This window comes from Equus caballus, chromosome 6, assembly GCF_041296265.1.
Source record: "Equus caballus isolate H_3958 breed thoroughbred chromosome 6, TB-T2T, whole genome shotgun sequence".
Taxonomy (NCBI): Eukaryota; Metazoa; Chordata; class Mammalia; order Perissodactyla; family Equidae; genus Equus; species Equus caballus.
Genome location: NC_091689.1, coordinates 24,049,899 through 24,329,594, shown reverse-complemented (window position 1 = coordinate 24,329,594; position 279,696 = coordinate 24,049,899). Strand labels below are relative to the sequence as shown.

General features: G+C 51.5%; 8 protein-coding genes and 4 long non-coding RNA genes across 51 annotated transcripts in view; 5 read left to right on the top strand and 7 right to left on the bottom strand.

Moving 5' to 3' along the window:
- The window catches only part of PER2 (period circadian regulator 2), a 42,528-nt gene extending 23,866 nt beyond the window's left edge, over positions 1–18,662 (top strand). For all 3 annotated transcript variants that reach the window (XM_023642708.2, XM_023642710.2, XM_023642712.2), the window contains 14 exons: positions 462–568; positions 1,165–1,318; positions 1,598–1,706; positions 2,590–2,715; positions 3,179–3,263; positions 4,562–4,724; positions 4,813–4,937; positions 5,782–5,946; positions 6,858–7,112; positions 9,309–10,147; positions 11,342–11,528; positions 12,460–12,652; positions 13,535–13,685; positions 16,430–18,662. In XM_023642708.2, coding sequence (XP_023498476.2) covers positions 462–568; positions 1,165–1,318; positions 1,598–1,706; positions 2,590–2,715; positions 3,179–3,263; positions 4,562–4,724; positions 4,813–4,937; positions 5,782–5,946; positions 6,858–7,112; positions 9,309–10,147; positions 11,342–11,528; positions 12,460–12,652; positions 13,535–13,685; positions 16,430–16,579 — 2,809 coding nt within the window. In that variant the 3' untranslated portion in view covers positions 16,580–18,662. The remainder of the gene's footprint in view (positions 1–461; positions 569–1,164; positions 1,319–1,597; positions 1,707–2,589; positions 2,716–3,178; positions 3,264–4,561; positions 4,725–4,812; positions 4,938–5,781; positions 5,947–6,857; positions 7,113–9,308; positions 10,148–11,341; positions 11,529–12,459; positions 12,653–13,534; positions 13,686–16,429) is intronic.
- A 4,560-nt stretch (positions 18,663–23,222) lies between these two features.
- HES6 (hes family bHLH transcription factor 6) lies at positions 23,223–25,140 on the top strand. Of its 2 annotated transcripts, none has more exons than XM_023642706.2 (4): positions 23,223–23,406; positions 23,485–23,571; positions 23,677–23,718; positions 24,014–25,060. In XM_023642706.2, the coding sequence occupies exons 1-4, from the start codon at positions 23,326–23,328 to the stop codon at positions 24,140–24,142; spliced, it is 339 nt and encodes a 112-aa protein (XP_023498474.1). In that variant the 5' UTR covers positions 23,223–23,325; the 3' UTR covers positions 24,143–25,060. The 2 variants fall into 2 exon arrangements, with proteins under 2 accessions (XP_023498474.1, XP_023498472.1); XM_023642704.2 differs by having other exon boundaries at positions 23,232–23,406; positions 23,677–23,758; positions 24,014–25,140.
- Positions 25,141–28,507: 3,367 nt separating this feature from the next.
- LOC102148565 (uncharacterized) lies at positions 28,508–38,963 on the top strand. Of its 2 annotated transcripts, none has more exons than XR_002808536.2 (5): positions 28,508–29,217; positions 30,654–30,972; positions 31,332–31,435; positions 31,738–31,938; positions 38,490–38,963. It is a non-coding gene; the product is annotated as an uncharacterized lncRNA (long non-coding RNA). The 2 variants fall into 2 exon arrangements; XR_001380934.3 differs by lacking the exon at positions 38,490–38,963 and adding an exon at positions 32,565–36,603.
- Positions 36,217–47,390, bottom strand: LOC111773873 (uncharacterized). 4 transcript variants are annotated; one of them, XR_011439587.1, is made up of 6 exons: positions 47,011–47,390; positions 46,363–46,485; positions 42,246–42,410; positions 39,689–41,058; positions 39,144–39,412; positions 36,217–36,533 (listed from the first exon to the last, which is right to left on the bottom strand). It is a non-coding gene; the product is annotated as an uncharacterized lncRNA (long non-coding RNA). The 4 variants fall into 4 exon arrangements; XR_011439589.1 differs by having other exon boundaries at positions 42,350–42,410; XR_011439590.1 differs by having other exon boundaries at positions 46,763–47,379.
- Positions 47,391–47,431: 41 nt separating this feature from the next.
- On the top strand, positions 47,432–79,998 carry ILKAP (ILK associated serine/threonine phosphatase). 3 transcript variants are annotated; one of them, XM_001500361.7, is made up of 12 exons: positions 47,432–47,695; positions 54,828–54,893; positions 55,364–55,420; positions 57,920–58,039; positions 59,354–59,480; positions 61,214–61,320; positions 61,696–61,789; positions 62,069–62,156; positions 63,591–63,712; positions 77,439–77,558; positions 79,367–79,448; positions 79,724–79,998. In XM_001500361.7, exons 1-12 carry the CDS (start codon positions 47,641–47,643, stop codon positions 79,862–79,864), a joined length of 1,179 nt encoding a protein of 392 aa, XP_001500411.3. In that variant the 5' UTR covers positions 47,432–47,640; the 3' UTR covers positions 79,865–79,998. The 3 variants fall into 3 exon arrangements, with proteins under 3 accessions (XP_001500411.3, XP_023498469.1, XP_023498470.1); XM_023642702.2 differs by having other exon boundaries at positions 47,450–47,695; positions 54,828–54,916; XM_023642701.2 differs by lacking the exon at positions 54,828–54,893 and having other exon boundaries at positions 47,447–47,695.
- A 1,391-nt stretch (positions 79,999–81,389) lies between these two features.
- Positions 81,390–90,922, bottom strand: ERFE (erythroferrone). Of its 2 annotated transcripts, none has more exons than XR_011439586.1 (8): positions 90,683–90,922; positions 88,162–88,284; positions 86,804–86,906; positions 85,289–85,536; positions 85,103–85,211; positions 84,178–85,022; positions 84,022–84,100; positions 81,390–83,374 (listed from the first exon to the last, which is right to left on the bottom strand). XR_011439586.1 is itself a non-coding variant. In XM_023642703.2 (8 exons), the coding sequence occupies exons 1-8, from the start codon at positions 90,878–90,880 to the stop codon at positions 83,276–83,278; spliced, it is 1,050 nt and encodes a 349-aa protein (XP_023498471.1). In that variant the 5' UTR covers positions 90,881–90,922; the 3' UTR covers positions 81,390–83,275. The 2 variants fall into 2 exon arrangements, 1 of the variants encoding a protein (XP_023498471.1); XM_023642703.2 differs by having other exon boundaries at positions 84,932–85,022.
- Positions 90,923–96,740: 5,818 nt separating this feature from the next.
- KLHL30 (kelch like family member 30) lies at positions 96,741–110,147 on the bottom strand. 2 transcript variants are annotated; one of them, XM_001916528.5, is made up of 8 exons: positions 110,030–110,147; positions 107,086–107,938; positions 105,551–105,692; positions 103,441–103,527; positions 102,578–102,733; positions 101,031–101,219; positions 100,091–100,236; positions 96,741–98,665 (listed from the first exon to the last, which is right to left on the bottom strand). In XM_001916528.5, the coding sequence occupies exons 2-8, from the start codon at positions 107,857–107,859 to the stop codon at positions 98,414–98,416; spliced, it is 1,746 nt and encodes a 581-aa protein (XP_001916563.1). In that variant the 5' UTR covers positions 107,860–107,938; positions 110,030–110,147; the 3' UTR covers positions 96,741–98,413. The 2 variants fall into 2 exon arrangements, with proteins under 2 accessions (XP_001916563.1, XP_070125737.1); XM_070269636.1 differs by lacking the exon at positions 102,578–102,733 and having other exon boundaries at positions 110,030–110,138.
- Positions 110,148–115,545: 5,398 nt separating this feature from the next.
- Positions 115,546–144,701, bottom strand: ESPNL (espin like). Its single transcript, XM_023642700.2, has 9 exons — positions 144,330–144,701; positions 142,862–143,052; positions 140,953–141,139; positions 137,585–137,767; positions 129,713–129,844; positions 122,373–122,487; positions 121,178–121,287; positions 120,026–120,223; positions 115,546–118,700 (listed from the first exon to the last, which is right to left on the bottom strand). Exons 1-9 carry the CDS (start codon positions 144,621–144,623, stop codon positions 117,108–117,110), a joined length of 3,003 nt encoding a protein of 1,000 aa, XP_023498468.2. The 5' UTR covers positions 144,624–144,701; the 3' UTR covers positions 115,546–117,107.
- A 1,028-nt stretch (positions 144,702–145,729) lies between these two features.
- SCLY (selenocysteine lyase) lies at positions 145,730–180,817 on the bottom strand. 27 transcript variants are annotated; one of them, XR_011439585.1, is made up of 13 exons: positions 180,483–180,678; positions 178,077–178,192; positions 171,260–171,356; positions 170,856–170,956; positions 166,080–166,260; positions 162,923–163,050; positions 162,547–162,711; positions 161,504–161,610; positions 153,392–153,428; positions 150,370–150,453; positions 149,039–149,863; positions 148,335–148,410; positions 145,730–146,774 (listed from the first exon to the last, which is right to left on the bottom strand). XR_011439585.1 is itself a non-coding variant. In XM_070269628.1 (13 exons), exons 3-13 carry the CDS (start codon positions 171,309–171,311, stop codon positions 146,621–146,623), a joined length of 1,188 nt encoding a protein of 395 aa, XP_070125729.1. In that variant the 5' UTR covers positions 171,312–171,356; positions 178,077–178,192; positions 180,483–180,684; the 3' UTR covers positions 145,730–146,620. The 27 variants fall into 27 exon arrangements, 23 of the variants coding, with proteins under 23 accessions (XP_070125729.1, XP_070125725.1, XP_070125732.1 ...); XM_070269628.1 differs by having other exon boundaries at positions 149,761–149,863; positions 180,483–180,684; XM_070269624.1 differs by having other exon boundaries at positions 149,721–149,863; positions 178,077–178,189; positions 180,406–180,678.
- A 49-nt stretch (positions 180,818–180,866) lies between these two features.
- Positions 180,867–220,440, top strand: LOC138924600 (uncharacterized). 2 transcript variants are annotated; one of them, XR_011439581.1, is made up of 5 exons: positions 180,867–180,919; positions 206,523–206,768; positions 209,377–209,491; positions 213,469–213,619; positions 220,062–220,427. It is a non-coding gene; the product is annotated as an uncharacterized lncRNA (long non-coding RNA). The 2 variants fall into 2 exon arrangements; XR_011439580.1 differs by lacking the exon at positions 180,867–180,919 and having other exon boundaries at positions 205,506–206,768; positions 220,062–220,440.
- UBE2F (ubiquitin conjugating enzyme E2 F (putative)) lies at positions 194,505–251,086 on the bottom strand. 2 transcript variants are annotated; one of them, XM_023642693.2, is made up of 10 exons: positions 250,532–251,086; positions 245,738–245,871; positions 235,885–235,914; positions 231,868–231,933; positions 215,937–216,004; positions 207,845–207,915; positions 203,709–203,766; positions 200,908–200,940; positions 199,462–199,524; positions 194,505–195,268 (listed from the first exon to the last, which is right to left on the bottom strand). In XM_023642693.2, exons 2-10 carry the CDS (start codon positions 245,853–245,855, stop codon positions 195,218–195,220), a joined length of 558 nt encoding a protein of 185 aa, XP_023498461.1. In that variant the 5' UTR covers positions 245,856–245,871; positions 250,532–251,086; the 3' UTR covers positions 194,505–195,217. The 2 variants fall into 2 exon arrangements, with proteins under 2 accessions (XP_023498461.1, XP_023498462.1); XM_023642694.2 differs by lacking the exon at positions 231,868–231,933 and having other exon boundaries at positions 250,532–250,684.
- LOC138924599 (uncharacterized) lies at positions 224,522–226,019 on the bottom strand. The gene is made up of 2 exons (XR_011439579.1): positions 225,752–226,019; positions 224,522–224,836 (listed from the first exon to the last, which is right to left on the bottom strand). It is a non-coding gene; the product is annotated as an uncharacterized lncRNA (long non-coding RNA).
- Positions 251,087–279,696: the final 28,610 nt, after the last annotated feature.

Genomic DNA, 279,696 nt, shown 5'->3' with positions numbered 1-279,696 from the left:
TCCGGGTCCAGGCCAAACTGGTTGAAAAAGCCATGCCAGGCCGCGGTCTGGCCAAACTTAGGCATGACGCAAAAAAAGAAAAAGATCTTAAAAGAAGAAAAACAAAAACATTATCCTGATTTTTTCCTTCAGGAAATTAGACATAAAGCCAGCACATTTAGCCTCCCAGGGCCACGTGGGGCTCATGGGGCCTCGTTTCCCACCACAGGCTGCGGGCGCTGCCATCGTCTGTCTGCTGGTCATTGAAAGTCTGACTGTTTCTCCATAGCCCAATTCCCAAATTTTGATCTTTGGGGAATTGGAAGTCTGTCTCTCTTTCCCAACGAGTCAGACAGTTCTTGGGGGCGGTCTGCTGCCCTGTTTGGAGGCTGTATTCTGGAATGTGCCCTGATGTGTGGCTGTGGGGCTGAGGCCGGGTGCCTGCTACCGCGGTGACGCCTGTGTGTGTCCTTGCCTTGCAGGGCGGTCCCCCTCCTGGGCTACCTACCTCAGGACCTGATCGAGACCCCCGTGCTCGTGCAGCTTCACCCCAGTGACAGGCCCTTGATGCTCGCCATCCACAAGAAGAGTAGGTCCCCTTTTCCTGGTCAATCCTGAGAGCTTTGACAGAGCTAGTGCACTCCTGGCCTTCCTCCTGCGGTCGGCACCCAACTGAGACAGGTCCACGAGCCAGCAAGGTGCAGGACTGGATGACCCCCTCCCTGCCCGAGTCCTGGCGCTATCAGCTGGCTGGTCCAGAGCAGTCAACTCGCATGGGTTCCTGTGTGGCCCGTGGCCTGAGACCTGGCATCTTGTTTTAAGTTGGGGAGTGGGGACAGGTTCAGCTGTGGCCGGGGAGGTAGTGACCAGGCCAGGGGAGTGGATGACACATGTCCCCACCACGCCCAGGCCTCACTGACACAGGTGACACTGAACATCCCTCTTAGAGAAGACCAGTTGAAGCCAGCAGAGAAGTGCATCCTAAAATACGTAATGACGCTACCAGGAACAGTCCCTTGTTGCAATTTAAAGGAAAACGGGATTGAAAGCAGTAGCTTTGAAGAGGTGTTGGCATCTCTTCAGTTTTCCAATTATCTCAAAATCAAGTGCATCGTGACTTGTTTTCTCTCACTGTGGACACTGGCTGCTTCTCCTGCGCCCTGAACTCTGTTCTCGCTCTCCTAGTCGTGCAGTCTGGTGGGCAGCCTTTTGACTATTCGCCCATCCGGTTCCGCGCCCGGAATGGGGAGTACATCACACTGGACACCAGCTGGTCCAGCTTCGTCAACCCGTGGAGCAGGAAGATCTCCTTCATCATCGGGAGACACAGAGTCAGGGTGTGAGTGCTCCCAGGGCCCAGCGCAGCTCGGGGCCCTCGCTTCCCCACCAGCACATGGCACAGGGCAGGACAAGGGGACCAGGACCCAAGTCAGCTCCCCCCACATACCCCCTGATCTCTGCCCCAAGTTGGGAGGGACCTCACTCTGGCAGAGCAGTGAAAGGAGGAGGGCAGTGGGGAGTAGACAGGTGGCAGCCCGGAGGTCTGCCAGGAGGAGGCAGGGCCTGGAGGGGCATGCCGCATGGGACCCAGACTAACAGACCAATGGAAACTGCACAGGGGCCCTTTGAATGAAGACGTGTTCTCAGCTCAGCCATGTGCGGAGGAGAAGGCCCTGCACCCCAGCATTCAGGAGCTCACAGAGCAGATCCACCGGCTGCTGCTGCAGGTGGGTGGCTGCCTACACGCCCTCTCCCTTCCCCCTGTGTACGCAGCCCCAGAGCTGACCTGAGTCCTGGGGTCGCCACCCACTTCCTCAGGCTTGTCTCGCTCCCTCTGTGCCCTGGTGCCCAGGTGTGTTGTCTGTACCACCGTGTGGGCTGGTTCGGGCCAAGTCTGTGCAGGCCCCAGACAGTGGACGCACCTGCATCTTGTGCAGTTGGGATGCCCACCCTTGCATGCTTGGGCATCTGTGTCTGAACCGCAGCCCTGGCTGAGCGGCTGAAGGACACACCCAGACCTCTGAGCCCCGGCTCAGTCTCCGAGTCTCGGGTGCCAGTCCACACGTGACTCTGCATGCGGGTACAGGGGGCGGGTCACTCCCATACAGGATGCCGCACTGGCTCCAGGGGTCTTGAGGATGCCTTGAGGCATCCCTGTCCTTGAGGACACAGCACTCAAGAAAAAGTGGTGTGAGCACCGTGAGCCCACGGCTGAGCAGCTGTGTGCTCTCAGTCACCGTAGACTGTGGCAAAAGTGAAAGGCACCTTTTTTGTTTCTAAAACCACTTGATGGAACCAAGGCTGGCCAGGACGGGCCCCCGGCCCTGTGAGCTGAGGGAGATGGTTGACTGAATTCCCTCTTAGCAGAGAGTGACTGGGGTCCTGGCACCCAGCACAGTGGATGGAGGCTAGGAGACCACTCTGCAGCCCAACCCCGGGTTCAAATCTGGCCCCACCTTGTCCTCGCTGAGAGCCCCTGGGCAGGTCACAGCCTGTCGGGGAAACAGGCATGTCGGGGGGACTAAAGCCGCAGCTCTTCCAGGAGAGCTTGACCAGCACCAGCCGCACCCCCGGCCGCGTCCACAGCCCTCCCGTCTGCTCTCTCCCCAGCCCGTCCCCCACAGCGGCTCCAGCGGCTACGGGAGCCTGGGCAGCAACGGCTCCCACGAGCACCTCATGAGCCAGACCTCCTCCAGCGACAGCAACGGCCACGAGGACTCCTGCCCAAGGAGAGCCGTACGTCCCTCTCTGTCCCCATCCCTGAAAACTGCTGACACACACGGAAGTTACGAAGCACATGGGAAACCACTTGCTAGTCATAATCCCAGCTACTCCTGGCCACTCTCTGAACTTCGCTCACTTGGGACTTATCCACAATCTCTTAAGAGAGGAAGCTGCTAAAAACGGTGGCTAAGGGTTTGGGTGAAAATTATTTAAAGCAGGTGAATCAAGCAAAAGTGAAGATTTGACTGTAGGATAGAAAGAAGAACGTGTAACCTGCCATTTCGCTTTATTTTTTATCCTTCAGAATCGTGAAATGCGTTTTACGCAGCTCTGCCTCTCAGAGTTCTCATTCAGGACGTGTTTCTGTATTGCTGGGATGGTTTCCGCTTTTCTGGGTTCTCACTGGGGGAGATGGTCTGAAATGCATTGTGGGTGTCCTACAGTGAATAATGTGTTCATTTTGTTTTTTTTCAAGGAAATTTGTAAAAATGGTAACAAGGTCAAAAACAAAAGTCATTATCCTGATGAATCTGGAGAACAAAAGAAAAATTCTGCTACAGGTAAAAAATTATTCACCATTTCCTTAATAAACCTTTAGTATGGCAAGGTGGGAAGAGGGACCTGGGTTTAATTGTCATTCTGGACGGCAGGGAATTTGCCTTTGAAATGTGTGCTGCATCCCTCCCTGGTCAGTGGTCCATGTCTGTGAGATGCAGGGCAGCCCGGGCCATCACTCATTCGGCATCGTGGACCCTTGTGTGTGTGGGCACCTGGCACCCTGCGGGGTGTGGCCGAGGTGTGCGTTTCTGCCCCAACGGCCCCTTGTTCTCTGGGCTCTAGAGTGGCCGTGGGATCGTGTGCTCACACTCATATGAGCACATGCACATGTTTGCCCCGGAGGGGCTGCGCAGCTGTCCCACAGACATTCAAACCTGAACCCGTCTGAAGTGGAAGGTGCCAGCTCTGCTCCTAGGCCATCCTCTCACGTGGGCCCCGCTGGCATGGGGCTACCAGCCCACCCCCGCTGCAGCCTGATCCCGCCTCAGCACACTGAGACTTCACACCCTCACACTTAGGCTCATGCTGCCCCTCTACATGTACACACACATACACACATGCACGTGCACACACTCGCACACCTGCATACACACACACCCCAGTCCTTTTCCACTCCTGGGCTCTCGCTCATCCTTTGCGCTCAGGCCTCGCCTCCTCCAGGAAGCCTCCAGTGAGCTGCCCCTCTTTTCCTCTTGGCTGAAGTTTTGGCCTTCGGGATACATAGGTGTGCACTTTGTCCCTGGTGGACACACTGCATGCTACCTTCTGTGCTGGGTGTTCAGGACACACTAATGAGCAGGACACAGCTCTGCCCTTCAGGGCCCTGGAGGGACCAGCATGTGGTGAGGGCAAGAACAGAAATGTCCGTGGGAAGCTGCACTGGAGGCGGTTATGATGATAATTGTTGTCGTCGCGGGGTTGTGTTTGACAAGACTGACCGTGCCCAGGGCAAGGAACGTTGGTTGACCAGAGAGCACCTGGGATCTTATTCAGCCCAAAAGTTTCCAGAGTTCAAGAGCTGGCCTTTCCCACTGCTGAGTCCCTGACCATGGGCACAGCCCTGGCCAACTGCCACCGAGCCCCCAGCCCGGGTGACAGTCTCTCCAGGCTCCTGCAGTGACACAGCCGCACTCACCCTGGCTGCCTGCGTATCAGGCTGTCCCTGGGTCTCCGTGTCTGTGAGGCTAATCCTGCGCCCCAGCCTTAGCTTTAGCTAGAAGTAAAATGCTTTATAAATGTAGACTGTGCTTTTTGGAGGGAGCAAGTATTAACTGAAAGAACAATTTTATCATTCTTTCAGAAATGCACAGTCGTTCCCCTGCTCAGAGGACAGCCGTCCCGGCTGCAGAAAAGGACAGCTCCGGGGCCAGCCCCGCCAAGGCCAGCCTCCCTGAGGAGCTGGCCTGCAGGAACCCGCCGGCCGGCTCCTACCAGCAGATCAGCTGCTTGGACGGTGTCATGAGGTGCGGCAGTTGGGGCCCCCCCGCCAGGGCGTGGCACCTGGCTCCCAGGGCTCTCGTGTTAACGAGCCCTCCGCCACCCGCCCCGCAGGTACCTGGAGAGCTGCAGCGAGGCCTCCACCCTGAAGAGGAAGTGCGAGTTCCCCGCCAACGTCCTCACACAGAAGGCCAGCGATAAGCGGAAGGCCACCGTCGGCCCCGGGCTGCGTTGCACAGGTGTCTTGTTCGTTTGGGCTGTTTGCCGTGTAGTAGCTTAGGTCCCCTCCATTGGGCTCAGGCATCATTTGAAGGCCTGGAGTCCCCTTCTCCCCCCCCATATGAATTCCGAGCAGCTTCAGGGACACAGTATGGGCCTGTGGGCTGTTTTCAGAATGACCAAAGTACCTCAAAAGTCAGCAACCTTCTTATGAGCTGGAGGTAAAGGCGATTCTGGACTTTGAGAACAGGATTCTGCTGGGCTGCGGTGGCCTGGGGCGTCTCAGGGTGTCATTCTCGGGCAGGTCCTGTTTCCATGGTGTCTCGCAGGAACGCTGGCCTGTGAATGTTAGCCTGACCCACGAGCCAGATCAAATCTCAGGCCCCTCAAATGTTGTGAGTGTTGCTGGTGGTCGTTTCCGGGATCAAAAGTCAGGTAGCCCATTGTTGATGAGGCACAGTTGGACAGTCAGGCTGTGAGCGACAGTCTGCACCCTAGCCCCCAGGGAAGAAGAGCAGACCACTTGCTGGCTCTCCCCAGAGAGTCTGCTGCTGGCTGCCTGGCAGCCCCTCCCCACCAGCCCACGGAGGGGCTCCGGGCTTGGCCAGAGCCCCTGACCCAAAGTGCCCGCGGCTGCCCAGCCGCCTGCCTCCTCCCAGAGGACTCGGGATGTAAGACAGTAATTGTTCCATTTCAGAATGTCCCCCGTGAATACACACCTGAGGACAAATCGTCACCTGCCAGGATGTGCACAGACTGTGCGGTCACTTGGGTATCCGAGCACCGTCTAGCCGGGGGCGTGTCTTATCCGAGTGGTTCCATTTTTATTACGTTTTGTGTCTGCTTCCATTTTCTCTTATAAAGAGACGGCATCGCACCCCAAGGTCAACAGCCACGCGGACGTCAGCGCACACTTGACCTCGCTGACGCTGCCCGGCAAGGCGGAGAGCGTGGTGTCCCTCACCAGCCAGTGCAGCTACAGCAGCACCATTGTCCACGTGGGCGACAAGAAACCACAGCCTGAGCTGGGTATGCTCGTTGGTTCTCGGATGGTATCAAAGGCAATCAGATTTTAATAAAAATTAGAAGTGTTGACTGCCATATTAAAATTTTATTTGTTTTTCCAAATGCGGGAGTACTCTGCCACAGCCCACTAAGGGGGTTCCAGGAAATCTGGGCGCATGGAATGCGGGGCGGGCATGGCCACACCTGTCCTCATTCCCCTCTGTGCTCTGGCGCCACCTCGTGGCAGTTGTTGTAAATATGGAAGGTGTGATAATGGAGCTGAGCCTGGCCCCCCAGAACTGAGCAGGGATCCCAGGAGGGCCCCCCACCTCCCGCTACATAGATGGGGTTGCAGGCCTATCCCTGCCCAGCCTCAGCCTCCCCTCCACGTCACCCCCAGCAGGACAGCCAAGGGCGTCGTTGTTGAGCTGTCTTGTTCTTCAGAGCAGCCCTGAGTGAAATGAATCCTGAATGTGTGCTTTGTTTGGAAGACGGAGATGCTGATGGAAAAGTAGGGGTCCAGAGAGTCAATGTGGCCTTTCAGGACGGCCGGTGGGTCCTGCCTGCCCTGTCCTGTCTGCACCGGCCGTTCCACTGATCACACTGTCTCGCCCCATGGTCCTGAGCCAGGCCAAGGTTGTGTCCGAAAAGCTAAGGACAGCCTAGGGATATCTTCGCCGTCAGAGGCTGAAACCCCAAATTTCCATTTGTCTAGAAGACTGATCCCAGAGACCCCGGGGTGATCGGGGCTTTCCGTCATGCGTTCGCCTTGATTGTTAAGTTTCTCAGAAAGCTGAAGGGCTGCAGCGTGACTTTCATCCCCATGCTCTGGGCACCGGGGAGGAACCTTGTCTGTGAAGCATTTCTCGTTGGGTGTTCAGCTGTCTGAAATACACGGGCCCCTGTGGATGAGAGGTCTGCATCTTCTCTTGCAGAGACCGTGGAAGACCCTGCAAGTGGGCCCGAGTCTGTGGACTGCCCGGTCGGCCCCGCCCTGCCCTGCAGCCTTGGCCAGGAGAAGGAGCCCTTCCGGAAGCTGGGCCTCACCAAGGAAGTGCTGGCCGCCCACACCCAGAAGGAGGAGCAGAGCTTCCTGCTGAAGTTCAAAGAAATCCAGAAACTCGACCTTTTCCAGTCTCGCTGCCATTATTACTTAGAAGAAAGATCCAAGGGGCAGTCGAATGAAAGAAGTAAGTAGTGATACCTAAATTCCATATGGATTTTTAAAAAAACATTATTCTTAATGGTACTGAGTCCAGTGCTGCTTGCAAAGTGTGAAATGTCCCCAATTCAGGACACGTGAGTTTGTAAGGCAGCTGTTGGAACTTTCCCATGATGCGGTCTGTTGGGGGGAATGCTCTCAAAGATGTCATCTCGTGTTCCAAGGCCAGTGCTGTAAATAGCAGTGACAGTCCCAGGCTAGACCCCTATGGAACACAGGGCGGGGCAGTTGCAATGCTGCCATGTCAGACATTTCTTGTCTGGGTGACTGCAAGGGGCTGGGGACCCTACCCCACCTGCCCACCCCGACGGGACCCTGGGAGAACCAGGCTGGCCACAGGCTAATTCACCTCCAAGAGAATGAGTGCAGTACTGATGGAGTATCTGGTGTTGGGCTCCTGAGGAAGGAGGGAACCTGGACTGACACCGTGAGAGGGAATGGCAGCCTTCTCCCCAGAAGACGCACCCTCCTGACTGGCTGGCCTCAGTGCTGAGCTGCAGACTCCGAAGCAGACAGAGCCTGTGGGTGCTTGAAGCTGCCTTTTTGGCTGAGAGCCACCAGGTGGTCTTCGGGCAAGGGATGGAGTACAATAGACTAGCTTCTTTGCCCCTTTTCTGGTCCAGGACTCTGGCTCCTGACCCCTAGCCACCTTCCCAGCCCTCATGGACAGGGCTGGGCTGATCAGAGATACCACTTCTTCACTGGGCCACCAGGGCCTGACATGGATCAGAGCTGATGAGCCCAGGGGACACACACACCCCAAGGACCCAGCTCCCCCTGGGTCTCTGGGCAGACACACCCCCTGGGCAGGGCTTGGTGTGGAGTTCCAACTCCCTCTTGCCCCCTTGACCCAGCAGTTTGTGCAGTGCACAGACCGCACAGCTGTCCACAGCAGCCCCACCCACACCCTGAGGTAATATCACAGGAACCCATTTCTTTAGCCGCTAGTCCCACAGGGGACAGATTTTCTGCAGGAAGAACACCAGAGACAGAGAGTCTGAATTGCAAAACCTCCACCCACTTAGCAGTTTGCCTTGGGCTGGCCCATTGCCTTCAGCATGTAGCAAAGGCATGGGACACCCCTTGGCACAGCAAACAGATAGATGTCCCTGCACGCCTGCTGCCAGAGCTCTCAATCACCCTGTGTGTGTGAGAGGAAAAGCAGGTTCCTGGGACCATCCCAGTGCCCATCCCACCCCAGGTGAGGCATGACCCCCAGCCCGCAGGACTCCTGGCACTGGCCGTATCCGGGGGAGGTGTGGGGACGTGCCCAGAATCCCTCTGTCACCAGTAGAGTCCCTCCAGCCTCTGAAGAAGGCCTCGTCTCGGCAGCACTTGTCATCGGAGAGGAAGAATTTGGTTCTGAGGGCGTGTCCCCTTCCGCGTGGGCTGGAATCACAGGCTTTCTCTGACAGGTGAAGCAGGAAACATCTCTTTCTAAGGAACAGTGGTGATAAAGCTCCTAAAATTGAAAAATAAGGTTAGATGAGCTCAGTGGTTCGGCCTTTCAGATTTCACAAACCCAGCATTGGGGCAGAGCATCGACTTGCCAGCTTTTTACTTTTTTTGGACAAATAAAACCTTTTTTTTTTTAAAGATTTTTTTATTTTTCCTTTTTCGCCCCAAAGCCCCCCGGTACATAGTTGTGTATTTTTAGTTGTGGGTCCTTCTAGTTGTGGCATGTGGGATGCTGCCTCAGCGTGGCCTGATGAGTGGTGCCATGTCTGTGCCCAGGACTGAAACCAGTGAAACCCTGGGCCACTGAAGTGGAGCGCGAGAACTCAACCACTCGGCCACGGGGTCGGCCCCCAAATAAAACCTTTTTAATACCACTTACCATCAGTTTCCTCTTGTAAAAGAAAGGACATTTTGTTACCAGAAGGAAACAAGGAATGTGGCCTTGCAATTAAGGGCAGTCCTTTAAATTGACAATCTAGTTTTAGGAAAACTTAATGTTTTGCCCTGATTTTTCTCGCTTCACCAAGGACCAGGGAAAACCATCTGGTGGACCCATTGGGACCCAGGTTGGCATCTGGGCACACGGGACTGTTGAATTAGGAGGTGCCTTCAAGTTTCTGAGACTCTACACGTCTCTGAGGGTTGACATAACAGGAAACACGTAAATCTTTACATTTTAACTCTGGTGGATTTTCCATTCTTTTAGTCGCTCCTGGACTAAGAAATACCTCTGGAATCGATTCATCGTGGAAAAAAACTGGGAAGAGCAGAAAATTGAAGTCCAAACGGGTCAAGCCTCGAGATTCCTCCGAGAGCACTGGGTCTGGGGGGCCTGTGCCCCACCGGGCCCCACTGGGGGGCCTGAACGCCACGGCCTGGTCGCCGTCAGATGCATCCCAGTCCAGCTGCCCCGCCATGCCCTTCCCCGCCCCTGTGCCGGCTTACTCCCTGCCCGTGTTTCCAACCCCAGGAATCGTGCCTGCACCAGGGAGCATGGCAGCAGCGCCCCTGGCTCCCCACACCAGCTTCGCGGTGCCCACGGTGCCCATGGACACCCAGCACGAGTTTGCCGTCCAGCCCCCGCCATTCGCCACCCCCTTGGGCCCGGTCATGGCGCTGGTGGTGCCCAGCTATCCTTTCTCCCCGGTGACCTCGAACCTGCCCCAGGCCTTCTTCACCAGCCAGCCCAACTTCCCATCCGAGGTGCTCCCTGCCTCGCAGCCCGAGTTCCCTGGTCGGACCTCATCCCCCAGACAGCCGTGCGCCTGTCCTCGGGCAGAACAAGGGCCACTGGCTTCGAGAGCCACCACTCCGGCCACCCCACCGTCGGTCGCCGCGCCCACAGGCAGGGCCTCCCCACCACTCTTCCAGTCCCGTGGCAGCTCACCCCTGCAGCTCAACCTGCTGCAGCTGGAGGAGACGCCCGAGGGCAGCACCGCCGCCACAGCAACCGCGGGGACCACGGTGACTGCGGGGACCACAGGGGCGGGGCCGGACTGCAAACCTGGTGCGTCCTGCAACCAGCAGCCAAAGGCCCTCTCAACCGTAAGGACAGCCTGATGCTCTTTCTCTAAAGCGGGCAGCAAACCGACACCCCGTGGGTGGGTGGGAGGCACGTTGCCGTCTCAGACGGGCGTGGGTCCGTGCACTTGAGGTTTGTGCCGAACCACTTCCGTGCTGACAAAAACTCAGGTGCTAGAAATTCCCGACTTCTGCTTGAATGACCCTGTCAGGGCAGACTAGTGGGAGGTTTTTGTCTTGGGATCTGAACGAAGGAGGATAGCTTGGTTGTCTGGTGGTAAATGCAGGATCCAAGGAGCCGCACGTGACTTCGTGGTTATGGGGCTCGAAGTTTTTCGTGCCTCCTTCAGGGATAAAGCACCATCGGGGTCGAATGCCAGACCCACGGCTCCTCGCAGGGGCTGGGGGAAGCTGGTGCAGGGGCTCAGGGTGAAGGAGGAGGGAGAGGAGGGGAGCTCTCAAACCAGTGCCTCAGGGCATCCTCCCAGGGTGCGGCGTGGAGTTCTTACTCGGTGAATGAAATTGTCATTTTATTTCCAATTCAACCCCTTTGTGTTCTGGACGAGCTTCAGTGGTCCTAGCATCAGTGGAGGCAGCACATTCCTTCGATGCCCCAAGGAGGGAGCTGCGGGGGCTCCCTGCCTTTCCCCTGGGGTGGGGGGCGGGGGGAGTGGAAGCTCGCAAACGCAGATCAGCTCTCTTAGCGTCTCTGCCGCCCTCCTGACCCCTGTCTCGGGGGGTCCTGGGCCTACAGTCCGGGTTACACGGCTCCTAGGGCCAGTGCTCCCAGGCCTAGCCCCTGCTCTAGAGCCTCAGGAGCTGGGAAACCTCAGCTGCACCCACTGTGGGGAGCAGCCCAGGGTGCTGCAGAGGCATTTTCTGCATCCCTGTCTGCTGTGGCTGAGGCACAAGCACGGGGCTTTCCGCCCGGGATCCAAGAACTGCCGTCTTCAGTGCGGCTCTCCCAGAATTAAATTTAAGGGCGTTCGTGGACCACCGAGATTCTCACCACAGTCCCGATAACCGCGGGGTCTCTTCGCATGGCCTTCTTCACTGGCATGTGAAGGAAGGGCCAGGGATCCAGGGAGGGGTGCCCTTCGCTGTGTCCCCGAGTGACCTTGGGCAGACAGCCTCTCCACAGCTCCCGCCCCTGCCCTTCTCGCCCTACCTCGCTGTGTGCCTTGTCCTGACTGAGGTGCCCTCTCCCTGTTCCTCCAGCGCCACGAGCCCGCAGACCCCCAGAGCAGCGACGCCCTCTCCACGTCCAGCGACCTGCTCGACCTGTTACTGCACGAGGACCTCTGCTCGGCCACAGGCTCGGCCCTGTCGGGAAGCGGGGCCTCTGCCACCTCTGATTCCCTGGGTTCCGGCTTGCTGGCCTGTGAAGCGTCCAGAAGCGGGACAGGTATGTTGGTGGCGACGGGAGCACCTGCGTCCCGGTGGATGGGCTTTTAGGCTGCTGGGTTTCAGGGGCGTTTGGAAGATTCTCACGTGATGTACCTGGGTGTCCTCAACTTTTCCCACACCCCCCGAATGAGCTCCCCAGAGCCGTGGGTGCTCCAGAGTGCTCCTCAGAGCCACAGCAGTGCAGACGGGCGGGCAGGTGCTCCTCCTGTCTGGGCTCTGCCGGCACAGGTGCTGGGCCCTCGCCAGTCACCTCTGTCACCTGTCCCCTTCGATGGTGGCATCCCTGCAGGCCGCACACCACGGCTGGCCCTTGTTGGGCCCTCTCTCAGGCTCTTGGCTGTGCCAGGAGGGCCGGTAGTGGTTCACCTTCTTGAGTTAGTTCCCCTCCTGTGATCCTGGCGTGTGGACCACGTGCTCGACCACCCGGGATCTTTCCAGTGTAAACTGGAACCTCCGTCAGGGGGAACGCACCCTCTCTCCACAAATGCTAAGACCCTGCTTCCCTGAAGTGACCTTTCACGTCCCCTGCGTCCCCGGCCTCTCTCCCTGCGGGAGGCCCACTCTGCATGCCCTGGCCCAGCCGCCTCCTGCTTGTGAAACCAAAACCGGCTTCTCCCTGGTCCGGCTTGGTCAAGAGGTAGTGAGCACTTGGGAAAGAAGACCCCGATTTCTAAGACGTGGCCCCACCCAGGCTCTCGGGGCCTCCCTGGGAGAGAATCACCTCCATGGAAGGACTGGCTGGTATCCCATTTCTAAATTATCCAGATGATTCGAGAATTGGGAAGAGAAGGGAAAAACCACCAACACAAGCCCTCGTTCCCAAAGACGACTCCTCAGCTCCCTAACGCTGCCGTGACTGCACACGAGCGCGTTAGGCCAGGTTCAACATGGCGTCACAGGCTCCGACCCGCCCCGTTTGTGTTTTAAAGGCAGTAGTGACACGAGTCACACCAGCAAATATTTCGGAAGCATCGACTCTTCGGAGAACAATCACAAAGCGAAAGCGAAGGTGGACGTGGACGGAAGTGAGCACTTCATCAAATACGTCCTGCAGGACCCTGTCTGGCTGCTGATGGCCGACACGGACGACAGTGTCATGATGACGTACCAGATGCCTTCCCGGTACCCACCCTCTGCCTTCTCCTAGGGGTGCGCGAGGCCACCCGGTCGAGGGGACTTCCCTCTGAAGCCTTATCTCAGATGGGGTTGAGTGCAGCAGGTAGAGGAGGGGGTCCCTCTGGATGGTTCTGCTGGTCCCGCGGAGCCCTGGAGCAGCCTGCAAGGAAGGCGGGCTCCCGGCCACCCTCCAGGAAGGGTTTGCTTTGTGCCGCATCATCTCTCTGCTCTGTTGCCCGGTAACCCTGTGAGTAAATGGGGGGTGTCTTAGAGATGCAGAAACCCGGGGTCAGGTAGGGGACCAGCCCGAGGCCGCCAGTTGCTCCGTAGTGACCCCGGGTCTGTGTCCCGCTGTGACTCCACGTCAGGCTGCTCTCAGGAGCCGTCTGGTCCCTGCCCCAGCAGAGCACCCTCCGTGGGGGAAGCTGGGGGAAAGGAGGGAAGAAAGGGTTCACCTGAGGTCAGAACAGCCAGGCTCTGGCCGAGGAGTAGGGCTCCATCCCCAGGGCAGCTTCGGGCTGGCTCTTGTTGGCAGGAGGACGGTAAGGTTATTTGCCTGCCGTTCCACAGCAAGGATCTCCCAGATTAACCACCGTGCAGACCCCACGTCTGCGGGACCCGGGTCCCATGTCTAAGTGAAAGTAGAATGAAAATCGTCACTCAGATTATCATTTTAACAGAAAAACTGCAGGTTATTTACTAGGGAGATTAAGTTGCCTTAAATAAGGTAATTTACTTTAAATGGAAAGGGAGTTTGCATTAAACAAAACCATCTAAAATTACATTATTAATACTGAAAGAGTTGGTAGGAAAATGAGGGTATTCTTTAAAAGAATGAGAACCATTAAGACATTCTAAAGCTTACCTATTTCTAAATATTCTGTGAAGAAATCTGGAAACGGTTTTGAAGGAGGACCGAGAGAAGCTGAAAGTGATGCAGAGATTCCAGCCCAGGTTCACGGAGGGCCAGAAGCAGGAACTGCGGGCAGTCCACCCGTGGGTCCAGGCGGGCGGCCTGCCTGCGGCCGTCGACGTAGCAGTAAGTCTCATGACTGGGTTTTTGATACTGCATTAAAAGGCGCTGGGATGGGTGCACTCTGTACTATCTTTGCAACTGTTCTATAAACTTAAATTTCTAAAATTAAAAATTCAGGGCCAGCCCGGTGGTGCAGCGGTTAAGTGCGCACGTTCCACTTCGGCGTCCCAGGGTTCACCAGTTCAGATCCCAGGTGCGGACATGGCACCACTTGTCTAGCCATGCTGTGGCAGCATCCCACATATAAAATAGAGGAAGATGGGCACGGATGTTAGCTCAGGGCCAGTCTTCCTCTGAATGAATGAATGAATCAATCAGTAAATAAAATTAAAAGTTCATTGAAAAAAAGATGCCGTGACACTGTTAGGTCTACTTGAAAGAACTTCCTTCTGGTGGCTTTTCGTCACTGTTCCCAAAAAGGTCTTCTAAATATCTGATCTCATTCGAGAGCTGAAACTTGAATTTTTTTCTTTCTTTCAATTCTGTTTTCAATTGAAAAAGCAAAACCAAAAGCCACCTGTCCTGTCATCAACCCTCAGTATCCGCGTAGGCCATTAAATAACGGTGGGAGTGTCAAGGTCCCCCTTTTCTGCTCTCACCAGGCTGCGCCCCCTCCAGCTGCCCCGTCTGTCTCTGTTCTTCCCGAGAGTTCTAAAGATAGGTGTGTGCCCAGCTCCTCTCTCCTGCGCCCTCCTGAGCCCCATGCCCTGGACGCTGCTCTTGTCAAGGTCCCAGTGGCCTCCAGCAGCTGAAGCCACTGCCTTTTCTGTCCTCACTTACAGGACCCATTATTTAGGACGACCCCTCCCCTTGGAGCTCCTCCCTCCCTCGGCCCCGCCCTGTGCTCTCCTTGTCTGCCCGGGCCTCCTGGTCTCCAGGGTGGAAGCGGGGCCCCAGGCTGAGGGTTCGAGCTCTTCTCTGTCTGCCCTGCCCTCAGGACCAGCTCTTGCCCCCGATGGGCAGTGTGCTGAGGGTGCCCGACATCACCCTCCAGTCCAGCCCTCTGCTGAACTTGATCTGTCCAAGACCCACCTCCTGATTATCCTCAGAGGGAACCTGCCCCCTGCTATCTTCCCACTTCACTCTGGGGCGACTCCATGACTCCACTTGCTCAGGCCACAAACTCTGTGTCACCCCAGTCTGTCCTCTTAGACCTCCAGTCACTAGGAGTCATGTTGGCTCGACCTTCAAGGTGGATAGGAACCAGCCACTTCCCATCATCTCGTGTCACCACCCTGGTCCAAGCCACAATGCTGCTTCACCTGGATTGTCACAATAGCCTCCCAGCTGCACTTTCTGTTCCCCCTTGTCCCCTACAGTCAGATCCCATCACCCCTCAATTCGGAGCCCTTCCAGCGGTGCCCCATCTCAATCAGAGCAAACTGCCACAAAGCCATACACATCTGACCCCCTCTTACATCTTTCATGTCCTCTCCTGTTTCTCTGCCCCTCACTGTCTCCTCTCCAGCTACACTAGCCTCTTGGCTGTTCCCTGAACTCATCAGGCAGCATCCTGCCTCAGGGCCTTTGCACCTGCCCTTCCTTCTGCTTGAAATCCTCTTTCCTCAGATAGACACATGACTCAATCTGGCTTCCTTCAAGTCTTTTTTTCACATGTCGTTGTATTATCTATTGCTGCATAGAAAATACCCCCAAAACTTAGTGGCTTAAAACAGTAAACATTTTTTATCTGTCTCCTACTGTTTCTTTGGGTTGGGAATTTAAGAGCAGCTTAGCTGGGTGATTCTGGCTCAGGGTCTCTCCTGAAGTTGAAGGCAAGATATTGTCTGGATCTTCTGTCATCTGAAGGCTGGATTGCGGCTGGAGGATCCGTTTCCAGGGAGGCTCCCTCACCCGCCTGTGAAGCTGGTGTGGCTCCTCACCACGTGGACCCCTCCACAGGGCTGCCTGGGTGTCCTCGTGACATGGCAGCTGGCTTCCCCCAGAGGGAGCTGCTCTCAGAGGTCACACGTCACTTCCGTCACATCCTCTTTGTTAGGGGCGAGTGCCATGCCTAAGAGGAGGCAAATGAGGCTTCGCCTTTGAGGGAGGGGTGTCAAAGAATTTGTGGACATACTTTAAAACCGCCACAGTCAGCCTCTCTGTGGCCTTTTCTGAGTGTCCAGTGTAAGTTTACAGACATCCTCCACGTACATATCTTGTTCCACGTCAACCTAGCCCTTTCCATCTTTGAATACACTGTAGAGCACTTCTCCTTTCGTTTCTTGTCCCTCTCCACTACTAGGATGTCACCTCCTCTGGGGCGGGATCCTCGTCTTTGTCTACTACTTGAATCCCGGTGCTTAGAACATGCCTGGAACGTGACAGGTGCTAATGATAGTCGGGGATGAACAAATGGGACGGTCCATTGCTGATGTCCCATTTTACAGATTAGGAAACTGAGGTTAGAGAAAGCGGGCAACTTGACTCCAGGTCCCACAGGCCAGAGGAGGAAGAGCGAGAATGGAGCCTGAGCCACTGGTCTACACCACCCCCGCCTTTTAAAAGCTGCCTTTCAGATAAGGGCCCCAAGGACCCTCCCCTGGCCCTGGGGGGACCCGGAATGGGGGCTTCTTCGAGAGCAGGGGCCCCACAGCCCAGCGGCACCCTCAGAGGCTGCCCGCCCTCCTGCCTCTGCTCCAGCAGCCTCGGGGAACGCCTGGTCACCCGCACCTCCCTCAGGTCGAACTGCTATTTTGTAATGAAGATCTCATTTTTGTTACTGATTTCACATTCTTCCTTTTAAGGGATGTGTTTACTGTGAAAACAAGGGAAAAGGCAACATTTTTGTACCGTATGAGGAAGATATCCCTCCTCTGCAACTCAGCGAAGCAACAGACACCAAAGAAGAGGAAAATGGAGCCCCCCTCAGTCACAGAAGCAAGGAGCAGTCGTAACCCCCCTGCCCCCAGCCCGCACAGCCGCGGTCTGCGTTAGATGGTGCTCAGAAGAGAAGAAGGAGCTTCATTGGTTTCTGAGGAAATGGACAGATAGGCTAATGTTGCTTTTCTTTGTTTTAGAAAAAAAAAAAACATAGTTTTCTGAAGGGGTGATTTAAAACTGTGTAGGGTGAGAAGAGTTTGGGAAGGAACACATTTTTATATTTAAAATATAAATACGAGTTTTGGGGAACGGGGGAAGAGGTTTTCATAGTTCTTTAACCTGAGAAAGACTGAACCCCCTCATTGTGAGTGTCGGGGGCCATCCTATGGCTCTCAGAAGTCCTCGGACCACGATGAAGCCTCTGTAGCCAGTGCACCAGTGTGCACGGCCTCCCATGGGTTGCCGGAGGCATCGTATCCAGCCGTGGCCAACAGCTAGGATGCCGCGTGCCGCTCTGACCTGAGGGCACCAGCCTCCCGGAGCCTCCGCAGGGTGCGTTTGGATCAGATCAAATTCTGTCCTCTCTCGGGGCTGCTTTTTATCTAAATTATCGTTCAGTCAAACTAGATGTTTTTAAAACATACCAAGTAGAGATCACAGCCTCTCCTAACTTTCTTTCAAAATGTTTCGCGTTCAGCAGCGTGAAGCGTAGTTTGGCTTCAGGTAGCGTAGTGGCGAGCATTTCAATCTGACGCAGTTTTCATTGGGGGCGAACAAAGTTGAGATGCTCTCTCTGGACTAGTGAGCCTAGTGGTTTGTGTGACCAGCTCCATCAGATTAATCCACACCCAGACCCGTCTGAATATTTCTCCATCGTTCTTGTATCCTTTTCAGACCATGACCAATATGTAGATAAAAATATGCTGTTGGTCACCTCTTTCCTGTGACTTCCCTCTGCACACCGGGCTCTCATCGCCACATTTGGGACCCATTCGTGTTTGTGCTTTGCTTGGAGCCTCCCAGACGTCAGCCCTGGGCCAGCCCAGCTAGCGCCTTCTCCTGCAGACCATGTCTGTGCTTTCCGGGGGGCCGTGAGCTCACCTCTCCCGCCCCACCCTGGGCTGGGACGCTGGCCCTCACTCTTTCCGTGGGCTTGACCTCGTGCTGCAGCTTCTGATCTCTGCCGTGATGTCCGCTCTTGTCACCAGCAGTTTCTGGTCATTGGGACACTTGGCAAAGAGTGAGGGCAGCCTGTCCAACTTTTACAAAACCTCACGTTGCATCGTTATCCCAAAGATTGTTTGGAAAAATTTTATATTGGTCCCTGGTGTGAGTGGGAAGTTACCACTGAGGAAACAATTGACTTAAACTTGGATGGAGTCTGTAGAAACTGAGAAGGAAGCAGGGTTGTCTTGTTCTCTGTTGGAGGAGCAGCTGCTCGAGCAGGTGACATCTCCTTGTAACCCAGTTGATTTTCATCGTAAAACCATCTTATGCCTGAATATTAATTCTATTTTTTATAAACTGAAACACAAGAACACTGTTTAATTTTTTTTTTCTAATTTACAAAGTAGCATCACCTTCAGATGCCCAAAATGAGGTGGTGGTCTGTGCATTTGTGTGGAAATAAGATGCTGCAAACTGCTTCCTGCCTCTGAAGTCAGACCATTAAGGGATTGGACCCTAGTCAAGGTCACATGAATGTTACCTAAACACAAAACTGCCAAAACTGTCTCTACTGTTCTGAGTGTTTACCGTTGGCATTCTTTTATTATTTAACGTGTACTCATTGTTAACTGCATCGCTTCAACACATGCTGAGAAGTTGACAGTAGGAGCATTTTGTGAAATTGTTTACACGGTGCCACGCATCGACTTGTGTGTTTCTTTAGTCTCTGTGCTTACACGGGTGTTATAAAAACTTTTTCTCGATTTTAAACTGAGCCTTCTTTTTAATATATTCCTAAGAAGATGTGTAAATAAGCTCTCAGAGTCTGTGCAATGACTTGTTAAGCCTTTCGGGACAAATGGTTTGTTCACGCGCCAACTAAACCTTCTCCACCCAGTGCAATATGTTTGTCTGACGGCTTGTGTCTTTTTACGACTTTTTTGCCTTTTAGAAAATTGGTAAATAAAGCAAGTATATTTTTATTTTTAATTGTATGTACTTTTTGTTGTTGTTTGGTGAGAAAGATCGACCCTGAGCTAACAGCCATTGCGAATCCTCCTCTTTTTGCTTGAGGAAGATTGTCCCTGAGCTGACATCTGTGCTAGTCTTCCTCTATTTTATATGTGGGACACCGCCACAGCATGGCTTGATGAGTAGTATGTAGGTCCACGCTGAGGATCCAAACCAGCAAACCCTGGGCCACTGAAGCAGAGTGCACAAACTTAACCACTACACCACCGGCCTGGCTGCTAATTGTATGTATATTTAGTGTAGCACAGAGCAAAAACAATAGAGATGAAAGATTATCAAAGGATTTCTTTTAAAAAGAACTCTAGAAATCCTGCGTTAGGGACACTTCTATCACAAAGGCCTCCCTCCTCTCTTCTCTGGTGCAGCGTGCTTCTCAATGGTCCCTTCCTGTCTGTTTTAAGGACACTTCTCTCTTACACTCTTGACACGCTCCTCGCTCCTTGGCCAGCAGCCACCGGGTGCACATCCTGTGCTGTAAATCTGCTCTTGTAATCCAGTCTTCCCACAGTCTTTTCTCTTGCACATGGAAGGGTGGGACTGCTTAGCTTGTCCCAGTGACCCTGGGAACCTGCTCTGGGTTGTCTGTCCCTTCTGGGTATGCTGGCCACGCACCTGAAGGCAGAGAGGTCTGAAGGATCCCAGTCCGGAAGGCCTCGGGCCCCTGTCAGAGGTGATACAGGCAACCAGCAGTCTTCTCCCACCCCACCCACCCAGTCCTTCCATCCACAGTGAAGCCCTGTGGGGCCTGGTCGAAACTGTGGAGGGCTGCTCCCCACTTCCTCCCACTTTTCACACCAAGACCATGAGGGTCAGAGCAGGGAGATGAATGGATCCTGGACCCAGTGCCCAGCCTGCCAGGAGCTCCCTGAACAGGAGGGAGGGCTCAACTCTGTGACTCCTGGCCTGGCCACCTAAATCCAAGTGGTGAGGGAGGTGAGGCGGGACAAAAGGCAAAGTCCTCCCAGTGGGGACAGAGGCCTCTGCAAACTGGCTCTAACTGGCCAGATATGGCTGTTTCAATGAACTTCTGAGTGCCTTTGGGGACTCCTAATTGCATTTTTATTTACCATATAACCCCAAGGGCACCCTCCCTTTATTTCCAAACCAAAAGGACCTTCTCTGAGCCTCCTAGGCTGATTGCCCACAAGGGGCCTGGACATCCACAGGCTGGCCACTGCCTTTGTTCCCTGGGGATTTATGGCCTGCCATCCCTGCCAATAACTGGTCCCCCTGTGGCCACGAGAGCCCTGACCAGCCTCTGCTGGCCTCTGTTCCTGGATCTGAGGGGATCAAAGGGCCCAAATGCTCAGGAAGTCTGTGCTCAGGCAACCTTTGAAGGTGGGGTCGGTCCAACGGACAAATGGCAGGAAGTGGGTCTGCTAGGAAAGGCTGTGTGAGGGAGGGAGACAGGGTTTGGTGGCCCACAGTGTAGCCAGGCTTCCGGGAGGAAAAGTCCAAGCCAGCCAGCCAGTGGTCACACTAAAGGCAACTGAGGCTGACTTCAAAGATGGGACCTTGGGCAACTTCCGGTCCAACCAAGAAGGATTTTGCTAATTCATATACCCTGCTCTATCCTTATCCTTTTTTCCCCCCAAGGATAATTGGTCACACTGAGGCATATCCCAGCCTTTAATTTCTTCCTCCTTCAACTCTAGACAGCATTCCTCAATCTTCCCACCCCACGGAAGACCAGGCTTTTGAGGTCCCCAGCCCTCCCCTCAGCCTCTTCCCGTCTGACAACTGTCACCTGTCCTTTTGTTTTTACAAAGTCAACTTCATATCATGTCTTGTGACCATAACTAAGCCTTCCTTGTTTTCTCCATAGATTGAGTCTAAGTGTTGAATCCCTCTTCACCATATTGAACAGTGTTACATTGTTGTGATTGTGAAACAATTGGCTACTGAGGCAAGTAAGGGGGTAAGGTTACATTTCTCTTCTGGGACTTTTTGTTTTTCCTGGAGTTCCTAGTTGCCTTTCATTTTTCGCTTGCACCATTTGCCTTTATCGTTTCCTCCTCTGCTCCCCTATGCTCAGTACCCCATCCAATCAGATCTTCAACTGACCTTTCTCCAGAAGCCTCCCCAGGGCCCTGATCATCCTCTTCTAATATGAACTGCTTTTCCTGAAGAGCATTCTAAATTACGTGTTTGGCCTTGTTCAAACAGTATAATGGATAATGGGAGGGGTAAGAATCAGAGTACAAGAAATATCCCTGAGTGTATTTTTCCATATCTCAGTTTCTCAAAGTAGTGGAAGCTTAATTGTAGTTACTTGGGGTGAGGGTGGGGGGTAGGGGGTGGGTTCTCCTTCCCTGGGGTGATATATATATAAATGATGAAAAAGAATAAAGTTACAGGCCAGCTATGGGCTCTCTTAGGGTCCAAAACTCAAGCCCCCCAACTCTGTCAGCCTCCCTGCTAGGAGTAGAGGAGAAAGAGCATTGGGTCGCTGAACAGCCAGGGGAAGGTGGGAGGAAAAGAGCTGAGCTTGCTGGCTTGTGGGGGAGACTGAGGACAACAGGGGGTGATTGAAGTAAAGAAGTAGGTTCATGCCCGGATGAGCAGTGCTGGGCTGGGGAAGTCTCAGGGGCCCGCTCACAGAGAGCAGCCAAGAGGCAGTGCAGGCTCAGGTGAAAATCAGCAGAAGGGGCTCCCGGGTAGTTGTAGAGGTCAGTGGGGTAACTTTGGGAACCTTCAAACCTCCCACCAACCTTGCCCTGCCTGTGGAGGTCCCTCTGATGGGGTCAGAGGGGGAAAGCATGGTGGGTGTCTGTGGCCTGTTGCTACCACCACCACACTGCAGCCCCTGGATGTTCCCCTCCCCTGCTGCCTTCCAGCCATGCTTGCAACATCCTCCCACCTTCCCTATCCACCCAGTGCTTCTGTGAGGCCAGGCTCTGTGCTGGGGTAGACAGTGGGTCCTAGGTCAGACTGTACCCATGACCAGGGATGCTCATAGCCTGGAGGGATGCAGACACGCCTGACAATCCCAATCCTGGGTGAGTACTGGGGGACTGAGTGAGGGTGCCGCGCTGCTGCAGGGCAGGTGGGCTCCCACCAGGTAGATGGATAGGGAAGCTGAGACCTGAACAGTGAGGAAATGGCCCTTGAAGGGGGTCTGGGAGTGTTCCAGAAGGAGGGCTCCGTGCAGGCTTCTCGGCATTCAGGCTCTGCCGGGCAGCCGCGGCTCGGACCTAGGCCAGTGGAGCAGAGGCCGGGTGGGGTCCCCAGGGCGCTGCCCAAGGGCGCGGCCCCACCGTGGCCCACACACACCCTAGTCCGGAGGCTGGGCCGGCAGATGGGCGGCCCGGGTAGAGGTCCGGCTGACACAGGCGCGCCCGCTGCCCGCCCGCGGGACAAAGCGGAGGAGACAAAGGCGCGGCCAACACCTGTCGCTCTTGGCGCGGCCGCCGCTTTTCCCCGCCGAAGCGGCTGCAGCTGCCAACTGTCACGGGCATCAAGTTACGGGGACCAGACGGCGGCCTCCGCAAGCCTGGCGGGGGGAGAGCTGGGGGGAGGGAGCCTAGGGGGGCTGGGGGGTGGGGAGGACGATGGGGACTGGCAGGGAGGGGGGGCCCGGGCGAAAGTTCGTTCATTCACCGGAAAGGCGGTGGGGTTGGGGGAGCCAGGGAAGGGCGGTGGGGGGCTGGTTGAGTGGGCAAAGGGAGGTCAAAGAGGGGCCGGGGGAGCGGAGATTAGGGGGAGATGGGGTGTTCTGGGGGCCAGCGACGATGACAAGGAAAGAATGGGCAGCGGCGGAGAGAGGCCCGGGGGAAGGGGAATAGGCTGCTGAAAGGTGCGGACCAGGGAAGGACTAGCGGGTGTGGGGCAATGACCAGAATAGAGCCTGGAGGAGGAGAGGGACCCGCGAACCCCACTCCTCTAGGATCCCCACGCGGGCGCGGGGCGGCGTCCAGGGTCCGGCGTCGGGACCCACAAGTCCACAAGCAACGCAAGGGGGCCACAGGCCCGCTCCCACCCCCGGTGCTCCATGAGTGCCCCCTTCGCGGGGCTCCGCAACCACCCCAGCCGGACCCGTAGCCCCCTCCAGGTCCGGAGACCACGGCCTTGACTGTGGCCCTGCCCCCCAGGACCCAGCACTGGGGCACTGGCTAAAGAGCGCTCTGTGCAGAGGCACCTGCGGTGAACGACGTCCAGCATGAACGAATGAACTGATGAATGAACGGATGGATGGATGGGTGAGCTCCTGCTCCCAAGCGCAGCGGACCTGGGGGCCTCGCTCAGGGTAGGGAGGGAGACAGGAGCACCCCAGGCCGCAGCTCCCGAGTCACTCCCCGGCCTCCCCCGGCCCCCCGGGGTAGCCCCCTGAGGGAGTCGCGCGGTGGCCGGGCTGGGGGCCCCGCCCGCCGGCCACGCCCCGCCAGCTGCGGGCCGACCGGACGGCGGGGCGGGACAAAGCTCGCGGCTCGCATTGACCTCGGCGCGCCGGGCGGCCGGCGGCTCCGGGCCAGCGCAGCCAATCGGCGCATTGAGATGCAAATGAGGCGCTATAAAAGGGGCGGGGCCGCGGCGGGCGGAAGACGCGCGGAGGCCGGGCGGCGAGGGCCCGGCGGCGGCGCTGCGAGGGGCGCGGCGCTCACCGGCTCCGGGCACTGCGGGCATGGCTCCGCCCCTGGCGCCCGGCCGGGATCATGCGGGCCGGGAGGAGGAGGACGGCTGGGAGGCGCGGGGGGACCGCAAGGTGCGGGCCGGGGCCGGGGCCGCGGGTGGGCGGGCGGGGGGCCGCGCGGCCGGGGGCTCAGTCGCCCGCTCCCCGCAGGCTCGGAAGCCCCTGGTGGAGAAGAAGCGGCGCGCGCGGATCAACGAGAGCCTGCAGGAGCTGCGGCTGCTGCTGGCGGGCGCCGAGGTGAGGCGGGCGGGCGGGCGGCCGCCGGGGGCTGCCGGCGGGCGGGGTGCCGCGGCCCGGCCCGGCCTCACCGCCCCTCCCCACCCGGCTCTGCCGCCGGTGCAGGTGCAGGCCAAGCTGGAGAACGCCGAGGTGCTGGAGCTGACGGTGCGGCGCGTGCAGGGCGCGCTGCGGGGCCGGGCGCGCGGTGAGTGGCGCGGGACGGGCGGGCGGGGGCGCGGGCTGCGGGCGCCTGCCACCTGGGCGTGGGGCGCCTTTGCTCAGCTGGTCCCTGCCGGAACCGAGGACTTCCCCGCCCAGCGCTCCTGTGCTGTGGGCGGCGAGGACTTCCCCCGGAGAATCTCCTGGGTGAGCCCCGCGATCGCAGGCTGGGCGGGCGGGTCCGCCGCAGTCGCGGCTCACCGGGCTGGCACGGCTCTCTCCTTCCCACTCCCGGGCGCAGAGCGCGACCAGCTGCAGGCGGAAGCAAGCGAGCGCTTCGCCGCCGGCTACATCCAGTGCATGCACGAGGTGCACACGTTCGTGTCCACATGCCAGGCCATCGACGCCACCGTGGCTGCCCAGCTCCTGAACCACCTGCTTGAGTCCATGCCGCTGCGCGAGGGCAGCAGCTTCCGGGATCTCCTGGGGGACGCCTTGGCCGCGCCGCCGGGAGCCCCTGGGCGGAGCCGCTGGCTCACAGGAGGGACCGTGGGGTCCCCGCTGCCCAGCCCTCCGGGCCCCAGGGACGACCTGTGCTCCGATCTGGAGGAGGCGCCTGAGGCTGAACTGAGCCCGGCGCCTGCTGAGGAGCCGGACTTGGTGCTCCCAGCCCTGGGCAGCCTGACAGCTGCCCGCATATCCCAGAGCATCTGGAGGCCTTGGTGACTGCTAGCCTGGGGCTGCGGGGGTGGGCCCAGCTTTCTTGCTCTGTAGTCCCTTCTCCCTGGGGTCCAGATGTGGTGGGGCAGGGTCCTGGATGTCTCCCAGATCTGTCTGCCTCCCTCCTCCAGCTTACAGAGCAGTCCCAGAGGACCAGCCCAATCAGGCCCCTATCCCTGTTTCTTGAGGAAGTAACTTTTATGGGCCCCACAGCCCTCAGGTGCATGGAGAGAGGAAGCTACAGGCGGGAGAAAGAATCTTGCAGAGCAACCAAGGCTCTCTGGAGTTCTCCTGTCCCAGCCTTCTCAGGCACTTTGTGGGTCTGGGGACAGAGGTGACCCGAGTGACGCTGAGCCTCTCCTTCGTGCTGGGCACTAGTGTCAGGGCAGAGGGGGACCTCAGGCCCTGGTGGCCCTGGGCTTGAAGCTTGAACTTGCCACTTGAGCCAGGACACGGGGCGGGGGGGGGGGGGGGGCGGGGGGGAGCAGGTGCGTTCTACAGCACTGCCCACAGCTGCCGGGAGAAGCAGGGCTCTCTTTACGTCTTGCATTTAGCACGCTCGAGCTTGTGTATTAGGTTGCCGTCAAATGTTCCAATTCTGTTAAATAAAGGATTTTGGAGAGTTCGTTACCCTTCTGAAGTATTACAGAATGATGCGGTGTCATTGATGTGTGAAATGCGTAAATACTAAAGCTCGTTTTTCCTGTATCTAGTGCTGGTGAGTGTTGTTAAAACTTCACACCCTTTGTCAGCAAAGTGAGCAGTGTAGTGGTGGTGGACCTGGGACACCCACCTTCCCCCCCAGCACATCTCACAGTGGACATCCAGCCCCACCCGCTCTCCCTGGGAATTGTGTTCATCCTGGAGATGGATACCGTTGGCACGGGGTTTGTCTCCAGAATAACTAAGCCATAGGGAAACAGCCCGTCCCTGGACCATTCTCTGGCTCCTGAGCTTCCAGGAATAAAACTAATGCCTAATTGCTAGCCACGTGGTTTGGAAGTTTCTTTTCAAAGACCTATTTTAGGACCCATGAGCACGATGCAGATGTTGGTCTATTTGTGTTCGGTTGTCACTTTTCTGAACTGAAGAGGGCGTTTCCCCGCCTGCAGGTGACGTCAGGGACAAGGAGACCCACCCAGTTCATGGCTTGGAGTAGGCAGCTCGCTCTGGAGGTCAAACTGGGCCCAGGAGGTCAGAAACCGTGGAGGGAGAGTGACGGGATGGGCAGCTGGGCTGTAGGGAGCCTGCCCTCCTGGGCTGGGTCAGGACCTGCATGTGGCTGGTGGTCAGCTGACAGCAGTCTCTGCCGCAGGTAGCTCAGCCCTGTCATCTCCTGCGCTAGGACCCCAAAGCGGCTTATTCTCACTTTAGGTTGGCAGTGCCTGGGCCGGGGCTGAGGTGTGACAACTGAGGATTGACACCTGGGTCTCCTCGCTGGCTGTGTGCCTTTGCTTCAAGAACAGCTTTCGCCACAGCCCTTTTAACGAGAGCTCCCCAGCACGTCCTGGCCACCAGGGGGCTTTCACACTGACGCCCCTGTTACTCAGTCTTAGACCTCAGCCACCAGGCTATAACCTGACTCAGCTTATTTTTTGTGACTGGGGATGAGTTGTTGAAGGGGGTGGCGTGGGGGAGGCAGGTCCATACAGAGGGCTCAGGAGGGAAGGAAACATTATTCCTGGCATTATTTAAATTGCCCCAGACAGACTGACGTAGGAGGTATCCACAGGGACACAGATGGAGAGCTGGTCCACCTGTGAGACTTCTGTCCCCTGTGGCTCCCGACGGCCACTGCGATGAGCTCTTGATGCCATTTGCATCAAGCCAGGAGCTGTTTTGAAGGAATAACTCTTTCCTCTTGTACCCACACTTGTGACATCTTCCCAGAGGCCCTGGAAGGGGGCCCAGGGGAGACCAGGACTTGGGATGCAAGGTGCAGGAGGCTCACCTGGGGGGAAAATTGTCACTGGGACCAGGACCCTCCCAAGGTCAGAAGCCTCTAACCAGAACTCTAGCCCTGTGCCCCTCCCACCTATAAAGCAGCTTCTCCGAACCACTCCAGGAGCAGCCTCTTTTCTTAGAAACTTAAACGGCACCCAGAGCAGTGATCACTATCAGCCTCCAGAGGGCGAGAGCTGCTCTTTGCCCGGCGCAGCCTGGGACCACCAGCTTCCTGCCTGCGTTCTTTGGGAAGCGGGGTTCCCACTCTGCTAGACAACTGTCTCACGCCACCTCCTCTCTCTCGGAAGCCCCCTGGGCTCCCTCGCAGGCCTGGCGCTGGTTATTTGACAGCCTTGAGCGTTGCCTCCTTCCCACCCACGTCAAATCCCTAGCCCGCTCTATGAGTCTTCTCTAGCTGCCATAATAGCCACAAACTTGGTGGCTTACAATGACACAAATTTGCGATCTTGCAGCTCTGTAGGTCAGCACGCTGACACAGGATTTGTGAGGCTAAAATCAAGGCAGAGCTGCCTTCCTTTCTGGAGGCTTGAGGATGAAGCCACTTCCTTTCCTTTTCAGGCTTCAGAGGGCGCCCACATTCCTTGGCTGGTGGCCCCCTTCCTGCATCTTCAAAGCCAGCAAGGGTGCGTCTATTTGACGCTTCCGCCATAGTCACATCTTCTGCCCCTCCTCTCCTGCCTCCCTCTTCCTTCTCTTTATAAGGACCCTTGTGATCACATGGAGCCCAACTGGCTAACCCAGGATCATGTCCCTATCTCAAGGTCCTTGATCAGATGTGCAAAGCCTCTTTGGCTATGGAAGGTAACGCATTCACAGGTTCTGGGAATGAGGATGTGGACATCTTTGGCCATTATACTGCCGACCACACCAGACATTCTGCCTTCCATCGTGAGGCAGCATGGTGCCCGTCTTCCACACAGGGGTTGGGTTGTCCCCTCTGACCTCCTCAGTGACCCTGCTCTCTCCACTGCATCATTAATCTCTCCTCCCTTCTGGATCATTCTCATCGACCTACAAACAAGCTATAACATCTCCATCTGGAAAAAGGGGAGATAAAACCTCCCTGGACTTGGCATACCCGGGTAGCCCCTGCCTCATTTCTCTGCTCTAAAGCAAAATTCCTTGAAAGCGTCATCTATACTCGCTGTGTCCACTTCCACACCTCTCACTCGCCTTCCTTCCTCTCCATCAGGGTATTCCCACCCCTACACTGAAACTGCCCTTGTCACCATCTCCAGTGACATCCATGTTTCCAAATCCAGTGGTTGCCTCTCTCAAGTTTCAAGGTACTCATCCTTCCAGGGAAAAGCAATCTTCCAGGAAGCATTCCTCGCAGGTTATCACTCCCTCGAGAAATGCTCTCTTCTCCCCATCCACCTCAAGGACACACACTCCCCAGCTGGCCCACCACACTGGCCATCCTCAGTCTCCTTGTCTAAATGCTCCTCTCCTGCCCACCTCCGGCTGTGGGCATGCGCGTCCAAGGCTCTGTGCTCAGCCCTTCCCTACCACCCGGCCCAGGAACCCTATCTGGTCCACTTGGTTTGTTCCATCCGGGTGACCTTGAGCCGAAGCCCATCTCCATCCTCGATGGCCTCCCTATATCCTTCTATCTACTCAGTGTCTCCACCGAGATGTCAGATGGGCATCACAAACCAGAGAAAAAAGCACAACTGCGTCTCACCCCAAATGCACTGTCACTGCCCCAGTCGTTGCCACTTCTCGGCACCCCACTGATTGTGAAAAGAAATCTAGAGGTCAGCCTCAATCTCCTTTTGCTGTCATCCCATTTCCACTCATTCAAGTCCCTGAGCTCTACTTCTAAATCCTTTCTCCACTTGTCATCTTTCCCGCCAAGCCGGTCCAGGCACCTTCACCTCATCTTTAACCTGGGCCTTAGCAGCAGTCCTACGCGCCTGCTGCTTCCGCAGAGCACCTGACGCGGCCTTCAAGGCTCTGCCTGACTCGGCCCTGCCACCTCCGGGATCCCCTCCCTCCCTCCCTCCCTCCCTCCTGCCCGCAGCTCTGCTCCAGGCTCGGGTCTTTGCGAGCGCCCCGTCCGCGGGGATCCGGCCAGTCTCGCTCAGCGCCGCGTGCCGGGCCGCGAGCCGTTCCTGGACGGCCTGCCGTCCGCGTTGCGGATGCCCGAGGGATCTGGGAAGGAGGGAGCGGGAGTTCCCGGGGCCAGCAGCCAGGTTTCGGCGGCGTCTGGCGCAGGGAGGCGCTGGAGACGCTCGGAAGCGTTCGCAAGGATCAGGGATGCGTTCGCAAGGCGTTCGGGGGCGCCGAAGCCTTAGCCACGCCTCCCACTCCGTCTCCACTCCCCCAGAGGCGAGCCGAGGGGTCTCCTGGGAGGTGTAGTTCTCACCCTTCGACTTCCCTTTCCCCGAGGCCGCTGCAGGCCAAGCCGGGACTGCGACTCCCAGAGGTCTCCTTGGCCCGGAGGTCACTCCCTCGGCCGCCTGGCGCTCAGAACCTCGTGTCCAACGGTGCCCAACGGAGTCTAACGGCGCGCGGTCGGTTCCGGGGCTCTGCGGCCGGCCGAGGCTGGGCTGCGGTCTCGCCAGCACCCCTGGGACCGGGAGACTGAGCGATGGAGGCGACGGCGAGCGGGCGCCCGGCCGGCGGGGCAGTCGTGTGCGCTGGCTCCAGCCCGGGGCCGCTGACCCCCTCGGGTCACAGGCGGCCTGGACGTGCAGCCAGAGCCAACAGCGACTGGTGTTGAGGAAGGAGGCGGTGATTCAGGCCGAGAGCGGAGGCGGGTTTCTCCAGGAGGGCGCACGAGCCGGGTTGACCGCGGGAGACCACGCCTCGGCTCTGGTGGGCATCCTTCTACAGATGTGACGAGCACCTGTTCTGTGCTGGGACTCTTGGACCAGACTGACCCACCCTTGCTGTTGTGGAACCTGCATGCTCTTAAGATGAGCGAGGGCCCACAGAGAGCCACAGGCCTCCGCTAACTGCCCGGAGGTGGAGAAAGGCATTGCTTGGAAGAGAGTAGCCAGGGAAGCCCAGAGCTGCTGAGATTGTTGTCAGTCCTTGGGTTTAAAGGAATCTGGACGGAGAGGGATAAGCGTTTACACCCGTGACCCAGAGGCCTTCCACCTCCTCATGGGAGCCTCAGGCTTCTTGCTCTTTCATCCTCATGTAAAAGTATGGCCCTCCTTTGAGGATGCGCACGATGGCTATCCTTGTCCTGCTCCCAGTTGTTGCCATGCTCTCCGTCGACCGCCAGTGGATGATGCTTGGGATCCTGTCTTCCTCCCCACCCGCTTCCCACCCCCCTCCCCGATCCTGCCGCACCTTAACCTCGGACAGTTATGCGTGTTCCCTTAGACAGCTAAGTCAGTAGCCCTACAGTGGACCCTGTCACAGCTCACGGTTGAACCTGCTCCGAAACCTTGCACTCTATCCCAGGAAAGTGGTTTTAGACCTCACTGAGGTCTCTGGTGATTGCCCTAGGCTTCCTTCACAGTCAAGTTTCTTGAGAATAGTCTCCATTCTCGTTTTCTTCCTTTCCTCACCGGCTTGCTCATCACAAAATTTCAGTATGACCCACGTTTCCCACCATTCTACCGAAAACTTTCACCAGTCTCCGATGAAGTCCTAATTGCCAATAGACTCTTCAGTTTCCGTCTTCCCGAAAGTTTGAAGCCTTTGACACTGTCAGTAACCTCATGCTTCTTCAAACACTGGTCTCGGTCTAGTTGTCTTGCTTTCTCTTCAACCGTTCCTTCCCAGATTCTAGACAGGGCACTCCTCCTCCGCCCACCCTTTGAATATTGCTGTGTCCCACGTTTCTCTCCTCGGCCCTCTTCTCTCTAGACTACAGTGTGTATGATCTCCATGGCTTTGCCTACTGGGTCACTGACTCCAAAAACGACTTTCAGCCCGGTCGGCTCTGGAGCTCTAGTTGAATCTATCCAGTTAGGTTGAATGAATGAATGAGTTTGTGTCTTAGACCTCGTCCCTTGCCCTCTGTCCCTGCTGCTCCATTCTTGGTTCAGGTTCTTGTCTCTCACCTGGACAATGGCAGTGGTATTAAGAAAACTCTCTGCATCCAGTATTACCTCCTGAACTTCAGTCCTTCAAAAGCCCAACACTGCAGATTTGCAAATGAGCAAAGTTCCCCACTCCCGGGGTTGACTCAGAACTGCCCAGCTTTGCCTCTCAGCCCTCTCCTGTTCCCATCCCCTTGCCAGGTGTTTGTCTGCTGCCCTGCTGACCCACCTCTCTGCCCTCTGCTTGTCTTCAAGGTTGGCTCAGATACCACCCGTGGGAAGACTTTCCTGGTCCCTCCTGGTTTTATGCCGTTTCCAGGGTTTCTCCTTCCTTCCCTGATGGTATATTTCAGACAAAGTTGATTCATTCATTCTACAATATTTATTGGATGCCTACTCTTTGTCAAGCGTGGTTCTACTTGCTGTTGATAAAGGTTTCTTCTCAAGCTTACACTGCAATGAGGGAAACAGAAAATAAATATATGATGTGGCAGATGGTGTTTACAGGCCAAGAAGAAAAGCAAGTCAGGTCTAGGGGACAGAGCGACGTTGTGGAAGCAGGCTGTAGGTTTAGGTAAGTTGATCCAAGACCTTGCTCTTTCCATCTTCGTCCTCTCCTGCTCTCGTCTCTGCCCTTTCCTCACTTCACGGTCCCGTCTCTTCCTCTCTGCCTCCTTCATTTCTTTCCCTTGTGTTTCCTCTCAGCCCCTTTCCTCCTGTCCTCCACCCCTGCCTTCTTTGGGCCTTCCCTGCCTCTACCCTCTGCTCCTGCCTTGCCTCCCCTTTGACTAGCCTGCCCCTGCCTCAGCCTCCCTCCCAAAGGGGACTGCGCCGCTGCCCGTGGCTACCTCCTGTCCCTGTCTCTGGGAGTGGGTGTGGGGGGACAGTCCAGCTCCTGCAGGGCAGGTGACCCTCGTGTTCCCTCCACTGCAGGCTCTGGGCTCCTCATTTACTCGAGCAGTATGGTGGCTGCCATATTCGCCACTCTGAAAGAGACCTGCAGTGGCACCAAGGAAGCGTGCCTGGCGTTTGCCACGGTGAGTCAGCAGGGAGTCAGGTTGCCCACAGTGGGAGGCGGGATGGAAGTGGGTGGGCAGGATGCTCCCCTTTCCTCTGTTTCTTCCTCCACCGCCCACAGACAGCCCCTGCTTCTGGGGAGCATCTTTAGTTAGTGGGGACCTCAGATTCAGTAAAGGACCGCAGGCCTGGGTGGGGGTGCTGGGACAACGTCAGGAGGGAGAAGTGCCATTTACATATGAACTGTCCCACGGGATATATATGGGAGTATCATAGGTATGGGGGCAGGACGTGAGCCCAGACTCCACTTCTTCTCTCGAAGGGTCTGATGAGAGCTCCTCATAAACCCTGAGACTCTCAAAGGTGCCTGCTGCCAGCTGATTTCTCATCCAGAAGCCCCTGCAAGTCCTTCGGCCCCTGAGCCCTTGGCTTTTTGTCCTCAGGCTTTGCCTTTAGAGCCAGTCTGTACCCAGGCCCTGCATCCCTGGCCTTCTGCAGAGGCTTGACTGTCCCTCTGTGCTCTGTGAGTACAGCCCGGGTGTGGGCCGCCTCCGCTGGGCCCTGAGCGAGCCTGAGACCCTGGCTGGCGTGGAGAGGGCGGGGGTGGGATGCACACTGTGCTCTAGGGAAGCTGAGAACCGATCCCTGGGGGCAGCCTGTGGACCCCGCAACCAGGAGGAATCCCAGCAGGAAATTTCACCACCTCCTGGGGGAGCAGGGCCTCTGCCGTGAGGAGAATGTAATTTCAGGGGAAGCAGACATTTCCTGATAATTAACGTACAAGAAACAAGGTCTGTGAGAGGAGAACAATAAATAGGGCTGGGGGGTTAAGAAAAGGTGAGGTGATGGGGGGCTTCCTGGAGGGGGTGGGATGTGAGCCCTGACAGGTGGAGGAAGGAGGGCCAGCGGAGAAGGAAGACTGCCTTTCAGACCCCAAAGTCACCATACTTGCAGTTTTGACTTGAGAATTTCCTGTGGGAATCTGCGATCCCTGAAATGCAGGAGTCCCCCACACACGGATGGGGAAAACCAGGACGGGGCGGCAGCAAAGCACAAGGGGCCTTCCCCTGGGAGGGGATCAGCGCTGGAGAGGGTGCTGCCTCTGGGGCCTCACTGTACTTCTCTCCCCTTCCTTCCCATGGGATGTAGAGCCCGCACTCATGCTGGCATCGCACCTGCATCGGATGCTTGCTCTTCCGCAGCGTCCTGGGGAGCAGCTTCCTGGCAGTCAGAGCTGGAAGGATTCTGAGCCTCCGTGCAGTCCGGCCATGTTCCTGGCCCTCCCTGAGCTCTGGGGGCAGAGCCAGACGGGGAGGGCTAGTCCCGGCATCCCCCACAAGGCTGTGCAGAGCCGGGACTAGCAGGAGCGGATCACTCCAGACTCTGTGCCCTGTAGAAGAAAAGTCACAAAAGTAGATAACGAGAAAGTTATCTGTTGCTGTGTAACAAATTATCCCACAACGTAGCAGCTTAAAACAAGTATTTATTGTCTCACAGTTTCTGTGGGTCCGGAATCCGGGCACGGCTTAGCTGGTAGCACCTGCCTCAAGGTGTCTTAGAAGGCTGCAGGCAGGGCGTCAGCTGCGACTATGGCCTCGGCTGGAGGCTCCCCCGAGGAGAGGTCCATGTGCAAGCTCGCTCGCGTCGTTGTTGGCAGGATTCAGTTCCTCATGGGCTATTAGACTGAAAGCCTTGTTCTTTTTTGCATTTTGGCTGAAAGCCTTACTCAGTTGTTTGCCACACGGGCCTCCCCTCAGCCACTCACAACATGGCAGGTGCCTTCCATCTGATGGAGCAAGCAAGACAGGACAGACAAGATTGAAGGCAGTCTTTGGGACCTCGTTTCAGAAGTGGCGTCTTTTCACTTTTTGCTGTATTCTGTTCTTTGGGTTCAGCCCACACTCCAGGGGAAGGGATTCCAGAGGGAGTATATATCAGGAGAAAGGGGATCATTGAGGGCCGTGTACAGGCTGCCTGCCACGACACCCTAGCCACCACTCTGTCTGTGCTCTTCCTGCTGTCCCTCCCCCAGCCCTCCTCCTCCTCCTCACCAGAGATGGTAGTACTGTGTTCATTGTATTGTTATTCTAGTCTTTGACTGTTATTTTTTAAACTGTAACCTGAATTGTGAGGTTGTGGGATGTACCTGAGAATGAAATGCAATGACAGAGGTGCGCTCATTAGGAAGCGTTCTGTCTACATCCTTCCCAACATCTGATTACTTTTAATTCCCATTTCCTGAGTGACATAGAGCATCTTTTCTTAACCTTACAAGTTATTTATCTTTACCTCGGAGCCAGGTTCGCCCCCCAATCTATTGATACTTCCAGAGGTCCCTGAGGGTGCAGTCTTGGGAGTGGAGGAACATTAAGGAAAGTCCCAGAAGGAAGTGTAGGCTCAGCTCTGCCCTAGCGCCCTTGCACGTACCCATGGAAGCCACACGGACAAGGCTTGGACCACAGCTGACTCTAAGCCTTAATCCTGAGTCAAAGTGTCGTGGTCCCCTGGAACACGAGAGCTGGGGAGAAGCTGCTTCACCAGCACGTCCCACTGGCCTGCCCGTCTCTCCCGGAGGCCGGACTGACAGGGTTGCGCGTGGCCTCCAGGTTCTGACCAGGATGAGGCTGTAGGAGAGCTGAACTCCAGCCGGGCAGCGGCTCCTCAGAACGAGGCGCCTGTCATTCCTGTTGCAGTTACCTGGTCACTTCCGGTGTCACCCTGCACAAGGGCCATGGGGAGCTGGCGTCTTTGGCTACTTTTCCTTTTGTAGTCTGTGGAAGTAATAAACTGAATCTGAAAAGCGCTCTAGCTTTCTTCACCAGGGAATCTGTTGGCCTTGGCCTGCCTGTCCTCGAGAGCATGGAAGGAAATGAGGGGAGGTGGGGAGGGGCAAAGGGTCCCAGGTCCGGGCCCTGCCCTGTCTTTGGAGCCTACAGCATATCTCCCCTTGCCCAGCGCAAAATTCTTTCTGCCCCTTCTTCCCTCCAAGGCTTGATCCAGCTACCTTCAGGTTTGCCCACTTCCCTCTCAGGATCTTGTACCCAGAGCTGTATAAGTCTAAGAATTTATGCATTTATTCTAGATTATCCAATTTGTGGGCATATAGTTTTTCATAGTATTCTCTTTATAATCCTTGTATTTCTGAAGTTTCTGTTGTAATTTCTCATTTTACATTTCTAATTTTATTTACTTGAGTCTCCCCTCTTTTTCTTGGTGAGTCTGCCTAAGGGTTTGTCAAAGAACCACCTCTTAGTTTCATTAATCCTTTCTACTATTTTTTTAGTCTCTATTTCATTTATTTCTGCTCTGATTTTTACTATTTCCCTCCTTCTGCTGACTTTGGCAATTGTTCTCCTTGTCTAGATGTTAGCTGCGTTTTAAGATTACTTATTTGAGATTTTTCATGCTTGTTGAGGTGGGCCTGTATCGCTATGAATTTCCCTCTTATGACCACTTTTGCTGCACCCTGTAAGAGTTGGTAGTGTATTTTCATTTTCATTTATCTCCAGTTATTTTTTAATTTCCCCTTTGATTTCTGTATTGATTCAATAGTTGTTCAATAGGATGTTTAGTTCTGACTTTCCCAGTTTTTTTCTTGTGGTTGATTTCTAGCTTCATAGCATTATGGTTGGAAAAGATTATTGGGATGATTTCAATCTTCTTGATTTTATTGAGGCTTGCCTTGTTTCCCAACATATGGTCTATCTTTGAGAATGTTCCATGAGCACTTGAGAAGAATGTGTATTCTCCTGTTTTTGGATGGAATGCTCTCTATATATCTATTAAGTACATCTGATCAAATGTTTCATTTAAATCTACTCTTTCCTTGTTGACTTTTTGTTTGGATGATCTGTCCATTGATGTAAGTGGGGTGTTGAGGTCCCCTACTATTACTGTGTGGCTGTTAATTTCTCCCTTTAGTCTGTTAACAGTTGCTTTATATACTTTGGTGCTCCTGTGTTAAGTGCACATACGTTTATAAGTGTTATGTCCTCTTGGGGAAATGTCCCTTTTATCATTACATACTGCCCCTCTTTGTTTCTCATTGCCTGTTTTATCTTGAAGTCTGCTTTGTCTGATATAAGTAGGGCAACACCCACTTTCTTTTGTTTGCTATTAGCTTGGAGTGTCATCTTCCATCCCTTCTCTCTGAGCCTGTGTTTGTCTTTAGAGCTGAGATGTGTTTCCTGGAGGCAGCATATTGTTGCCTCTTGTTTTTTAATCCATCCCACCACTTTGTGCAGTTTGAATATTTTTTAAAAACAGTTCATTTTAGAGAAGCATCACAATGAAACATCAAATTTTCATGGTCACAAATTCTGTTCAAATTTTTCTAACTTTTTAAATCTCTTTTTGAGTGGCAACAATTTGATTCTGTTGTATTACTGTGGAAAAGTATGCATGAAAAAGACTCTTCTTTGAAATAAAAGAGCCAATTACAGTGAATTCACATGCTATTAGAACATTCAAAAAGAAGTCTTTAGAAAAGTCTTTGGTGGGGCCGCCCTGTGGCCGAGTGGTTAAGTTCTCACACTCCGGCGGCCCAGGGTTTCGCTGGTTCGGATCCTGGGCACGGACATGCCACCGCTCGTCAGGCCACATTGAGGCAGTGTCCCACGTGCCAGAGCTAGAAGGACCTGCAACTAGAATATACAACTATATATGGGTGGGGTTTGGGGAGATAGAGCAGGAAAAAAAAAAAAGAAGATTGGCAACAGTTGTTAGCTCAGGTGCCAATCTTTTAAAAAAAAAAAGAAAAGTCTTTGGCCATCATGCGAAATAGATTCTCAAAATCTATATCTTGCCCTTTATTGAGTCTGTTTATTAAAATCATTTATACTTTATCACAAGGTAGCAGATACAACTGAAAATTATTGAAATGGGGGCTGGCCCAGTGCCGCAGCGGTTAAGTGCGCACATTCTGCTTCTCAGCGGCCTGGGGTTTGCCAGTTCTGATCCCGGGTGCAGACATGGCACCGCTTGGCAAAAGCCATGGTGTGGTAGGCGTCCGACGTATAGAGTAGAAGTAGACGAAGATGGGCATGGATGTTAGCTCAGGGCCAGTCTTCCTCAGCAAAAAGAGGAGGATTGGTACTAGTTAGCTCAGGGCTAATCTTCCTTAAAAAAAAAAAAAGAAAGAAAGAAAATTATTAAAATGTATTTCAAATGGCATCTTCTTGTTTTTGCTCACACTCATATTCACTAGTTTCTGAAATTTCTAATATTTCTCTTCATTTTCTGAAGAATCTTTAACTCTGAATTTGATGGTAATTATGTATAATGTCGATATAAGTTCTATAAAATCTATATAAGTTCTAATAATCTCAATTTTAAGGGACTCTCAGTTTCAGTAGCTGGAATATTGTTTTTCTAGCCAAACTTATAATTGTCCCCTATAATTTTCATCCATTTCTGCATATGTTTTCTTCTTTTCCTGAATATTGTAGCACTTGGTTTTTTAGATACCTTATTTGTCTAAACAATCTTAGCATACATTTAAAATGCATCTATTAATGTAAGAAATAGATCATAATTAATTTATATTAATTAATGTGAATTATACCATTTCACAAGTAGGTGTACATAGAATTTTATATCAAAAATATAGAAATCATTGCTGATTGGAATGAAAAATGGTACAGGCACTGTGGAAAGCAGTTTGCTAGTTCTTCAAAAAGCCACACATAGAGGCCTGCCTGGTGGCGCAGTGGTTAAGTTTGCACGTTCTGCTTCAGTGGCCCGGGGTTCACTGGTTTGGATCCCGGGTGTGGACATGGCACTGCTTGGCAAGCCATGCTGTGGTAGGCATCCCACATATAAAGTGGAGGAGGATGGGCACAGATGTTAGCTCAGGGCCAGTCTTCCTTAGCAAAAAGAGGAAGATTGACAGCAGATGTTAGCTCAGGGCTAATCTTCCTCAAAAAAAAACAAAAGAAAGAAAAGCCACACACAGAATTATTATTACTGGCTACAAACATAGGTTATTTACCTGCAACACAAGAGGGGCCGAATAAAAGCTGGAACACCAGGCTTACGACAAGCAAAGTGTTTTAATTTCTGGTGATGTCAGCCAGGAGACAAGAGTGAGCCCTCAAATTCATCTCATCTCGTCTGTCTCCCCAAAAGATCAGAGGCAAGGGTTGTTAAAGGTTGCAAGGAATGTGTCTGCTTGTGGGGGAAGGGGGAGTCAGTGGCCTTGGTGGTCAGAGCTTTCTCACCACCCTGTGTTCGGCCTTGTAAGGCTGCAAAACTGCTTACATGGAGGAGGATTATAAGGGAATTTGCAGGTGGGTGTCCTTGGCCATTTGTCTCCATGGCAGATAGTGGATTCTGGAGCCAGGAAGCCAAGGAGTAAGCAGAGAATAAGTGCTTTGGTTTTAACCCCATATATGCTGGGTTTAATGTAGGGGAACCAATTTCAGGGCCAGTATCTTTATGACATGACATAGCAATTCCACTCCTAGGTATATGCCCCAAAGAATTGAAAACAAGGGCTGAAACAGATAATTGTACACCAACGTTCATGAGAGTGTTATTCACAATAGCCAAAAAGTTGAAACAACTCGTGTCCATCAACAGATGAATGTTTAAACAAAAGGTGGTATGTCCACACAATGGAATATTATTCAGCCATAAAAAGGAATGAAGTTCTGATACACGCTACAACATGGATGAATCTTGAAAACATTTTGCTAGGTGAAATAAGCCAAATACAACTAGAGTATGGTTCCACTTACATGAGGTACCTAGAATAGGCAAATTCATAGAGACAAAGCAGACTAGAAGTGTCCGGAGGCCGGGCAGAGGGACGGATAGGACGATATTAGTCAGTGGGTACAGAGTTTCTCTTTGGGATAACGAAAAAGTTCTGGAAATAGTGATGATGGTTGCACAACATTGTGAATGTACTTAGTGCCACTGAATTGTACACTTAAAAATGGCTAAAATGGTAAATTTCCTGTCATATATATATATTTTACCTTAATAAAAAATCAACCAAGGAAAGTATTAACTAAGCTCAACATAAATGTGCCCTATGATCCAGTAATTCCATCCCTGGGCGTACCCCAACAGAAACAAGTACTGGTGTTGCCCACACAGCGTGTGCGGGACCGTTCACAGCAGCACTCTCTGTAAGAGCCAGACTGGATCCCGCTCAGCTGTTCATCCTGCGAGAATGCACACACAGAGCGGTGGCACATCCAGCAAAACGTACCGGGAGGGGACGAAGTACGACTGTTAACAGTATGGACGAACCTCACCAACATAACGTTGAGGGAAAGAAGTCAGAGTTGGAAGAGCGCCTTCTATCTGATTCCATTTATACAAAGTTCAAACCCGAGCAAAATGAATCTGTGGCATAATGCTAACTTTGGGGGGTCATGACTGGAAGTGGCTTTCGGGCTGCCTGAAATGTTCTGTTTTTTGATCTGGGTCCTACTTAATGGGCGAGTTCACTTTGTGAAAATTCATCAAGCTGTTTGCTTAATTTGTGTACTTTTCTGTAAGTATGGTTTTGCTTCAATAAAAAGTTTACTGAAAGAAAAAGCACAGGGGCTGGCCCCGTGGCCGAGTGGTTAAGTTCGTGCGCTCCGCTGCAGGCGGCCCAGTGTTTCGTCGGTTCGAATCCTGGGCGAGGACATGGCACTGCTCATCAAACCACGCTGAGGCGGCATCCCACATGCCACAACTAGAAGGACCCACAATGAAGAACATATGACTACGTACCAGGGGACTTTGGGGAGAAAGGGAAGAAAAAAAAGCACAGGGGCTGATCTGATGGTGCAGCAGTTAAGTTTGCAGGCTTTGCTTTGTTGGCCCAGGGTTCGCCGGTTCAGATCCTGGGTGCAGACCTACGCACGCACTACTTGTCAAACCACGCTGTGGCAGGCGTCTGACACATAAAGTAGAGAAAGATGGGCGCGGATGTTAGCTCAGGGCCAGTCTTCCTGAGCAAAAAGAGGAGGATTGGTGGCAGATGTTAGCTCAGGGCTAATCTTCCTCAAAAAAAAAAGAACAGAAAAAGAGAAAAAGTACAGAAATCAATCATTACAAATAGCAGAAAATTATATGCCTGATGGAAATAAAGCAATAAAACTTTTTTTAAATAAAAAGTGAATAATGGTGAACTATTTATCACTGCCTTAAGTGAATAAAGTATAAAAGATTCCTGGTAAATTTACTTTCCTGGTTAAAAACTTTGAGAAAATGTTTGATCAAATCTCATTTGTGAGAAGTCAAATATATTCATAAATAAAATTGGTATCGCTTACCTAAGTGCCTGAGATGGGGTCCAGGAGAGCCTTCGGAGGAAGTGACCTTTGAGCTGAGTTTGGAGGGTTGAGCCGGTGGCAGCCACTTCAGGCGCAGGAGGAAGTTGTTCCAATCAGAGGGAACTGCAAGGCCTGGGCTTGGGGACCAAACAGCCCAGTGTATCCAGGAGAAAGAAAGGAACCCAGGGCAGAGCCACAGGCAAGGGAGGGATGTGTGAGGCTGGAGATACTCACAGGTGGTAAGACCATGGAGAGCCCCATGAGCATGAGTCTGGGTTTTATTCTAAGTAAACAGGAAGCAATTGAAAGAGTTAAAGCAGGAGAGGGCAATGGGCCAAATTATGTTTTTAAAAGCTCTCCCTGCGTTCCTGGAAAATCAACTGTAAGAGCACAAGCGTCTAACAGAGAGGAGGCAGTCTCATTGGTCTAGGAAAGAAATAGCAGGGCTTGGTCCAGGATTGCAGTGGGGGAAATGGGATGTGGAAGAGTTTTGGAAGTAGAACAGGCGAGACCTACTATGGAATGGGATGTCTGGGATGAGGGGAAGGTAGGAATCCAGGATGAGACCTTGGTTATGGCAGAGCCACTGGGCAGATGTTGATCTGAAAAGAAAGACTGGGGACAACTGGTTTTTGGGGAGAGGGCAGGAGTTGTATTTGGCATATGTTTAATTTGAGATGCCTATTAGACATCCAAGTGGGCGTGTTGAGTGGACAGCTGGGGATATGTATGTAGGTTTCTGAGAAGAGGTCAGAGCAAGAGATGCACACTTGTGTGTCATCAGAATATAGGCGTATTTAAAGCCAAAGAACTAATGCAGATGACTTTGGAGGAGAGTAAATTGAAGACAAAGGAGGGTCTAGGACCATGCCCTGGGGCACACCAACATTTTAAGAAAAACAAGGGTCCAGAGCCAGCCCTGGGGCACACCAACATTTTAAGAAAAACAAGGGTCCAGTGGCACAGCGGTTAAGTGTGCATGTTCTGCTTTGGCGGCCCAGGGTTCCCCAGTTCGGATCCCGGGTGTGGACATGGCACCACTTGGCATGCCATGCTGTGGTAGGCGTCCCACATATAGAGGAAGATGGGCACGGATGTTATCTCAGGGCCAGTCTTCCTCAGAGAAAAGAGGAGGATTGGCAGCAGTTAGCTCAGGGCTAATCTTCCTCAAAAAAAAAGAAAAAGAAAAACAAGGGTCCAGCCCAGTGGCTCAGTGGTTAAATTTCCACGTTCTGCTTTGGAGGCCCAGGGTTCACCGGTTTGGATCCCGGGTATGGACATGGCACCACTTATCAAGCCATGCTGTGGCAGGCGTCCAACACATAAAGTAGAGGAAGATGGGCACAGATGTTAGCTCAGGGCTAATCTTCCTTAAAAAAAAAAAGAAAGAAAGAAAGAAAAGAAAGAAAGAAAAACAAATAAGTTAAATCTGAAAAGGTGTTCAGAGTGGGCCATATTTCCCCTCTAATGTGAAGCAGGTGAGATTACAAGCCCTCTGGGGGTCTTTGTGCTATGACAATAGCTGGGTCTCTTGTTCCGTGAAATGGCTACAGATTGCAGGTAGAGGGCGGAAGCAGGAGAGGGTGCACCCATTCATCGCCGTCTTGGAACACTGAGATTTCTCTAATTGCAAAAGCTCTATGGCTCCCCATTGGGCTAAACTCACTCTCTTTGCACTTAGGACCCCTTGTAAAATGACCCCAATTTGACTTGGGATCCCAATTCCCACCCACCTACCCAACTCTTCTCCATCCTTCACAGAGGGACAGTAGCCCCATATCCATGTCTTTATGCTCTGCCCTCTACCCCAAATGAATCTCTCATTTAGGTATCTTAAAATCACCCCAACCTTCACAGCCCCAGGTAGAAGTTTCTGTGGATGTCTAGTCCAGGCACCCGCAGAGCCCTTTGATAAAAATGGCAAGCAATAGGATATATTGGAGTATATGAGGAAGACACTTGGTATAAAGCTGACTTGGCCTAACTTTATTATTTTTTTTTGAAAGGGCCTGATGTGGCTGTTGAGCACGCATTGTATATCTGCTTTAAGCGTTTGCTACGCCCCACAGACAAGAACAACCAGCCTTAAGATAAAGACGCAACTTCCCCCACATTGGCATTTCCTTAAGGATAAGCATCTCTCCCTAGGCTAGGAGCTAATTGCTGAGCTTACCTCTAACCACCCAGCTGGAGACAGCAGACCTACTACCTGCTGTGTCCATCAATCGGTGTGCCAACAGAGCAATCTTGTGACTATTGTAAAACAGACATTTCAATCATATGTGAAACATGCTCTTTGGGGGTATATAACCACTCTGTACACTCCACTTCTTTGGTGCCCTTCCTTCCTTGGGGAAGGAAGGCCCTGGGCTAAGCTAGTCCTTAGATCTGGCTCATTATAAACTCACCCCAATTTTCACTTCTAGATTGGTTATGGATTATTTTCCTCGATACCTTTGACCATCTCTCAGCACTTCACACGTGCACTTGGGCATGTGCACAAACGTCCCATGTAGTTTGAGAATTTTCTACTCTGGCTAGTGGACGTGGGACCTACCTGGGGCCCTGTGTGAACTTGAAGAATTGCTGCCCCTGTTCATCCTGGGTGTTCTCTCTCTGGCTTTAGGCAGATATCTTACTCAACTGCTAATCAGTTCTCACCTGAAGACTCAAGGGACCCTCTGCAGACCCATCAAACGGTAACATTACTTTCCTCTCCAGGCTGTTAAGAGATTAAATCAAATTAACCTATGCAAAGCGCCTAACTAGTGCCTGGCCCCAAAAAAGCAGGTGATGGCCCCCGTTCTCTGCCCCTTCCTTAAAGGACATGGTTCACCCTAAAAACTGTACAGTCAATTATTTTCCACAGTGTAAGAGGCTTTTTCTGACATTCATTCAAACTTCCCCAAACCAGAGTTGCTGTAAAAACCCTCTCCCCGCGGCCACAGAAAACAGAACAGTTGTCATTTTCTTCACTTGTCAGCCCTCTCACAGTGCACAAAACAAGCCTGTACAACCCGTTGCTCGATTATTATTGCTGCATTATAAATACCCCAAAATTTAGCAGTTAAAACAACCACTCCATTTTGCTCACATTTTGTGGGTCGGCAATTCCAGAAGGGCTTGGCTTGGCACTTCTTGCTTAAGATTCTTCACATGGTTGCAGTTGGCACTTTCAACATTTTTCCTGGAAATCTTCCTAGCCAGATCACTCAGGTCATTGGGTACATTTTCTATTTCCCACATTATTTCAAGCAGTGGTTTTGCTAAACTTTCCACCAGTACGTAAGAATGATATTCTTTTCTCCATCTTCCAATAACATTTTTGTCTCTATTCTTTAAGTTATCAACAGCCTTAAGGCCCATCAAGTTTCCCCCAATGTTCTCTCAAGACCCTTCCACAGGTGCCTGCTGCCCAGTCCCTAAGACAGTACCATATGTTTTGGGTTTTTGATGTGTCAGCATCCCACTCTGGGTACCAAGTTTCTCTCCCTGTTGCTATTGTGTGTTGGGTAACAAATTAGCCCAAAACTTAGCAGCTTAAAAAATCTTTTAAAATTTTGCTTGTGGTTTTGTGGGTCAGGAATTCGTAACAGGCCTAGCTGGGCAGTCCTTGCTTGGGGTCTCTCAGAAGGTCGCCGTCAGATCTTGGCTGGGGCTGGGGTCATCTGAGGGTTCCACTGGGTTGGATGTCCCAGATGACTCACTCTACAAGGCTGGCAGTGAACGCTGGCTGTTGGCCGGAGGCTCAGCTGGAGGTGCTGAATGCAGTGCCTACATGTGGCTTCTCCAGCACGGCAGCCTCAGAGTAGCCGGACTTCCTATTTGGGGACTGACTTCCCTCAGAGCCAGCATCTCCAGAGAATCAGGCAGAAGGTGCATGGCTTTTTACGACCCAGCTTTGAAAATCAGATAATGGCACATCTTCCACTCTCTCTTGGCTGAAGCAGTCACGGCTCACACTTGTTCAAGGGGAGGTGACTCAGAGCCCACCTCTTGATGGGAAGAGAGGGAAGGACACATTTTAGAAGACCATGTGGATGGGAGACGTTGCAGCAAACTTTGGAAAATACCATCTGCCACATAGGCAGCTGATAATGTCCTGGGACATCAGGTATTTTCCTTGTCGCTAGACAGTTTAAGGTCTCAAACTCAGAAATGTATGATCTTTTTCTAAGAGCAAAATAGTGAACTTAGTTTGGGCAGTCCTGAGCAAGTACACAGGAGGCATCACATTTGGCTCCAACCTTCCTGACGTTTCTGAGGTAGGAAGGCTTGTGTCATGCACTTTGAGCATCAAAAATAGACATATTCATCCATCCATTTACGCCTCCATTCATTTATTCAATATATGGAAGCACCTATTATGTGCGAGCTGCCGGGGGTACAGCAATGTGCAAAACCAAACACAGTTCCTGATCACCTACAGCCAACATTCTGATGGAGGATACAGTCATTAATGAAATAATTACAGAGATAACTGTAAAACTGCAACTATGACCAAAGCTATACAGGAGAGGTGTCAAGGCGGATTTTACTTAGGACACTCAAGAAAAGTTTTCCTGAGGAATTGATGACTTAGATGAAATCTGAGGAATGAGTGGAATTTACCCAGGAGAAGGGGACCCAGGAGAACATTCCAAACCAAGGAACCCACAGGAGAAAATGTCCTGGGACAAGAGAGAGAAAGCCAAGTATAAGGGATTGATAAGGCCTGAGGGAGAAGCCTGAAAGGAGGCTGTGATTGGGTCACACAGAATTGGGGTGAGCTCAGGGGTGGATTCAAAAGGCATTCAGGGGATAAAACGGATAGGATTTGGTGATGGAGGGTGTATCAGTTATCTACTGCTGTATAACAAATTACCACAAACGTGGCTGCTGAAAACCACATCCATCAAGTATCCCACAGTTTCCAGGGGTCAGGAGTCCAGGCACAACCAAGTCCTCTGCAAGGCTGCAATCAAGGTGTTGACCAGGGCTGGGGGCTCATCTGAGCCACTAGGAAGGAGGCGCTTCCAAGCTCACATAGTTCTTAGAAGCATGCATCTCCTTGTGGGCTCTTGGACTGAAGGCCTTAGTTTCTTGCTGACTGTCAGCTGGAAGCCACCCTTAGTTACTGGCCATGGTCCTCTCCATATTGCACCCCACAACATGGCAACTTGCTTCTTCAAAGCCAGCAAGGGAGAGAGAGTGTCCTAGCAGGACGGGTGTCACAAATCTGTGTGAAGGAATCATGTCCATAAAATTACATACATCCTGACACTTTTGCTGGACTCTATTGGCCAGAGCAAGTCACAGGCCCTGGCTGCGCTCAAAGGAAGGGGACCACACAAGAGTTGAATGCAAGGTGCAGGGGGTCATGGGGGCCACCTTACAGGCTATCTTCCATAGAGGGTTTCTCGGGTAGGAAGACCAGGCAGGGAGGTATTAACCCTGGAAGAAGAGCAGATTGAAAGGGATAGGGTGGGGAGTAGAGAAAATGATCTCAGTTGGGACGCACTGCGTTTGAGGTACTTTTGAAACATCCAAGAGATATCACATGGGTACTTATTTGAACACGTGGATCTGGAGCTGGTAGGAAATATAGATGAATGGTAATTCAAGCCAAGTGTGGATGAGATTGCCGAGGGAGAGAGTATGGAATGAGGAGCCATGATTAAGTCTTAAAGAATTCCATCAATTCATAGCTGGGCAGACGAAGTTGGGCCCGCAAAAGAGAAAGATGGAGCAGCCAGAGAACAGGAGTAAAACCAGGAGAGTGATGTGTCCCACAAACCAGACGGAAAGAGAGGCCAACAGCGTCAATACTGCTGGGGTTCATGTTAAGATGATGACCAAAAAGGTCAGCTCCATTTAGCAGCAAGAGTGGGAAGTCACTGGTGAGCTTAGCAAGAGCTGTTTTGGAGAAGTGATAGTGATGAGGATTTTAGGCTGGTTAATTTTAAAACTGCAGATGAGAAGCAGGCTCCAAGGACTGGAGTTTGCTCACCCTTTGTTAGGAAACGTTACATTTGTAAGGGAAACCTCCATCTGTAAAGAGGCCTCCCTCTCTGTGCCAGGAAGAAGGGGGGTGGCCTTATCTCTAGAAACTCTTAATGGGGAAGGCAAGGACTTAAGTTGGTTACTGTCCGGCAACCTCATGTAACTGATTTAGGGTGGTGGCTTCTGGCCTTTACTTAATCTGACTTGATTTTTATCTAAAAGTTGTCGGACCACCCAATGGCCAGACCCCACCTGCACTGATACCATTTTAACTTTTTTACATGTTCTTTCCTTTGTCTTGTAAAGAGATGGCTCACATACCTATGCCTTAAATTTAGCCTTACTCTCCACCAATGTTTGTAGCAGAAGCGGCGGCAGCAGCAGAAGCGGCGGCAGTAGCCGGGGCAGCAGCAGCAGCTCCTCCTGCCCGTGGGCCCTGTCCCCACGCAGCAGCCTGACTGCCCATGGGTCCTGTCCCCATGCTATTCCACACTAGTCCCTAAATAAAAGAGCACTACTGCCAGATCTTGAGAGTCCAAGAAATCTTTCTTTCGACTCCTCGGCTCACCAACCCCACATCAATAGCTGAAGCTAGGGTGGGGTGGGCTGAGGAGTGGATGAGAGGTGAGGAAATGGGGACTACAGTATTGTTACTTTAGAGTATTTCTGCTGTAAGGGAGGAGGCAGCTCACCTGTTGAGGATCAGAAGAGAGCAGTGCAGGTTTCAAATAGTGGTGAGTGAGCAGTCCAGTAGATGAGAGGCACGAAGGCTGGGCCAGTCAATGTCCTAAAGTCCCAGATCACCAGAAACACATCTGCAGTGGAACGAGTTGGGTTTATTACTCATCGAGGGAGACCACAACCATGGGAAGCCTCAGTAAGGGGATTCTGGAAAGGACGTCTAAGACTTGGGTTTGTGTTAGTTGACTTGGGGAAACTTTTAAGGAAGGAGGGGCTCTGCCCTGGATTGGATAATGTCAGGCAGAGGATGTAATTCCTTAACTAGGTGTCTTAATACATCTTATCTAGCAGGTAGGAAGACCAGACAAAGCTTGAACTTGGAATTGGTAAAGAAAAAGTGGTTACTCTTACTAGCCAAGAGGGATGTTTGGTCATTTGGCAGCTTAGACAAAACTCATGTTTTGTTTTCAGACATGCTTAGAGTGGCCTCCTTTGTCTTGATCCATCATAGCCTGACGTTGAGGTTTTATGAAATTGTGTGTGTTCAACGGGAGAACACCAAGCCCTGGCTGTGTGTGACAGACTGGCTTCCCCACGTCCCCAGCTGCTTTTCTGGAACATCACATGGGGTCCCCCTGTTTCCCACTCCCGCCACTTGCCCAGGTGAGTGCAAACGGGTGGAGGAATGTCTCCTCTCCATCCCGCACTTTATGGGGTTTCTGTCCAAGGCACTGGGCCGCCCTATGAAGGCTCGGTTTCTCAATCTCTAAAATGGGCCAGGAATGGAGGCCTGCCGTGGTGGTGGGAAGACGAAGGGGCGGGACGGATGTGATAGGCTCCACGAAGCCTTCTCGGACATCAGGGCTCACTACGGTTGCCCTTGAGCTCAGTCTCTTCCCTCTGGACCGGCCTCCTTGGAATCCGAGCCGGTGCCGGGTTAGAGCACGAAGGGCCTGGCCGGAGGCCCGCGGGAAATATGGCGGCCCCGACTCCAGCTCCGGGTACCCAGACGCGAGCGCGGCTCCGGCAAAGGAGGCCCGCGCGCATGCGTTCCGCGACGCCCCGCCCCCATCTCTCCCCGCCCCTTCCGCGCGCAGAACTCTGGGGCGGTCGGACCACGTCGGGCGCCGATTGGTGGCGTTCCGGGCCCGCCTTAGCGTGATTGACGGCGCCGGACCGCCGCCGCCCCGCCGTCGCCGCCTCCTCCGCCGCCGCCGGGTGTGGAGCCCGCCGCCGCTCGCGGGCTGCGCGTCTGCCTCCGCCGCCGCCGCCGCCGCCCAGCCTCCGCCATGGACCTGTTCGGGGACCTGCCGGAGCCCGAGCGCTCGCCGCGCCCGGCTGCGGGTGAGCGGGGGCCGCCGGGCCGCGAGGGGCGGGAGGACGCGCGGGCGGCCGGGCTGGCGGCGGCCTGCAGGCCCGCGGCGCCTGAGCGGGCGGCGGGGAGGACGGGAGGGCGAGCGGCCTGCGCCGGCCGGGCCCGGGCGCCCGGAGCCTGCGCCATGTTCGCTGCGTAGGAAGGGAGGGCTCGCCGGGCCGCGCGTCCTTTGTGTGCGGCCCACGCGGGCCCGGCCGCTCCTCCAGGGCTTCGCGCACGGGCGTCCGCCTCGCCGAGCTGCCCGCCCCGCTGTTCGCAGCTTTCCGGCCGCTGTCCTTTCGAGCGGCGTCGTTCCCGCCGCGCTGCTGCAAGTTCGGGGTCTTGTTTTCGCTTTGTTTTTACCCCCGAGGTTAATCGCCAACGGAATCCTGCGTGGTTTTGAGCCCAGAAGAGAGGGTTCATCTTCTGCGCGCCTGTGATTCCTGGTTAACAGCAGTTTCTCGTTTTTTCCGGGTCTCAGGATGGTCCCCGTCTCCCCGAAGTTAAGGGCACTAGCCCGGGTCCGCTCGTCCTCGCCCCTGCGCTGGGCCGGGGATGTGACATCCCCGTAGGAGCAGTATGACTGTTAGTGCTGGAGGTCCAGTGGATTGTTGTCACCCCAGGTGCAGTCTGGCGAGACCGCTTAATGTTTCCACGTGCAAGACGTTCGGCTAGATGCTGTAGGTTAGGGCTTTATTTACAAGCCTAAGTTGGTGGCGGAAAACGTGGACAAGTTTAAAAACAAGTTCAGATTTCCAGGCTCCCCCCACCCCAGCCCCACTAAATCCGAAAGCCTGGCTTGCGGCCCCGAAGCTGTGTTATTAAATCCCCAGGGGATTTTGCCTGGACAGCCCAGGGGACCACGGTTTGAGAACTACTGTTGCAGGGAATAGGAAGGTGAATGAGAGCCAGCCTTTGCTTTCAAGGAGCGTAATTCTGAATGCAGTTGGTTGTAATTAAGAGTGGCAAAAGTCAATGACTATGGGAGATGCTGAGTACCCCCACGAGTGATATTTGTAGTCCAGTGAGTGGGGGAAGGAGGCGGTGCTGGAATTGGGCCTCTAAAGATGGGCAGACCTGTGATTTGCAGAGTTTCTAGGCAAGGGAACAATGTGCTTAAAGGGGGAACGTCTCGTTCTCCAGCTGGCCTAAGTATGCCGGTGTGGAGGAGTGATGGGACTTGGGGCCCTAAGGAAGGGCTGGTTCTGCCCTCCCCAGGGCCTGGAGTCTGGCCTGTCACATGTGCACAGCCTGGCCAGTGTTTATCGGGCCATTATTCCCAGTAATGATGCCCTTACCCCACTGACCATTCTCACGGTACAGAAGTATCTAAATAACTGGTGCTTGAGCCTGTGTTCTCAGCTGGACCATTTGTTTTCTAGATTGTTCTAGTTGTGGGTAAAAACTCTGGCTTTGTGTATGCAGTCTCTTTTGCCCTGTTGATGGAGTATAACTTCTATGTGAACATGTTTGGGGCAGAGTTTGGATTCTCAGGTGTGCCTGTAAGCCGATCGTTTTTTTAAAAATTTCCATACCTTTTTACCTGAAGTTAATTTGGGTCTGCTCCAGGGAAGGCACCCTTGAGATGATATAAAACCTGACAACTCGGAGTCTTACAGGTTGGCACTTGGCAGCCTGTCACCAGATACAGTGGGGAGGGCGCATCCGGTCCTGGCTGAGATGCCAGGGCAGCAGGGGGCTGCATGGTGTCTAAATGCCCCTTTCCAGGAGAGTGGGTTAGTGCGCGGCTCCCTGCCTGTGGGGAGGGCGCTGACACTCTCAACAGGCCCTGCTTGGCTGCGTGTATTTTTAAAAATAGCTTTAAAAACAAAGAAGGCATGGTTCTGAATTTGTAGATGACAGGAAGCTGAGAAGGGATAAGTACTAAACTGAGTGACAGAATGGGGATCCAGAGTTATCTTGACAGGCAGTTAAGTTAACCAACAAGACAAGATGTAACGGGTTAAAAAAATCAACAACAGTCTGATTTCACAGACTTGTGGAAGTACTGTGGTTTTTGAGAAATTAATTTACACATCATACTTTGTTTCAGAAAATCTATGGTATTGACTGATAAAATTTAAAATAGAGTAAATGAAAGGAAAATAAGGTTGGGTTCATAAAGTGGATGGAAAGATGAGGCTAAAGTGCACCATCATGACCCTCACACATGATTGCAGGTGCCACAAATTTTTGAGTTAATGCAGGAAACAATAAAAGACCTGGTCATTTTCATAGTCCCCATAAAGAGTTGTTCGGGACATGTGATCAGACTGGTTTCAAATCCCAAGGCTGCTCTTCTAGCCATGCCTTCTGTGGCTGTTCCCACGTCTGTAAAAGAGAGTGTCGCCTCCTACTGTTAGCACGTGGGTTAGAGAGCGCTCCATGCATGGTGCTTGGGGCGGAGAGGAGAGAGGAGCGGGAGGTCATGCCTAGGAGGTGCTAGTCAAGGAGCCGCTATCTTTAGCAGCTACTTCACAGGGGTAAAGAGGGCACTTTCAAATGGATTTTGAGAAAATGCTAAGTGTCCAAAGAGGAAATGTACTGCTCAGATCACATCAAGTGTATTTTGTTTAGTTCTTTGATTTTTGTTTTAAACATCACATCTAATGTTCTTATCTCCAAGCCTCTTAATTTTTATAGTCTGAAGAAAAATGTAGAAAGAACGCATTGAATGTTTTCAGATTTTGTGCTAGATTGGTAGTTTTCATCCCAGCACTTACAGATTTGATTGCTGAGTGCATCAAGTTTTTTCGGTATATACAGTTTACCTAAAAGAGGAAGTGGAACTTCTCTGCTCTTTCATACTCGTGACAGTGCTGCCTTGGTGTCTTTAAGGTTAGCAAATTAAAGGGGATCTGTTTTAAAGTTGGATTCAGCCATAACTTGGTTTCAGTGGTTCTTTCACTTTCTGGGTAGCTACACCGGTACACTTTACAACTGATGGTCAGCTGTCAGGGACTAAATGTTTGCTTGGCAGGCCATCTTTAAACTAATTCTTGTAAAGGACTTGTAGATCTGAATATAAAAGAAAGGTTAAGCTACTAGAAAAAAACTTAGACTGATTTCAAAATGTCAGGGTTAAGCAGGAAAAAACTCGTCATAAAAACAAAATGGATTTAACTATGTAAAAATAAAACATTTCTGCAGGACAAAATACTACAAAGGCAAATGACAAACTGAGAGAAAATAATGGCAGTACACATTATTAAAAGTTACTATTCCTGATAAGTGAGGAATAACCCATTAGAAAATAGCTGAAGGACGAATCCTGACAGTTTATAGAAGAAGAAATGGTCCCATCAACAGGGACCAATGCTCAGCTTCCTCAGTCACTGAGGAAGGGACTAGGAAATCACTGACCTACCATGTTTTTCACCCATTAGATTTAAAAATTGGCAACGTGGTGGTGAGGATGTAGAGAAATGGACATTCTCATGAATAGTGTTGGGAGTCGAAGTTACCACAACTTTCTTTGGAACAAATTTTGGCATCTGTCAAATTTAAACTACATCTACCCTTTCACTGGCAATCATTGCAGATTTTGTAAAGATATATGTCTATTAAGGTTGTTTATTGTGGCATTATTTGTCATTTGGAAAACCGGAATCAGCCTGCATGCCCATCGATAAGAGAACTGGAAATGAGTGGCTAGGCTTCCTATATAATAGTGTGCAGCTGTTGGAAAGAGTAATTAGAGCCAGGTGTGCTGGCCTGGAACATGCCTGATGGCTTACGTGAGCAATGATGTATGTAGACTATTGTGTACGGTACGCTTGTACCTTTTAAAAATTAATCCACATACACAAGTACCTGAGCATAGAGGAAGGTGGAACATACACACTCAGCTGTTACTGTGGTTGGCGGGTGTGGTGGGGAGTCAGGGCCTTTTTCTCATACCTCTGTGGTGTTTGGAAAACATGTATTGTGTTTGTAGTTCAAAAGAAAATTCAAGTATAAAAAACAATTTAGGCAACATTATTTAAGGTCTTTTTGTTGCTTTATTGTCCATAGCGACTTTTAGTTAACCTGAATGTGATCAACCCAAGAGTATTCTCAGCATAGTATATAACTTTCAGTAGACCTAGCTTCAGAGTACTGTAGATAACTAAAAAAAATCCCAGGTGAGATTAACTGTAATGAAAAACTGTCTTCAGTCTTGTGTCATTCTTTATTAGGGTTCTTATATTTAGCACCCTGGGGCCTCTTCGAAGTTTTTGGTCAAAGTCACACTTTGTCCAATAATTGTAGCCCCAAATTACTTTCTTGGAATTACTTGTTATCCGAAATAGAATGTAAGGTTCAGCTAACCAGAAGTTCCTTCATAGCATCTTTGACCTACAGATTTTTTTTAAAGAATCCAGATACAAGCTGTTCTAAGTTTGATCCTTTTGGTGATGCAAAAGGTATTGCAGAGATCTTACAGAGCCTCAGGATTATCTTCATGGGGTTGTTGTGAGGGTCATGTAGTAGTGATCCTTGTGAAGTTCCTAGAATGGGGCCTGCATCTGGAGGCGGGGTAGCACCTCGCCTAGAGCATGGATGGGAAGCCAGGCTGCCTAGGTTTGAACCCCCACTCCTCACTGGCTCTCTCTCTTGGACAGTTATTTGACCTAAGTGCCTCAGTTTCCTCATCAGTAAGTAACAATAGTAATAGTACCCACCTCATAAGGTTATTGTAAGGATTAGATGCATTAAAATATGCAGAGCACTGGAATAGTGTCTGGCAGGCAGGAAATGTTAATTATCATTTTTATAAGCTGTTCTCAGTTGTGGCCAACAAAAGTGTGAGATGATCTCATTGTGTTTAATTGAAACACCACGCACGGTATTCCCGAGTGAGAAAGGACCTGGGGAGAGGCTCATTCCATTCAGCACGGGGAGATAGGCCATTCTCTGTGGGTGGTGCTCAGCTGGGGCACTGTCTTAGACTGAGCTGCAGCCAGAGGAGAGAGGCCAGGCTGTTGCTAAGCTGGAAACTCTGTTGTGAGGAATGTTTCCAGGAACTGAAAATGTGTCACCTACGTAAAAGAGGGCTTTCCCCATTGGACGTTGGCAATGGAAAGAACTAATTTAGTTGGGTAGTTTAACCCAAAAATTAAAGTGACCTGGCACAAGTAGAAGGGTTGGTTGCTCTTCACGTTGGCCTTCTCCCTGTAATGTCTCCCCCTCCCAAGATGCCAGGCTCTCTGGCCCCGGTGAATGCAGTGTGATTGTTCTGGATCATCCGGTGCGGTTTGGAGTCTCTTAGGAGAATGCCCATTCTCATGGTTAGACCCCGTACAGTTTGCGCTCCCCTTGTTAGTAGTCTGCTAGAATATTAGGGATGCTCATAGAAGGATTGGTACAGTGAGTCAGTAGTTATCCTAAATGTCTTTTAATGTGCTAATGCTGTTTTGAATACTTCCCATAGAGTCTTTATGTCACTTGTGAGAGAAATGAAAGTATTCGCACTACTTAGTTTGTTTAGGGTAATTCTGAAGAATAAGAATATAACTTAATGGAGTGAACATTTCCTATTTGCATTAGGGTTATAAAGCAGAAAGGTTACTTTTTGTTAAGTCGGGAATTTATCAGGTATTTAAGGTACTTCTGATCTAAAGACTCCTGAAAAAATTTCCTTCCTTGGAGTTTATAAATTTAAATTTAAATTTTTGTTTTTAAAAGGGTAGAATTGATACCCACCTCTTTTCTACATAGAGGCAAAAAGACCATATGGACAAAGGAAGTGGTTTTAATTTTTATTTTATTTTTTTGCTGTGGAGGATTTGCCCTGAGCTAACATCAGTTGGCAGTATTCCTCTTTTTGTGTGTAGGCTGCCACCACGGCATGGCCACTGACAGTGGTGTAGGTCCATGCCTGGGAACTGAACCAAGGCTGCTGAAATGAACCGCACCGAACTTAACCACTAGGCCCCCCGGGGGCTGGCCCTTGGGAATTGGTTTTTAAAGGAGCACATTTCTGTACTTGAACTCTGAAGAACAGGAGGTGGGACAAAGCCTGTGTTGAGTCAGCGTATTGGACTTCACAGGACATGAACCGGCACCTTCGTCTTCGGCCCTTTGTTCCCCATTTCTGTTGCCAGTTCATACATTTAATAGCTTCAATAGAAATTTTGGGAAAAGCTGGAGAATAAGGAATGGTGGTCAAATTTTATGTGGCAAGGGATAATTGAGTATAAAACATTTAAGGCAAGGACTTTTGGTATGTATGTAAATCTTCAGATGTTTTAGATAAAAAATTTCCCTGGCTTTCTCCAGAGTTTATCGTGGAGTATCTGAAATTCCCCGTTTTCTCCGCGGATTGTTGCTGAATTGGGCACTGTGCTGGGAGGCCGAGTTAAGACAGATTTGCTTCCCTCAAGCCTCTTGTCGGCTCTGTGTTCGTTTGTTTTGAGATTCTACTTGGTGGTTAATTTCAGTTATTGAAATAGGATTTTATTAAGACTGTAGATCTCTGAAGAGTCCCTCCATCTCTTAAGTTCTATCTTCAGGTACCAAATTACCATTTTCTTGCTCTAGAGTCAGATTTTTTCTTCCCAGGATTCACTTTTTTGTTTAATATAATTCTTTTTTTAACTTATTTTTTAAAATTTCTTTTTATTTTTTACTTTTTCCTTCTTCTCCCCAAATCCCCCCAGTACTTAGTTATATAATTTAGTTGTGGGTCCTTCTAGCTGTGGGATGTGGGATGCTGCCTCACTGTGGCCTGATGAGCAGAGCCATGTCTGTGCCCAGGATCCGAACCGTTGAAACCCTGGGCCGCCGAAGCAGAGTGAGCGAACTTAACCACTCGGCCTCGGGGCCGGCCCCCAGGATTCACTTTTAAAGAAATATTTTTCAATGTTTTTTGCTATCAATAATGAAATTATCAAGAAAAATATTTGTTTTCCGCAAAATACCCAATAGTCCTTAAAATGCCTGTTGGGTCATCTTTCATTGCTTTTATGTTGACTCTAACTGTTGGAAACAAATGTCCATATTAAATAGATGTCAAAAAAATATTTTTTAAATTAAGTGAGGAGAAAATTTGGATTTAGTAGCGGACTTAGAAGATCCCCCTTTGAAAAGCCCTCCTGGCCGGTGACCAAATGCTCTCTAAGTGGGTGTTCCCTGTTCTAGGGAAGGAAGCTCAGAGGGGACCTCTGCTCTTTGATGACCTCCCTCCGGCCAGCAGTACTGACTCAGGTACAGTCTTCAGGCTCTCCCAGGTGTGTGTCAACGTGTCATCCTGGGATTGTAGTTGTCTCAATCTTTTTCCCTTTCCCCCATTTTCAACACACAGATGTTTTAGGTGTTGGACTGTCTTAAGTTTTGAATCCATGGCATCAGGTAAGGCAGAAAAATCTGCTAGTCACAAGCACTGAGAAACTGCGTGAAAATGTTGAGCAGTTTTCTCTGGTTCATTTGAGTGTTTACTTTACTAGCTGAAATAAGATTTAACTCTTTAAGGCAGATTTTTGTTTCCTTTGAAATGATAGGACTTTAAAATAAAATAGGTTCAAGACATTATTTACCGCACTGTGAGTGGCCACTGGATTGACACAAGAGTTTTGAGTTTATTTCAATGACCTGCAGAGGTTCCTGGTGGGATGGATTCTGAAACTTAAGCCTCATGCAGGTTTTGTGGGCTCACTAGGCGTTCTGCTGTGTTTCAGGATCAGGGGGACCTTTGCTTTTTGATGACCTCCCACCAGCCAGCAGTGGCGATTCAGGTAAGTGGTAGGGGAAAAACATCCAATGTACTAATGGAACTAGTACATAGTGTTTTACTCCTATAGCTTTTAACAGGGTTTGGGATGACATTAAATCATAGTACAACATAAAGTCTGTTAAGACTAAATAGGCCCCATCAGGTGGAAGCAAAAAGATTAGATACCTAAATACTTCATCATTTTTTGTGATTATTTTTTATTTCTTGAGGTTCATCCTCTTACAACTTTAAGAATTAAGGGTTCTATAATTTACTTTGAACTTTGTTATTAATGTTTTTAAAAAAATCTCTGAGTCTGTCATTCTGGTTTGTCATGTTCCTGACAGACCCAAATGTATCCAGCAGAAGTGTCTGCATATATGAAATACAGTTAAAGTATTTTCCATATCCTTGAACCCATAAGTACAAATAAGTAGGTCTTCTGTTTTCTGTCACCCACATTACAAAAATTTTGACCTTAAAAAGATGAAGTCTGAATGACACTGGTTGGTGACTGGTACAGATGATGTGTAGGAATTTCTTTGAAATTCAAGACCTTAGTTATTTTCCAGTCAGTCCTTATACATTCTCAAGATTTTTTATTGATTTGATGTCATTTTTGTCAAGCTCATTAACACTGGCTCTACCTAGTTCCATATATATGTAGCTTTTCTTTCTGTGTCTCAGTTAAGCAGCGGGAAGCCTAGAGCAGATTCCTCTAACTTCTCACATGCTCCTCCCCTAAAGGAAGGAGATGGTAGGGCATAGGGGGACAGTGGGAATGCAGGCTATCTTCTTTCATGTGGAATTATCTTTTGATGTAAAAACCTTCATTGCATTGTCAGATACACTTGCTGCTTCAGATTTTTGGTATTACTAATTCATTACCATAAAATGACTGGAACTAGTCTAGAAAGAATAGATTAGATTAGTATAAGTCCCGTATTTACAAAAAGTATTACAATCATCTTACGTAAGAATTCTCAGGTTTTCAGGGCTGTGGACCCATACCAAAAAGTTACAGGGTTCCCATACAGTTTAGCCTAAAACCTTCCCAGTAAAGACAGTACAGTCAGCCCTCTGTATCCGAGAGGGTGTGGGGGACCGACTGTATTCATTGTACTATGCCATTTTATATAAGGGACTTGAGCATCTGCAGATTGTGGTATCTGCGGCTGTTCTTGGAACCAATCCCCGTGAATATTGAGGGATGACTGAACTCTTAGTTATAATGAAAGTTAATAAATGCAAACTGGGCTCTTAACAGATTTAATAAAAGAAAGAGTCAGCATAGCTATGTCTTAGTTATCCATAGGGCAAAAGACAGTAAACTGGTAACACCGTAGAAGGTTTCAGCGCCACTTTGAACAAGCTTGATTTTTTTGGATGTAGAATCCAATCTTGCATCTGTTATTTTGGATTTCTTGAGAAGACGTATATTCTTCTTAAGCAGGCAAGGACCATTTGCAAAAATTGATTATACTCTCGGCCATAAAGTCAGTCCCAATAAAGAATTGATTTCATATACAGACTACATTCTGACTACAATGTAATTTGATTAGAAGGCAATAACAAAGCTTTAAAAATTTCTCTGTTTTGCAACTTAACAGAAGATTCTTTTGCATATACATTGGGAAAACTGGAACACAAAAAGTAAGCAACAAGAGGCTAACGGAGAGAGTCTTTTAGAAATGTCTCTCAAATTTTCTGTCAATTTGCCTTATTATATGGGGTGAGATATATGTGTTAGGTCATACTGTTGCAGAAATCTGTCCTTTTGCAAGTAATTGACTCTTCTTGAGGGCTGGGAAATTTTTTCCGCAGTACTCAGAAATGTCTGGCAAAGAGAAGTTGAATAAATGGTTGTATGCTTTTATCCCTAAATGCAGAGAATACGTAGGGCCAGTAATTATGACAGCAGCTGCCATTTATTGGACCAGGCACTGTGATAAGTGCTGTACATACCTTGTCCCCATCAATTTTTGAACAACCCTGTGAGATGACAGTGTTCTGCCCATGTTACGGATGAAGAAACTGAGGCTGGAAGGTTAAGTAACTTCCCTTGGGGTGCACCTCTTGTGAGTGACAGAGCTGGAATTTGAAACTAGGCTTTTCTCATTCGAAAACAGACGCACACTGCAGGTGCTCTTAGCTCTGGCTTTGTGCACAAATTCATCCCTCTGCGAATGGGAATGGCTTCGGCAGCCCTTTTTCGCTTTTCAGGATGCATACAGTTCTTAAAGCCTGACATTTACCTCGTTTTAAGCTTTTTTTGGCACTTGTTACTTTTTTGAACTTGTTCAGGATGTGTTTCTTTGCAGATTTTGGAAACTTCCCTGTTTATGAATAAGGGCCTGTGGATGTAAAGCATCATGTATGCGCTGTAGCCCAAAGACGTGAATGTCTGTTTTACCATGAGAAGCCTTTGTCTCTGCGGGCTGGGGTGGAGCCTGCTCTGCTCGGAACGGTCTTTCTAACAGTCTACAGCTCTGTTTCTGTCTGGCTTTTACTTTATTTCCAGGTTCTCTTGACACTTCGATATCCCAGATGGTAAAGAATGAAGGGAAAGGAGCAAAGAGAAAAACCTCTGAAGAAGAGAAGAATGGCAGTGAAGAGCTTGTGGAAAAGAAAGTTTGTAAAGGTTTTCAGACAGTTTGAAAACAAATGTATTAGACTTCATATTTTAAAACAACCCAGAGCAAAAACAAGCTCAGCTTTCTGATTATAATACTTCCATTTTATGTCTGTATTCAAGGAGCGGGTAGGATTCCTTTTTTGCAAACAGATTTCCAAGTTTTCTTTTGCTTTCTTTCTCTCTTTACTTTCCGTGTACATCTCTGATGTTACCTTTGGTCAGATAGGAAACTGACATTTGTTCTGAAGGGTTAAAAAACACAGGTAGTTTTACTTCGCCTTTTCCAGGGAACACTTAGCTTATGGAGCACTCATCTTCTCTCTGACTCCCTGTCTTTGTTTACAAGCTGTTGATGAACACTTTGAATTCTGTGAGTAGCTCAGCAGGCAGCCTCCTGAGAGAGCCTGAGGTTGGAAAAAGCAATTGAAGTTTGTAATCAGCTTTGTAACTTATCAGAGTTCATGGGGGAGAAATGAAAAATATCAGCTGAAGAGAGAGAGCTGTGGATTTTCACTTACTACACAAGACCACTTTGTCTTTTGCCACAAACGATCCCGAATGAAGCTGGAAGATACACATAGAGGTGTGTGGAAGGCCTTACTCCCAGCTCAGCTGTGAAGACCTGGTCTTCAGCTTAGCTCATCATTGCCTTTAGCCTAAAGGATGTTACGCCTGCCCGCAACAGCTCTTCTGAAAGTGCTCATTTTATTATTTCCATGGCCCTAGGTCTCAGAAAGGGAGCTTAAACCAGCCTAACCATTCAGTATCAATAGATTTCTGTGGCTCCACTGGACTCGTTTATCCTTTTATTCAAAGTAAAAGCAATGGATCTTACCATTTGTTCAAATTCTTCCAGCTTTAAGCATGGAAATAGATATTTTCAGGGTGTGCAACAAGACATTTGGGATAAACTGTACTTACTTGCATTTCTGTAAACTAGGAATTCTTCTGTCCTCGTTGGATTTATTGTCAAGACTAGGTTTGCACGTAATTCCTTCCCTCAATTCAAACCCTGCTTCTGTGGGATGGCAGCACACTCTGGTGCTTTGACTTAGGTCTTTTTAAATGGAGCTGTTCTGTACTATCTTACTGTCGTCTCCTGTCTTCTCTCTGCTGTTCAGAGACTGGCCCTGTCCAACAGTTGTCTGATTTTAGTTACAGACATGCAGCTGGGAGATGCCTTGAGGAGTCTAGTGTATTTGCACCATTAGGCCATTGCTGAGTAAAGCAGCCAGAGTTCCCTCTCATTTGCTCTGGGCCTAGGGCTTCTGGAGGGAAGGGCACAGTTTTGTATTGGCTTTTTGTTCTCTTTTTCCGTAGCCTCTTCAGCAATCTTTGGCTTGAAAGGCTATGTGGCCGAGCGGAAGGGCGAGCGGGAGGAGATGCAGGATGCCCATGTCATTCTGAATGACATCACCGAGGAGTGTAAACCCCCATCATCCCTCATGTGAGTGTCTACACCCCAGCAAGCCTGGTTGGCATGAAAGTCTCTGATCTGACTGGATTTTGGACTGTAACCAGTTTGTATTTATTAGAAAGACATATCACTTGAGCCGCTTGGTTCAATGTCAGTAGTTCTCAGCTGGGGTTGATTTTGCCCCCTAGGGACGTTATTGTTTGTCACAACAGGGTGATATGCTACTGACCTCTGGTTGGGGGATGGGATGCTGCTGAACATCCTACAACACCCAGGACAGCCCCACAACAAAGAATTGTTCAGCCCCAGATGTCCGTCCTGCTGAAGTTGAGAAACCCCACTAAATGGAGAATGACTCTCCACGTTGTGGGTCTTTAGGGTGTGGTACTCTTCACCAGTATCTGAAGAGCTTCTGGCAGGGAGCATTCTTACTCTGACCGAGAGGATGGAGGTGGAAGCCGCTGATTACAGCAGTGAGTCAGTGATCAGGGAGAGCTAGTGCAGATAGCGAGGGCCCAGAGAGAGAACAAAAGGAGAGTGACGTCAAGAAGAAGGGGAAAATTTCCTGCACCTGTACAAGCGAAATGAAACTTTCCAGATAAGGTCTTAGACATGGAGGAAAAGCAACCGGAAGGTAGGACACTGAATTGGTTGTTAACATGCATTATATTTATATATATTATAATGTGTAATTACATAACATACACCACCTAATTTCCCTGATTACGTAATCTATACCTTACATTTGTTAACTGACACCAGTAGGTCATTAACGTACAGTGTGCTGGAGCCATTGGTGTCAGAGCTTTTGTCCAGTAGATGAAGACTAATTGGGAGAAGGTGGTGGCCCCTGCAGGGTGCCTGGTCACGTGTATGGGTGACTATATCTATCTATCTATATATATATATACACACACACACACACACGCTCACTGCTGTTAGGCTGCTGTTGCTCACCAAGATCAGGACTATGCTTTAAAGTTGTTTTTAAAGCCAGGAAAGAGACTTCTGGAGATCTCCATGGGACAGATAGATTTTAGGGGACAGGTTTACCTGGGAACACCCTACGTAGCACATGCCATGCTGTGAGATAGCAGTTCTGAGTTACAAACCAGAGGAAGTTCATTTTTTCACGGCTCGTGATGTCCCAAATTGAAAAGGCATTCCAAAAAGGTTTGAAAAAAAGAGCAGCTCTGCAGGGTGAAGGTCGTTTCTCATAGTATTTTTGTTCTTTCTTTTTTGAAACAGTTTATTATTTAATTCCATGCCATTTGTTTCATAGATGTGAGTTTTCTGTCAAAACTTGAAAGGGGAGCAGGAATAAGACTGTTAAGATAAACTTCAAGAGTTAGGTATCGGTCAAAGTTTGGATAACAGTTCTGGAACCACCCCCTGCCCTTAGAGATAGTTTTGACTGTGTAGAACAGTAACTGTTTATCTGTGTATTAGTGTTTAAACAAATCTGGTTTTAATAGAAGAAAGTTAGGAATTTTAGTTTCATCTTCAGTGAAAAATCAGTTAATTTTTGATTTTTGAAACAAGTGTGAGTTTTTAATTTTAAAATACCATGAAAGCTTTTTAAATGTTTTCTCAGTTAATGTTAACTTATGGCCTTTATTTCCCATTCTTGACAGTGTGACTGGTGCCTTAGCAGCAGGACTTCCCTGTCTTACTAACGTTCACTGTTTAAGATTTAGAAGCTTTAATGGAGAGGAGGACTCTCTGCTCTGAGAATCTTACAGCCTCTCAATTCATTCCTGCAGTACCCGGGTTTCATATTTTGCTGTTTTTGATGGACATGGAGGAATTCGAGCCTCAAAATTCGCTGCACAGAATTTGCATCAGAACTTAATCAGGAAGTTTCCTAAAGGTGAGACTGAGAACTAAATTGTTCATGTTCGTCTTGGTGTCTGCTGTTTGTGTCAATCACTGAGATATGTCGTTTTGGCTTTAGTCAAACAATGATTGATGATCTTAAAAGAGTGGGGCTGAGAGCAGTGGGCTCCGAGGTGAGCCCAGTATAGAACTTCTCGTGTCTCTGAGGGGCACCTCTTGTGAAGTGTCGTTGGGTACAAGTGGGCGTCTTGCCTTCACAGTTGGGAGACTATCAAAATCAAATGCAAATGGCACTGCCTTGTAGGTGAGGAATTACGGGTGTTCCTGGTCACAGTACGAAAGCAAAGTGACGGTGGGAGGATGGCGATCTTCCCTCTTAAGAGTTTTTCTTTTATTCCTTTTGTAATAGGAGACGTGATCAGTGTAGAGAAAACCGTGAAGAGATGCCTTTTGGACACCTTTAAGCATACTGATGAAGAGTTCCTTAAACAAGCTTCCAGCCAGTAAGTCTAACCACGTGAAGACGTGTGAGTGGAGAGTGTGTGGTGTTTTCCCAAATGCATGTCAGGTCTTCTGATATGGTTTAATGCTAATGCTCCCTGTCTGAAAAGTACCTAGCATCTAGTAAGCTCCTAAAACTGTTAATAGGAAACAGAAAAAAAGCACATATCAAGGAAACAGTCCATTTTAAAGTGTAAGACACTTCCCATTCAACTCTGGAAATTAGTCTCAAGGTGTTAGCGTGTTGGTGGTGACTGTATTTCTGATGTGTTTCCCCCCAGGAAGCCTGCCTGGAAAGATGGGTCCACTGCCACGTGTGTTCTGGCTGTAGACAACATTCTTTATATTGCCAACCTCGGAGATAGTCGGGTATGTGGCTCTGGAGCCACCCACTTAGATACCAGCATGTGATATGGGGGAGGAGCCATAGCAGCACTTGTTGGATAAGATTAATGACGCTGGCGGGGTTGAAGTCTGTCCTGTGGGGTTGCTGCAGGGGCTTCCGCTGCAGAGTGTAAGTTCTGGGTAGGGAACAGCAGCTGAGCAGGAGGAAGCCCTCTAACAGACCTCTTCTGCTTTAAAACCCAGATCCATTCTGTTTTCTTTTTTTGTATGCATATTCTGTCTAGATGGTCTTGTGGGTTGGAATTTAATTGGGTATGCAAGTAGCTTCAATATTCTTCAACTTTATTTCTCTGACCTCAGGCAGTATTGAATGGAAAATATTAATCCCTGCCTCAAAATCATTGTGGTTGCAAACTAACTCAAAAGCTGTAGCTAGAAACGTGCTAGGTGATGTGCTGATCATCCATTCGGCCCAGTCCACGTGGCTAAGGGAGAAAACCCAGTTACTTCCCACTGGTGATATCCTGTGTCCCAGTCACAGTTGTGGGGAACTACGTAAGCTGGAGGGTGATGCTCTGCAAGACTGGTGGCAGTCCTTTCCTCCTCCCCCGTCAGGATGAAATGTGTATTTCCATTGCTGCTTTTTCAGCCAGCCTCCCTGCTCCTTCAGCAGTCACAGTAACAAAGTGACCCTTCCCACTCTTAAGCTGGCATCTTCAGATCTGGACATAATGGCCCAACCCCTGTTGCTTTTAGGGTGATTTATAAATAAATACCAGGCACTAGGGGTACGGCAGTGAACATCACAGATGATAGTCCCTGCCGTAGTAGAGTTCATATTCTGGCCATCCTCCAGTAGACTGTCTCTAGTACGTGTGTGTTTAGACCAAATGATTTAAAAAATTGCACAAGTAAAATTGGGGAAGAAAAAAAAAGGGTAGTGTCAGACCCAAATTTCAATCCTAACCCTACTGTGTGACTTTAGGCACGATACTTATCCTCTGGGCCTCAGCTTCCTCCTCTGTAAAATAGAAGCTTATCTGGAAGTTACCACATGATAAACATGGAGCTGGGGGACACGGAGACGCACTTGGTCAGCCTCATCTTGCCTCTTGTAGACTCAAAGGATGGTAACGCCTAAGGGACTTTGATACTTAAGTGCCTCCCTTTCGTGTCACTGATAAGAAGACAACCTAGAGAGAGTGAGCCATTGCCTGTGATCAACCAGCAGAGTTTGTACCAGAGTTGAGACCCAGACCAGGGGCTTCTCTCCCTTACTTGGTGTTTCCAAGACACCACGTTGCTCCTTAACACTTCTTCCATGCTTGGCTCTCTGAACTCAGGTTTGTCAGGAGGAGGCTGAATTTGAAACTCCATTGTTAACCTTTCTCTTCAGCTGGTAACTTTCGGTGCATGGCTCATTGAGTTTCACAGCTGTTGTAATCTCCATCTTCCCAGGCCATCCTGTGTCGTTACAATGAGGAGAGTCAAAAACATGCAGCCTTAAGCCTCAGCAAGGAGCATAATCCAACACAGTATGAAGAACGCATGAGAATACAGAAGGCTGGAGGGAATGTCAGGTAAGCAGGGGTTGATGGGAACTCTGGGGAAGGTCGTTCACTGTAAAAACGGCCACGAGACCTCTGAGGGGTAGAATTTTCCATGTTCTGCAGTCGTCAGCCTGATGAGGCTCTCTCTGAGGTGTAACCTGGTAAAATAGGTAAATGAATGTTGTAGGATTTCCTGTACGCCCAAGTGGGAGCAAAAATTGTGTACAAGAAACACGCCTCCCTACATTTGCAAAAGGAAGAGACCTGTCTCAAATTCTGTGCCTAGGAACTTTTCATAAATACTGTCATTTATCACAACTGAATAAGCTACAGCTTTAGGTGCATTCTCCAGATAGAAAATCTGAGGTGGTTAAGACATAAATATTTGTGGTGGTGCAGACCATCTCTGGGCTTCCTGGGGAACAGCTTCTCCTAACTGGCTCTGTCTGCAGTTCTGTTTCGCCTCTTGAATCTTTGAAGACCATGGGCCTGCTCTGGTGTGTCACGTGCCATCTCCCTAAGGTAGCTAAAGGAGGGCTTAAGTCTTGTCTGCACTTTAGGAGAATTCCACTTCAAGGACACTGCATTATGAATTTGACCAGAAGTGTTTTTCTGGTTCCTTTTATAGTTTGACCATTACGATTTTCTTTTCCGTTGGAGATCAGGGGGCAGTGATGTTCTCTGTCAGACTGCAGTTCTTACCCTTGTGGGATACCTGTTCTTCTGTGGTTTGTTTGGGGAGGTCTGTGGGACTGCTCCAGGCTGGTTCCAGCCAGTGGTACAGGGAGGCCTCTGGAGAGGAGTCAGGACTTTCCTAGTTTGTGCAGAAGCTCCTGGGTTAGTAACAGGTGATTTGGGTCATGGTTGCAGCCGTTTACCTGAGCATCAGCAGGATCGGAGGCCTGGTTTCAGACTGCGGGCAGAGCTTGTGCCTGATTTTTCCACCTTGACTGCTGTTCTTGTGACTGCTGTGGAGGTTAATGCCTGAGAACGTGACCCTCATGTAGTGGCAGTAGCACCTTTTCTGCCCTTTCTTGTGACTTTAAAATTCTGCTTTTGCCTGAACTGCTTGAAAAGGTTTTGACAGTGACAATTCTGTGGTTGAAAGTAGGCTCAGCCGTGTTGCAGTCCTTCCTATTTCCCAGTCCCCTTGCTGACAGCAGTGCGCAGATGCCTTAGAGAGGGTTTGACAGTGTGGGCGCAGTGAGCCCCTCGTTTCAGAGAAGGGGGCGGGAGGCTAAGGTGGCAGGAGCCTTCTGCTCCTGAGCATAGGGCCAGGCTGTGACCCCATCTCCTGCCCGAGGCCAGGAATGGCATGCTTTTTCTTTTCCTCCACCCCCTCCCACTTTTATTATTAAAATTTTCAAACATGCAGAAAGAATTTTTAAATAATGAAACAAACATTTCAATATCTACCACCTAGATTCAGTAGTTAACATTTTGCCATGTTTGCTTTGTCTGTGTATTTATGTGTTAGACCAAACTATTAGAAAGCTAGTTGCAGGTGTAACACCGCACAAAATAGTAATTCCTTCGGTTTTATTAGGTTATCTAATAGCCCTTCTATATTTGTATTTCCCCAGTTGTCCCCAAGGAGTCTTGTTGACACCAGGCCCAGTCAGCGTTCATGTTTACCTGGAATGGGCATCTTTCAGTGGAGAATGGTCTCCACTCTGTCCAGGCTTGGATCATATGGGTAGTCCAGGCCAGTGGTTGTGTAGGGTCAGCAACATTCCAAGTTTGCCTGGTTTTTCATGGTATCACTTAAGTTGTTTGCATGTATTTCCTGTAAACTCGAAGTTAGGCCTAAAGGCCTCTTTAGAGTCACAATAAATGTTTTTAGCAAAAATATTTGACAGGGAAATGTTGCGTACTTGATAGCGCCTCACATTAGTAGATGCATAAGGTCACTGTTGGTGGTGCTGCTTCCCAGCACTTGACTATGGTAGTCACAACAGATGGCTCCAGAGCAAAGGGACGCATCTCCCTGTGTTGGTCAGCATGTGATTCGGCACGCTGTGAATATGTTGTTTCCTGTTGACCTTTCCCTGATGGTTTTAGCATCCCTTGGTGGTCCTTGCCTGAATCAGTTATTTCATAGGGAATGAAGGTGGTTTTCTAATTCTGTGATACCTTCCATGTGTATTAGCAGGCATCCTCTAAAGAAAGGCTTTTCTTCGTCAGTAGGGGATGAACTATAGTTTCTTCCTACAAAGCAGAGTAAGCGTTGAAGTCTTTAATTACCAATTTGCAAAGTAAGATAGCCACCTGCAGTTGTGGAACTTAGTGGTTTTTCTTTCACTCCTCTGCTTCTCTCCCTTTCTCCCTCTTCCCTTGCTCTGTGAATCAGCATGCAGCAGTGGATTTTCTTTATTCCATGTGCTAATTCTAGTCACAGAGCCATGGTGCTTTTGCTGCTCACTTTACCCTAGATGCGGCCAGTGGACGGGAGCGCCTGCAAGCTGACTCCTGTGTCCTTCAGACACACCTGCGTTCGTCTTTGAGCCTGAGCTCCCTGTGCTGGCGCAGCCTGTTTCACCTGGGGTGTGGCTAATTCCAGGTCTCCTCGAAGACAGAGCTAGGAAGCACACACACGTTTTAGATTGGGAGCTTAAATTGCTATTTCTTATTCAAACTTAATGTTACAGGGCTTTCTCTTTGACTCAGTAGTTGTAGTTCTTTTCTTTTATGCTGAAAATCTTCGTTCCTAATAACATTAGTATATTTATTTGCCAAAATAGCTTCAAAATCATAGTATCAACATTATCCCTAGGGAGAGTTCCTTGTAGTTCTCTTGTCCTTAGACTGTGCCTCACTGAGGGTGCGCAGGGTGCTGTGTGGAAAGGTGGAGTTATTGTTTTCACTGTGGTTGTGTTACCATTTTGGTTATTATGATCATTAGTTTCAGTTCGTTTTGTATTTTAGGGAGTTTTTCCCTTTATTATAAGACGTTTGCATGGTGAAATTAGAACCCTTGTGCACTGTTGGTAGAAATGTAAAATGATGCAGCCTCTGTGGAAGATAGCATGGCAGGGCCTCAGAAATTGAAAATCGAATTACTGTATGATCCAGAAATTCCACTTCTGGGTATATACCCAAAAGAATTTAAAACAAGGATTTGAACAGATATGTGTACCCCCATGTTCATAGCAGTACTATTATTCATGGTGGCCAAAAGGTGGAAGCAACCCAAGTGCCTATGGATAGGTGAAGTGATAAACAAAATGTGGTGTATTTATATGGTGGAAATACTATTCACCCTTAAAAAGAAGGGAATCCTGTCACGTGCTACAATGTGGATGAACCTTGAGGACATTATGCTAATTGAAATAAGCCAGTCACCGAAGAATGAATACTGTATGATCCTACTTACACGAGGTCCCTAGAGTGGTCAGAATCGTCATAGAGAAAGAAGGTAGAATGTGGGTCCACGGGGGAGGGGGATGGGGAATGAGCGTTTTATGGGGACAGAGTTTCAGTTTGGGAAGAAGAAAAGTATTCTGGAGACGGACACTAGTGATGGTTGCACAAGAGTGTGAATGTACTTAATGCCACTCAACTGTAAATTTAAAAATAGTTAAAATGGGGGCTGGCCCAATCACATAGTGGCTGAGTTCGCACAGTCTGCTTCAGCTGCCCAGGGTTCATGGGTTCGGATCACGGGTCTGGACCTACACAGCGCTCATCAAGCCATGCTGTGGAGGCATCCCATATACAAAATAGAGAGAGATGGGCATGGATGTTAGCTCAGGGCCAAACTTCCTCATCAAAAAAAAAAAAGAGTTAAAATGATAAATTTTAACTATTTTGGGGAAGCTTGCACATGCAATATTTAGGTTTTTTTTTGTACATTGAGGTCATAATAGTTTGTAACACTGTGAAATTTCAAGTGTACGTGATTATATATCAGTATCTGTATAGACTGCATCGTGCTCACCACCAGTCGTCTAATTTTTATCCATCACTATATCAATGTGCCCCTTTACCCCTTTTGCACACTCCCCACCCCCTTCTCCTCTGGTAACCACTGATATGTTCTCTTTATTCATGTGTTTATCTTCCACATATGTTTGAAAGCATATGGTGTTTGTCTTTCTCTCTCTGGCTTATTTCACTTTACATGATACCCTCAAGGGCCATCCATGTTGCTGCAACAATTTTGTCTTTTTTTGTGGCTGAGTAGTATTCTGTTGTATACGTATACCATGTCTTCTTTATCCATTCATCAGTTGATGGTCACTTGGTTGCTTCCACGTCTTGGCTATTGTGAATAATGCTGCACTGAATGTAGGGGTGCATAAGTCTCTTTGAGTTGTTGATTTCAAGTTCTTTGGATAAGTACCCATAGTGGGATAGCTGGATCATATGATGTTTCTGTTTTTAATTTTTTGAGGTATCTCCATACTGTTTTCCATAGTGGCTGCATGAGTTTGCATTCCCACCAACACTGTATGAGCCTTCCCTTTTCTCCACATCCTCGCCAACATTTTTTGTTTTTCCTCTTGGTAATTATAGCCATTCTGACAGGTGTAAGGTGATATCTCATTGTAGTTTTGATTTGTATTTCCCTAATAATTAGTGATGTTGAACATCATGTGTTTGTTGGCCATCTGTATATCTTCTTTAGAAAAATGTCTGCTCATGTCTCTGCCCATTTTTTTTTTTTTTTTTTAGAAATGCAAATCTTTCTTTTTTTTTTTATTAATGTTATGATAGATTACAACCTTGTGAGATTTCAGTTGTACATTATTGTTAGTCATGTTGTGGGTACACCACTTCCCCCTTTGTGCCCTCCCCCCACCCCCCCTTTTCCCTGGTAACCACCCATCAGATCTCCTTGTCAATATATTAACTTCCACGTATGAGTGGAGTCATATAGAGTTCGTCTTTCTCTGACTGGCTTATTTCGCTTAACATAATACCCTCGAGGTCCATCCACGTTGCTGCGAATGGGCCAATTTTGTCTTTTTTTATGGCTGAGTAGTATTCCATTGTGTATATATACTGTATCTTCTTTATCCAATCATCAGTTTCTGGGCATGTAGGTTGGTTCCACGTCTTGGCTATTGTAAATAATGCTGCGATGAACATAGGGGTGCAAGGGACTCTTGGGATTTCTGATTTCAGGTTCTTAGGATAGATACCCAGTAATGGGATGGCTGGGTCATAGGGTATTTCTATTTTTAACTTTTTGAGAAATCTCCATACTGTTTTCCATAGTGGCTGTACCAGTTTGCATTCCCACCAACAGTGTATGAGGGTTCCTTTTTCTCCACAACCTCTCCAACATTTGTCGCTCTCGGTTTTGGATGTTTTTGCCAATCTAACGGGTGTAAGGTGATATCTTAGTGTAGTTTTGATTTGCATTTCCCTGATGATTAGCTATGGTGAACATCTTTTCATGTGTCTATTGGCCATATTTATATCTTCTTTTGAGAAATGTCTGTTCATGTCCTCTGCCCATTTTTTGATCAGGTTGTTTTGTTGTGTTGAGTTATGTGAGTTCTCTATATATTTTGAAGATCAACTCCTTGTCTGATAAATGGTTTCCAAATATTTTCTCCCAGTTGGTGGGTTGTCTTTTCATTTTGTTCATGGTTTCCTTTGCTTTGCAAGAGCTTTTTAGTCTGATGCAATCCCATTTGTTAACTTTTTCTTTTGTTTCCCTTCCCAGAGTAGACATGGTATTAGAAAAGATGTTGCTAAGACCAGTGTCCAAGAGTGTACTGCCTATATTTTCTTCTAGGAGTTTTATGGTCTCAGATCTTATATTCAAATCTTTAATCCATTTTGAGTTTAGTTTTGTGTTTGGCGTAAGATAGTGGTCTACTTTCATTCTTTTGCATGTCGCTGTCCCATTTTCCCAATGCCATCTATTGAAGAGACTTTCCTTTCTCCATTGTATGTTCTCAGCTCCTTTGTCAAAGGTTAGCTGTCCATAGATGTGTGGTTTTATTTCTGGGCTTTCAATTCTATTTCATTGATCTGTGCACCTGTTTTTGTACCACTACCATGCTGTTTTGATTACAGTACCTTTGTAGTATATTTTGAAGCCAGGAATTATGGTGCCTCCAACTTTGTTCTTTTTTCTCAAGATTGCTTTAGCAATTTGGGGTCTTCTCTTGCCCCATATGAATTTTAGCATTCTTTGTTCTATTTCTGTGAAGAATGTCATTGAGATTCTGATTGGGATTGCATTGAATCTGTAGATTGCTTAAGGTAGTATGGAGATTTTAACTATGCTTATTCTTCTAATTCATATGCATGGAGTATCTTTCCGTTTCTTTAGGTTTTTATTTCTTTCAGTAATTCTTACAGTTTTCAGTATATAGGTCTTTCACTTCCTTGGTTAAATTTATTCCTGGATATTTTTCTTTTTTGTTGCAATTGTAAATGGGATTGTATTCTTGAGTTCTCTTTCTGTTAGTTTGTTATTATAACAGAGTATAGAAATGCGAGTGATTTTTTTTCTTGAGAAAGATTAGCCCTGAGCTAGCATCTGTTGCTAGTCTTCCTCATTTTTTTGCTTGAGGGAGATTAGCCCTGAGCTAACATTTGTGCCAGTCGTCCTCTACTTTATATGTGGGTCACTGCCACAGCATGGCTGATGAGTGGTGTAGGTCCATGCCTGGGATCCAAACCCGCGAACCTGGGTTGCCGAAGCAGAACATGCTGAACTTAACAGCTACACCACAAGGCCAGCCCTGAAATGCCACTAAGTTTTCCAAGTTGATTTTGTACCCTGCAACTTTGCAGTGGTTGTTGATTATTTCTAATAGTTTTCTGATGGATTATTTAGGGTTTTCTATATATAATATCATGGCATCTGCAAACAGAGTTTCACTTCTTACCAATTTGGATACCTTTTATTTCTTTTTCTTGCCTAATTGCTCTGGCCCAAACCTCCAGTACTATGTTGAATAAGAATAGTGGGAGTGGGCACCTTTGTCTTGTTCCTGTTCTCAGAGAGATGGCTTTCAGTTTTACCCTGTTGAGTATGATGTTGGCTGTGGATTTGTCATATATGGCCTTTGTTATATTGACGTACTTTCCTTCCATACCCATTTTATTGAGTTTTTATCATAAATGGATGTTGGATCTTATTATGTTGAGGTACTTTCCTTCTATACCCATTTTATTTAGTGTTTTATTCATAAATATGGTGGATCTTGTCACATGCTTTCTCTGCGTCTGTTGAGATGATCATGTGGTTTTTGTTCCTCGTTTTGTTAATGTGGTGTATCAGATTGATTGACTTGCGGATGTTGAGCCATCCCTGTGTCCCTGGTATGAAACTCACTCTATCATGGTGTATGATCTTTTTAATGTATTGCTGTATTCGATTTGCCAATATTTTGTTGACGATTTTTGCATTTATGTTCATCAGTGATATTGGCTTGTAATTTTCCTTCTTCCTGTTGTCCGTGTCTGGCTTTGGTATCAGGGTGATATTGGCCTTGTAGAATGTGTTAGGAAGTGTTGCATCTTCTGAATTTTCTGGAATAGTGTGAGAAGGATAGGTATTAAATCTTCTCTGGATGTTTGGTGGAATTCTCCAGAGAAACCGTCTGGTGCTGGACTTTTATTTTTGGGGAGGTTTTTGATTACTGTTTCAATCTCTTTATGTGTGATTGGTCTATTCAGATTCCTATTTCTTCTTGATTCAGTTTTGGGAAGTTGTAAGAGATTAAGAATTTATCCATTTCTTCTAGGTTGCCCAGTTTGTTGGCATATAGTTTTTGTATGGTATTCTCTTTTGTTTTTCTGTGGTAACTGTTGTAACTTCTCTTGATCATGTGATTTTTTTTATTTCTCATTTTGTTAGCTTGGTGTATCACATTGGTTGTAATTTCTTCTCTTTCATTTCTAATTTGTTTGAGCCTTCTCTTTTTCTTAGTGAGTCTGACTAAGGGTTTGTCAATTTTGTTTATCTTCTCAAAGAACCAGCTCTTAGTTTCATTGATTCTTTTTATTGTTTTTTTGGTTTCTGTTTCATTTATTTCTGCTCTAATTTTTATTATTTTCCTCCTTCTGCTGACTTTGGGCTTTGTTCTTCTTTTTCTAGTTCTGTTAGGTGTAGTTTAAGATTACTTATTTGGGATTTTTCTTGTTTCTTGAGGTAGTGAGGTGGGCCTGTATTGCTGTGAATTTCCCTCTTAGGACCACTTTTGCTACACCCATTTGTCTCCAGATATTTTTTTGATTTCTGCATTGATCCATTGGCTTTTCAGTAGCATGTTGTTTGGTCTCCACATATTTGTGACTTTCCCAGCTTTTTTCTTATTGTTTATTTCCAGTTTCTTAGTGTTATGGTCAGAAAAGATGCTTGACATGATTTCAGTCTTCTTAAATTTATTGAGACTTGCCTTGTTTCCCAGCATATGGGTTTTTTTGGAGAATTTTCCATGTACACCTGAGAAGAATGTGTATTCTGCTGTTTTGGTATGGAGTGTTCTATATATATCTAAGTCCATCTGGTCTAGTTTTTCATCTAATTCCACCATTTCCTTCTTTACTTTTTGTCTGGATGATCTATCTATTGATGTAAGTAGGGTGTTGAGGTCCCCTACTATTACTGTGTTGCTGTTAATTTCTCCTTTTAGGTCTGTTAACAGTTGCTTTATATACTTTGGTGCTCCTGTGTTAGGTGCATAGATATTCACAAGTGTTATGTCCTCTTGGTGAAATGTCCTTTTATCATTACATACTGCCTCTCTTTGTCTCTCATTGTCTTTTTTATCTTGAAGTCTGCTTTGTCTGATGTAAGTATGGCAAAACCTGCTGTCTTTTGTTTGCCATTAGCTTGGAGTATTGTCTTCCATCCCTTCATTCTGAGTCTGTGTTTGTCTTTAAAGCTGAGATGTGTTTCCTGGAGGCAGCATATTGTTGGGTCTTGTTTTTTAATCCATTCAGCCACTCTGTGTGTTTTGATTGGAGAATTCAATGAATTTACATTTAAGGTGATTATTGATGTATGAGGGCTTAATGCTGCCATTTGTCTCTTGTTTTCCAGTTGTTCTATGTTTCCCTTATTTCTCCTCCCGTGTGTTTCTGACAACCATTTCAGTTTGTTGACTTTCCATGAAGGTTTTCTCAGTTTTCTCTTCATTTATCATTTGTGTCTCTGTTCTGAATTTTTATTTAGTGGTTACCGTGAGGTTTGTATAAAAGATCTCATAGATGAGACAGTCGCTTTTCGGGTAGCCTCTTAACTCCTTAGCTTAAGCAGTTTCTGTCCCTTTCCTGTTCCTTATCTAAACATTGTTGTCATTACTTATTCTGTTTTGTGTTGTGAGTTGTGATTAAAATGAGGTGTTTATAGTTATTTCTGATGCTTTCCTTCCCTTTATCTTTAATGTTATAATTATTTGCTAACCTGTTTTTATAGCTACAGTTTTCTGATTTTGGCTGTCTGTCTCCTTGCTCAAGGCTTTGTAAACCTTTTCTTTTTTGTTTCAGTTATGAGGGCCTTCTTTTTTTTTTGTCCTTTTTCTCCCCAAGGCCTCCCCAGTACGTATTATATATTCTAGTTGTAGTTCCTTCTGGCTCTGCTATATGGGATGCCGCCTCAGCATTGTCTGATGACCAGTGTCATGTCTGCACCCAGGATCCAAACCGGCAAAACCCTGGGCCACTGAAGTGGAGCTTAACCATTTGGCCACGGGGCCGACCCCAAGGGCCATCTTGATCATTTCTTTGGGAGGTCTTGTGGTGATGAACTCCCTTAGCTCTTGTTTTTCTGGGCAAGTTTTTATTTCTCCATCTGAAGGATAGTTTTGCTGGATAGAATATTCTTGGTTGAAAGTTTTTGTCTTTCATTATTTTGAATATATCATTCCATTCTCTCCTAGCCTGTAAGGTTTCTGCCAAAAGCCTGAGAGGGGTTCCTTTGTATGTTAGCTTTCTTCTGCCTTTCTGCTTTTAGTATTTTTTCTTTGTCCTTCATTTTTGCTAGCTTTACTAATATATGCCTTAGAGAAAGTCTTTTTGTATCGATGTAATTAGGAGTTCTATTGGCTTCATTTACTTGTAATTATACAGTTCCTTCCCTGGGTTTGGGACGTTTTCAACTAATATTTCTTTGAACAAGCTCTCTGCTCCTTTCTCCCCTTCTTCTCCCTCTGGAGTACCTGTAATTCTTACGTTGCATTTCCTAATTGAGTCAGATATTTCTTGGAGAATTTCTTCATTTCTTTTTAGTCTTAGTTCTCCCTCCTCCTTCCACCTGAAGTGTTTCTGTATTTCTGTACTCTAAATTACTAATTCTCTCCTCCATAACATCAAGTCTATTTTTTAAGGATTCTAGATAGCTTTTATCTCATTTATTGTGTTCTTCATCTCCTGCATTTCTGTTTGGGTTGTTTTTAGTTTCAATCTCTCTTGTGAAGAATTCCTTCTGATTAATTTTATTACTGAGTTCATTGCACGGTGTTTTCTTGTAACTCGTTGAGTTTCTTTATGACAACTATTTTGAATTCTCTGTCATTTAGATTGTAGGTTTCTGTGTCTTCAGGATTGGTTTCTAATTTTCTGTCTGCTCTGGAGTGTTAATGTACTTCATGGTATTTGATGGAGTAGGGGTGCAGGAGTTGTGTTCTCTGAACCTGCTGCGTCTGCGGGAAGTTGGACTGATAGGGCTCTCTGCATTTGCCCAGTGGGTGCCGCTGCTTCACACACGCAGGTGCTCTGGTGCTGGCTTGCTGCCCTGGCCTACCAGCTGAGCTGGTACACTGGGGGTGGGAGGTGCTTTGTATCGCACACATGATGTTGTATGATCCTGCTCCACACTCACTGCAGCCTGCCCAGGCTATTTGGCTTGGTGGGGGCACCCACATGGTGTGTGAGCACCTCTGTGTGGGGCGTCCCCTCAGATGGCTACCTGTTTCCCCATCTCCTCTCAGAGTTGTGTGCTGGCTGCTGTGTGAGTTCCTGCACCCTAGATCACTGCCACTGGGGAGGGGAGGAGATCCGCTTACCTCCTTCCACTGCTTCCCAGGGATCCAGTCCCCCCACTTTCAGACGTATAGCTGTGTGGGTATCTCAAATGTCCTGTTGCGATCTGTGGATGTCCTCTGATGGCTAATGAATGTCCTTTTCGTTGTATCTTAGCAGGGAGAGATTAAGGGAACAGCTCGCTCTGTGGTGATGGCTGACATCACCCTCTGCAGCATTTAGTTTTAAATGTGCAGTACTGTGTCCCAGGGACCCGGTCAAGCTGGTCAAGTTCTGAAAAGAAACAGTTCTGGAATCATACCTTCAGTCATCTGTGTAGCACCCATCACATTAATACACTGAATTTTGGCCTCTGCCATCCTTGGATGATCAGAAGATGTGGCTTCCACCTCCCAGCCTTAGCTTTGCAAGCATATCAAGAACACCTGTGTCCCTGCTTTTGCTCACTTGCTAGAGGAGCTGAAGTCAGGGCAGTGTCTAGCTTGTTCTAGCAGCCAGATTGGCTGTCTCTCAGTGCCTTTCTCTCTGATTGTGAAGGAAGAACTGGAACAGAAAATACCAGCAGAGGTAGCTGAGGTCAGGGGACTCTGTCAGATGGCTTGCCCACCAATGGCAAAACAGTTCTGATTGACAGGCAGATGGAAAGGAGGTGAGAGATAAAGCAGCGTGGAGCAAAAGGTGCCAGTGCTTAAGGGCAGGAGACTGGTCCTGTCGATGATTGGTACAAAGGGATGGGCACATTGGCTTGGTGGTTAGGACTTGAAAATCCACCCTCATTCTGCGTGGTGGTCTGGGGAGAACACTGTGAGGGTAGCAGAAGGACAATGAGTGTTCATCAGTTGTTGGGGGAGAACCTGCTGCAACCATGAGCTTCCTGTTGTGTCTGGAGTAGTGCTGAGTGTAGGAGAGACTTCTAGGAGAAGGACTATGGCAGGCAGGGAAGATAAGGTGCATGTTGTGGCTGACTCCTGACCAGCCTAGGCAGTGGTGCTCCTGTTGCACTTCTACTGAACATGAAAGGCAAGTGGTGGAGTTTATGCCGGAGATGCACAGTCTTAGAGTTGGCACTCTGATTTGCCTCAGTCGAGCTGACTGGTGTGTGCAGACGCACGTCCTACATAGGCTGTTGCACTGGGTGCAGGCAGAGTGCCAGCCAGCTTGCTGTGCCAGTTTGTGAAATACCATTGGCTTTTTCTGGGCCGCGATTCTGTCTCTTGTTGCTTTCTCCTGTCACTCTGTAGTTGAGCGAGTGTAGGATTTCCACTCTGGAACTTTGAGTGGAACTTTGCTCAGTAAACAAGAATAAAAATGGTGGCTTCTCTGGTGTGGTACACATGTTTTTCTTCATCAGACTTAGAAATTGTTCCACGTTTTCTGTACTGAGTTGTGCTCTACCAGAAGTTGCTGGTAGTACCTGGGTCTTCCAGGACCTGCCATAGCAGAGGTGGTCATTGCACTCAGTCTCATTGAAAAAGCCAGGTTTATGCCTTGGAGGAGGGGTCCACACCAGGCACCCACTCACTTGGTCACTGAGGAAGCACTTTGTTGGCTTCTCATGGTTCTTGTGCTTTGAGCTGCGTCTTGAATGGTGCTCTTAAGTGTGAGAGGCCCCCCACTCCCCACCCCTACCCCCTTCCAGTCTTCAGCTCTGCTCCTCTGCACTTTGGCGCCTCTTGCTGTTTCCTTAGTAATAGTACTCAACACGATTGCTCAGCTTTTCACAGATGCCAGCAGAAGTCTTTGTTGCTGATTACTCAGCTGTGACCACTTCCGGGGGCGGGGGTGGGGGTGGGGTGGGGGGTGGGGGTGAGTTTGTGGGCAGACTAAAGGGCCAGGGCCAGGCTGAATTCTGACTCTGAGTCAGCAGCCCAAGTGAGGAATTTCCTGGTGTGCATCCGTCTGCACAGCATCTCCAGAGGTGCTTGTTCATCATTTGGGAGCCCCATAGTGACGCTAAAGCTCCACACACAGCTTTGGTGTTTGTGGAGCGCTCTTGTGCACCTTGTCAAGTGTGCCTTGTCTGCTTTTACACATGAAGGTCTAAGGGCCTGAGAGGTTGCAGCTGTCCAAAGTCACACAGCAAGTAAGCCCACCACATTGGTTTTTGGGGGCATTGAGCTGGGGACTGCTCCCCTGCTGATAGGCCTCTGTCTTACAGCATGGAGGCCTTTTCATAGCACCTCCCCATCTCTATGTCACTCACCTAAAAATAGAATGAGTAAAAGTATAATGCTGTGCAGAATACTGCCGTTTTTATCTAAGTTGCATGCTGCCCATACCTAATATAAAGGAAATGTTTTTCAGAATCTGGAAGTAGTCACTTTGGGGTATTTTCCAAATCTAATTAGATTGAAATGCAAAATATCCTTCTGTTCCACGTATTCCTAACCCTGGCTGCATGTTCGAATCACCCAAGCAGCTTTAAGAGCCAACAAAACAGGAAAACAGAGCCCAGCCCCATCCCATCCAGTCAAGTCTGATTCTGGGCTGTGGGCACATGGATGAGTTAGGCCAGACAGTGCCATGTGTCGGGGCGCCTGTCCCATCACTGTGCAGCTGGGCTGAGGCGCCAAGGGCAGCAGCAATGTTAATGACCTAGAGCAATGAAGATTCAGCACAAAAATACTTAGACATCCCTGTGTATTATTTGAGGCTAAGAGATGTCAATGCTGCTTAATAATGCTGCTTCCACAGGTTACATTGTTCACTCCATCCCATTTTTCTGCTTTTAAGGTCAGGTTCTAAGTACTGTGGAGCCATGATCTGTTAAGTGGAGTCCTAATGTGCTTTCCCCTCATTTTAGGGACGGCCGTGTCTTGGGTGTGTTGGAGGTGTCCCGCTCCATTGGGGATGGGCAGTACAAGCGCTGTGGGGTCACTTCTGTGCCAGATATCAGGCGCTGCCAGCTGACCCCCAATGACAGGTAAAATGACCCTACCACAGGCACAGATGTGCACACAGACGGTTGTTTCTCTTCCTGACTTCTTCCAATTTCTATAACGCACCTGGGGTGGGGGTGGGCAGCCATGTCTCAGGCACGGTGCTAGGCCCTGGAGGTGCAGAGAGAAAGACAATTTGCTCTAGTGGGGTTCATAGTCTGGAAGGGGAGCATACATGAATGGGTGGTTCCGATCCAGGGCGTCTTGGGAGTGTGGGGTGCTCTGGGATACTCTGGCAGTGGGGGAAGAGGGGATGTTCTTGCTGGAGATAGGCAGAGGGCTTTCTGGCAGAGGGGACACACACAAAGGCGTTAAAGTAGAACAGTGTGAAAGTGGCCAGGCAGACCCCAGTAAAGGGAATGATGGAAGGATGATGGCAGGGTCCTTCAGGGACAGATTGTGAAGGGCCCTGAGTTCATGCTGAGGCCTTTGAATTCTAGCCTGTAATTGGTGGAGAACCGTGGGAGGTTTTTAAGTGGAGCTGAGCTGTGTTCGGACAGAGCCTGCCCATTTACTTGTCCGCCTCCCATTCTAAGCGGCCTGAACAGACCAGGCACCACGCTAGGTGACAGGAAGCCCTCAGCAAGGAATTGTGGAAGCTTGAAGTAAGACGGAGCTGGGAGGCCCTACAGGAGCTGAGGCCGTGGCCCTGGCTTGAGGGGGAGGGCTGATGCGAGGCAGCAGGGGGGAGGAGAGAGAAGAGCTCAGAGCTCAGAACAGTGGGATTCACAGGACTGAACTGACGAGGGAGGTGAGATGCTCACTCGCCACACTGGAGTTGGCAGTGCTCTTCCAGGCCCTGCTGCCAGCGCCGCCGACAAGGGGCCTTACTGCGGCCCTGCCTGCCCAGCCTGGCCGCCTCTCCATGCCTGCCTGCAGTGGGCCATGTCTGGCCTGCCTTGGGTCGGGGGACATTTCCACCAGCCTCCTCTGGCTTTCTCAGTGTGGCCTCAGGACAGTCTCGTCTGCTCTCACACTGGACCTGGCCCCCTGTTCTATGTGCTGGTGTAGTGTTGCGTTTGCATGATCAGTTACGCAGGGTCTGTCACCTCACTGGAAAGGCAGGAACCTGCCTGGACTTGGTGGGTCCCAAGCACAGACCGTGTGCTCAGTAAGTACTTGTTGAATGAATGCCCAGTCATAAAACGAAAATCATGACCTGAGTATTCCACTGAGAAAAGAAAGGTAGTTCCCTTCAGGCTGCGGAGAACGTTCCTCCAGGCTGGGAGAACCAGAGCTGTCCCATGGAACCCATCACAGTTCACGAAGACTTGCCTGGGGAAGTTGGGAGGAGGAGGATTGTGAAGGGAGGTAGATAACCCTGTTTGCAGACAGTGAGGGTGGTCGGTGGTCCTCCCTGGGCTCTGGGGCTCACACATACTCTCATGTGGGTAGAGAGTGCTCAAGGACATGCCATCGAGGGTCGGCTGTCAGCTCTCTGTCCTTGGGAAATGGCTTGAGGCAGATGGTGATAGAAATCTGGTGTGTGTTCACCCGAACACCCGACGTTGTTATTCGGTGGTTTCCTCGAGCTTGTCTGAGAAGTGCAGCACAGCACCCGGTGTCGGGGTTAATCCGTGATTGTTGGTGAACACAAGGGCAGTCCCGATCTTGCTGTGTGCCGTCCCACCTACAAATATGTCTAAGGACTTTTAACCTTTATCTCATAGCACTTGTTGGTTTTAAAAAATTCTCAGCCTTTGAGCAGTTGGACAGTATTTATTTTACCTCCGTTGCCAGCCCATTTTATGAAGTTTGGTAAAACCCACGTATATTTCTTCGCTATATTTAGGTTCATTTTGCTGGCCTGTGACGGCCTCTTCAAGGTCTTTACCCCAGAAGAAGCTGTGAACTTCATCCTGTCCTGCCTTGAGGTAAGGAATCTCCTGGGGAGTGCCAGTTCCAGCTGCACCTTAGGTTTTAGAGAACTGGAGTCCTGAGACCCTGCTCCTCCCGTGTCGCCTGTTGTTGGGGGGCAGTCCCTGCGCACTCTCTCAGTGTCAGCTCCGTCCAGGGACTCGCCAGTCAGTTTGTCCTGCCTGCCCTGATGGAGACTGGGGAGCAGTCCTTCCTTGAGGTGGTGGTGCCTCAGGAGAGTGGCGGGGTGCAGGGTCCCCCTGTTCAGCAGTCACCCTTTCCTGCCTGGCAGGATGAGAAGATCCAGAGCCGGGAAGGGAAGCCTGCTGTCGATGCCCGCTACGAAGCGGCCTGCAACAGGCTGGCCAACAAGGCGGTGCAGCGGGGCTCAGCGGACAACGTCACCGTGATGGTGGTGCGGATAGGGCACTGAGGGCGCCGCGGGCCGGGAGCCTGGCATGGCAGTGACTTCAAAGGTTCATTGTGTGTGTGCACATTCTGTGTGTCTCGTGTACTCCTGTGGGACTCCCATGGTTGTAAATAAAGGTTTCTTTCTTTTTTTTTCTAGTCCTTTGAGTTATCTTGTTACGTTTTGAGCAGCTCTTGACCCTTCAGAGGTTAATTGTGTTTGCATTTGAATATGCTCTGGGTCTTTCCTTGTTAAGACCATTGTCAGCATCTAGTAATGACCCACCCTGCAGGCCGCTCCCGGGGCAGTGTTGTGTAGTTTACGGGCACCTTACCTGTGCCCTTTCACTCCCTGTGCCCTTTCACCCTTGCGATGACCTGGTTGGATAAGTGGCGTTTGACAGCGAGGAGCTCGAGGTGAGGATGGGCTAGACCAGCACCTGGGCTGTGGGAGCGCTGCGGCTTCTTTCAGTATTCTGGATGAAAGTAAGTCGACAGAACTTTCCGCAGCACCATCGTGGGCTGCCAGGAGTGCCAGCATGGAGGGAAAGGCTGGTCAGCCTGCCCAGGGGCCCTGTGTGCACGAGGTTATTGCTCTGCAGAGCAGCGTGCCCCTGCCAGGCTCTCCGAGAACAATGCTCGTCTCTGATTCCGCTGATAAAGATGCAGTCTGGCCGAAGGACTCTGGAGTGCTAGGTCTCGAATCTGGACCCCCCTGGGTGTGAAATGTGCGCTTCCAGGGCGTGAGCACTCAAGCTGCTCTTCAGCACCCCTTCTCAGACCCAGCTTCGAGTCTTGGGAGCGTGCCTGCGCTCACGTGGCTCTGTGTTGGGCTGAGGTTGGTCTTTGCATACCACTTCAGAGGGGACCCTTTCGATAAAGATGTTAAAAAATGCATGATCGGCCTACTCAGAAAAACAAACTTTAAAATGCTTTCCAGGCCCTTCTTTATAGTGAAACAGGCCATCAGTATTGCTGGGACTGCTTTCTAGTAAAGCAGCTCTTAGTCTGTTTTTGTAAATGCTAGCCTCAGGATGATGTAAGATTCTAAAAATTTGCCTTTGAAGCAGCTGTTTTGTAATGCTCCCTGGCCCCCGCCCAGCATGCGCACATGGGCTTATCACCCGTCAGCTCGGTCAGCGGAACTGGGGCCCCTGCTCCAAGTTCCTTGGGAGTGTTCAGAGCACACCCTGCCCGTGTTAGAGCCAGGTTCCAATTCTGCTGAGGACTGTGACATCAGACAGGGTGGCACCATTGAAGGAAAGAGTCTCAGCATCTCAGAATTGGGAAATCGAACAATTTATTCAATAAGCATCTTCCTATAGCAGACCAGGTGTCAGCCTGTGACTCACGTGTCCCTGCTTCCCAGAGGGCCACTGCTGCAGAGCTAGAGAGGTTTGGCACCGCGGCTTCCCTGGCAAGGCCTTCCCCCGCCACCTTCCTGGGGTCCTGGGGCCCCCACAGGCTGGAGGCCATCCTTCCACCTCTCCCCCCACAGTGCACACCCCACCATCCCAGCGAGCCTGGTCTAAATGAAGACGACGCTGTGCTTTAAGGTCTGCCCTTTGTTTTTATTGCAACTTTGTATAATCACATAACACAATTCTTAAGTACTTGCACCACTTCATAAAGTCAGTTATATATAAATATATTCTACCTGGCAATATTATACAATAAATACTTCATTAAATTGCTGTGTAACACACTTGAGAAAATGAAAGAGATCTGTGGCTTTTTCAAGGGTAAAAGAGAACTTCTCTAAAATATCTGTGCCCACTGGATGCAAAGTGAAATCCAGAAAAGGGTGTGGTCACGTCACCCCTTATCAAAGAGCGAGGGGAGGCAGGACAGGCCAGCCGGCGCTTCCTGGTAGGGCGGGTGCGAGTCCTACTGAGAACCGTGCCAGGCCTGCCAGAGTGCACAGATGGGTCGGCGTGTACCGTGCTTGAGGAGAGAGGTCTTTGACTCTGAGTCTGGGGATCAGTCACCTGCGCACCCTGAGGCCAGCTAGGTTAAGGTGACTGGCCAGTGCCCTCTTCTCTCCCAGGCCTGAACACACCCTTGTTAGAGCAGTTTGGCCCCCAGGACAACCTGTGGTTCCAGGTCCCGGTAGCCCGTTGTATGTAGGGACGGGTTGGGGTAACTTCCTCAGCAGGCAGTGGGGGCCCCTGCACCTTGGAAGAAACATGCTGCAGGCCAACACCCATGTCTCCTCACAGGAACACGTCCCCCTCCCCCACCCGGGTCCCATCACTGCTACTGCAGCATGGCGGACTTGGGACCCAGCCTTCCCAGGACCAGCTCGTTCTCGGCACTGTCTCCTCCACCTGTCCGAGCTCGGGGCCCCGTTTCCACCCCATTAGGGAAGATGCTTTGAATAACCCCTGAGCTGGTTGGACCAAGCTAGGCCATAGGTGGGCAGTGGGAGCTGTCAGCTCCTGGGAAGCCTTTGCTGTGTCTGTTCAGATGGGTGGGCAGGGCCTGGCCGTCTCTAATCTGCAAAGATGTTCTAGATCTTTCATCTGGTGGGTGGATCCCAGCACTGAGACCTCAACCGGGATGGGAAAAGGGAAGGATTTCCTGAGGAGGGGAAGAGCATAGCTCCTGTTTGGAAAGACCATCTGCGAGGTGAACTTGCAGGTCATCTTGCACACATTAGAAGTGACCACAGCTCCTCAAAGGCAGGCCCAGACTCTCACTGTCCCTTCATAAGCCCTTTCCAGCGTCCCTCTGGTTTCCAAGGTTGCTCTGCCAAGGAGCTACAATGAGAGTCTTGAGTCCTGTGGTCACTGCAGGCCAAGCAGCACCCTGAGGTCCCTGGGCAGGCCAAAGACACTTTTGGGGGAAGAGCAGGTGCGGACCAGAGGGCCCCAGGTGGAGAGGGGAGCTGTGGGAAGGCTGTTGCTCATGGTGGCCTCGCCATGCAGCTCGCTTTCCCTGGGAGGCCCTCCCCCTGCACACAGGGCACCTGGGCAGGCTGACCAGCCTTTCCCTCCAGGCTGGCACTCCTGGCAGCCCAAGAGAACGCTAAGAAAGATGGAAAAGGTAGGGCTCCGCCACAGCAAGGCAGTTGATGCTTTCTGGGCAAGGTGCCCAACCGGCCAGGAGGGGCCCGGTCTGCAGCCAGGGACAAAAGCAAGTGCTCCTGGGCACACTGAACCTCACTGGAAACATTTCCAGAATAACAGCCCAATGGGGCTTTTCCCCTTTTGAATGACAGCATCCTGAAGTCATCCGGGTCCCAGGACTGCCAGTTTCCATGTCACCTCCTGGGGCTGGCTGTTGTGGCCGTCTCTGGGCTGAACTGCGGTGGCCAGTGGGGGCAGTTGCAGGGGACTTCCTCCTGTGTGTGGCCTCTGCCACTCCGACACTGCCCAGAGATCATTTGGACCGTAGCCCTGTTTGCCCAGCAAGAGCAAGGGCCTGGGGTGGCCACTCACACGCCGAGGAGGATAGCGCTGAAGTGGGAGCCGCTGCGCACCGTGAGGGAGGAGCCGCTGGCGTTGTCCAGGAATACGGAGGTGTACTGGCCCGTCTACAGGGAGGGGCGCCCACCAGGAGTCAGCCTGGGGACTGCCAGCCTGCAGGGGCACCCCCACTCCACCTGCCCAAGGACGTGGAGCCAGGGCTTGGCTGGCCTTGCCCTCAAACCCAGTGCCTCTGACCCCTACTCTAGTGCTTTCTCTGCAGCTCCGTGGGCCCCCCCTGTGCCCAGGGGCTCACTGTGGTTCATGTGCATGGGAGCGAGCCCATGCTCAGGGCCAGAGAGTTCAAGAGTCAAACAGGCTTCTCTGCTGCATGCTGAGCTGGTGAGGGCCCCACAGTGGGGTGTGAGGGTGGCCCTGCCCCATAGACCTGGCCAGCGACCCATTTAGCAGAGCCTCGTGGGACTGGTACTCTGGGCTGGCTGCTCCAAATGTCCGTGCACCAGCAGGGTCACAGCCCCAGGGAACTCCCAGAAATGCAGAATCTGGGGACCCACACAACCTTCTGTATCTTTGGGGGAAGGTGACCTGGACATGGCCTGGCTCTGCCTGGATGCGACCCCAAACCTCTCCCAGGCCTGGAGTCTGAGGGCACTGCTGCCAGAGCTCCTGAGCATCCACCAGCACCCCTCCCTGCCCTGTCACCCAAAGGCCACGCCCAGGCGGTGCTCCCCATGCCTGAGCCTGCCCCACGCACCTGCAGATAGAGCACGCCATTTACCGAGATGGTGAAGAGCTCGCTGCTGCTCTCCAGGCCCACCACAGCCTCCAGGGAGCTGTAGCCAAAACAGAAAGAGGGTCAGCCCCCGCCCCCCGCCCCAGATCCCTCCACCTTTACACACAATGTGCTCACATTCACCCAGCAACCAACACCGGGCCAGCGAAAGTGCCGGTGGAACAGCTGTCTCGGCTGGGTCTTCTGGAGGAGGTGGTATCTGAACCGGCTCCCCAAGGGGAGTCAGGACAGTCTCCACAGGGCCAAGGTGAGCTGTGAGGGCCGGCCCGGCAGGCTGGCCGCGCCCAGGGGCAGCAGGTCCTAGCTTTGCTGGAAACGACGCGAGCGGAGGTGGTGGGATGGCGGCAGTGACGCTAGTAAGCAGTTCCGCCAATCGGTGGAGGACTTGCAAATCAGAACACGAGGTTTTGAATTTCATTCATTCATGCCTTATAGGACTATCGGGGAGCGTCTGCTCTGTGCCTGGGCTCTGTTCTGGGGGCTGGGGCTACCGAGGGAGCCGCCCCTGCCCGCGCGGACCAACTTGCAACGGGGAAGATGAACAGGGTCATGTGCGGGAAGGAGGTCCACAGGGAGGGGCCAGAGTGACTGGGGAGGGCCCTGCAGAGTGGTCACGAAAGGCCTCTCTGAGGAGGTGACGAGATGGAGTCAGTCCCCTGGGGCGGGAGGTCGGGGGGCGAGGCGGGCGAGGGCCAGGCTCCCAGGTCCTAGGAAGGGTTGTCGGGGAGTGTGCACAGGGGGCCGGGACGCGGGGGAGGCTGGAGGGAGGAGGCGGGTCTGGTGCCTGTTTCGGAAGCCCGGAGCTGCCTGCCTCCGCGGCGGCGCGGCCTCGGGCTGTCTCCTCTATCCACGCTCCCCTGCGCCCACTCACGCGTTCCGCTGGCACCGGGACTGGATGCAGATGAGCAGGCGCAGGCGGTCCCGGGGGCGCGGCGGCCCCCGCCTCGGCTGCTCCCCGAGCGCTGCGGGGAGGGGGGTGGTCATGGGGCGGCGGAGGCCGGGGCGGCGCGGGCGATCCCCCCTCCCGGGCGCCGGGCCTCACCCACGTGCAGCGTGGCGGCGAGCGCGTAGAAGCCGGCGACGGGCGCCGTATACTGGCCGCTGGTCAGGTTCAGGCCGGGGCCGCGGCGGAAGGCGCCCTCGGCGTCGGGCTGCGGGGCGCACGGACGGTCACGGGCCCGCCGCATCCTTGCTCCCCCCCGCCCCGCCCCGGCCGGCCGGGCCTCACCAGGTAGTAGACGTTGAGCTCGTGCAGCGCGCGCCGCTCCACCGACGCGTCCCGGCGCAGGCGGCAGTGGAAGGCGGCCTCGACGCGCGGCACCCGCGGGCCCGGGGCTAGGGGCGCGGCCAGCAGCGCCAGCACGTCCGCGGCCCCCGCCGCCGCCGCCTCCTCGTTCCCGCTGGTGGCGGCCGGGACCGCGGTGGGGCCGCGCGTGCAGGGTTCGGCCTCCGCGCGCTCGCGCTGCCGCACCGCGCCTGGCACAGAGTGAGCGGTGGCCGCGCGCCGGGACCACCCGCCCGCGCGTAGGTGTCCCGGACCCATTCCCCACACCCTGGCACTTCCAGAACGCTGGGGGGGGGGGGGGGGCCTCACCGATGGCCCCTGAACGCACTCCGGAATCCACGGGAGACCCCGTCTTGACCTGCGGGGCCTGCAGAAACTGCTTCCTGGCCCTGTGGCCGCTCCTGTTTCTTTTCACGCTTTGGCTACCGGGAAGCTCGGGGCAGACACACTCAGCGCTCTCTATCCTACGCACACTTCCCCCTTCACGCTGCTGCTTTTTCTCTGGTTACATTTTTTATTGTATCAGCGAATGCCAGCGTATAAGCCAGGCTTGATCATTTTTGGAAAGAGCTGGGTGTAAATAAATTATTGCAGCTACACGGGAAATAACATGGAGGTTCTCCCTCTGCTGAAGCTGGTGTATTTCAATGAACAGTAAGTTGTCGGGAAGGGGGACAAGCTCTCTCAATAGCTCTTCCTAATAAAATCAACTCTAGTAAAGAACGTGAGCCACCTCTTAGCAGCTGGCCACAGTGCAGGCTGCCCCCTGAGTGTGACAGCTTAGCTCCACTCCACTCTCTCCCTGTGCGCCCTCCAGCTCTGCTGCCCCAGCCGGGGCCGGACAGTGACTTGGGGGTGCCAGGCTGGGCTCCACCCTGTGCTGCCCCCATACACTATCGTCCGTGCCCCACTGGGGACAGGTGCCCTCCCATGGGGCTCTCTGCCCAGCAGCTGAGATCTGTCAGGGGAGGAGGTGGGGGCAGGGGTGATGGAGGGGAGGAAGTTGGCGTCTGCAGTCAGGGGGCCTGTGTACCTAGGGGAGCCTCAGATCTCCCCCGTGTCACCATGAGGGTCAGAGAAGCACTTTGCAAGCTTAAGGCCCTGACTTCCCCCTGACACTCTCCACTTTCGGGGTGTAGGTTCCGGGCTGCTGGCCTTCGCTGGGCTCACCTGATGTCCAGGTGGGGCATGGGTGCTGGTCCCCGAGCAGCTACTGAACATGGAGTGGCCAAGCCCACCTTCCTCTGTGGAGCCCCCTCCTGGCCACACTCCAACCCCCAGCTGCTGACCCTCAGCCCACCCAGGCCAGCTGGGCGGCCCCTGAGCCCGGCACAGAACAGGGGCCCCCCTGGGTGCTGGCCCACGTGCTGAGGTCTAGCTATCTCGGCTCCTCCAGGATGCCTCCCCTGGCCCCACTCGCACCAGGTAGGGGCTGTGCCCGCGTGGGTGTCCCCCTACCTTTCAGCAGCCGCTGGAACTCCTTCAGCAGTACTTCTGGTGGGATGACGGGGCCTGGGGGGCCCTGGGGGCCGGGGGGACCAGGGGGCCCTGGCAGGCCGAGCTGAAAGGGAACCTCAGCAGTGAGGACATCTGAACTGGCAGGCTGGGAGCTGCCACAAAGAGGCAGGCAGGAGGGGCCCCCGCAGTGACCTCCAAGGTGGAGGTCAGCCTCAGACTCCCCGAGAAGGCAGTGAGGGTCCACGTTTTGAAAGCTGCCAGGCCTTGAGTGTGAGGACTGGATTGTGCTGGAGGCAGGGGCTGGTGGCTGGCCAGGGGTGGGGTGGGGTGGGGTGGCCCCCAGGGCTGGGCTGAGGGAGGGCAGGGTAGCCAGTGGGGAGGCAGAGGGGGAAAGGAGGGAAAGGAGGTGGGAAGGACACTCCAGGCCACTTTCTCGTCTCAGGGTCTGTTACTGCACCAGTCGGCCAAACATCAGTGAGTCCCCACTGTGCCTGGCCCAGCAGCAGGGCCTGGGACTTCAAGGAGCCCACCCTGGGCAGGGCTGGGACCCAACACGGGAGCAAGGAAGTCCCTGCAGGGAGGAGCATGGCGAACCCCCCAGTTCAGTTTGGGGCGGGGCCAGGTGGCTCAGAGGGGCAAGGGTGATGGGCCAGGCCAGGCCATGGGGACAGCCCAGCCGCCCACCTGCCTCAGGCTCAGAACCTGGCACTGCATCGTTGGGGCAGATCTGGGGCAGCGTGAGGTTGGTCCTCTGGGTGGATGGAGAAACCTAAACCCAGTATGGGCAGTACACCTCTGCCCCAGAGCTCCCCACCCCAGGGGACATGGCCCTCTTTGGGGCTCAAGGCAAGAGTCAGACGTCGGAACCAGGCGCCAGGTCCGAGGCTGAATGAGAAGGGGAACCAGCACTGCCAGGATCCCCATGCCCCCCACCCACTGGGAACCAGACTGTGTGTCACTCCCACCCGCCTGCAGGCCCCTCCAGCTTGGTCCCTGACTGCCCTCCCAGGCTAGCCCAGGCCTCCCTCACCAGGTGCAGAGGGAAGAGGAAGGGGGTAGCCCATCAGGCTGCCTGGCATTCAAGGGGTGCAGGGTAAGTGGTCAGATCAGGCCCCAAACTCAGGGTCACCTGGGCCCCAGCTTGGCACGTTCTGTGCTCTCTGGCCCCAGGCCGAGGGGGAGGGGCTGTGTTTGTTGGAAACGCTCAGGGTGTGCAGTGGGGGCTCGCGAGAGGTGCAGGGGGTGATGGCGGTGGGCTAGGGGTTCACGGAAGACTCGCAGGTGGAGGCCCCCCTCGCACCCCTCCCCTGGGACACACACACACACACACACACACTGGCTGCCGCTTTCCTGCTCACCTTCAGCTTCTTGGCCTTGCCTCTGCTCACACTCTTGCTGTTGACACCCTTGTCACTCTGCCTGACGAAGAGCATCCAGGCATCATGGGGGTCGATGCTGCGCGCTCGCTCGGTGCTGGGCTCCTGGAATACAGGTGGCCCTCAGGCTGGTTCGCCTCCCTTAGTTGACACCCACCAAACACACAGCATGTGACCATGTAGAACTGGCCTTCAGCACCCTCCGGCCCCGTCCTTGTCAACAGTGGTGCCCTCAAAGACAGCACAGCCCCTGGCCCCCGACCCCTTCCTCTTAGCACATGGAGGATGATCCCTGGGGAACAGGAGAAGAGGACCCCAGACGTGGGTGGAGGAAGATGGGTTGCAGAGCTCCATAGCGGGCGGGAAGCCTGGCACTGCTGGGCCACCAGGCCTCTCCCAGCCTCCTCCGTAGGAGCTGCAGTGATCACAGCTTCCTGGGAGAGTCACCAGGGGGATGGGACCACTGGCACCCCCAGGTGCTCAGGAGGTAACTGTGAATATGGGGACCCCAGCTACCAGCGGGCCCCCTTGTCCAACCCCTACGGTCTGAAGTTCCAGGGAGGCCAACATCAGCCCTCAGGGCTGCCTGGCTTAAAGTCCAGGGTGGTTAGGGGGACTGAGTGGGCCAGCACTGAGATGTCAAGGCCCCTGCATGGAGCGTGAGCCACTCATCTTCCTCAGGCCTTCCAAGATGCTCGACCCTTGCAAGGACAGTGACTCTTCCAGAAGTATCCATTCCCCGGCATGCTGCATTCTGACCAGTCCTGACAATGAGGAAAGTTCCAGGAGGGTCCTTCCAGGGAGAGGCCTTCAGCCCTTTGGGCAGAGGGCCTGGGACAGTCTGGGCTCCAGGCAAGGATGCCAGCTGGCAAGGAAACTGGCTCAAGAGTCCTTAGATGAGGTCATGGGCGCCAAGTCTGGTGGCTGATGGGGGGACCCTGGGGTTCTGGTGCTGGCTAGGCTGTCATCAGAGACAGACCCAGTGGTCTCTGGGCCACTCTGCAGACACCCGGGGCCTTCCTTTGGGAGTCAGTGTGCTGTGGGGGGCAGATGGGGACTTCTTGGTCAGAGGAACCTGAGGTGGACAGAGAAGGGCCTCAGAGTGCCCGGGGCTTCCCCATGCCTAGCTGGGTGGTGGACCCCACGAGGTGCTGCCCCGCCAGCTGCTCTCCACGGACACCTGTGACCCCACCTCACAGGCTCATGCCGCCCTCGGTGGAAACCCACGGCAGGACTCCACACGGGCCGGGTGGGCGTGCCGAGCTGGCTGCCCCCTCAGCTGGACCAGCAGCCTCTGGATGCACTCAGACCCCAGTTTGGTCTGGGGGAGCAGAAACAAGAGGAACCACATGGTCTGGAGCCCATGGAAACGAGCCTGTGGCAGTGTGGGTGGGTGGCAGGCAGCCACCCTGGCTCACGGAGGTCTCCAGCCTCGAGGGAGTCTCAGAAAGGAGCCAGAGCCTCTGGTGCCACCTTGAACCCCAAAGAGGGTCCACAGCCAGAACCCCGCCTGGAGGCTCCTGCTTCCTGGAGACTGTACTGGACATCTGACAGCCGTACCTGCCCCCCAGGGATGGTGGCCCACTGTCTGGGGGGAGTTTGCCTTCAGTCCATGGGAAGTGGCTGAGGGTGGTGGGGACAGAGGGCTTTGGGGAGGCTCCTCCCAGGGAGCCCGCAGGGCTGGCTGCCACCTCCGCCCACCTTATGAAGGCGTCCTTGGCCATCCTGGTTCCAAGTGAGATGCTGAGAGCAGAGGCCGGGTCCTGAGGCCCCAGCGACTCTCTGCCCTTGGGCATCTTCAGAGTAAAAGAAACCCAACCACCCACCCAGTCTGAAAGGCCCCGCCCACACTGAGGACTCCGGAGCCCCGCAGTCCCCAGCCCCCCCAACCTTACCACCCTCTGCACCATCCTGGAAAGGAAGGAAGGAGCCGGGCAGAGCTAAAGATCGCCCCTCCACACCTGAAGTCACACGGCCTTGAGGGGTCCTGCATCGCCCCTCCACTTCCTTCCCCTAGACGGGCAAGGAGGCATTTTTTTGTTTTTCAGAGGGATTTGCCCCAAGTAGATTGGGGGGGAGAGGTCAGTAATTTGCTCACACTTTTACAAATACCTCCTTCCCAATTTCACGAGAATCAAGTTATTTTCATTTTACATATTCCCCAACTTCCTTCTGTCCCCAAAGAAAAGACATTTTCCCCTGGCCCGGTAGAATTTTGCTTCGATGCCAAAGAAAACCACCAAAAGTCAAGGTCAAGGCTGGCCTTTACAGCGCCCGGCGGTGCAGGCGGCGGCGTGCAGACCTCCCGGGTGTCCCTGGAGCCCCGCGAGCAAAGCGGTTTTAGCCCCACTTTAGAAAGGACGCCAAGTCAGCGTAGGTCCCTGTCCGCGGCGCCGCGCTTGCCCCGCGCCCGGTGCGCCCTGGGCCTCGGGGACGGGCGGGCTCCGGCGGGAGCAGAGCCCGGGGGTCCCCGGGGCGCGGTCAGGCGGGAGCGGCGTCTTACCGGCGGGCGGGCGGCCGGCCCCGCGCGGCTCTCCCCGGGGCCCGCGGGCAGCTCGTTCCCGGGCGGCGGCTCCTCGCGGGCGCGGCTCCCCGCGGGCGCGCCGGGCTCCGGGGAGCCGAGGCCAGCGGCGGTGGCGGCCAGTAGGCCCGCGTAGACGAGCAGCAGGCGGGCTCCGGCGGGGCGGCGGGCGGGGGCCATGCGGGCGGCGGGTCCCTCTGGGCTGCGAGCGCGGCGTCTCGGAACCGCGCTGGGGCTCCGCGCTTATAACGCGCTCGAATCCCCCGCCGCGCCCGGCGCCCCCTCCCGGCTCCGGCGCGCGCTGCAGCGCGGGGCGCGGGGAAGGGCAGGGGCGCTGCGGCGGGGGGTGCGGAGAAGGGCAGGGGGCGCTGCGGCAGTGGCGGGGGTGGTGCCAGGGAGGGCGGGGGGCGCTGCAGCGAGGAGTTGAGGTGCGGGGCACAGGGTAGGGAAGGGGGTGCGAGGAGGGGACTACCGGGGAGGCAGGGGGCGCGGGGAGCACTCGCTCGCGGTGGCGGGAGCGCCCCCTCATGTCGAGCACTTTTCCGCTCCATCTCCCGGCTCCTGGTCCCTCCCTGCGCGGTGTCCAGTGCTTCTGCTTCGCGGGGAGCCGGGACACCCCTTCTCCTGGGCCCGGGGGCATCTCTTCTTCCTTCTCTGTCCCTCGCCTTCTCTGCGGGGACCTTGAGACGCCTCCTGCCTCCCCATTGTCCTGGCCTTGCCGACGTATGTTGAGTACTGCGGACCAGGAAGACCCTCTGAGTCCCTCCTTGTCTCCCCCTTCCCAGGCGAGGGCCCCTCCCCTCTAGGGCACCCTTGTCCTCATGGCTGGGGCGCCCTGAGCTCAAGGATGAGCCGCTCTTCCCCACCCCGGCACACCTGCGGGCGCCTGGGGCGGGAAGGGTGCACGGGTGAATCTACAACCCGGGGCAGCACCCTGCACTGATGCCGGCACACCGAGGAGGGGACTGGGAGGACTCAGCTCCATCTGGACCTAGCCGACCCAACCAGGGACGAGGCTGCCTGCTGCCCACCCGCGTCAGCGCAGGGCACCCCACTGGGACAGGTGGACCAGACCCTGCAGGCCTGAGCTCCAGGCTCCTCCCTGGGAAGAGCCAGCCTCCTCACCCCTTCCCTGGGCCACCTTGTTCTATTCCGTGCCCATTGCTTGTCTGTCTCAGCCACTGCAAGGTGATGGCCTGCGACAGCCCTCCGGCTCTGTACCCCGCCCTTGGGGGCCTGCACCTGGTGGGTGCACAGTGCATTTTATTCAACAGTGGGAGAAGGCGCTGCTGAGGAATGCGCCTTCCAAAGGGCCTACACCCACACCAAGGGATGATTTTGACCTCTTCTGAGAAGAGAGGAGGCCTTACCCGGTCCTATTTCAGGATGTGGCGCCGGGAACTGGAAGCCAGGAGGAGTCTGGCCTGGGGGAGGGGACGAGGGTAGTCCTCAGAGGGGAGCTCACATGGACCACCTATAGTCCCCACCGCTCAGGCACGGTTTCCAGGGGACAGGAAATACTCCATATTTTAGAAAAAGCCTGGTATTAATTGTTCCCCGTGACTTGGCCTCTTTTCCTGTAGGATGTGGGGATGGTGGTAGAGTTTTTTGGGGGTGGGGGAGGATGTTTAAAGAAAAAATACCCCACCCACCATAGAATGTGTTCCCCCCACGGGTCAGTGTGTCCCAAAGACTTACTCTATGAGGCTGTCTTTCAGAGGCAAATTAGGATTGCAAAAGAGAAGTTCTGTCCTCATCTTTTTAACGATTTTTTTAAAAGATTTATCCATGGAATGAAAAAAGAGAAATCCCTACAGAAATTGCAGATCTCCAAGAAGACGTTTGTGAAATACCGGCTTATGTAAGATGTACTCAACTAAATATATGAACTTATTTCCTCTGCAAACGTTCAGCAGTTTTGTTACGAGTAAGGAGATTTGCTTCCAGATGCATGGAGGGCGTTATTGGGAAGCCGGAAAAGAGTTAAGGATTTCTCGGGTGGCTTCTTATTTCTGGGCCCATGAGGAAGGGCTGTTAGGAAGCCTCACGTTGGAACGTTTTCATGACCTGTTTGTATGTGCTGGGCATGTGCTTCAGGGTTAAGTGTTGTAAGTTTGTTCTGTTTCATTTACTCAAGGAGACTGCATCCGCGATCATAGGACACCAAGCGTAGGGTATTCTCTGCTGAAACCTAAGATCCCCTGGCAGAGAGGGCCTCCTGTCCCCAGGAGTCGCAGCTCTGTGAACGGTCCCTTGGTGTTTCTGCAAAAGCACGTCCACATCCAGCCCTTCATTCACTTCTCGCAGGCCCCACTGATTAGCCCAGAGAGGTGGGTGGCTCGCCCAGGGACACACAGCCTGGGCTTGGGGCTGAAGTCAGACCCTCTTGCCCACTGGGCAGGATGACATCTTCACAGCCGCACGTTTCATCCATTAAGATCCTTCCTATTCTAGATGGTGTGAAATATGAGCTGCAGGATGAGCTTGAAGGTTATTGAAGAGGATGTGGCCCTGTTTCTCTCTCAGACCAGTGGGCATCCCGTGGGTGTGGGATTTCCTCCGGGGGTCTGGCTGGCAGGGAATCCCAGGGGAACACCTGTAGCTGGCCACTCTTGAATCAGGGGGCTTGTCCACAGAATCTCCCCCGCTTAAGGAGGTGGAATGCCCTGGGGGCAGCCCAACGAAGTGGGAAGAAAGGAGCTTGGCTTGGGGACCTCATGGTGGCCAGCCTGTTCCAGAGCATCTTGGAGTGTCAGTTTCCTTGCCTGAGAGCTGGCAATAAGGCACAGGTGCCTGCTCCAGGATGAGCTGGATTTGTGGTGAGTGTGGCCTGCTTGCCTTCCAGGCCACCTGAGTGGTGAGGGTCCCTGCCCAGGCCATCGACACCACGTCACAGGGAGGTACCCCCGGACCAATGTGAAGACAGAGGCTCCAGGCTGTGGGGGCCACGGCAGAGCATGGTCAGAGCCCAGGACATCCCGGCAGTGGGTCTGCTCAGCAAACCTGGCCATTGCACGGCCCCCTGGAGCAAAGGTCACATGGGGCTTTGGAGGTGGCACATCTAGGGCCATTTGGCATGCAGCCTTCCTCTGTTAAGTGGGCATAATAGCAGCTGTTGTCCCTGAGCCCTCTTCTGGGATCCCACTCATAAGGGACGTGGGAACAGGCAAGGCCACGGCCAGGAGGAAGGCGGCCGGTGGTGCTCACCCCCAGCCCGGAGGCCAGGCTGCTTGGGGGCCCCGTGTCTGGGTTGCTGGCCCAGATTCTGTCCACAGGGGCCAGAGGGCTTGCTGCTCTCAGGTCAAGTGCCACTTGGGCCAACCTGCACCCTGGGAAGGTGACGCTCACGCTCTGTCACCTTTGGTAACACGGGTGACATGTGGGGATGGAAGGACCCGATCTGGGGAATGTGATCTTATGTTCATGTGACATCATTTCCACCTCACAGTGGGGGGCCCCAGCCCGCAGGAGGCCAGCCTTGAGGACAGGAGCTGTTGCCATGTGAAAAACAGTTATTTTCCCAAACAGTGAACAATCCTAGTGATGTCATAGGCCCTGCCAGAGGGCCCAAATCAAATCGGTTCTGGTGCTGGTGCTGCGTCCTGTAACACGATCCCAAGGTCATGACTCAGCTGGACCTGGGGCAGGAGGGCACAAAGGGCTGGGGCCTTCAGGTGGGCTCCCTGCGTGCTTCTGGGGTCACATTTCAAAAACGGCCTCCACGCAGGGGAAGGCTGAGCTTAGCAAAGAAACGCATGGATCAGGGACCACCAGAAACGGTCTTCTGATGGCGCCGAGGCCCCTGCTGCCTGTAGCAGCAGCCCACGGGTTCAGAAGCAGAGGCAGCATCTGGAGGCAAGTTGATCCACCCCTGGATAGGGTACTGAGTGAGCATCCACAGAAGGGGACCCAGGCAGGGCTCGAGGTGGCCTCCCCCACACGCCTTCACGCCTGGCTGAAATCTAATCTTCATTCTTGGGCCCTCATGTCACAGCCTCCGCGCTGGCTTCCCAGCAGCCTGATGCAGTCAAGCTGTCCCCACTCTTCTCTCTTCCTCCAAAGGAAGGACCTTTGTGATGAAGTCATGGGAATAAAAGCTCCCTTTGCCCCCGAACACAATGGGAGCCTGAAGTCGACTTGCTGTGTGGCCTCCCGATGCACAAGGAAGGCGACCTCCGCTGTTTACCGGAGCCTCCCCAGCACATGACATCACCTAGTTCTCAGATCACGTGATTGTCCCCATAACACAGATGAGGAAACTGAGGCTCAGATTTTGGGACTGGCCCAAGGTCCTTGAGCCACCAAATGAAACCTTCTCTGGGGTCCAGCCCCCACAGCTGGAGGAGATCATGTCGGCTCCAGGGATATTCACGGCAAACAGGGAATTGCTTCCTCCGTGAAGGTTCTCGTCTCAGTCCACTTCGTTCTTCAGTTAATCAGCTGCATGCCTGGCTGGCCTCCTGTGTGCCTGGTGCTGGGGCCTCAGGAGAATCACAGACACATGGCAACGGCAGCCACACTTCAGGCTGAGTGACAGCACTGTGCTGGGGGTGCTGGGGAACAAAGGTGAGTGAGACGGCCCTGTAGGAGTCGACATCATTCCATTGCATGTGGCTGTGACAACCTCCTTCTTAAGTCACGGACAGGCTCCAGGTCAATACGCAGACTTTCCACTGGGCCAACTGGTCAACCAACCAACTGGAGCAGTGGTCTAAAGTGACAACGGTGAACTGTCATTTGAACAGTCCATTTAATGACACACATTTACATGAGAGTGTCAACTACTCTATTCCAGACATCACTGTCCCTGCCCGGTACAAGGAAGATACCTAATAATAAAAGGGTCTTGTCTGGGAGGTACTGGAAAACCCAAGTCTGATGGAAGTGGCTAGAAACATCCCTGGACCCTGGCTCACCTGGGAACGAAAAGGAGCTGAGCCCCAGCTGGTTGTGCTGGGCCTGGCTCCTGAGGACACTGTGTGGTCCCTGAGGGCTGAGGTCTGCTGGGGCAGGCGCGGTGTCTCAGTTTACCCAACATTGTGAGAAAGACAACACACACCCACCTGGCAGATGTGAATACTCTGGGGCTGGGGAGGTGGTTGGCCCCCCCCGGGCCTGAGAGTGTGGTGGGCTTTTGCACATGTTCCAAGGTCTCCACTGCCCTTTCTAGAAGCCAGACTAGCCCCAAAGCTTCTAATGAGTCCTTGTTTTCCTGCGGACTTTGATGAGGCAAGACGCTGCCTTCGGCTGCTCCATCTGTTCCTTGTGTGAATTAGTCCATTAATGTCTGTCTTACATGAGAATCTCTTGAACGTTTGATGTGCGTGCTAGACATCTTCCGTTTGCCCATCCTGGTCCCTGTCTACCTTCTCCACCTGCTACCTGTCCCTGCGGGCTGGCCGCCATGAACTGTGTCAATGGCCTGTCTTCCCTCTGATTCTGGTTGGGTTTGGCCAGTGGGAGGCACTAGTGAGAGACTACGGGGTAGGAAAGAGAGGGAGGTGGGGGTATCTATTCTGCCACTTCTCCCCACTGGGCTGCAGGTGGCGGTGGCAGGGGCTGCGTTCCATCAGCAAAGACCCCGGCTCCTTGGCAGCCCTCTCCCTCCGGCTCTCCTCCTGGAGTCTGCGTCTGCTCCTTCCTTTGCCCCTGGAGGCAGAGGGATGGTGAAGGTTGCCAGCTGTTGCCAGCCCTGGGGGCCCCTTGAGTCCTTGCTGAGTTCCTGTCAGCCGGCCCACACCTTGGAAAGCACCCTTCATTTAATTGTCCCCTATGACCCAATTTGTGGGGCCATCTGTTTCCTCCTGGGGCCCTAAAGGATGCAATTGGCCTAATCCAGCGCCCTGAATAGGCGCAGTCCAGCTAATCAGACTGGGGGCAATTTGGTACCCCAAAGGGGAGGCCCAGGCCCTGGAGTGGGATGTGCTCCCCCACCCCAGGAACTGCCTCCCATTGCCATGATGGCGCACAGGAGCAGAAAGCAAGCCTTGTTCCAGGACACCACCTTGTCAACTGCCCAACTGTGAAAAAAATAAGTCCATTTTGACATATTGAGTCTTTATTTTGAAACAGCACTTAGCTGAGTAACTTCAAGAATTGTCTAGAAAACATTTCAGAAGATTTTCTTACGGAAAGATTCAAGGATCCCAGAAACCTTCATCCTCATTTTTACCCACTCCACCAGCTGGCTAGGTGTCCTCAGGTCCGGGACTCCTGCTGCCTTGGGAACAGACACTCAGGAGGCCCTGCTCTCTCTGGGCCCTGTGGGGCCAACTCCATTCCCCACCAAGAGATCCGGGCGTGAGGAGTCAGGTCTGGGAGCCCGGTGGATCTGCATCTTTGCAAGCTGGAGGGACCTGGGGATTCCTTCCTCAGAACCAGGGATGTCAGAGGCCTCTCTGGTCCCTGATGGATTCACGGAGGGCCTGTGGGCTGACCCTGGAGAGGAACCCCAGGTCCAGAGGGAGACTGGAGCTACCCAAGGCCTCTGCTGGTCAGTGCCAGGGCTGGGCCTGGAACTCCCGACTTGCAGCCCTGTGTCCCCCGATGGAGCCTGTGACAAAGGGGGAGGCCACCGAGCGCCCAGTGGGAGTCCTTTGTTGTCCCCTTGGTCACAAACTTGCGCCTCGTTCAGGAGGAGGGAGAAGGGGCAGGGAGGCTGAGCTAGCTCTGTGAGGGGCCCCCGGCTGCCCCGGGGGCTCTGGGAGAGCCCTGAGCCACCCTGAGTCACACCACGTGCTGCAGGAGGAGCCCATTGGATGCCAGCCTCGCTCAGGAAGTCATCTGGGAGTCAGCCACCAACGCACCCAAGAGGCATTCCTGGAAATCCCTGCAGGACCCCCAGCCCCACTGGGGACCTCCACTCTGAGGAAGAGCCTTGGTTTTGAAGGGAACCGCCCCTATAAACAGGGGGAATCCTGGCCAGGGAGCACCTCTTCCTGCTCACCTCCCTGGGAAGACTTTGCTGGCCCTCCCTCCCAAGTCGCACACCCCTGGCAGGCAGAAAAGCCCTCTCTCCTGGCCCCCACACCCCACATCCTTCCTTCCAGTGCCTCCCTCGGTGCTGTCCTCCTGGGAGATGTGGCACAGAAAGGGCTGGGCCTCCTGGGTCCCCAGGAGCAAGCTTTGGAAACAAGGTGCCAGCATGCAAGGCTGGGAGCAGGGAGAGATGACAGCCCACCGGAGCCGGCCCCATGTGCCTGAGGCCCAGAGAGGGGCAGCTGCTGACTATGGTCACACAGCTGTGGGCCAGGCAGAAGCAGGCCCATGAAGGCCTGGTGCTGACCCCACCCCAGGGCCCTTTGCTCTGTGCCCACCCTCTCCAACAGCTTCAGCTTCCCCGGCCAATCCGTGTCACCCTTCATTTGTGCAACTCCTGCAAAAACCACCAGTGGGACACAGCCCGGAAGGGCCAACATTCAGAGAGTCCGAGAGTTTTCACAATGCTTCCTCGGAGCCCTCAGTTCCTTCTTCTGAGGTCTCCCCTCTATACAGGCATCCTGAGGCCCAGCCCTTGCCATGGGTCAGCTAGGAGTTTGGGGTGGTGGCTGCGGAGAGCAAGGCTGTGTCCTCTGACGTCCCTGGTGGCCCGAGCCCAGCTCAAGCCCTGGAGGGGACAGTGGCACTTAGTGAACAAACAAGCAAAAATAAGAGGGGGGCCATCCCACAGGGGTGGGGGCTCTGCTGGCCCCCCCAGGTATGACGAGGAGCCGCTCAGTGCTCCTGGGCGGGGCTGAAGGGCTGCGTCCATTTGGAGATGTCCAGGAAGATGCTGGAGGCCCCGTGGTAGAGCCAGAGGCGGGGCAGGGCGCCGTGGCGGACCCAGGCGTCGCGCCCGCGGTCGTAAGCCTCCATCTCCACGTGGTAGTCGCCGTCCATGCCCTGCCAGCGGCCGCCGGTCACGTAGAGCGCGTCGCCCAGCGGCACCAGCGCACCGTTCTCATGCAGGCTGTGCAGGGACTGCACCTGTGGATGGTCAGCGGTCAGTGCCCAGTGGGCTGCTGGAGGGGGTGGCCAGGGGTGCCCTTGGGTGGCGGGGCGGGGGACAGGCAGAAAGGACAGCCAGTACTCACCCGCCATCCTGTCCAGGGCACCAGCACACCTGCTACCTGGGGACCTGTAACTCCCCCCACCTCCCCCTCCAGGACCCCACAGACTCTCCCTTTAGTGGGGAGACCCCACTGCTCCCCTCCAACCCACATGTCCCAGGGTGAAGTTGGGGACTCAGCGGGGGTGGGGGATGTGGAGGCTGGAGCTGCCTCCCAGGATGAGGACTGGGCTGGGCCTCTGACTCAGCTGCTCTCTTGGATGGGACAGATGTGGCCACAGCCCTGACAGATGCACATGTGACCCCTCGCCCCGTGGGACCCCTCGTTCTGCCCCTGCACCCCCTGCCTCGGCCCGTGGCCTCAGGAGTGCCCTGGAGAGGGACTGTGGGGTGAGGGCCAACAGCTTTCCAGAGGCCAGAGAGAGATGTGGGCACTTCTGGAAGCACCCAGGCCTGGAGAGGACAAAGGGGAGCCCCACACGGCTGGGACCCCAGCCCAGAACAGTGGCGTAGGCTGGGAGAGGCCAGGCCGAGGCCCAGCTGACAGGGCCCAGGAAGAAAGCGCCAGCCTGCCAGGGCCCGCCCTGCACCTGTTCCGACTCTGTGACGGGGGCCTCCGGTCAGCTGAGCACTGACGCCAGGGGACAGCTGCAGTCAGCCGGACCGCAGAGGCCCTCATGTTGCCTGGCTGCCCAGCGTGGCCTTCCTGGGGTGGCTCTGGAAGCAGTGCCACCTCCTGGGACCTCCGGGGACTGAGACCCTCAAGGCAGGCAAGGCGGGCCTAGGATGTCCAGCTAGTACAGAGGCCACCATGGGCTCCAGGCACTGTCCCTTCTCCTTCTCTGGAAGGAAGGTGGGGAAAGGACCTGTGGCCCCAAGGACAGGTCTTGAGATGCCCACCTCTTTTCCTGTCCCCCAGGTCTGATGGAGGAGGAGGAGGGGAGAAGCGGCTGCACTGGGGGAAATGGGACGCCAAGGAGCTGGCTGCTCCCACCTCACCCACAGCTCAGGAGTCCCCTCCCTGGCTTGATCACCCCCGGGGACAGGAGACTCACTCCCTCTCAGGCCTGGCCAGAACCAGGAAGGAAGTGCTCTTGCTTAGTCTAGCTGTCCCTGAAGCAGCCCCCGTGAGCCCAATTTTGCTCCCTGAGAAGGACAGGTGGCCTTATGCTGGGGACAGAGCACCAAGGTGACCAGCAGCCCGTGCTCGTTGGCTCTCATCTCTCCCTTCTCTGCCCGCCCCATGTAGTGACAGCCCCACATCCCCTGTCCGCAGCCTGCTCTCTGCAGAGTCAGGAGTCCTGGGGGGGTCGGGTGGCCCTGGGAGTGAGGCTGAGGCCCACCTTCTGCCACAGGTTGGCCCCTGGGTCGTACACATAGACCTTCTTGGTGTTGTCTCCGACCAAGTAGAGCGCCCCCTGCAGGGCAGCACAGCGCGGCGAGGACAGGTACTTGGGGAGGAAGGGGGAGGCGATGACGCTCCATGTGTCTGCGGGGACATAGCACAGGCCCACTGTCACCGGGGGGACCAGGTGGGGCCCCAGGGGAAGGCCCCTCTCTGAGGCTCAGGAGTGAGGCCTTGGCGGGACTGGGGGGGTTGTGGGGGCACCACAGGCCGCCCACTGCCCGAGCCTCACCAGCCTCACTCCCCCTGGGCTGGGTGGGCAGGCTGGTGCGGGCAGGGCGCCCTTGGAACCTCGTCCCCAGGTCCTCAGCAGGACTTTAGGGCACTCAGAGCCCTTGGCCTGGCTGCCACCCAGCCTGCCCCACCCTGACTCGTCGCCCCTGGGTTCTTGACCCTGGGTCCAGTCCATCTCCTGTGGAATCCTCACACCCACCCTGCAAAATGGGTCCTATTGTCATCTCCACCGTGCGGAGGATGGGATGGAGGGTCAGAGATGGGGTGGGAGGGCCACTGAGCCCAAGAGAGCCCAGCTGGGGCCAAACACTGCTACAGCACCCAGAGCCCCAGTAAGCACCCACCTGGCCTTGGGGGTCTGGGCCACGGCTCCTGGCTCATGAGGCCAGTTCCAGGTGGATGCCCCAGCCAGAGAACTTTTAGGACCCGGGCCTGGGCTTCGCCATCCCCTGGCCATGGGCACCCTGCCGCCATCCCCCAGCCCCGGCACCTCTAGGCTGGGATGGGGCTGTGGCCCTGTGCTAGCGACCCCCTTGCTTCCCTGCCTCCTCGGCCCTCTTCCCCCACTGTCCCATCCACGTCTGACCTTTGTAAGAGGCCCGGGGCCGCCTGCCCCTGCCCCCACCCCTGGCCCCAGCCCCCACCTGTGACGGGACTGTAGCACTGGAGGGCGAGCGCGTTGTACTTGCAGGCGCTGGAGCCCACCAGGTAGAGCCGGCCCTGGCAGCCGGCCGCCGAGAAATTGCTGACATACTTGAGGGCTGGGCTCACAGGCGTCCAGGTGTCCGTGTAGGGGTCGTAGCTCTCCACCTCCACCACGTCCAGAGTGGTACCTGCGGAGGTGGGAGGGTCAGGGATGCAGGGGGGTGGGGACAAGGATGGTTCCCAGACACGCAGGGTCGGAGGATCTGTAGAGGCCGCAGGGGCCACTCTGGGTGTCCCAGGAGGGAAGGGAGGTGAAAGAGGGCCCGGCCGTGCGAGATGGGTGAGTTACCACCATTTCACAGAGAGGGAAACTGAGACTCCGAGAGCGAGGGTCACACTGCCAAGGAGTGGGCACTCAGGAGTACCTGACTCCAGAATGCTCGAGGAGACCTCACAGTGAAGCCCTGCCACTCTCAACCCTCAGAGCCCAGGCCGGGTTGGAAAGGTGCTGTGGGGACCCCCAGAGGCCGCCACTTCCGGGCCTCTCACATGGTGGGTGTCCTTCCCTGGGGTGGGGGAGCTCAGTCCTGGATAGCTGTAAGAGGTAAGACCCCGGAGCTGTAGGCAACCCCCACCCCAGCCCCCGAGAGCCGGGATGTGATGTTGATGTGGACCTGCCCGTGGGAGGTTGGGCACTCCTGCTCTCCCTGGGGCCCCCCTCAGCCTCTGAGAGCCTGGGGCCCCAAGTTGTCCTGGGCTCAGGAGCTGTGCCTGCTCTTGGCGGGGGTCGGGGGGATGACATGCAGCCATTGAGAGAAAAGGGGCTGCCCAGGGCAGGTGGGGACATTTAGAAGTGGCCTCAGGGTCAGTCCATCACCTACACAGGTTGTGGGAATCTTGCTCAGCCACACGCATTTCGTTTTTCAGTATTCATCTAACCGTGAGCATCCCTGGGGTCACTTCTCGCCGTAGCCCTGGGTGTGAGGGGGATAGGGTGGGCCCTTGTGCTCAGGCTGGGTGCATGGTAGGGACAAACGTGACAGCAGAGAGACCCACTGTGGGTCCCCTTACCCCAGAGACTTCACTGAGGAGGTGACCTGGAGCTGAGGGCCAAGCCCAAGGGTCTGAGACGGGAGTGGTTCTCTCCACGGTCAGCTTGAGGCCCCAGCTCCTCATGGGTCCCCCTTTGGCGACTGACTCATGGCCCTGTTTTCTGGGTCCCCGGAGCACATCAGAGTCACCCTGGAGCTGGCTGCTGAGGCTGGTGGCTGAGCCTCAGCCCAGGACTCCCGGGTGGCAGGTGGCACAGCCTGACTGGGAGTCCTTGGGGGGGCTCATTTACCCCAGACAGCAAGCTCCTGAGGTCAGGAGTGGAGAGCTGTACCTCTGTCATTCCTGAGGCAAGCATGGGGGGTTCTCTGGTCCCTGGTGGGGGCGTTGGGGCAGGAGGCTTGTTTGTGGGATGCAGGGGCTCCCAGGCTGCAGAGAGGAGGGGAGGGGGCTCGGACGAGCAGGAGGCGCCCAGGGGGATGGGGGGGCGCCTTACCACCGATGGCATAGATCTCCCCATTGAGTGCCGCGCTGGCGTGGTTCGTACGGGCCTTCAGCATGGGGGCCACGGGCTTCCAGGCTGCCTCCGTCAGCGGGAAGCACCAGGCCTGCGTGGTTGACCAGGTGTCCGTCTTGGTGCCCCGAGAGCCACCTGCCAGGGGAGTGCTGTCATTCGGGCGCCCACCAGCCTGGGATCTCCTGACCAGTGGGGGCCGGACACCATGAGGCCTGCCCCCTCTCCCCCTGCCAGGCCTCCATGCTGCCAGACGCTGGCTGGGGTGGGACCGTGGTGGTACATACAACTTAGACATGTCCCTCTGTGCCCCATAAACAAAGGGGACAAGATCAGTGGTTTCAAACCTCCATCCGTGGAAGCTTTTTCCCCAACCAAATCTTACAAGGACCCCCAACTTCTAAGATATTTCAACTCTAAGATATTTTCTGGGGTAAATGAGCCCCCCCAAGGACTCCCAGTCAGGCTGTGCCACCTGCCACCCGGGAGCAGAGTGACACCACCCCCCCCCCCCCCCCCCCCCCCCCCCCCCCCCCCATTGCACAGTTCCTTCTGGGGAAGCCCGGGCTGCAAAAGCAGAGCAAGGCCATGCTGGGGGTCCCCGTCAGACAGAACAGGGAATGGCTCCCTGCACCCATGTGTGGACCCTGGGAGTTTAAATTTCCTCATTTTTCACATCATGGAAAGTTCTGGAAGAGCCTTGACTCAACTGTCGGGGGTTGGGTTGGGTGAAGGGGGAGAGCTGGTTCTCGCTGGAGTTATGTTCAGAGTTCAGATCGGCTGCCCTGACAAAGCCGCTGGGAGCTTGGCTCTGAGGCGGCTCTGCAGGGCCCCCGCCTGCCCACCTGTGACATAGACGGCGTTGTTCAGCGCTGCCAAGGAGAAGCCCCACTTGTGGTAGTCAGGGAAGTCCGGGAGCGCCATCCACCTCTCTGGCAGGAAGAGAGAGAGGCAGGGGGTTAGAGGGGCTGAGCTCGCTGCTGGGGCCTCCCCTCGCCCCTCAGCGCCCCTCCACCCAGTGGCTGCACAGATGTCCCTTCACCGGTGGAAGGACAAGAGGGAGCACTCAGCCAGGCGCAGTGGTTGGGGGAGACACCCAGGGGAGGTAGGGTCCGAGGCGGCCCTGGATGCTGTGTGTGCCACTGCCAGGCCTGGTCCCTGGTGGCCCCTACCTCCCCATGCTGCCCTTTGGAGCCCAGAACCCAGACTGGACACAGGACCACACCCAGGGTGAGCAGAGAGGCGGCCGAAGTCCAGAGGCCAGGTCTCACCCTGACCCTGCAGTTGACCGCACTGACCCCAGTCAGATGGGGTGATGGGTTAAGGGGCCTGATCTCTGGTCACTAGTGAGTCATAATACAAACATCATTCATTCATTCCTCATTCATTCATTCCTTCATCCCCGGCACCTTCTGTGCTCACGTGCAGCCAGGGGCGTGTAGGGGATCAGATTCAGGCCTGGCAGCAGGCAGGGTGGGTCCGAATCCCAGCTCTTGCAGGCCAGCCGTGTGGCCTTGGGCAAACCCCAGCCTCTGTTTCCTCGTCTGTAGGACGGGGTAATTCCCAGCTCTCGGGGAGGGACTGCGTGAGATGACACCTGTCTGTCACACGACAACTGCTCAGCTGATGGTGGCTGTTAGGACCACTGTGGCTATTGTGAGGGACAGAGCAATGTGCCCATGTTGGATCTGCCTTCACGGAGCTACGTGAGGTAAACTGAGGCACGAGATGAAAAAATGCTTTGAAAAAATCAAAATGAGACAAACGTGGGAATGTAAGTCCTATAAATGGACACGTTTTGGGTGTTTGTGGAAGGCTGTGAGAGACCCAGGCCTCGAGGATGTCCCCCCGGGAGACTCTGTTTATTGTTTGTGACAGTTTTCGGGACACAAAGAGCTCCTGGCCTTGTTGGGCGCCTGCCCTCTGGGCAGGGACTGCATGTCCCCCTGACTCATGTCTGTGTCACCCCAGGGTGGGGATTGCCCAGCGGTCACCAGGCCTTTGCCTGCCAGCGTCCCCCGCCCCCCCCCCAACTCCCCGCGGGGTCTGAGGGACAGCTGCTCCCAGGCGGAACCAGCAGAGCTCATCCCCTGACGTCAGCCCCAAATCCCGTCTCGTCAGCCCTGACCTGGGACAGCTGGCCTCTGACTTCCTGGAGCCACCAGCCGCTGACGCCATGGGGACGGTGGCGACCTGCCTGGGGGCCCCAGGATACCAGCCAGCCCGCATCCGTGCTTTCTGAAGAGCTGCCCGGGGCCAGCACGGCCCCTCCACGGCCCCTGCTGCCCGCCCTCTCTTCCTCCTTTCCCAAGAGGGAATGCCACCCCCCACCCCGAAGGAGAGGCCACATCCAAATGGAAGGCCTGGCCCCCCGAGCCTATTGGCATTGCATTACGACTGTGTGAGGAGCCCGTTTCACAGATGAAGGAACTGAGGCTCAGGGAGGTGAGGTGACCACTCAAGGGTGGGAATTAGAACCCCATTCGGGCCAACCCAGACCCCGAGCTCTCACCCCTCCAGGCTGCCTACATGCCCAGCTGCCTGTTCGCCTCTTGGGCCCATGGTTCCAGTGGGTGCAGAGGGGAGGGGGCACCAAGAAGAAGCAGCTGGCCAGGCTGCTCACCTCACTCGGGCCAGTGGCCCCCCGCCTGCCCACCCCAGTGCAGTCTGGGAAGCAGAGTCCTTTATCTGGGACCCCAGGACCTAAAAGACTACAGTCAGGGCTGTGGCTGGAGGGAGGTGGGCCACAGTGCCCCGCCCCCCAGCATCCCCTCCCTCTGCCATGGCCCCCAGGCTCCCCTGCAGCCCCCCGGGGAGGCCCAGGCACACCCAGGACTGTGGACTCAGGGGACCACTGCTCTCTGTGCACCTCACTCGCTCTGCCCGCTAGATGGACACAAGCCTTTCACATCGGGTGCAGGGCCTGAGCCCTGGGCGCTGGGAGGGGCTACTCACTGGCCTTGGTGTTGTAGAAGGCAAAGTTCCCTGGGTGGGGAGCCGGCTCCTCGGCGCCCTCCTCGTCCTCCTCCAGCGCCCGCCCACCCACCACCACCAGCACCTCCTCCAGCGTCTGTGTCTGCGGGAGGGCCAGCAGAGCCTGCGGGCCAAGAGGGCTAGAATCAGAGGGGCAGGGCTGCTGTCTCCCGGAGCGAGAGGCCCGGGCACTGGCAGCCCTCAAGGGCATTTTCTGGGGCAGGTGGTGGCCTGGATGCATGGGGGTGGCTGTGGGTCCACAAGTGTGCCCCTGTGTCCATGCACATGTGTGGAGTGGGGCAAGCTTCAGTGTGTGGATGCCCGTGTGTTTGTGCATGTGTGTGCATGTGCCCATGCACACATGCGCGTGGGCACATGCACATGCACACACATACACGTGGGGCTGGGGATGGCGGCAAGTGCTCAGAACTGGGAGCAGGTCCATGTGAGTCCAGAACATGAGAGCTGCTCCCCCACCAGCAGTCACTTCATGGCTTTTGGAGGCCGCTTCCCCATTTAAGCCTCCTGCCCCACCTCGTGGAGCCCAGCTCCCCCAGACCAGCACGTAGCAGGTCACACCAGGAAGGCCCTGGCCCAGCAGCAGGTGCTGGAATGGTTCCTCCCTGGTTGGTAAGGAGCCACCCCACAGAGCTCCCCGGAGCCGCATCCTACCGCCTCTCTGACCCCTCCTATGGAACCCTGGGCCGCCCGCCTCCAGCAATTACAAGGTCAACACCTAGCAAGGCGGGGCCTCCAGCCGGCTCCAGCATGAGGCTGGCCCCTTGTGCCCGGTGGAGCCCGGCGGAGCCCCATGGTGCCTGGCAGTGCCTGGCAGTGCAGGGGTTAGGATCCTGCCACCACACACCCCACTCCTGGCCTGAGCCACATCTTTGTCCCCAGACCCGGCTCCCGAGGAGTCTTCAGAGCAAGGTCCTGAGCAGGCTGCCCAGCAGCAGACAGACTCATCAACATCTTGTTTCAGGGACACCCTGGGCTGTCACTTCATCAGGACCTGCCCTGCCTGCCAGGCCCACAGCCAGCACAGATAGGAAATTGCACCCCATAAACTCTCGAGCAGCTTCCTGAGGGTCAGGTGGTGGCCGGCTGCCATGCTGTCCGTGCTCCTCGCCCTTGCACAACCGTGCCATCTTCCTGGATTGCTTGCCCTCCTGCCCAGCTCCTATTCCCCTCCTCTAAGGCCCAGATGAGGTGCTGCCGCCTCCAGAGAGCTCCCCCTGACCACCACTCCTCCGAGGATGCCCCCAGCACAGCGCTGCCCTTTCTCACACTGCTTTAGGTCTGTTTCCAGGTTTGTCCCCACCAGGCTGTGAGCTCCTTTCAGGACAAGGCTTGGCACACACAGGGGTACAGTCTGTACTTGGGGGTGAATGGTGATGCCCTCACAGTAACCGGCCCGAGGCAGGTAGACTTGTAAGCGTGGGGCCACAGTGGGGATGCCCACTCTGTACCCTCCATCCCCATGCAGGTGGGGTCTCCCTGCTCCCCACCTCACTCACCCCGTTGTGGCCCTGGGACAGGGCCGCCTGACATGCCTCTGACTCCCGGATCAGCGGCTCTGTGGCCAGTAGCTGCTGCACGCAGGGCCTGGGCACGGCGTCCAGGTGCACCAGGCTGAGCAGCTCCGGCAGGTGGGTGGCCCGGGCTTGCGGGTCATGGCGCACCCAGCGCAGCAGGGCCTCCAGCCGGCTTTGCTCTGGCTGCACCTGCAACAGGTCGCTTGCCAGACAGGTGGCCAGCCGGTCTTGGGACAGCTGCAGGAACTCGTCCTCCCGGGCTACAGCCTCAAAGTTCTCTCGCAGGAAGGCCCAGGCCTTGGCAGCCACGCCCAGCAACCCCTGCTGCTCCCCAAACTCACAGATGCCCAGGCAGTTGGTGGCGTCCAGCTGCTGCTGCAGGTAGCGGCCGCAGACCTTCTGCACAGCGGGGAAGTGGAGGCGCGCGGCTGTGCGGGTCAGGGCCTCCACGTTGCCCTGCGTGACGGTCAGCCGGCCCGTGTACACGAAGTCCACCAGCTGCCCCACCATGGCGGGCTCCACGTCCCGCAGCTCCACGCGCGCCGAGAAGCTCTCAGCAAAGTCGCCAGCAAACATGGCGTGGAAGTAGGGGCTGCTCAGTGCCAGGAGGCCGCGGTGGCAGGGCAGCTCCTGGTCCCCCACCAGCAGCGTGACGTCGGCCAGCTTGGGCTGCGAGCGCAGCCGCTGCAGGCCGTCCAGCATGTCCTGGGCATGCGAGGGCAGGTGGAAGTCCAGGTCATCCACGTTCCGCACCATGGATACCAGTGCAGCTGCAGGGGCGCCCTGTAGCCCACTCACTCGCAAGGAAGAAAGGCCCTGGTGCCCACCTGGGATCCTAGGGAGAGAGGAGAGCAGGGTCAGCCGGGGTCAGGGGGATGGTCTCATCCCCCCAGTCACCCACCCATCCAACCATCTGTCCGTAGTCCTTTCCACCCCTCGACAAGCATTGGCTAAGCATCAACCTTGGGCAAAGCACATCTCCCCTGATGCAGCCCCACAGCCCGTGAGGACGGCACAGCGCTCCCTCCAAGTCACAGTGAGGAGGTCGAGGCTCAGAGGGTGGGAGACCTACACACAGCCAGGCCATTGGGGCAGGATGGGGCCAGCAAGAGAACCCCCGCCCTGGGCTCCGAGCCTGGCTCCCCCACTTCCTAGCTGTGTCATCTTGGACAAGTGACTTGAGCCTTTTGTGCCTCAGTTTCCCTACCTGTAAAAGGGACCCTCATGGCACCCACCTCATACCAACTCTGGGCTACGCAGCACAGACCCCCTGACACACGGGGCTCCCTGTGGCCCCCAATCTCCAAGTGGCTTCCTCTGCTCCCAGAGCCGACACTGGTGGGGAGGGCTTTGGGGGCATTTGAAAGGTTTGCTGCCCACCCATCCTCACTGTCTGCATCACATGGAGCCTCGGCCTGCCGAGACCTTGCTGGGCAACCTTGGGTGAGCCACGCCCCTCTCTGGTCCCAGTTTCCTCATCTGCAGATTGAGAGGCTGGCGGCGAAGGGACTGCATGAACACGCCAACACAGTGCTCCCCACGTCATGAGTGTGGCACACGAATTGGTCACTTAGCCCTCATGACAGTCCTGTGAGGTGAGTGCCATGAGGGTCCCTCTTACAGGTGAGGAAACTGAGGCATAAAAGGCTCAAGTCACTTGTCCAAGATGACACAGCCAGGAAGTGGGGGCGCCAGGCTCGGGGGCCTTGCCCTGAACCCCCAGGTTTCACGTCGCTGGGTGTAGGTTGGTAAAGAAACAACCCAACGGGGCTTTCCGGAGGATGATTTCGCATCCCAGTTTTTGCATCGTCTGATTCAGCAGATCCTCTTCTGGGCTTATTTAATTACGTGCATGTTTATTTACGCATTTTTGATGTTTTACTCCAAGAAAGAAACGTTCTGCCAGAGGCCTTCACGCCCGTGACCCACAGTTTCCGAAAGCTGCACAGTCAGGGAATGGCCCGTCCACCAGGGGGCGCCCTCCGGAGCCATCAGAGGGTAGGACAAGGGCCAGCGCGCCCATGGGGACAAGAAGCTGGGTGAAATAAGTGCCATCAAAGTGACAAAGCCCCACAAGGAGAACCGGGGAACTCCCGAGGCCAAGGGGCGGGAGGGTCTTGCTGGGTTACTGTGAGAGCACCGCTGGCGGGAGCTTGAGGCCCCCTTCCCCGTGGGTGCCCGTCTCCATCCTGTAGAGCAGTGAGGTACCCAGGGAGCCTCTGTTGGGGCCCAAGGACCTGCCTGGGCTCATGCCCGGACAGGACAGGACAGGGGCCCCGGCTGGCATCCGTCCTGCCTGACCCGCTCCCCAGGGAGGCCCTCTGGCCGGGCAAAGGCGGCTCTGCCCTCCCAGGGGAGGACCAGAGATTAGCCAGTCGGCCGCCTCCCCCAGGCCTTGCATTCCCATCATTGTTGTGTTCCCTTTGGCCAGCTGCTGCGGCGACAGGGGCCAGCGGGCCGGAGCGCCCAGCCACCTTCCTGAGGGGCCTTAGCCGTGTCTGCGGACACCTGCCTCCCTGTAGTCCCAGCACGAGGCGGGGCTTCTGCAGGGTCTTGGAGCCTCAAGCCAGCGTCTGCCCAGGCGGGGATTCAGGAGGGCTGAGGGGCAGGACAGCAAGGGAAGGGCTTGAGCAAGCTCCGGCCGGGGACTGGACGCTGTGGCCCGGGCTGCAGTCAGAGGGTGTGGTCCAGCCTCCCCCGCCTGCCTCTCCAGCTAGGACACAAAGGAAGGCGGGCCCACGAGCCCCCCCCACCACCTCGAGGAGCCCAGCTCAACCAGGGTTGGGGGTCTTTCTCCAAACCACCCAGCGCTATCATCTCCATGCAGCTGGGCTGTCCCACTGCAGCCCACCCTGCCCTGCTGGTCCCTTCCCTGGTCTCCAGCTCCCCCTCCTGTCTGCTCCCCTCCAGAACCCCCAGACCCTACCTCTCTGTCGGCCCCTGGACCCCGGTGCTGAGCACGCAGGCCGGAGAACAGGACTGCCCAGCCGGCAAGGGGCGTACAGGCCTGCTGGGCTGGGCTGGGCTGGGCTGGGCGACCACGTGGGGACAAAAGGGTATTTTTAGCCTCTGCCTGCATCAGGAGGGAGGGATGGGCCGGTGGGGGAAGGAGAGAGGCGATGACTCCTCCGGGCTGTCTGCTCAGAGAGCCCACACTTCCCATGTCACTCTGTGTCAGGAAGGCTGAGTCCTCCCGGGACCGGGGACCGGGATGGGCAGCAGGAAGCATTCCAGGGCGAGGGCGTCAGGCTGACTGGGGTGGGGGCTGACTGCGGCTCCCCACTTCTGCAAGAGGGGGACAGTGGTGCCTGTGCGGGGGACTCAGGAGGGGACCTGTGAGGGCCCCACAGGTACTAGCTTCCCTGCGGTTGTGGACAGATACCCATGTGGCCTCTCTTTCATCTGTCAAGTGGGGAAAAGTGGCTATTATGAAGAAAGGCAGATTGGTCAGCAAAGGCTTTCAAAACTTGGGGTCTGTGGTGGCGGGGAAGTCTCTCGTGGTCAAGGGAGTGCCCAGAGAGGTGAGGAGGCACCCTGAGTGCCCACTAGTCTGGTGACAGGGCCACAGGATCCTGAGGACCCATCCCCGTCATATCGTGGCCTTGGTCTCGGGGCTGCCCTGTGTGCCTTCACCAGTCACGGGAGCCAAGGACAGCGGAGAAACGGGGTCATCTAAAAATACAGCGGTGGTGGCTGGCGGCCTCCCCTGCGTGCTGGGGTCACACGGTCACAGGGGAATCCCTCACGCCTGGGTCTGCTGGGCTCTGGACCCACAGGTCCTGACTGAGACGGGGAGTTGAGGCCCGGGGGGCCGACAGGGGGTCTCTGGACATGTCTTATGCCGTGGGTCAGAGCAGGGCTGCCCAGCCCAGGGCCTGTGGGTACAGAGGAGAGAGGCCTGCAGCCGGGAGTGGCCAGGTGGGGCCTCTACCTGTCGGCTCCTCCCCACTCTACCCATGTGGGCCTTACTGACACAACCGTTTTCTGGGTGTGCTGGGACGTGGGAGAGTCAGGGAGGGCCAGGTCCCATAGAGGCCCCGATGCCCACGAGAGACTGGCTTGATGCTCTCACGGTGCAGAGCGGCCCAGGAGGCCCCTGGGTGACAGCCCTCACTCCTGGCAAAGTAAGGTACTTTCTCAACCATATCGGGGTATCCTGACAGCTTGGGCACCTGCCTCGCCAGCACAGCCGCTGGCCCTGCTGCCTGCTGAGGAGATGGTTTGAGCTGGGAACCAGACTCTGCTCTCATGAGGGGTGCAGTCTTGTCGAGGACACCGTCGTTACTCAAGTAACTGCCATGATTGACCAGCTGATCACGAGGTCACAGGGTGCTTCCCTACTCTGCTCACCCACAGGCTCCCTGATTCCAGGCTTCCCTCCCCAGCCCAGGCCAGCCTAGTCTGGCCCAGTCATTTTCCAGCCCAGCCCAGCCCAGTCACATCCCAGTTCAGCCCAGCCCAGTCCAGTCCAGGCCAGTCCAGGCCGGTCCAGCCCAGTCATAACCCAGTTCAGCCCAGTCTAGCCCAGTCCAGTCCAGCCCAGTCATATCTTAGTCCAACCCAGCCCAGCCCAGTCACATCCCAGTTCAGCCCAGTCTAGTCCAGTCCAGTCAAGCCCAGTCATATCCCAGTTCAGCCCAGTCCACCCAGCCCAGTCATATCCCAGTTCAGCCCAGTCTAGTCCAGTCCAGGCCAGTCCAGTCAGATGCCAGCTCAGTCCAGTCATGTCCCAGCTCAGCCCAGCTCAGCCCAGCCCAGCCCATCCCAAGGCCCTGCCCCTGCCCCAGACAGTCCCAAGACTTTTCCCCTAGCCTTGGGCATCAGCCTTATGTTGGAGGGCCCTCATGGATGTCCCCAGCTCTCTCTGTGGCCAGGACCACCCTGGGGGAGGACGCTGGAGGGGGCACAGAGGCGTTGGTCTTGCCTCCCGTCCTCCACTCCGTTTGCAGGCGGGACAGGGAGGGTTAATGCACTCCGACTCAGGCTGGAGGAAATGAGGACAGGGGATTCTGATGACAGGCCGCCGTCACAGGGACCTGGGCACAACACTGCGTGCCCAGAACGGAGGCCTTTCGGGGACGATGATGGGAGACCCAGCACCTCACATGACACGTCAGTTTGGGAAACTCAATACCAGGGGCTCAAAACAGAGCCTCATCATCAGATTGCTAATGAGTGGTGCAGTTTTTAAAAATACGCCGCCTGTTTCTTTCTATGATGATAAAAATAGCACACGCTCATTGTGGAAAATTTGGAAAACACAGAAAAATAGAAAGCAGGAAATTCCACAGGTAAAAGACAATCCCCATTAACACAGCGGTATCTCCCCTGCCAGGCTATTACTACTCTAGGCATGAGAATGACGGCAGGTGTGTGTTCGTGTCCCGTTTTACCAGTATTATACTGCGAGCATTTCTGACATGATCAGTCTTCGAAAATATGATTTAAAATGTCAGCATAAGAGGATCTATCACACTTCAAGAAGTTGGAAGTGACACCCAGTCACTTCTATTAATGGACGTTTGAGTCGGCGGCCCTTTTGGACTATGACAGCTAATATGGTGCCACCTCTGGGATTATTTCCCTGGAATAGATTTGGAGCGTGAACTCACCAAGGTGAAGAGTGTGAGCATTTTTACAGCTCAGTGCACGTACCAGAGGGCCGTCCAGCTTGGGCGAGTGATGCACTCCCTCCGCTTGGCCTGGGGCTTTCACACGGTGGGGCTGACCCGGCACAACTCTTAGGGTTTTATGGGTTGACTTGCTCACAGTATCTCTTATTCCGTCTGGGATTTATTTTGGGCCTTGGGGTGCCATAAGGTCAGACTTTTTTTTTTTTTTTTCCCAAATAGTTTACCCACACTCTGAGCAGTATTGTTGACAATTCCTTCTTCCCCCAGGGATTGGCTGGCACCTGGACCTCGGGGCAGTGTTTTCTGTGTCTCAGCTTTCTCTCTTCTGGTCTGTTGATCTGAGGGACCGCATTCTGGGGTCAGCACCCCCCTGTTTGGTAGACTATTGCTCTACAGTTATGCTGTCCTCATATCATCTTCGTTCCTTTTCTTTTTTCTTTTTGCTGAGGAAGATTAGCCCTGAGCTAACATCCGTGCCCACCTTCCTCTACTTTTTACGTGGGATGCCTACCACAGCATGGTTTGCCAAGCGGTGCCATGTCCTCACCCGGGATCCGAACCGGCGAACCCCGGGCCGCCGAAGCGGAACGTGTTGAATTTAACCGCTGCGCCACTGGGCCGGCCCCTCTTCATTCCTTTTCTATTGAAATTTTCTTGTCTGTCATATTAGTTGTCTGTTGCTGCATAACAAATCACCTCAAAATCTAGCGTTTTAAAACAACAAACATTTATTAGTTTCACACAGTTTCACGGCTCTGGGAGCACTTTAGTGGGTGGTTCTGCCTCAGCCCCTGTCCTTAGCTGGCACCAAGGGGTCAGCTGGGCTGCAGTCATCTGAAGGCTGGACTGGGGCCGGGGGCCTCTCCATAGGCTGCTCCCAACACGGCGGCTGGCTTCCCCCAGAGACAGGTGAGAATCAACGCTGGGAGCCTTTTTTTTTTTTAAAGATTTTATTTTTTCCTTTTTCTCCCCAACGCCCCCCGGTACATAGTTGTGTATTCTTCATTGTGGGTTCTTCTAGTTGTGGCATGTGGGACGCTGCCTCAGCCTGGTCTGATGAGCAGTGCCATGTCCGCGCCCAGGATTCGAACCAACGAAACACTGGGCCGCCTGCAGCGGAGCGCGCGAACTTAACCACTCGGCCACGGGGCCAGCCCCTGGGAGCCTTTTATAAGCCACTCCAAGGGCTACCCAGTGCCCAGTTCTGTGGTACCAATGTGGGAGGGGCTACACAGGAGGTGGGGTGGGGGGCGTGTCCCTGGGGGCCTTCTTGGCTTATTTGTTTTTTTCTTTCAAATAAATTTTAGAGCCGTTAGAAAAAAAGGTGCTCAACTTTGCATTAAACCTGTGCACGGATATGTGAAGCGCTTACATGGTTACCATCTTTGTTCTAGTCATGAGGGAGAAGGTGCTGGTCCTGCACCCACTTTGATCCGGCTTCGTTCTTCTCCCTCTCTGTCCTGCACACATGTGTATGCCAGGGAGAGAGATGGGTTCCCTTTCTCCAGTCTTTTTCCAGTTCATCTGGAAGCTGCCGGGGTCAGCACCTCGCTTTGTGTCTGGTCACCTCACCAAAGCCTGCAGCCTATGTAGGGACTCTGGGGTCCTCAGTGAGTGTTTGCCAACTGGACAACAGGGTTATAGGCACCGAACAGGCTTATGGCTGAGACTGCGGCCATGCTAGGGCCAGCCCCTGTCTCCTGCAGGGCCACCTACTCCCCACAGGTGAGCTGCTAGTGGGTTGGGGGTTCCAGGCTGCTCAGCATCAGAATCACCTGGAACGTCTTGGGAAAAAAAACAGCTTTCCCAGCACAGCCCATGCCGGGGGACTCAGAATCCCTGGGGCCACTCCCAGGACACAGTGCTTTTATAGACCCCCAGGAAGCAGGGTGTCTGCAGAAGGCATTTGGGGAGTCAGCCCTGAGTGCCCAGCAGAGGTGCCCTCTCCCTGCTTCCACACTTCAAACTTCGGTCTGAGCCTCTCTCACCCCTCTCCTGGCAGCCCACCCAAGCCCAGGTCCTCTTGGGACCCAAGATGCTTGTGGGTGCTCCCTGCTGGCCTTGGTCTGGTCCCTCGGCTGGGAAACTGAGGCCTGGAGGCTGTGGAGGACTTGCCCAAGGCCACAGCAAGTGGGCAGGGACGCCCTGAGTCGGGCATGCTGGTCCCCTGTCCAGGGCTCCCCTGAGCACCCCCCAGCCATCAGGCGACCTCTGAGGCTGGGCTCTGTGTCCATGCCCCCCACCCCCTCCCTTGCCAGGCCCGTGGAAAAACAGTGTCCCACAGGCGGCATCCGAGGAGGGAAACATTGGAGTGTCCAGTACCTTCTGACACCCCTACCCCAGGGCTCCCGCAGCCCCACCCTCAGACCTGTACCCCCGCCAGCCCAGGCAGTGGTGGTGCCCTGTGGACCAGCCCTCGTCCGGCTCCCTTGGTCGCATTTTGGGGCCAAGAGCCAGGACCTCACTGATGCAACAGCGCTGAGATGCTCGCGGCTGCCCAGAGTTGGTGTCCTGCTCACTACAACCTGCTCCTTGAAATACCGATGCATGCGGGCGAGTGTCACTGTTGTCCACAGAGACTCCCCTGTCCGGGACCGCAGTCCACCCTCAACGTGACCCTGGGAGTGGCAGGTCAGCATGCACCCCATTTTACAGATGAGGAAGAGAGGGCTCTTTGGGGATAAGCATGTGGCCTCTGCAGTTTTGATGGACCTGAGACGAGGACACATGACTCGGTGCCCACCCAGTGCCAGGACCCTCTCTGGGCACAGGTGGGTCTTTCAGGGGAAAACAAGCACAGCATGCAGGCTGGCCAGGAATGGGAGTCTTTATTCAGCAAATTCAAGACCAGGGTTGGCTCTACAGGAGGCTCTGGAGCTGGGGCCAGCACCCCTTCCCTTCCCGACACTGGCAGCCTCAACCGCCTGTGGGGTTCATATCTTCCTGAGTGTCCCTCCCTGTGGGACCCTGAGTCAGCTGGCTGGGAGGGCACTCTGTTCCATCCAACACCTCGCCTGCCGCCCTTCAAGCTCTGCCAGCGGGTGGGGACACTGCAGAGACCCCTGTCCCAAAGGAGCCTGGTGGCAGGGAGGCGGTGGCCGGTGGAAGATTCCTGAAACCTCCTCCCCACACACTACCTGTTGGGGCCATCACACAGCTGCAGGACAGCCCTTCCCCAAAGCCCCATGGGCTGGGGCCAGCCCTCCTTGGGTCCCAGTGGTGGGGGCCCATCTCCTGGACGCCATGGGGTCTGTCATCCCACGGCCAGCCATTTGGGGGTCTGTCGCCAGCGTCCTGTTCCACGATACTCTGCAGAACTGGAGGCCCTCAGGGGCAGCACCCCTCTCCTTTCCTTGGCCCCTCGTGGAGAAGGTGTGGGTGACATCGGGTGACCCCAGGAAGTGGCTGCCCCTCATCGGGGCCCGGCTTGTGTGCCTACCCCCCAACATTCATTCTCCTCTGGATCCAGGTTCACCTTTGAGGGTGGGATGCCAGCCCCCTCTGCTGAGAGCCCCCTTCAGCCACCGCCTCTCTCACAGACGCTCCTTCAGACCCTGCTCTCCTGAGGCTGCAGGTGGGGCCCCGCGCTGCCTCGGGCCGTGTGGCCTGGTGGGGTGCGGTGGTCAGCTGAAGGACAGGAGCCCCACAGGGAGCCTTCGTTTTTGGAGCACCCTGGGGTGGGGCACTAGAGTGGCAGGGCAGTGGAACACGTGTCTGTCAGCAGGTGGCTGTGTATGACCAGCACGCACGTCAGCGTGGGCCATCTCCCTGACCTGGAAAATTCCAGAGACCAGTCCGGTCTGACAGGAGGCATCTTGCCCATCGAATCCCGTTCTCTCCAACCCCCAGTACCTCCCCTACTTCACAGATGGAGAAAGAGGCCTGGGGAAGTGAAGTGGCATGGCCCAAGGTCACCAGAAGGAACCGAGGCAGGACCAGTGGAGGGCAGACACAGGCTCTGGACGCAGCCGGGACCACCAGCACCAGAGGAACATAGGGGCGGGACACCCAGGTGACCTGGGACACTGCAAAGAGGCTCTGGGGAAATAGGCCAGCATCCCAGGTGCCTGGGGGATGACCAGGCAGAGGGACCCGGGGCCGGGACGCCAAGTCATCTAACTTCAGGGCCGACCAGGAGCCCGAGAGGGCTTCTTGGGTCCAGTGGTGAGAAGGATTCTGAAGCTGAGTCCCACCAGTGAGGAGGCACCTGTTAAGGGGCAGAACCGGAGGGAAGCAACCAGCATGCTCAGTATCTGCCGGCCTGGCCTCGGGGTTGCCCGGCCACCAGGTGGGCGAAAAAGGAAAAGAGAAGAGAAAACCAAAACCACCCCCAAAACCCCATTCCAGAGGAAGGCAGGCTGCCAGCCCGTCTCACTCTCCAAAGCTGAACATCTCGGCTTCTTTTTCCTTCCAGAAGGCGAAGCTCCGGTCGATGTAGCCGCAGATGTCCTCGTTGCTGAAGCTGCCCCGCTGGGAGCCGGACCCCAGGCGCTGTGCCGCGGGCTTGAGGCCGCTGCCGGGGACAGCAGCGTGGGGCAGGGGCCCGAGCGGGGTCAGGCCTGACTTGCGGCCAGGCTCTACGTCCCAGGCGGGACCGCGGCTGGAGCCAAAGAAGCGGGCTTTGATGTCCTCGAAGCCGTCGGTCCAGGCCCGGCGGCCGGCGGCCACCTCGTCGGTAACGGCCTTGTGGAAGGCACGCACGGCCTCCCAGCCATGGGCGCCCAGGTGCTCGAAGACCTCGAAGCAGAGCAGGTGGCGCATCTTGCGCTCCGCGGCCGGCAGGTCGCACTCCAGGAGCTGGAAGTAGCCCAGCATGAAGAGGTCCAGCGTGAGGCTGCCGTAGGGCACAGGCGCCCCGTCCACGTGGGGCAGGAACTGCTCGGGGGACAGGGGGCCGCGGGGCCGCCGGCTCAGCCGCCGCAGCTGCCGGGCCGGCACGTGTGCCAGGATGGCCTTCCAGTTGCCCAGCAGGTGGGTGATGATGCTCCGTTGCTGCCACAGGTGGCCGAGCCGGGGCCCCTCGCTGGGCGGCAGAGAGGGCAGCCGGGGGCCCCTGGCCGCCTCCTGCCCCCTCGGCCCGGTGCGGTGGGCCTCCAGGGTCCTGCAGGCAGCCGTCTTGAGGGCCGGTGTGTAGGCCGACTTCTTCCAGTGGCTCAGGAACAGCATGACGATGCGCTCCTTGCGCAGGTTGGCCAGATCGGGGCTGGGCACGGCGCCCGCCTCCGACGGCGCCTCCTCGCAGCTGATGCCCGAGTCGCTGGCCTCCTCTGCGTCGCCCGGCCTGGCCTCACCTCGGGGCTGCAGAGGGGCGGACCAGCAGCCCCTCAGGCACTGCCCGGGCCGGGCCCCTGGTTCACTGGTGCCCGGGTTTGGGGTGCAGGGTGGGTTGGGGGCTGACTCGAAGTTGCCACGCAGCGTCCTCACGGACACCCCACACTCCTGGATCTCGCGCTGGGCCGCGCTGCGTGGGGGGCTGGCCGGGGCCTCCCTGGGGGCCTCCTGCCGGGGCTGGGCGGCTGGCTTCTCCTCACCCTGCACCAGCCCGTTCATGCCCTTCAGCAGCAGGGACATGCTGCGCACCAGCCTGGAGATGTGCCTGCACCAGAAGGGCAGGGGCTGCCCGTCGGGCGCGGCCTCCAAGGCCCCCAAGGACTCCTTGGGCTCGGCCACCAGGGCAGGGCCCTCCTCGCCCTCCAGCCCGGGCGCCCGGGGCAGGAAGTGGCTGTTGACCGTGATGCTGACCAGGGGCGTGGGCAGCAGGGCCTGGAGCTCGGCCGCCAGCCGGCCCAGCTCGCTCTCGTATTCCTGGCAGCGGCGCCGCAGCTGCAGGTCAGCGATCTGCTTCTCCAGGTACACCAGGTCGTCCTCAGTCAGCAGCTCCCCGAAGGGGCCCAGGATGGCCTGGTGGGTCTGTGAGTACCGCCAGGCCGCCTGCTCCGCAGGGCCTGCGCTCCCGCTGTCGTCCTGGGCACAGGGAAGGCAGGTCAGCCGGGCCGTGGCCCACGCTCATCGTGGTGGGGAGAGGGCGTGTTCCCGCTGGACACAGGCTCCTCGTGGGTGTCCTGGCCCCACGTGCCCCTGGGGGCTCCAGCCCAGCCCCTGGACACCAGCTGGCCCTTGCCTGGACTTAGAGAGTAAACAAGGTGGTTGGCCAGCCCCAGTCCCAAGTCTGAGGCTCAGGGCAGCCACCTTGCCCCATGGGGGCCCAGTCTTCCCCCTCAGAAGAGGCCAGGGTGCCTCTGCTCTGCTACCCCACGTCTTCCTAATCTCCCCCTCATCGCCTCAATGTTTAATCCAAAGGATCTCCCTCCTCAGAGCCCTCCCAGACCCTCCTACCAAACTCCAGTGGTTGGGCGGCAGCCTCAACCCCTCTGCTCTGGGTTCTCTCAGTAGTTCACCCCAAAACACCCGCCTTGGGCTTGCCCAGGCACCAGGATACAGCCCTGCCCCCAAGTGCTCTCAGTCTGTGGGACCAGAGACATGGAGGGACCCTGAGCCCACCATCCCTCATTCACTCCACTCCAGTGGTCCTGCCTCCTCCTGGTCCTCCTTTGGGCCAGCCCATTCATGCCGCAGGGTGTTTGAACTCGCTGTTCTCTCTGCTTGGAATACTTGTCCCAAATTCCCACAAAGCTCCTCTCTCACTTCCCTCTGGCCCTTGCTCAAGGTCACCTCCCCAGAGAGGCCGCCCGGAGCACCATACAGAACAGCCCCCTCCCTTTTCACTGCTTTGCCTCTCTCCATAGCACCTGAGATCACCCTCCCCGCCCCACACACCCAGTGCAGTTGCCCTTGCCCGGTCACCCCGTCGTCCCCGCTGGAATAGAGGCTCCAGGGGGTCAGGGCTGGTCCCCTTCACCGCCGAGAACAGGGCTTGGCACAAGGTAGGTGAGGACATAAGTCGTTAGATAAAAGAGACTGTGGGCGTCATGCCTGTAACGCAGTAACCGGGCACTGCTCACACCCTCCAATCGGGTTCAACCTCATCGTCTGGCAGAGGAGGAAGCTGAGGGGCACGCAGTGGGGTCTCAGGACTCAAGGCATGGGCAGGGACCCCACCTTCCACGTCCACCTGCCAGAACGAAGCCTGCGGTCCCGCTCCTGTCCCGTCCGGACCCCGCCCTGGCCCTCTCCCGCAGGGCCCCGCCCATTCATGCCTGGCCGCTCCTGGCCCCGCCCCTCTGCAGCCCTGTCCCGCCCACCCTCGCCCCGCCCCTGGCCCCGCCCTCTACGCCCCGCCCACCCCGGCTGGGCCCCGCCCCTCCTGGCCCCGCCTCGCCGGGCCCCACCTGGGCCTCCGGCTCCTCCGGGTCCGCGCCCAAGCGTGCCTGCAGCTTGCGCACCATCACCTGCCGCTTCCACTCGGGGATGGGCTGGCCGCGCTCGTCCCGCGTGGGCACCAGGCCGTCGAGGTCGCCCGAGGGCAGCCCGTCCAGCTGCAGCGCAGCCAGGCCGTCTGGGACATCCCCCGCCGGCGTTTCCGCACCCTGTGGGGACACGGGCTGATCAGTCCGGGCCCAGAGGGGACCCCGGTCCCGGAGCAGACGGAGGGGCTGCGCGGCGCGAGCATGGCCCAAGGAGGAGGGCGGTGGGGGCCGGCCAGGGAGGGCGGGTAGACCACGACAGCACCCTGCAGTCTGGTAGGTGTGAGCCTCTGAGGGCAGGGACCCGAGGTGTCCCCTGTGGGTATCCCCAGGTGTGTGTGGTGGGGGATCGCTGGTGAGAGGCAACCAGATTCCTCCCCTCTCCTGTATATGGCCGAGAGGACACTGCCTAGAGTACACCAAATGGATGAATTTGGAGAATAGTTGCAAAGTCAAAGTCTGGTGGCCAATTCTGGACTGCAGGACTTGTCAGAGCCTTTAGTGTGCTGTGTGCACTGTAACTCTCCAAGAGGGGGGGCATTGAGCTGCATTTTCCAGATGGCACAGAACATCTCAGGGGCGGAGAGTTCCCAGGACCCATTCGAGGAAAGGGTGGGTTGGATTTATAAGGGCCTGGTGCCCAGAAAGAGGAGGAGAAAGAGGAGCAGGCCTCCTGCAGTGGGTCCTGGGCTGACTGGGAACCCCCAAGGAGGAGGGCAGCAGGTTCCAGGCCCACCCTCCCCATGGACGACTGCTGCTCTGTACCGGGACAGCAGCGTCTGAAGGGGGCACGAAGCACCCCTGGGTTCAGAGGTCAGGGTGAGGAGCTGAGACTCTTGGGATCAGAGAGGGGTCCCAGGTCTTCTATGATGGAGTGGCAAGCTGCTTGTGGCCCTGAAATTCCCACCTCCTTAGAACCCGGGGTGCCCTCCAGAGCCAGCCAGTCACCCCGGGTGCCGGCCTGACGTCCAGAAGTGACCTGCCTGGGCTCACATGGGAGAACACGGCGAGAGGCCAGCTGGGCTTTGAGGGCTGGCTGGGGGCCTCGGGAGACAGAGATGTGAGGTGGGGGCTCACCATGAGGACAGCCGTGGTGCTGGTGGTGACCCTCGGGGGGGCTGTGCAGGTCGTCCGCTCCCTCGGAAGAGGCTGGTCAGGCTGGCTGGGCCAGGCCGGGCTGAGAGCTGCTGCAGGAGGAGGGGGAGCTGGAGTCAGAGGGGCTTCCAGAGAGGGCAAGGCATGGGGAGTGGAAGACCCCAGATCTGGGGCAGAACCGGCCCCTGAAGGACACTGGACGTGGAGCCCAAGACCCAACCAGCCCCCCACAAAGTGCCCTGGGGCTGGGCAAACTCATTCATGGCTGGGGCATCCATGGGCATCCAGGGAGCTACCCCAACCTGGCCACTTGGACAGTCTGCATTTTAGCCCCCTCATGCCATCCCAGGGGACCTCCCCCGCCCCTCCCCACCCCCTCCTACGGCCTAGAGGGAGCCAGGAAGGGCATGGGGTGGTCTGGGGACCTAATGCAGCCTAGGCAGACCGCAAAGCCTGTCCTCGTACTGCCTCTCCCCCACCCCTACAAACACCCTCCCTAGTAAGAAACACATTCTGCATCTCACACACACACACACACACACACACCCCTACGTGTGACTAGATCACTACAACCCATTCCATTCTCACTACCTATGGGACTAGCTGATGATTTTCATGCTGTCTCATTTCATTTTGATAAATGCTGGCCACAAGCCCTTAACGGGTGGTGACCTGCAGTTTGAGGACCATTCACCTGCCTTCTGCGAGCCCCTGGACACTCGGCCTGCTGGAGATGGACAATGGCAGCAGATCCCGAAGGGGCCTAGGTCCCAGTGACCTGACATTGGATTTACTTCTGCACAAGCAGAGACCCAGAGAGGGCTTGAGGCTGCCCAAGATCACAGGCAGGAGAGCCTGGCCCTGAGGGGCTCAGAGCTCACAGAGGGACTCCCGCAGGGTGGGCAGGAGGCCATAGAATTGTGATTATAATAAGGGCCCATTATGGAAAATGGTGATTCTCCCTTTAAAGAAGCAACGAAGACAACAGAGGAGACCTGGAAGAAGTCGGGTGTTGGGCGATGGGAGGGGTGACCCCAACCCCGTCCTGAGTGTGCCCAGTTGCCTGGAGTCAGCTACTCCCCCACCAACCCCCTCGAAGGATCTCAGAGGGGAGGCCAGAGGCATCCACTCCCGGCACCCATGGCCCCTGCCAGCCCTCCCGGAGACGCGTACTCACAGGTGGGGCTCCCGAGACCTGAGCCCCCTCTTCTTCCATCCTCTGGGGAGAGCCTCGCCGCCGACAGCGGAGGAGGGGGGAAGGGTGGGGGCGGGGGCGTCATCAGGAGTGGCACCTGCGGGTGGACAGGTCTGGTCAGCAGGAGGCCCAGGTGGGCCTCGACCTGGGCTGCCAGTGCTACCAGGTGGGGCTGGGGGCTTCCAGTGGGCTAGCCCTGGCCCCGGCCCGGGGGCGCTGCACAGCTTGTGGCAGGGCTAGAGAGCAGGAGGGAGGGGCAGTGCCCCTTGAGCTTCTGTCCCCCACCCTGTGTCTCTCCACCCCCTCCACACTGGGTGACAGGGTTCCCCAAACGCCCCATGCACTCGTCTGAGTGTCATCTCCCACTGTGCGCCCCCATGCCATTCCCACAGGTGAACCCCCATCTTAAGGCCCCTCAAGGCTCAGGGGCTCCCTCTGGAGGCAGCTTAACTGGGCAGCTGCGGGCACTGGGTTAGGGCCTGGTGACCAGCTTTTTCTCACCAAATGGCCTTACGAGGGATGCGTGCACACGCACACATGCACACATATGCATGTGCACACACAGACTCCCTGACTGTCCCTGACTTCTGTGCTGAGACGAACCGCCTGGAACCACCACACTCTCTGAGGGGAGAGCAGGTGGCCGGCCCCTGGGCACAGGGGAAAACCACAACGAACTTGGAACTTCTCAGCCCCATAAGCGGGGACCATGGCCACACATCAGAGCAGTGGCGCTGTGCCCACCGTGGACCCATCATGCAGTGTCCAGGCCGCCTGGAAACAGACCACCAAGATCAACCCCGGGAACCTGGTGTCGGGGAAATCATGCCCGGGGCTGCAGGGGCACCCACGCCTCACCTCTACCCCCTGCCACACGTCTGGGGCAAGGCACAGACCTGGCCGTGGCCACGTTCCCTGCCTCCAAGCACTGACCAGTGGATGGCCAGAAAGAGCCGTTGACCTGGAAGTCTCCCCGATCTCAGCCCCACGAGGCCTCAGCCTTTGCATCGGACCACAGGACCAAGAGTCCCAGGGCTGCGGAGCAGGAGGAGCAAGGCCCATGGGCTGCCCTAACACCGCAGGTGCCATCAGCAGTGGGACTGTGCTTGCCTCCCCGCCCCGGCGTGTCCCTCTTTAGGCAGCAGGGAAATTCCCCAGGAGGACACCTGAGCTGCCCTCCCAGCCAGGCTTGCCACCTTCTGGTTTAGAGCTGAAAGTTGAAGGCTGGCTGACCCTGTCTCTTGGAGAGCAGGTGCCTGGGCTCCCGGCTGCACCCATGTCGCCTTCATGCCCGACTACCACACAGCTGCCCCCACTTGCCTCTCCAGCTAGTAGGGCCACAAGCTGCGTTCCCTCTGAGAAGCCCACCCTGGCTGTCAGACTCAAGCTCCTCGCTTCCCCCCAGCAGTGGGCAGTGGAGACGGGACACAGCCTCAGGGCCCCCAGGTTGGCACTGGAGAGAGCCCTGAGTGGGACAGAGGACTTGGTTCAAACCAGCCGCATGCAGGACGTGTGGCCTGGGGCTGGAGCCGTGCGTGGCCTGTGCTGCAGCTCGGTTTAACGCTCTGCTGTCTCTTGAAATTCTCAGGCATTTGTGAACAAGAGGCCAGCATTGTCATTTTGCACAGGGCCCTGCACGTGAAGTAGCTGGTCCTGCTGCTGCAGACCCCTTGGCCGCTCTCAGCATCCCTGTGCTCATCCGTAGGGGGGGCCCAGTCCCACCTCCCAGCAAGGAGATGCAAGCCTTAGGTGCCACCCCAGCCTGGGGGTGCCCTCAGGAGAACCCTGGCTCTGCACCCACTGCTCCAGTCCCTCAGTCGCTCTCCTGTCCAGGACCCTCAGTCCACTGTGGCCGCTGGGAAGGAACAGGCTGAAACCCCATCTGCCCAGCCATCACGCACCTCACGCCTCACTCCTTCCAGGAATCCGTGCGGAGAGCCCAGGATCCCAGGCGCAGGGTGGGGAGCGTCTGCCGGCCCGCCTGCCTGGGAGGACCCTCGGGAGCAGGGTCTGGGCTGTGAGCACCAGGAGCTGCGGCCGTCCTGGGCTGTCGGGGGCTGTCGCAGCTGCCGCCCATGGGAGCGGGAGGCATCGCATTAATATTTGAAGGCCAAGGTGTCAGGTGGCCAGGCGGGCTTGGGCTGGGTGTGGGATCCCTTACCTTGGCACCTTAACCATCCACAGTGCGGGGGCCCGGGGAGCAGACCCTCAGGGAAGGTTGGGGAGATCTGAGGTCCCTGGGTCATATGAGAGGAAGAGACCACCCAGAGGAATCCCCCAGTATAGTACCTCCACCCCCAGTACAGCCCCCAGGGTACAGATGGGGAAACTGAGGCTCAGAGAGGGCAAGGGGCTTTCTTAAGGCCCCACAGCTGGGACGTGGCAGAGCTGGGTTCAGAATCTTACTTGAGATCCCAGTCCCTGCTCCTGCCAGGACTGGGAGCCCTCAAATCGCTGCTCCTTTGGTCCAGGGGCACTGGCAGTGGAGGAAGAAGCAGGTGGGTGGGGCTCGGGGGCAGAGGAGGCCTTGGCGCTGGTTGAGTCTCTCACATTCCTACCAAGGATGCGAAGCCCTGGCTGCTCTTTACCCAGCCGTTTCTCAGGGCTGCGTCTACAGAGAGGGACCCAGAGGGCCAAGCAGGCTGCTTTCTACCCGCTATAAAACAGGGGTTCCCCAGGCTCAGTGGTCCTCGGCTGTGACACAACCCCACTGTGTGCACAGCAGCTGTCTGGGCCCATATCACGTCTCCCTGAGACTTGGCGGGCAAGGGAACCCAACAAAACATGAGGCTTGCTTCCTGCTGTGTGTCTCGGACCCGAGAGTCTCGTGTCTTCTCCCAGCGTCCACAATGCAGGCACAGGGTGGCTTAAGAGCTTTAAGTAGGGTCAAGTCAGTCCCTAGACCCTGCGGCACAGAGAGAAGCTGGCTCTGACAGTCTGATGGACACAGGAGGGCTGAACCCCAGGTGGGCCCTCGCCACAGGGCCACCACAATGCCCTGGTCCCTGCCCAGCCAGGACAGAGCTGTGAACCTGACAGTGCTTCCCCCTGCTCTCTTCCCCAACCTGGAGCCCTCAGCCCCTCCCCCCATTGAATCTGCTCCCAGGGGTGAGGGCAAGGACCTCCCCTCCCCGGGCAGAGTGCAGGGCTTGGCTGGGGTGGCAGCAGCCCCCTCATGCGGGAGAAGACAGATGGAAGAGGTGGGAAGCTGGTCTGAGGCTCAGGGGAATGGACTTTTGGCCCAGAGCAGCACCTGTAGCCTGGGGGACCTCATGCCACCCTCCCGGTCCCTGGGGCCAAATCCTGCTCCACCTGTGGCCCGGGAGAAGCCCTGGGGAGTCACTCCCTGAGCCTCAGTTTCCTCGCTGGGAAGTCAGGAAGAACTCTAGTTGTCGGGAAGATGGGAATTATGGAGAGCGCCTGGCACATGGTGGGACCCAGACCTCATGGCTGTTGTTACCACGGTGTCACCATGATCTCTGAATTTTAACTGGGACAGAGTTCTGCTGTGGTGTTTCCCAGGTGACGGGAGTGTCTACGTCCCTGTGTCCCACATACGGTGCCGGATGCTAAGTGAATCTACAAGCACCTGAAGGAGTGGTGGATGTTGGGGCCCGACCTTTGTGGTCCTGACAGTTGGGCATACGCTGCAGTGGCCCGAGGTTGGCGCCCTTCCTGCGGCCTGCTGTCTCTTCTGCGTTTTTGGTGAGATTTGAGCAGCGCTGTGCCTGCCATGCATTATACATCGAGGACAGCTGTGCGAGCCGGGTTACAGGCCTGTAATGCCACCCAGGCCGAGAAAATCATGACCCGCAGATGGGCGCAGGACACCGGTCACCACAGCTGAGATTCGGTTTCTGGCCGCATGGTCAAGGCCCCTTCCCTCCCCGGGGGAAGAGGGTGCCCAGGGGTGTCTCCCTTGCCCTCTCTGGGCCTCAGTTTCCCCCTCTGTAAAATGAAGGGGTCCTGGAGCCCTTCTGGACCTGGGGGTGGGGAGTTAGCACCTGCTGGGTGCTCCATGTGCGTTTCTACCCTCCGAGAAGGCTCCTCAGTCCCATTTCACAGATTCGAGAAAATGGAGGCTCGGAGACGCTCAGAAGTTGCCCAGCCAGGAAGGCCTGCTCCAACCGTGGTGGGAGTGAGCACAAGGGTAGGGGCAAGCAGGACAGCCCCAGATGCCATGGGAGACACTGAGGGGCTTGGGTCCCCGAGCACAGAGGCCACCCTTGCCATCCTGGGCTGCTGTTCCTAACTGCTGCCGCCCGGCCAGGATCTCACTCAAACCTGGCCCTACAGCCAGGAGCCCAGCTGTCCAGCCCACTGCCTGGGGGTTGGGGTACAGGTGGCCCCTCTGGCCACTGCCCCACCCGAGTCAGAGAGGCCCAGCCCCTCACTGGGCAGGGGGTGAACCCAGGCCCTGCAGACCCGCCTATGCAGTGGATACCTCCCACAGGGCAGGTCTCACCACTCCCCGTCCAGCGTCGTGGTGCCCCAGGCTGCCTCTCTCGGGACCTATGACTCCTGGGAGCAGACACAGGCTGCCCTGTCACGGGGAAAATGATGGCTTTCACCACCTCCTTGGAGCCCGACATGGGAAGAGGCCAGCCCCGGCGACCTCCAAGGATCGCGTTGCCATCAATATTTCATCAGGCACACAGCCCTCCCTGGCCCCGCAGCCCAGCTGACAGCCTGCCCTCCCACGGAGCCGAGACTGAGGTGAGGTGGGGACCTGGGGGATGACTCCAGCCAGGGCTGAGAGACTGGCACCCCGCTGCCCCGGGCGCTCACTGAGGGAGGACAGAGACCGAGGCTCCAGTCGGAACCCTCAGTCCTGAAGCTCGCTGTGGACCCAGCAACGAGCCGCGAGGGCCAGGGGTTTGGATCCGCGTGTGCTGGCCGGAAGCAGGCTGGTGGGCACTGTGGGTCCGAAGGAGCTGGATGGGCCCACCTACCCGCCACCACCTCAGGCCGGGGCAAGAGGACAGGCGGGGCGCCGCTGGCCTGCAGGTTGGGGTGGGGAGGATACACAAGCAGCTCAGACCGGCTTGGGGAATCCTGAATGAAGGGGACCCTGTCTTGAGTTTGTGATGACACCAGGGGACATCCAAGACCACAAGAAGCCCCAGGAGGCCTGAGATGGGCTGTCCCCCACAGCTCTGGGGAGAGCACGCAGAGCCACCATCCCCTTAAGAGAGCTGGGGAGAGTGGCCAGGAGGGGCTGGCAGATGTGCCAGGGTCTGGGGATGGAGGCCCAGGGCCAGAGACCCTGCTTGGACAGAAGACCAGGCCAAGGGCAGCACAGCATGGCTGGGCCGGGGACGGGTCAGCGACCCCAGCCAGAGGCCCTGGCAGCAGAGCAGCTGCCGGCCCCACCTCCTAATCTCAGTGGCCAGGCCGACCCCAGTGACCACACAGGGGCCTGGAGGGACCCAGGTGGCCGGGGCGTTCCTAGCCTCTGGACTCCGAAGCCGGTCCACTACACCAGGAATCCGCTGAGCTCCACCAGCTTCTCAAACCCACGCCAGAAAGACAACCTCTGATCGCACAACACCCAGTCGAACATTTGGTAAATGGATGATGAGTAAATAAGCTACTTTGAGCAGCAGCTGTAGTTCCCGCTTCTCAAACTATGACACCAGGATGAACGAGGGCACCGACATGTGCCCTGGAGCACCCACGCTTCCTGGGGGTGGGTTTCAGGCTATGGGGACAAGAGGCTCTTGGCGGTGGCCGGGTGAGGACCGTCCTGTAGGCCCCAGTGACAAGGAGGACTGCGGCTCTGCCTCAGTTGGTCCTGGATCCTCTCAGGATGCCCCCAAGGGAAAAGGAGGTGACAACTGGTGTGGGGGGCATGTCACCTCTCTGGGTCTCACTGCTCGCACCTGAAATGGGCATGTGATCCCAGGGAACCTTCTGAAGGGGTGGCCACCAGAGAAAATTGTGGCAAGAGCTGTGGCAGGTGGGGACTAATTTGTCACAGTAACCGCCGTGGGCCTGGAATGAGGGAGCCTGGCTCCACGCGGACCAACTGCTGACTTCACCCACCTGCCCGGCTGTCTATCCACCCACTCGTCTGTCTGTCTGTCCACCCTCATCCATCCATTTGCTCTCCTGTTCATTCACTTGTTGCAGTCTGTCACATGCTGGGAGCTGGGGCCAGCAGGACAGATGAGGTCCCTGTCCTTATGGCTGGGGACATAGCTCAGAGAGATGTGAGGTCATGAAAGGTCACTCGCCAAGATGGGAGAGCAGGACTGGAACCTGCACAGGGCTGGCCTGGCCTCATCAGGGTCACCTCACCGAGGGCCCAGGGCCCTGATCCCACCCCCAGGTCATCCTCAGACTGACATAAAGTCACCCAACAGGAGCCTTGGCCAAGGTCCAGCCACAAGCCCAGGCCTGGTCCCAGCTATAGCCCCAGCGCTGTCATGGCCCCTGTCACGGCCCCACTCACAGCCCCAGTCACGGCCCCTGTCATGGCCCCTGTCACGGCCCCTGTCACAGCCCTGTCACAGCCTCTGTCATGGCCCCTGTCACAGCCCCAGTCACGGCCCCTGTCATGGCCCCTGTCATGGCCTCACTCACAGCCCCAGTCACGGCCCCTGTCATGGCCCCTGTCACATCCCTTGTCATGACCCCATCAGATCCCCAGTCACACCCCATCACGTCCGATGTCACATCCCCTATTACAGCCTCTGTCACATCCCTAGTCACACCCCATCATATCCCCTGTCACATCTGCTGTCACAGCCCCTGTCACAGCCTCTGTCATGGCCCCTGTCATGGCCTCACTCACAGCCCCAGTCACGGCCCCTGTCATGGCCCCTGTCACAGCCCCTGTGACAGCCTCTGTCACAGCCCCTGTCACAGCCTCTGTCACGGCCCCTGTCATGGCCCCTGTCACATCCCTTGTCATGACCCCATCAGATCCCCAGTCACACCCCATCACGTCCGATGTCACATCCCCTATTACAGCCTCTGTCACATCCCTAGTCACACCCCATCATATCCCCTGTCACATCTGCTGTCACAGCCCCGTCACAGCCTCTGTCATGACCCCTGTCACAGCCTCTGTCATGGCCCCTGTCACGGCCCCTGTCACAGCCCTGTCACAGCCTCTGTCATGGCCCCTGTCATGGCCCCTGTCAGAGCCTGGCCTCAGTGCCTGGCCAGCTGGCTTGTGGCACTGCCCCAGTCCTGGCCCCTTTTCCTGCAAACGACAGGGTGTGTGCAGTGAGCTTTCTAGCTAATTGGGCTGTCAGGGCAGTGGGGGGGCCCTGTCACCCCAGCCCCCCAGGATGGACACGGACCTCAAGGCTTACCGGCCGGGCTGTCTCCCGCAGGTACTGGGCGCAGTCCTGGTGTCCGTGGTATTCTGCCAGGTCTGCAGCCGTGTAACCATCTTCATCCCGCAGGGAGGGGTCCACGTGGTGAGAGACCAGGGTCTGGCAGCACTGCAGGGAGGGGGCGCCCGTGTGACCCACTGCGGCACATGCCCGAGCCTGTGGCATTCACCCGGTGCTGACGGAGGGTGGGCATGGTGCAAGCAGCTCACCAGCCCCATCTCCCGGGTGGGAAACTGAGGCTGCCAATAGCTGAGGAACCTGCCCAAGGCCCCGCTGGCATTCGCTGCAGGGGAGGACTTGAATCCCTGAGCCTCTCCCACAGCCGCCCAGTCCTGGCCGCAGTGGCGCTATGCCCTGCAGGCAACAGCAGCCCCTCATCCTGGCTGGGAGCTAAGGCGCCTGCGTCCAGGAAACGCCAAGGGCCCAGCTGGCAAATAGGTGGCACAGCCATGATCCTGGCCAGGCAGCCTGACCCTGACCTTGTCCTTGTAGCCCATGCCCCCAGCTTTAAATATGGAACCGGTTTTTACAGCAACCCTCGGAGGTGCGTGTCATTTTCATATGAAGAAACGGGCGCAGAACGATGGCCAATTACCGATGGGATTTGTGAGCAGTGGGTGGGTGGTCACAGATGATCAAGATGTAAGTCTGGAAATCTGTGAGGTGGCCATGCCGCCAGCAAAAACAGGTGGGCAGGGATCCACGTCAGGAAGTAGAGACCCAGGTGGGTCAGACCAATCCACTCCCAAAGGACAAGGTAAAAAATAGACCAAATGTAAAAGTCACCTTCCTAGAGCATCAGAGAGGCAACAGGAAGTGAGGAATCTCCCAGCCAAGCTCAGGAGACAAGGAAAATCCAGGGGGATAAGCCCATCACCCAGAACGGCTTTTGCCCTAAGAACACGCTTATGCAAGAGACAGTGTTCTAACCTGAGTGGTTCTTCTGTAGCCTCACAGGACGAAGGAGACCAGGAAAAGCTCAGGGTCCTCAGAGGTGGGAGCTCTGATTCACCACCTCCCACTATGGGCTGAGGGCTCCACCCTCAGAGAAAAGGCAAGCCAGAAGCCAGCCAGCTCTCTGCTTCCTGCCAGGCAGGTGGTCCAGGGAACCTCGAGCCTGGAACGTGGACTAAGACACTCCTGGACTGGCAGTTCCCACGTGTGCCTGCCAGGCAGAGGGAATCTGATGTCATCCCAGACCTCAAGTGAGGCCTACGAGTCATTCTTCAAATGTAACGTCCAGCATACAGTCAACAAAACCAGGAGCACAAGCCAATAAGAGACCAGAAGTGAGAATTGGAGGACCCAACACACAAGGAAATAGACCCGCAAAGACCTGAGAACTCATAGACCAACACAACTGTGCTTCCTACTTTCAAAGAAACAAAAACCAAGCTTGAAAACTTAGGATGGAATTATGAACCATAAAAAGCAACACAGTAGCCTTGAAAAATGACTAATTAGAAGGTCAAGAACATAAAAATAATAACCAAGTTAGAAATGGAAGCTGAAGGATTAGTAAACAAAATTGGTCAGAAGAAGCAACACAGAATATAGCACAGACAGACACAAGGATGAAAACAGAAGAAGCAGTGGATACAGTACGGTCTAAAACACATGTAATATTATTCCCAGGAAGAGGGTAGAATAGAATGGACACAGAGGTCACATCTGAAGGCATAATGGCGGAGAATTTTATAGAATTGATGGAAACACCAAAGCACAAATTCGAGACACCCAGCCAATCTGAGGTAAGATAAGTAAAAAGCAAGCCACCTCTACTCCTATTGTAGTGGAATTGCGGAAGACCAAAGACAAAGTGAAAATCTTAAAAGCAACAAGAGAAAAAAAAGATTATCTTGAAAAGAATCACCCTGGACAGCTGACTTCTTGATAGAAGCCAGAAGGCAATGGTATTTTAAGAGCATGAAAAGGAAATAAGTGGAAATTGCCAAACTACAATTCTATACCCAGCAAAAATATTCTTCAATGTTGATAATAAAACAATGATGTTTCTAGGCAAACACAATGAAATTAAGAATTTGCCAGCAGCAAACCCACACTGAGGGAACATTTAGGCATTTACTTCAGCCTGAGGGAAGTGATTCCATATGGAAGGGCTGAGATGCCAGAAGGAACGAAGACAAAAAAAGTGATAAATGTGTGGATAAGTTTAAATAAGTCCATATTCAACGACTGAATAAAAAATAATAATATCATGTATGTTTTTAATTGCCATCAGTGATGTCATTTTCCCAAAGAGTGAGCAATTCTGGGTAGAGTACTGACTAAAACAAAATGCTATCTTCCCTCCATGTATACAGTAGGACCAGCCTTGGAAAAGGCTTATGTATATTAAAACTATGAAGAAATATTGGTGTGCGGGTATACATATATTTGAGTTTCGGTTCTAAGCTTAGATAATTATATACACTTGAGCTGGATTCAGAGCTTAGATCATTATAAGCAGGTTTTCTACCTACATGCATGTCGGATCCATTGGGAAGCTGTGTGGGGCATGAGACCTTCTGTCACGGTGCAGGACTGTTCAGGAATAGCAGGTCACCTAATGTCCCCATATTGTAACACAAGTGCACCCCAATCATTGTAACAACCAGAAACAGCCCTGGAACACCCAAAAGCCAGCACAGAGGGTACTGCCCTGTTGAGAACCACTCATCTCATCTAAATAGTCTTCTGGTTCTCGAATCCCTGGGCACGAACTAAGCTAGTGCCCAATAACTACTTGTCGGAAGAGTGAGCATCTGAATGCAGGAGAGTGTGGACATGAATGGTTGGAGATTAAAGCCTCTGATGGATTAACTGGCAGTACACCGCTACCTTTTACAGGCACGGGAGGTGGACTGAGGCCATCATGTGCTCAGAATGCCTTTTTAGAGACTCTTACAATATGGTACTCGGTGAACATCCTTTCTTGAATTAGCAGCAACTTCAAGTTAGGCAGAACTTCCACCGAGTTATAACCACATGTCTAAACCTTGAGGGAACCTCGTGTGCCCCTGTCTTCTGCTGTTCCCTTTTAAGTCTCATTTGCGAAGCCCCAGACCACGTCTCATCTTACAGCAACTCCCTGCAGCGTTGCCCTCCTCCAAACAACAATGACATCATATGCCCTCTTCTCGGGATCCCACAGCAGCTCCCAAATGCCTCTTTACACCATAGTGAAACTAGTCACGGGCTCCAAGTCTCCTCACCGGTGACTTCTTCCTGTCAGCCCCAGCTTCCGCTCTGCTCTGTTCCAGCAATCTGACCACTTCTAACCCTCTCTCGCTCGCTGGAAATCCTGCTCCTTCCCATGTTCAAGTCACTGGTTTAAGAATCACCACCTCAACAACAACAAAAAATAACAACCTCATCAAAGACTGGGCAGAGGGTATGAACAGACATAATTCCAAAGAAGATACACAGACAGTGAACAGGCACACGAAAAGGTGCTCAACATCACTAATTACTAGAGAAATGCAAATCAAAACTACAGTGAGATATTACCTCACACCCATCAGAATGGCTATTATAAAAAAGATGAGGGCCGGCCCCGTGGCCGAGTGATTCAGTTTGCATGCTCCGCTTCGGCAGCCCAGGGTTTCGGTGGTTCGGATCCTGGGCACAGACATGGCACCGCTCATCAGGCCATGCTGAGGTGGCGTCCCACATGCCACAACTAGAAGGACCCACAACTGAAAATACACAACTAGGTACTGAGGGGCTTTGGGGAGAAAAAGCAGAAAAAAAAAAAGAAGATTGGCAACAGTTGTTAGCTCAGGTGCCAATCTTTAAAAAAAAATAAAAATAAAAAAGATGAGAAATAACAAGTGTTGGAGAGGATGTGGAAAAAAGGAACCCTTATACACTGGCAGAGGGAATGTAAATTGGTGCAGCCACTATGGAAAACAGTATGGAGATTTCTCAAAAAAGTAAAAATAGAACTATCATATGATCCAGCTATTCCACTGCTGGGTATTTATCCAAAGAAGAGAAAAAACTAATTTGAAAAAAATACATGCACCCCTATGTTCATTACAGCATTAGTCACAATAGCCAAGACTTGGAAACAAGCTAAGTGCCCACCAATGGATGAATGAATAAAGAAGATGTGGTACATATTTACAATGGAATACTACTTTGCCATAAAAAAGATGAAATTGTGCCATTCGGGATAACTTGGATGGACCTTGAGGGTATTCTGCTAAGTGAAACGAGTCAGACAGAGAAAGACAATTACAGTATGACTTCACTCATATGTTGGAGATAAACAAACATACAGATATGGAGAACAGATTGGTGGCTACCAAGGGGAAGGGGGTGGGGGGAGGGTGAAAGGGGTAAAGGGGCACAAATGTTTGGTGATGGATGGAAACTAGACTTTTGATGTTGAACACAATGCAGTCTGTCAAAATATAATGATGTACACCTGAAATTTATATAATGCTATAAAGCAATGTGACCTCAATAAAATTGAAAAAAAAGAATCACCCATCTCTATGAATTATTTCTAGATTAGCTCAGTTAATGCAATTCACACAGACAGTTCTCAAGATTGACTGTACATCAGAATCACCTAGGTTTTAAAAAGTCCTGGTACTCGGGCTCCACCCAGGACCGATTAAATCGGAATCTCTGGGGAGGGAGGAAGGGAGAGAGGGGTGGAGCCCGGGCATTAGAACATTGTAAACCCGTCCTGGAGAGTCCCAGAGTGTGTCCCAATTTGAGAACCACCGCACTAGCCCTATACACGGCACCTAAAATCCTAAACAAAATGCTAGCAAATTAAATTCGGCTATATACAGACGAGATAATATATTGTGACCAAGTTGAGTTACTCCAGGAATGCAAGGTTGGCTTAACATCTTAGCAAGTAATCAGAGACGAAAGCAAGGTCTAGAAGAGATATGTGCACACCCACGTTCACTGCAGCGCTATTCACAACAGCCCAGACGTGGAAGCCACTCAAATGCCCATCAACGAATGAATGGATAAAGACGATGTGGTAGAATATTAATAACAGAATATTATTCGGCCTTAAAAAGGAAGGAAATCCTGTCACATGCTACAACGTGAGTGAACCTTGAGGACATTCTGCTAAATGAAATGAGCCAGTCACACAAAGACAAACACTGTATGATTGCACTTACAGGAGGTCCCTAGAGTGTCAAACTCATAGAGACAGAAAGCAGAGAGGTGGTTGCCAGGGGCTGGGGCGGGAGTGGGGAGTTCTTGTTTAAGGGGTACAGAGTTTCAGATTTACAAGATGAGAAACTTCTGTAGATCTGTTGCACAACAACGTGCAGACAGCTAACACGACTACACTGCACACTCAGAAATGGTTAGGAGGGTAAATTGCATGTTATATGTTTTTTTACCTCAACTGAAAAATCAAGTAATCAGTGTAATTTGTGCCATTCAAAGAAAAAGACTATGATCTAGTGAGACAAAAAACTTACTAAACTACCGTCACTCCCTCTGGAGGTTGCTGAGGTCCAGCTCATTATTCGGAAGTTTTGTTTTCAAAAACGGGGAACTACCGCCGTCACAGCCAAGAGGAGCCTTAAGGAGACGCAAGGAGTAAATGTCATGTGGGACCCTGGAGGGGATGCTGGAATGGGAGCAGGACATTAGGTGAAGACCAAGGAAATCTGAATGAAATGTGGGCTTTGGTTAACAAGGTCGTACCGATTTGGGTTCATTAATTGTGACAAATGTACCATACTAACGTAAATTGCTGATAACAGGGGGAAATGGATGTTAGTCTATGGGAACTCTCTTGACTAGTGTCTCAACTTTTCTACAAATCTAAAATGATTCTAAACTATTCTAAAATAAGAATTTATTTTAAAATGCGGGAGGATCAAGCATTAGCCTATATTCCCTGGATGAAGTATAATTCTGGAACTGTTAAAGGATTAAGAGACTCAACAGACAAATCAGTACCATGTGGACCTTGTCTGGGTCAAGCAGACAAGCAGAGTCAGGGAAATGGATGTGAGATGGGAATTAGCCAGACTGGATAGATATTAAGAAATTATTGCGAATTATTTTTAGGTGTGATAATTTGAGGTTGTGATAAAAAACAACGGGAGTCCTCATCTCTTGGAGATGTCCGCTAAAGTGTTTATGGATAAACTAATGTGCCATCCCTGATGCGTTCCTGAGTAACACAGTGGGACGGGCGGGAGGGAGTGGCCGAGGAGCGAGGAAGCCAGCTGAGCCAGGAGCTGAGGACCACACACACTTTTCTGAGTTGAGAATTTCTGTAATAAAAAGATTGGAAAGGAGAGCAGTTCTCAGCTCTGAGGCCTGAGTTATTTTGTTTTCATGTTAAGGGTAGGCGAGGAGCTGGTGGATTCTTGGCTTAGCTGTTCCACTTCTCAGGCTCCTGGAGAGTATTTCAGGAAAAAAGATAATGCTCCTTAAAGAAAAGTTTGTAAACCCCCGCTCCAGGCCCCCTTCCCGACTTTGGAAAAGCCACAGGCACTGGCTTGGCTCCGGGCCACCACCTGCCTGTCGGGGACACGCTCTCCCTCACCCCCCGCCCACAGGCACCTCTGAACTCCTGATCCTGGCACCTCCTCCCCGGGCTCTCCTTCTTCAATGGAGCAGGACAGAAAGGAGGACTGCAGGGTATCTGCAGGCCTTCCCTCCCCTCTCAGGTCTGCTGAGGTCTGTCGCTGCCGGCCAGCCCGAGGTGTGCCCCACCCCCACCCTGTGTCCCCTCCCGTCTACGTAGGGGATGGGAACTGGGGAAACGTGCTGGGGGAGTGAGTCCTATAGGGCTGAGAGGCAGGGGAAGCCAGGGTAGGGAGGAGAGGGGGCGCTCGGAACTCCAGAGGGCAGAGAGCCAGAGAAAGACCAAGCTGTGAGCTGGGACTGGTCTCCTCCGCGTTGTCCAGCGGGACCAAGGGCCTTCTGGGGACTCTTGTTGCTGCCCTGGGCTTCTTTCACTCGACACTGCTGAGACCGGGCCCCCTGGGCCCCAGGGGACACTTTGAGCTCCAGCTGGGAACAGGCTCCACAATTGTAGACCCAAAATAGGGGACTCAGTTGCACCTCCTTAAAATCGTCCTCCTTGCCCAGCCTCGCCTGGGTCCCCAGCGCGGTTCTCACGGCTCCAGACGGCAGCAGGCTGAGCCCTGGGCTGCGAGCGTGACATAAGAAGGCCAGGAGGCAGCATGGGGATGAGCGGGCCCCTTTGGAGATGTGCTGTGGAGGACCGCGTGGGGCAGGTAGGGGAGGAAACCAAGCATCACCCTCAGGTGTGGCCTGTCTTTATGTGAGGTCCACGTGCAGGGTGCCAGTGCAGGTGCTGCCGCTGCGGGCTGGGCCCATTCTCAATGTCGGGCCTTAAGTAGTTGAACACCAGCCTGGGCTTCTCTGGGTTCCTGGCCGTTGTTTCCTTGGGACTAGGCCACGTGAGCCCCCAAGTTTTATTTGGATAATAGCAAAGGGGCCAACTTCAAGCCCCTGGCTGCGGTGGGGCTCACAGCAGGGGCCAGCAGATATCCCGGGGGATTGTCAGGAAGGCCAAGCCCTGAGAAGGCACACGGGGAGTCTCTGTGCAAAGGGAGGGGGCACATATGGAGGGGAGAGCATGGATTTTGTTCCAAGATAGATCAGAGTCTGGATTCTGGGCAAGTGACTGACCCTCTGAGCCTCAGTTTACCCATCTGTAAAAGAGGAATAATAACATCTACCCTACAGGGTTGTTATGAGGGTTGAGTTACATAGGAAGTGCCTGGGCATAGTAAGAATTCCAGGACTGCTGGTTCTCGCCCCACCCCGACCCCCGCGCAGGCCCCCCCACACCAGAGCTTCCTGCCACACCTGCCTCACCTCCATCTGCCCATTCTCTGCTGCGTCATGCAGTGGGGTGCCCCCCCAGGAGTCTCTCATGATGGGTGCACCCATCAGCAGGAGCCGGTCCAGAATGGGCGTGTGGCCGCCACGAGCAGCAAAGTGGAGGGCTGTGGCCCCCTCGTTATCCCGCGCTGTCAGACCAATGTCTGTGAAGCTGACCTGTAAAGGAGGTGGGGGAGAAGCAGCTGAAGCTGGACAGAGGTGACCACTCCCAGGGAGAAGGATGGCTGCCATGATGAGGACATGGGGAGAGGGAGCCCGGCGCAGAACTGGGGGGTGACCTTCGGGGGCAGGAGCACCCCTCTCCAGGAAGCCCTGGAGACAGAGCTGGCTCCTCACACGCACCGGGTCACCCTGGGCATCGCAGGGGAAGTGAGCTCAGTGGTTTTATTGGGAGGTTCCACAGTCCCCAAATCGGCCCCAGCCCCAAATCTTAACCCGAACATCCCCAGGGACGTGGCTTCACACCTCAAATGAACAAATGCTTCGGCTGGCACCAGGGGACAGTAAGGGATGTTTGCTGATGGAGGAAGGGAGGGAGTGGGGAGGGCAAGGGCATCCTCTGGTACCAGGTCCATGTGTGCCCTGAACACGGCTGCAGGGCAAGGACACAGGGATGCTGGGCAGCAGGTCCTGCACGGCCTCTCCTCAGAGCGCCGGACCCTGAGCCTGGTCATCCTCTGGTTTGGCCTTGTCCTACTGGCAGCCACATGAGTGACTTCTGGCTGGCCCCTCCTCTCGGGCCCTCAGCTGTGCCTCCGGGAGGGCACCAGTGGGCTGCAGTCCACAGCATCCAGCCAGGCCTTGGGGGGATGTTGGGTCCAATGCTGTGGTTGCCCACCCACTTCTCCTACGGGCACACAGTGGACTCTGTGCACCTGGGACAGCCATGAGGCCCAGGCTGCCAATGAGACATCAGGGACTCTTGTAGGAAAATTCTGCTTTCCTGATAGGAGCAGCTGGTGGATGTCTGTCACCCCCTTTCCCCCTCTTCCTGCCTTGAATAGGCCAACGTCCACCATGAGGGAAAGGCCAGGAGAACAGCAGAGATGTGGCCCCATGGGAATGGGGTTGGGCGGCTGACCCAAGGTCAACGGCCCCCTGCTGCTTTCTATGTGGAAGGGACAACCTTCAGGCTCTTCAGTCCTCTGGTCACCTGCAGCCAAAAGCATTGCTGGCTGATCCAATGTTCAAACGTGTTTGTTAGGAAAAGGACAGTGAGGCTGGAACAGAGGCCCCCACAGCCGCCAGCTACCCCCAGGAGAGGGTGCCCTGCCCTGGAGTGAGTGAGCCTGGCTGGAGGCCGCCCCCTCCCCACTCAGCCCATCCCGCAGGGAGGAGGGGGCAGGGATTCACATCTAGAAAGGCCCTTCTGGCCCTGGGAGGCGGGGCCCCGGATGCTCCTCCCCCAGGATGAACTGGTGGGGCTCCCTGGGGCTCAGCGGATACTCGGTCACGCCCCCACTCCTCCCGCCCTGTCCTGGGCACCCCCCCCCCCACTGCTCTGAGCTGCTGCTCCCCAACCTGCACAGCCCCCTGGCTCCCTTCCATTTGCCGAGAACCTGCTTGTGCATGGCCCTGTGGCCAGAGATGGCCAGGACTCAAGCTCACCCCAGGGACTTGGAATCCAGGGGTGGGGAAGGCCACACCTGAAGCGGCTGGGGTCAGAACTACAGGAGAGGGGACATGGGGACAACTCTTCCCAATGGCCAGGGTGGGGCCGACATCTGGAGAGTCGGTGCAGGGGGTGCCCAGAGCTCCTCCTGGGAGAGGAGCCAGCTCTGGCAGGGGGAGCTGCGGAAAGGCAGCCCAGGAGGGGATGCAGCCCGTGCAGAGGTGTGGCACCGGTGGGTGCCTCAGGGCCAGCTGAGGGAGGCTGGAGGCAAAGGCTGATGGCCTCTGAGGCCAAGGTGAGCAGCTGGACTTCATCCTGAGGCCAGGGGAAATCATTTGTCCTTCATTCATTCATTCACTCACTAAGCACCTCTGGAGCCCTTATGATGTGCCAGCCCCTAGAAAGGCAGCAGATGACAGAGTCCCTGCCCCCCGGGGCTCCTGGAACTTATACCCAGGGGTGCAAATAGACAACTACCAAGATAAAGAAGTCAAATTCCGTTTGTCAGGTGTTGCTGCCGTGGAGGAAAGACAGCAGGGGAGCAAGATGGAGGGCTGGGCGGGGTGGCTGCCATCCTAAAGTGGGGCAGGCCACGCACACCTGGGAGCTGCCACCTGGCAGAGGGTGCAGTGCATGCAAAGGCCCCTGCTGGGGCAGGAGTGAGGCTGGCCTGGTGGAGGAAGGGCTGGAGGAGGTCCCATGGGCAGTGGGGGGTTCTGAGCAAGGAAGGGCTCTCCCTTCTCCACCAGCGGCCAGTGTGACCTTCAAGATGCCCGTCAGACCTGCTGTTCCTGGCTCACAGCCTTCAGTGGCTCCCCAGGGCCCTCAGGAAAGAGCCCTGGTCCTCCCCGGGCCTCTGCCTTTCTCACCTGGCCCCGCCCCACGGGCCAGGCTCTCCTCAATTTTGAACCAGCTCTGCTCTCCTCTAGGAATTTAATTTAATTTGGAATCCGTCCCTTGCCCAGCCACCTTGGGTCCATCCTTGGTTCAGCCCTGAAACGTCTGTCACCTCCTCAGGGAGGCCCTTCTCCTCTGAGACCTGATCAGTTCTCTGGAACAGACTCAGAGCTCCTGGAAGCCCCACCTGGTCTGCTTTTCCATGGTGCAGGCAGGAAGTCCCCAGTCCGTCCTGAAAGAAGGCCTCCCCCAAACCCGGGCCACTCTGTGTCCCAGGGTCTCAGGGCTTCCTTCCGGAAAGAGGCCTGAATGACCCCTCCACAGGCCCAGAGGGAAGAGGGCTGGGGACCTGCCCAGGGCTCTGAGGCAGCAGGGCGTGAACAGGTGGCCAGATGGGCCAGGCACTGCTGGTGCCCAGCACAAGTGACAGAGCACCGGGATGCCACTAACCCTGAGAGCCCCCAGGAGACCCACCAGGACTCCTGGGGGAGGGAAAGGAGAGCCCCAGGGGGAGGGCTGCACGTCCCCATGGTCCTGCATGGGCTCTGAAGTCCGGTTTACCCCAGGGCCGGTTCCAGCTGTGGGACCCTGGCTGTGCTCCCAGGCCTAGGCTGGGTCTGGCAAACACGGGTGCTGGAAGCTGTGGGGGGCACATCTGATCCCCCAGCAATCCTGTGGGTCTCCAGCGCTCAGGTGGGCAAAATGAGACCTGGGAGGTGGAGCCCCCACCCCAGCCAGGCCCTGCTTGCTCAGAGGCGGCTCTAGAGCCAAGGCACGAGCAGGTGCCAGCCTGCCAGCACCTCCACCACCCCCACCTCTGGCGCCCCCTTACCAGCCAGACGACGAGGGAGTAGTGGCCGCGGTCGGCAGCGGCGTGCAGGGCGCTCATGCCGTCGAGGGCGCGCAGGTGCACGTCGGCACCACAGTCCTTCACCAGGAACTGGGCCAGGTGCAGGTGGCCCTCCTGGCAGGCCAGGTAGAGTGGGGAGGCGCCGCTGCGGGTTCGCCGGTTCACGCCACTGTGAGGGAGGGTGGGGTTCAGAAGGGGCTTGGCGGGGGTTGTGGGGGCAGGGGGCTGCTCCAGTCAAGGGCCCAGATGGAGGGGAGGGGTGGCCCTGCACCTGCCCGCCTGTTTGCATCCACTCCCCTTACTGGCTGAGGGGCTCCAGCCAGTCACCTGTAGGGTTGCACAGGCTGTGCATCCCCCAAGCGCACCAGTGGAGGACACTGGCCGTTAGAATCCGGTTCTGTCCAGGCCCTACCAAGCTGTGCGCACAGCTGGGTCTCGCCGGCAGGGGGCGCTTTAGGGATGAGTGGTCCAGTGGGGCCTGCTCTGTAAAGGGGCCGTGGTGAGCAGGACACTAGCCTGCCCGTGGGCGCCCAGGCCTGGCATCCAGATTCCGGGCCCCAGTGTGGATGGACTGGAGCAGGGTCACGGGATCTCTGCTTCCTGCTCTGCCCCACATTGCAGCAGGGTCAGGCGAGTTCTTGGTCCCTGGTCACCCGCTGCAGGGAGGGAGGGTCTCCGACCCAAGGCCCACCCCATCCCTCGGTGACAAAGACGTCACCTCTGGCTCCTGTGGTTGGTGCCAGGTGGGAGTGTGGGCACCGGGGCATGGGACCTTCCCGTGTGTGTGCGTGCTTGCATGCGTGTGTGTGTGTGTCTGTGTTTTAACGTGAAGTCTCCCGGTTCTCAAATGGCAGAAACTACTTTAACAACTGTGGGTCTAAGAGACACTCTGCGGCCGGCCAGGCCTGGGGCGGCTGGTGTGGACACTCTGGGGAAGATGCACAGAAGTGAGTCCCGAAGGGCCAGGATGGGAAGAGCCGGGAATAAGAACCCTGTTCCACAGTGGAGCTGTCAGGCCTTGTCAGGAGCAAACATGGGATGGCCGGGACAGCCACCCAAACAAGAGGCCCCTCAGAGAAGAGGCTGGCGGGGTCGGGGAGAAAGGCAGCAGGTCAAGTGTGGGGTGGACCCCAGGCCCCACTGCCGGCCAGGACGGCAGCCCGGGGCACAGCCGGTGGGGAGGCCATGGGCGAGGCGCCCTAGACAGCCTGTTACTGTGCCCGCGGTCTCCTTCATGCAGGACAAGGACCAGGAGTGCCCACCGTGGGGAGTCCTGCTGCCCCTGCCTCAGTGGGGCCTGTCCCGTCCCTACCCCTCCCTCCTTGCCCATCCACCAGGGCCACCGAGGTGAGGAGGCTGGCCGTCCTGGAGGGGCTCCCAGTGCAGGGAACGGGACAGTGCAGAGGGAGAATTCGGGCTGACTTGATGGGGCCTCAGTGCCTCCGAGTCCACTATGCAGCCTCCGCTCTCTTCAGGTGACTTGAGTGTGCCCACCTTCCCCAGCTGGGGAAGTTAGGCCCTGAGACATCCCCAGGTGGCGCCTGGAACTGCCTGGGCATCACAGGGCGCTTTCTGCCCAGGCTGTTCTAGCAGCTTCCTGGCTGTTCTCACTGCCCCCTCCCCACAGCTGGATGGCTGTGCCTCATCTGCTGTGGTACCTGGCCCGGCACCTGCACTGCGGCTGCCTGCAGGATCAAGGCCCTTCCCAGACCCCAGCTCAGAGCCTCACACCCCACTCTGCCTCCCACTCCCACTCTGGCTCCAGTCTGGCCTCCCCTTGCCCCCGGCACCTCGAAAGCCACCAACCTGTCCTCCTCTGTCCCCCCCTGGTGCAGCCTCTGCAGTAGCCGGCACCCCCAGATTGCTGTCAGGAGGCGCCCCAGCCCCTCACCTGCCGTGGGCGGCCGTCAGGAGCTTCAGGCAGGTCAGGTCCCCGCTGACGGCAGCGTGGTGCAGCGGCAAGGCCCCCTCCAGCGTCTCCAGTGTGGCCGCATGGCCCTCTCGGAGCAGCCACTCCACCAGCACTGGGTGTCCAAAGCGGGCGGCCAGGTGCAGTGGGGAGACGCCTGAGGCATCTTGGTCCTACCAAGGCACAGATGGGGTGGCAATCAGATGGCAGGCCCAGACCACCCCTGCTGGCTGCACCAGTGAGGCCAGCGCCAGCTGCCAAGGCCACACTACCAGGAAGCATCCGCCCCCGGTTCGCTCCATCACACAGCACGAAGCGAGGCCCCTCTGCTGGACGGAGTGAGGCCACCTGCTCCAGGTAAGAGGCAGGGCTCGCTCTCAGGTTTAGGCCTCCCTGCTTGGTCACCCGGCCTCCTCCAGGCCCCTGCCCTGAGTGTGGCCATGGCTCCTTCCCGCTCTCTGCTCAGTCAGAAGGGCTTCCACTTGCCCAACGGTGCCCATGTTGGGTTTGGTGGTCTGCTCCATGTCTGGGGACACTGCCTCCTGGCCTCTGCCCCCACCCCCACTGAGTGCCAAGAGTCCTTGCAGCTGGGGAACATTTCCACTATGGGCTCCGGGAGACCTGGGTGTTCTGCTGGCCACAGAAACGGCATCACCCCCATCTGCTAACTCTTGGGGTCCTGGCAAGAGCCAATGAGCACAGGGGTGTGAGGCCGCTGCACACTCAGGCTGTGACCATCAGTCCTCCCTCTCCTGGGACCCAGCGGGTCACGCTGATGCCCATCCAGCCCTGTCACAGCTTCCTCACCATCCTCCCAGGGTCCTTCACCCGCACAAAGGGGCACCGGCCAGCCAGGAAAAGGGCGGGGACAGGCCCTGGTAGAAATGCGCCTGACGAGACCACCACTGAGCCCTGGAGACCCTTCTCTTTACCATCAAGGCTCTCGTCCCACTGCCCCCACAGCCAGGCCTGTGCTGTCACCACCTGGGAGCCCCAGTTATCCAAGCCAGTGCCCACAGCCCTGAGCCCAAGCACCCACCGCACTTCTTTGTGGACCCTTTTCCAGACCCTTTGGGAAACAGGCCCATGGATCAGGCTGAGGAAAACACCAGCAAGAGCCCCTGACCAGGCCAGGCGCCCTGTGGGGGAGGGCAGGGGAGAGCACCGTCTGGCTGCTCTGTGCCGGGCGTGGCGCGCACAGGTGGCCTTGGCTCTCTAGGGCCTTGGGGCTGGGCGTGGGGCTGAGACAGCCAGCACTGACTGTGCCCTGGGGTTTGCATGCTGAGTCCCCGAGAGAAACAGAGCCCAGGGCCATGGTGCATGACCAGGGGAGGCCGAGGGCTCTGGACTCTCTGGCTCAAGGCTTCCTCCTCCCTCAACCCACACGGACACAGGCCGCCGGGCTGTCCCTGGCCCCTGCTCGGCTGCTGTTCCTGCTGTTCCCGCTTACCTGCAGACCGCAGCCGCCCTCTCGCACCAACCAGCACAGCTCGGCCAGGCTGCCCGTGGCGGCGGCGTCGTGCACCGGCGTGGCCCCGTTGTGGGCCCGCTGGTTGCCCGGCAGCTTGGCCTGCTGCACTAGGAACTTGACACAGGCCAGGTGGCCGGCCCGGGTGGCGTGGTGCACCAGGCCGGCCCCCAGGGCATCGGTGATGCCCGGGCCCAGGGCGCCGGCCTCCAGCAGCTGCTCCAGGGTGGCCAGGTCCCCGTTCTTGGCGGCCGTGAGCGCCCGCTGCTCCTCCATCCTCTGGCCCTGGCCACCCGGCGGGTCCTGGTTGCTTATGCACGGCCCGGGCTTCCTGTTTCAGGCGTGGACGTGGCTCCCGGCTCCAGTTACCCGATAAGCCGCGCACAGGGCAGATGGGAGGCGGCGGTGGGGGGACCGGGGGTGGGGGGGGGCGGCGGGCAGGCCTCAGGGAGCGGGCCTCGCAGCCCTGCCCGAGCCACTTGTGCGGCACCCAGAGCTGCGGTGGGCAAGGGTGCAAGGGAAGGGTCCACACCCGGCTCAGGTTGGGATGGGCACCGGCCAGCAGACACTGCCTGGTGGCTGGACCATGGCTCTTCCTCCCCTGGAGTGAGGGCTGAGGAGATGCTCTGTGAGCATCGGCCTGAGACGGACTTCCCGCATTTGGTGGGCGTCACAGTTACTGATGTCCTTTCAAGGAGGCAGGAGGCCCCCCGACCCCATGACTGCTTCCCCCGGTCTGGGCAGCATCCCGAGTAGCTGTGCTGGCCCGTGGGAGGCCCTTCTCTCGGGAGGACAGACCCATCCCCAGGGGGCCCTCTCTGGGGACTTATGTCTCGATGTTCTGGCTCTGTCGTCAGCACGGGGAGCCCAGGGCCCACCTGCCCCGGGGACGTGTAGGCTGGCCCGAGCCCTCGGAGGCTGCATGAACCTTGGGAGCAGCGGCTTTGCAGGGCCAGCGAGAGGCACAGGGCCCGGAGAGGACAGGAAGGCCTGCGAGGTGAGAGTGGGGGTCTGGAGGCCCCTGCCCCAGGGCCCCCTCCAACCACGGGGACCCGTCTCTGGAACAGCAGCTACAAGTCCAGGTGCATTTGTCAGAGCCGCCAAGCTCCTTTTCCAGGCTGTTCTCTTCAGCAGGGCTGGACACCGCAGTCCTGTGCGCGGGAAGCGGCCTCACCACAGGCTCTGTCCGGAGAAAGCACGATGCCGGGCGTCAGGGACCATCTTCTAGGGGCTCCTGAGTCCCAAGCCGAATTTCTTGGGCTAAAGCGTAATGATTCAGTGACAAGCTGAGGTTCCTGCTCGGCCCTCTAATGCCACCCCACGGCTGGCTCGGACACCCTGGGCCCCGAGAGATGAACCCCCAGATAAACCACAAACGTCCATACGAGCATTGACATCGTTTATTAGTTCATTTAATTTCTGATGCTTGTTTCCTCAATGTCACTGTGTAGTTCTTTGCACCTTAAAACCCACATTAAAAGTGTTGTGCGAATAAAAATCATTCCTATGTGAACATCGCCTGAGACATCACGTGACGTCACGAAGCCTCTGTGGCGATGAAAGATTCCTTCTGCGGGTGAACTGGCGATGAAGGCTGAGGTAGGATGGGCTGATTTCCACCTCAGGAATGACCCGGAATCGCAGGGGCACCGGCTGCCCCGGGACTCAGCGCTGTGTGAGCTGAAACCCTGAGTAAAGGATGAGAGGGCAGGAGGTGGGAGGGGCCTGCTGGGGGGGTCACGGTGCCTCATGGGGGGCGGGGTAGGGCTGGGAAGTGGGGGCCCTGAGCAGAAACCAGCCCACCAAGGCGGCCCCACCCGTGCGGAGGGGCTTGAGCAGGACCCTGAGGGTGGGGGAGAGTGAAGGGCCCACCCACCCCTCTGCAAGGGCGGGACCACAGCAAAATATCAGGCTTCCTATTTTCATGATAGCAGCTGAAAGCAGGGCATAAATACCAGGATTTTATCTTCTGGATAAAAATGCCACCTTCCAGGAAGGGGGCACTCACGGCAGGCTCGCCCCACTTCCCAGAGGGGAGCGTGGACACGGCTGAAGCGCTTCCACTTCAACCCACGTCCTTGGGCAGTAGGGGCAGTGATAGTCCCCTGCGGGTGTTGGGTCCCGGGCCTAGAAGTCCCTATGGGGTCTGTGTGCCCAGCACCCACACTGCCATCACTCGCTTGGACACTCAGGACAAACGAAGACGTGGATGAATTAGGAAAAGAGCCCTCCTGGCACGGCCCTTGGCAGGGCTTCCTACGGTGGCCCAGGCCCTAGGCCTGGCCCTCCAGCTGGGCCACGGCCTGCTTCAGGTCCTGCACGACGAGCTCCACGTCGGCCCTGGTGGTGCTGCGGCCCACGCTGAGCCGGAGAGCATTCCTGGCCACGTCGAATGGGATGCCGCAGCTCAGCAGCACCGGGGACGGCCTGGGGGTGAGGGGACCGGGTTAGCTGTCTCTGGGAAAGGGCTCTCCTGTGCGCCTAGGGGCACTGCCCCTCTGCTCCCAGCCAGCTCCCTGAGTCAGGCCGCGTGGACGGAGTGCCCGGCCTGCTCCCCTCCTCCCTTCTCTGCCAAACACCCGTCTGCAGGGTCAAGCTCAAACCCCCCGTGCCTGCTCCACCCGGGGTCCTCTCGTGCTTGCAACTCCTGCACAGTGCTGCGGCCTCTCCCCCTGCCCTGGGAGCACGGACGCAGACTGCCAGCCGCTCAGCCCAGCCAGAGTGCACTGTCACACCCCAGCGCCAGGGAAACTGTCCAGACAAGTGCCCGCCACACAGGGCCAGGTGAGGAGGGCTTTTGTCACCTCCAGTCACAGAGTGTCAGAGCCAGAGGCCCCTGCAGCCATCCTGTCACAGGTCAGACAGCAGGACCAGGTGGACAGTGACACAGCCCCTGCCCCTTTACAGGTGGGTGACCTCACTTGCTATCCAGGAGGGCACCCCCACTTCCCACAAGGGCAGTGAGCATCAGTCCATCCCCTTTCTCCTCCCTCCCTTACAGGGGCCACATTGGACACTTGTCCCTCTTGAGCCCTGCTGCCAGTCCCTTCTCGTCCCCTCCCCCAGCTCTGTGGCTGTTAAGATTGCACACTCTGCACTCGTCAGCTTGCAGCTTGACCACTCTGCCTCAGTTTCCTCGTCCGAGACATGGGTTACTCAGAGCCTTTCTTGAGGGTCGTGGTGAGCATTCCGTGAGCAAGGGCACATCTGAGCACTTGGCCGGGGACGGCCCTCACAGACCCCGCTCTGCACTCCAGGCTGGCCCCGGCCTTCTGCTCTGGGTGGTGACTCTGGCTCCTGGCCTCGCCTGCCCTCCAAACTGCCCCTCCACTGCAGGGCGCTAAGGCCCTGAGGAGCCCCTGGCCTGTCCTCCACCTCCATGGGCACGGGGGCTGCTCCTCGAGGAGCCTTCTTGCCTCCCAGCCAGCCCTGGACTGTCGTGTTGCTGACCATGTCCACTTCTCTGCCCTCTCTGGAGCCCAGGCCACTTTATCCAGCTCCACTCCTACCTCTGCAGGCCCCCGACACTCACAGCAAGCCAGAAATGGAACCTCCTTCTCTTTCTCCAGCATGGCCGCGTGCCCTGGCCCCACCCCTGGGGCAGGGGGAGTGGCCTGAAACCCAAACCTGATCCTGTCACCACCTTCAGTAGCCCCCCTTTTTTGAGGATAAAGTGAGCACCCACAGCCTGGCCCTGCTCCTCCAGCCCTGCGCCTTCTCCTCCCTCCCCACCTCGGGCTGGAAGCTGCTGGCCTCTTCTCCTGGTCAATCCTAGCCCTCCTTTAGGCTGCAGCTTCCACTCCTCCGCTCCTGAGGCCCAGGTAGGGCCTTTACTTCACCAGCCGCAGCACCGGCCTCCTGGCCCGTCCTATGTCTGGTCACTTTCTGTGTCCCTGCCAGGCTGCACAGCTCTGTGAAGGCCCAGGCCCAATGCCTGGAGCACGGATGTGCCCTGGGTGATGGGGCCAGTACATGGAGAGCACTTACCGGTCCCCGAGGTCCGAGTGGCATGCAGCCCCCACGCTGGCCAGCAGCATCCTGCACTGTGCCAGCACCAAGTGGCCTGCGGAGACAGAGTACACGTGCCCTGAGTCCAGGCAGGGAGTCCGGGGGGCCCACCTGTCCTGCCCCATCTGCCTAGTCTCTCCCCTGCCACAGGTTTTGAGCCTCTCTCCCTCAGGCCACCTAACGGATCCAGGCACACAGGCCCCTCCATCAGCAGGTGAGAGAAATTGCAGCAGGATCCAGAGAAATAGCTTCTTCCCTCCTTTGGCTGCAGAAAAGCAGACTCTATTCTGCCTCCTAAAACTGGCCTTGGAAATGTTATTTCCCATCAACTGCCTAGTGACATACCCGGAGTTCTGGCTGGTAGCCCTGGTGATAATGCTCAAATTTACATCTGTGTCTTCTAAAGACAGAGACTTTTGGGGGCCACCTCTGTTAAGCGGGAAGCCACTTCCCTCTTCTTTCACAAGCACAGAGAGTAAAGAAATACACGGATGACTGCTGATTTAATTAAAGCGAGAATCTCCGCCTCATTCCAATGGACACAGTCATCACTGAGTACAAAGTCTGACCCCAGAGGAAGGGGAGAGATGACAGAGGAAGCTTCCTTCCCAAACAGCAAGGAGATGTGGCAGGACGGCCAGCAGCCGCCGCCTCCTCTCCAGTGAGAGTGTGTTTCAACCCACGTCCTCACTCAGGAGCCGCTGTGCTGGTTGCCCCAGGGTTTCTTCGTGGTCCAAACGCTGCTGCCCCGTTTCTCTGTGTAACCCAGGATGACAAAGTAGGCAACGCACTCTTCTTCTGGGAAGTCAAAAACTGCTCTGCAGACATGGCTCACGTATGCTCTGGGGCCACCGTGATCACCTCTCAAACAGAACACGGCTGGTCAACGCCTGGACTCCAGCCTCAGGACTCAGGGCGAGCCAGGTGCTGCATGCATCTGGATGGGAGGAATCCCAACCGTTCCCAGCATGGGAGGTGGCTATCACGCGAACAAATGGGACCCTCAGATTTGCGCTCCATCCTTACCCTGAGCCAGTTTTTAAAGCTGATGGCCTCTGTTTTCCCTTACCCTCAGAAAATATTGTGTAAAACGTGCTGGCACAGATAGACCAACTGATCTAAAACATAGTCAGTTTCATCTCCTTCCCTGGCAGCTTTTGGGTGTGACCGGAGCAAGTACAGAGCACTGCCCACATCCAGGGCATCGGGGCAGTGAGCAAAGTCAGGCAGGGAGAGGAGCAGCTGTGAGGAGAGCCCCAGCCCAGCACGGGACCGCCACCCGATGGGGTCCCGCGCTCTCGGCAGCAGCCCAACCCATGGGGCCCCTCAGTGAGCACCCCCGACAGCACCTGAGCCAGCACCCACCCGACACACCGTGGAGAGACCAGGAGGAGCCCACCGTCACCTTGGAGCTGGGGTCCCCGGATGGAAAAGTTACACGTGTTGGGGAGTCGTTCACTTCCTGGAAACTGGCTGTTCAGATGGATTCTCTTCTTACCGAATTCAGCCTGAAAAATTAACAAAACACTCAGCGACAGCTTCAAAGGCCCCCTGCCCACCAACTGTTTGAACTTTAGACTTTTCCGGGAAACAAAACCTCAACCTCAACACACAAGATAATTATCTTATCGATAAGCATCTACCTAGAATAGTTAAGGGGACTGATTATGGAAAGCAAATTAATTAGAAAAAAATTCTGCATACACGTAGATCTTCTACAGACAATCGTTAAACATCCCACCTCTGGTAGACTTTTACCACGTGTCTGCGAAAAAAATCCACTTGGTCTGGAGTCTCTCTTTGGAGGTTTCTGACTCTGGCCTACAGTCATCATTTAATTTTTCCCTCTTTCCTCAGGACCTTGGCTGTTTGCAGGGTGCCTGGGGACTGAGTTTCAATCAACACGGTTCCTTTCGTCCAGTGCGACCAGCCCCACGTGCTGCCTGCCCCCGGGGCCACTGTCCCCCATCCCCGTCGCTCATTCGCGGAAGGGAGGACGGCCGACAGCGCTCACCAGCAGCCGCTCCTCCAGGTAGTCGCGGACGTCTCTCATGTGGGCCTCGTAAGCCTCGCAGTTCTCCGCCACCAGCTCCGCGGCCTGGGGACACAGGAATCACGCTCAGTTACTGTGAAGCAGAGGAGAGCAAAACAGCTTTAGGCTGCAGAGGTGACATTTCCTCAAACTGCTCATTTTCTGGAACATCGTGTATTGAGTGTTGGCCGTGTGACAGGGGCCATGAGTGCTTGAGAAGGGTCATCTTCACTGGTCCAACAGCAATCTATCAGGCACTCCCTGATGCCTCCAGGCACCAGAGAGGCCACACCCAGTAAGACCAAGAAGCCATCCCAGTCCTCAAGGCACGTGCATTCTGGAGAGACAGACAGACAGACGGACACAACAAGGGAAGAGCTGAACCCACATACCGATGGGGTGAGCGCTATGGAGGGGATGCAGCACGTGGCGGTGGGAAGGTGTGAAGGGGATGGCAGAGCCTGCGGAGGGCATCCCAGGCAAAGGCGGCCACCACAGAGGGAAAGGGGAGTGCACTCCTGGAACAGAGCGAGTGAGTGGGACAGGGTGACAGGAGGGACCTGAAGCTAAGCCCAACAGGGCAAATGCACTTGGATTTGGAGAAAGGGGTGAGCTGGTCTGATCTGCATGTTCAGTGATCATCCTGGATGCTGTGTGCAGAACGCAAGAGGCCGTGGCAGGTCCAGACAAAAGATGGGGAGGACCTGATCTGGAGTCGGTGGCCGTGGGAATGGACAAGAGGCAGATCCTGATAGACTGTGGAGACAGAACAGACAGGACTGGCTGCTGCCTCAGGTGCAGGGGACAAGGACAAGGGCATCTCCTAGATTTCTGAAGGGAGAACCTGCATGGTGGGAGGCACCATGGGCAGAGGGGGGACAATGGAGAGAGCAGGACGTTGTGGACCCAGAGGAAATGTCAAGTAGGCCGGTGAGGATGTGGGTCTCCCAGGAGAAAGGTCAGCACCTGCCCTGAGATGTCCAGTTCAAAGACCTGAGGCCAGGCTGGTGTTAGAGCCATGGGACAGGATGAGCGCCACAAGGGAGCTGTGCGGAGCAGAGAGGAGGCTGGGATGGTGCCCCGGAGCTGGCTGACAGGTGAAGAGGCAGAGGAGGAACGGCGGGGCGGAGGGGGAAGCTGGAGAGGAGAGCGGTCCAACGGCGGCCAGTGGTCAGCACAACGAAAGCTGCTGTGGGGCGGCTGAGGACGTGACAACACGGTGGTGGCTGGGGACCTCCTCAGCCAGGGTCAGGGGAGAAGAGGAACAAGTGGCGAGACTGGGCATCCAAGGAGGTATGGGGGCGAAAATGTGTAGGCCACTCCTTGGGGACCTTCTGCTGTCAGGCAGAAAAATACGGGGGAGGAGCATGGAGGGGTGAGACCAGGGGAGGGTAGTTCTAAAGCTGGGGGAACGTTCTAGTAGAGAGGACCGTGACAATGCACAAGGCGGGACAACAGCAGGAGGGGCTGTTCTTCAGCCGGCAGAGAAGAGGTGGGAAGCCAGGAAGAGACCCCGACTCAGCCTGGGTGGGGCAAGGACACATCTTCTGGGCGTATGTGGAGAGCTGTGCCAGGGCCACACCGCATGGAGGCAGTCCAGGCTGGGGCAGGAGGGAGGGAGGAGGACGACGGTCTGTCCTGGAACAACCTCAGGGTCAGAGGGTCTGGGTGCAGGGGTGTCCAGGGGCGAGGAACATGTGGCAGGCTGTGGGGACCCCCAAGCTGAGGTGCCAGTGTGCTGGTGGGCCAGCAGCTCATCTCGAGAGGAATCCTTTAGGAAGCTGCTCCAGTCATCCCCATCCTGCAGGCGGGACAGCGGGGCTCCAGGAGGGAGCTGGGGTGACTTGACCCAGGGGAGCGAGCCTGACCACCCCCTCAGCTGTACCGGCCTCACTGTACGTCTCACTAGAGCTTTTCCCTTCCAAACGCTAAGCCTGCGAGACCCACTCCACAGACCTCGGACAGGACACCTCCGGGTTGATAAATAAAACTCGAGGCTTTTTCTTGCATCAGTCCATTTATTGGGATCGAGAGCATGATCCAAAGCCCGGACACCTAGTAAAGCCAATGGCGAGACTGATGCCAGATGACAGGAAGTATCTGTCGGCCTCTGCCCCCGCTTCCCGGCACAGAGCTTCCAAAGCCTCGTCAGTCATTTCCTCCGTGATGGAGCACTAGGAGCATCCATTCTAACATTTGGTCTTTGACCCCCAGCTCCTCACCCCCTTGGAATTTCTGGGTGGTAGGACTGTCTTGTTCTAATGGGGTGACTCCGGGTGGGCTCCTGGATTGGGGCTGGTCACCGAACGACCAAGCCGTGATTAGAAATTTGGGACTTTCAGCCCCGCCCCCATTCTCCAGAGAGGGGAGAGGGGCTCCAAATGGAGTCACTGATTGATGGATGCCCCCACAGAAACCCCAATGGCATGGGTTCGGAGAGGTCCTGGGTTGAACACATCGTGGTGCTGGGAGGGTGGCACCCCAGAGAGGGCGTGGAAGCTGGGCGCCCCTTCCCACATTCCTTGCCCCAGGCGTCTCTCCTATCTGGATGTTCGTCTGTATCCTCTCTCATCTGCTTTTACAATAAAATGGTAATCTAGTTAGTAAAATGTTTCTCTGAGCACTGTGAGCTGCTCTAGCAGGTAGCTGGACACGAAGAGGGGTCATGGGAGCCTCTGATTTATAGCCCGTTGGTCACAAGCACAGGTGACAACCCGGACTTGCAATTCGCGTCTGCAGTGGTGGGCGCATCTTATGGGACTGAGCCCTTAACTTTGGGATCTGACGCTATCTCCAGGTAGTGTCAGAAGTGGGTTAAGCTGTAGGACATCAAGCTGGTGCTGCAGAATTGCTTGGTGTGGGAAAAATCCCCACACATCTGCTGTCAGAAGCGCTGAGTGTGACAGCAGTGCGAGAGTAGAGAAGAAACACGGAGGGAGACTGAGTTGTCCACACACTGATGGACAGAGCAACTGCTCCATCTGCCGAGGTCCCCAAGGCTTACCTTCCCGAGGCCGGCAATCATCGGGGTGTTCTCCGTCCTGTAAGAGACAAGGGATGCAATCCTATGTCTGTGAAAGGCATTTAACAAACGTCCCAGGAAGGAATCCTGTCTGTGTGAAAGTCATGTGTTCAAATGAAAACAAACCACACCCACATCTTCCCTAAACAGGGCCATGCAGTGGCCTCAATGGCAGCTGCAGGCCCCAAAACCCTCCACACAAGGTTCCCTCATCCTGGCCCAGTGATGGTCGACGCCGCCCGCCGTGGGCAACATACGCTGATGTCCGTGGTCACAACTGGGTCTGGACCCTTTTCCTACCCAGGAGAAACCCCTCCTCTGACTCAGATCCAGAGCCTGCCTCCTTGGTCCCACTGCCAGACCAGGCGAGCGTCCGAGAACTCATCGCCGACACTGTTCCTTTCAGCCGACGTCTCGTCTGAGGCCTCCCAGCTGTAACAGGGGACGAATCCTTGTCACTAGAGATTTGGGGCATGGGTGTGCGTGTGGGTGCTCAGGAGAGGGACAAGACCCCTGAAGACCAGTGGTTCTCATACATTCATCTAACCAACTCTTCGTTCTATTTCAGGAAAAACAGAACATTCACTTAATAATTTTCTTAATTTTAAATTTTGGCTAAATCAAGTTTTCTTCAGCCTTTGGAGCGGGCTCCCACCTGTCTGCTGCAGATAAGAAGGTAAGTGAACACGCAGCACAGGTATTACAGGAAATGGGATCCCACTGTCCTCCCCTGACGAGTTCATCGGTCAGGTCTGTCCCCGGGGATGGGCTCCAACACCTGCGGGGGCTCTGGGAGGGACAGGAGCTCCGGGCTTGGTCCTAGGCCGGACGCCTCTCCTGGCTGTGGGATCTCTGACGGCATCCCCTCTCACCCTCATCTGTACAACCACACCAGGAGCGTCTCTTAAAGGTCCACAACCTGTGACTGCCTGGAAAGGTGGCCAGGGTGGAGCAGCTGGGACCCTGTGTAGGACCTAGAGCCCGCCTTGCACGACCCAGTCCTGCTATTAGGGCTATCCGCACCCCCGCCCCCGCCCCGGGCAGTCAGCCACTCAGAGCCATGCAACCCCGCTGCCCACACCCTGAGCTACCTACTACGGCTTCCGGCACATCTGGTGTTCTTCTTCTCCTGTTTTTTAATTAAAGTTTTTATTTTAAGATAACATAGATTCACATGTGATTGTAAGAAATAATATAGAGACATCCTGTGTACCTTTTACCCAGTTTCCCCCAAGTAGCACAATATCACAACCAAGATACTGACAATACACAGAACATTTCCACCACACAAAGAGCCCTCCTGTTGGCCTTCCAAATCCACACCCACTGCCCTTCGGTCCCACCCCCTCCTTAACCCCTGGCAACAGCTAATCTGTTCTCATCTCTATAATTTTATCATTTCAAGAATGTCATACAAATGGAATCACACTGTTTATAACTTCTGAGGATTGGTTTTTCTCACTCACTGTAATTCTCTGGAGATCCCTCCAGGCTGTTGTGTGTATTGACAGTGCATCCCTTTTCACTGCTGGCTAGTATTCCACGGTACAGAGGGGCCACAGCTTGTTCACCCATTCACTCACTAAAGGACTTCTGGGTTGTGTGCTGTTTGTGGCTATTATGAATAATGCTGCTGTATACATTTGCATACAGGTTATGTGAACATAAGTCTTCATTTCTCTGGGATAAATGGCCCAGGAGTGAAATTCCTAAGTCACATGATAGTTGTGTATTTAGTTTTTAAAGAAACTACCAAACTCTTTTCCAGAGCAGCTGTACCATTTTACATTCCTACCAGCAATATATGAAAGATGCAGTTTCTCTGTATCCTCACCAGCATTTGGTGTTGTCACTATTTTTTATGTTAGCCATTCTAGTATTTTGTATTCCTGCTAGCAATGAGTGAGAATCCCAATTACTCCATGTTCTTGCCAAAACTTGATATTGTCAATCTTTTCAATTTTAGCCGTTCCGGTAGGTACGTATCTCACTGTGGTTTTCATTTGCGTTTCCCTGATAGCTAAGGATGTTGAGCACGTGCTTATCTGCTGTCTGTGCATCCTCTTTGGTGAGATGTCTGTTCATGCCTTTTGCCCATTTTCTGACAGAATTGTTTTGGGGTTTGTTTTGCTGTTGAGTTTTGAGAGTTTCTTTATATATTCTAGATACTAGTTCTTTGTCAGATCTGTCATTTGAAAATATTTTCTCCTATCATGTAGGCTTGTCTTTTCATCCCCTTACAAAGTCTTTGCAGGGTAAAAGTTTTAAATCTTGATAAAGTTCAACTTGTTAGTTTCTCCTTTTATGGATGCCCTTGGTGTCAAGTCTAAGAACTCTTTGCCTAGTCCTAGATGCTGAAGATTTTTTCCCATGTTTTTCCTAAAAGTTTTATGTTTTATGTTTAAGGCCATGATCTACTTTGAGTTAATGTGTTTTAAGGCGTGAGATTTAGGTCGAGCTTCCTTTTTTTGCCTGCAGATGTCTAATTGCTCCAGCACTGTCTGTTGAGAGACCGTCTTTCCTCTGCTGAACTGCTTTCGCATCAGTCAAACATCATTTGGGCTTATTTCTGCTTGTATCTATTCTGGTCCCTTGATCTACTTGCTAGCATTCTGATAGAAAGTGGGTTAAGTTTGTATATCAATTTGGGGAGAACTGACGTCTTTACTATACTGAGTCTTTCGATCCATGAACATGGTATGTCTCTCCACTTATTTAGATCTTTGATTTCTTTTGTCCACACATCATAGTTTTCAGCATACAAGTCCTGTAGATGTTTTGCTAGATTTATATCTTAGGATTTTTGAGTGACTGTAAATGGTATTGTATTTTTAATCTTTTTGTCCACATGTTCATTACCAATATATAGAAATACAACTGATTTTTGTTTATCTTGTATGCTGTAATCTTGCTGAACTCACTTATTCATTTGAGGAGTTTTCTTATCTATTCCTTGGGATTTTCTACAGAGACAATCACATGGTCTACAGACAAGGACAGTTTTGCCTCTTCCTTTCCAATCTGTTTACCTTCTATTTCCCTTTCTTCCCTCTGCACTGACTAGAGCTCCAGCTCTGCTGAACATGACTGTGAGCGTGGACATCCTGGCTTGTTCCTGGTCAAGGGGTAAAACATCCAGGCTTTCACCCTCGAGTGTGATGTTAGCTGTGGGTGTTCTGTAGATGCTCTTTTCAAGTCGAAGAAGTTCTCCTCTGGTCATATTATTGTGAGAGTTTTTAATGAATGAATGAATGCTGAGTTTTCTTAAACACTTTTTCTACATCAAATGATATGATAATGTTATTTTTCTTCTTTAATATGCTGGATGACATTGACTGATTTTTGAATATTGGAGACTGAACCAGCCTTGCATCCCTGGAACAAACTCTACCTCGTTATGGTGTATAAATTATTTCTATATTTTGCTGAATTCCATTTGCTAATATTTTGTTAAAGATTTCTGCATCTAAATCCATGAGGGATCTCTGGTGTGTAGTTTTATTTTTTCATACTGTCTTTGTCTGGTTTTGGTATCAGTTCATAAAACGAATTGGGAAGTCTTCCCTCCACCTCTATTTTCTGGAAGAGATTGTGTAGAAATGGTGCAATTCTTTAAGCGTTTGGTAGAATTCTCCTGTGAAACCACCTGGGCCTGGAGATTTCATTTTAGGGAGTTTTAAAATGACAGAATCAATTTCCTAATAGTTATAGAGAATGATCTCTCTCATATTAGGTGAGTTGTGGTAGTTTATGTTTTTGTTGAAGTGGCCCATTTTGTCTGAGTTGTCAAATCTATGTGTGTAGGGTTGTTTGTAGCACAGCCTCATCATCCTTTTGATGTTGGTAGGGTCTGTAGTGATATCCCATTTCGTTCTTCTTCTTTTTTTGTTTTTTTTTTCCCTGAGGAAGATTTGCCCCAAGCCAACATCTGTCATCCGTTACCAATCTTTTTTTTTTTTTAAGATTGGCCCTGAGCTAACATCTCTTGCCAATCTTTTTTTTTCTTCTTCTTCTCCCCAAAGCTCCCCAGTACATAGTTACATATTCTAGTTACAGGTCCTTCTAGTTGTGTTATGTGGGACGCTGCCTCAGCATGGCCTGATGAGTGGTGCTAGGTCCACACCCGGGATCCAAACCAGTGAAACCCTGGTCTGCCAAAGTGGAGCACACAAACTTAACCACTCGGCCACAGGGCCGGCCCTGCTGCCAATCTTCCTCTTTTTGCTTGAGGAAGACTCACCCTGAGCTACCATCTTTGCCAATCTTCCTCTCTTTTGTATGTCAGTCACTGCTACAGCCTGGCTGCCACTGAGTGGTGTAGGTCTGCACCCAGGAACCAAACCCAGGCCACCAAAGTGGGGGCTGCCGAACTTAACCACTAGGCCATGGGGTGGGCCCCCTGTTTCATTCTTGATACTGGCAATTTGTTTCTTCTCTCTTGTTTTCTTTGTCAGTCTTGCTAGAGGTTTGTCAAGTTTATCAATATTTTCAAAAAGCCAACTCTTTGTGTCATGGATTTTTTAAAAACCATTTTTGTTTTCATCGATTTCTCTTATCTTTACTATTTCCTTCCTTCTGTTGGCTTTGGGTTTATTTTGCTCTATTTTTCTAGGTTCTTCAAGAGGGAGCTTAGATTATCGACTTGAGATTCTTCCTCTTTAGTGCTATAAATTTCCCTCTCAGCAGTGCTTTAGCTGTGTCTCACAAATTTTTATAAGTTGTATTTTCATTTTCCTTCATTTCCGTGAATTTACTTCCTTTGAGACTTCCTCTTTGACCCAGGGATTATTTAGAAGTGTGTTGTCTGTTTCTAAGTGTCTGAAGATTTTCCCAATACCTTCCAGTTATTGATTTCTAGCTTGATTCCATTGTGGTTAAAGAACACATTCTATGATTTCAGTTCTTTAAAGGTATTGAGGTTTGCTTAATGGCATAGGATATGGTCCATCTTCGTATATATTCTGTGCCACTTGAAAGAATGTGTATTTTGCTGTTGTTGGGTGTAGTGTTCTAAACATGTCAATTAGATCCTGTTGGTGGACAGGTGTTACTGAGTTCTCCCGTTGCCTGGCCAAGTTTGGTCTAGTTGTTCCATCCACTGTTGAGGGAAGGGTATTGAAGTCTCTATCCATAATTGTGGATTTGTCTATTTCTCCTTTCAGTTCAATCAGGTTTTGCTCACATATTTTGCAGCCCTACTGTTTAGTGCGTCCACATTCAGGATCGCTGTCTTCTTGGTGCACTGACTCTTTTATCATTATATAATCCCACCCCATAAGTCACAATTCTTTGCTTTGCAGTCTCCTTTATCTAACATTACATAGCCATTCCTGCATTGCTTTGCTTAATGTTTGTGTGATACATCTTTTTCCATTCTTTACTTTCAACCTGCCTCTATTGCTACATTTGAAGTGAGTTTCTTGTAGACAGCATATAATTACGGTCAGTTTTTTTAAAATTCACTCTGTCAATCTCTGTCTTTTAATTGGTGTATTTAGACCATTTATATTTTATACACACACACACACACACACACACATATACATATATATATTTTTTTCTTTTTGCTGGGCAAGATTTACCCTGAGCTAACATCTGTTGCCAATCTTCTTCTCTCTCTCTCTCTTTTTTTCCTCTCCAAAGCCACAGCACATAGTTGTATATTCTAGTTGTAGGTCCTTCTAGCTCTTCTCTGTGAGCCGCTGCCACTGCATGGCTACTGACAGATGAGGGGTGTGGTTCCGCACCCAGGAACTGAACCCAGGCTGCTGAAGCAGAGTGTGCCGAACTTTAACCACTAGGCTACCAGGGCTGGCTCAACATTTAATGTAATTTTGATGTTAGGGCTTAAGTCTGCCATTTTATTTTCTGTTTTCTGTTTTTTACTTCTGTTTTCTTTTTCCTACCTTTCTTTGGATTACTCAAACATTTTTCACAAGTTCAAGTGAAGAATAGAGACCTTACCTCCTTTTACATCTCTTTACCTTCCCCCATCTATAATTATCTTAAATATTTCTTCCACATGTACTTTGAACATGTCAGACAGTGATAAGACTTTTGCTTAAGCCATCAAATATAATTCAGAAAACTCAAGAGAAGAGGAAAAGCCTATTTTATTTTCCCACATTTTTGCTTACCACACCCTTTCTTTCTCATATTCCAAGGCTCCTTCTTTTACTATTTCCTTTCTGTTTAAAGATCTTCCTTTAGTCATTTTAAGCAAAGATTTTCTGGGAACAAATTCCGTTAGTTTTCTTCATCTGAGAATGTCTTCATTTCTCCGTTATTCCTGAAGGACATTCTGCTGTGTATATAATTCTGGCTTCTCAGTTCTTTTCTTTGAGCTCTTGCACAATATTGCATCATTCCTTCTGGCCTCCATGGTTTCTGATGAGAAATCCACTGTCATTTGAATTATTTTTCCCCATAGGTAAGATGTCATTTTTTCCTCTGGCTGCTTTCAAGAATTTTTCCTTGTCTTTTATTTTCAGAAGTTTAATTATATGTCTTGGCATGAATTTCTCTTGGTCTATCCTGTTTGGGGTTCATTTAGTGTCTTGAATCTGTAGGTTTATGTCTCTTGCCAAATTTGGGAAGTTTTCAGATATAATTTCTTCAAGTGCTTTTTCATCACACCCTCTCTCTTCTTCTTCCAGGACTTCAATGAAATGAGCGTTAGATCTTTCATTACAGTCCCCCAGGCCCTGAGCCTCTGTTCAACTGTTTCCCAGCCTACCTCCTCTCTGTTGTTTACAGTGGGAAATCCTATTGTTCTCTCAGTTCACTGATTCTTTCCTCTGTTGCCTGTATTCTCCTGGTGAGTCCACCCGCTGAGCTTTTTGTTTGGGTTGTTGCAGTTTTCAGTTCTAAAATTTCCATTTAGTTCTTATTTACATCTTCTTTTTCTTTGCTGACACTTTCTATTTCATCTGTTTCAAGTGTGTTCATAATTGCTCACTGAAGAATTTTCATTGTGCCTGCCTTCAAATCTTTGTCAGATAATTTTAACACCCTCGCCGTCTCAGTGTTGGCATCTATTGCTGGTCTCTTTTCATTCACTTTGAGACCTTTCTGGTTCTTGGTGTGGTGAGTGGTTTTCGTGGTATGATGAGATGTTTCTGTACCACGTTAGAGGAGTCTGGACGCTACTTAACCCTTCTGTTTTAGCTGCTTTTTGGATACTGCTCTGGCAGGGGAAGGAGTGGGCCACCTCATCACTGCCAGCTGAGGTCCTAGCCCAGACTTCCCACTTGGCCTGTGTCAACACCCACTGTGGGGACACTCCTTGTTACTGACGGGTGTGGGTGGAAGCCCAGGGTCCCCATGTGGTCTCCACTGACACCGAGGTGGGGTGCCTCATCACTGGCTGGTGGGGGCGAACGTTCTGGCTCCTTACTAGGCCCTCTGACACACCCGGTGGGGGTGTGGGGGTGTCTTGTCACAGCCTGTGAGGGTGGAAGTCTGGGCTCTGTACTCGGCCTTCGATGGCATCGGTTGGGGTGGTGGCAGCTTACTCTGTGACGACTGGCTGGAATAAAGTGGTCATTGTCTAAAAGTTCTCTCTCTTGCTAGGCTGTCCCCTTCCTGGTCCACTGGCTAGAGATGGCAGGCTTTGGCTGAACGTTTTTCATCTGCCCTTGTTGGTGTCTGTGTTGCCGCTTCTTCAACTCTACGTCTGGGACAGAGGAGGCAAAAGACGACCCGGGCACTCACCTCCGTTCCTGCTTCTCCCTCTTGTTGTCGAGATTCTGACAAAACGTGTGGTGCTGGTCCCACCTCGTTCCCTGGTTAAAACCTCTCTGTGTGTCACGGGGACACAGGAGCTATTGGAAAGGAAACCAGGTCCTCCTGGGTGGCCCCGCTCACCCGCGGTACAGAGAAGAGCCGCACGTCTCAGCCAGGGGGCTCCAGCTCGCAGCCCCCAGAGACGGCGGTTCTGAGTCCCGGGGATGGAATCGACCAGCGGGGCCGATTCCGACTCAGGAGCGATGCAGACTGTGCCGTGACAGCGCTTCCCAGAGACGCGGAGCCCGCCACCCGGCAGGCCGTGCCCATGGCCAGCAGGTCGGACACCTCGTCAACCTTCTGCCTTACCCGGGCCGGAAATTCCGCTCTTGGCCACCTCCAAACAGCATGGGGTACAGAGGGGTGAGCTCGCTGAGCCCTCGGACGTACAGTGCTCCAATCCTGGGGCCGTAGAACTGAAAGGAAAAGTCCGCCATTCGTTCAACACAACCCTTCTCTGAACACGGCCAAGTGCTGAGAGGCACAGAGGAATGATAACGTCCGGGCCCCACAGCTGTGCCACCATCACCGCTCCGGATGGGTGGAGTTGCAAAGGCCTTGGGGACCTGGGCGGGGGGCTCGAGTTCCCAGCTCAGGGGCAGCAGGGCTCCTGCGCATCCCACACAGAGGAATTTGTAAAGGGACAGGGGGGGAACTAGAGAGCGCCCAGGGCCTCTCCTGGGTATGACTCCATGCTTGCAAGTCGACGCTAGGCAAAAATGTTAAGTGCCACAGCGTCAGGCCGGCATATACACTCCTTTGGAAACCAGCCGAGTCTTGTGCTTCAAAATAGAGAACTAAAAATATTTCAGCTCTAGTCAGCGGCCAGGAAGATGAGCAAAAGCTTCAGAAGGGTCTTCACTGTGAACTAGTTCCCTGTCCCACCTTAGAGATAAGAGTCGCTAAAACCAAGCCTTTCCATCCTGGAGCAGCGCTTTTGATCACGTCGGAGAAAACAGTCATTTCCTGAACCTCACACATACTGTCCTTGGGGTGGGGCCTGGGGGGCTGGCGAGCGTCCCTGCTGCAGAGCACACTCACCACCTGTACCCCACTGGCCTCATGTCTCACCTGAGACGTCAGTGCCCTCGCACAGCCCTGCCTGGCAGCCCCCTCCTGCCCCGTATGGGTTGGGGTGCCCCGTTACACCCGTTGTGGCATCCTACTGCTGTGGGTCTCCCCTTCTTTAAGCTGCTAAGGGGAGGGGCTGCTCGTCACTGTGTCCCCAGGGCCTTGCTCTCAGCAGGCACTCGAGGCGTACCAGGTGACAAGTGAACGATAAACAGTGCTGCGGGCTCTGCTCCAAGGTGAGCCTCGAGGTCACCGAGGCATCTTCCCCTCTGTGGACGCACCTTGTGCCCCACAATGGTGAGGAAGTCCACGCCCAGGTCTTCCACGTCCACACGCCTTTTCCCCAAGGCCTGCGCGGCGTCCGTGTGCAGCAGGATGAGGGGCAGCCCGGCTGTGGCCCGCCTCTGGTTCAGGGCTCTGACCCGCTGGCTGATCTCGGGGACCGGCTGAAGGGGGAAAATAAAGAGCTGAGCACGTTGCTCTCATTTGATGGAAACTGAATGAGAGAAACAAGGAGTCACTAATGAGGACAGGCAAAAAAGTTACAAAACTGAAGAAGAGAGCAAACGAGCCGTCGGGGCTGGGAAGCACGGGAACACGGGCAGAGCCTGGCGCCTCTTTCCCACTGGATTTTCTTAAAAGGAAAAGGCGACTCACCATGATGACGCCCGTCTCATTGTTGGCCAGCATGATGGTCACCAGGCACGTGGTGGGGCGGACTGCCGCCAGGATGTCATCGACCTCTGCCTGCCCGTTCACCTTGGACACCGGGACAAAGGTGACTGCTGAGGTATGAGACACAGGAACCGAGGTTAGTCCCACAGAGTAACCTCTCCTGATGGTTCATTTAGAAATAGCCTAACAAAACTATTCTCCACAATTAAAAAGCTAATTTATTGTAAAAGTTCAGAAAACTGTAAAGAAGGAATATAAGCCACGCACTATGGCTCCAGCCAGAAATGATCAGCTTGAACGCTTCTTTAACGCAACTTCAGGCGGCGGGTTCAATGCGTGGGAGACGCTCTCCGTTCTGCCTCTAAGGGACCATGAGCAGGTAAGACACTCTCGGCTCACGAGAGCATCTCAGGGCACCAAGACTTGACCCTCACTCACTCAACACTGGACCGACTGTTAACCACCTGCTCGTGCCAGAGCTATTCTAGCCACCTGTGGTCTCACTACTGCAGATGGGACATCAGTGGAGGTGACTAAATCAAGGTTTTTGGTTCAAAATGATGGAAGACAAATGTATCCACTTTCCCCCCAACGTGCCACTGAAACGAGAGAATAGAAAGATTTCCAAATAAGGGGAATCACCTGTGGACAAGGTATTTTTGAGGGATCCCCAGAGTATAGAAGGACAATGGTGTTAGAGTAATAGGAACAGGAAAAAAACACTCACAACACTGTCAGGTGAAAACTAACTCTGTAAGAAGCAGGAAGGGGGGCTGGCCCCTTGGCCGGGTGGTTAAGTTCAAGGGCTCCACTTCAGCGGCCCAGGATTTCGCCGGTTTGGATCCTGGGTGCAGACATGGCACTGCTCATCAAGGCCATGCTGAGGTGGCGTCCCACATGCCACAACTAGAAGGACCTACAACTAAAATAAACAACTATGTACTGGAGGGATTCGGGGAGAACAAGCAGGAAAAAAAAAAAGATTGGCAACAGTTGTTAGCTCAGGTGCCAATCTTTAAAAAAAAAATAAGACGTAGGAAGGGACCCAGTGACCATCCACGCTGGGGGTGCACAGTGCAGAGAGCAGGGTGGGGGCCAACTGCTGAGGCCACAGAGCACCCGCCTTACACCCAGCAAGGGGGTGGTACCACACGCCCAGAGAGGAACGACAGGCCCAGGCCGGCTCCCGGTACATGGGTTGAGGCCAGCAACAGAAGGGCAGAGCTTGTGCGCTCACTACACGACCCAAAGAGGAACAAAGGAAAGGCAGCTCTGGCCAGGGCTGCTTGTCTTTTTATTAAGTACATGGAAACTTGCTCAAGATCAGCCATCAGGGAATTGCAAATCAAAACTGCAGTGAGAACCATTTCACACCCACTAGGATGGCTATAATAAAACATACAGACAATAGCGAATGTTGGTGAGGATATGGAGAAGTTGGAACCCTCAAGCACTGCTGGTGGAAATGTAAAATGGTGCAGCTGCTTCGGAAGACAAAGGTCAAGGTTAAACGTAAAGTTGCCATGTAGCACAGCAATTCCACTCTCACGTATAAACCCAAGAGAGATGAAAACGTGTCCACACAAAAACTTATACACAAATGTTCACAGCAGCCTTATTCATAATAGCCCCAAACTGGAAAGAACCCAAATGCCCATCAACTGATGAATGGAATCAAGTGCAAAGTAGGGGTTCTTCCCCTACAGCCCCGAGTCCTGCTTCTCAGAGGCAACCGCCATTCATGATTTTCTTGTGGTTAGCGTTATCATTTTCCTTCCTTCCAGTTTATGCTTGATAACTTAGAAACACAATCTCCATTCCTTGGTTTATCAATTCAGGCATCTGAATTGATATAAAATGAGGACGTTGACTATCCCACACTCCCCCACCTCCACACCTCCCAATTGTTCAGCCCTGGTGCCTTTTTTCTGCGTCTTAGACAGGGAAGGGCAACTTAGTATACATCATTATTAGTTACTGTTGCCTTTAACCTCTCCCTTAAAATTACACAGAGTTTTACAAAGTATAGACATGCATGTGGTGAAAACCATTTAAACCTGATATAAAATGAGGACTTTGACTATCTCACACTTCCCCCACCTCCACACCTCCCAATTGTTCTCTTTATAAATCAGCTTTCCCATACCATACCATACCATACGGTTCACCCGTTTAAAGTGTGCAATTCAGTAGTTTTTAGTGTATTCACAGAGTCGTGCAACCATCACCACAAATGAAACCTAGTATCCATTCACTATAACTCTCCATTTCCCTCAACCCTAGGCAGCCGCTAATCCACGTTCTGTGTCTAGAGACTTCCCTGTTCTGGACTTTCCTATGAATGGAATCATAGCACATGTGGTCTTTCACCACTGGCTTCTTTCAGTTAGCATAATGTTTTCAAAGTTCATCCGTGTTGTAGCATGTGTCAAAACTTAATTCCTTTTTATGGATGAATAATATTCTCTACCACCTGAAGTTGATGTCTATTTGATCCTTTTTCTTCAGATCAGAGGAACTGGAAGCCAAGATTTAATTATTAAATCAAATAATGAAAAGCAGTGTTTAGCGTTTTATAGACATAGTATCATCTATTTATTGAGTTAGTTAGTTAGGAAGATTAGCCCTGAACTAACTACTGCCAATCCTCCTCTTTTTGCTGAGGAAGACTGGCCCTGAGCTAACATCCGTGCCCATCTTCCTCTACTTTATATGTGGGATGCCTACCATAGCATGGCTTGCCAAGCGGTGCCATGTCCGCAGCCGGGATCCAAACTGGCGAACCCCAGGCTGCTGAAGCGGAACGTGCAAACTTTAACCGCTGCACCACCGGGCCGGCCCTGCATCTATTTATTACACACAAAAGTCTGAAATATCATTAGGTAATACAAACGACTGGTTCTACACATTGATTATCAATTTTTTCCTAAGGGAAAACCTGGCGGCATTTACCGCTCCGTGTGTGTGGGGCAGCCTGGAAGAACAGGCTGTGTGACCTTTGCACCTGAGAACAGCCAGGAAGCCCTGTGCAGGAGGGTGAACGATTCACTGTGTCCCACGGGTGGCTCCCTGTACTGACTCAGTCAGTTAACATAGAGGGAGAGGTCCTTCTGGGGGGTCAGCTGGGCTGGTCACTCACCGGCCACGCGCTCCTTCGCCAGGTGCTCCAGGGGCAGACGGATGGAGTCGTGTTCCACGGTGCAGGTGATGAAGTGGGGCATGGCCCCCTCCGCCGGGCTGTGGCTCTCAGCTGCGTCCCCCTTCGAGGTGTGGATTTCGTGGAAGTGTTTCACCACAGAATGGATGACTAAGTTATTTGACTGCAGAGACAGAGCAGAAAAGTCACTTACAATGATTGTCCTAAGGGGAGAGTCAGAGTGGCAAGCTCTCCCACTCGTGTTTTCCTTCGTGGCTAACACTTAGAAAGAGGAAAATCGTCTCAGAGAAGCTCAGCTTCCTGGGCTGTACCTTTTGAAACGCCTAACTATGAAGACTTGGGGTTTCAAACTTCAGAATTCACTTCTGGTCAATATGCCTGTTTTGTTAAATGACATTATGCATTTTTAAGTTTTATAAATTTGTCAAAAAAGCATATGCTGCCCAGGCACCCGTCGCTGGGGGAGTGTAAGCTGGTACAAGCTCCGTGAAGGGCCACTTGGCTTATTTATCCAGTGAGCCCTCATACCCAGCAAGTCTATTTCCCGGACTTGATCCTACGGCCACAGTTGCACAGAAGAAAATGATGTACATAAAGGTTATTTATTAAGTGTAGCTCTGCTGGCAACAGCAAAACCTTGGAAAGCCTTGCAGTGTCTCTCAATAAAGGGACTCGTAGAATGAATCACACGACATCCTTCAATGGAATCCAGAGCAGATGTAACTACACCGAGCAGACGCCCTGTGGCAGACACCAAAAGGCCTCAAATACACTCGGTAAACGGAAAAAGGTGGCAAACCTCATACGCAGTATCTTACGATCTACATAGAAAGGGTAAAATGCATACATACGTGCTTAAATGTGCAAAACAACCCTTGAAAAGGTAAACAGGGAAGGAGAAAACAATATATAAACCTACATACTTATTTGCTTTGAACGCAGACACTATCTCTAGAGCACACGAGAGAAACTGACAGCATTGGTCTCCTGTAGGGAGAGGAAGTGGGTACCTGAAGGGCTGGGGTGGGAGGAGCTTTTTTCAAAAAAGTGTATAAAATATAAATGTAAGTTTAATGAAAAGGTGTAACACAGAATGCCTGAGTAACTGTTGCCCGGGTCAGGCCGAAACCCTGCCCACACCGCGGAGTGCGTCCCTCGCCCCTCCCGTCAGCCCCAGCTAACTGCCCCCCGACTTTTACAGCAATCGTCTGCTTGTTTCCTTCATACTTGCACTTCCCGCATAGGCACCCTAAACAATACTGTCTATTTTGCCTCTTTCTGACCTTCATGTGAACGGAACTGAACTGAATAATTTTCTTCTCAACTGAGGATCCCGTCTATTCAAGGATCTGGAGGCTCCGCCCCACGGGGAGGCGGGAGACGCTGCTGCACTGCGCTGAGGCCTCCACCCGCGGGGCTCAGAGGACGTAAAATGCACTGAGGGTTGAACAGCGCACGCCTGGCGGAGAACCCAGGCCACCGACACGACGGTTCCCCCGATCCGAGACAGTGGGGAGGTGCTCGGGGCTGGACCACTCTGATGTGCTTCTCCAAAAGGCGGACGTTTCCTCGGAGCCCCAGGCCACACCCTCGCAGAAAACACGCTGCCCCATACAGCGATCCACGGTCCAGGAAAGAGGGTCTTCCGGGCTCCAAGGGGCTGCAGTGGCCCAGCAATCCCACTTAGAGGGTCCTGGGGGCTGCACACCATAGGTCACCGTGGATGGCAGTATAAAAGACGGTGACTGACTGTGAACAAGATGAAGATGCCCAGGCCCCTCCCACGCACACCCTCCCCCTGTAGGCAGCTGCTGAAGGGGGCACAGGACCCCACACTAATCAGCCCGAGAAACCTCATTATGGCTACGCTCCCCGGCAGCATTGGGAGCACAGCCGCCTCTGTCGGAACCCGTAGGTCACATCTAAAAATGCACCATGTGCCCCCGGCCACAACGTTCCTCAGCACCTGGCTCCAGAGAGACCATGACGGCCCCACGGCGGAGGGGCTGGGGCTGAGGCAGCTCCTGGTAAGCCAGCAGGAGTCTGGTCCTGGGGTGGTGGTCACGGTGCCCGGGGTCCTGGCGGCAGCTCCTGCTCCCCTTATTCAGCCAGGCCAGGGCAGCTGTGCTCTGCCAGGCTCAACTTCCTCTTTTTTACCATGTGGCAAGATCCATGCACGTTGCTGCAGGTAGTTGGCGGTATTCCGCTGTGGGACTGCACCGCAAGGTACTAACGTTGGTCCATGCCAATTCTGAGGGACCTCTGGGTTGTTCCCAGTTCCTGGCTGGCATGAACAGTCTTCGCCTGTCCCCTGGTGCGCGTGCACCTCATTCTAGGATGTGTACCTCGGAGCGGAACTGCTGGTGGATAGGGGAAGCGTGTCTCCCACTTCACCAGATGCCAACCCATCTTCCAAAGTGGTTCTGCGAGTGCTCAGCACTCTACATCCTCTCCCAAAACTTACTAGCATGGGAATTCTCCATTTTCACCCTTCTGATGGTGTGCGCAGAGGAGTTCCAATATTTTTTACGCTATGAGGCTGTAGAAACCATCCGGGCTTCTCCCCGGGGAAGCACAGATTCAGGTTTCTGGCCCCTATTTCTACTGGGTTGTCCGCCTTTATGTTCTGGACGCCGTTCTTTTGTTGCTTACGTGTTACAAATCTCTTCTCCTGCTGTCTGCTTGCCTTTTATTTCCTTCCTTGTGTTCTTTGATAACTGAAGTTTGTTTTGTGGTGGTGGTGGTAGAATCTACTGATCTTTTCCTTTATGGTGAATGCTTTCTGTATTATATTTAAGAAATCTATCGCTCTTAGACGTCACAAACATATTAACTTATCACCTAAAAGCTATATAGATTGTACTTTTCATGATTAGGTCTTTATGACACCTGGGGTTATTTTTTGTATGTTGTGATGCAGCAGTCCAATTTCCTCTTTCTCTGTGAACACACAGTTGCCCCAGCACCACCTGCTGAAGGGACCATTCTTTCTGCCTGCTCTATTGGCTACCCCAATCATATATGATGACCATATAATCTATCATCTGAACCAGAAACATTTAGGAATAAGAGGCATTATTATAATTATGTCAGGACAACAGGCGTATCCTGGGACTGTCCTGAGCAAACCAGGACAGACGGCCACCCAGTCCCTGACAAGGGCCCATCCCTGCGCAGCTCTGCTTCTGGCCTAGTGTCTGCCCCGCCCGAGGACCACCTGCCTTAATCAGCAGAGCCTTATCAAAGGCTTGATGTCTGGCAGAGCAAGTCATTTCACTGCGTTTTCCGTCTTCAAGGAGTCTTGACTATTCTTAGCCTTCCGTATTTCCATATAAATTAGGTTCTGAGATTCCACTGAAAAAGTGCCAGAATTTTGGTTGAGGTTGCATTGAATCCACAGATCAATTTGGAAAGGACTGACATATTTATAATATCGAGTCTTCCAATCTGTGAACAGGATAGCTTGCTCCATTTATTCTGAACTTCTTCGAAGGCTCTCAGTAATATTTCCATTACTTTCCCAGGGTGCATGTATGTGGGTCTTACAAACTATTTATTTTAATTTTATTTTTTTTGAGGAAGATTAGCCCTGAGCTAACTACCGCCAGTCCTCCTCTTTTTGCTGAGGAAGGCTGGCCCTGAGCTAACATCTGTGCCCATCTTCCTCTACTTTATATGTGGGATGCTTACCACAGCATGGCGTGCCAAGCAGTGGCATGTTCACACCCGGGATCCAAACTGGGGAACCCTGGGCCGCTGAGAAGCGGAGCGTGTGAACTTAACCACTGTGCCATCGGGCCGGCCCCACAAATTACTTTTTTATTTAAAAGATTGGCACCTGAGCTAACATCTGTTGCTAATCTTTTTTTTTCTTATTTTTCTCCCCAAAGCCCCGCAGTACATAGTTGTATATTTTCAGTTGTGGGTCCTTCTAGTTGTGGCATGTGGGAGGCCGCCTCAGCATGGCTTGATGAGTGGCACTAGGTCACGCCCAGGATCCAAACCAGTGAAACCCCAGGCCACCGAAGCAGAGTCCGCAAACTTAACCACTCGGCCATGGGGCCAGCCCCCCAATTTTTTTTTTTACTAGATTTATTTCCTAAGTATTCGATATTTTTTGGTGCTTTGGTAAACAGCTGTTTGCTGCTGGTATACAAAAATTCAGTTCAGTTTTGTATCTAAATTTACTATTAACTGTAATAATCTAGCTGCAGATTCTTTTGGGTTTTCTATGTGGACAGTCACATCACCTGTGAATGACTATTGTGCCTCCTTCCCAGGAAGGGAACTGAGACAGTATTATTAATAGAGCAGGGGCCTCAACCGCATCCCACCGTCTTTGAGCATCTTCTATCAATTTAAAAAATAAATACCTTTGGAATGGGTCAAACCTCAAACTCTCATGAGACAAACAACTTAGTAGGGATTCACAGGAATGATTCCAGGGCAAAACAGAGGGGAAAATCTCTTTATTGAAATAAGAATGCAGAGCAAGTTAATTTACACGTCATATTACCAATATCCTATGAGCCGTCGAGAATTTACCTATAGGGTAAATACTGGTTCATTATATCAAGTCAATTTGCAAAATAGCAAAGCTAAGCATTATCTTTTCTTTAAAAAAAAAAATAATACCAAGAGGGAATCACTTTCTATTTTTAATTTAAAATAAAAAATAAAAGCTAAAAATAAAAAGCTAAAAAAAAAAAAAAAAAGAAATAAAAGCTAAAAGGACATGAGACTGTTTAGAAACTTTACCTCAGTGCCCCCGGAAGTGAAGATTATGTCTTGAGGTTTCCCGCCTATCATCTTCGCAAGGTTTTCCCGAGCTGCGTTGATGATATCCTTGGCCTTCCTACCTTGAGGGACCAAAATGGAAATTCAGTAACATTGCTTCACCAAGTGCAACCAACCCACATGTAAAGAATGACCGGACAGGAAGGAGCGAGACCGAGTGGACAATTCTAAGACGAAACCTGTCCCGTCAAGGAGAACACGACAAGATGGCACAACCTAGAGACCTCTTGGTGAAGGGGCAACAGTGAGATATTAGCAAATTAGCGAAAATGACTGAGATTTAAGTAACTTAGTGAGAGCCAGAAACGAGATACGGAAGGATGCCTGGGAACCCTAAAATTTCCTAAGACGTGCTTTCTTCTTACCGGATGCTACAGGAGAGGGAAGCTGCGGCCCTCTGCCTTGCTTCCCATTCATCAAGACAGGAGAAGGAAAGGATGGAGGAATTGGCTTAAGATCACGCTGCAAAACAACAAAAATAAGCAAAAATAGAGCTCATGACTCCTCAACACAACATCCAGTGCCGCATCTTGCATCGCAGGTCCCCCTGGGGACACCAGAGACATTCCAGCCTCAGCGACAGATCTGCTTCCAAACAGGGCTACACAGCCCGGCCGCCACCCAGTTTCGCTGGCCGGTGGGAACCGAACTTCACATGGCAGAGGAACAAAGGCCCTGGGACGAGAATTCTGAAAAGTTCAGTGGCCATTCTTACTTATTCTATAGACTAGCAGTCTCCAAATGTTTTGACTCTTCAGTCCTATTTATAAAAAAAAAAATTTGACTGGGCACCACTCAAATAAATACATGTATATATTATAAAACATACATAAAAACAGGAATGTAAAAAGAAATATACAAAGTAATTTGCACACTCCTTCAGACTTGCACAGATTTTAATTTTAAGCAGCGAAGGTCTATGGTGTTCAGGAAAACCTGGTCCTTTCAATGAGGGATATACTCAAAGTCCGTGATAACTGTCAGTCAGCTCAGGCAGGACGCTGCCTGGCACACACTGTTAGTTTCTCTTGGAATGTCGCTCGAATCCCGACCATCAGCTACACTCCTGCTCCTCCTCTAAGATGCTGTGGAGATGCCCCTTGGAGACGCCCCGGGGCTGACCCCGAAGCGGCGCCTCCTTCCGCGCTCATTCCCCCTCCTCCCGGGGCAATCGCTGTTGCCAGTCTGGCGGTGTACGGCGCTCCTGACCTTCTCCAAGGCACTTACACACCTCCATATAAGCCTTTTGCAGGGTTTTCTTTCTTCTTTTCAAAAAGAGGTTTCATAATTTACATATTGCTTTGCAAAAACTTCCGTTTTTCCACTTATCAACAAGTCTTGGAGACGCTTCTAAATAAGGACTCGTGGGGCTACCTCAGCACCACCATATACCAATGAGAAGGGCTAAAATGAGAGGACTGACCATTCTGAGCGCTCGGCAGGACCTGGAGGAGCTGTGACTCTCATACACGGCGAGCGGGAAGAGAGCATGGGACAACCACTTTGGAGAGAGGATGGCAGTTCCTTAAGAAGACAAATGCACACCCACCATAGGATCCAGCCACTCTGCTCCTAGGTACTTAAGGTAAACGCTACTTACTGAGAGAAAAGCAAACAGATGTCCAGGACTCATACACGAATATTCACAGCACTGTTATCTGTAATAGCCAAAAACTGGAAACAGCCCAAATGTCCACAAACAGACGAACGCGTGAACACACGGCCGTCCAGCCAGACAATAGAAAACTACTCAGCAGTAAAAAGAAATAGACTGTCGGTACACCCAGCAACGTGGATGAGCTCTGTCGACTGAAAGAAGCTGGACAAAAACCCTGTAAGATTCCATTTTCAGAAAAATATAGAAAATGCACACTAATCCACAGTGACAGAAAACATCTCACTGGTTGCCTGGGGGCGGGATTACGAAGCGGCACCAGGGGACTTTTGGGGGCGATGGAAACATTGACCATCTTGATGGTGGGGATGGCTTCACGGGTATGAACATGTGTCAAAAGTTATCAAATTGCACACTTCGACTCTGCAGTTTAGTGTGTGTTACTTATACTGCAGGAGAGCTGTCAAAGGAGGAGGGGCTCGCAGCGCACCGTCCGTCGGCACACTGAGCAGACATGGGAGACCACGGTACACGTTGGTGAACAACTGGAACCACGCCCCCTTTGAACAGAGAGGGCAACTGCCTGAAACAACCTCCTGGTTGCTCTTTTCATCTACTTAGAATTTATATTTTCAAAAGGCATCTAACGCCCCTTGAAACAGAAATGCATAATCAAGGAAACTGGAATATGAATGGCAATTAGATACTGTTATTAGATTAAGCTTCGATTTCTTGGGTGGGAACTATGGTTACTGTGGTTACACAGGAGACACAAGCTTACGTATCCAGCAGTGAAGCCTCATGCTATTTACAACTGGCAAAGTGTTGATAATTGCTGAATCCAGGTAAAGGAAATGCAGGTGTTCATTATACTTTATTTCAACTTTTCTGCAGATGTTACAGTTCCCAAAATCAAACTTTGGCAAAAAGTGTAATTAAACATAAAGGGCAGAGTTACAACAGAGCGGCAGCCAGGGATCACGCAGGCAAGCCAGCACAAGACGGTGACCGTAACTGAGCCTCAGCGAGAGCTCTGCACTCCTGCCGCTCAGAGGGAACGAGGAGTCGTAGGGCTGTGTGGGGCGCCCATCACCCACTCATTAAAGCAGGTCACCTTCACTTTGCTACTCCTCACGTCAAAGACCCCTGACCCTCTACCTCCCTCCAGTTACAGCCCGTTTCTTCTTTTCCTTTACGATCTCTGTTCCCTCTTGAACACACTGCAATCAGGCATTCAGGCCACCTGGCCCCTTATCTACTCTTACCAAGGTCCCCGTGTGGCGAAATTCGGGTCCTCACCTCCTCCCCCTGCCAGCAGCCCTGCCCTGGGCCCCACCTCCTCCCCTGCTGGTGAGGCTCCAGTCCCAGGCTGAGATAGCCGAGGCCTGGCCGGCTCCTCAGGCTCCTCCCTCCGTCAGCAACTCAAGACTCTGAGCACCAGTTGGATGTTGATGACTGACTCCCAAACTTCCACCCCAGACCTTGCTGCGGGCTCCACTCCCTCCACCTGGATCCCCAACAGACATCTGAAACCACACGCGCTCAAAGCTGAATGCGCAACTTCTCCCCCAAACTTGTCTTTCCCATCTCAGCAAAGAAATGGCCACTCGACCCTTCGAGGGGCCCAGGCCGAAAGCCCTGGCTCTTGCCTTTCTCGTCCCCTGTTATCTAATCCATCAGCAAATCCTGTAGGCTCTGCTATCAAAAATACCCAGAGCCCACCCCACTTCTCCACCGCCCCACTGCCCCAGCAAGTCAAGGCCACTGCTGAAATATTCTCCTAGGAGGTCCCCCAACTCCACTGACCCCACTGGGTTCATCCTCCACGTAGCGGCCAAACAAATGCCTCCCGAACCCAGAACAGCGCTCGGTGCACAGTCGGCGCTCAGCCAGCTCTGGTTCCATCAGCTGTTCTCAAAGTGTGTCTGAGGAACTCTGGGGGTCCTCAAGGCACGTTCATGAGGCTCACAAAGTCAAAACTATTTTCCTAATGATACTAAGACGTCATCTGCCTTTTTTCCACTCACTTTCTCTCATGCATAGAGAGAAGCCTTGCAGAGGTTACACGATGGGAGCACGGCGACAGAATGGACACGGGAGCACGACGGGGCTGCACCGCGTTCTCCTCAGCCAGACGTTAAACAGACTTTCAGACACGTGCAACAATGCCATGCTGCTCACGAAACTTGCTCTGTTTTGGAAAAGAGAGTCTGTTTTCTGTAAAAAAGGTTAACGTGTAATGAATTCATTATTGCCATTTTTAATGAACTAATAAACACATATTTACTTAAAGTTTCTCAGTTTTCATTTCTAACATGGCAAGTGTCTGTGCGCACGGCACGCACACACCATAGCTCTTTGGAGTCCTTGTTAAGTCTTAAGGGTGTAAAGGGGTCGTGAGATGGAAAGGTTTGAGGACTGCTGTGTTAATCACGTCACTCCCCTGCTCGGAATCCTCCAGACATGCTCCAGCTCAGTTAGATGAAAGCTGGGCCCTCACAGTGGCCTCCACAGACCCAGACGGCACTGCCCCCAAACCTCCCGGACCCCAATGCCCAGCCCACCAGAACTCCCTCATCACCGGCACACTCCCTCTGCCTGCAGTGCTCCCCCGGATGCCCCTCTCTCATCTCTATGCAAACACCCCGTCATCAGAGATCTGGATCATTCTGTACAAAGGCAGCCGCCCCACAACCCCAAGCACTGCCCAGTCCTTCATCCTGCTGGATAGTTCCCCACAGGACCCTTTCCACTAACACGGTTGTGTTTGTTGATCTGTTCACTGTCTGCCCCCCTCCCTCCCCCTCCCAGAAGAACAGAAGCCCCCTAAAGGCAGGAGGTCGGTTTTGTTCGAGGTTCTCTCCACCAGGCTCAGAGTAAGCACCTTAGCATGGTGCATGAATGGCTAAGGTGGAACACTCACAGAAGTCTGGTTTTCCATGTCATTAAAAAGGACTCAAGTCCTTGGAGGTGAGTGCAAGTCTCATTACGTCACAGACCCTCCAACCTGAGGCAGGGCGGCCTTGAGCATCAGAAGATGCTATGGGCACAGGAGCTGGGGAAGCGCTGACTGCAGTCAGAGGGGCTACGGTGGGAAAGGCCAGAACCCAGAGCTAACAGAGCTGGTTCCACGGGAGGACCAGCGCATGACACTGAATGCTGCTGACCGCTCTGAGAGTGGGCACCCTCAGCTGCAAACCTGGAACCCTAATCCGTGCCACCTCACAGGCCACCACTAACAAAAGTGGGGTGCATGCGGAAACCCCATGCATCTAACTCACCATACAAACTTAACACCCGTCCGTCATCTCACAAGCGAAGGGCACTCAAAGTGACTGAGACGGGGCAGCTGGAGCACACCATACTGAAGCGTCTGCTTGCCATCACTTCAGTGTAAGAACAGACTTGAAGAGACGTCTCCCTAAACCTGGGCCTTAGTAAACTTTTACTTTTATTACACTACGCATGCCGACTGTAGAAAAATTTAAATCTAGAAAACAAAAAGAAAATACCCCAAATGTCCCACAAGCCCCCTACTCAAATACAACTGTGGTGGAAGTATTTGGTGTACCTCACATCCATGCTGGGCTCCGGTTGTCCTCTCTGCCACTCTCCCCTCCTACCACAGTGACACTGTCAGCTGGCTTATGGCTGAATTAAGGCCGCATTTAGATTACAAAACTCTTAGATTAATTAAGAATTAAGACTTCATCTCCCAACTTCCATTGCAATTGGCATGCCAACTTGTGGCCATAGGACCACCAACCTCTGGCAATGGTTCTAAGCCAGAGTGGTACCTACAACTTCCACAAGTGTCTCTGAAGGACTCAGGCACCTGTTTCTCCTCCTCTTTCTCCTTCCCACAGGCTGGACTGCTGACATGATGGCTTGAGCTGGAGCAGCCATCTTGACCACAGAGGGGAAGAAGAAAAAGACAGATGGAGCTGGGGTCCTTAGTCATCGCTGAGTGACCACGTGGGCCCTGGACTGCAAGAGAAATAAACTTCAAGCTGTTTAAGCTACTGCTATTGGGGTTTCTGTCTCTCACAGCAAAACTATACGATACATTTTCCACACTTGCTCAGACAAAACTTTTTCCTTGGGGGGTGGGTAGGGGAAAATAATGAAATCATACCGCGCGTCCTGTTTTATATCACGCCTTTTCCATTTGAACCAGATGCCACTACTCTCCTTCTAGGCCATTGACACACTCCACACTGTCACTTCAACAGGGTCCAGAACTCCATCCCAGGGCCTCAGCACATTTCATGCAATCAGTGCTCGACTCATGGACACTGAGGTTCTTTCCAGCTTTTTACTATTACAGGCAAGGCTATGATAACCTCTTCCCACCCAGCCCTAAGACCTCCTGTAAAATGAATTCTCCCCAAAGAAATGGTTATCATTCTTAAATCATAATATTGTGAAAATAATTACACCATTCTATTGTAAAGGTGATTTTCTTTCTTTTCTTTTTGCATTTCTACCTGAGAATCAACAGAAAGTGACTGCAATGCATTCTTTAGTTACGGTTCTTAATGTGTCAAAACAAAGGCTGTCAAGGCCACTGAAAAGACACTGACAGACTTTGTCTGGTCAAGAACATTAGTTTTCCCTGAGGGTTATTCCTAAACTTCTTTATGATAAATGCTTTTTATTCGCATTTCATTGTTCTCCATATTCTCAAGCTTAATGCCTCAGAAAGTTAAATTTTTCTAGAGGAAAGATTACACACAGGCAAGGTCCAGGTTAGCCAGAATACAGGTTCCAAGTAAACCGGCAGAGAAGTTAATGAGTGACTAGCACCTGACTTTGAAACAGTGTTTAGTTCTCAAGTTGTGAAGCTTTTAATAAGCAAACAGATATGAAAACCCAGGAAACTCATAAAGTTGTACATGGCTATTACTAAATGCCAGGGCCTGGCAGTAGATGAAAGTTACTTCAGTTCAGCATAATCCACAGTTAAGATAGTTTGTCTTAATTATCCCTGATAAACAAGAAAGGTATAATTTTAGCTCACTGTGGGAAAAACACAATGTAACTTTGCCACATAACTAGTGATTTGACACAAATTATTCTCCAAAATCTCCAATGTAATGCAATACATTAAAACAAGAAGAAATGAAAAACAAATGGGAATATTTATAATCATAATGAAAGTAAAGAACTTAAAAGTAATTTTTGCTAAAAAAAAAAAGGAAAGGCCAGGATTATATGTGATCCTGATGATTTAAAAGATCAATTTTGCAAATTTTGTAAGGATCGACCGAGACAGACACATGAAAGGATTTTAGTAGGTACTGTCATTACAAATAACTCCAAAGACGACATCTTTTTCACCTGGGAAAGGGCGACAGGAGAGTCTGTCAAAGAGGAAAGATCATGGTATCAACGGGGCTCAATGTACAAATTTGGACTTCTCAGAAAAAAACTACCAAAAGTTACGGCTAAAGATTTGCAGTTAACAGCAAATCTGTTCAAAACCAAGCGACCGCATGTGGTGTGCAGTTCCCTAAGAGGGCCTCTGCCCCCCACATCTCCCATCCGTGCGCATCTTCTAGAATTACCTGCTGGGTAAGCACTGCTGGGATTTCCCCAGGCTTCCCGCATGGCCTCGGTCACAGCCTGGATGACTTCTGGTTCCAGGGGGGTGGTGGCATTATAGTCCATGTAAACTTGCCTGCTGGAAAGACAACAAAGGAGATGGAACATGGAACCACGGCTGCCCTACGTCTATCCCATCTATAGGAGCAAACACCGTCAAGGGCAGTACGCTCCTCCGCATAGACACTGCGCAGGCTCCACAAACTGCACTTGGAAATGTCCAAATCTTCATTACTGATGGAAAACGTATGCAGAGTTTCCAATAGTCTAGTATTTGCTAGTTTCCTTTACAACTGATAAGAGACGATCCACTTAGACTTTAGATTAGGCCTTGGTGTGATCTGGGCACGTCCCCCCACCCCTTCTCCCCTTGCACTTTCGGTTTGCTTTGCCTAGAATGACCACGCCCCTTGCCCCCACCTTCCTTTTTAGGTCTCTGCTCCAACTTGACATCTTCTGGGGCTCCCTGTGGCTCTAAAGAAAATTGCAGCCACACGTCCCTCCTTGCCTGAGCTCCGTGCCCCCTCTCCGTCCTCCATTTCTTGGGGGCACTCTTCATCATCTGACACTCTAGACTTGTTCCTCGTTCATTGTCTGCCTCAGTAGAAGGTGACGGGCTCAGTCAGTTTTCCTCTCTGTTCTGTGGCCAACACAGAACAACGGCTGGCACACAGCAGGGGCTCCACTTACCAGGTGACAAAGTGAACAGCGCAGAACACGCACATTCCCTGAAAGGGCCCGCATACGTATCTGCACCTCTTTTTACCCTCATCAGAAACCTTCAGAAACTTTCAGAAATGTATATAGTAGTAATCCTACCTGATACTATTATTTTATCTGACTTTAAAATCAACAACAGTGCTTAAACCAGTCCACAAGAAAATTCAAACACAATTAGCAACCATGGCCGTTAAAATAGAGGTTTTTTTTAAAACCATGGAGGGTTTTAATGCAGCACCTTGTCTATGAGCTGTCCAAGGTCACCTGACAGGTTCAAGGCTTTGGGGCTTTGGGAAGTTTGACCAGCCCTGCTTGGCCACTCCGTGGTAGGAATCTCCGGGTCCTGCTGTGACCTAAACCGGCATGTGCCCCTAACTCTGCTCTCACTTCCTATAAGTAAGTGTCGCAAAGTTCCTCAGGCTACCCGTGTCTGCTGAGTGACTACAGGTTTTCAATCTGCTGTGTGGCTAAGCTACTTTGCGGCTTGAATTTCAGGTTAGCGTTTTATAGATTACTCTGCTCCAGGATTTGCTGCTTCCTTGAAGTGCTAAGAACATGGGATGGGAAAGCTAAACTCTATTAGGTTCAGAACGAAAAAATAAGAAGCCACGGTGAATCTCCTCTCCACTCAGTCTCCCTAGGGGACATTTTCCCAGCTCCCTTCGCTTCATCGCAACCAAAGCAGAAAGTCTAATGAAAGGAACGGTCGGATTTAGGCCTGGACTGAAATTTTAAAGACACACACACATTCCTCATATTCACGTAGAGAGGATTATTCTTTCCCCACTCGCCAAAAGTTCTGAACACATTCCTGGACTGGAGGAACAAGACTCAAAACAAGAAAATGCACACCCCTCCCCTCCAGGGGAAGTCGTTCCAGGAGGCTGAAGAAGCAGTGTGGACCGGAAGGGCCTCCCTGTCGTTATCCCCACTCTCCCAGCTGCTCAGGCCAGTAGCCTGGGAGGCATCCTCCTCAATCCCACCTTTCCCCTACACCAGTGCCACCACTGCCACACTCGGGGCCACAACACCTCTCCCTCCTAGATTATTACACAAGATTCCAACTGGTTTCCCCGTTTCCTCCCCTGTCCCACACCCTACCCCGTCCCTACTCTCTACAAAGCAGCCAGGATTCCTTATAATTAAATTACATCACTGCCCTGCTCAAACTTCCAAGATCCCCAACCCCCTTAGAATACACCCCAAAGTCCTCCCTGGGCTGTGGCTCTGCTCGCTGACAGCTGCTCCGACAAGGCCCTCCTCCCAGCCACGCGCGCTCCGCAGGCTCCTTTCCGCCCTCCGGCCTTTGCAGCCGCTGTTCCCTCTTCCCGGCGTGCCCTTCCCCAGAACTTGTGCGGCTGACTCCTGGATGTCACTCCTGGATGCCTCGCATCCGCTCGTCCTCCCAGCTCGCACCCCTGATTTAGGCCTCCCTCGCGGCCAGCCGACCAGCGCTGCATCCCCGCGTGGGAGCCCATGCCCCCGAGCGACCACCGGCCGGCCGCGCCCTCTCCCAGAGAGTGACCACCCGCCAGCTACCCGCTCTGACCTCCCCGGGCAGGGCACCCCGACCTCGGCTCGCGGCGTCCGGAGGGCTTCCCGGAGAAGGGCGCCGGCGGCTGTCCCCGCCTTCCCCTCCAGGCGCGTACCTCTCTGGCGGGCTCTTCTCTCCGCGGCCGCCGGGCGGACTCGCCGCGCGCACCCGCACGTCCCTGTTCGGCGCAGCGACCGCCTCCATCCCGGCCCCACCGCGGCCCAGCTCCCACCCAACCGCCCCCGGCGCTGCCCCAACCAGCGGAGCGGGTCAAGCCCGGGAGCGCCACCGGGAGCGCGGCGGAAGGAGGCGGGGCCGAAGGGTCTGGAGCGTGTCCGGATTGGCTGAGCTGCGCAGTCCCGGCCAATCCCTGCGCTTCAGCGGGCCGCGGGCTCCCGGGGGAGGGGGGAAGAGGGGCTCCCAGCGCTGGGACACGGTGGAATGCTGATTGGCTGCGCGGGGTCAGGTGACGGACTAGGGGCGGGGCTCAGGGCCCGTCACAGGGGGCGTGGTCACGGCGGCGGAGCGCAGGCAGGAGGCGCTGGCCCAGAGGTAGACAGGTGGTGGCGGGGACTCGGGGGTGGCCGGGCCGGGCCGGGGCGTTTCCCGGGCTCCTCAGCTCCGCGGGCCCCTGGGCAGTCAGCGGGAAGGCGGCGCCCGTGAGCAAGCGGACCACAGCTCTGCGTCACCGCAGTCCCTGGGGCTCGTGAGACATCCGACCCTGGAGTCGGGGGGCGGCTCTGGGAGTGCGTGATCGATCGTCTCCTGGGTGACGCTGAAATTAGGAATCCTTTATCGAGGATGGATTGAGGGGTCTGGAGTAGAGGTCGCGAGGCCGGCTGCAGGCTGTTACAATAGCCAAGGCAGGAGATGGGGAACACTAAGCAGTGGGCGTAGAAACGCAGCAAAGGTGGGTTCAGATAGGTTTAGGGTGAAAATAGGCAGGAATGGGGACAGCTGAATGCGGGGCATGTGGGAGAGTGGGGACGCAAGGATTAACGAAGGGACTTAGGATGTTAGTGCCTCTACCCTGATAGGAAGGAACAGGAGGGGAAAGTGATGGGTGAGATGTGGACGCGGTGAGCTGTTTGTGACAGTCTAGTGGGAGCGTCTGCCATGCGTGTATCCCTTCGGCCGTGACGGAAGTCAGTTGTGAAGGTGGTGAGAGAGGGCGGAGATCCAGATTCCTGAATTCTGATGAAGCCATCGACCTGGCACAATATTGAGCCCTGAGGACATGCCAGGCACTGTTCTAAACACCTTTCATGGATTCATGAATTTAATCCTCATAACACCCTTATCCAGTGGGTACTGTTATCCTCATTTTATATATGAGGAAATCAAGGTACAAGAAAGTTCAGCATCTTGCCCAAGGTCACTCGGGTAGCGATGGAGCCAGAATTTGAATGCAGGGATGGTTTGCCAAGAAGTTGACTTTTCGTAGACTTTCTCAATTTTCTCTCCTGTTGGGGGTCCAGAAGAAGTCCTCTTTTTCAGCATTGCAAGTCTCCACGTATCCAGATTCTTGATTTCCTTTCGTTCTTGCTTGCAAACAGCTCATTTCTTGCCACATGCAGCCAACAGCAAAGGACACACCAAAATTTAAGAAGCAAATTGATACAAAGGAACACAAGGACAGACAACAGGAGAGGAAAGGAAAGGGAATTAGGGAAGAATGTCAAAGTCAGATGACAGCGTAAAGTGCAACTGAGAGGTAATCTGGAAGTGCCCATCGTATGTTACAATTGGGAGGCACTGATGAATTTAGCAAGAGAAATTTCAGTGGAGCAGTCAGGGTATGTTTGTGAAACTGAGGGTGCAAAGAGTTGAGGAACGAACGGGACATGAAAGAGTTGGGAATGTTGTCAGCTCTTCAAAAAGTTGAGAAAAGAAGGAGCTGAAAAGGGGTACAAGATCAAGGGGAAATATTTTAGAGACAGAATCTGTTTCTAGGCTGAAGAAGGTAGCTAACAAGGAAACAAGGTAAAAGAGAAAGAAGAGCCAAAGTCCTGGAGGTGGTGAGTGAGCAGATGATTAAGCAAAGGCAGCGTAGGGGGCGGGAGGGTGGGGTGAATTGAAAGGTAGGGGCAGGTTTCATCCTCTAAATCTCTAGGGAAGGCTGTGAGGCTGGGAGCTGGAGGTGGCCAGGGGCCACCGACAAGGTGATTCATCTCAAGCATTCCTTGGACTAGTTAGGCAGCAGTTAGAGTGTTTGTGTTTCCCGGCGCATACTGTGAGTAGAGTCAGAGAGACAAGATGGCGCCCCACACGGCTGGTGATACCCAGAAAGAACAGAGTGCCCACGGACAGAGGACCAGGTGCTGGGTTGGCCATTTTGCCTCTCCTCCGCTCTTAGAAACAGCAGTGTATGGTGCAGCTTGCAGGAGCAGCCAACAGGATTCCAAGTGGGCTGGTCAAACAGATGCAACAGGTGACCTAACAGGATGTGATAATTAGACCAAACATTTGAGGAATGCTATCTCCATGAAAGTGAGAGTAAATTCAACACACAGACTCATACCTAAGGAAAAAAGGTAATAGAGCTATCTATCATCATTGTAAAGTTTACCCTTTTGGGTGCTGAGATCATTGTAGATTTACATCTGGCTGTAATAAATGATAGGAGGGCCTTTATCCAGTTTTCCACAGTGGTAACATCTTCTAAAACTATAGTAATCCACTCTGCCAATCTTTGTCCTTTGGTATGTTAGACCATTTACACATAATTATTGTTAGCTCTGAAATCTACCATCTTATTATTTGTTTCATCTGGTTCTAAACCCTGTTTCTCTTTACTTGCCTTCTTGTGGGTTATTCAAACATTTTTTAGTATTCTATCTCGATTTCTCAAATCGTGTTTAAAAACAGATAAAATTCACATACCATGAAATTCACCCTTTTAAAATGTAAAAGTTAATATATTCACAAGGCTGTGTTACCAAAGCAGGTTCCTTTTCCCCACTGCGTGATTAGGCCAATCACTGAGACGATGAGTTTGCAGCAGAGAAAGAGTTTATTCACAAGGCAGGCAAGCAAGGAGATGGGAGAACAAATCAAATCTGCCTCCCCAAAAATGGAGACTAGAGATATTTATGAGGTAGAGGGGCGGGGCGGTCTGAAGTGTGGGACCAGATGATTGGAGGTAAGGAGGGGGGAGGTATTTGATGATCTGTGCACGCACAGTCAAGCTTTATGGCTCTTCATAGGACACATGTTCACAAAATGGCAGTGTTACCATGATCTAAGGGTGGAGTTTTAGGCTCCTTGATGTCAAAGGGTCACCTATTATTGGTCATCCAAGCAAGCCTAGTTGATAAGTCGGTGGTTTTAACCAGCCTGAACTGGACAAGGAGTCAACTCTCAGTTACTGAAAAACTTAAGTGCCTGTGACCATGGAGGCATGGTGACCCAAACATCAGAGATGTTATCTACAGGGTGGGTTTTAGTAATGTGTTATTTAACTACTTTTTCACACAACTGAGTATTGTTAAAGCAAATTGGCCCCTGGTTTCAGTTTTGCGACCATCACCCCTGTCTAATTCCAGAACATTTTTATCACCCCCCAAAAAACACTCCTTATGAGCATTCAGTTCCCATTCCGTCTTCCCCAGCAACAACTAAGATACTGTCTATCTCTACAGTTTGCCTTTTCTGGGCATTTCATATAAATCAAATTATACACCATGTGGCGTTTTGCATCTGGCTTCTTTCAGTTAGGATAATGTTTTCAGGGTTCATCCAGGTTGTACCAAGTATCAATAATTTATTTTTATTAATGGTTACTATTCCCTTGCCTGGCTGTACATCTCGTTTTTCCATTCATCATTTGATGAACATTTGAGTTGTTTCCATTTTTTTACTGTTATGAACAATGCTGCCCTGAACATTCATGTACAAGTTTTTACATGGAGATGTTTTCATTTCTCTTGATTATATACTTAGAAGTGGAATTGCTGGGTAATATGGTAACTTTATGTTTAACTTGTTGAAGAACTTCCAAAATGTTTTCAAAAGCAGCTGCACTGTTTCACATTCCCACCAGCAATGGATGAGGATTCTAATTTCTCAACATCCTCAGCAACATTTGCTATCATCTATCTGTCTTTTATTTTAGCCATCCGAGTCTGTGTGCAGTAGTCTTCATTTGCATTTCCCTGATGACTAATTGTGATGTTGTGATTTATAATAAGAAATGTATATTTCATCTTTGTCCCTGTTCCTGGCACAGCACTCCTAAAACCCTTGGAACTTCCTACTTGATAAGAGTGATAAAGGTGAAAGGAACATCTTTTGTTATTCATAACAAGTCCTTTTCAACCACACTCCAGCTTGCCCCTAGGGATGGGGGGCCAGTTTCAGGGGAACCAACCATACGATTAGAGGGTTGGAACTTTCGGCTCTACCCCTCCCCTGCCCCTGACCTCTGAGGAAGGGACAGAGGCTAGACGTCTAGTTTAATCATGAGTGGCCACTGATTTAATCAATCACACCTACATAATGAAGCCTCCATAAAAACGCTAACTGAAGGGGTTTAGAGAGAGCTTCCAGGTTGGTGAACACATGAGGTGCGGGGAGGGTGGCGCACCTGGACACAGCATGGAAGCTCCGTGCCCCTCCCCCTTACCTTGCCTTATGCATCTCTTCCATCTGACTGTTCCTGAGTCATATCATTTTGTAATAAACTTGTAATCTAGTAAGAAAACTGTTTTCCTGGGTTCTGTGAGCTTTCTAGGAAATTACCGCACCCAAAGATGGGGTCATGGGAGCCCCTGATATATATTCAGTCAGTCAATCAGAAGTCCCAGAGGCCTGGACTTGTGATTGGCATCTGCAGTGGGGGGCAGTCTTGTAGGACTGAGCCCTTAACCTGTGGGATCTGATGCTAACTGCAGTTAGATGGTGTCAGAATTGGATTGAATTGTAGGGACACCCAGCTGCTGTCAGAATTAGTCTACGTGGGGAAAAAAAGCCCACACATCTGGTGTCAGAAGTGAGTAGTAAGTGGAGAGGAAGTTTTCCTGTCACTAATGATGTTGAACATTCATGTGCTTACTGGCCATTTGTAGATATGCTTTGGAGAAATGTCTATTCAAATCCTTTATCCATTTTTTAATTGGGTTATTTATCTCTTAATTGTTGAGTTGTAAGAATTCTTTATATATTCTGGATACTGGACTTTTATCAGAGGTGTTCGGCAAATATTTCCTCCCATTCTGTGAGCTGTCTTTTTGCTTTCTTGGTGATGTTCTTTGAGGCATAAAATTTTAAATTCTGGTCAAGCCCAAGTTATCTTTCTTTTGTCATTTATGTTTTGGTGTTACATCTAAGAATGCTTTGCCTAACCCAAGGTCATGAAAATTTATTTCTATGTTTTCCTCTAAGAGTTTTATATTTTTAGGTCTTATATTTAGATATTTAATCAGTTTGACTTAATCTTTGTATATGGTATGAGGTGGGAGCCCAAGTGCATTCTTTTGCATGTAGATATCCAGTTGTCTCAGAAATATTTGTTGAAAAGACTGATTTTCTCCCTTTTAGTTGTCTGGGCACTCATGGCACATCAAATGACCATAGATGGATGGGTTTATTTCTGGACTCTCCATTCTATTCCGTTGATCCGTCTCTTCTTATGTGCCAGGCCCACACTGTCTTGATTACTGTAGCTTTGTAGTAAGTTTTGAAATTGGGAAGTACGGTCCTCCAAACTTGTTCAAGATTGTTTTGACTACTCAGGGTCCCTTGAATTTTCATAAGACTTTTAGGGTTTGCACTGAATCCATACATCAATTTGGGGATTATTGCCATCTTAATAATATTAAGTCTTCTGGTCCATGAAAACAGGATGTCTTTCCATTTATTTAGGTCATCTTTAATTTTTTCCAGTGATGTTTTGTAGTTTTCAGTGTACAAGTCCTAGATTTCTTTTATTACATTTATCTCTAAGTATTTGATTTTTATTCTATTGTAAATGGAATTGTTCTTCTTAATTTCATTTTTGGATTGTTCATTGCTAGTATATATAAATATAACTGATTTTGTATATTGATATTGCATCTTGCAACCTGGGAAAAGCATTGTTACACTGGGTGAGTTCCAAACCAGGTCAAATACAGACGGGCCTGCAAGCGGAGTCTTCCAGTGAACGACCACGACAAACTCTCTGGGGATGAGGCTTTGAAGGAGCTCCAGCCACATTCTGCTCCCTCTGGTAATTCCCAAGTTACTGGTTTTCACTGAGTGTTAGCTCTCAGTTTTTAAGGCTACTGTGGGGTTGGAGAGTGAGGAATGCGGCTGAAGTTAAAATGCCACAAACCGGTTGTGCTTACTGAGATTTACCCACTTGAGCACATACATGCCCCTTGGATTGCTGCAAGCCTTTGGTTAATTCCCAGAGTTCTGAAAAAGTTGACTCTTGAGAATTTTTGCCAGTTTTCTTGTTTTTATGGGGGAGAAAGTTTTTGGAAGTTCTTTGCCAACTTTGCTGATTTCACTCCTATTCACGTTGTTTTTGGTGTATCCCTTTCCTTAGTGGCTGCTCTGAGTATTAGAACGTACACATGCGTCTCATTAAGTCTCCTGGCGTCAACATTCTACCGCTGCAAATGAAGTGAGGGACCCTCGCCTGCATTTAGGTCCCTTTACCTGCTCTACTTTTAAACATCCTTGTCTTGAGTATCAGACAGTATAATTTTTATTTAACCATCACATGATTGATAAAGATTCCTTTTTATCATTTCCCTTCTGTCTGAAGAACTTCCCTTAGCCAGTTTTTACAGGTAGGTCTGCTAGTAACAAATTCTTTTAGTTTTACTTTGTCTGAGAAAATCTTGATTTCACTATCATTGCTGAAGGAAGTTTTTGTTGCATATAGAATTTGTGGCTGACAATTTTTTTCCAGCACCTGAATAGTATCTGCTGTTTCCTTTTGGCCTCCATGGTTTTGAGGAGAAACTCACTGTCATTCAAATTGGTGTCCCCTATAAGTAATGCACAATTCCTGACTGCTTTTGAAATTTTTTTCTTTGTTTTCAGTTTTCAGATGTATAATTTATGGTGTGTCTTGGCATGGATTTCTTCATATTTATCCTATTGGGGATTTATTCAGCTTCTGGAATCTCAAGATTTTGTCACGGACCAAATTTGGATAGTTTTCAGCCTTATCTCTGCAAATACTCCTTCAGCCCCCCTCTCTTTCTCCTCCTTTTGGGATTGAGATGATATGAATGCTGGATATTTTGTTTTTGCCCCTATAAGTCCTGGAGGCTTTGTCCACCTCCCCCAGCTCCCTTTTTTCGGTCTAATTTTTCTCTGTTGTTCAGACTGATCTGTCCTCAAGTTTACTGATTCTGCCCTCTGTCATTTCCACTCTACTATTGAGGCCATCCAGGAAGTTTTAAAATCTTTTGTTCTATAATTTTCACTTGGTTCTTTTCTTTTTTTAGTAAATTCCTTATCTTTGTTGAGATTTTTTTCATTTGTTTCAAGAGAATTTATAATCAGGTTTTGAAGCATTTTTATGATGGGTGCTTTAAAATCCTTGTAAGGTAATTCCAACATCTGATTCATCTCATTATTGGTGTCACTTGATTGTCTTTTCCCATTTAAGTTTCTATTTTCCTGGTTCTTGGTCTGATGGTGGTTTTCATTTGTGTCCTGGATATTTTTTTTTTTTTTTTTTTGAGGAAGATTAGCCCTGAGCTAACATCTGCTGCCAATCCTCCTCCTTTTGCTGAGGAAGACTGGCCCTGAGCTAATATCTGTGCTAATCTTCCTCTAGTTTATATGTGGGGCGCCTGCCACAGCATGGCCTGACAAGCATTTCATAGGTCCACACCCAGGATCCAAACCAATGAACCCCGGGCCACCAAAGCAGAGCACATGAACTTAACTGCTGCGCTACCGGGCTGGCCCCATATCCTGGATATTCTATTATGTTAAGACACTGTGAGTTCCACTTAAGTCTTTTGTTTTACCAGACAAAAGAGCACCCAGGCACAGCAGAGCCTTTGCAGTGTGATTTTGGTCTGTGGTTTGTCTGGTGCTGCTAGGACTCCCACTGGTCCCATCTACTGAGATGGGATGTCCCCAGGCTAGGTTGGTCATTGTCTCACTGGGGAATGGGAATCTCTGGTCTGCAGGGATGCAGACTTGCCTGGCTGGGCACTCGTGGTGGTGGGCTCCCCATCGGTGCTCGCTGGTGACCCCAGTGTGTCAGGACGGTAGAGAGCTTCAGGCCCATGGTGGCCAGAGGATTTTGGGGCCAGGTGCTTGTGGCAGAATCCCTTTTGCAGGTGCTGTCTGGCTGCTCTGGTGCCTCTGGACAGGGGATGGTAGTCTCAGGCCTTCTGGGCTTGGCTGCTTGGGTTTTTAAAATCCTATTTGTCTTTGTTCTGGGACACAGTTACTTTGAAATAACTGCACCCTTTTAAGGCTTGCTTGTAACATTTTTGGGTGGGGCCAGTGCAGCCTTTAGTATATGTTTTCCTGTTACTGAGCCCGTCTAGTCTTTCTAGGGTGCTGGGAATCACAAGGTTTTCCACTCTAGCTCATGGGGATGTGCACTCTTCCTGGTCATGTGTGAGCCCCAAGTGTCATTTTCTCTGCTCCTTTTTGGGGGGTGCTCTTCCCCACCCTCAGGTAGTTTTCTCAGGTGCATATGCTAGTCAGTATCCAGCTGAAGGCCTGAGAGGACCCCTCTGCAGGTCCCCAAAGCTCGCTCTCTCTGCGACCCTCTCCCCTGGGAATGCTAGCTCCTTTGGTCTCCCTAGATTCTTAGTTCCATCTCAAGTCAGAGTGCCTGCTGGGTTCCACGGAGGTCCCCCTTCCCCGTGCTGAGGCCGGGCAAGTCTCACTCAGGGGTCACTGCCCTGCACCACCTGTGCACTGTCTGAAAACTGTCATTCTGCATATACTTACAGGTGCTTGCTTTCTCAGATGGGTGAGCTCATTCCATCCTGGAGCTCCATCTTAGCCACAAGCACTAATCCCCTTTGTCCTTTCTGTCATGATCTCACTGATGGTTTCTGTCTCTCTTCTCTTCTGCATTCTGGGAGAATTTATTAAATTTGTCTCCACATCATTGGTCTATTTTTCCAGCATCACTACTGCCCTACAGTGCTGCGGATTTATTACTATGGTTATAGTTTCATCCTGTTGCCATTTCATTTTTGCTTATTGTTTCCTTATGACTTCTTAATTCTGAGTCAAAAGTGCAGTTTACTGCATTTTCCTAAACATGTGGTTTTTCCACTGAAACAGTTTTTCAATCCTACACTTCATTTCCACCATCATGTTCATCCTAAGAGTCTGCTGGATATTATTTCTTCTTTTCCTGCAGTGTTTTTTCACATGCTCATTTACTTAAGCAAAGCAACCTGTTCAGCATCTGTCAGCTGATGGAAGGGTGGACTGCACACCAGTGTGGTGTCAGATGCCCTCCTCAGCTATTGGCTGGGTGGCCAGCGTGCCCAGCTTCTGATGAAGTGACTGTCTTGAGCAGGCTTGCACCTAGTGTAGTTGTGTGCGCAAGCTCCTGCTGCCTCTAGTCAACACTGAATAAGCACTTTGTACTAACCTGTTCAGTTGTTGCGGGATGGCTAGGATAAGGCCCTGTGCTCCAGCTGCCGATGGACTCCTGGGACAGGCAGGCATACATATGTGAGCAAGTGCAGACCACACTCTCGGTGCTTCTGGAAGCCTGGGAAGGTGAGGATCCCCCAGAACTGTCCATCTGCCTGTCAGATAGGCTTCAGTGTGGGATCATGGGAACTGAAGCTTGACAGGAGCCCCGAGAGGGGAGCTGGGTGTTTTGGGAGAGCAGACCTCACCCCAGGGCACGGAAGCACTACTTGGAGGCCGGCGCCGTCAGGACAGTGGCTGGCAGGGTGGACAGGGCCTGGTCACAGTGGGCAGGCCCTACCTGCCAGGCACCAGGGTGCTTACTCTGGAGGCAGTGGGAAGACATGGCACAGCGAAGGGTCGTTTCAGAAAGCCTCTGGCAGCACGGTGGGGAGGACGTGAGGAGGTCAGCCCAACAGTTTGTCTCCGTGTCATCAGAGCGTTTGGCCAGGTCTTCTTCCACCCGCTGCTCTTCCTATGTCAACTGTGGCTTGTGTCACACGCCACCGTTACTGGTCTGGCAAGGCACACAGCAGCCACAGTGGGATCCACGGTCACTGGCTCTACCCGTGTCTCCTGCTCCTTTGAGAGCCACAGCATTCCCCAGGGAGACAGGTTTCCTCTCCTCAGACTCTAACTTGAGGCTGAAACCTCTTAGGAATAGGAAACAAGGCTCTTTATCACACGCTGCAGCCAGCTATGGCTCCTCAACCTCTCCATGGGCAGGGGAAGGAAGGGCACAGGTGAGCAGGGCTGTCAAGGTTGGAGTACATTTTTAAAGAGATGTTTGTTAAGACCAACAACTGGTTTAAGAACAAAATAATGTTTCAACACGGAGCGCCACGCACTGCCTGGGAGTGACGAGTCGTGAGGAAGGTCAATGAGGTCTGACGCCGAGGGGATGAAAACCCAACACCAAAAATACAATATGGACAAGTCAGTCCTGCGAGGCCGGAGAGAAGACCGAGCAGGCCTCACCTGGGCACCAGAGCAGGGCAAGACCTCTCCTGGGTGTGAATGGTGGACCCGAGGCTCAGTGGGGAGACTGCATAAGGTGCACAGCCATCCACAGCTACTGTCCAACTCTCTCTCCTGGTCACTGGCCCCTGACAAGTACTGATCCGTCTGCTGTGCATGGGGCTGTCTCGAGTCTCTCCTCCAGCACCAGGAACTCATGGGGCATGCATTTTCTTCCAACTGGCCCTGACATAAGCTCAAAAAAAAAAAAAAACAGTGAATTTACTGGAAGACCTCTGGCTCAGTGAATTTAGCAATGAAAATGAACAAACCCTAAAATGGATTTTTAAAAAAGAGATTATAATAATTCAGTTCTTTATACAGCTGAACCTGAATAAACAGACATTCTTCACGTTGCAAAGTCCCCAAACGCCTCTATCACTGGGTTTTTTGAAGAACGTTTTTCAAACCACAGTTCTTTCAATGAATTAATTTTGGTTCACTGGGCAATGAGGATTCCTCTGGATTATGCCCTCAGGGCTGCTGGGTTTGTCTGAGGCAGGGCTATGGGAGGGAGAAAAGAAGGGTGTGATGGTTTTTATTTTCTGAGTTCTTTAGCAAAGGAAAAGTAAAATGTTATTTTACTAAGACTATATGTTAGCATGTCACTAGACACATTTTATTATATCCAGAACAATGAACTTGTAGCAAACCTGACTTTCCAAGATTAAACATTCTTAAGTGGATGAAAATGGAAGCAATCCTGGAATAGACTGCACTAGCTGGGAAAGAAGTGTCCTATTCAAGACTGCAATTGGTGGCTAATGTCTTGCTGGAATTTTTATGTGAAAAAAATTCTGCTTGATTTGATAATCAAATCAGCAAAAAGTCTGATGTTAACAGGAATTTGTGATTTTTTTCACAGCAGTTCTCTAAAGAAGTGGGGGTGGACAACACAGCAACCCTGGGAACCGCGGGGTCTGGCCCCAGAGGACGTGTAACACACCTTGGCCAGCATCACTGTCTGGGAGTCTGCCCTCTGGGGCTTTCGGCCAAGCTCCAGACCCCAGCAGCAGGGCTGTTCAATCTGTTTCCACTGCCCTAAGAAAAAGATACGCTGGCTCTGCCACCAGGTGGCCCACGAGTGGGCTGGGGACTCTGCTGGGACTGGCCTGGCTGTGGCCAAGGCTTGGGGAAGGAAGCTGTTGCCTTCTGCACCCATGACGTCTTTCCAGACAAGTGTGTGAGTCCCTGGAATGTAACTAAGTACAGAGGAAAATATGCATGGACACTTTGAAACGCTGAAACTGGCAAATACTAAGTACACGCTCCTTTTAAAGACTGTACATTCAGAATGTTTTAGCTACTGCGAACAGTCTGAACCAGCCCTCGATTAAGTTTTCACAAGAGCTTATGTATGGCAGTGATTTCTCTAGCAGGAGCACAACCTGGGTTAGTCTGTAGCTGGTGGAAACCGTATAAGCAGCCCTCTAAGGCTTTCAGAGCTTGAAGATGAGGGTGGGCAGAGCAGGGCATCTTGTGAAGCCGGTGCTCTGCAACAATTCAAATAAAGTGGGTGCAAACAACACAGATGAGGAGCGAGGACCAGGGCTGCAGGGAAAAAGGAGGGGACACAGCTGGGATACAGTGCTCAGCGTCTGAGCCGGTCGCTCGCCCCGGACCATTAGGAAGACTGCACAGGGAGGTAACTTTCAGGTATGCGTTTGAGGGAAGGTAACGCGGGCAGGGGAGCCTGTTCCTTCTGAGAGGCCTACCTTGGAACTGTTTCCTTCTAAGTCTACTTGGAAAACATGCAGCTGACATATCAAATTCTCAGCAGTAGAGTCATGGGGACCCAACTGAATGTCAGGGCTGTCCAGGAGCTTCATGTCCCCAGGGCCTGCCTCACTCCTGTTGACTCCAGGGCTGGCCTCTTTGGCCAGAGGCTCCGCATTCCCACCCTCTGGCAGACGCAATCATCAACTATCACCAGACTGGTGGGGCACAAGGATGGCAGCCACAAATGTTACTTTGGCCTGAGAGTGGGGAGGAGACTCCAAAAAACCAAAAGCCTGGAAATCAGAGTCCCACAGCCACCAATGGTGCCTTGGGCCCCACCGGCCAAGTAGCCAGCACAGTACCAGCTGCTCAATGTGATGGGCCAAGCTGGGTGTGCTCCTTAACAAGATGGGGCTGGGGAGGGGGTGACAAAATCCCCCTGAGGGCTTCCCACTGGACAGAAAGGGATGATCCCATTATGTGGAAATGTCATTTTTGAAGAATTACTTGATCCCTGATAAGCAAAGTATTTTTCTATTGTGCAAATACGTTGAGGTCAGAATTAACAACATATTATCCTTTCATCTGGTCCAGAGGGCACAGTCTTTTACCTACATTATGCACGTTTCCTTTTAACTACAGGCGCCAGTATCATTTCTTCCACCTCCATCTGCACCACCACCTGTGAGATGTGTCATGACTCGAGCCTGGGTTTGGCATAAGGCAGGGAGCTGCATGCCCTGGGTCACAGGGGCAGAAATCAGGCATGTGGGCAGACCAGCTGCTGGTCTCCTGACCCCCTAGCAGAGGATGACTCAGTGCCCGGCTGGCGAATTCCTGTGACACTGGGCAGAGCTCTGAGTAAGTGTGTAAACTGCAGCGGCTCTCCCAGGCCTCAGGGGGCAGGGATTACTGTGCTTCCCTGACAGGCCCTGAGCTGCTGAGATGCCACCATGCCCTTAATCCAGCCCCACCCTTCCTGCTCAGAGCACCAGAGGTGTGGCCCATTAGCCGAGGCCACCCTCAAGTCTGATGGGCATAATTCCTGACTACAAATGGGAAGCATGGCCTACATTACTGCTCTTCTGATCTCTAAGGACAAACTGATCTCATCATCAGAGGTTACATTATCAATTAAGAAAAATAAATCAGACCAGGTAGACGGCAGCTGGGGGGAGTCCAGGTCTAAGAGGCTGTCAGTTAAACTGGAACGTGCTCGGCAGGCAGCAGGGGAGACAGACAAACATGTATCTTGCATTTGATTTCGCTGGTTCAGATGTCTAAATGCTGGAGTAAATCCATGTGCCTCTTCGGTGTTCTTACTCTAAAGCGCACTGACCTGACCAAGTATGGCTATAGGCTGCTGCTGATTCCCGGCCCTCTGAGGCCTAGGAGACTCAGGCCCCATTCTGGGCCCGGAACCACAGCAAACTCAGAGGCCACAGATATGGTCTCAGTGGCAGCAGATGCTGTGTAGGTTGCTTTCAGAGGTATCGCTTCTGTCCCTCAGGCACGAGGGTCTGGCTCTCTGATAAGGAGCTACATAGGCATTGCTACTGGCCATGGGTACATGGCCTCTGCAGAAACCCAAGGCCCCGGGCTGCTCTGGGCTCCAGCCAGTTTCCTCTGGGCAGCATGTGAGAAAGGTCTCCCTGTTTTTTTTTTTTTAAATCATCCAGATCTAGCTTCAAAGGGTTCCAAAACTTCCTTGCCCCATCTGGACCCGAAAGCAAAAGAGCTGATTTTTAAAAGCCAAATTCTCGCTGCATTTGGACACAATGAATAATGTGTCTTTCATATTTTCTTTGTATTTCTCTTCAATAGTTGCTTCACCCAACATCTTTCTGTCTGCTCTATACAATGAAAATACAAACTAAATGAGAATAGAAAAAAATAATTAAAGCATTAAATTGTACAAATTACAAATCTGTTCCAAAATATACTTACATTAAATAAAATACGCATTTCAGTAAGAGATCTACAGTGAATGACTCTATGCATTCTGGGAAGCTTCACGACACCTAGGCAGGGCCACCATTCGTGGAGGAGCTAAGAGAATTTGCATCCAATCACAGTTTGTAGCGGGTTTCTTGCCGCCAATCTGCGAGCTACACTGAGCACGTCATTAGCATCACTTGTGCAGGGAAGTAATCTTGTTTGGGACAAGGGAAGAAGCAAGCTCTAGCCTTAACTCTGAGTTCATTACAACTTCTCATCAATAGCCTATACAGTACAGTTTCAAAAAGTAAACATGTTAAGGTAAGCAGACAACTCTTTAGAACCCCAAACACATTTTCTTGCTGTATTTATGTGGATCTCTCCGTCTACAATGGGCGGTCGTGAAGAGGTTCTTCCTCAGGACAACATGTCACAGGACTTGGACGACCCAGTGGGACTGAGAGGGAGCGTGAGGACTGGGGAGGAGGGCTCCCTCTTGGTTTAAGCTGAGACAGATTTAGAACACACAGTCCACGGCCCTGCGGTCTTCTCCTCCTATCATCTGGCGTAACGCTTAATGTAGTCTTCAACTTTATTCCGGAAGTCCTCCTGTGGAGCGAGGGATCAGGAGAGAAGGGAGAAGAGGGGGAGCGAGTTAGTGAGGGGAAGCGAAAGTTCAGGAGCACGTCAGACCCACCTGAGCTGAGGACCTGCTGGAGCTCTCGAGAGCATGTGTAGGGCTTGCCCTCCACCCTCCAGTCACCAAGGCGGCAGGGTCATCAGAGACCTACGGAGCTGCACGCTGTTTCCCACCACTCTGCGTGCCCACTGTGTGCGAGGCACTGTGCCGGGGTGCTGAGGTGGGGACACAACCACAGAAGCTCTAAGAGTAAGGGATCAAAGACCCTTCATTTTGCAGATGGGGAGAGTGAGGCCCACGAGTGTGGTCAAGGTCACGATGAGTCAAGCCAGGACTCTTGACCACAAATGGGTATGAGCTATGGCTGCTGCTCTCAGAAAGACCCTTGTGTCCACATCTGTCTTCCCAGAATGACTTCTCTGCTGCCTTGCTGCCTATTTAAAATGTGCCCACTCTTCATGGCCCAAGTGCAGCCCACCATCAGGCTGACTACCTGCCCGAGAGGAGGGGTGGGCTCAGAGTAGAGCTCCCTCCTTGCGCATTGAGCAGAGGCCTTCTGGGAGCCTGGACTGACTCTCAGGTCTGGATCTGGGGATCTCCCAGGCCAGGATGGGCGGGAGGGAAAGCCACCTCAGATCTGAGCCAGCAGCCACGTCTGTTCTCTCTCAAAGTTAGAAGCAAAATTCTCTGGCCTTGCAGGACTGGGCAAGGGGACCCCACCCACCTCAGAATGCCCACATTTAGTGGCAGGACACTGTGTGATCTAACAGGCAGCCTCTTGACCCTCTTACTCCTACAACACAGCTGCCAGGTCACTGATGTCCTGTGAGGTCACTCTGCTTCCGTCCCATCAAGTGACAGGCGCAAGGCCATGTGACCCCCACTATTCAGGGAGCACAGCACAGCTCTTGGTGGGTGCTGACGTGCACCCTCTTGTGGCAAGCTGCTGCCTGGAGCTGCGTCTATTCCAAGGGACACACTTAGAAGGCAGTGGAGCACTGAGCTGGCCTGCTCTTCTGCCACACTTAATTAGCACAGTGACCCTTTCAAGGTCAGGGTGGGTCCCTAGTTTTCAAGTTCTGGAAATGGTTCAGTGACTTGCTCATGGTCTCAGGTGAGACAGTGGAGAGCTACAATCGCACACTAGGTGGTCCTGACTGCCAGTGCCTGCACTTGTTGACAGGACTGTGTTCAGAGGCTCCCACGCAGCCTGCAGCAAAGACAGGCTGCACAGATGCCCTGACTTGCCTCTAGCAAAAACTCTCCCAAGGCCATTTCCACGGTATCCTGAAGCCCACAACACCATCAGTCCTAAGGAGCCACAGCCAAGGCTCACAGGATGTGAAGACCCCGCAGACACCCCCACCCCCATCCTGCCCTCAGACCAAAGGTGCCTCTGCTTCTTAGTCTAACTCCCTTTGCTCTCATCACCTCACCCAGGACAAGGCCCAGAGTCCATGGCCTCCAGAAGGCCCTTCATGCTCGGACCTCTGCTGCCTCCCACCTTTCACTCTGCCTAGGGGCCCGCAGAGCAGGACCAGAGTGAAAACCCTGAACTCTGAAGCCAGAATGCCTGGGTTCAAATCTTTGGCTCCACCCCTTCCTGGTGAGCCTCTCACCTTCTTGGTGTCTCTGCTTCCTCAGCAACAAATCAGGGATAACAAGAGTCCCTGCCTCGTGGAGTTGTTAGGGGAAGAAATGCCCTCAGGGAAGTGCCTGGGACAGTGCCTGGCACCTGCGAGGGCCCTCAGGGTTGCTGCTACTATCATGTCCCTGCTGTCCTGCTGCCTGCTCTAGTGAGGCTGGCCTCTGTACTCTTCTTTGAATACCCCAGCACACTCCCGCCTCAGGACCTTTGCATTGGCTGCCATTACTCTCTGGAATACGCTTCCCCACTTGGTTCACATCCTAAAGGCCCTGAGTACCCGACATAAAATAGTAACACCCATCGCCCCTCACCCCACGCACGCCCTGACCCCCAGACCCCCTCTCATGTGATGTTTGCTCATCAGTGCTCCGCCTCCTCCCAGTCGCATGTCCACTCCACAGGGACAGGGACCATCTGTCCACTCATCTATCCTGAGCAGTGGGCACCTCACACGGCACTTGAGTGGCCACCGGCCAAACTTGGGATGAATAACGAATACACAAAGCAGCAGAGAGCGCAGTAACTGCTCAGGACTCATCCTAGAATTCACGTGGGGCTGTCGCTGTACGGAGGACTTCAGGCCCATCTTACTGGGGCTATAAGTTTATAAACTGCAAGTCTTCCCCTTATTTCATACAGAGTAGGAAGCAACCTTCCAAGAAAAAGACGACTTGTAACCTCTTTCTCCAGCTGGCTCTGGAGGCGTGTTCCCCATTGTCATTGCTTTCCTTCCCCGACAAGCTTAGTCCACAAGGGCGGCCAACAGTCACAGTGCTGAGTGGGGGTGTCCTTGTCCGTGACTGTGACAGGTGGAGTTACGACATGAACAGAGCCCCCTGAAAAGGTGGGGGCCCCGGGGCATGCCTGCAGGGCTTGTCAGCGCAGTGGACAAACCAAGGTCCTGCGCAACCCAGCGCAGCACCCGCGGCCAGGGAGCCCAGAGGTGGTGCGGAGGGCTGGCTGCTGCAGGCAGTGAGCCCTGAGAATAGGCCGAGGGGCCGCCCAGGGCCGTCTCACGCCACGGGCACTTCTCCCCACGGCCTCTACTGTCTCCTGACCTCCCCAGCAGGGCGCTGGGCTCACAGCCAGCCGCCTCTGCCTGACCAAAAGCACCTACTGACCCTCCAGTCCCGCTCACGACTTCCTGTGCCCTGCGGGGCATGTGACACAGGACACGGGCTGGCTGCCGTGGCTCTCAGGTCTCCGGCAGTGGCACTCCTGCCCACTCCTTGGGGTCCTGCTGAGGCAGCACCCCTGTTCCTCTGTCACACACATTTAAAACACCCTGCACACCTGGGGCACAGCAGGTCTTACAGAAACAGACGCACTTGCTCCAAACGTTCAGTACAGTATTTAGAATGAACCTGATGGCTTTTAGAACTTGATATGTTCAGAGCAATGTCAGCCAATCCAACAGTGTTGGTGGCTGACTGCTGGGGTTGGTGAGGATTCGCAGGGAATCTGGTTCAGAAAATGAAACACGAGGTTTTCTGACTAAACCAAGTCAGCACGGTAGTGGCGCCTGCTTGGGCCTAACTAGCTACCTAGCTTGGCCCCAGGCGAGGCTGAACAACCTCTATCAGCCTTGTCCAGGCACACAGGCCGTCTCCCAGCCTCCTGCTCCAGATCCAATGCCTTTCTATGCACGTTGTACAGATGTGTGTACAGGGAACATTTATTGTATTACTGTTTGTAGTCAGATAAAAACCCCGTGCGGAAACCCTGAGTGCCCACCAATAAGAGAATGGTTGAAAAAGGTAGGGTAGGGGCTAGCCCCGTGGCCGAGTGGTTAAGTTCGCGCGCTCCACTGCAGGCGGCCCAGTGTTTCGTTAGTTCGAATCCTGGGCGCGGACATGGCACTGCTCGTCGGACCACGCTGAGGCAGCGTCCCACATGCCACAACTAGAAGAACCCACAACGAAGAATACACAACTATGTACCGGGGGGCTTTGGGGAGAAAAAGGAAAAAAATAAAATCTTTAAAAAAAAAAAAAGGTAGGGTAGAGCCACTTTATGGACTATTAAACAGCTCCTAAAATGACTGAGTGATAGTTTATGCATTAATTTAAAGGAAAAAAGTTAAAAATAAAGGAGAATTGTTAGGAGGTCATAAATATCATCCTATTATTTGGGGACAAAAGCAAACAGGCATGCCTGCCTACAAGCCCATCGAAAGGTGATGTAGCCAGCTGGGGGCCAGGAGGGCGCTGGAGGGTGTGACAACTATTCATTCTCCCTTCTGTCTTCCTGGATTGTTAATAAGGTGCAGTAACAGTTGCCTGAATTCATAGTGAATTCTACTAGGAAATCACATCCAATAAAACCCCTCCTGACTGACCTTGGGTCAAACACTTTCCTGAGACCACTCGCATGTGTTATAACATACTGTTTATAAATTGCTTTACACCCCAGTCCTGGGCCCCACATTCTCAGTTTCATACTTATCTTATCAAAAGACAATAATTATCTTTTTACCAAACACATCCACCTGGAACATTCCTGTTACTAGCTTACCTTGTCCCGTAAATGATGTTCTGCAGCTTCAATATTCAGTGGATCATCAAAATTCAAAAGGTCCTTAAAAAGAGAGAAACTCAAAGTAAACAAAAGAAATAATCTGTTTTCTGTTGTTACAAGTCTTCATTTACGGAACCAGACAACAGAAATCTAATCAGTGAATGCTAAAATGACCTAGAGAGTTGAGAAATTCCATTAAGAACTAAAGTTCTTTTGATATAAGAGTACTGAACATGTGAGTAGCTTTTTCAAAATGGTGATTAATGGTTGACTGAAAGAAGTCAGCTTACATATAATTGTCCAAAGTTTGGTGAAAATGGAAGAAATAGCAATCACATTAATTTCTAATGCTATTTTTGATAACTGGAGAGTGAAAAACCACTCATTATGAATATTTCCAAATAGAAATCCCATTCTTTTTTCCTTAAAAATTCATTTCCCTCCTTTATTTTGTGATGAATGACTTTCTAATAAGTCTATGGTGTCTATTCTGACTGTAGCTGGATTTTCTCTTTCTCTTCTAACTCACAGTCATAAACATCAAACTCAGAGCCCAGAAGGTATGACGTCTGGAACCCGATTGAACGCAGGGCCGTGCCACCAGGCCAGTGTCCTTGGGCCTCAGGTGGGAGCACCACACCCCTCCTACCTGTGCATCTGCTGGGGCCGGGAAGCTGCCCCTCCAACAGCCCGCCGTCCTATGGGCTGCCCAGGATAGGCTCCTTTTCATGGAGGGACCTTAGGTTTTTACCAAAAGCAGCATAGCTTTTTTGTCAGAGATAGATCCCTGACGCTTATTTCCTTTAAAGTTCTTTTATGGTCAAAAAGTAAAAACTTGCAGGAACAAATATTATGTAAAAAATCCAAATGCCAGCTTCAGCTGGGCACTTTTTACTTCTCCCCACGCCTCTCCTGCCCTCCAACCCTGCCTGCAATGTGCTGTTTTCTGAGGACAGCAACCTTCGGCAGCTCGTCACTGAGAAGAGAACAACTCTAAGGCTCGGGGTTTGTGAAAAGCCTCAGGCCAGATCACCACAGACTCCTTCACCCAAAGCAGCTCACCTGGGAGCGAAGAGGCTGCCTGCTGGGCTGCTGGTGGGAGCGGGCACGGCACGGGGCTGGGCCAGACGCTCCCAGAGGAACGGCTGCCCCACGTGAAGGACTACAGCAGTGGCACCGGCCCCACGCTCCCAGGATGCGGGTGACCACCCCAGCAGGGCAGGAGTGGGGATGCTCTGCTCCTCCCCGACCACCTCCCCATGCGCACTCAAAGCCCTCTCCGTTCCCACCTCACTGTTCTTCTGACTCTCACAAGTGCCAGAGAAAAGAGGGGGTCAGTGTGCACATGGTGCTGTTTTTAATCTCCCTGTTATCCTTTATGTGCTGTTTAAAACCAGCAGTCGGGAAGCAAGAAAAACTTGGGATTTTGGTCAATATACTTACAGTAAACAAAGAGTTTAATCCCCACACAACATCCTGAAATGAGAAAGAAAGAAGAAAATAAGTTTCAGGCTCCTGTGCCCTTAAGTCTTTTAGATTCAGGACCTCGAAACACATATTGTGCCATATCAAAATTCATCTGTAGCACACACTGTTTTTCCCAAGACAGAAAATTAAAACAACTCTTCAATATAACCACAAACCCTGGGAAGTTCAGAGACGAGCAGTCACAGGTGGTGAACACAAAATCCCAGGAAACATAAACTGCCCTCGCGGGAAGCCCAGGGCCCCACGAGCGCAACCCCATGCGTGACTGAGCCCCCGGGCGGCGCGGCACAGGAGGGCCTCACCCTACACCAGCCGTCACCTGTCACTACTGAATACCGTTCAGACTTGCGCAAAGTCCTCTGTGAAACACAAGCTGTCGTTTTTGCCTCTATGGCCCCTTGGGGATCATAGATAAGCTAATTACTCACTGTCCCACTCAGTCTTCTTAATAATTTTGTTCTAGTTTCTCCAAAAATCAAGGGAGACTAACATTTTCTAACATTCAAAGATCAGAAACTTTCATTATGATACAACTGAGACCAGCACTGTTCTCTGTGGACTTGTGATCTGTGACTCCATCACACATCCTTCTCAGCCTTCCTCTTCGTCACCTCAAGAGCCTTGTCGTTTTCAGGCCTGAACTCATTCTCATACAATACTCTCTGCTAGTTGGCAATTTTAGTGGCCCCTCTCTGCTTTCTCCCATCCATCCATCTGTCCCTCTCCAGTCACATGCACCCCTTCATCCATCCATCCATCCATCCGTGTCCTTTTGGCGTGAGCTGGGCCTGAGGCCAGAGCTGGGAGTGAACTCAAGCTCTTGGTCTACTGCAGGGGTCAGAAAGACGGGCGTGCCAGCAGAACTCCACAGAAGTGTTCCCACAGAGGACCCACCCAGAGAGGAAGCTTCACGGGGGGCGGGGGGGGGGCCTGCCAGGTGGAGGCATGGCAGGAAGGACACCCTCCAGGTAGACAGACTGCCTGTACAGAAGCTAAGTTCCAAGGGGCAGGACATGTCCAGGGCGTGGCGAGAGGAGGACAGGCCAGGCTGCCCACAGAGGCAGGGACCACACCTCGTGAGGAGCCACGGTCATGACTGCATCAAGTCTGCAGTGTCCCCTGATTCTGGGACAGGGCCCCAAACTCCTTCCCTGTCTTCCTCCCCCGAAGTGCCTAGTTGGTGACACCCAACACCCAACAGTCCTTTCTGGCCACAAAGAGCGATGAACACACCACAACACAGTTTGCAGCTGTCTCCACGAGGTGTGGACATGTGCAGAACTAGACCTGGCCCCGGCCTGGTGCAGTCACCTGCACGTCTCTCTGGGTCTCAGGGTCCTCTAAGAGTAGGGGTGCTGCAATGTGCCTCCTGTCTACCCCAAGAGCTGGGGAACAGGAATGAGGAGAGACGCTAAGAGATGAACCCTAAGTCAATGGGTAACGGATGAGGTTAGTTTTCTGTAGAAGTCATTTTAAAAGGCAGGGCCTAGGGAGTTAATCTGTGAAAGATTATCGGGAGAGAGAGCCTGGCACACATGTCCAGTCTTGCTCAGGCTCACCCCTGTGACCTGAGGGACAGCATCCAATGCAGCCTCTCCATTACCAGCCATTGCTTCTTGCTCACTAGGCACTGACTTAGACTTACAAGTGGTTTTAATTAGGACAACCTTTATAATCTACACATGACTGAGCCAAAGCTGATGTGTGTGAAAAAATTTTACTCTTGAGAGAGAGGGAGAGAGGAAGAGAGAGAAAGATAGCCCGAGCAATGTGCAGGCAGTTCTCTGAGCTTCACAAACAACTGAAGGGCTTGCTCTGGTAAGACTGTCAGCCTGAGAGGAGGAGGACACGGTCACCAGAGAAGATGGGCCTCGGCCAGATGACCACGCGTTTGTGCTGAGACCCGGGCTGAAGTGCAGGCTGGGAACACAGTGGCCCTGAACCCAGTACCGGGTGAGCACTCTCCTGGGCAGTATTGATCTGCCACAGGATAGGGCAAAGGCTACAATCGCGTGGAACTGTTTCATTACTCAGTCAAAAAATGAAGGCAAAGTCAGTAGCTGTTTACTACTAAATGAACACTAGCCAACAGTTCTGACTACTTCTGATAAAAAGACCAGGCCACATGAAGAAACCACAGGTGTCCCATGGACACCTCTGCAGAAAAGCCTTGAGGTGAAGCCACGGCTGGCAGCCTCATGTGGGCACTTGTGACGTACACCCCTGAAACCAACTCAGGCCCATGTTGTAGAAGCAACTGGGGCATTTATTGAGTCCCTGTGGCTCCCCTTCCACATATCCCCACTCCTAGTAGAGGGGCTCTCCCCTCAGGACATACCTGGCTGCTGTCCTGCCACCCCTTCTTGTCCTGTATAACTCAGAACGGACAGAGAAAAGTCACATCTACCCTTTCTTTTCCTCCCTCTCTACCCATTCCTGGAAACTCTCCTCTCTTTTAAGGGTGAGATGACTATAAAAGACTGGGGGGAAGTAGAAACTGTAAATTACCTGAAGCCCAAGTGGTAAAGGGCAGACGGGGGAGTAGATGACCCGCCCCTACCCCAAGGCCTCGAAGAGGACTAAGGGCAGAGGAGCTGACCAGGGAAATGGCCTAGCAGCCCCAGGTGGGCAGCGGGGAGAGGAGGGAACAGGGTGTGCCCAGCCAGCTGTGTGGACGGGACGGTGAGGACATCACTGTTCTTACAGGAGGCTGGTTATTCCAGGGGAGGGCTGTGGTCAAAGGCATTGCTCTCTACCTTTAATGTCCTCGTGGGAGCCCAGCCGGTGCCGTCAATCGAATGTTCTCTCAGTAAACTAAAACAGACACAGAAAGGCACAGCGGTCAGTGAAGAGCAGCCTCCGGTCACAAGAGCGCAGGTGCGCCACCCACGCACGCACGCCCGCCGCACTGCCAGGTCCTCTCAGCAGGCGTCTGCTGTTCGGGAGATCCACTGCTCACGCGACCCCGCTTTCCTCCGTGGCTTCGCAGCTTCCTACCTTGCTGCAGAAGGCCTTCTCAACCTCCAGGGTTGTACGCACACTCAAGTCAGATCTCTGGGGTTATTTTTATTAATTGTACACACAGGTCTTTAATCCTGGATGCACAGGAAGTTGTAAGCAGGGAAAAGCATGCTTCAAACAGAGCACACAAAGAGCATCTCTTGATTTAATATTGAGAAAATGATGGTGACAACAATGACAACAGGAACAAGTGCCACTTAGAGCTTCCTACATGTGTGTCAGCATGATCCTAAACTCATTAATGCCTCGACAATGTGAGAGGGAGGTGCCCCCATCTCTCTGTCTTACAGAGGAGGAACCAAGGCACAGAGCAGCAACATGCCCAAGGGCACATGCTGGTCAACAGTGGGTCCTCCAAACCCTGGCAGCTCACCAATGTGAGCTTCTGGCACATGACATTGTAATAGCTATTTTATTTAAAAAAGCTCAACAGAGAAAACTTAAGGATAAAGGCAGATAAATACAAAGTTCTGGATGGTGCTCACCTGTGGGTGGGAGGACCATGTTCAGGAAAGGTGCCCAGGGGCCTCAGAGGTCCTGTGAGGTCCTATTTCTTAACTGGACCTGAGAGTTACTTTCATCACTGTTTTATCAGCTGTAAGTGCACATTACATACTTGCACATAAGTGATTATCCCATACTTTGAAAGATTATAGTTTGTTGCCAAGTTTCCTTTTGGTGAAAAAATTAGTTTGGCATTGTTGAATTATATCATGCTGTTGCTCTGATCTGTATATAACAGTTCTTAAGCTAACATGTCAATATCAGACTTTCCAGGTCATAAGTGTTACTGTGAAGAAATTTTTTGAATCAGAGCATGTTTAAATTCACATAAATCAATTAAGATCAGGAGAAAATATAAATATGCAGAATTCAAGTCAATGTATCATCTTAATTGTCTATGAAGATTAGTTAGAACAAACAAAACCAACCTAAAGTGACCACTACAGCTTAAAAAGGAAACAAGAAAAAAAGAAACTCAAATCATGTACCCTACTCCCATCTAACCGGGTGGACATCTTTCCCCCATATCACTGATGGAGACAAAACCTCTACAATTTTTGACTAATTTTTTGGGAACAATGTGCCAAATCCTAGTGGTTTATATGATCCAATGAGGGATTTCTTTACTACCACAGGGGAAAGGATTACTTCTGATCTAGCTTATCTTTTTCTTTTATAGACCTCATTGCAATCTTTAGCTATACACTTGTTTGTCTACTTATTGAATGCCTGTCTCCCCACCAGCTGCAGGCCCCATAAAGCAGAGAATACAAACTGCTCCCCACTGGGTCTGGGCTCAACCAGCATTAGCTGATGGAAGGCTGGCAGGCTGGCAGGCAGGCCACTGGCTGACCAGTCAGTATCCTCTGAGCATCCTTGTCAACAGCATGGCCAGGGCAGGAGGGATTCGTACCTGGAAGCCAGGTGTGCCCACGAAGGGCAACAGCAAGTAACAGGGGAGCAAGTGCCACTGGGCAGGCTGTGCCCATGTCTGGAGCCACACCTCTGGGCAGGGTGACACCACGGAGGGGAGCACAGTCACCACAGAGACTCTAGCCCAGCCTCAGCAGACGGCAGTCCCATGGGACCTCAGGTGACAGAGCTGTGCAGCCATCAGAGAGGGTACTAGGCAAGGGGACAGAGGATGCCCCAGGGACTACACTCCAGGAGAAAAAGTCTGAAGTGTAACCACCGGGCTCCTGGCCTTGGTACTTCTGACCCTGAGCCAAGAGCAGGGTGAAGGCCCCAGGTGGCAGTGGGACTAATCTCACCAGAGGTAAGTGTCTCTGTGTACCAGACAAGGCCCCACAGTGCACCAGGCGCCAGTCAGCGCTGCTGAGTGAGGAATCCAGGTAGAGGCTGCCTAGTGGTCCCTGCAGACCAGGAGCAGCTGGCCAGGCTCATCCTTCTGTGTATTCAGGAGACGCCATGAGTCAGCCGTGCATTAGCCACTGCTGGACACTGTCTAGTTTTCACAAACGAGGTGGTCTTTCTCCCTAAGTCTGGAACGTCACTTCCCTCAAGTAAATCCCTAGAAGGGCAGCTGATAAGTCCAGGGGTAAATATAAGTTAAATGTAGACCTCACAGCTGAAGGACCAGTGACAGGTGCACAGGTGCAGGCACCTCCAGGGATGGGAGAGCCAGCTCTCACAACCACACTCGCATGTCGCCGACTGTTTGCTCTTCTATCTGCCAGTCTGAGAAGTGTGAGCACCGTCTTGTTGCTTCCATGTGCCTTTTTCTGGTTCCCACTGAGAGTGAGCATCCCTCAGACGCTTAGCGCCCACTTGTATTTCTCCTTCTATGAATCACCTGCTTGTAGTTGATGTTCATTTTTCCAGTGGATGTGTTTGTCTTTTTCATATTGACTGGTAAGAAGTGTTTACATACAAAGGATGTAATCCAGATGATCTTTTCTCTTCCAATTTTGTGTTTTGATATTTTTAATTTTAGTGTGGCTAAATCATCAAAGATTTTCCTTTAAGGTTTCTGGCTTTCATAGCAGGCTACCATGTGCTAAATTCCTGTCATACTTTGCTAATAGTCTGATTTCTCAGAAGATAGCAAAAGTGACTATAGAAATTCTCACCCTGGACCTAATTTTGATGGAGGAAGAGGACGTGACAGGGAACTGGTGTGTGGTGAACGCCCGGTGAGCAAGCACAGGTGAAAACCTGAGGGAAGAAAGTTGGACCAGACACCATTTATAAGCTGCAACTGAAGATCGCAGAGTTTTAAAGCTTCAGTACTTGAAGACAGATACTTAAAAGGGAAGATGCCTTTAAAAAAGGTATACACTCATAAAATGTATTTTTAACTATCAATAAAAAATGAGGTTGATATGAAAAAGGGGGCACCATATTAAAAAAATAAAATGGGTACTAATTGCACTTTGAAGAAAGGAAAAGGGATGCTGACATCCCAGCAGCTAGGAGCACTCCCAGCTGGTCCATCTCCCTTCAAGGGTGACTGGGGCACACTAAGAGGAGAGGGGGAGTGACAGAACACAGAGCGGCTGAGCGGGAGAACTCACTTAGATCGTAGTAAGAAAGTGAAACATCGTGCCAAGGAAATACTTAATGTCTACTCTCCAGATCGTGGCTCAGTATGAGGCATATAATGGGTAATAACTCCCGCAAGTCGCACAGTGCCCAGTGGGGGCAGGCTTCAGGTCCAGGTGGTCTGGCACCTGCAATTAACGTCACTGCCTTCCTAGAGAAAGTGACAGATGCAGAAAATCAAAGCCCAAATGCTAAGTTTACTTAGAAAACAAACAAACAAAAACCATCTCCAACTCCCTACATTAGTAACCAGCAATCTTAAGTGGGAAATTGCTGATTCCTGATCATCTGCCCTTGGAAGGGTGGGGACACACAACTGACATGATGCTCTGGGAAAGCTATCCTGCTCCAAAAGTGCTGTTATGCACATCAAGATGATTTGACAAGGAGGGCATCTTAAATACAAGTGCCTAGTTCTTCCTAAGCCTGTCATCTACAGTTTCTTTTCTGGATTTCATTAATCCTATTTTTCCCTCTTAGGGAATGCAGCCTCTCACTCAAATAGGAGGGGAGAAGGGTCAGGGTCCCAGAGGGAGCATCCTGGGCAGGCGGCAGGCTGCAGAGACTAGCAGGAGCCTTGGCCACCAGAGGGCGCAGGAGGATGTGGGACTAGGGGCTGGGGCGGGAGGGCTGGAGACCACTCCAGATACTGGAGTGTAGCCTAAAGCACCAGGATGGTTTCCTAAACCTCCCCAATCTTGGCCCAGCCTCAAAATCTCCTCCCAGTGCAGACAGCATGTTAGCAAGCCGCACGCTCACACACAGTGCTCACAAATGGAGAAGGCAGGAAGGAAGAGAAACTTACCTTAGACATATTTCGCCTGTCTCTGTGATGTTGGGGTGCCAGATCCTGGTCAAGCATTTCACTTTGGGAGGCTGCAACACAAACAGGAAGTGATCATAGGCTCTCCCAGTCACGACTGCAGTCAAACACTTACCACATAGCCCACCTAGTCCCTTATTTCACTGCTTGCTCAGCATCCAGTCTGACTCACCAGCAGCGTTCAACCTTGGACACTAGCTCACGTGACCACGCAGGAGTGTGTTTTCACACCTCATCCACAAGCGCTAGCCTCACTGTAGAACCTGTCCGTGTGCCTAACAGAACCGGGCAGCAAGCCCCAGAGCCTCCACCACATCTGACCCTCCCTGAGCCGGGGCTGTGGAGGAGGAGCCCTCAGTGCAATCCAGGGAGGAGTTCCGCGCCTCGAGGCCCCAATTCCAACCGGGAGCCCACAGGCTCCTCGGTACTAAGTTGCTGAACTGTGGCTCAAAGTCACCGCTCCTCGAAGTAGTGGCCAGTTCCCTTTGTGAATGTTTCTGAAGATGCTATTGTCATTTACACTGTCCTAGATGCAAGTCTTACTCCACTTTATACTTAAAGGAGGGAGAAAGAATGAAAATGAGTATGTGGGAATAGGGTGATACATATATATGCAACTCCACCCAGAAATAATCTCTATTACCACCTGATGTACATTTTTTGAGCCTCTTTTCTAGGTCACACACAGATATGCGTGCACAGACATTCGTTTTTCTTAATAGAAATGGGGAAATAGCCTATATATTTGTTCACATTTATTCTGTCACCATTTCAGACACCTTTAGGCTTTCTCACATCCCATGGTACAAATACTAGCATTGAATGAGTCAGTTCCCTATTACTGGACATTCAGGCTGCTGCCCACTTCCACTATAAACCGTGCTAAATCGATGGTCCTGTCTTCGCTCACTTCCGTGTGAGGTATTTGCCTGGGCTGAAGCCCAGGAAGAGGAACTGCTGGTCAGAGGCCCGGCTACGCATAGCATACAGTGCCAAGTGCCCTGTAGCCAGGGAGGGCCCCTCCCCAGTCCTAGTTCCATGGTGAGGGCTCCTTGCTTTGAGGAGCATAAGTGTCACCTCACAGAATCTCACCAGACATGTCATCTCATAGACATTAATGTGTCAACCCTTTGTCACAGGGGGGAAACATTTTCCCAGTTTATCATTTGGTATTAATTTGCATTTATGATGTTATGTGAGGTGAGAAGGCTTTGTCAAATGTTTGTAATCGAATTTTTGTCTTTGATACCAACCTAGAAAATACTTCACCACCCAAATACTCTCCTGTACTTTTTCTAGTAATCAAATAGTTTCATCTTTTTATTTGTATAAAACAAACACACTTTTTCAGCACCCTCCTAAATTTTCTAACTGATTTCAAAACACCACGACATCAAAATATTCCCCAAACTGATCAATCCAACCATGCAAATGGAGGTGCCTGAGGACTACAGAATTAAGGTTCAGAGTGAGTTTAAATCAATTTAACACGCTCTCATTTGCTTTTCTGCAAGTAAACGAGGTGCATTAGGCAGAACGAACGCCAGCCAGTACGTCCTGCACTTCCAGCGAGGCCTCTGAGCTGGAGAGAGAAGGCCAGCACTGTCGGGGCTGGAGGGATCGCTCCAGGTAAGTGTATGAGGTTAACAGAGCAGGTACGCTGAATCACTGACTCAGCATCGGAAGGACCCTGAAGGCTCCGTCTCCCTCCCTTCTATGGAGTCTCCGGCACATGGTCACTCGCTAGTGTTCACTACACCTCCAAGTGTCTGACTGGAGTTGCCCCTTCTCCTCCTTGTCCCTCCACACCTGCCACATTAGATGTTGACACAGATGCCTCCCTTCCCGATGGCCCTCTTAACTACAGTCCTCAAAAATGAGAGCAAACCGCTGCATCAGAACTGTGGGCCCGGATTCTGACACACACTTTCCAAACTGAAGTGTTCTTGTAGGCCCCCACCCCATCCTAAAGGAAGACAAACAAGAAATACCCAGCTCCACCTCCTACCTCAGTGACTGGCATTGCCACCTACTCCATCACACAGCTAAGAGTTTACGATATGACAAACACTGCATTGCAAATCACTGGGGAAAGAGGGAGTCTTCAGAGGACAACTGCCTAAGCATTTGGAAAAATATACTTGGATCCCTACTTAGAGCTTTATTCCAGATGAACAAAACATAAACGACACAGAACTATAAGAGTACTAGCAGAAAATGTAGATGAGCTGTCTTGGCGTCTGAAGGCTGTTTTAAGCATTTCATCACATGAAAAATTTGTGAAGGAAAAGTAGATTTGACTATAGTGGTGAAACAAAAAAACTTTTATAGAACAACAACAACAATAAAAGACAAATGAAAAACAAGAAAATATTTACAGTATAGCTAAGAAAACTAAGAAAAAAGTCCCATATAACAACTTTTTTTTTTGCTGAGGAAGATTGGCCCTGAGCTAACATCTGTCGCCAATCTTCTTTTTCGTTTTTCCCTGTGATCCACCACCACTGCATGGCCACTAACAGACGAGTGGTGTGGTTCCACCCAGGCCACTGAAGTGGAGCGCGTGGAACTTTAACCACTAGACCATTGGGGCTGGCCTTCATAACTCTTATAATAAGAAAAACAATGGAAAAAATGGCAAATAAGCACATAGTAACAGCTCATAAAAACATAAATAGCTAATAGGTCAGAAAAAATACTTAGCATTCTACTTATTCAAGAAATGAAAATTCAAATGACAATTAGATACCATTTACTTCCTCTCAAAATGGTACCAAAGAAAAAATACCCCATCACGCTGAGGGTTTAAGAAAAACGGAAAGGGAATTTTCAAACCCAGATGGTGAGGATACCAATGGGCATGACCTCTCTGGAGGGTAATTTAATAGTTATGAAGAGCTTTCAAATTAGCATCAGTTACTCAATACCCATTCTTCCACTTCTAAGAATTTACCCAAAGGACAGAGGCAGCACACACAAGCTGTTGTCTAGGACATGCATCCCAGCCCTGTTTATTCCAGGGGTCAGCAAACTGTAGCCATGGCCCAAATGCAGGCCAGGCCTGTTTTTGCCTGGTCTGCGATCTAAGTACATGGTCTACATTTTTAAAAGGTTTTTTAAAAAAAGAATATGTGACAGAGACCATATATGGTCCACAAAGTCTAAAATATTTACTATTTGGCCCTTCACAGAAAGTCTGGTTCACACTATCAAAAATTGGCCAACTAGTGGACTGATGATAAAGGACTGGCTTAAAGCGATGATACATCACACATGAAGAGCTCTTATTAATGATGATGTAATCAGACATTACCATGAGAACTTATTATGTTATGTTAAAAACCCCAAAGTTACCAAGATACATGGAGCGTGATCCCATTGTTATGTACAATTATATACTGTCTGTGACATACATCAAAAAGTTAATGGTGATCATCTCCAGGTGGACAGATAATGGGTGATTAACATTCCATTTTTGCATGGCTATTTTTCCTCAAGTGCCTACAAAGTATAATAAACGACATAAAAAGAAGAGGACTAAGTGGGATTTCAGGCATCACCTGTGGTATCTCTGGCTCTCTTCCTTCTGGAAACATGGCAAGACAGCCCTTCGTTACTCGCTTTGGGCCGATCATGGCCACACTACTTGATTTGGTTACGTTACCAATAACGTGTGAGGGGACGTGACATGCGTCACTTACAGGAGGAAACTGGAGCCAAAGAGTTCAAAGCTGACTTCCTTTCTCCTGCTTCCATACACGGTTTCCTCCAACCAACTCATGACCGACATGCCATGGAAGCAGCGTGAGACCCGAGGACTGTGTGACACCATAGCTAGGCTGCTGTCTGCACCAGGCCCTACTCCTCCTCTGGGCGTCTCCATCTCCCCGGGGGTCCCCATGGCCACATCACAACCCTGGCTCATCACTGTTTCTGTGTCTGTCTCCTGGGACACAGCTGCCCAACTCCATGTCTCTAGCCTACAGCACCTGACAGAGCCCGGCACATTTTAGGAGCCCATTAAATGTCACTAAATCATTTCAGCCAATTTCTAAGACCAAGAGAGATTACAAGGAAGGCCTATGGCTGTGAGGTAAATTTCAGGGACAAAAGGACAAAGAACCAAAGGACAATTTGAATTTTAGCTATTGGGGTATAGGGAGGTATGTTGGAGGAGGGATAGGTGTTTTCTTTCTTTTAAAAGTTTATTCTGAGCCAGCTCCATGGCCGAGTGGTTCAGTTCATGTGCTCCGCTTCGGCGGCCCAGGGTTTCACCACTGTGGATCCTGGGTGTGCACCTAGCACTGCTCAGCAAGCCATGCTGTGCTGGTGTCCCACACAGCAGAGCCAGAAGGACCTATGACTAGAATATTCAACTGTGTACTGGGGGGCTTTGGGGAGAAGAAGAAGAAAAAAGAAGATTGGCAACAGATGTTAGCTCAGGGCCAATCTTAATAAAATGAAAGTTTATTCCAAAGTAATGATCTACTTTACTGATTAAAAGATTTTCAGATTCACAATCTTAATAACAGACCTTAACTGCAGGAACTGTGTTAGGGGTTAGAAAAAAAGTTCCTATAAAGTACAGAAGTGATATAAATCAAGATACGGCATAAAAGCAAAAGAACCCTGAGAAAGCTCCACAAAGCCGTTTCAGGCTAACCTGCTGAACCTGGCTGTCTCCTCATCCAAAGCAAACACGGATGCCCCTCACCATCTCCACCCTAAATGCCCAGAACTTGTGTGTTTTCATTTGCTGGTTTAATTTCCCTGCCATAGTTTGTAGGTGGCAGACGGCACGCCAACCATCGGGCAAGTGTGTACTGCACGCCTGGTGGGGCAGGCCCTTGCCAAGCACTGGAAACACCATGTAATTAAGACACTCCCAGACTCCTCCTTCAGGAAGTGACAGCCTAGTGGCAAGAGATGCTAAACAGAATTACGTAAGTACAGTCGTGTATCGCTTAACAACAGGGATATGTTCTGAGAAATGCGTCATTAGGTGACTTCATTGTTGTGCGAACATCAGACTGCACTTACGCACACCTAGACGGTGTAGCCTACTACACACCCAGGCTACACGGTACTAATCTTATGAGACCACCATCATGTATGGAGTCCATCCTTGACTGAAATGTCGTTATGCGGCACATGCCTGTAAAGACTAGCTAAGAAACAGGTAAACACAACCACCTCTGCATCGATTAAGCCTGACGTCTCGTGGTTTCCTGGGGATGGCGTCACCCTCTACCACTTGCCCTGAGCTTGGGACACTCACTGGCCTGACAGCAAGGCAGCTGTGCCACCTTAGCCTGGATGAGAGGTCGGGAGAGCAGAGAGTGGAAGGGGCCCTAACAGCAGCAGAGTAGGGTCTGGGTCCACTCCAGGGGGCTGGCCTCTTGGTGCTTCTCAGCTGGACAACGTGTGTTTCACTCCTGATGAAATCGGACTAGCCCATCATTTAGAAATTTTCCAAAGGAGCCAGAAACTAAAACATAAAAATGTAAAATCATAATAAGTCACCATGAATACAGGAAACGTGTCTTTGAGGCTCAGTGGTTTCTATCCTCTGTTTATTCCATTTCCCACCTCTCTGTTTCTTGAAGAAGCCACACAGGGATGGAACAGTATGACCAACATTTTCTCACTATGAAGTGGCCACCAGGTACAGCGGGAAGGGCACACGTTAGGAAGCTGGGCAGCTCTGGACAAGAATCAGCTTCAGCAACTGAGCCGTAGACTGACAAAGCTAACCAGGTAAGTTCTCCCTTCCAGAGCCTGACTTCCTAATGTGTAAAGAAATGAATACTAACGTCACCCACGGAACTACTGGACAATGACACAGGTAAAGTGAGTGGAAGCGCCTGGCGCACAGGAGCTCTCAACGAAAATCTGCCCCTTCCTTGATTATTTTCTCATGCTTTGCTCTCTTCCCATATTGGGAACAAGACTCTCCATTACTAAATGATGCCTGAGGTACCTGGAATGATGGTTCTCAGACTCATGGCTCGTCTGAAAAGTTTCCCAGCTTATGCTACGCTCCCCGCTAAGCCATCCTCCTGCCCAAAAACTCACTGCTTTTCCAAAAAAGACTGTGTCACAAACTCATCACCCTCTAATTTTAACACTCTTTTGATGAGTAATGCATACAGATGGCATACGTCCAGACAAATTACAAAATCTGGCATTTTAAGTACTTTATGCTGGTTGTTTCCAGAAACCATCAAAATAGTCCCCGAATTCTAAGTATCTGTACTTAAACCACACCTCTCAAGCTGCCTCTCACCTGTGAGAGTACAGTGCTCTGCAGAGCCAGGTTGCTCAGTGTGTGATCTGGGAAATACGGAAAGTCTCAGCAGGTGGCTGGACAGATGGACAAAGACCTGAAATGCATATTTTCCCGACTTTGCTTAAAAATTGAATTTCTTTTTCTTGGATTGCCAACTCTTCCCCATCCTCACAAATTACATTTCAAAAAGAACTTTGAATGTAGTAGCCCAGTAAAGATCAATTTCCACAGATAAAGGTTTGGCTTCAAACAGAAAGCTTTATAGCCACTGAGTGCTACCCTGGTGCTGGGGGCAGACAATCCCACTTGTCAGTCAGTAGGAGCAGTTACTGCAGGCCAAGGATGGGGCAGGCAGTGCCCCCAGTACCCATAGCCTCAGGTGAACAAGACACTTCATTTTGCATCAGATTTGTCTTTGCTATTTGATAGGCCTGGAGAAGGCTGGGAAACACCAGGGGGAAACAGATATATAGGTATACACAACAAGGAAGCAGAGCTGGCCACGTGCCCGCCTGACAGTTCCAGACTGGGAGGGACTGCACCTCTCAGGGGGCACACATCCCCTCTCCAAGGCGTGTGGAGTTGCTCACAGTCTCTAATGGCTTCTCATTGCCAGAGTGAAAATGCCCCCAACAAACCTCTAAATCTGAGTTTTCTCATTCCTCCTCAATTATTCCCCACCCTAATTTTCCACTCAAGTCGACTTGGTCAATCTACTACACACAGGTGGCCAGTTCTCATTTCTATACCTGTTGACACAGCTCCAGAGATTTCCATGTCACCCTGAACACCTCCCTGGTTAGGGGGCAACCCAAATCAGGACAACGCCAGTTCTATTTCTCCTTTTGTGTGTGTGTGTGTGAGGAATACTGTCGCCGAGCTAACATCTGTTAGCAATCTTCCTCTACTTATGCCGCCACAGCTTGAAGAGCGGTGGGTAGGTCTGCACCTAGGATCTGAACCTGCGAACCCCGGGCCACCAAAGCAGAGAGCACGAACTTAACCACTACGCCATGGGACCGGCCCCTAGTTCTCCTTCTTAACCCGCCCGACCACTTTCCAAAGTGGCCCTCTCTTTTCCTTCTCTGAATTCCCATTAATTAGTTTCCTATCATTGATCAGTATCTCTATTGTCCATGACTTACCTACCACTTTTATCACTTTATGATCCCTTTCTACACTTTCTCTCCCCTTCCTAACTGGTCAGTAAGTTCCTTAAGAGCAAAGACAGAATGTAATCGACTTGGTACAATTATTACCTGGAAGGGTCCTGGAGGGATTAACATGTAGCCATGGGTATAAATTACTTATAGTTTAAAACTACGAGTTGTTTTCTTTTCTAAAATTCTGAAATACACATTTTATACACTTATGGAATTTTGGTGTTATACTATAAACAAAACTATGATTTTTTAAAAAAACGCTTTTTTCTTCAGTGCCAGAATTTTACAAATAAGACTGACACGAAACACACGAGCAGCTCCCAGGAAAGGTGCCCACCTCAGGACAGTTACTATGACCTTAGCAGAGCTGGATGCCCAGTGCAGAATGCCTGGCATGCAGTACTCACAAATATTTGTTGAAAAAATGAACCTCTCTACTGAAACTCTTTTAAATACTGCTGACGAGTGACACTAACTACAGAAATATCAGCAATTTTGTGCTCAGGCCCAGGACAGGGCGGGTAACAGGTAACACGTGCACCCAACGTGGGCACAGGGCTGGGCCCTGGGACGCCACCAGCCACGCAAAGGGGAAGCATCCGCTCAAGCGCAGGCTACTCACCACCATGTTGTACGCATCAGGAACTTCAGTTTCAAACTGAAATTTTCCACCCTGGTAGTAACCCTCATCTATCAAAAAACACAAAACAAAACAAAAAATCCTTTAAATTAAAATAAGGAAACAGAAAGCAAACACTACGTTAGGATATGGCAAATACAGAGAATTAAGAATTTAAAATAGGACTGCAGGGTTCCTCAGTCACTTCACCACACCCTGCCCCTGACCTGATTAATATAGAAGGCTCCACCCGGCCCACCTGCTGTGCGTTCCCCACAGGCATGGGCCCTTGGGAAAGGGTGGGCATCCTTCTGGATGGCTGCTCCTTCTCTTCTGCAGTCTCTTGGTACACTCGACCTAAGCAGCCCCCTCTCTCACCTCGGCCCCAGCGTTTTCCACATCGCAACACCCGGTGTATCCCTTCAACACAGCTCACAACAGGTACCCGCCCCGTTTAAGCTGCGTGCCCATCTGTTTGCTGCTGGCCTCCCCCTGAGAATGTCAGTTCCTAGGGGGAGGCGGACTAGCATCGACTGCTGTATTCCCAGTGCCTGGCACCTGGCTTTGACCATGCATTAAACGTGCAGAGCACGGATCCTGTGCCGGGCCCTGCCCCAGACCACGGGGGCACAGCAGTGAACCAGAGAAAACTGCTGCCCCGGCACATGTGCCCAGTCCACAGCTGTGGGCGGGCTGCCTGGCTGAGTGCTGGGACAGCCTTCAGAACAGAGCAGGCCCTCTGAACAGGGGCTGGCAGGCATGCAGGATGTCCAGGGTCGGAGGGGCACTGCCACACCGTCCCTCAGGTCTGCAGACCCCACCCTCTTGATTGTGCCACCTGCCTCTGCCTCTTCTGGAGTCGGCTGCAGGTGAGCCTGGCCCACAGGTGAGCTTGGCCTGTAGGTGACCTTGGCTCTGCCCTGTAAACACCACTCATGCTGCCATGAGCCTAGAAATACCCCCAGGAATTAAATTACTCTAAATTTCACAATTTCACAAAATTAACTCCATCTTTAAAATGAAGGTTCAACTTCCTTCAGTATTTATCACTGTGAACAAATCAGCAATACTACATCTTACTGTTTCCCTCAGTTTCTTATATAAAATGAACACTTAAATGAACACGTTGTTAGTCTCAACTCATCACTAAAAAAAAGTTTCTTAAGAGTTTTGAGATTGCATCAACATTTATGTGGTCCAGCAGTTAAAACTGGCATTACCTGGCCCCCAGTGTTTTTCCGCTTTGCCAGTGCCACAGAAGAGAAATACTACTTCCTTGTTGTTGTTTTTTTAAGATTGGCACCTGAGCTAACAACTGTTGCCAACCTTTTTTTTTTTTCTCCTGCTTTATCTCCCCAACTCCCCCCGGTACATAGTTGTATATCTTAGTTGCAGGTCCTTCTAGTTGTGGCACATGGAATGCTGCCTCAACATGGCCTCACAAATGGTGCCATGTCCGCACCCAGGATCCGAACCGGTGAAACCCTGGGCCGCGGCAGCGGAGCGTGCAAACTTAACCACTCGGCCACAGGGCCGGCCCCTACTTCCCTGTTTATTTTACATTCATCTGATGAATACTCGTGAGACTGAAATTTATTTCATATTATTGGTCACTTGTATATTTTTTCTTGTAAGAACTGAATGGTTAATGTTCTTTAACTCTTCTTTTATTACTGAGGAATTAATCTCTTAACTACCAACATAAAAAAGTTCTTAAGAAGATTAACCTTCGCCCTTTATATTTGTTTAACCATGTTTCTTAGTCTGCTGTTTGCCTTTTGATTTTGTTGTTCAACTGGCTTTCATTTTTAAGCCGCCAGTCTTTCTTTCCGTGGTTTCTGTCTTTGGTATTATGCTTAAAAAGGTCTTTCCCAACCAGGATTATTGAAATATTTCTGTATTTCCCCCTGGTAATCTTACAGTTTCATGTACTTCATCAGCTCATTCATTCATCTAGAGTTTATTATACAGAATAAGGTGGTGCATTTTTTCTAATTGCTTGCCTAACCCTACCGCATTTACGGTTCTATCCTTCCCCCACTCATTTGATATGTCTATTTCTAGTGCTTATAAACACACTTGCATTAGTGACTGACAGTATTAGTTCTTTGGAAAAGATATTTTTTGGGGAAAAATTCAACTCCAGATTGAACAACTTTTGAAATAAGTGAAATTGTAGGTATAAGACACTCAGAGCACACCCGCGTTCACCACAGGCTCTGTGGACGTTGCCCGTTTTCTGTACTGATCACCGCACACAGCAGTCTAACATCAGGCTCCTCACACCATGTGGCGCTCTACGAATCACCACGGCGGCTTTCGGCCGTCAGCGCTGCACCTGCTGTGCTCTGCTTCATCCTCAAGGCTGTGCTCTGGCCATTCCATCGCCATACTTCTCCAGTTGGCTTTGCACTTCACTGATCCTATAGTTTCAACTCTACCACCTACCGGTGCCAAAGAAACTGTGATTTGGTCTAATGTGGTACTGACTTGACCATATTCCTCTGCCACAGAGCAATTCTCATTTAATAATGATTAGAATTCTATCATCTCTGAACTCATTGAAAATAGAGAGCAGTCTGTTCTAATTTTTTTTCTTCCATTTCATGGAATAAATCTCTTTCAGGAAAAAGATCTACTTCTGAGCCAGTACTTGTTTTTCCCTCTTCTAAGCCACATAGTTTTTGGACCTTATCTAGTCTGCTTATTTATTACTGAATTTGCCCAGAAACTCCATAGTCCAACTTAAAAAGCAGAAGGGGAGCAGCCTAGACTGAGATGAAACCCAAGAGCATGTCTCATTTACTGTGATATTCTCCATGAAGACCTCAGTTGAAGAGTTCTCACTGATTCACCTTCTGGGTCTGGCTCTCAAGCTTGCACTCGGCAGGGTGGAGAGTGGAGAAAGCCCTGCTCAACTCTGGAGCCAGTGGGCAGAGGGTTCACATACAGTGTCTGTAACCCAGTGCGCACCATGGCCCAGAGCACCACATCCAAATCTAGGGCGGGCCAACTCTGTCACCATCCGCGGCTGTGGTAGCTGAAAATGTCCTGCTGCTCCTATCACTGGGTGTTCAAGTACAGCAATGAAACGCAGTAGGGAAAGTTCCTGGCACCCAGCTCTCCATCAGCCAGCATGTCCCCACCCCTCAAGGGTTACAATGAGAAGAAGTGCCCCTCTCTCCTCTTGCGTCCAGGAGCCCACCCCCTGCTGCCTTCCAGGAACCAGACAACAGGGTCTTCCAGCTAGGTTACGGAGATCCCTGGGAGGACAGACTGTCCAAAGGGTATGTGGGCACAAACAGCTTTAAGAGGATCCATTTCTAGTGGCCAGTGTCCATATGTGCTCTGTCCTAAAATGAACCTGCCTGACGGTGCTCTTGAGCTCAAGGAGTCATGCAGCTGTCCTTTCCCACCTCCTCTTCCAATCTTTCTCCCACTTGTAAAAGAAGGCCTACTGCTAATCTATCCTCTTACTATGATGCACTGCCCCAAGGCATAAAAAAATCCCAGAGGACAAAAGGACCATGCAATGCACTGGTACAGCAAAGCTCCTTGACTTGAGGCATTACGGTAGGGTTGTGCAGTTCCCTATCCTACATCCATTTCTGTTAAGGGCAAAGCATGGCATTATAAATAAGATACCCCGGCTCATGTTGGAATGTCTTGAATTCAAACATATTGTGGAGTCTGACAGTAGGGATGATTAAAATTTCATTTAGTAACTTCAGCCCCTAGACAACTGTAAAAGAATGCATCACCCCCACGAGAAGCAGGCAAAGAGGGTGCCAATAAGCAACAGGTGACCAGCTCCATGCCTCACCCTCACTAGGAATTAAACTCAGGAGTGAGATGACCATCAGAGGCACATCTCAGAGATGAAAAGGGAAGAAAGACTTTGCCCAAGACAGAGTGACTCTGACTGCTGACTGGTCTGACAATAAGAACTGGTTCTGCTTATTAACGCACATGGCAGTTATTTCTGATAAATGGAATGATCTAACTCTGCAGCTTCAAGCTTTTGAAGAAGATATAAAGTATGTGATAAGTTTTTAGTATATTATATTGATAAGGGTATGATGGAATTAACAATGTCACGATTTTCTCTACTCTTTCCGGGTATTTCAGGTCTAACAAGGTGCCTCCAAGTGAAGAGTGGCACGTATGGTTAGTGGTCAGCTGGCAGGCCTTGGAGGGCTTGGAGAGCGGTTTTGGTGCACACCTCAGAAACGGACGTGAAAGGACTCTAATGATTGGGTTTGTAAAGCATTTTCCAAGTCGGGTGGTTTCCACTTCTCTGCTTTCAACAAAATGGAAGAAGGAAACTCATCTAGTAGTCAGCTGAAAGATCATGAAAATATCTTATGTGATTTTTGGCCTCTGACTTTGAAGTCCAAGGACAGAACAACACAGCTGTAACAAAACACCTTCCATGTCCATCTACTTATTTAGGTGAACAAGCAGATCTCAGTGTCTACATCTATAAAGACAAAATGAAGGAAGAAAACTGATATTGAACCTTCTTTCTAGCATAAAGTAATATTCATTCACAAGTACATCCACTAAATCAGAGAAAAATGCTGACAGTAACCCATCATTCTCAGATACATTTCAGATGAAATGCTTTTTTATGTTTAATAACCACCAAAGCTCACGACACATTGCTGAAGTCGTTACTCATTCAACAGGTATCTGACGAGTGCCTACAACACAGCAGGCACTGTTCTAGGAACTGGTGACACATCAGTGAGATCCTCCTGCCCTTAGGAAGCTTACATTCTAGTGGAAAGGAGATGAAATAAATAATTATATAGTATAAGGTGAAAAGAGCTAAGGGAGGAGGAGTGGGATGGGTTGCAATTTTAAACAGGTTGGTTGGAGGCAGCGAAGTTGAAGGAGGACATCAGCGCAGAGAACTCCCCAGGCAGGAGAAGCTGGGGGAGGCCCACAAGAGGGCTCGGTGTGTTCAGGGAACACTGCAAGGCCAGACAGCGAGGCAGGGGAAGGAAGAGCTGAGGCCGAGACCTAACAGCCTGGCCTTGCAGGCCACTGTAAGTGCGCTGGCTTTTATTCCGAGTGAGGTGGGCAGTGATGAGAGGGGTCTGAACAGAAGAGGGACAGGATCATGTGAACAGATCACAGGCCCAGAGCCCCTTGGAGGATATTTGTTACAATAATAATCCAGGAGAGAGGTTATGCTGGTTGGGACCAGGGTGGGAGCAGAGGAAGTGGAAATATCTAGATGGTAGCACACCAGGATTTGCTGACAGATTAGGCGTGGGGCAGGGAAGGAAGGAGTCAAAGAAGATCTAGGATCTTAGACCCTGTGATGGAAAGGGCAGAGTTGCCATTGCAAAGATAAAAAGCCTGCTGAGGATACAAGTGCACGAAGGTCAACATCAGACACGTTTATTTGAGATTTCATGTCAAAATTGATCAGCGTTGATCAGCAGCTGACAGATCATTCTGGAGTGAGGGGGAGATGTTGGGGCTGGATGAGAGCAGTTTGGGAGGTGTTCAGTGTAGAGAAACATTTAGATTTCATGAAGTGGTAAGGTCCCTGGGGACCTGACTGTGGAGGTCCAAGGAGAGGACGAGGCCTTTGAGGTACCCCCACTTAGAGGGTCATGATTTGGGACAGGAGAGGCAGGCAGTGGCAAAGAAGGAACACCAGGAGCCAGAAGCTGGTACTAACAATAACTAACAAATGTCCAAAGGAAAAAGCTTACCAACTAAGAGTCTTACAGTTAAAGGAGCTTTTAAAATAATCAAATATATATAGTTACAGAACAGTATGACAGGGTGACAAAATACTCACAAGCACAAAAACGTTTAGAATAAAGTTCCTTGGGACAAGTGGAATAAAACTGAGTGTTTTTTTGGAAAAAGCAACAATGAACATTTTCCCACCACTGAAGTAGAGCTTGTTCATATTTTTAAAAATATGCACAATGGTGGGTGTATCCATGGTATTTAGAGTCTACTGAAAACACTTTAAAGAGTAATATAATACTTTTATTTTTAAATGTCAATATTTACAGCACACTGGAAATAACACTCTATGCAAATTTTAAACTTAAAAGGCAGGAAAAACACCGTCCCTGCCAAGATGAGCTTGCAGATCGGGGTTGGCAAACTTTTTCTGTAAAGGGCCAGACAGTAAGCATTTCAGGCTTTGGGTTGTAGGTCCCGGTCACATATTATTTTATTTTATTTTTTTAAATAATCCTTTAAAATGCAAAAACCATTCTCAGCTTGAAGGCTGCACAAAAACTGGCCCAGGGTGGGATCTGGCTCACAGGCCTAGTTTACCCACCCCAATATTAAAATACGTGAAGACAAACTGTGCGACCCTGACCACACGTGAAGTCAGTTCATTTAAGAGGAAAAGCTGGTGTGGGTTGAATTATTCAGGGAAAGCTTGGGGGTGTGCCACTAGATAAGAATGGAAAATAAGAACAACAACCACCGCAGTAACAAGCACGTGGACACGTGGAGCACACACCATATGCTGTGCACACATCACTCACCCAGTTGGTGGGATGGGCACATTACTGCTTTAAAGAAGAAACTGAGGCACATGGATTAAGTAACAGGCTACAGCCCCATAGCTAGTAGGTGGCAGAGGCGCTTCAAATCAGCCTGTTTAGCTGGGATCTGAGGATGGGCAGGGTAAGGGAAGACAAAGAGGAGAGAGAGAGGGAGAGAGACAGTGTAGACGAGGAAGGCAGACTGGGAACAGAGTAGGAGGCAGGACTACAATGAGCCAGCTACAGATGTGAGGACTGGAGCCATGGAGGGGAGGAGGGCAGGGCAGTGAGGAGCCTGTGGGCAGGGCTGGGGGAGGATGGCAGGGCAGTGGCAGCAGGCGGGTACTCAGCTGTGACATGGGGGTCGGGAAGCCAACATGGAGCTGCAGACAGACACTAAGTCAGCTGCTATAAAGAGATGCTGAGATTTAGAGGAAACTATGGACATAATGAAGAAAGAAATGGAAAAAATAAAAAAAGAAGCAAACAGAACATCAATAGCTGAAAAACATATTATCTGAAACGAAAACTTCACTGGATGAGCTTTACAACAAATCAGACAATAGAGAAATAGAAATTATCCACAAGGAAGCACAGAAAGAAAGCAAACAAAACCTTGTGACCCAATGGAGGTATAATTTATATGCAGAAGTAATATATATGTAAGAGATATTAATATACACAATTGGAGTCCCAGAAGAAGATTATAGAAAAAATATTTAAAGAAATGTTGGTCAAACTATTTCTACATTTGATGAAAACTATAACTCACTGATCCAAAAAGCTCAATAAACCCCAAGTGAGATACACAGAAAGAAAACCACATCAAAGCACATTATAATCTCACTGTTGAAAACTGTGATAAAGAGACCATCTTAAAAGCAGCCAGAGAATAAAATGCACATCCCATAAAGCGAAACAAAGAACTACCACAAACTACTTAGAAGAAAAAAATAAGTCAGAAGGCAGTAGAATGATAGCCTTAAAATGCTGAAATTGTCAACTTAAGAATTCAATATTCAGCAAGCTGGCAGAATTCATCATCAGCAAACCTGCACTACAAAAAAAAAATCCAAGGATGTTCTGCAGGCAGAAGGAAAATAACAGATGGAAACTCAGATCTACAAAAAGGATTGAAGGTCACAAATGGTAAATATATTGAGAAATATATTAAGAAAATAGACTGTTTAAAGCGAAGATAAAAACAAAGTATTCTGGATTATAACATCTGTAAAGTAAATGAGAACTATAAAATAAAGGTTGGGAGGGGGAAATAGAAATACACTATTATCTGTCTAAACTTCCATCTTAAGAACTAGAAAAAGAAGAGCAAATTAAACTGAAAATAAGCACAAAAAAGGAAATAACAAATATGAGTAGAAAACAAAAAATATTAGAGGAAAATCAATGAGGCCAAAAGCTGGTTGAGATCAACAAAATTAATAATCCTCCTGCTAACCTGATAAGCCAAAAAGAAAACACAAATTTTCCATACCAGGAATTAAAGAAGGGATATCAATAGAGAACCTACAGAACTTAAAAGGATCAGAAAATATCAAGAGCAACCTTATACCAGTAAACTTGAAAATGGGGGATGATATACACAAATTCCTTGGGATACACAAATTACCAAAGTTCACTCAAGAATAAATACGTAAATGGCCCTACATCTATTAAAGAAACACTATTCATACTTAAAATCTTGCCACAAAAACAACATTCCAGACCTAGGTGGCTTCACTGGTGACGTCTATCATTTGATAAAGAATTAATACTAATTCTACATAAACTTTTTTCCAGGAAATAGAAGGGAGCACTTACCCATTCATTCTTGGATGAGAGGGGAGGGGGAGAAACTAGACCCTTATCTTAGACCATACGTAAAAATTAACTCAAAATGGACTGCAGACCTAATTGTAAAACCTAAAGCTATAAAACTACTTTAATTGGAGGAAATCTTTATATTTCTTAGACAAAGACTTCTTAAGACATAAAAAGCACAACTATTTATTTTAGTTCTGAATTGTTGCCATAATAAATTACCACACACTCAGTGGCTTAGACAATACAAATTTATTATCTTCTGTAGGTTAGAAGTCCAAAATGGGTCTCACTGGGCTAAAATCAAAGAGTTGTCAGGGCTGCGTTCCTTTCTGGGGGCTCTAGGGAAAATTCATTTCCTTCATTTTCCAGCTTCAAGAGGCCACCTGTATTCCTTGGCTCATGGCCCCTTCCTCCATCTTCAACGTCAGCAATGGCCAGTGGAAATAATAATACATGCAACAACATGGATGAATCTTGAAAGCATTATGCTAAGTAAAAGCAGCCATATACAAAATGCTACATACTGTTTGGGTCCATTTATATGACATTCTGGAAAAGACAAAACGACAGGGACAGGAATCAGATCAGTGACTGCCAGGGGCTGGAGGTGGGAAGAGGATGCTGACAACAAAGGGGCGAGAGAACTCTCTGAGCTGATGGAACAGTCTATATCTCGACTGTGCTGGTGGTTACATGACTGTGTTTGTCAAAATGCAGAGAACTGTACACCTAAGAACGGTGAATTTACTGTCTGTAAATCCTACCTCGCTAATCATGATTTTTGAAAAAGATAAAGAAAAAGCCTATGCCACATAAAAGGCACTACCAGGTAGAACAGGAAGCTGAAAGAGTGCTGGCAATTTTTACAATGCTCAGAAGCTTAACATGTGAACAGCATGTTTTGGGATATTTTATACGGATTATATACATTTTTACTGGTGACCGTCACACCATACTTTTAACCATGGTAATGAATGGCTTTTAAAACATAAGTCAGACATTTAATGTCACACTCACTCCAGGAAGCCTGAGCATCCCATGAGAGTTTGCCGCAGTGTTATGTGCGAGGCAGAGGGCAGAAATCAGTGTAAGCACAGTGTGTGTCATTCGACAAGTCACTGACTCAGCAGGATGGTAAGCAAAGAAGCATCACATCAACAGAGCTCTTGGAAGGAGCAAGAAAAGAGCAGTGAATGTTTTCCTAACAAAAGTTAGCTAATGCTAAGGCAGATAACTGTCTTAAGAGCTCACACCACATTTCCATTATATATAAAACAAGAATTACCATCTGTATTTGTAGGGTTATTTGAAAGAAAAGACACCCCCAGCAAAGTCTGTTCCTCCTCAAATTTATCCCTTAGTAATGGTTATCTCCATATTAAAGTTAAAAATCAACCTAGAAAGAACCAGGGATGAGTATACACTCTCTGTGTCTGAAACCTTGACAGATCAACAGTAAACTACCCAGAAGCCACTTCAAGATCGGGATGTTGGTCCAGCTGAAAGGCGTGCTTCAGTGCTCTGCTCCATTTCCAAATCCCTTAAAATCTCCAGGATTATTGAAATGTTGTTCCAAAATGTTCATGTGTGGAACCAAACTTGTGTTTCAGGCTTACCAAACATATTTCTTCACTCAGAAATTGAGATCTTACTTCATGTCACATTTAGAAACTCTTCTTTCTACAACTCCAAAGCTCTGAAACGATGCTAAGAAAAACCTCTAACCAAACATAACAGGGATAAGAGACAAATCAACGTAAGCCATACTTTATTATCATGCACCAGTTAGGCAGTTTTTATAAATTAAATGTTTAAATTAAGAAAACATGAATAATCTAAGAATCAACACATTTAAAAATTTGTTATACACATAAATGTACAAGATTTACAGTGTAGCTATAGAATTCCCTAATCAGAAGTTTTATATATTAACATTAATTAGAAGGATGTTATTAACCATAAAAAACCCACCACATATCTAATAAAGGACTTATATCTAAGTACATAAAGCTTACAGCTCAATAATAATGGGACACTCAATCCAACTTTTAAATGGGCAAAATATTTGAATGGACACTTGAACAAAGAAGATACAGACAGCAAACAAGCACAGGAAAAGAGACTCAACGTCATTAGTCGTTAGGGAAATGCAAATTAAAGTCATAATGAGATACATTCCTCCCAGAGTGGCTAAAATTGAAAAGATTGACAATACCAGTTGTTGGCAAGAACGTGAGGTAACTGGAATTCTCATTCATCGCTGGTGGGAATGAAAAATAGTACTTTCACTTTGGAAAACAGTATGGTAGTGTTTATCAAGTTAGACTTACTCTTACCACATGATCCAGTAACTCCACCTCCAGGAGAAAAATACAAACATAAGACCTGCATGCAAAGGTTTATAGCAGCTTTATGCATAACGGCCCCAAAGAGGAAACACCACAAAGGGGCATCACCTGTGCATGGATAAACAAACCGGCATACACCCATACAACAGAACACAGTTCATCCAGAAAAACACACAGAAAACTGATTAATGTAAGAACATGGGTGAAACTCAAAGCATTACACTAAAGTAAAAGAATATAACCTAGACCTCAATCAACATAGCTTTAAAAAAAAATTATTTTGAATCAATGATCCAAGTTTCCATGAAGGTAAAAGAAAAGCAAATTAAACCCAAAGTACAAGGAAGGAAATAATAAAGATAAGAGCAGAGATCAATGAAATGGACAAATAACTGAGAAAAACAAAAGCTAGTTCTTTGCAAAGATCAACTGGATAAACCTCAAGCTAACACAATCAAGAGAAAAGAGAAGACCCAAATTACAAATATCAGGAACAGAAAAGGGGGCATCAACACAGATCCTACAGACATTAGCAGAATAATAAGAGAATATTCTGAACAACTTTTATATCAATAAATTCTAAAACTCAGGTGAAGTGAACAAATTCCTTGAAAGAAAAAAATTATCAAAGCCGACTTAACAAAACAGATAAATAACTCTGTATCTATTAAATAAACTGAATTCATAAATAACAACTTTCCCAAAAAGAAAACTCCAGGTCCAGATGGCTTAACTGGTAAATTCTATCAAATATTTAAGGAAGAAATAGTACCAATCCTACACAAACTCCTTCAGAAAACAGGAGGGAACACTTCTTCATTTATTCTACCATGCCAGCATTATCCTGATGCCAAAATCAGACAAAGAAATTACAAGAAAAGGAAAATACAAACCAACATTCTTCATGAATGCTGACACAAAATTCTGTAACAAAATATTAGCAAATGAATCCAGCAATATAAAAAACAGATAATATATCATAACCAAGTGTGGTTTATTGCAGGAATACAAGGTCGATGCAACAACATTCAAAAATCAGTAAGTATGTGGGGCTGGCCCCATGGCTGAGTGGTTAAAGTTCTGCACACTCCACTTGGGTGGCCTAGGTTTACGGTTCAGATCTGGGTGCAGACCTACTCTACTGATCAGCCAAGCTGTAGAGGCATACCACATACAAAAACAAAAAAAAAAAAGTAGAGGAGGATTGTCACAGATATTAGCTGAAGGCTAATCCTCCTCAAGCAAAAAAAAAAAAAGGAAGATTGGCAACAGATGTTAGCTCAGGGCAAATCTTCCTCAGCAAAAAAAACAAAACAAAATAAAACTTGTATTTATGATAAAAACTCTCAACAAACCAGGAAAACAAAGAAACTTCAACCTGATAAAGGATATGTTAAAAAAAAAAACCCAACAGCTAACACCACATTCAGTGGATAATGAACACTTTCCCCCCTAGGATGAGGAACAAGGCAAAGACATAAACTCTCACTATTTCTGTTCAACACTGTACTGGAGGTCATAGCCAGTGCAATAAGAAAAAGAAATTAAAGGCATACATACTGGTGAGAAACAAGTAAAAACGTATTTACAGATATCAGGATCAGGGACATGGAATCCTAAAAATATATTAAAAAGTCACTAGAGTTTACTAAGTGAATTTAGCAAGGTAGAGGACACAATCAATATACTAGAAACTCTACCGTATTTTTATATACTAGTAACAGTAAAGTGGGAATTTTAAAAATACCACGTACAACAGCTTCAGAAAACATGAAATACTTAGTAATATAATTAACAAAGTATTTGTAAGACCTTTACACTGAAAACTACAAAATACTGCTGAGAGAAACTAAAGAAGATCGAAATAAACGGAGACATTCCCCATGCTCACGGATTGGGAGACTCAATACTGTTAAGATGTCATTTCTTGCCAAACTGATCCACAGTTAACAGTCTCAATCAAAATCCCGGCATTGGGGAAATGCAAATTAACCCACAGAGAGATACTATTTCACACCCAAACACTGAAAAGTCTGTAGAACATCTGGAACGTCTCATACGTTTCTGGTCAGTGTATGGTACAACCACCTTAGAAAGTATCTTAAAAAGTTAAACATATCTTTCCCATGACTCAGAAATTTCACTCAAGTGAAAGTGACGAGAAATGAAAAATATGAGTGTAACGAGGATGGTATGAAAATGCTAATAGCAATCTTATTTACCATAGCTAAAAGCTGGAAAGAATTCAAATATCCATCAATAGGAAAATGAAATAAAAAGGAACAGACTGTTGATACACCACATGTATAAATTTAGAAACGTTACATGAAAGAAGCCAGAGACAAAGAGTAGATATATAAAATTCCATTTATATGAAATTCAAGAACTGACAAAACTAATTGATGGCAATAGAAATCAAAAGGAATCTGGGGTGGGCAGCAGGGGGTGAGGAATTGACCGCAAAGAGGCAGAAGGGAACTTCAAGAGTGCTGGAAATATCTTTACACTGGGGTTGTAGTTACACAGGTGTATACATATTTCAAAACTAATTAAACTGTCAAGTTGAAATTAGTACATTTTGTTTGTAATTTTATACCTCAGTATAATTTATTTAAAAAGTAAAAACTAAAATTAAACAAACAAGCTGTTATTTAAGCCCATGGTCCCCTCTGCCTAAAAACCACCACGTCACAGTGGGGCAGGCTGGGAGGACCCCACAAGTCAGCTGGCAACTATGACCCGGCCCCAGACTGTCCCTCTAACTTCAACGAGGACTCCGGGGGCATTCCAGCCCGTCTTTAGGGTTTTGCTTTGTCTTGTTTCATTTTACTTCCTAGTATTTTCTCTTGTTTTGTGACGTGATGTGGAGACTTATTTTCCCCCTAAATTCAGTTCTGTTCCTCTATGACCAAATTATATTTCCATCTTTTCTCTGAAGAGTACATCTATTTCCAAAAAAGGGACATTCCAAAAACAAACAAAACCATGCAAACATTATCGAGTATGAAGAGGAACCATCTTGCCAGGAGCCAGGTAAAGAGCTGTGAGCTTCAGATGCAGAGGCAACCCTCCCTTGACCACCCAAATACCTGGGTCTTATTACATATTACGTGAGTTTTCAGACTCACCCCAGGATGACCGGATGCAAATGAGCCAGTTTCAAAACCATCTGCTTCACACTGTTAAAACTACTACTTAGGCATATCTCTATAATTTTTTTTTTTCAATACTAAGAAGAGCATGACTCCAAAAAGTTTCTAAAAAACCACGATATTAGGCAAGTTTTGAGGGTTGGCAGATGTCTGCCATGCTTCCTTTAATAACGACAGCAGGAACCACATCAGCTTTCTGACTCACTGGCAACACAAAATAAGGGCCTACACACAGTGTCTGAAGAGCATGTTGAGCACACAGCTCAATGTGATGATAATGTCCCTGAGGTGCACTTACTGTAAATATAAATGCTAAGGCAGTAAAACATAAGTTATCTTTTCATCTGATGGAACAGTGAATGCCAAAACTGTAACAAACAATTGTGCTCTGTTTTCAAGAACATAAACAAGAACATCAAAGATGGTGTCATACACATACTCTCAATAATCACAACATCCATGTAACTCAGGAAAAAATTTCAGTTAAAAAAAGAAAAGAAAAAGAAAGAAACACTAACTCACTCATGTAAGACAGTAACAAGCCTGGCAAAATCAACAAAGGTCTCTGAGTGGCTGAAAAGGACCCCAAAGCCCAAGCCTGGGCAGCAGGCAGAGCAACAGAATCCCTGACAGCCACTGAAAATGTCCTGGAAAGGCAGAGGGAAGAAAATACTTTTTACTACAAACACGCAAGTCTGAGACGACTTAGTAAACAGAGAACCAATCTTCACCACTACAATAATTTCTGAAAACACCGTGTACTGCCTAAGAGTAATAATAAATGACGTTCGTAACGGTGACCTTGAGTCATCAAGAAACATCGAAGTGTGCTCAATACTCTTCACTAAAAACAGCAGGACGTGCAATGTGTTTTATGAAAGCAGCCAAAGAATCAATTTTCATAATTTCTTACTTTAAAGTCCTGAGCTCAGTTATCTCTCGACGTCAGGCGTGTGGAACGCCCCATTTCTCAGGACAGTGTTCTGGTATTAATTCTATGCTAGCATTCGCTTATCTTAGCAGAAATGGCACCAGGAAGAATTTACGCATATGTCCCAGAGCCATCTTAGAACCACCACAGGGATTAAATGAATTTTTAAAAGTTTTCAAGCACGTTTTTGAAAACGGGATTTCTCCTGCTATTATAAAACACAAAATACCCATCCTACCTGCAGGGAGACCATGTCAGGGCTTATCCGTGGGACCATTATCACCTACTGAAATTCTGCATTCTCTCACTTTTTAATTAGCTCGTGACTCATTATTCTCAGTTTCTCACTCCCTTTCCCTCCCCCAAATAAAATAACACCCTCTATTTCCTCCCAGCACTCCCCTCCCCTCTTGTTATCGCCCCTGTCCTCCCTTCTTCCTTCCCCACCCATCCCACAGCTGCACCAGTGGCTATGGCCTGGTGCCCACTGCCTGATGTAAAGGCCTCGGGGCTGCAAGGTGTTGGAACCTTGGAGCTGCACTGTAACTAAAAGAAACCCAAGTCCATCCTCCTATCTGACTGAGGAGAACTATGTGACTGACCCTCCTGGAGCACTTGGAGCTTACACACTTATCAGTCCCAACAGGGGCAGCTGGTAATCTGCTGCCTGCTTCCGTGTGCCAGACTCACAGGGGGCCGAAGAGCTTCATGCACATTAGCTATTTAACCCTCACAACTGTCCCATTCGATAGGTCCCACTCGATCTCCACTTTGTAGCTAGGTGGGCTGTGGCTAAGAGATTATTAATTTAACCATGGTCACACTGTTACTAGATGGCGGAGCAGGATCTGATCCCAGTTATGACTTCAGCTCACACTCTTCACCACACGGCAATGGCCTCGGCAGGCACTCACGTCAGCGCTTCAAGTCTGTACCTAGTCACTGGAGTATATGCCGAATGCCTCAGACTCACTTTCCATGCTTTATTTGACTACAAAGCACATATCTCGTCTTCATAGGGAATGGTCATTACTGTCACAACTTTCAGAAAGTTAGAGGACAAATCAAGCCAAAGATTACAGATTTGGGCAGTCTTTAAAATCTGCTGTTTGAAAATCACTTTAACACTTAAATACGTAAGAATATTACCTGGGGTTACAGTTAGCTGAAAGCAATGAAGCTTGTTTGGATCAGGAAAATGCACTTTACATGTACCTGCAAAAGAAACAGCACATCAGGAAGGTCTGAGAGGCAGCAGCAGTCCTCACGTGGAGGCCAAGCTGGAGGCCCCCGTGAAGGGGACGTGGCGGGAGGAGTGGACAGACTCGGTCCGTGCTCTCCCCTCGCTGTCTGTCTGATAATAACCGTGCCAATGTGCTAAAATGGCAAACCAGTGATTTCTGTCATGTTTTCCTCCTCATTGTCTTTTACTAGTTAATTCCAAATTGAGATGTTTTCTTTCAACCTTTAAATGGTCACTAACACTAGAGATCTTTCCACTGATTTCAAGAATTATGGTACTTTACTTTGGAAAGAAGACATCATACCTCAGGGAGATTACTGTATTTGGGTAAAGGCTAACTAAACATGGAAAAACCAGAAAAAACACCCAGGCCAAACTTCTAGTCTGTTCACCCAGCACCACAGTCATTCATATCCATCACAGCAAATGGAAGTTAAAAAGAAGCGTGCCAACTAAGCTAGCTCCCACCAGTTACCACAGCATTCTTTTTTTTTTTTAACATCTTCAAAATCCAACCGGTCACTCGGCTTGCTCTGTTGGTGAGATAATGCTCTGCTGACTCAAGGGCAACGCTCTGTGCCCACCTGTACCACACCAGGAGTCTGGATCAGCACAAGGAGTTGCCACTGGGAGAAGAGCTATGGCTAGTGGTGCAGACAGGGCAAGTTGGCTACATTCTACATTTGCCTCCTTCAAACAAATGATACGGAGAATGGTAAACACCCAAGGAATTTGGAAGGAATATATGTAGAAATTGTCTACATTTTATAAACTTGGAAAATATCATGCTAAATTCCTTGGGTCACCTATTGACTTTATTTCTTACAAGCCCCACTGAAAATATTTGCCTAGTTTTACAGTGGTATGAATTTTCATCAAAAATAGTACGATTCAAATTTAGACTTGCAAATGGCCTTAGAGAGTATCTAGTCCACTGTCCTCAATCATGAGGGATGACACGAAGGACCAGAGAGGTTCGGTGACCAGACCAAGATCACACAGGTTATCAACAGAAGGAAGTTTAGTTTCCAAATTAAAAACTAGTTCCTGACTCTTTTCCCTGTACCATGCCTCGTTTCATTACTTCATGAATATGCTAGGTATGCCACATACAAATAATGCAGAACTGTTAGTAAGGTTTCCTTTTTCTTTTTTAACCAATCCCTCACAAAATCATTGCAGAGTGAAAGGTAATTCAGTCTAGAAGAGCAAGAAGGAGTCTTAGAGAGTACATTGTCACATTCTTTATGTTAGAAATAAAAACAACTGTGGGGCCAAAGAGTTCAAGACTTTCGCTCAAATCACACATTTGAACTGTGTATGGAATAATCTAAATGGGCTTCATTTTTCTTACTCTTACCTTGAAAAGATAAAGGCCATCTTTCTCGTGAGACACATAACAAAAACATGTGACAAGGGCTTGGGAAATCTTTCACTGATTAGTGGACTCATTTGTTTCTCATCCATTTGTTTCTAATATCTAGCATTCTCCTTTGTTTTATTAAAGGCCCAGAGGCAGAAATCAATCCCTCTAAACTAGACTGGCCCACTAAGAATAAAGAAATTATATCAAAGTGGACTAAAAAACAATAAAACTACTGAAAAGAACCCAAAATTTGAAAGCTCAACAAGGTCTAAGTTCTAATGACAACAACAAAAGGCTGAAAGTCCGGTTTTTGTTTTAGTTCAATGCAGGGGCTTTAGTGAAACAAGAGTCAAGCTCCTCCTCGATCTGTAGGCATGGGCTGAGATCCTCATGTTTCCATCAATCTGAAAGAGATATTTTTTATTTTTTGCAAACAGAGAAGCCTCTATAAACTTGCACGTACAGAGCTCCAAACTAGCCCTGAATAATTACTTAGCACCACTGCCTCATGGCAAGTTATTTTATTTGCCTTAATAAATATTTTAGAAAGATTATTAAACAGACAGTAAAGATTTACTCTCAGGTGGCTTCTTGTTTCCTCTTTAGAATAATGAGTTGCATACTTCTGGAAAGTTTGGCTTACTTGTAAAAACTGATTTAGATTTCCCTCCACTTTGGCTGGGGGAGAGGAAAGGGAGAGAGAAAAGAAAAGGTACATAGCATGTGGCATGTACACACATATATACATATAGCAGGTGTGTCATCCTTTTAACCTGACACTTAGCCGTAAGGGCTAGGAAGATGTGTCATGCCTTTTTCAAACCTAAGGTATTCAGTTAAAATCCTGTTTTGAAAGCCAATTATAAATTTTAGCGTTTTTAAACCAAATTTTTAGATGAAGCGAAAGCTACACTCTATGGATTAGATTCTTATTCAAGGACAAATAAACTGCGTAAGGGGGAAGTTTTTTGTGGTCTTTGATTAAATGTCTACCGTCTATATATGTTCAAGTTGGGGGCTGATGGGAAGGTATGATGGAAGTAGAAAATAGAAAGATCGCTTTATTTTACTTTTTATCAGGAAAACGTCCTAATATACTTAATTTTTTTTTTTTTAAAGATTTTATTTTATTTCCTTTTTCTCCCCAAAGCCCCCCCATACATGGTTGTATATTCTTCGTTGTGGGTCCTTCTAGTTGTGGCATGTGGGACGCTGCCTCAGCGTGGTTTGACGAGCAGTGCCATGTCCGCGCCCAGGATTCGAACCAACGAAACACTGGGCCGCCTGCAGCGGAGCGCGCGAACTTAACCACTCGGCCACGGGGCCAGCCCCCTAATATACTTAATTTTTTTTAAAAAAAGCAGAGAATAGGAATAATGAACCCAACACTCAGCTTCAATATTTTGCCAATCCTCCTTCGTCTATCCTACACAACACGATTGTTTGTTTTCCTGGAACATTCTAAAGTAAATCATCTGTAAATACTTCAGTAGGTAGAAAGACAACCTTTAATAGAATTCCAAGATACTTCCTTCTGACTAGAAGAAAACTTTGAGGTCAAACAATCCAGTGACTTAAGACAGTTTTAACTTAGACTCACACTAAAACATATTTTATATCACAACCCACTATAGCTATATATAAATACTATATATTAAAAATAGTTTTTCAAGAAACAGTATGTACTTACCCTCACAAATGGATTTCACAACCACTGAAAGGCTGCACCCCACAATTATCTTTCCAACTTTAGGTGGAGGTTGGAACGGGCCCTCTCTTACCCTATGTGAGCTGGGCCTCCACACCAAGCTCTCTGTAGGCTTCGCCCAGACCAGGAGACCCATGTATAAAATATTTCACCCACATCGACAAACATCCTCAGCCTCAGAACTATTTTTAACCAAGTATGATAAAACGTTCTAACAAAAGAATACTAAAATGGCCAAAGCTTTCAGACTTTGAGGGTCTTATAAAATAAAGGGTTTGGGAAGGGATTAACGATAGAAAAAAGAAATAAGAAACTTTGACACATCACATGAGAGAAGTGCCTAGTAAGCGAGCGTGCCCACCGAGGACAGCACAGTTGGTCTGTGTGTGTCTGAGCGGGAGGACCAAGCAAGGAGAGGCGCACTGGTGACAGAAAGGCATATGGTCATCCCACCTCACGCACAAAGACAATTACAAATCAGCACTTTCGGGACCAAAAAGGTGGTTCTGTCACTAATAAAAACAAGACTGTCCATCACTGATTTATATACTTTTCACTCAAAGAGAGCGGGATACAGAATGCTGAGGAAGAGACACAAAACCTAGCCGACACACCCCTGCCACAGCAAGGAGAGAGGAGGCACTGCTGCGTGACACCCAGACATGGTCCACGCCTCCTCCTCACAGGAGCCTTGAAAAGGGCTGTACTTGTTTGCACAAAAGTAAAATGTGTTCCTAACATACGTGAAAAATAGGCTTTTTGTGATGCAAGATTATTAAAATATAAAACAAGCTTCTCCATGCAATTATTTTATAGCACTTAATGTTCGATTGGGGATGTTATACTTACAAGGTAAATTAGCTTCAAGTTCTGCAACCTCTGTGGAAACAAAGAGATTACTGTTAATATTAGTCAACTACTCCACATAAAATCACCAGCTCTAAACTGGTAATTTCCCCCAGAACACTGAGGAAAAATAATAATAAATAAACCGAATTAACTGAAACCTACACTTGGTCTAAAGTTTAGACTTTAAGCCATGACGTTGCTTTCAAATACACAAAGTGACTTGTAGGATGCCAACCAGTACAGTCAAGGGCCCTTGAAAACTCAGTATGAATGAAAGTCATTTAAAATTAACATGGCAATTACCTATACGTAAACAGTCACTACTGTTTCTGAAAATCTTGTTCCCTCAAGGAGTGGAACTCCTGCCCTCAAAATTTGATTTATATATACGCCTTGTATCTCCTCCAGTTTTTCCAGATCTGTCTTCTGGTGAGGGCTCGCCCAGTTTGGGCTCAAACTTTTCCAGTGAGAGGAAACTCTCGACCTCTGCTGGGCCTAAACCCTTGCCCTTTGCCATCTGTGGGCATTGCTAACTACCCAAGGGAGTCACCTCCTCTGAGCTACATTCCTTGCTCCTAGCGCTCTCTGGGGCCTCTTCTATTAGTCACTAATTGAGCACTGACGGCCAGCACCCCTCTGCCAGAACACAGCTACAAACCCCCCTCAATCTTGCTATTCAAGAGCTGAGGCCTGGGGGTGGGGGAGACCCAGAAATAACTGGGCAGGCATGTTGCCTGTGCCTCAACAACGTAATGTGCTCTGGGGTCCTCGGAGCATGCAGATTCTCTCCAGCTGTGGAGACTAAAGGAAGGAGAAGTTTTTGAGCTGGGCTTTAACGAACAGGTAGAACAGTCCTGCAGAGGTGGATAAAAAGGTATTCCAAGGAGATAAGTTAGCAATGCACAAAAGCACAGAACACAGACAAGCACAGAAACCAGAGGCATCCTGTTCAGCCAGAGCAATGGGTACAAAGACAACCAGAGAGCAATGGGAAACAAGGTCGAAAACCAGTCAGGATTGAGCAGGACCCTGACTACACGGTGCAGAATTCTAAACTTCATTCTGCAGCAATAGAGAGCTGAGCGAGATTTCTGAACAACTTTCTAAGCTTTGCCTCAAGAGGACAACTTCAGAAAGGGCAAAGCGTAGGCAGACAACCTGAGGTGGGCACTCTGCTAGGCAGTGAGGGCCCAGCAAAGGCAGGCAGAGTGAGGGTGCCTGAGAGCAAAGAGGATGGAAGATCTGCCAACTGTGTGGGGCAGGAGGGGTCAGAGACGGCACGGAGGGCTGATGTCCCGGGAGGAGGAAGTTGAGGTCTGGGTGCACGACCACGGCCAGGGCAGAGGAGCCCCTACAGAGCGATGCCACCTGACATCACGAGACCGACAAAGGGGAGAGGCTGGTGAGAAGAAGAACCTCAGCAGAAATCAGAGAACAAGGAGCAGGGAAAGTTACCGATGACAAACAGGCAGAAGAGTAAGCGAGACACACGGACACAGTGACCCAGTAAAGAGAGGACAGACTGGCCCAAGGCAAGGCCATCGGATGTGGATCAGACCCTGCTGAGGACATTCAAAACAGCATGAAAGCAAGTGGAAAGATGGAAACCAGATTACAAAAAAACACAAAAAAGAAGCAAATTGGTGGTCAAAATACAGAAAGCAGCAGGTAACAATTCCTGCAAGTCAAGTCGGGAGAGGTGGGGAGGGGAGGGGAGGGGGATGACAGAGACCATAATGTTTGCAAAGCTGAACACTGAGTGCATTAGTGGGAAGACTGGCAGATGGCTCTGTTCTGAGGCTGAGGGGTTAGGAAGGCCACAGGCCTTGATATCAGCTATTTGACTGAGAATCTGAGTAGAGACAGGGGGCCCACTAAATGTATTAGCTCTGGGGTCCAGGTGTCTGGAATGGGCACCCAGAAGAGTGGAGCTTGGGATGCTCCCTCCTGGTTCCAGGGCGTCCTATCCAGTGCTCTAGCCGGGCAGAGAGTTCTCACTCGTGAGAAAAAGAGCCAGTCTCTTCAGTGGAGCCGGGCGTGGGAGAGGAGTAACAGTTAATCACCCTTTTGCTGTGATTAGAAAAGGAACAAGTTTTGTGATGAAATGCAAGCCTGGGAATCTGTCTTCTCAGCAGTCTTGGGTTTTGCTACATTAAAATATAGTCACTTAAAACAAAATGATGATGATCCTATGAAAAGTTCACCATCATTCTTCTTATAACGACCACAGCACTCTTCAGTTTCGTCTTTCCGACTGGCGCACTGTCACCCTTCCTCGGAGCGGGAATTTGCTAAAGACTATAGAGTGCGGTGAGGTGGGCTGAGGAGGACCAGAGCCCTCTGCCCAGATCACACCACGCCCTCCGACGGAAGGAGCCAAGGGCCACACTCTGCTCCACCGGCTCCCACAGGGCACTCATTTTATCACAAAAGCACACATTTTATCAAATGAGTTATTCATAATAATCACTTTTAAATAAATGTTATTCATATAATTAAACTATATGTTTTAAGATAAATACTATTTACATTTTTTATTATACTATTTAACTTTTTGTTGCTAAGAATCTACAAGAAACTGTCCTTGAAGGCCCTTCTTTTGGGAGACTGATGACGGCCACTGGAACCCGGCCTTCTCTTACAGGCCTGTCCTACCCGCAGTTGTGAGAACTCTGGTTGTCCAGCTTTATAAAAACCCAGTGAAATTAAACACATACCCAGAGGACTTGAAAGGGGGGCCATGTAACAGAAGTGAAATGTTTAAGAAGACACTGAGGTCAGCGGGGTTGAGGAAGAGGGGAGGTCTGGGCACAGGAGGGCAGGAGGCACTGACCAGGGGCATCACGATGACTGAGCAACAGAACCAGACCTCTGCACGTCAGGGAGGGGGTGTGGAGGCACAAGGCTCGCAGGCTGGAGGACACCTCACTGTAGGACAGGGATTCTCCATCCTGGCTACACATCAATCACCCGGGGAGTTGTTTGCTTTTTCTTTTTTTTTTTTTTTTGAGGAAGATTAGCCCTGAGCTAACAACCGTGCCCATCTTCCTCTATTTTATAAGCGGGATGCCTGCCACAGCATGGCTTGACAAGCAGTGCTAGGTCTGCACCTGGGATCGGAACTGGTGAACCCCGGGCCACTGAAGTGGAACATGTGAACTTAACCGCTGTGCCACCGGGCTGGCCCGCTTTTTTTTGTTTTTGTTTTTTTAATAGCATTGGTGTGGTACAATTTACATATTGCAAAATAGACCCACTTTAAATGTACAATTCAATGATTTTTAGTAGAATTTGGAGTTGTGCATCATCACTACAATCTAGTACTTGCCAAGCTAATCCTGCCACCCCAGCCCTATCCAGACCAATGACACCAAAAGTTCTAGGTGGGGCCGGGGCCTCTGGATTTTTTTACTCTCCCCAGGTATAGAAAGCTGCTGTAGGCTATTTTGCCATGCTAAAACATCTACACACAGCTATTCACACAACAGATTTAATAACTTCACATTGTAGTCCAGAAATTAAACTCCAAAGATGAGCGTGCTTGCACTTCCACGTTCAGTGGAACTCACTCAAGGAAGGTGGGCAAGGGCCAGGGAGAGCCCTCAGAGCCGGTCCAGTAATGACCCCCACCTCTAGGCTTTTGGTCCAAGAGCCAGTGCAGGCAAGGAATACAATCCTGGGGGCACAAGTATTTCAATAAAGACGCTCAGCAGTTTAGTTCAGCCCCATACAGAAGATAAAATGAGCCACACATGCTCACGCATTCCTCTCAGGGAGCTGTCGCAAATGACAAGTAGTTTCTCCACACTTCCAACAATGGCAAATAATAATTCACTAGCATCAACCGTTATCACTTTAGAACCCATGTACAAGATGACTGTGACCAAAGAAACAAGCGAATTGCTTCACATGCTTGAGAGGCCTCTTGGCAAAGCAGTGGCCCTTCCCTGTATCACCTTACCGCCCGAAGGACGCTAGCCCCACCTGTAAGGTAAGGAGCGATTCAGATATTTTTAAACTGAGAAATCTCGCCTGTTCCAAGGTGCTAACACCTCCACCGCTCACTGGCCCAGCCTTTCTGGGAGGCACCTGGCACCTTACATAATTCCGTGGCAGCACAACTTCCTTCTGAGAAATTAGACTCTTTTCCTTTCTGACTAAATATCAAAACACGGAGCCCACTTGAAGTATGACTGAACTGAAATATCAGATTGCAAAATCCACTTGGTTACCACAATGGCCCCCCATGGCATGGACGCACCCTTTTCTTTTGTGGGCTGCTCACAGCCCAGTGCTCCAGTTGTTTCTGCACTGCCTGTCACTCCAACCTGCATGCTCTCCATCGCGGTGGCTGTCAGTGACACAGCCCTGGGACCTCAGGACCTGGCCCTGAGCTTGGCACATGTGGGATGCTCAGGATGTGCTTGACTCAACAAAAAGGCACACTTGCCAGCAAGGTGGCAATGCTCCCACGTGAATGCCCTGAGACATGAGGAGCCTTTCTCCTGGTATAGTTGGGGACTGGGGCATTCCAAAGGTGCTGTGGAGTGAACTGTGTCCCCCGCAAAGTTCATATGTTGAAGCTCAACCCCCCTCCCCATGCAATGGCATTAGGAGCTGGGGCCTTTGGGAGGTAATTAGGGTTAGATGAAGTCATGAGGGTGGGGCCCTCATGATGGGATTAGAGCCCTTATGAGAAGAGACAGCAGGTGCCTGCAGGCCAGGAAGAGGGATCTCACCAGGAACTGAATCTGCTGGTGCCTTGATCTTGGACTTCCCAGCCTCCAGAACCAGGAGAGACACATGTCTGTTGTTTAAGCCACCATATCTAAGGTACTTTGTTATGGTACCTGAGCTAAGACAAAAGGCCAAACACAGGCGCAGATGATTCTTAGCAAGAGTCAGGTCCAAGGCCCATCAGGCAGAGCAGCTGTGCCCTTTGACCCAGGTAGAGACAGCAGCTACTTCCCAGGAGACTTGATTAGCTCCTTCCACCCAAACCACTACCCTCTTAGATTTGTGGAACCAGAACTTCATCTCTTAGCTTCCTGTTGTCTTCATGCACCGAGCTTCTCTTCTGCACTCCCAGCATCCATGCACAGTGCCCTTACCTGGGAGACACTTGACCCAAGGGCATCAGTCCCTCCAGAGACAGCACTGCTAGAGTCCCATGTCAGCCCTTCCACTCAGTCTAAGGGCCTCCAGCAGCAGACTGCAGAGTGCAGGCCCAGAGTACATATGGTCCCCTCTGCACTCTGGGGGAGTGAGGCCGTAACCCCCTGCAGCAGAGACTGGTAGCGATGGGAATGGAGCCCCAAGGCTTCATACCACCCACTTTCAACACGAGCAGATAAGGCTGACTTGGGCCCTTGTTTGTCTTCTGCAGACCCTTCTTGGCCCACTGGGCTACTGGGTACACCTGAGGGGACCGCCAAGTTCCCTGGGCAGCTTCACTGGTATTTAACCCTCAACAAAGCATTTAAAGGTTAGCCTTGGGGCCAGCTGCCTTAGCTCCACGTGAGCAGGACTCCTCCTCTCTGGGCCACCGCTCTAGTCTTTAAAATACGTAGTGGCGTGTAACCCAGCTTCACACGCTGCTAAATGCTCTAAATATCCTGCTAACATGGCAAACCAAACCCCGAGCCCAGCCCCGGAGCCCTGGGCAAGGCCTAGCGTGGAGGGAGCAGCTCTGGAGAACAATAAATGTTCTCTTTCTCTCACTCTTCCAGGAACCGCACTGGAATGGGGCCCTTCCTATACCGTCACATGACCAAAGTGCTAGTGTGGACACAGAAGGCTCGACCGAGGGAGGCCCCACGTGGCCCCCTGGATGCTGGGAAGCAAGTGCAGGTGAGCAGCCAGCCCTCTCCATTTTGGAGAGGAGGCTCAGAGCACAGAGAGCTCACACCACAGCCCCAGGCCCAGAAGCCACCTGCTAAAAGGAGAGAAGGCCAGGAACCACCTGGGGTGCAGGGACTGCTATGGACAAAGGCTGCACACAGATTCATTTCCTCCATTGCCCACATTCCAGACCTGACCCCAAACTCAGTCAGCTCAATTCCAAATCTCCACATTTAACAAAAACAGGCAAAAGGTTCCTGCCAGCCTGCTTGGGGTCCCTTGAGGTCTTTGGGGGTACTAATAGTAGGCTGGCACACAGCAGGCACTAAAATGTTTGTTGAGTGAACAACTGAAAGAACAGGGAAACAGACATGTTCCCGCTATCTGAAAAGTACTAAGCTTCTGATAAACAAGAAAGTAATTCTGCCCTGAGGGCTTTTCTGGGAAGTAGGGAGCACTATAAGACTCACAGCCACCACAAAGGTCCACCAGAAGAGCAGTGCCCTCTGCCCTGTGGCTGCAAACAATGGTGATGGCTCCCCGGTCAAGCCCAGACCTGAGTCAGGGCCAACAGGAAATGCACAGATCTGACACTCTCTCTCCCCAGTGTCTCCAGCTCCCAGGACTCAGGGCAGACAGCAGCCAAATCCTAGCCCAGAAACACTCAATTGTTCTACAGCCTCCAGGGACTGCGGCTACAAGCATCTCTCCCCTTCAGCCTGGAGGGTGTCCTTGAGAACTACCCTAGGGGTGCAATTGAAAAGCCAGTGTGGCCACGGTGCCAGGATGGTAGAGGGGCCCCCCACGGCCAGCTGCTCCAAGGCAGGCTACAGGCTTTCCAGGGAGGGCTGGCTCCAGCCTTCTGTCACCCTTCAGAACTGGGCCCACAATTCCAAGAAAAAGAACAGGAGCTTCAGCTGTGCAGCCTACTGGCCCTGCCCACTAGCGACAACTGTCCCTGCCAACCTCCAATCTCCTCCATCCATCAGCTCAACCCTACAGCCATCTGCACCAAGCCAGATCCCTCACCATGTAAGGTCAAGCATGGCAACTGACCAGTTAAAATACATATGCTAAAATACATATACATAAAATACATTTGCTTGTAAGTCTCTGTAGTTTTTCCTTTGGGCTATAGGATGCACAGCCTGGATCCCCCTCAATGAGGGCTGGCAGAGACCCCCACCTCAGGCCACACCCCTTGCAGGACAGCTGCCATCTGACGACTGGTCAATGCAGAGCAGGAAGCCCTGAGCATCTCCCTGACTGGGGACAGCTCTCAAGGGCCATGCCTGCTCCGAGCAGAGGCTGGCAGGGGGCGTTTGTCAAAGCTCGATTTCTCCCTCTGCTGCTCCTGCTTCCTTCACCTCCCTCCACAGGTGTCAGTCCCCAGGATACTCCTAAGTAACCATGCTGCCTGCCAAATTCCCTGCTCTCAGGAAGTCTGTCTATGGCACTGAGTCCCAAAGACACATTAACACACTTTTCTACAACCTACTGATCCCCATGAGGAGCATTCTCACATGAGTTAAAGTCACTGTCCAAGATGACAGTCCTGACTGTAGCAATCTTGCTGAACTCGGGCACTCTGCTTTTCTCAAAGGCCCAAAAGGGGGGTTTCGTCTAGAAGGGACTCTCATCATAATCACCCCTTCAAATGCCTCCCCCTGCCCCACAAAAGCCCTGGACTCCACTGCCACCATCAGAAACGCGCAGAATGAAGGCCGGTGCCACGTACAGCCTAGCAAAGGAGCGCCCTAGGAACGGACGAGCACTCATCAGCCATCAGAGCACTCTCCATCAGGTACCTCTTGTCCATAGCCTCCCCTCCCGGTCGGGCCCACCCTCCACCACAAGCCCAAACTACCCACCACTCAGCCAGCCAGCTCACTCAGCCTAGCAGCCCCTGAGGCAGACAGAGGGAGCAGGCCACAAGAGGGGAGTGTTACAGGGAGCCCTGCTGCCCACAGCCAGCCACCAGCTGTAAGTGCTCTCGGCCCCAGAAACCTCATGATCCATCACCAGCGGCCCAGGGAGGATGGAAACAGGGGGCCTCACAAGGTGGTTCTGCACCTTTCCTTGATGAGTCTCACAAGGCCAAAGGACCTTAGCTGGGCCCTGTAAACCCAGCCAAAGACATCTCCTGTTCTCGAGCTGGGGCAGAGTCCAGCTTTGTGAGCCCCAGTGGGCGGCCCTGGGCTGCGTCAGGCCCTGGAGCCATCTGAGAGCTCCCAGGTGAATCCTTGAGCAGGGCCAGAGGGGTGGGAGGACCGCTGTGCCTCCCTGAATCCTCTTTTTCTGTGGACTTGTACTTCTGTTCTGCTCCTTCGGTTTGTGCTTGCTGGGTCTGCTCCCCAAGTGCCTGCCCTACCGCAGTATGTGGGTCTGGCTGTCCTGCTGCAATAAAGCTGCAACCTGGGCAAGCTTCTGAACCTCTCTGAGTATCAGTTCTTCAGCTGCAGAACAAAGCACCCACCTGGCAAGGCATAACAAAAGCCAAATGAGAACTGCCCCATAAAGCGCCCGACAGAGGGCCTGGCCCCAAGAGCTCAGTGTACAAGCTGCTATTAACCAGGACGAGGCTATGGCAAATAAGACGGAGCAGTCTCTTTGCCAGCTTCCCACCTGCTCCCCCTTCAGCTAACGCCTGGACCTTCCTCACTTTAACTCCCCAGGCACTAAACACCCTCCACTCAAAGGACTATAGCAACACACTTCAAACCCTTTCCCTGGCTTGCTTGGCCCCTGGGTTCCTCTGCAGATGGAACCCCGGAGCCAGCATCTAGGAAAGAGACACAAGCCCTAAAGGACGCCCCCGACGTGAGGTGCTGCAGCTATGCCCCACCCTCTGACTCCCCAGAGTAAACTTTCAGCACTGTAACAAACTCCGAACACAATCTAATGCTCTCCCCAACACGGTAGGTAATGCCAAAATGTAAAAAGGATTCTTGCTCCATCTCTAACCAATCATCCATCAGGCTGGATAAGCCAGAGCTAAGTCAAGATTCAGGGGCAGTGGGAGAACTAGGAAGAGTGCACCCTTGAAGTCTCCCCAGAACCCGATGTCTTCCTCTTCCCACTCCCTCCCAAGCCTGGCAGTGCTTGGTTTCCGAGAAGCTTCAACACAGTGACTTCATACACCAGGTCTCCTGCCATTCCATCCATTTCAGGACAGACAAATGCCAGTAACCACCATGGTGTCAACTTGATACACCATGAAAACGGGCAGTTCTAACAAACTACTGAAGCCTCCTTTGCTTCCCAGCTCCTTACACTTGGGAAATGTAAACACATCATAAAGCATAAAATGCTGCAAATTATAAGCTCCTTAAAGGCAGGAGCTGCTTCATCGTCCTCTTTTGTAGTCCTCATGACTCTAGGAAACTGCCTCTGCACCTTAAGGTTTTAAGTTGGTCCACTGAACGAACGCGGAAGTTGCACACAAACACGTGCATATTCACATACACACATTACATAAACCCTCTCCAAAGCCTACAGCTCTAGGACTCCCTGTTATCAATTCTGTGACTAGAACTGATTTTACACAAGGCTCTCCTCAGAGTCTGACTTGAATAAAATAGAGCCGGACCCTAAGACACGACCAAATCCCACTCCCTTCCTTTACAGACACACACTAGGGTGCTGAGGAGGCCAGGAGAAAGGAAGAACCCCCCGCCTCCCAACCCCCACGACTGCACTGGGACCAGAATCTGAGGCCTGCTGGCTCCCAGTACCTTATTCCTTCCACTAGCACTCTGGCAGCCCCTACAGAGACTATTCCACGTGTATCAGACACACCGCAGTTTTAATACCATTTTCTTTCCATTAGCATTCCCACAGCGTGTGCACAGTACAAAGTCCTTCCATTGTAAGTGATAAGCAATTACATTTTAAAATACTTTCGAACAGGTATTTCTATTCAGCAACAGACTGCTTCATATCCCCAAAGAGCCTGCAGTCAGACTTCTTTTTGTCATAGGACATAAAACCCACTTGCGTGGATGACCGTCACCTTTAACAAGCAGCCTGTCTCTCACAGAAACCCTCCGAGTGGAGTCGGAGGCCGTGGCTGACGTCCGGGACCCTTTGAGACCGTCATCCCGCTTCAGCTTGCTTGCCAGCGTCAGCATTACTGCCACCTTTACCCTGAAAGACAGATGGAAAGCAGGGTTAAGGACACGTCTCTAGACAGTGACTGGACACTGAAGACAATGATGTGAGGTGGTTTTCAATTTTTTTCTTTAATTTAGCTGTAGAAAAATTTAGCATATAAGGTACATTAGTAAGACTAGATTCCTTCATAATGAGTTTGGGTAACCTCTAGGACACCCTCTAGAAGTCTATGTTTTAAAATACGAATAAAAACTTTAAAAGGGAGAGCCATGCATTTAACAAACTCCCTGGGCACCCGGCCCCGTGCGAGGCGCTGGGATGTGGTGGTGACAAAGCTCCTCTGAGCTCATGGTCTAGGGGGGAGCCTCTGCCAACACATTCCACGTGAGCCCACCACCGCCCACTAGTAAGTCTGCCCCTCCCCACTGTGGGGACATGCACCTGTGTGTGTGGCCCCAGTGCCCGGCCCATCGCAGACTGCAGGAAGCATCGGCCTCTGGTCAGGAGGGAGCCCGCAATGCTTTTCTTTCCTTTCCTTCTTCCTTTAATGAGCAACCTCTCATTCATTTATGTTGTTTTCTTACATTTTTAGGCAATATCAGCATCAAGATTAAGTTATAATTAATGCCCCAAACTAGATTCTCTTCACTGGCTGCTTCCAACCCATCTGTGTTTCAGGTTCACCCCGCTGAAAGCTCGCTGGGCAGGATGATAAAGAGAAAACACAGGTGACGCACCTGACCACTTGGGAGAGGGGGCTAAAGAAATGTCACGAGTTTTTACAGGCATAATTGTCCTCTACCATCCGCCTGTTTCTAACATAAACCACCACTCATCTCACAGGCCTCCTGGCACTTCTTGCTGGCTTCACCACAGTTGGAGAGGGATTCTGGAACTTCTTTGATTGAGGACGAAAACTGGTCCCCAGTCCAACATTTCCATAATTTCTTTTGTTGCTTTACTATCATTTCCTTTCATACACTCCGATCACTTTCAAAAGAAAACAATCAATAACTTCCAGTTGAAAAACTTGACCTAAGCACAGAACTTTCAGTTTGAGGCCAAGATCTTGAAAGCCAAAATATAAGAATCCCCCACCCTCATTGTACTTTCAACCATTTTTAAACCAGGTGCCTTACACAGCTTCTCACACCATCTTCTATGTATCTTCCCAAAGACTGTAAGATTATGTTCTGTTTGTACCACGACAACAACATCCTGAATTGTGCGTGACTTACGCAGACACACAGACACACTGAGTCCCTTTAAGAATCGCTGGCCTAAAGCCTTCAAAAGACAGTTCTATTACACATCAGTGTTCACAGCTCCTAGAGTTTCAAATCTGGGAAGGACTTCTCCGCCCCCACCCCCACCCCGACTCCCACTCTTTTTTGCGGACGTGGACCCTAGGGCAATGGGGGCCCAGGAACTGGGTTGTCTGAGGCCACTCAGCTGCTGGAAGCGGTCACCGCAGAAACACTAGTTTCCCTCCTGGAGATGATGGGACATCTTATCTTGAGTGTGGCGATGGTCTCAGGGGTATATGCATACATCAAGACCGACCAAAGTGCATACTTTACATGTGTGCAGTTTAGTGTACTTCAATTATACCTCAATAAAGCTGACAAAAATGTGAAAACAAACCAACACTAGTTTCTCCATCCCCCTCTACCATGCCATCTCCTCAGGCGGACCTGCACAGAGGCAGCAACTGTAACCAATGAACACACTGCTCAGCTGTACCCAGGGCAAGGAACTATCATCGGTCCAGTTTACGAAGTAACCTCACGAGAAGATGCTGGGGTTGGGCACACAGTCAGGAACACCTGTAGGGGCTCCAGCCCACAAGCTATCAGAGACAGCATCACCATCTAGAGCCAGGCTCTCTTGCTCAGCCCATGCCCCAAGAACGATCTTGTCAGGAATCCCTTCAGCAGATCTGGATCACAAAGAAGTGTTTCCCTTTCCAGCCACGTCCACTGCCCTGCACCCAGACTGGAGCACATCAGTCCTACCACATAGTCAGGAGTGCCTGATGGTGGGCCAAGATACGCATCCATCGCTTGGGAGGTCGGCTGGAAGCACCACATGCACCACACAAAGTCCACTTGGTTTTTATCAGCTAGCTGACCTTGGCAATACGAATACGGCAAACAATAAAATAAAAGCACAGTGTCCATAAAGAAAGTTCAGCAGGCAGTAGCCTAGGAAAGTCATAATAAAGAGCCCCACGGAAAAGCGAGTGCCAGGGCATGTGCCCGGTCCACACCCAGGTCCCTGAGGACCTGCACGGAAGGAGCCGCTCAGAGGATCCTGGCAAGACTCACTGGCACAAAGAAAGGCTCACACTAAGACAGTCCTTCTGTGTCGCTGCAGTCTGAGGACTCTGCTTAATTCCTCTGTACCCCTACCCCACATTGAATTGTTCTCTGTGGGCAGCACATGCCCCATACTCAATCCCACTTAGAGTCAGACTCTTGGCTTACAATTTTCAACAAGTGTGTGACCCTTAATAAAACACAGTGGGCACTGACCGTGCAAGATACAAAAGAAAACAACACTGCTGTTTTGTTTTCCGCAGAAGACAAAATTTACTTCCCTAACATTCTAAAAAAACCCAAGTATATAATGACCACGTATTTCTCCGTCCTCTGTACCATTATCACATGCCATTTCAGGGACAAACCAAAGACCTAATTTGGGAATGTTTCATAGCTGTTAAATTAACTCTATGAAAGAGATCTGAACGAAAATAATTATTCAAAGAGTCAAGAGGTCAGCTGAACACCTGCAGTTGCTTCAGAATTCTCTTTCCCTTCTTTAATATGCTTTACTCTTTGCAGACCGGTTTTTTTTTTTTTAAGATTGGCCCTGAGCTAACATCTGTTGCCAATCTTCCTTTTTTTCCTCCCCAAACCCCACTACACAGTTATATACCCTAGTTGTAAGTCCTTCTAGTTCTTCTACGTGGGATGCCGCCACGGCACGGCTTGATGAGCAGTACGTAGGTCCACGCCCAGGATCCAAAACAGCAAACCCCGGGCCGCCGAAGCAGAGCACAGGAACTTAACCACTCGGCCATGGGGCCGGCCTCTGAAGACTTGTTTTAAAACTAAACTTCCCCTTTACTGCAAATTACACTCTGACTGTGGCAGCATTTTCAGTAACAGATCAGCTATACTGAATAGCATGCTCAGTCTGTAAATTCAAGTTGTAATTGGCCCAGTTAAGTTCCTCTTCAGCGTAGGACTTGCTTTCAGACCATTCAAAGAAGCATGTGCTATTTACTAGTTTCATCATATGAAGTAATATTTACTCAGCATTCCTGCCTATAGTGGCAAAATCAGGCCATGTCACCTGTGCAGGGACACCAGGGACCACTCAGCTCATGGGATGGGGAACTCCTCATTTACAATTCTGCCTGGCGAAGTGTAAAAGATGCAACTGCAGGTCACTAGGGTACAACCAACTTCTCCAGCCAAAAAGGCCCAGATCAGGACACAGAAAAGTCCACACCCCACCCTCCTCCTTCAGAATGCTGGGGCCCAGGGACCTCCCACCCCGCACGGGAGTCACCCCTGTTGGTTGACCGACCTTTGGAGTCCAGCCCTTTAAATTTCAGCAGTAAACCTGCCCCCTTCTGCACTGCCTACTACCTGAATGGCAAGTATGTCCGGGTGGAGGTCCTCAAGCCCCACACCACCTAGCCTGGTGGTGATTTCTCTGTGTACATCTCTCCCACCGGTCACCTCCCCATGCCTCCATCCCCTGACCCAGCCGAGAATCCTCTGCACAAGGTAGGCAGGCCGGCCGCCTCCCTGTTCCTCAACAACATCCTGCTCATTTCTGGAAGGTTCCGCTCAATCTGATATGCAGGTCTGAAATGCCCTCCTTCCCTTTGCCACCTAACGCTACTCCTTCCTTAGCAGAACAGAATCCTATCCAGATTCCGACATCCCCTCCAAGCAGCCGTCTCCGGCCCCTCCAATCCTTCCCGACCCCACTTCAGCACTGGAGGGAATGCAGAGAGGGGCGGGCCCAGTCCCCTCATGTGACAGATGAGGAAACTGAGCCCCAGGGAGACGGGGGCCACACCCATGATGACACACCCGCGGAACCAGGTCCAGAATCCAAGACTCGGCAGTACGAATCGTTCCAACATGTCCTCCCCCTCGCCTCCCCTCTGCCCAGCAAACCCCTCCAAGCTAGCTGTGCCCCCCGGCCCCCATCGTGGGGGAGCTGCCGGCAGGTCGGCGAGGAGGGCGCCTCCCCCCGCCTTGCCCTCCCCGTTCCCCGGCCTAGCCTGACCCCGAGGCAGCCCGGAGCCGGACCGCCCGCGTCCGAGGCCCGCTTCCTCCGGCCACGTCGGGGCGGTGACCTTGGGCCAGCGCTCGCGCTCCGTTTCCTCCGGACAATGCGGCCAGCAGCTCCCCGCGACGGCGGCGCGAGGCCGCGCGCGCCCGACCCCGGGCGGTCTCGGGGCGGGCTGTCCCCGCGCCCTGCAGCGTCCGGCCCGGTCCGCCCGGCCCCGCATCCCAGGCCCGCGCCCTGCGGCGCCCGCCCCTCGACCGCCGGCGCCCGGCCCTGAGGAGCGGCGCGGCCTGAGGCGGCCCCCGCGCCGCCCGCCCTCCGCCCACCCGGTGCACCGGCGCCGCGGGAGCCCCTCGCCCGCGCAGGGCCGCGCGCTCCTCACCTGGGCACCCTGAGACAGGCGAGGCGGGCCCGGCGCCCAACACCATGCCCGGCCGGCCGGCGGCGGCGGCGACACGCAGCCCCTCACAGCCGCACCGGCTCCGGGCGGCGGGACCGGAAGTGGCGGGGCGGGGACTCGGCGGCTCTCGCCCTCAGCAGCCGCGACGGCAGCGGGCGCTTTAAAAAAAAAATTCAAAGCTCCGAAGAACTTTATTCAGAGCCCGACACACGAACAGCGTCCTGTGCGGGCCGCTGCTGGGTTGGGCGGGCGGCCGGCCGGTCGGGGCTCGCTGATTGGTAGAGAGCGCGGCCGGGGGCGGGCACGGACCTCGCGGCCCTCGCTGATTGGCGAGTGGCGGCCGGGGGCGGGATCGCCCCAGCTGTTCCAGAGCCTGCGCGCCGCGGCGCCGCCGCGTTCCTGCCTCCATTCATTTGGTTACGAGCTGATCCTGGGCCTGCGGCTCGGAGGATCCCGGTGCAGCCTGACCTGGAGGAGCGGCCAGGCCGGCACTGACCGCCTCGGCGGATAGGGCGCCCGCTGTGTGCCCAGCACAGTGCCCAGGATGCAGAGGACTGGGCCGCCCCACAGCCTGAAGGGTAGGGGGCGGAGGCCGGGGCGGTCAGACGTGCACACAGCCACTAACCGCCGGGCTGCTTCGGCCGAGCCCGCAGAGGAGTGGGTGGCCCTTTCCTGTTCTTGTCTTAATGGTTTTTGTTCCTCTTTCATCTCTTCCACATTTGTGAGCACCTTACCCTAAAAATCTGTTTCAAATAGTTCTATTGCTAGCTTGTTGAGAACGCATTCTTCCCTCGTCCACTTACGTCCCTATGTGACTGGTAATAGGCGCTCTGTGGGGGTCGGGCAGGGCTCCTGGAGGAGTGGGCCATCTAAAAGATGAGGTTCACCTCGTGGACCGGGAAGAAAGAGCCAAGGAGTTAGCATGTTGTTTCCGGAAGCCCCACTGGAAGGTTTTAAACAGTGGAGTGACAGTATCAGATTTTCTTTCTAAACGAGGCTCTGGCCCTGAGTGAGCTGGTAGGAAGGGAGCCAGGCAGAGAGGAGACCAGAGTCAGGAGGCCCAGGGAAGAACACAACTCGTGGTATCCCTTCTGTTTGGGAACGGTTTCCTCCTCCTTCACCCGGCTGACTTCTGAGTTTTCCTAAGCTTAGACATCACTTGCTCAGAGAGAGGCCCCAGAGTCTGGGAGGTGCAGGTGCTCTCTGTGACTTCACTGGAGCCCTGAGCTTCCCCAGTCCTGGTACTCAAGACTCACTGCCATTTCCCTAAGCTCAGCTCCCCAGGCCCTCCTCTGCCCTGTGTGTTCCCCATCCTGGCACATAACAGGTGGTCAGAACACTCCAGCTGTTGCAGGAGACCTGGCGAGAGAAAGTAAGACCTTGAAGCAAGACAGCAGGTGAAGGTAGGACTGGAATGGCTTGAGGACTTGTCTTACTCACTTAGGAGCGCTGTCTACAGAACGGGCTGCAGCACACCATGGCCCACAGCTCCCCATTGTGGATAAATCAAACCTTTTCTAGCTCCATTTCATGAGGCTGCCTCATGCCTTCACCTGAGGCTCATTGAGGGTTTACGAGGTTATTAACTCACGTAGCCCTCACAACAGCCTCATCAAATGGGTATTTTATTATGCCCACTTTAAAGACAAGGAAGCCGAGGCACAGTCTGCCCAACGTGGCAGAGCTGGGGTTCGCCCTCAACCAGTGCCCCACGCCCCTTAGGCAGCTGGTGGTGCCAGCAGCCAGGGAAGGGGCAAAGTTGGCCCTCCTGCTTCCTGGAGAAGGAGTTTGTTTTCATCTGGGGCTCCTTCAGAAACAGAACTTTCACTAGCTTAAGCACAAAAGATTTAGAAGACTGGATATGCTAACATAACCTAAGGAGGTCAGCTCTGGGAACCTGGGAACCTGGCCTCACCCTCAGGGACTCCATCTGAGTCTTGGCTTCTGGGGGCTGGCCTTGTCCTCCCAGATGCCTCCAAGGAGCTGGGGCCTGGCCTCAGACACATCCTTACAATCCACGCCATAGAGGGAGCTGCCCACTCGATGTGAAATGAGAAACCCTCCCAATTTCACATCCTCTGGGAGAGATTGGCTGGGCTTGGATCATGTGCCCACCGTGTGTATGTATTTGGGAGGAAGGAGTGGAGGTTCATTTGTGAGTCTCCCAGAGGGGTGCTGGTGCCAGAGGAAGAGCAGCTGAAGACAGTTCACCAGGTGCCCTTCCCTCCTCCTCCCCCCAACTCCAAGAAGTTCAACCCAGGGCTTCCAGCCAGGCCATGGAAAGAGAGAAGTCCCCTCTCTGTTTCCAGCCAGGCCTACCTCTGGACACAACTGCACGGGCTGTCCCAGAGGCTGCCCAGCTTTGCTGACCTGGATGACATGGTACCACCAAGCCAGAGCTCTGGACCCTTCTCAGCCTGGGGCAGCCTGCTAGCTGATGAACAATGCCTGGCGCAAGGGCCTGGGTGCCTGCTGGTTCGGGTAGGGCATCCTAGGCAGGAAAAGTGACCTCTGCCAGGAAAGCCATGGGAGAGACGCCTTCCTTAGCCATCTCCTCCAGTCTTCCCTCTGGCACTCTCTACGGATGGAGCAGAGCTCTCCCACCTCAGTGGCACCCCATCGGGTAGACATTCCCAGCTCCCGTGTTTTAGTGGAGGATTGCCCCGAGAGGTAAGACTTGCAGCCTGAGTGAGCTGACATCAAAGCCGGGCCTACGGGACCAGCACTTGTGCCCCTCCCTCTTCCCCACAGTGTCCTGTGGCCTCCAGGCCTTCCCTGGGGCAAGACCTTAGTGATGTTCCAAACTTGACCCCTTGCACGGGTTGGGAAACAGCCCTTGCGACATTAGATGTGGAGCAGATAAGGGTGGAAGGGTCCAACTCTGCCCTCGGCTCCTACCTGCTCCAACCTGTTCTGTGTTGTTCTAGGTTATTCCAGGGCATGCATCCTGCCCTCCAGCCAGGCCCAGTTCTCCTGGGGAGCAAAGCCCAGGGCACTGGAGAGCAGGCCTGGACACACACACAGGCCCTGTGTCCCTACAGGGTCTTCTGAAATCTATTTCAATAAGCAAGAACTATATGATGAGCATCTGCCCAGTGCTGAGTGCCAGAAGGGGACAGAATGTATAAAGCACAGACGCTGCCCTCCGGGAGCGTGAGCTTGGGGAACCAGTACTCGGGAAGTTACTATAGAATGGGGGGGTTCAACGTTGACCCCTGAGGTTTGCTCCACCTGGAGATCAGAGTCTCCGCTGTCCCACCTGACTTTAGAGACTGTTGTGGGGAGGAGGGGGGGAGAACAGCTATGCTGACCGTAGCCCTTGCCTTGGACTTCATCTGGGGAGGCTGAAAACAAATGTGCAAAACCCAAGGTCCCCCTGGAGCCTTCTGTTGCTAAAAGTGGAGACAGCGCACGTTATTTTTAGGAAAAGCTTTATTGGGCCCTTCAGGGTGAAAGCATCCTGGGTCTAATCTGGAGAGGGGAGGATGAGGCAAAGATGAGACCAGACAGAGTGGCTGGAAGTGGTTACGGGGAACTGGGCGAGGTTGTCTTAACCAAGACCCTTGGTGACCCAGTTCTGGGATCCTCTGTAGTATCGGTGAGCGGGCAGACTCCTTGCATTTGGGCCAGATAGGGGCTTAAATGATGGTGATGATGTAAGGGGCCATCCAGGCAGCAGACAATTAGATTCTAACCAGTATGACTTTAATTACGTATCTGGTGTAATTAACTTCTGACTGCTGTTTTCCCTGGCCCCCAGGGAAAACATCATGTTTCCTTTTATTCCTTTAAAAAATAATAAAATGGGCTGTGACAGCTATCTTGGAACAGGACTGAATCAGAGTGGTATTTTAAATATTGTAAGACTGAGGTTTTCATCGTAATCCCTGAAGTAGCCCTGGGCGCATTTTAACGAGGGCTGTGCGCTGTAACCGCAGTGGAGACGTTGTACAGTCAGATTGTAAAGGCCCCCCTCTCACTGCCCCTCCTGCAGGCTGCACTTCTGTGCTTCCCCTCCTCCCGGGCTGCCTGTTAAATCAGGCCTCGGAGCTGACAGAGCTCTGAGAGGAGCTGCCTTCCTCCAGAGCTGCTCGCTTGGACTTGCACAAGTGTATTAAAATCGCCTGCGTTTGTCACACTCTCTCCTGTTTTGCATTGCATACTCTTTTGTATTGGTTGCTAACTGAGGTCAAGTCACCTTTTCAGGTATTTCTGCGCTGCTGATGAAAAGTGCCGCCTTGTAGAGTTCTGTTCTGGTAGGGGACTTAAATAGTAGGGGCGTATGTGTGTGTGTGTGCGACCACATATGGTAGGCTGATTAATAGCCCCCTAAAGCCATCCTTGTCCTAATTTCTGGACACCTGTGAATATGTTACTTTATGTGGTAAAATGGACTTTACAGATATGATTAGGTTAAGGATTTTGAGATGAGTGCGATGGACAGAAGGTGTCCCCTGAAAATTCATATATTGAAATCCTAGCCCCCAAGTTGATGGTGTTAGGAGCTGGGGCCTTTGGGAAGTGATTAGGTCAGGAGGGCGGAGCCCTCGTGAGTGGGATTAGTGTCCCTATAAAGGAGGGCTGAGAGAGAGCCCTCACCCCTTCTGCCATGTGAGGACACAGAGAGAAGACGGCAGTTCATGAGCTAAGAAGTGGGCTGTCACAAGACACTGAGTCTGCCAGCATCGTGATCTTGGATGTCTAACCCCCAGAACCGTGAGAAATCAATTTCTTTTGCTTATAAACCACCCAGTAGGTGGCGTTTTGTTATAGCAGCCCAAATGGACTAAAACAGGGAGATTATCCAGGTGAGCCCATTGTAATCACAAGGGTCCTTGTAGGAGGGAGGCAGGAGATCAGAGTCAGAGTAGGAGATGTGACGATGGAAGTAAGAGGTTGCAGTGACGCCAGGAGGGGGCCTGAGCCAAGGAGTGCAGGCAGCCTCTAGAAACAGGAAGACGCAAGGGAACAGATGTTCCCTGAAGCTTCCAGAAGGAACATCCGGCCCTGTGGAGATCCAATTTTGGATTTCTGACTTCCAGAACTGCAACAGGATAAATGGATCTTTTGAGCCGCTGTTGGTAGGGCAGCCATAGGGAGCGAATTCCCCTCTTCTCCCAGGAAGCTTTCCCAGGGAATGGCTGCTGGTGGCTGCAGGGGCAGCCTGGGATCTGGGCATTTGAGAGGCCTCGCTGCAGAGGGGGTGGGGGAGCATGAGCTCAGGGCTCATCATGGCACATTGACAGAGATTCAGGAGGCTGGACCCACTCTTGCAGTGAAGTACCGCTCTTTGTTTTATATTTTGTACGGTACCTACACTTTTCATCGCTCAAGGTATCTGACATTGTCGACTTCAACGAGTGCTGTGGGCAAAATGCCACAAAACACTGTTTTCCCTTAAAAACATGGTTGAAAGTATATATCCATTAGAGTTTGTGTAAACACTCCAGTGAACAAGGCAGGAACATGATCGGGACAACCATCCCATGTTCTGAGCATTTGTAACAGTCCAGGCTGGTGTCCATGATCTGCATTGCAGGCTGCAACCCCCGGGACCACACTGGTCACCCAAGGCAGCCACCTGGCCCATCAAGGCATTCCCACCTCTGGGTAGAGCCCCTCCCCCTATAGCCAGCCATAGCTCTGTCTCTCTGGAGACTGAGATGAAGAACCAGCATCCCCAGGACTCCTTTCCAAACACTCATGACGAAAGTCCTACTCCAGAACCTCAGGGACCGTGATGCTGCAGTGCCTCTTGGTGAAGAGGAGGAGCCGGCATTCAGAGTGGACCTGGGCCACTGCTGGCTCTGCTGGCGTCAGGAGCCCCAGCACAACCCCTTAGGAGGGCACTAAAAGTCCTAAAAGCCTTCCCATCTTTTGACCCAGTAATTCCATTCTAGGCATTGGCCCGAGGAAGTAATCCAAAAGCAGAAAAAGCCCTGGCACAAAAATATCCATTGTGTTAGGTATAATAGAACCTGGAAGCAACCTCTTGCTCAGTAGCAGGGGAATGGCTAACTAAATTACTGTTCATTTACTTACAGGAACATTACCCAGCAATTAAGCTTGATCATTACGCATATTTTGTAGAACCATGAACGCACTTATTAAATTAAGTGAAACAAACAACATTCAAATTGTGTAATTCAATGACTACAATTCTGAAAAAGACAAATATATGGGAGGAGACCAGAAGTAAATAAATAAAAATTGAGTATAACATTTGTGTCAGGCTGGTAGGATTTTGAGTGAATTTCCCTCTTTTTTTTAAACACCTTCATTTATGTGGTTTATATAGTGTCTTCATGGGAATACAAAGGTCTCTTTCTCGTTTTTTGTGGGTTTTTTTTTTTTTTTTTTTGGTGAGGAAGAATGGCCCTGAGCTAACATCTCTTGCCAATCTTCTTTTTGCTTGAGAAAGATTGTTGCTCAGCTAACATCTGTGGCAGTCTTCCTCTATTTCGTATGTGGGACGCTGCCACAGCATGGCTTGATGAATGGTGCATAGGTCCACCTCCAGGATCTGAATCTGCGAACCCTGGGCTATGGAAGCAGAGCACATGAACTTAACCACTACACCACTGGGCCAGCCCTGCAAAGGTCTCCTTTACAAAACTGACCCTTAACTTGGATAAATAATTTTAATGCTGCTACTCGCTAGAGAAATAAATATGGAGATGCATAAGGCTTCCCTGGACAGATTATTTAAAAAACAGGCAATCCAAATCATGTTTCAAAAGCCTTTCTAAATTCCAAGAAGACAAACAAAATCATTTGGAACTAAATGGTGGCTATTGGAGATAATATCGTAGTTTAATAGAAAATCCATGTGCTATACATCCGGGACATTCAGAGCTGTTCAGTGAAATTCTGAACAGACATCTCTAGGAAAATACAGCCTGCTACACAGCAGTCCCCAGATATCCTACAGGGAAAAGCAGACACTACCTCCATCTGAAGGGCCTGGGGAACACCCCCCAGGAGCGTTGTTGCAGGTCACGATGAAGACAGAGGATGCAGAGGCCCCATGCAGTGAGATGAAGAAAGATTCAAAGATTTCCACCCTCACCATTATTTCCTAATATTGTTCTGGAAGTTCTGGCTAACTCAATAAGGCACGCACCAGAAATAGAAGATGGTTATTAGAAAGGATGAGGCAACAAGACCATTACATAATGAGACAATGCGATCAGCTCCCTAGAATATGCAAGAGGCAACTGAAAACTGCAACAGGGAATAAAAGAGATGAATAGAGAGACTTGACTAAAGGGAAAATCAACAAGTATATTTTCCATACCAACAACAACCCATTAGACATCATCAAGAAACTCTTTTCACAATAGACGGAAAAGAAACACATGTAAAATACTTAAATAACCTTAACAGCAAATAAGCATGATCTGGGAAAAGAAAACTACAAACTTTAGATCTCTCCAAATACGCATGTCTGGATCAGGACAGAGTGCAAAGACAGCATCTGCTGCTAGAAGCCCACGACCTGTGAAGGGACCAGCCAAGGACCTGAGCCCTAGAAAGGCCAGATGTCTCGGAGGGCCCTGGGATGTCAGGTGGGGAACAGGTTAAAATACACACACACACACACACACACACACACACACACACAAACACACCCATCACTGCTGTATTGTTTTCAGCAACAACAGCCCGGAAGCCATGTAGGTCTCCACCCACAGGGCCCTGGGGAAAGACACAATGGGGTGTCAGCAAGTGACTCTGGGCTACTGCTCAGGAGAATGAACAGACGCACACCTCCTGGCATGGGAAAGTGTCCATTGTATATCATAGAATGGAAAAGTTAGTGGCAAGATAGCATGAATAGGAGAGTGGCGTTGGTGTAAAAATAGTCTGTAGATAGAGATCAGTTTACGAACTATTAGAAAATACTTAGAAGCATATTGTATTAGTTTGCTAGGGTTGCCAAAATAAAGCGCTATAAATGGAGTGGCTTAAAAAAAGAAATGTACTGTTTCTCAGCTCTGGAGGCTGGAAGCCCGAGATCAAGGTGTCGGCAGGGGTGGTTCCTTCAGAGGCTGGGGGAGAATCCATTCCAGGCCTCTCTCCTTGGCTGATAACATGGCTGTCTTCTTTCTGTGTCTCGAAGGACCTTCTCCTCATGTGTGCGTCTGCCTCCAAATGTGCCCCTTTTATAAGGACACCAATCCTACTGGATTAGGGCCACCCTAATGACCTCACTTTAACTTGATTATCTCTGTAAAGACCCTATCTCCAAATAAAGTCACATTATGAGATTCTGCGGGTTAGGACTTCAACATGAATTTGGAAAGGACACAATTCAACCCATAACACAGATACACCAATTGTGCACAGGTGCCCTGGGTGATGGGATGGCTGCGGGTGGAAACAGGGTCTTTTCACTTCATAGAACCCTGCACAGTTTTGATGGGGGGTGAGGGAAGAAGTCTAGAACCTTGTTCAAAACACTGCCCATCAAGTGCCGAGAGGAGGGTGGGAGCTGCACTGGGCAAAAGGGCCCCCGGGCTGGCCTCTCTCCCTCCCCTTCCAGACACAGAAGCCACGTGGGAGCCCTGGCTGTGAGTGGTGGGAGCTGCAACATCACTGGGCTGGAGGCCCCTGGGCCCCCAATAAGGTGGGGGAGCTGGCTGCACAGCAGCCCCTGGTCTCCTATGGGCATCTCAGACAGACCTCTGGAAGTGGTCTGGGATGCTAAGGGTCTGAGACCTGGGCAGTCCTGGGAGAGGCAGCCTTGCCCGCATCTCCTGCCACTTGGTATCTACTCACAGGGCCTTACCCTGACCATGGCCATCGAGCCGGATTCCACTCTGAACGGCCTCCTCCTGCACCGCCCTGCGCTAGTGAACCGTGGGAGGGGGGCGTGGGGACTGCAGAAGGCTAACTCGCTCGGAGGGGGAGGGCAGGCCCGCTGGGTAGGGCTCGGTCCACGACATTTCCTGACCTCTGCCCCCGGGGGAAGCCGCCCACCCCCAGTTCCACCGCACGTGGGTCGCCTCTCCAGGGGCACATGGAGGCGCCGGGCCAGGAGGGGTGTCTTTCTATCCGGCACCCGGGCTAGGTGCCTGCTCGCCAGGGCAGCCCGTAGGGGACACGGAGATGCGCCCGGTCCCAGGCCACCGCCTCTACCCGAGCGAGGCAGACGCGGGGCGATGCGGAAGGTGGGCGCAGGGTGGCGCCCTTTATCCGCGCTGCCTCCCGACGCCCCGATCGGGCCTTAGACCCGGCCTGGCTGCTAGGGTCCAGCCCTTCGGGAGCCTCCTGGCTCAGCGCGGCCCGGAGGGACTGCAGACGCCGTCCTCCCCTAGGGCACGGGAGGCGCGGTCACAGGGCTGCAGGGACCCGGGCTGTGCGCTTACTCCAGACTAAGGGACACTGGGGCCCGGGACTACTGGGGGCTAGGGGACACGGGACGCAGGTTTCCGGGGGCGTGGTTACACGAGGCGCGGGACCCCAAAGCGTTCGGTCACTCGCGGCTCCGTGGGGACACCGCCCGGCCGCGGATCCCGCGAGGCCGCCTTCTCGGGCGCCCTCCAGACTGTGCGTGCAGGGGCCTCGTCCGGGGTCCACACAGGGGGTGGCCCTGGCGCCGCAGTTTTGCAAAGCCCCGCAGGTCAGGCCGCCTAGGTGGGAACCGCACTCGGGCAGTGGGCTGCGGGCCGTGGCTCCCAGGGTGCGCCCGCGCCTGTCCCGCGGGGCACACAGCTTCGCCCAGACCGCTGTCCCCGGATCCCCCGTCCCCGCCCTGGCCTGAGGGCTTTGACTGCGTCCCCGTGGCCCTGGCAGCTGACAGTGCCTGGCCTCCGAGGGAGCCTGAGGAGCTGGCTGCAGGGCAGCGCCAGCCGGCAGGGGGCATCTCAGAGGAGGCGTGGAGGGGCAAAGCCTCAAGTGCGAGATTGCAAAGGAGTTTAGATTCCAGATGGACTGTATGCACATCTAAATGTGAAAGTAAAGCAATAAGCTTTTAGAAGAACTCACAGAATACTTTCCTCAGAGGAGGCAAAGCTTCCTTAAAGAAAACACAAAAAGCATTAACCACAAAGAACAAAAAGAATACTTCAGACCACATTAAAATTTAGAATTTCTCTTCATCAAATGACACCATTAAGACAGTAAGAAAGACAAGCCATAGAGTGGAAGAAGATATTTGCAAAGCATACATCCCACAAAGGATTCACATGCAGAACCTATGAAGACTATAAATCAACAAGAAAAGGCAGAAATTCCCCTAGAAAAACCAGTCAAAGTCCTGGACAGGCTCTGCACCAACGGGATGATCCAAATGACAGGAAGCACACGAAACCTGCCGCTCCTCACTGGGCATCAGGGAAAGGCCAATAGAAACCACAGTGTGACATCTCTTCACACCCATCAGAATGGCTAAAATGAAAAGGGTGGGAAATACGAAGTGATACCAAGGATGTGGAGCAGCTGCGACTCTCATACACTGCAGATGGGAGTGAAGAGTGGGACATCGAAAACAGGTGGCATCTCCAGAGTTGAACAAATGCTCACCATACAACCCAGCAATTCCACTCTTAGGTGTATACACATACAGTCACCAAAAAAAAAAAAAAAAAGGTGCTTATCATTCCATCCTATGTTCTGGAAATCTATTCGTGTTGATATATAGAGACCCATAGTATTCATTTCATTTTCTTTTTTCAAAGATTTTATTTTTCTTTTTTCTCCCCAAAGCCCCCCCGAGACATAGTTGTATATTTTCAACTGTGGGTCCCTCTAGTTGTGGCATGTGGGACACCGCCTCAGCATGGCCTGACGAGCGGTGCTGTGTCCGCACCCAGGATCCGAACTGGTGAAACCCTGGACCGCCGAAGTGGAGCGTGCGAACTTAACCACCTCACCACGGGGCCAGCCCCTCATTTTATTTTATTGAGAAAGATTAGCCCTGAGCTAACTACTGCCAATCCTCCTCTTTTTGCTGAGGAAGACCAGCCCTGAGCTAACATCCATGCCCATCTTCCTCTACTTTATATGCGGGACGCCCACCACAGCATGGCTTTTGCCAAGCGGTGCCATGTCCACACCCGGCGCCATGTCCACACCCGGCATCCGAACCAGTGAACCCCGGGCCGCCAAGAAGTAGAACGTGCGCACTTAACCGCTGCGCCACTGGGCAGGACCCATAGTATTCATTTTAATAGGTGCATATGTTATTCCTTCGTAAGAATATTTCACAATTGTTTATCTAGTTTCCTATTGCGGGACATTTGGGTTGATTCCAGTTATTTGTCAATACAAACAGTGCTGCAGTGAACACTCTGGTAACAGCACCTGGAGCACAGGTAAGGAGTTTCTCCAAGGCCTGCCCCCCGATTTGAAATTTGCCCGCGGTGGAGTTGACACGTTTTCAGCTTTGCCAGAATTGCCAAATTGGTCTTCCAAGTGGTCTTACTCCTCAACATGCCTACGCGCAGCATATGAGAGCTTGCATTTTCCTCTAATCTCCTGGCATTGACAGACTTGGTGATTTTTGCAATGTGATGGGGGTGAAATGGTCTCTCACCGTGTTTTAATTTGTATTTCCCTGAATGGTGAGTTTGTGCATCTCTTCTCATGTCTGTTGGCCATTCAGAGTTTTCCTTCTGGGAATGGCCTCTTCATATCCTTTGCCCATTTTTCTATTGAGTTGTTTCTTCCTTGTTGATCTGTAGACGTTATTTATACATTCTGGAACAAATCCTGTGTCTAATACATAAGATATATTACACATGATGCAAAGTCTTCTCCTGGTCAGTGGCTTGTTAATGCTTTATTTATTTACTTATTTTTTTTGTCATACAGAGGTTTTCAATGTTGACGTTGTCAAATTCATCAATCTTTTTTGTGATGAGTTGGGCTTTTTCACTAAGAACTCCTCTTCCTTGAGATCATAAAAGACATTCTCCTATATTTTTTCTAATAGTTTTACAAATGTTAGCATTTGAATATTTAATCCTTTAATTCAACTGGCGTTTACTTTGGGGTATGGTGGTAGGTAAGACTCTAATTGCAGTTTTTCTATACAGAAAACCAGTTTTATTCCAATGGCGTTTTACTGAGCTGTCAGTTCTTTCCCTACCGAAGTGTAATGTCATGTCAACCATATGTCAAGTTCCCAAATGCGTTTGTACCTGTCTCTGGACTCTAGCATGTCCCATTGAGCTATTTCTCTGTCCTTCCACCAATACCACCCTGTCCTCATTATTGTAGTTTTATAAGAGATCTTGATCACTGGTAGTAGAATCCCCTTTTGTCATCCTTTTTTTTTCCTTCCAGAAATGCCATAGCTGTTCTAAGATCTTTACTCTTCCAGATGAATTTTAGGATCAGTTTTTCTAGTTTGTTTTGTGTTTTTATTGGATTTGAATTGAATCACATACCTGATCTTGACTTAAGAAAATGGTTGAATTTTTTTCGGAAAAATGGTTTTCTACTCCAGGGTAGATCCAGGTTTTGGGGTCTAAGGCTTGATATACAGATGGAGGGCCCACTTTAAGAAGGACTGTACTCAATTATGTAAAGTTAGCATACAGAGAATACTCAAGGGGCCGGCCCCGTGGCCGAGTGGTTAAGTTTGCATGCTCTGCTTTGGTTGCCCAGGGTTTCACCAGTTCGAATCCTGGGCACAGACATTGCACCACTCAACAGGCCATGTTGAGGCGGCGTCCCACATGCCACAGCTAGAAGGACCCACAACTAAAAATATACAACTATGTACCAGGGAGCTTTGAGGAGAAAAAGGAAAAACAAATAAATAAAAAAATAAATAAAGAATACACAGAGATGAAAGTGAATATTTATTTACAGTGAGAAAATAAATAATAAATTCTAAAAATATAACAAAACCCAGAAAAATATGATCACATAATAATATTTATATTTAATAGGTAATATCATATATGTAATATGATATAAAATAAAATTGCAAGTATATATAATATGTGACAACTTTTTCTATTTTTTTCATGTTTGTGGTATTTGCAATTTACTTTCTCATTCTAAATAATATTTACTTTCATCCCTAACTTTGTAGTCATAATTAAGGAGACTTCTTCTTAAAAAGGCCCTCTCAACTATATAACAGACCTCTCCAAAGGTTTCTGTAGCCATTGTGGCAGGCAGAATAGGGCCCCCCACCACCATCACCAAGATGTCCATATCCTGATCCCTGGAACATAGGACTATGTTACCTCACATGGCGAAAGGGACTCTGCGTATGTGATTAAGTGAAAGATTTTGAAATGAGGAGATTATCCTGTATTGTCTGGTGGGCCCTAAATGTAATCACATGGGTCCTTATAAGAAGGAGGCAGGAGAGTCAAAGTCAGACTGAGAGAGATGTGATGGTGGAAGCAGAGGTCAGAGGGAGAAAGAGAGAGTGATTTGAAGATGCTATGCTGCTGGTTTTGAAGATGGAGGAAGGGGCCACAAGCCAAGAGATACAGACGGCCTCTGGAAGCTGAAGAAGGCAAGGAGACTGACTTTCCCCTGAAGCTGCCAGAGGGGATGCAGCATTGCCCATGCGCACTTCGATTCTAGACCTCTGACCTCCAGAACTGTAAGAGAATAAGTGTGTGTTATTTTAAGACACCAGGCTTGTGGTCATCTGTTACAGCAGCACGAGCGGATGAATACAGCCTTGTGTCCGTGTGTACATCTGGCACGAGTTCTTACACAAGCAGGATCATGTGCTACATAAGCTCAGCAGCTTGCTTTTTTCGCGCTAACAACAGGTCCTTCAGGTCTTTTCTATGTGCACATGCCGAGCCACCTCGCTGCATTGAAGGCTGGCATGGGCAGTGATGCTCACAAACATTCCTCTGCAGCCCCACGTCCCAGCCTCCTGCAGGTAGGTGGGGCCATGTGCCTAGTTACGGCTAACGGGCAGTGGGCAGAAGTGACGTGGCTACCTCTGGTTTAGACAGAAGGGAGAGGGAGTTAGCAGTTCGGTTTAGTCTTCCTGGCCTAAGACTCACTCAGCCCCAGAGGGTCTCTCGGGGGAAGATATGCAGAGCAGAGGAGGACAGTGACGGACGACGTTAGTTGCCTCCGCCAACATCCGACCTTCTCTTCCTTCTGAATAATGAAACCTTGATTTCTAGCTGGCAAATTATTTGGTCTCCCTTGACTGTAGGCGTGGGCTTGTGTCTAAGTTCTGGGTGGGAGGGTGACTTAGATGGAAGGAGGCACCCTCTGTCCTCTCCCACTCAGGCTTTCCTAAGTGAATCAGAGAAGCGCTCATTTGAGAGTCCAGAAGATACTCTTTATCCATCACTTGGCTTAATTGAGGTGGTGGTGGGGAGGCCCCTTCCTTGTCAACATTCCAGTGGTTCCCCTGTACCAGAACCCTCCACCCACACCCACAGCCGCCTAAGCCCAGCCCGCCTAATACACAGCTGCCTTGCATACTGTTCTGTGCATGCTCAATTACTCCATAACATTAGCTGGTAGAGGGAGGAGGGTGGAGTTTCCAGGGGTTCAGAGGACTGGGCATGTGTATTGAAGGGCCCACAGTCACATGCAAACCCCGACACGCTCCTCTCTGGACCAGGCAGAGAATCCACACGCTATTCCCATTGTCCTGTCTTTGGTTCTGCTTTCCATGCATCCATGTGGTTCCGGTCAAGATTCTCTGGTAGCAGCATACAGTAACCCACTCAAAGTTGCTTTCAAACCTAGCGTCTCATAACTGGGGGCAGGTCGGGCAGCAAGGGTCAGGATTCTAGAAGGCCTTCAGGAATGGAAGTTTTGGGGGGCCTGTGTGGTCTCTCGCAGCCCTGCCTCTCTATCACTCCCTCCCTCTCCATGAGGCTCCCTCTGCCTGTGTGAAGCCTGGCATTGTCTCCCTGTTCCCATGACCATCCACACGACTGGTGGGCACTGGGTCCTGAGACAGAATGTGTCAGCCAGGAGTGGGCTTATCCATCCACCCAATTTATTAAGCTTGTACCATGTGCCAGACTCTGTGCTAGGCTTTACACCCATATTGATAAAAAGACAAGGTAGGCCCCTGCTCTCGATTAAAGCATTGGGGGCCAGGCAGCTTCCGTGCTTAGGATCCAGGCAGCCCTTGACGGGAATCACAGAGAACCAGAATGGGCTGCATAAAAAATTATTGGTTCAGAGGGGCCTCCTTACCCACCATTACATGATTAGATTGGAAAGCAAAAGTCAGCTGCTGTGGTTACCGAACCAACATGGTTTCCCTCCTGGCGAGTTAAATCAGACTCTCCACCAGAAGTAAGTTGTTTTGCAAGGTAAAGTATATTTGCGGCAAATAGGAGACCATGAGGAATCATTTCCAGAGTCATGGCGTCCCCGGACAAAGGGAAGCAGGGACATTTATTTGGGATGGGGAATGAATATGCAAAAGGGAGAAATGGGTATCCGCTTGCGCAGACTCGGTTGGAAAACATGCTTCCACATACTCTGCAGGTGATGGTAATAAGGCCTAAGCTCCTGCCGGAGAGATCTTAGCATTAAAAATAAGGCAAAGGTCATAGGTGTAGCTCTCATGGTGAGGCTTGGTCTGGTTCAGGGTGGTTGGTGGTTGCATCTCCTTAACATAACAAAGGGAAAAAGAACAATTTGGAAAAGCACTTAAAATATCCAGACCCACCCTTGAGTTCCTCGTGGGTAACTAGTCGGTGACCGTATGAAAATAACCTCTGAAGAATAGCCCACTTATAAAATGTGCATCCTTTGTGCCTTTTAAAAATAAATAGGGCAAGTGGCATGAGTGAAAATGGAGTAAGGAACATTAAAATTCCGTCCTTTCTAAAAAGCAGCAAAAAATTGGCCAAAACTGTCAGAGCCAACTTTTTGGACCTCTGGAAATTAACCAAAGACTTGTAGCAACTCAGGAAGTGCTTGTCAAAAGGAGCAGCTGGATCTCAGGAAGAAGAGAAAGAACTCGTGGGTGTCAGCTTACTCCGGCCGGCTGTATCCCCTGCTCCCCAGCCTAGCAGTAGTCTGAATACACAAACAGACAATGGCCAGAACACATATAAAAAGAGAACTCTGACCCCAAACCTGTAGCAGCCAACCCAGGACACTAACCCCTTGTTGACTATACACAACTCAGGGAGCCAGCCTGCTGTCTACTAGTCAGATTTGTTGGGAGGCAGATTGCTATCTCTAGTAACAATCCAGGAAGCTAACCAATTCCTTCTGTAACAGTCTGCCCCAAATGGCCAGGACTGGATTAATAACTGACAGCTTCCCTAATTTTTGTGCCCATTTCCAGTTTAGGACCGACCAGAGAAAGCCAAACATACTAACCAGTCACAGGGGATGCCCTCTTCTAGGTTGCCCACCCACGGCTTCCCCAGGTCCCTAGGCTCCCATCAGGGCACACCGGATCCCCCTCTGTCCGCCACACAGCTCTCCCCTCCTCTGCCTGCCTGCGAGTCTTTGCCAAAACTCAAGTGATGGTGGCCAGTTCCCTTGCTGTAGCCAGCTCTGAATAGACAGCCTTTGCTCTTCTCATTTGGTTGGTCTTTGCTATTTCCACAAAAATAACAGCCCGATCCAGGCAGGAAGAAGAGCAGACCTCGTTCACAAAGAACTGTTATTATTTAATCTGTCTGGTAAACTCCTTGAAGGACCAGCTAAGGCTTCTCTTTATTTCGTCTGACTTGGAACTCACCCAGAGCTGAAGCCAGTATGTAGGGGAAAGTCACTATGTTTGCGGAAAATGTCTACATGCAAATGTTTTAGCTGTTGCTGCCTAAGACAACAGGTAACAGTTTGGACAAGCAATACAGTAACCAAAATGCTTTCTTCCTTTTATTGGCGAATGGTATTAGAAACCAACCTCTGGGTACTAAGTATGCTCACTGCTACTGGGGTGTTGTTTCTTTCCGGCCCTCTTAACTGACAGGAGAATAACATCTGTGTTTACACCTTGTCACATATCTAAACTGTAACATGTATCTGTTACTATTTCTATATGTAGCCATTTGTATCTCTATTAAACGAAGCCTGAGTCCATGCTGACATCTAGTCTATCACCACATGGATAATTCTAGGTTCCTCTTCTTGCTTATATATAAACGCCCATTCCAACAGTGACAAATGTGGCTTCCACTATCTGCCACCCATTTACCTGATTGTTCTATTCCACTATCTGCGTATGGCAGTCAGAACTGTTAGCTCGTATCCCCGGCAAACAGCTTCATCAACTGGAGCTCAGTGCTTATGTGCAGTTCCTTTGGCCTTTGGTCTTACTGAGGCCGCTAGTTTCCAAAGTTGCTTAGGTCAGCACCTTGTCCTCCACTCCATTCAGTGAGGTGGCTTCATGAGTTTGTAATAGAGTTAGATTTTCTTGTCACAGTCTGCGTTTCTTCCTGCGATCCCACAGCCTCTTCAATGGTAACATCTATGGGAAAGCTGTGGACTTTGGGATAGTAACCTGTGTCCTGCAATCTTGCTGTAAACCGTTCCTTGTTCCAGGAGTCTTTTTGTCAATTCTTTGGGGTTTTTTATATAGACAATCATATTTTAAAGACATATACCTTTATATTGTAAGATAAAATTATATAAGTATATATTATATATGTTGTAGTATTACAGTATATAATGCAATATAATATTATATTCACATAATATAATTTTGTTATATATTTTATAATTATAATATTATATATATGTGTGTGTGTATATATCTCAAGGCAAAAATCTTAGCTATTTACCCATATTATTACCATTTCTGGTGTTCTTCATTCCTTTGTGTAGATCCACTTGTCCAACTGGTATAATTTTTAATCTTCCTTTCATTTCTTATAGCACGGGTGTGCTGATGATGAATTATTTCCATTTTTGTATATCTGAAAACATGTTTATTTTGCCTTCATTTTGAAGATATTTTCTCTGGGTACAAAATTCTAGGTTGACAGTGTTTTCTTTCTGTATTTTAAAGATGTTGCTCCACAGTCTTCTCATTTGCATTGTTTCTTTTTTTCTTTTTTTTAAGGTATGCTTTTTTTTTGTGAGAAAGATTGTCCCTAAGCTAACATCTGATGCCAATCTTCCTCTTTTTCTTTTTCTTTTCTCCCCAAAGCCCCAGTACATAGTTGTATATCCTGGTTGTAGGTCCTTCTACTTCTTCCGTGTGGGATGCCATCACAGCACGGCTTGATGAGTGGTGTGTAGGTCTGCGCCTAGGATTTGAACCCGTGAAACCTGGGCCGTTGAAGTGGAGTGTGAAGACTTAACTGCTACGCCACTGGGCCAGCGCCATTGTTTCTGTTGAGAAATTTGCCTTCGTCCCTATCTTTGTTTCTCTGTATGTAGCATGTCTTCTTTTCTCTGGCTGCTTTTAAGATTTTCTTTTTATCACTTGTTTCTTATAACTGGAATTTGTAGAGATGCATGGATCTGTGGGTTTATAATCAAATTTGGAAACATTTTGGCCATTATTTCTTCAGGTATTTTTTCTGTCCTCTAGTCTCTCTGCTGGGAGTCCAGTTACGCATATATTAGGTTGCTTAAAGTTGTCTCACAGCTCACTGATGTTCATTTAAAAAAAAATTCTCTTTTCTCTCTGTTTCATTTTGAATAGTTTCTCTTATGTCTTCAAGTTCACTAATCTTTTATTCTGCAATGTCAAATTTGCCATCAGTCCCATCCAGTATATTTCTCACCTCCCACACTGTAATTTACATCTTTAGAAGTTTGATTTGCATCTTTTAAAATATCTTCTATGTCGTTACTTCCCTTTTTGAACATATGGGATCAGTTATCCATCAGTCTGTGTTCACTCAGGATATAGAAAATGCACAGTGATTTAAACAGGGAAGTTTGGTATAAAGGATTATTAGAATCTGATAAAAGAGTCATTATAAAATATAATAAAGCTCTATATGGTACCCTGGGACTGCGGGAGAGGGCCTGATGGAGGACAAACTTGGAAAGGGGACCCCTCCCCAAAGCTGGGCTTTGGTCCTCGTTGGAGAAGTTGTAGGTGCAGCCCACTGGATGGCAGAGAAGTCTGCTGGTTTATCCTGGCTGGAGTTGCTCTGCGGTCACTGGGGTAGCAGGCAGCCATCCTCCAGAGGTCGGGCTGGGAATGGACCATCAGCTACCAATGCCCGGGCACACAGGCATGCAGAGGGAGTGGGGCCTGGTGGCAGTCCTCCAGGCTGCAGGTGCATTCAGGTGAGCCGCAGTCAGTGGCCAGGTGAGCGGATGAGCGGAAGGAATCCAGGTGCTGGTGCAGGCAGGAGGCCTGGAGCATGTGGTGTCTGTGTCAGAGGGACCACAGGAAAGTTATCACCAGTCAGGCTGCAAGGCTGTTGAGGGTCCATGTGTGCTGGGCATGTGCTGGGGGCAGAGTGCCACCACATGTCCTCACACTCCCCCCACTGACCCAACATTCCCACTGGCAACAGGACGCAGTAAGAGAGCCCTTCCTCTCAGATGTCCTTCCAGCACCCTCTACTGCAGAAGCTTAATGCTGTTCTCGCTGCGCGGGGGGAGGGCTTAGAGGAACACACTCCATGACCACAGAGCTCGTATTCAAGGGGGAATTTGGAGCCGAGAGGTGATAAACTGATTACTGGCATCAGTTCTCCTCACTTTCTAAAGATTCTTGTCTACTAATTCTGACATCTGCATCCACTCCCCATCAGTTTCCATTGATTGGCTTTTGTCCTCATTTGGGGTCATATTTTCCTATTTCTTTGCACACTGGCTAATTTTCGCTTGGATGCCCAACATTGTGAGTTTTACCTTGTCCACTGGTGCCTATTCTTCACTCCTGTAAATATCCTTGAGCTTTGTTCCAGGATGCAGTGACGTCACTCGGTAACAGTTTGATTCTTTTGGGTCTTGCTTTTAAGATTTGTTAGGTTCTGGGGCTGGCCCCGTTGCTGAGTGGTTATGTTCATGCACTCTGCTTCAGTGGCCCAGGGTTTTGTCAGTTCGGATCCTGGGCATGCACATGGCACCACTCATCAAACCACGCTGAGGTGGCATCCCACATAGCAGAGCCAGAAGGGTCTACACCTAGAATATACAGCTATGTACTGGTGCTTTGAGGAGGAGAAGAAGAAGAAGGAAAAAAAAACCAAAAACAGAAGATTGGCAACAGATCTTAGCTCAGGTGCCAATCTTTCACAAAAAAAGATTTGTTAGGTTGGACCAGAGCAGTGCTTAGTTTAGGACTAATTATTTCTACTACTGAGCAAACCCCCCTGCGGACTGGACCCCATGTCCCATGAGTCATAAAGTTTTCCCGTTTGGCTGGTAGAAACAGGAACTATTCCCAGGTGAGCTCCAGGCACTGCTCCCTCCATCCTTTTGGCTGTTTCACCCTCAGGTAGTTTCCTTACACACACGTGCAGAGCAGTGCTTTGCTGAACGCTCCGGAGATGTCCGAAGCTCTCTCTGTGCAGCCCTCGCGTCTCCAGGTCTCTGTTCTTACAACTCCAGATGGCTGGGTCTGCCTGGACCCTCAGCTCTGTCTCTTCAACTCAAGGGGTCCAGCAGCCTCTCTCCTGTGCTGCAGCCTGGAAACTCTCTCCAGGCAGAGCTGGGGCGATCGTAGAGCTCGCCTCCTTGTTACCCACCTGCCGGATGGTGTGTCGTCTGGTGTGCAGTGTCTTGAAAACTATTGCTTCGTGAATTTTGTCTGGGTTTATTTATTGTTGTTCCAGGCAGCCATGTAAATCTGGTCCCTGTTACTACATCTCCTGAGATGCCCAACAAACATCCAAATGGAAATGTTGAGAAGACAGACATGCACCTGTGGAGTTCGAGGCAGAAGTCCAGGATGGAGGAATAAATATGGGAGTCTACAACGAATAGATGGTACTCAGATCCATGAGAGCAGCTGAGATCGCCGTGGAGTGAGTGTGGACTGAGAAGAGCACCAAGGACTCAGCCCTGGGTCACTTCACAGTGTCGACGGTGGTGAGATGAGGAGGGTCAAGTGAGATGATGTGAGAATCGACCGCGGGGTTTGGGAACAGGGAGGCCGCTGGCCTCCTCGCAGGGACTACTTCAGCAGAGTGGTGGGAATGACAGCCTGCCTGGCGTGGCTTCAAGAGAAAGCAGGAGGAAAGATGTTGGAGAGATCCAGTTTAGAGAACGCTTCCAAGGAATTTTGCTCTGCAGGAGAGTGGATGGAGAAATGGGGTGACCGAGGGAGACATGGGGGTGTCAAAGGAGGGTTCTTTCAAAGGTGGGAGGTTTTGGAGTTTATTTGTCGGCTCTCAGAAATCATCCCGTTAGAGAGGAAACATTGATGATGCCAGAGAGAGAGGATCATTGCTTACGGGATGTCCTTGACGTGAGGGTGGAGCTTTAAATAGGAGCACGGCCAGCTCATCCACACTGATGGGGCAAGGCAGGCCACGTGGCACATGCAGATGCACACGTGTGGGCACGTGGAAGCTCCATTCTGTTTGTCAGTGACACAGGCAGCCAGCCATCAGCCGAGAAGGAGGAGGAGGAGGCGTTGGACATTGAGAAGAAAAAAGGTGTGGAATAATCAGTCCTGTGTGAGGTGACGTGGGGAGCACGGAGAGGAGTGGGACTGAAGAGTTCCAGAGCACCCGAGAGCAGGCTGGTCCCCTGAGCGGGCCCTGGGCTGCACAAAGGGTCCTCCTTGGCATCACGGGTTTCGTAGGCTGGACATGTGATGAGACAGGCTCTTTTGAGCACACACTCATTTCCTCTAAGGCCAGGGCTCAAGGAATTGAGTCCTCTGGCTCCTCACCATCCTGAAAATGAACCCAGGCCTCCAGGGCGGGGCTTCCAGCAGCTCCCTGGCCGCTGCCAAGTGCCTCAGAGAGCGTAGAGGTCCTTGCTCCTTGCTCTGTCAGAGTTCCCTGAGGGACCCTTCCCTTTCTTCCTCAAAAGTAGGAGAGGAACCAAATGGACAGAGACCAAGGACTGGGGGGGTCAGAGCCAGGGGGAGGGAATCTGCCGGGGAGGGGACATGGTGGCGGCCAGCAGCGTCTCTGCCTCCCCGGGTCAAAGGTGACCACACAAAAGCCATGTAAAGACAGGACTCCATCTGAGCAAATTTAGAATGGAAATTTTGCTTGGAAAATTGAGGGCCAGGTTTGGTGTGCTTTTTTTTTTTTTTTTACTGAGCCTGTTTCCATTTGGCATCGCACATGTCAAAGAAAATGTTAAAGGTGGCAGAATATCATGGTAGAAGGGAATGCAGATCAGGCACCATAAATCCAAGAAACTACTGGATCCCCCCATGTAATGACAGGCTCTGTGTAGGAGCAAGTTCCTGTGGCTGAGAAGATGCACCATGAGAGTGAACCCAGGCACTGTAGAGTGTAGAGAAATCAGAGGGGGCCACACGCCCCCCGGGGGGTCAGTGTCCCCCAGGCTTCCGTGCCAGGCAGACCTCGCCATCCCAGCTCGGCCTTCAGTTCACCAGGGTCTAACCCTCTCCAAGCCACCGTTTTTCATCTGTAAGTTGGGAATTATAATAGTAACCGCCTTAGAGGATTGTTGGGAGAAGCAAGTGGGGGTGAAATATGCAAAACGTGGCAAGTGCTCAATGAATAGATGGCGTTGTCATTATGGAATATAAGAACTAACCATGGGGCCGGCCCTGAGTGGTGAATTTGCTTGCTCCGCTTCGGCGGCCCAGGGTTTCGCAGGTCTGGATCCTGGGCGTGGACATGGCACCACTCATCAAGCCATGCTGAGGCAGTGTCCCACATACCACAACCAGAAGGACCCACAACTAGAATATACAGCTATGTACTGGGGGGTTTTGGGGAGAAGAAGAAGAAGAAGAAGAAGAAAGATTGGCAACCGATGTTAGTTCAGGTGCCAATCTTTAAAAAAAAAAAAGAACTAACCATGACATAAGATAAATGGTTGCCATTCTGAAATTCTGCACCTCCTACATTTATTATTAATTGGAAAGCAGTCTTGGGCTGTGCCAAAGACGTCTTGGAATTAATTTGACTGTTTGGGTTGTTCCCATAATACGTAATTGAGACATTGCAACTGAGATGTATTGTGGGGGTGGGCTGTCCCCACCCATGTGACAGCTGTGACAATCATTGCTCTAGAAGGATCAGGATTCTTATTTGAGGCTCCAGCTGACTTTGATGCTCCGTTTCTAGAGACCCACCAGCAGTGTGAGAAAATAATCTCCCAGAAGCTGTGAGTTTTGGACTGCCTTGGGTAAAAACAGTTAAAAGTTCCAGTGAAAATATTTCAGGCTTTCTGGATGTGTTTGAGGAACAGAAAAGTCGAGGAATGGCTGGGAGAGGGTGTAGTGTAAAGTAAACTCAGCTGCACAGACATATGGTCCGCTGGCGGGACTGGAGTCAGACCAGATATTAATCCTCAGTGACGCAATGCTCTGAAAAAGCTTCTCATCCACAGATGTGATTCAGGGCTGGCATGGACAGTTGTGCAGGTGTGCACTGCACAACCCAGGGCCACCATTAATATCATCCATAATGGCATATGGCAAAAAAACTTTGGCGAGGGGGCAGCCTTTTGGCCTTGCCATGTCAAATGCCTTTTGCCTTTCTGGGCCAGCCACTGTGAATCTGAGAACCTGCCAGAGCACATGCCCTGCAAGGTTTCCCTGATCCTGGTGGTGTGGCACCCCACAACTCTTCCCCAAGGGCCCTGCCCACAGCAGCTCCAAAATCTCCTCATAGAGGGCTGTGGCAGACAGACCCTAGGGTGGCTCCCAAGTTTATCCCTTGTAATACATAATCCCCTCCCTTTGAGTGTAGGTGGGACCTGTTACTTGCTTATAACCCATAAAATATGGCAAAGGTGATGAGATGTCACTCCCATGACTACACGATGTATCTGTATAAAGCTCCATCTACTAGCACACACTAGAGATCCTCCTTGCTGGCTTGAAGGAGTGAGGAGCATGTTGCGGAAGTTCACCCAGCAAGGAACTACCAGCGAGGGACAGCTAGTTCAACCAGAAAGGAGCCCAGCGAGGACCTGAGGGCGCCTCCAGTTGACAACCAGCAAAATGCAGTGCTCAGTCCTCAGTGGAAAGAGGATGGATTCTGCCAACAACCTGAATGAGCCTGGAAGCAGGTCCATCCCCAGGTGGGTCTCCAGATGAGAGTGCAGCCCGGCCAACCCCTGGATTGCAGCCTTGCGAGACCCGGCTGTCTCAGAGGACCCAGCGAGGCCACGTCTGGACTTCTGTGTTGTTTTAAACTGCTGAGTTTGGGGTATTTGCTGCACGGAGATAGATAACCAATACAGAGGGTCTTGGGAGCACAGTTCAATTGTAAGGGGAAAATTGGGGAGAGAAATAGGGAAGAGATTTGTTTTCAGGGGGTGGATGTGCTATTTTGTGTCCAGCTATGTGTTTATTTGGGGTGACTTGGGGGTGCTGATGGAATTATGATAGGTAAAGTCCTGATGGGTCACCCTGGGACTCAGCCACTAGACCCAGGAGCCTGGAGGAGGAGGAGGCAGGGCTGGAACCTGGCTTGTGGAAGAGGATATTTGCTTGGAACATTCTAGTATAATTTGTTGTTGTTGTTAATGCCATCGAGTCAATCTGACTCCTCAAAACCCTGTGTACAGCAGTGTGGAACCCTGCCTCATTTTTTTTGCTCCATCCTCTCACCTTCCAGTGCGGTATCAGACAGGGCTCTGCTGCTATTCATAGGGTTTTCCTGGCCAATTTTTTCGGAAGTGGGTGGCCAGGTCCTTCTTAGTCTGTCTTAGTCTGGAAGCTCTGCTGAAACCTGTCTGCCATGGGTGACCCTGCTGGTGTTTGAAATCCTGGTGGCACAGCTTTCGAATGCCAGCAACACACAGCTGCTCAGTATGACATCTGACAGGTGTGCCCTGACGGGGACATGAACCCAGGCCCACGGGGGGAGAGCACCAGATCCCAACCACTAGACCACCAGGGCTGGCTGTCCTCTGTGTACCTAAGTATAAATTAAAGTTTGGAGAACTATATGCCAAAACGTATGTTAAAAATTACCTGAATGGTAAGAATTCAGTTTTGCAAAAATTTTGTGACCTTGATTTTCTTCAGTGACAGAAGTTATTTTTAAATAGCATTTGGCATGGCAATAAGAAACAGGGGGAGACTGCTAACACATCAAAGGTCTAACAATAGGGGATTGGCTGATGAAGCTGTAGCTCCCTGAGTTAGCAATTACAATGAATCAATTCAATAAATACTTTTTGAGTACCTTCCACGTGCAGGGCACTGTTCTAAGCCCTAGGACGTTCTTTGGCTATTCTGCGCTATACATGTGAAGACTTTTTCCGTGAAAGAGAAGGAGAGTGGGAGGAGAGAGAAGTAAGGACAGACGCTGGCGGGGCAGGTGGCTGGCGCCCTAGCGAGAGCAGACGGGGGTCCCTCCGCAGCCGCTGACTCGCGTGCGCCCCTAGCGGACGGCCGAGCGCCCGGTGCCGGGTTTCTTCCCTTGTCCGCCAGCCCCGCCCCTCCGCGCAGCCCTGCCTGAGCTGCACCCCAGGTTTCTTTCCAGAGCCCCTTGCCCTCCAGCGAGCCAAGTCGGGACCCAGCCGGTGGCAGCCAAGTGTCCCCCAGGCCGACGAGGGGACAGGAAAGGCGCCCCAGGCAAAGGGAGCAGCCTGGGTGGGTTCCTGTCCCGCCTTTTCCCTGACCCATAAAATCATTTCTAGCTGTGCGGACCTTGTGCTGGGCCAGGACTTGAAAACTAGAAAGCAGTTATCTTTCTAAAATCACAAGGAAGGAGACTCTGAACTAAGAAAGGCCCCCTTCCAGACATAGCGACAGGAATTCACCGTTCTACGGGTACCCGTTTTGGAAATCCTCTTTTCTTTTTAATCGAAAATTTGGGGATTGAGAAGAAAGAAGGGCAAAAGGGGATGGTTCTTGCAGTTTCTTCTCCCAGCTGTCCTTGAACCTGATTGGCCGTGGAGAACGCACCTCCTGGGGCTGCAGCAGCCTGGACCGGGGTTCCCCGAGTTGGTCTCCATCCCATGGTTTCCCAAAGAGGCCCGTCATGAGGCTGCTGTCTTGGGGCAGAGGAGGCCCAGGAGGGCTTGGGCTGGGGGGTCACACGTCCTTCCGAGGGAAGGCCCCTTGGACTTATGACCTGCGCAGTTGCAAACACCCTGAATGCACACACAGCTGGAGGCCGCCGCCTCACCCTCCTTGGAGCCCCAGTTCCTGACTGTTCTCCACTCTCCTGCACCGCGGGAGGCAGCACAGGTGAGTGAGAGAACTGGGGGTCTGGGAGTTCTTCAAACCCTGCCTCCAGCACCCACACTCGGGGACGCCTGGGCATGTACTCTTGCCTCGCTGTGCCTCAGTCTCCATATCCACAAAATGGACACGACCTCCCAGGCTGATGACGGCCAGGAGAGCAGAGCTAAGTCAAGTCAGGCTCCCTTAGTAGGGGCTCGCTCGATATACTTGGTTCTTTCTTGGCTTCCCCCCCAGGCCTGGCCCACTGCAGGTGGCTGGCTGGCATCTCTTGCCCTCGGGAAACGGGCCCAGGCTGCCCTCCCTCCCCCTCCCTTCCCACTGCGCCCAGCAGGCTGATTCTGTGGGCATCTCTCTTCAACACTCCCTAACAATCTTCCTCTTTTCCCTGCTCTCCTGATGGATGACCCGGTTAACGCAAGAAAAATATGTTTCTCTTTTTCTACCTCTTTCCTTAGCCTTCATTTCTGGACCAAAAAAGGAAGAAAAAAAGAAAAACTATCGTGCGGGGAACACGGGTATCAGGGAAGAGAAGAACTGCCCATTTTTCCCAAAACCAGACAAAGGGAAAGTCTGTGCTAGCGGCTGCCCATGCCCTTGAAGGCGCCAGCTCCAGGGCCCTCTTAGGAACTGCCACCCAGATCTCCCCCCACACCTGCAGCCTTGCCCTCTGCCATGAAGAATGTGCCATGCATCTTAAGGCAGATTTTTTTTCAATCTTGTGATGTTTCTGCTGCCTTCCCACAATGCTGTCTTCGACTGATTTTCACGGTGAATTACAACCCTTTATTTTGGTTACAGCTTAGATTGGCTGCTGTGGGCCAGCTGGAAAAGCCCACTGCCGCCTGAGTGGCAGCTCGAGGGCTGGGGGAGGTGGGCTCTTAGAGCTGCCTTGTGCTCCCCTCCAATTCATGTGCTGAAGTCCTAACCCCAGTTCCTCAGAATGTGACTGATTTTGGAGACAGGGTCTTTAAAGAGGTGATTAAGGTGAAATGAGGTCATGGAGGTGGCCTTAATTCCATATGACTGGTGTTATTAGAACAGGAGATGAGGACCCAGACACACAGAGAGCAATGACCCTGTAAGGACACATGGAGAAGATGGCCATTAGTAAGTTAAGGAGAGAGGACTCAGAAGGAACCAGTCCTAATGGCACCTTCATCTTTGACTTCCAGCTTCTAGAATTATGAGAAAATAAATTTCTGGGGCTGGCCTGGTGGCACAGTGGTTAAGTTCTCACGTTCTGCTTTGGTGGCCTGGGGTTCGCCAATTTGGAATCCCAGGTGCAGACATGGCACCACTTGGCAAAAGCCATGCTGTGGTAGGTGTCCCACATGTAAAGTAGAGGAGGATGGGCATGCATGTTAGCTCAGGGCCAGTCTTCCTCAGCAAAAGGAGGAGGATTGGCAGCAGAGGTTAGCTCAGGGCTAATCTTCCTCAAAAAAAAAAAAAAAAAAAAAGAAGAATAAGAAAATAAATTTCTGTTGTTCAAGCCCCCCAGTCTGTGGGACTTTCTTATGGCAGCCCGAGCTGACGAATGTGGCTCTGCTCCGCGCTGACGGGGATGGGCCCTGGGAGTGGGAGAGAGTTATTGTGATCGTCATGGTTCTCCTCTCTTCGACTCACCTCCCGTCCTCGGTGCCATGGAGCTGGGACCACACTGAGAAACAGATGCCCAAGCACATGCATTCGTGCATCCTTGAAGCCAACAGGGTCCCAGATGCTTCGTGAAAATGCATCATCCTGGCCAAACTAAAGAGCATTTATGATGTGTCGGGCACAGTGCTGAGGGCTTGCTTCACAACTGCCTAGAGTACCTACGGCCACCCCTTTACAGGTGAGGAGTGGAGCAGCTCGCCCCCCTCATTTTCAATGGGCAGAGCTAGGATGCGTTTCCATCCCAGGCAGTTTGGTGCCATAGGCTATAGGCTAAAGCTTGTTTTTCTTTTTTAATGTGGTACTGTTTCTTGTAAGGAGAGGGTGCTGGGGTGAGAGTCTGAGTGACCTCCTCGTGTGACCTTGGGCAGTCTTGGGCAGGCGCTGGGGTGTAGGTGCCATCAGGATGGAAAGTAGTTACCGAGTGCCATTACCGCTGACCTCCCGGTGCCCCTGCCTGTCTCCCGCCCCGGAAGACAGTCAGGGAACAGACTGCCCCCACCTCCCGGGAGCATGTCTGTTGGGAACGGGACTCAGTTGAGGGGAGGGCACCTGGACGGCCCTCCCCAGCCCAGGGATGGCGGCTGGGGTGGGGTTAGGAGGGAGGGGTGACTTCGAGGGCGTATAGCAAACTGTTCTTCAAGCTGCCCTCGGTCCGGTTGCTCCCTGTGGCACATTTACGTAACCCGAGCAAAGATGGGCAACCTCATGGCCCATCTCCGCACAGTCCCATGAATAAGAAGCCAAAGTCAGAGCCAAGTTCACCTCCAAAAATGGCCTTGAAAAGTACTGTAGATCTTTCCCAAATTTGTTCTACGAGGAACCAAGGGGCAGCTGTGTTCACAAAAGAGAAAAGTGTCTAAACACCTCTTTCTTGTCACTCTCTCAAAGCCCCAGCCCCCTGCGTGTTCTCCTCCCACATCCCACCTCCACCCCGCCTCCGAACATGTGGATCCCCTGGCAGGCAGCCTGCTCTCTGGAGCTCAGACACCACCCTTGGGATGGGGCCGACGACAGACACGAGGCCATCCTTTCCAGGCACATAAAATTGTCAGAGAGACGAAGAAGCTGTTTAAAGTCACACAGCTGGAGAGGGATTCAGTGAGACCCCAGCAAGCTTGAGTCTAGCACTGGGACTCCTAACAAGGGCACTGAATGGCCTTCCGTTACCGGGAAGTGACGTTCCAGCAATTGTGATATGACGGCTAGATCCAAACTGTGGTGTGCTGTTACTGTTTCCATGAGTCACATTATATGATCATCTCCAAGTTTGATATGGCCTGTGGAATGTGTTTAC

Coding starts and splice junctions, on each gene's coding strand:
- SCLY (XM_023642695.2), bottom strand. CDS start 180,571: ATGGAGGCGGTCGCTGCGCCGAACAGGGACGTGCGGGTGCGCGCGGCG. Junction 163,051..166,079: donor GGCGAAGGAGCGCGTGGCCG/GTGAGTGACCAG, acceptor CTCATACCTCAG/CAGTCACCTTTGTCCCGGTG. Junction 149,864..150,369: donor ACCTGGAGGAGCGGCTGCTG/GTGAGCGCTGTC, acceptor TTAATTTTTCAG/GCTGAATTCGGTAAGAAGAG.
- ESPNL (XM_023642700.2), bottom strand. CDS start 144,623: ATGGAGGAGCAGCGGGCGCTCACGGCCGCCAAGAACGGGGACCTGGCC. Junction 141,140..142,861: donor CTGACGGCCGCCCACGGCAG/GTGAGGGGCTGG, acceptor CCTCCCTCACAG/TGGCGTGAACCGGCGAACCC. Junction 121,288..122,372: donor AGGTCTCGGGAGCCCCACCT/GTGAGTACGCGT, acceptor CTCCTCCTGCAG/CAGCTCTCAGCCCGGCCTGG.
- KLHL30 (XM_001916528.5), bottom strand. CDS start 107,859: ATGGTGCGGAACGTGGATGACCTGGACTTCCACCTGCCCTCGCATGCC. Junction 105,693..107,085: donor TGTCCCAGGGCCACAACGGG/GTGAGTGAGGTG, acceptor CTTGGCCCGCAG/GCTCTGCTGGCCCTCCCGCA. Junction 102,734..103,440: donor CAACGCCGTCTATGTCACAG/GTGGGCAGGCGG, acceptor CTCCCCTGGCAG/GTGGCTCTCGGGGCACCAAG.
- UBE2F (XM_023642693.2), bottom strand. CDS start 245,855: ATGCTGACGCTGGCAAGCAAGCTGAAGCGGGATGACGGTCTCAAAGGG. Junction 235,915..245,737: donor AGACAGGCTGCTTGTTAAAG/GTGACGGTCATC, acceptor TTGTTTCCACAG/AGGTTGCAGAACTTGAAGCT. Junction 216,005..231,867: donor TCAGCTAACTGTAACCCCAG/GTAATATTCTTA, acceptor GTTTTTTGATAG/ATGAGGGTTACTACCAGGGT.
- ERFE (XM_023642703.2), bottom strand. CDS start 90,880: ATGGCCCCCGCCCGCCGCCCCGCCGGAGCCCGCCTGCTGCTCGTCTAC. Junction 88,285..90,682: donor GGCCGGCCGCCCGCCCGCCG/GTAAGACGCCGC, acceptor CCTGTATTCCAG/GAGCCCAGCACCGAGCGAGC. Junction 83,375..84,021: donor ATGGCGTGCTCTATCTGCAG/GTGCGTGGGGCA, acceptor CCCTCCCTGTAG/ACGGGCCAGTACACCTCCGT.
- ILKAP (XM_001500361.7), top strand. CDS start 47,641: ATGGACCTGTTCGGGGACCTGCCGGAGCCCGAGCGCTCGCCGCGCCCG. Junction 47,696..54,827: donor CTCGCCGCGCCCGGCTGCGG/GTGAGCGGGGGC, acceptor TCCCTGTTCTAG/GGAAGGAAGCTCAGAGGGGA. Junction 58,040..59,353: donor GGAAAAGAAAGTTTGTAAAG/GTTTTCAGACAG, acceptor CTTTTTCCGTAG/CCTCTTCAGCAATCTTTGGC.
- HES6 (XM_023642704.2), top strand. CDS start 23,326: ATGGCTCCGCCCCTGGCGCCCGGCCGGGATCATGCGGGCCGGGAGGAG. Junction 23,407..23,484: donor AGGCGCGGGGGGACCGCAAG/GTGCGGGCCGGG, acceptor CGCTCCCCGCAG/GCTCGGAAGCCCCTGGTGGA. Junction 23,759..24,013: donor GCTGCGGGGCCGGGCGCGCG/GTGAGTGGCGCG, acceptor TCCCGGGCGCAG/AGCGCGACCAGCTGCAGGCG.